This window comes from Idiotropiscis lumnitzeri, chromosome 4 (genome assembly GCF_059441095.1).
Source record: "Idiotropiscis lumnitzeri isolate Australia: NSW breed Sydney's pygmy pipehorse chromosome 4, RoL_Ilum_1.0, whole genome shotgun sequence".
NCBI classification, from domain to species: Eukaryota; Metazoa; Chordata; class Actinopteri; order Syngnathiformes; family Syngnathidae; genus Idiotropiscis; species Idiotropiscis lumnitzeri.
In genome coordinates, this window is record NC_142394.1 from 19,363,705 (window position 1) to 19,607,587 (window position 243,883).

The window sequence follows — 243,883 nt, forward strand, 5'->3', positions numbered from 1 at the left end:
TTTCTTGAATAATTTTCAGGACAGCTTTGTTAGTTTTTACTACTTTAGACATAGTTAGTTTTAGTTTGTTAGATGATGTTGCTTCTGTGCGACAAACATTAAGAGGACTGCAACTCTGAGATGACTGTTTGACATTCGTTAATATAGAAATAAATACATTTAAAATGAACCACAATGGCTCATGTATTAAATTAATGGCCAAAGTTAATAATAAAACGACATTTTTGCTCTGATCAAAGTTAGTTTTAGTTAGTTTTGTAAATGTAAAATGTTGTTTCAGTTAGTCGGTTTTTTTTGCCGCAATTTGTGTTTATTTAAAAAAAATAATAAAAGAGTCTTTCTCGACTTTTCGCCAGATATTTTTTTAAGGCGGGCCGTTTTGGCCTGAGATATACAGTGTAACTCTTAATAATGTCAACACCGTAGTTCCCCTTTCTTATGTGTTCTATAATGTACAGTTTGCCGTGTGTTCCCATGTGGGAATTGTATTTGTTAATTACTGTAGTTTTGTTCCACAAACACACGTGAGGGAAAACCCTGATTGAAAAATATGTGAGCTGTTTTCAAGTTTTGTATGCTGCACTGTTCCTCTACGCACCTCTGGTTCTAAGTTCTAATTTGCGGGTCTTAGTTTGAATGTGTGGCCCACGACAATTGCCTGATTGAGAGAACAGATGTCCACGATTAAGCAGCAGAACCTTTTGGCCGACCGAGCAGTCCGTGTTGTGTGTTTGTGTACACGCAGTTAGTCTTACTGTGACTAACATCCTCCCTCGTATTATTCACCCACATGCGGATTAAATCATAATTGGAGTCAATGACTCACGTCTGGAGTCTTTAATGACTCTACTGGGAAAATCCCTTTGGCCGTCATAACTTAGACGCGCACGCAGAAATCACAAAAGTACGTGTAAAGCTACGGAGTCATCAATACTACAATCCACTACGGGGGTACAAAGATAATGCTCTGTATTTAACTGACACCGTGAAACATTTATTTGAATGTTTGTCGATTCATGCGGCGTTAAAGAGTTTCTAATACACCTCGTGTAGATAAAATAAACAAAATATTGTAACTTAGTGTGATGCAGTGCTGCTTCACTGACACTGTCAGCTAAAGCTGAGTCTTATTACCTTCGTAAAGGTATTTTTTTCTTTTTTTTTGTTTTTCATAATTGCTCCTTTATTGATGTCTTCGGATTTTGCAGGTGTTAGTGAAATCTCCGTGCTGACTGTGCGGCAGAATGAGTCATTGTTGCTCCTGGGAGATGCTGTGAGTCAATTTCTTTTTTTTGTCATATGTCGCCAAACCTGGTGTGAGGGTTTTTAGTTTTAATGAAACAAGAAATCTCTGCTCGTTCATTCCCCACTCGAGCTGAGGCCTGTCTTACGAAGCATGAACTGACCCTTATTGTGAATCAGGAATTCTCATCAGTAAACATGAGTCATTTACAAACATGAGAGCCAAATTGAAAAAAACAATCGCAGTGCCCATCCGAAGCTAACTATCCACCGTGGCACATTATACACACAATATATGTTCGTGCTGTCAGCGATTAAATTTTTTAACTAATTAATTGCAAAAGAATTCCGTATTTAATTGCGATTAATCGCATTTTTTCTACTACTGTTTTTTGTGAAGCTTTTAACAGGTATTTATTTAAATAATATATTGCAATTAATGTCAAATCACCAAATATGAAGTGTATTTTAAATCAAAGATTGTTCTGATAGCTTTCTTTGATCCTTGGATACGATCTAAATGGAGTCATCGTTACAGGAATTTTTCTCCAAAACAATTCTCAAAACTAAGTTATAAAAGCGCCACACTCCAGCAGTGTTGGTTTGCAAGGCCCAGTGGTAACTTAAGCAGGGTGTTTTGGTCTGAGATAATGTGCTAGATGTCAAGCAAATATGGAACAGTGTTTGAATTTGGCTTTGCAAAATATGTAAATTATTTTTTTTAAATAAATAAAACTCAGTTAACTGAATTAAAATAATTAATCACGTTAATTTAAAAAAAAATAATCTTGAGTTAATGCTTTAATTTTGACAGCCCTAATATATATATATATATATATATATATATATATATATATATATATATATGCTCACACATGCAGTTGTTGAGCAGGAGTTTTTCACTGCACCCGCTGTTGCACTAACACCAGATGGATGGACTTTCCCGGCCACTAAAAGCTATCTCACAGTGACTGCACACTTCATAAACACAGAGTGGGTAATAATAAATACCGTTCCATTAGGGCACGCTGCAGTTGAAGGAGGAAGTATTTGCCTACATGGCAAAGGAGTGCATTGCCTTCTGGAGGGTTCATGAACGTGTTTATTCTAATCGAGCCATGTTGGCACATGTTACTTGGCTGTAGCCGTCACCTCGGTCCCCAGCGAGAGGGTTTTTGCAATGACAGTTGCTGCAAACAGATCTGTTCTCACTGCTCGTGCTGGGCGGATCAATCCAAATATCGATACGGATGTTGGTATTGATATTGATTCATATTAATACTTGAGTTTCCGTTTCTCTCCAGGATGCACTGTGACCGTTTTGTAAACATTGCCGCGCCCGTGTGCTGCAACACGCTGCCTACAACTTAAGTGGTCACGGTGCAGAGCAAATATACTTTTATACAAATCTGCCAAACATGAAATATTACCGGTTTGATGTATTATTTGGAATGGACAATCAATTATAACGTCAAAACGTCGACTTTGGTGGTGGTTTTCATTACATATGCACTCATTCATGCACATACTGTTTCGTTATTTTCAATCATTTATTATCTATGTTATTACATAAAGTTTTTATTACCTGCAATAAACGCATTACAAACATTTTCGTTGGTCTTTTGGGAGCGCTGGAATGGATTAATGACATTTCCATTCATTTGAATGGGGAAAGATGATTTGAGATACAAGCGTTTTGAGTCATGAGCGTGGTCACGAATCAGATTTAACTCCGAAATGAAGGCACCGCTGAACTCGGTTGTACCTGCAAAGTTATACATAGAAACAATATATACAATGTACAGTGTTTAATATGTACTGCATTTGGTAAATAGTAACTTAGTATAATTGTTTCTAATTCAGTTTGAGAGCTTGATGAGTTTTTTTTTTTTTAATGGCAGTTGATGAATGAATTATGATGTGAAATGTCTCTAACCTCATTAAGAGCACAACAGTTTCCAGTAATAATCGAAAAGAACAGCATTTCATGAACCTGACAAATAGTTTCGAGAACAGTGGGAATGTTTTGGCTCATTATAGCATACTGAGAAACATTCAAGTTGGGGTGAATTAGATCAACTTTGTTCAAATTAGCGTTACGCTTCACCTGAAGAATTTCATTAGAAGATATGATTATCTTTTCTTTAGCAGCCAGTGGGCTTTACAGTTATCAGGAAGTTGCTTTTTTGGAATAAGCTAAGGAATAAAGAAAATGTTTTGAGGATGAGTGGTGGGACTTTGAGAGGAGAAAAGAAGAAAATTGTAATTGAGGATTTTCAAGGATTTTGTTCAGGATGATAAAAATAAAGGTCTTTAAATTGAATTAAATTGATGCACTACGTATCTAAAAGATAGGACATAATTTCCTGTTGGTCATATGACGGGCTATTATAGTTTATAGAAAAGTAATTATAGTAAATGTTAATTTTGTTTTGAGTTTTGTTTTTAAAATGTAGCTAGTTTTCATTAATTATTTATTTTTATTTTTTCAAAAATCTAACAAAACCCCACAATTCAACATCTGAAAAATTAGCCTATTACATATGAAACAATAACCAAATTTTTCAAATTGAACGATTCAACGTTTCTCACTGTTAATTTAAGTAATTACCGCAGTTGCTGTTTTTGACGGGACCTCTGGAAGCCCCGTCTCCCCCTCAGAGAAAGAGACAGGTTCGTAACATATAACACCGACCTTACGTATCACGACTGCAAAAATAATTTCCTGTCTTTTGTGGTTATTTGAAATAATGACCAACATGTTGGACTTCTGCTAATCCTTTGTTTCCTTCACTCGCGCTCTCTCTCTCTCTCGCTCCCTCTCACTTTCATCTCTTGCTCCATCTTATTTCTCAGCCGCTGGTTGCCAGGGTAACTAACATTAATTAATATGACCATCGATTCACTGCTTTTCTTATTGCCGTTTGCCTCTGTAAGCCTTTGTTTGTCCGAACGCGATGCAATTTGTGTGCGAGCGCATGTTTGCAAGAGAAAATAGGAAATATTTTTAGAAATGCTGCTGATTGAAAACTGTAAATCGCCCAGAGATGTGAATGTGAATTGTCGTCAGTCACCTGGAAACGGCTCCAGGTCACTCACGAACCTAATAAGATTTTCAGTTGGTTGGTGCAGCATTAATTCCATAAACCTCTTTTTATGCCCAAATGGACAGTTAAAGCAACAACAACCAGAACAACGTTATCGCATTTAGAATGCAATTGAGAGGGTGCCGAAAGGTTGAGTAGGGGAGACGCAGCTGTTTCATGTTCCCTCGGGGAAGGCTCACTGACCCACACAATAGAAAAGAGACCCTCTGATCTACAAAGAGGCATAAACACCAATCCACTGTGGTGTGATCCATCACACGTGCATAGATATCAGCCCCCTCATCGGCATCCCCTGTCCCCAGCACACACACACACACACACACACGCGCGCAAACCTGACTTTATTAAATGTGTGCTCTGCGATCACAATGTCAGCTGCAGCAACCATGGTAACAAAAGAGCAAGAGACTGTTGGGATTCGCAGCCACTTCACGCCAACGCATCATTAACGTCATTTAACTCTCCCCTTGGTGACACTGCCGTTTTCTTCTCCCACTTCCTCCCACTAAACCCGCCCGACACACACACACACACACGCGAACGAACTCGCACAAACACCACCCCGCTTCATCTATCCATAAAGCAAAGTTTGTGTTTTTCACACTCTTGCTCTTTGAAGCTTCTGCTGGTGAGTCACTCAACGTGGTAACTTGCCACTTTACGCGGTCTGGCACCCTCATTACAACACAGCTGCAGCATTGCTCTTCGGGAGTCTCCGCAGGGGTCAAACGTTGACATTTGCACATTTGTCGTTCTTTGTACATGAATGATTCTGTGCAATGCTTTCACTGCAGAGCCACTTCATTGGAAATAAGCAGCAGGAAATGAGGGACGGTTCGTTGGTTCAACTCAAGCCTGTTCTAGTATACGGTACAAGACGGAAAGCCGTTTGCACATTTATGCTATATCCTTAAAATCCAGATTAAGTTTCATGTACTGGTGCGCTTGTTGTCCTTTCTAGTAGGACAGCAACATAGGAGTGTGACAAAAACATTAGGATTTAAAAGATGTGACTGAATCAAATAAAACGTTCCACTTCAGAATATGGATCAAAACGGATGGATCTCTCTCTCTTTCACGCAAATTCGTAAGCACAGTTCTACTCAAGTCCACATCAACCAGTGAAAATATCAAAGCGATCGGCACAATATGATGGATTTTATTGACATTAAATGTGAGCCCCTATGAGGAAAAGCCATTATTACCGCTACCATGATACAGCCAAGGTTAACGGTATGACATGAATTTAGGCCGGTAAGAAGATCATTTATACCCTTGACTGTATCAGCGGTCGAACCCTAATTGAGCCCTGACGGCTGCACAGGCGTTAGCAGTTTGGCTGCAGGGGGGCCAATGGCTGCCTGCCTATGGAGTCGAACAAAACTTGAGTGTTGTTAAATGGCAGAAAATTCCAACCAATGAAAAAGTGACTTGACCCACGTGAGTTTTTCCTCCTAAAATGCACACATTTGATGATAGTCCGGGCCTGAAGACATCTATGAACTTCTTTTTCATCATAGTGGTAGCGCCACCGATCAGGTAAGGGACGATTTATTCTTTGATGTTTTTCTCTTAGCAGGTTAACCAGATCCAGCTATTTGTTCAAAAGAGCATCTAGGCCTTCACGATATGAGTTTTTGTGAAAAACATGGTTCAAAATGAAAATACATATTCTATTTAATTGACTATATATATATGTATATGTATATATATATATATGTGTATATATATATATATATATATGTATATATATATATGTGTATATATATATATATAAATATATAGTGTCTGTAAATTCTAAGAAACATGAACTCTTACCAAATGAAAACGAATCAATGAAAGGTCAAATTCTTTATTTGGAGACAGCCGAATCCTATTTTGCATACTTTGTGCCATTTTGTTTGTAGCAACAAAACGGTTAGGGTTAGGGTTAGGGTTAGGGTTAGGGTTAGGGTTAGGGTTAGGGTTGGGTTAGGGTTAGGGTTAGGGTTAGGGTTAGGGTTAGGGTTAGGGTTAGGGTGTCTATAAAAACACCAAATGTGTCAGATTCAAACCAGGGTCGCCTGTACACCAAGCAGAGGGATTAACCATTCAACCATCACAGCTGGGTAACACACGGGGGTTTCGTGGTAGGGTTTATATTTAAGGTCAGTGTTAGGTTTTTAAGGTTATTGTTTGGGTCAGGGTTAGGGGTTTGGTTTGGATGTCCAAAGTAGTGCTGGTGGTCCTAGCGTTGAATGTCTTGCTCGCAGGGAAAGGAGTGCAAAGTAATGCAGATATCACAATTTGGCCAAAAGATGACTTGACTTGATGACGCAATTATTGCTAAACCTACAGTGCTACCTGCTGGACACTTGCAGTACTACAAAGACCAAACAAAACAAAAAATACCTCTTTCAATAAACAAGCTATAAAAAGGCTCAAGCTCTATGCATTTCTTTTTAAAAATATTTCATCATTAATATTTTCAATATGAAGAAATAATTACAGTATATTTTAATTTGATTTCATTTAATTAATGTATGTTTTCCTTATTATTAATGGATGGTAAGAAAAAAAAAATCACTATTCAACTCCCATCAGGGCTTATGCCATAATTTATAGTGCAAACAGAATTTAGTATATGACCTCTTCACTGAGTTTTTAAAACTATGTAGCGGAGTGGTTGTATCTACAGAAATATTCTGGATGAAGACGTATTACAGCTATAATAATAATAATATATTATAATTTGTATTGTATATACTTATGCATATTGTATATGCATAGACACGCACGCACACATATGTACAAATAAAACATTTGTTCTCATTATATAAGAAATTATTGTTGGTTAATTGAAGCCTACATACATTCTCTTACGGTCACATCTGTTGCTACATCAACTTGACTCAATATTTCTGCCATTATACATTTCAGTGAGCTTTCTCACCATTGAGACTCATATCTTCCTCTGAAGTCCATACATGTACGAACTTGTAAACCTTGGCACAGCGTGTATCTTCTCTCACAATGGAACACACTGTACAGGCACCAGCAGTCGTTTTCTTATATAACTTTACCACAGGTAGAAGTTACTTCTCCTACAAGCCATATAAAAGTGGACTTTGACCTTTATGAGTGCAAAAGATAAACTCAGAGCAATCTGCATCTGTTCGACTTTGTAAATACGAGAAACCCGGGAAAAAAAATACAAAAGAGTCTTTATTCAGATTTACACAGCGATTCAGCAGTGTTAAAAACTTGGCACAAAACCCGTTCATTCTTCCTAGTCAAGTAAAAATTGTTCTTTGTGGGTGAGACGAGATACATAACTTAAATGCAATGTTTTTTTTTTCCATTTGTGTATTCAATGTACATTGCACAGCTTCTTTAGAATTATTTTACAGCAGACAATCCAAGTTCACCGTTGTGCGTTTTGGTTTGCGGGCGGAAAAAGAGCACTGCGAGATGTCAAAGTCAATATTGCATCGTCTCTGAAGGTCAACTGATGAACTCACTTGCCAACTTCACCCCCAATAAAACAAATGCAATTGAATTCACATAAAGTGTGACGCCGACATAAAAACACACACCCCTTTAAGAACACAAACTCCAAAATACAGCCAATAAATCCATACTTTCAATTCAACAAAGACAGAACATTCAAAACACGTTAAGGATTCATTTAACTTAGCGCTACCCAACATGTTGGCAAGTGAGTTAATCGTAGCCCTTTAGCACATTTACAGCATGAACAATTGGTACAATAAACAACAAAAGTCTCATTTGGTCGTTTGAACAATTGTTGCCGATATGCCAGTGGCGAGTAAAGCACGGTAAGAGAAATACCTGAAGAGGATGGAAAATTGCTGACAAAGAAATCAAAATAAGAAGACACAATTGGTAAGGCTAGGCTATCACTCGGGAAACTTACAACCATTTCAAATTTAATTAGATTTAAAAAAAAAAAAAAAAAAAAAAAATTTGCATAAAAGAATCATGTTCCTTTGTATCTGTGCTTCCAGTCTGAAATGCGTTTTAGGGCTTGCTTAACTCATTCACTACCAGCCGAGTTGAAAAAAAAAAAAAAAAAAAAGGATCTTTGACGTCTTTAGCCGTCAATGGGAGTAAATGAGTTCAAATAAAACAGCAGATTTGCAATTGATCTTTTGGCATGCATGGTTCAGGGGGTTGCCATTATAAGCAAAGACAAATAGCAAAACATTCCACATGCAACGTCGCTGTCGGAATTTTACAACTTTGCATGCCACCAGCATTTTCTGATTTGGCGTATTTTAGTCCTCCAATGTGCAATTTTAGCAAGTAGGGCCGTTTTAACGTTGGTGTCCATGTTTGCCTGAGTACATTCATTTAGTGATGAGTAGAACGTTTCTCTATCTGTTCCATATACAGTTAAGACCAGAAGTATTCAGTGAATTTTATTTTATTTTTTTTTGGAGTAAAATCATATTCTATTGGGTTGAGAAGAGGTCAACAAATGGCAAGGTGTTTGCCTTCACTACATTTTAAGAAGTCAAAGTGAAATGAAAGTGGAACTAATGAAACCAGGCTCGAGTGTACCCCAGCTGTAAAAAAACTAAATATATTTATTTATTTGGGGCTAAATCCGTAATTTAAGTTGGAACAACTTTAAAAGGTAACTAACTGACATTTATGGCAACATTTTTAGTTAGCACAACATAGCAAGCAAGTGATTTGATCCAAAACAATTTCTATTATCTTTAAGTTGGGGGACAACACAAAAAACAATAAGGTCAGAAAACTTTTTTTTAATGTAGTTGTAAAATGTGGGTAAGCTACTTTTCACCAGAGTGGAAAAAAAAATGTTGACTTTAAGTTCCCAATTTATTTCTTTTTACAGTGTAGGTTCTATGTCATGTGTGTCATTAAAAAGGATGATTGGACAACAAAAGTGGATTTTTGCAGAAAAAAAAACTCCTGGATAACATCAATACAAAGTCAAGATTACTTTGGAGAAGACCAAAAAAAAAAAAAAAATCAAGACACGCCTACACATGAATGTAAATAGAGGGCTTACAAAAAGATGCAAATTAGTCTGGCGGTACTCACCTAAAAATTCAACCAGCTTTTGCAATCAGATTCTTGGATGCCAATGCAACACTCATTGGTGATTCTTGATTAGTTGAGTCACAGGATGAGATCAGAATGAATGCTCGGCTCTCATTTGACAAAACTGCCTTGAGTCATGACGGTGCTTTCGACCCCCCCCCCAAAAAAAGGCAACATTTTATAAACCGCAGTCTCCCGTTCTCAACCCAACCGCTTTAAACCCCCAATCATATTATAATCGTGATCTTAAAAAAAACAAATCCACCGAAGAATTAAAAACGGACAAAATACTTCTGGTTCTAACTTGAAGGACGCATCACTGACTCTCAAAGTCATTTAAAAGCTCGACACCAACCTTCACTGATTAAGGTGCGTGGTGAAACACTTGAAGCCCTGAGGATCCTCCATTTGAGGATTTCTTACACTATGACCTGAGTAACTCGTCGAGGAAGACTTGCAATGTTTCTTATGCCTGCGATGCTCTCACCTGCATGTGTCAGTCGAAGGCACATAAGAACACACACACACACACACACACACAGAAAGAATATAAAGTGCTGAAGCAGCTTGCAAGCGCATGAGATACTCTATGCACATTTGTCAACGACAAGACCCAGAAGTGAGCGTTTCAGTGAGTTTGTCAGTTCATCTGTCTGTGCGTTGGGGGAATTTGTCCTGAGAGGGTCAGATGCATACTTTGACGCAATTAAAGAACCAAATGTGCAAGCTATCACAGTACTTTCCCAATTAGGGCCTGATTGACTAAAATCCAAAGTAGCCCGGCGCTAAATTGCGGACGCCGTTGATTGGTCCGTTGAGTATGATCAATGACGAATTGGCATCAAAGTGATGACGGGAAAGCGACCGCTCCGCTCTGGTACGGAAACGGGTGCCATGGAAAAGGTTTTTGTTACACACAGCGGCTGACTTTCAAACCAGTGAAATTAAATTGCATTTGCATTTGGCAGACGCAATCCAGGTTTGCGGTTATTTTAGTAAATCAGGCTCTCAGGGATTCCAAAGTATTTACTCCAAGAGGCTCAAAAGGAAGCAAACAAACGGCAATGATGGCTTGGCATTACTCCGAAAGGCAAACTCGCAACATCCTGTTCCATGCTGACCATTTTTTCACACATCTGTGCCCAAATTTTTTTTGGTGGAGGTCTTCCCTTCATGTAATGCACAAAATAATGCTTGTTGTTGCTCGACCATAATTATCGTTTTGTTGGCTCTTTACAAACTATTCTAAGTTTGGAGCATGTAGGCCCACCTACATGGAGCAAATTTGCATGGCATCTGGCTATCAATATAAAAAAATGATGACATTTTAACCCCCTGAATTAATTTCTTTCAAGCACATTTTACACGTTTAAAAATAAAAAAAAATTAAAAAAACATCTCTGATCATTCACACAATATTTTGATGACTATACAGTTAAAAGTTGCAGCACAAAGCATTCAAACAAAATGAACTTTTGGTTGTTTCTTAATTAAAAAAATAATAATATTTTCCTTCACATGAAGTGAAATTTAAACATGTTTCACAATGTTTCAAGTATATCTTAAAACAATATTAAGGTGTTCACATGAATACTTGAACAGTCATGATTGCGCCTGTTCACGGTGGCCATTAAACAACTTCTTAATGTGCTTTCAATTCAAATGACCGCACGGTGCTTTGCATGGACGTGAAATTTGAGTGTACATGATCACGTTTTAGAATTGCTACAATTCCTAAAGAGGAAATTCAGAGTCAGTTATCTTGGTCATTCTAAAGACAGACTTTCCAAATGGGGAGTTGCCATGGCAAAATGCGGTACCAAAATGGTATTTACTTTCTTTATAAACACCGAAATAAATATATGTATATATATATATTTTTTTTTTTACACATAACACATTTCACAAATGATTTACTGTATGACTACACTAAGGCACATCTTAAGGCAAGTATGAGCTGGAGGAATGAATCCAAGCTAGTCAAACTGGTTCTATCCATACTGCCACCCAACTACCGTTTTAAATCACGCTTGTTTTGTAGTTTATCACTACGTCACAAGTGATCATGTTTATGAAACAATGGCTTGAGTCACACTGAATTAAAATTCCATGCGTCATGTTTTGGTAAGTGGTTCCTACCAATCAGAGACTCGACAATTTTAAAGCCTATCCCAAATTTTGGATTGGGACATAAAAGAGGTCGAAGGTTAGTTTTGATTGTGCATGTAAAGTACTGATTGGCAAAAGCTTTTTGATTAGTATTTGCTGGAATATGTTTCTGCAGTTTTATTTATCATCAATAAGCAGATTTTGGGGGGCCAGGAGAGATGTTTTCTTTTTTTCATTTGGATCTTGAGCTCAAAATGTGAGAAATGGTGTAGTTCAAAATATTTTGTCAATAATGAATGCATAGATGATTATTGTCTACGTTGAAGACACACGTCCAAGCAGCCACAAGTAAACCAAAATTCTTGTCTATTGTCTTGAATGTCGCCAGTGCACTTGTAGAGAATGGCAGAAGACAAATTCAAACGCAGCCTCTTTAGTCGGGAAGTCGCAGAAATGCGGCAGCATGCTCGCCAATAAATGGCCGACGAGTCAAGTGGCGGCCCAATCCCTGCTCGGTAATGTCTGACTTAAATAAAACTAGGAACATGTCGGCTTGAGGTTAGGACGAGGTGAGGTCTGAGGTTTTCATAATGACGCTGGCCCGCATCTCATGAGTGTGGCTAGGTATGGAAGACGTAAGTGAGTTCTGGCTGTAGGACGTTGGCCAGCTGTCGGCGTGATAACTGATGAGGGGGTCAGGGTCTCGCGTGGTGGTTATTCTGCAGCAAGGTTTGCTTCCTCTAACAAAAGTGGCCATGCCGGGGAGGGAGGAAGGGGGCACCTTAAGAACTGACCTGCCATGGTCCCGCCTCCAGGCCGGGTTGACACCCTGGGTGTTAGAGCAAAGGGCAGAAAATTACAAGGAAGGTAAAAATGCTCATACTGGATACAAAAAAAAGAAATAAATAAACATGGTGGGCGTGGTGGCTCCAACTTATGTTCTAATTCACGTCACGACACGTCAAATTCATTATTTGCCCTGTGGTTGTGTGGTGACCAGTCCAAGGTGGAACTCATTCACTCTCGCTTGAAGTCAACGGGGGTCGCAACTCTAATGTGGTTAAGTGTGTAAAAAAAGAAAAAGAAACGGATGGTTTACAAAAAGAATGCTTCCAAATGAGGTCATAAATCAACTCGTGTTTTATTTACATTCTAATTTGAACAATATTCATCTTGAAAATGATTCAATATAATTGTCAATCTTTTTTTTCTTTTTCGGAAATGGTGGAGGGCAATTGAATGTGTTTGTGTATGCCTCACTGTGCGTTCTATTCGACGCAGGTACATTGAACTATAAAGCGGGACTGTTAATGTTTGATAGCAAGAGTTCCTGGACAAGGCCATCCCGTGTGTGTGGGTGTGTTTGTATTTGTGTAGAACATTAGACTCACCTGTTGGGTGTCCTCAATGTCGCTGTCTGTGTCGCTACCTGTAAAGAGAAAAATTCAAATTTGCATACTGATTCAAATCCCGTCTCGTCACCCCCATCGGTCATAAATCAGATAATACCGAAAGAAACAGAAAGGATGGATTGAAAACACCTGCCAAGTGACGTGTTGGAAAAGACAACTGCAATCACAACGTTTGGTGCCAAATAGAGAAAGTCCAATCTGAAATCCACCTCAGAAATAAAATAGCAGTTTGAGCGTCAATGGTTGAGGGTGTCATGATATTTGAATTTCACACTTGGCTTAAGTTTTTACTACAAACTGAGAATTGTAAACCACAGTATGGTCTGTTCCACAAGTATAAACATTCTGTACCTATCTTAAGATAAGATAAGACGAATGCCATACACAATCTGCTGACATGAAGAAGGAATTATGTCAATTGGCTCGTATGGAGAATAGACCATGTTTAGATTTGCCCTAATGTGCAGGTAGCAACAATAATCCAAGTCCAATATTAACAACACGATACGTTTCATGTATGTGTTGTTCAAGAACAGTAAATAAACGAGACAGTGGCATCTCGCATTCCTGACTCACTGCCGACTTGCTAATTAATAATGTCAAAATGTTTCGCAATTTCTGGCAACAAGTCAGCTATGATATCGCTGGCTCGGGCTTTTGTGACGCACCATTCACCGGGGGTTGAACCGATCAGTCGTCTCGTCTACTTTACTACTACGCGTCGGCATTTAAAGCTAAAAGTCGACTAATCGCTTCTCACGCTTTGGGCAATTTACAGACGACTTTCAACTCGCCAGTCTGTTGCCGTCATCTGAGTATAACATTCGTAAACCTTATCCTACGTCACTCATCTACTCGAAATTGTCCCAGCAATTTGGTGGAATGTGACGTGTTTGCGTGCCCGCTCACCGCCATATGAAGACACGGGAGAGATTTGAAAAGGGTACAAGTGGGAGGAGCTAACGGTCTCCTCTTCATTCTCCGTTTTCACTTCAATTGTCTGGCAGACAAATGGTAAGAGCTCGCTTGCAATCACATGATCTTCCTCACCAGGAATATCTGCAAATGGACACGAAAGATAATTGAATGCATATTCTGCAACTTGCAACGATTCAAAACATGATATACCAGCACTAGAGCAAAAATGAACACAAGACTAAAGCGCTGTTATGGCACCTTTGGTTGTATGAGCCATTTCTACTGCATCCTGCGATTCCTGTCGGAAGTCATCAACTTGTACAGCATGAAACAGAAGAGGTGTCCTGTCAAAAGACGGAGACGCACCCTGAGAGAGAGCGAGTGGGGGGACAGCGGGGAAGATAAAGACAGGGAGTCAGTACTTCAATTGATAAAAGTCAACTCGACTGTGTCGGTGAAAGTTAAAGACTGTCTCGTAAAATATTTCTCATTCTCAACAAAATCCACTCGTCGTTTCTTGCTATCGCGTGTGACACTGACGAGCAAGTCACATATTATTTCTTGCCGTTTTTTCCTCATTTGATGACGCATTATGAAGAGAATTCTAAACCAACTTCTTCCCGAGCTTCCTAGAATGCTAAACAGAACCGAGAAACGCATTGAGTGCGCCCACAATATTTTGAGGGACTTAACAGCATGTAGCCAGCTTTGAATCGACGACGTGAAACTGAACAGCGACATTGCAGCAGCACTGACCTGAGAGCATACCGGCCGGAACCATTGGAACAAACATGTTGTCATGTCGCCAATTACAGTTCCCGATTAGCACAATCTGACTGGAAACACATGAGCCACTTCCTACGCACTGCTATCAGTTGTTTGCGGTAAGCAAACAATAGTGGAATAGTGTGCTTTTGGTATGTAATAAAGAAATTATAATAAAGTGCTTATGATGATGATTAAGAGTGGAACGGTACAGCATTCTTGTGTTGTGTCCAAAAAAAAAAACAAAAAAAAAAAACACTGTTATCTTGACAATGCTGTGGGTTGCATGTCTGTGTTTATCTACCTCTTTATTTCCCTTGGGCCTACTCTCTTTGTTGGTCCTCTTCTTTCCTAAATGCATATCCAAAGAAAAACACTGTTCAGATATTCACAAAAAAAGCCACATCCATTTGCAGCACAGGACTTCAAATCTGGATGAAAGCAGAATTTCAGAAAAGTCAACCTTGATCGTCGCACTGAAATCCTGAAAGCAACACTTACCCTTCCTTAGACTTCTCTCTGACGATGACAGTATCTTATAGACTCGGAAGGCATTTGTTCCTTTTTTGTTGCTTTTATCCTTCACCTCCTCGATATCAGGCAGGCTGTTCATCGCGCAGCGGAAATTCGCCTTCCAAGTCTTCGGGTCTGGCCGGTCTTTTCCTGGCTGGTACTTACCTAAACATACGAGTACACAGATGAGTCATGTCATCATGACATGTGGTCGCAACTTCGCATGACTATGTATTCGTATCTAATGACCATTGTACATAAATCGCCCGCTACTCCCTGACTAACTAGAAGAAAAAAAACAGTTTGATATATGTTTATTCAGAGTATCAGTTTAACATTGCAGTAAGTTGTTTTAGCTGCATTCGATAAGATCTCATCCTTTGTCAACTAAAAATGTGTGTTTGTAAACCTGGGGTCACTAACCTTTCTGAAACCAGAAAGCTACTTCTTAGGTAATGATTAAAGCAAAATGCTACTAGTTTGATTATCAAATTAGCTTTAATTAGGTTGCCATGCCCATGACTGTAATGGCGATAAGCAGAACAGAAAAATAGATTGATGGATATTCATCGAAGTGAAGACCTTAGTCAGATTTCTCTCATTATATTATTAATGATGTGGTAAAATGAAGCTTCAAGATGCTTCATGAAGCAGTAGTTTTATTTTTTGACTCCTCTAGATGGCACTCTCTGTTTAAGATAGGGCTAAAAGGACACTGGCTCGCCATTTCTTCAACCCCTTCATTTAAACCAACAGTGCCATCTAGAGGAGTCAAAAGAAAACAACAACCGGTTCATGAAATATCTTGAAGCTTCATTTTTACCACATCTACAAAGCAGGAAACAGACAAGAAACAGTTGATTTGTATTTTCTGCATCCAATTTCCTTTTCAAATGATTGCTTCTACAACAAGCTGAGGAAATCCCAATGTCCCGTTACAGACAGGGTGTTTACCAGTATGCATGGCCCATCTCATGAAGAGTGGAGCATCTTTCTCCAAGTCCCAGCCATGGCGAGCAGCATGCATCCAAGGGATCTGGAAGATCCTTTTTTCCTGGAGATAAATGCCACTAGTCACAATGACGGACTGAGTTTTTTTTTTTGTTTTTTAGCGTATTTTCCCAAAGTACAATGTACAAAAAAGACTGAATGATTTATCATTTTGGGGTGTGATTTTGTGTTCATCAAGCTGTGTTTTTAAGCGCTCTCAAACTCAAAAGTCAGAAGTGGTATGCTAACGCTGGACAAGTCACACTAACCAATCAGCAGATTTGGTTAAAAAAAAGATCGCGTCCATGTCACACTATCACCCCTCCTTCCAAAAGTCCTTTTTTTCCCCCCGGCTATGAACAGAAAATGAATATTCCAATTTATATTCCAATTATGTATCGCGAAATGAATTAGGCCAACATCTTTATAGTTAGCACGCTCGAAAACCAGAAATGAACCATGGCGAGGAGCGCAAGGTCAAGTATATTAAATCTTGATATGGGCAATGTTATTTCCGTTTGTTTGCATTATTATACGCCAGAAGAGTAAGGATAGTTACACAAAAATAGGTCTCAAATGATTTTTTTTAAATCAATTTTGCTTTGCTAATGGACTGTTTTTTTTAGAACGGATGAATTTTGGGGAATTTGAATGGATTTGACTACATGACAGAAAATGCAGTTTAAATAAAAATGCAAAATCTGAATGAGAAGAAGCAGAGAGAAGAATAAATAGGATACCTTTTGACCCTTTTAACAGGAAATGTTGACCTATCACTTTTAAATAATTCACAGAAATACTAAGGTCTTGAATTTATTTACATTTTCTGCACCATAAGTACTCGTGGTATTGGCACTTGGTATTCATATCTGTGAGTTCTCTAGAGTGAATATTATTTGAAAAAAAATCTTGATGGAATATCCCCAACTATTACACCTAATTACAGATTTACAAAAGTATGACAGCAAGCAGCATGTTTGCAGCGTTGAACCATTTTAAAAACCTTGATCGCAATTTAATCTTTTCCTAAAATTGTTCAGTCCTATGGTACAATCACGATTTGTTAAAACCATTTCTATATTGTGCATTCTCACCGAGGATGCGTGCCAGTGGAAGTACTTACTTTGTTAACCCATTTGAGGCCTGGTATCTGGCAGGAGTTGATCTGTTCCTCCAGCCACGGCCGCATCCTCATTCTATCTACAGGCATTGTGGTATCTGAACACAGGTATACACATGCACATCTGCATATATTGGAGGTATATAGAACTTTTTTGTGAAAAGCGTGCTGGTCAATGACAAATATGCAGAATGTTCAAATGCTCAGTTGAAGGTTTTATGAAAGCAACAGTTTGGCCTCCATTTATTTTCAATACTCGTCCTTATCAGGGATGCGGCTAACCTAGAGTTCACCCAAGCTGACTTTGGGCGAGAGGCAGCATGCACTGCGGACTGGGCAGCAGACAACAGACTCACATTCACACCTAAGAAAGGTTTAGTGTGCCTAACTTGCATGTTTGGTGACGAGGGAGAAAGTCAGAGTAACCAGACAAAACCCACGCAGGAATGTGGAGAACATGTAAACTCCACACAGAGCCAAGATTTGAACACCAAATCTCAGAACTGTGAGGTGGAAGTGCTAAAAAGTAAAGGGAAAATAAAGCTTCTAGGACTACATGAACCAGGAGTTGTACAGAAAATGCAGATCATTTATAATTATCTTATAATATATTGTATATGCATCACCTAATTTACCTGGCAACAGTTGAATAAGGGGAGTATTGGCACTTGAACTTCCAATTAAAGCACTGAGCAAAATGTAATATACAAGACACAAATAATAAATATGATTACGGGAGATTTGAATGCATATTAAGTGTCTGACAATATGATGCTGCAGATGTGAAGAGAGACAAAAACAGGGACTTGCCAGTTACAAACCTCCTCAATCCAGTTAGTGAGGGATTGCGCAATCTGAGGTGAGGTGAGGCTGGTTGCTGCACACGTTTGAGTTGTTCCCATGTATTGGAGCAGGAAATACGCAACGTAAACAATTTGGATGGTGGAATCATGGACATTTTTAGATTAATTAAGAAAACCACTACAAAGCAACTATGGACCAGAGAACTAAAATTGAAAATATGCATACATAATTATTTCACCCTCCCCATATCCCTGCAACCAATTATAAATAATAATGTCCAATTTATGTTCAAATTAAAAGTTACAAACCAAAGCAAGAAAACTACTCGCTTGCTTTAAAGGGGCCACAAAAACGTATGTGATGACCCAAGGCCTTGAGTTTGACACATGCATTCCTAATCATTAGTTATGATTTTAAAAAAATGGAAGAAAAACAGTCGTGGAGTTTAACACCATGCGCACTCCATTTGATATAAAAACGCTGTTATTTATGTGCAATGTGATCTGATCTGATCACAGTCCGTCAGGCCAGATAAGCCAGCCAGTGACACACCCCGTGAGTGGTACAGCATGGCAACTGAACAGGTCAAACAGGGTGATAGTGCTCATGCCCATAGTACATATATTAAATATGTCTCCGGAAAGTCATGAGCTGGATTTAGAAAAAGCCCTTGCGATCGATAGAATAAAGGTTTAACCATTAACTAATGCTTACGCTTATTTGAACCACGGCGAATTGGCAGATTGCGCAATATGGGAAATTTACTTTTCGAGCAAAATAAATAGTGAAGATCAAATGATACAAAAACTAGCGCAGAAGTTTCAAAACTGTGTTCACTTGAAGAAAGATGTTCATTTTCATATGAAATAGTAAACTCCAAACATATCAGGCTTAGTTACGAAGTGTAAAAATAACATTGGTGCATGTTTGAATGGGGGAAAAACATTACACGCAAATTCCACATTTCACGAAATCAACAATGACACTTAGAAACGCGATTAAAATGCAGTCTATAACAACAGCATAACCACTTAACAACCATCAGTCACTCCTCGGATGGCCACAAGCAAACAAACTGAGCCAAAAGTGAAAATAAAAGCCAGTGCACCTAAACAAAAGCGAACGTAAAAGGAGTACTTTCGCTTACAAGGCGAGCAAGGATCCATCATAACAAGCCCGCAAGGGAAGTCAGTCAAAAGTAAAAGCAAGCAGCAGCCGCAGCGGCGGTGATGGTGGTGGTAATATGCGGAAATTGTGTTACCTGTAGATTTTGTGCAGCTTCTGTCTGAATAACATGCACCAATGGCCGGGTGGAATTTCGAATTAGTTTTTTTTGGGGGGGGGGACTAGTGGCAAAGGGAAAGTGAGAGCGTTGTTCTGTTGCGTTTTTGGTGGAGAGCGAAAGCAAAACAAGGTTAGCTCGGGTAGCGGGGGATCCACTTGGAAATCCCCCTCCTACTTCCCCGCTCGCCAACGCGGAAGTGTGTGGCCCCAAAAAGATTTCAGAAGCAGATAGCTCACTCCGCTTGGTTTTTGCCTTTGCACACCAAGTGCATTTCATCAAGTGTTTGTCCAAAAAAAACTGTGCTGTGAATTGAGTCGAGCGGCTCCGACATTAAGCTGTTCAAGCGTCATCAAGAGTTAAAAAAAAAAAAAAAACCGAGACGCAAAAATGTTATGCCTCATGCGCCTTTTAACGGACAGAGACGATCTTTGTGTTGGATTTCATTTTCACTTCCTCCATTGTAGTCGCTCTGCAGCCTCACTCTGCTTTCAGGATCAATGTTGCAGGAAACGAAAGCAGGGCGAAGATCCTTTGACAGTTAATTCAACTAAACCAATGTTGCTTCAGAAAATCAGATTAGGATCCATGTTATAATTCATCATTCATTGTATACTTATTTTTCATTTTGTTACAGCTAGGTGGTTGTAAAGTGCTCTTGTGTTGCACTGAGTTGAGTTCTTCAATCTAGATAATCATTGTAACCAATAAATGAATGAAGTATAACAAATGAGCATTGGGAGACTGAGGAATAATTGTTTTATGTCGACAGGCTCCTCACAATTGTGCATTTTCTATAAATAACAAAATAAAAATCATTGTTATGTAATGATGAGTATGACGTAATTTTGATTGTGGTGACACAATTATTAATTAATATTTACATGGTTACCCATTTATTAAGGAACTGGCAGAGAGTGTAGAGGTGTGCCTTTCCAAATTTCATCAGCGATGCAACAACAGGAAATGTAAATCGGGTAGAAAATTGTTTTGTCGTACACTTAAGTACACAAAGGCATACAGCAGTGTTTGCCAGCATTTATTGAGTCGAGGCAATTACAGTAGAAAAATCTCATACATGTGACCATACAAATATGTCAAAAAGTATGAATACTGAAAAAATGATCATCTGATTTTAATTCAACACCAAGACTTATTCTATTGAATGAATGGCAACAAGTGGGATACCCACAGTGGCACATAAAAAAGGAAATATAACCAACAGTCAATCCGTATTCATAATTGTATTTGTCATCTTTATTTTTTGAGGACTTGAGTGCCTGATTTGTCTGGAGCATCGAAAGTACATGGTAAGATTTTATTGGACAACAGGCAGGTTTCCCAATCTGAATTATAGATAGAATTTATTGTCAGTGTTTGTTGGCAAGGCCATACTTTCATGTGTGAAAATGGCGCTGCATCTCCTCGGATAAAAGGAGTTTCACACGCTTAATTTTAGAGACTTAGACTTTGTCACCCCTCCCTTAAAACATATATTTAAAAAAAACTTGACTTACTATATTGGCAACCTAATGGAAGCACTTTTAATTGTGTTGTGAAATGTTCAAACCATATAGTGCCAAAAAAAAAACAGATGACCATGCATTCACACACCACTCAATAATTTCCCAAAGCACTTCAAGCTAAATGTAGTTTCGTAAAGAGGAAAATAAGAAAACATTTCTATGAATTAACACTTTAAAATGAAAAAGAAAAAACAAAAAAAAACGCAGTTCATAGCCTAAATTATTTTGCAACTGTTCACAACGGCCATCATCAGTTTATTCAGGGAAGTAAAAGTCTTTGGTTAACATTGAGACAATGCAGGGAATCTGTTTCTTGCCGGTAAACCCAGGAAGGTTGGAGCTGGATTCGAAGTGCATTGCCACCTTGTAGTTGACCCGAGTCATGATCTGCATCAGTTCCAACTCTCCTTTGTAACGATTCAACATCTCACACAATGCTTGCATGAACCACGAACCGTTTTGCGTATTCCTCCATGAGTAATAGCCTGTTGGATCGTTTTCATTGTTAGCAAAGGTACTTATACTCATTTAACTTCAAGTATGGCGTTGCTACATTAAACTTAAGTGTTTTTAAACGCTATTCAGAAAATTCCTTGCCAAATTCGTATCGTGATGACATGATGCGGGGTTACCTGGAGCTGTCGAATAGGCATATAAGAAGTCGGCCTCCACAGGAATCTTCTCCGACGTTTGCTCCTCCACACTGTCGGCTTGGACATCAGCCCCTCCGTCCAATTCTGAGCCACGGCATGCCTGAAATAGAAGTGTGCTTTATAAATTATTGAATTAAAATAAAATGAAATCACCCACGATGAGTTTGGGTATACATTTTTTAAATTCCATAGTCTGTTCTGTCGAAAGCAAGTACAGTATACGGCGTTTGTTATACGGAGTGTTGCCAACTTAGCAACTTTATTTAGAGACTAACAAAATGAAACCATGTTATCTTCTCAGAACTGCCTTTTTTCCAATCTTGTGTGCGCTTAGAATGTAATTTTCGCGTATGGTCAGTAGAGGGTATAAACGCTTCATAAAATCCAAATTGCCTCTTGCATTTTTTTCCACTTGAGTGCAGCAAGTCATTAAACACATCTTTCAGAAATGAAGTATATCAGCAGCAGCAGAACCAGGCACTGGGGGCACGGTTCCGCCCTGCTGCCCTGCCTTTCATGTGCCCCTTTGCCTTTATTGCAGCGGGCGGTGTCTATCTGAGCGCAATGCTTATCAGTCACATAATTACACGGAGCAACCATCAAAGTGATGTGTATTTCATTTATGAGCATGGTTGCATTCTGTGCCCCCCCTCCCACTCCACAAGTTGTTCAGCCACCTCTACAAGAGTGTTATATGAAATTGCTCCCTTGTAAAGCAATTCAGAAATTATATGATCATGTAAAAAACAAAATAAATGAATAAATCAAAATTATCCAAATTGATGGATTAAATCAAGAAAATAACAAGAAATTTCAAAAATGATTTGTGTGTTGAATTTAACAAAAATATTTTGAAATGACAAAATCCGAAAAAAAAAAGCTCACTTGAGGGAAGTTTCATTCCATTTGCATTAACGCAGCCAAAATTGTTAAAAAAAATGGAAAAGGCAACGGAGATCCCTGAGGGTTTACTAACCTGTATGAAGAAGAGCTTTGGTTTTCCCACCAGACTTCTGCAACGGTGTCCTTTGAAAGGTTTTGTCAAGTTTTCAAGCAATTCAAAACCATCAGTTCCAAAAATTACACCTTCTTCACCATGACTTAGCAACACACACACAAAAGACGCCCTGTTGCTGTGGTCCTCTTGGGCTACTGCAGACACAGACATAAAGAAACAAAGACAAAGTGACATAACCGCACCTTTTGAAAAGTATTGATATTTTTTTTAAACCAAGCATTTTTTGGTTCTAGATTTATATGCCACTCAATATTCCGACCAAATATTAGTCTTTCACTGATAACATCATGAGCAATAACAGAAAAAAAGAAAAATCAATTACCACTCAACATTAGACTCTTCATCTGCTTTATAGTCTGATCAGTGACCACTTTAATAGTGTAACCAAGTTCTGAAAAAGTCTTCATGGCAAATGCAGCGTCGACGTCTGTCCCGTTTCGAGTGCTCATCTCTGGGAAGAAACAAGCAGAAATACGCTCCAATGATTTGAGACAGAACACCGAGAGAAATAGATACTGATGAGGATTTGGATATGTAAACATTAAGGCACAAGTTAAACCAATCTACCGACTTTTTGCAAAGTACAATGAACCCCATTTATCACGGCAGATACATTCCAAACACCTGCAGTAAGTGAAAAGCTGCAATGAATAAGAAATGTTCAAATAAAAAACACCTGATGTAACCATAAGGCCATTACATTAATCATACCCCATCCAGCTGTAAAGTGCATGAACATCTCCATCAATTGAGCAGACATACGGGACAAAATTTCGTGACAATTTCCACGGGGCTTTTCACTACTTCACACCTGACACACCGATGTCGGAAAGCAGGCCTGACTGACATTTTGGGGGTAGTACAAAATGTTGAATCATGAATTCACAAAGCATTTGTCAAAGGGACAATAAAGTGAATTAGACAACCGTGTAGTCATTAGCCCACTAGACAGGTTTAGAGGGCGTATTTACTTGTGCTCCTGTCGAAGTTCTTATTGTTGATAATCAGGCAGATTCCCATGTGTGGGTAGTCCATCTTGTACTGATATGGGTTGTGGGCTGATGCCTTTCTGGTGGGCACAGAGTCTGGTTCCTCATCTTTCTTACTGCCATTGGAGGGATTGTTCCTGAAAAAAGGTCCAGCCAGAGTCATGAACAACATTTAGGATTATGAAGATGAGGTTGCGAAACCTGCTAAACGGCTTTAAACTCAAATGTTCCCTTTAACTCTATTTGGCAGGTCAGTGAAGCAATTTTGTGGTTTTGTCAGACAGTTGACTCAGTACAGCAGTTGTTTTTCCAGCAATGGTATAGAACCTCAACCATATATACGTGTACATTGTTTGTTTGACATCTTGTTCATCTACAGGCTCCCCATTAATTTAAACAAGGGTGATACCCACATATTACATTACATACGTTGCTGGTTTAATGATTTATACACCTGTAATGTACAATATTTGGGACCCTATGAAAGTTTTACACTTTTGCTGTAGTTTAGATTTATAATTCCTGCTTTTTCAATGATTTATTTGTATTGTGTGGCCATATTAGAACATCACATTCATTTGCATTTCTTTGTGGCAAGCTAGCATTGATTGGGTACACAAAAATCACTCGACCCATGTACAGTAAATTCTGCCAATGACATCAATTTACAGTATAGTTTCATTTGGTCACGTTAAGAAAAAAAAGAAAAGAAGCTACTACTTCATTACGTTAAAAGCAAGTGGTTGCATTCAGGTGAAAGAGCAGTAGTTAACGACTTCAATTAAAACATTTCCTTGACCTACGTTTAAATGTCACAAAGTCATGCCTGCAGAGAGTGAGTGCGCCATATCATGTACCTATTTGAAAATAGTTTGCGGGCGTCCAAAGTGTCTTCAGATCTCTCCACGGAAAGGGCATCTTCGGTTGCAGCCATGTTTTATTTTCTGACTGAAATATATACAGTAAGTCAACTGAAAAGTAAAATCCTTAATCCCTTCCTTTGCAGGATAATAACATTTCATTTCCTCTTTATTTTCTGCAGTGAATAAATTATCATCACTTATGAAAACGCCTCAAAAGTGAGTAAATAAAAGGCCGATTCTAAATAGTTGATATTTAAGTAAAATACTCAACACATTCCAAATCAACCTACATTATATGCATTTGAATTTAAATCAACGATTTGGACAAAACGACGAGTTGACGTTGTACACCCAATTCTCGAAACAACAAAACAGAAACTGGTTGTATTGCTGGGTACTAAATGACTCACCTGATGACACGAATGGAAAGAACTTTGTTCGGATTAAGTAAAAACTTTACCGTAGAAGGGAAAATGTCTATGGTAACGGTTGGAGGAAGGTTTTTTTTTCCTTCCTCTCTGCCCTGCGCATTTCCCGAAGAGAATATGCTGATTCGTAAAGCGGGATAACTTGAATTTGACCTCGACTTTCAGTTCCTGGTAGGTGTCATAAATAAAAAAAATACAGCTCCGATCAACAGCTTCTTATCGAATCTTACTTCCTAAAAGATTGTGTTCTTTGGAGCCATCACGCAAAAATGTTCGCACATTACTGTACAGTAGTAGCACTGTACTATCGGGTGTGTATTTACCAATCAAGTGAGTAACTTTTCCCGCAGTTTCACATTTCATTGCAGATAACGCGGCGTTAAGTTTGAAGTGAACCGAAATAGTTTGAAGGCCAAACCGAAATAATCACAAGTTAGAAAAAAATAATACTAGGACGAAAATAGCAAGTACTTACGTGACGGCACTCCAGGGAGCTCGACCTAAATGAAATGCGAGTACAACCTGGACGGCTCAGCCAATCAGACGGCGATGTACGCCTCAACACCTTGACTAAAGAGACACTTGATTGGACAACAATTTCTGTGTAGAGACGCATGATTGGATAATAGAGAGTCAATACAGGTAGGGATGAGACGATTTCAAACAGCAAAGTTTGATTTTTTTATTTATTTTTTTTTAAGATGGGGAATAAATACGCACACTCAGCCACGATTGTATTAGAAATTAGTTAAGACCATTTTATTACTGGATTTCTTTACATTGAATAAACCCTATGCTACCACTCGCTAGTTTGAAAAGACACATTCCATTTTGATATTTGCAAATGTTACACATGGCAGTCCTGAACCAAGAAGATTTTGTAAAAGTATATGACTCCACACTCCAGCACATTATATGCCATTCCTCTTCAGTTTTTCCCCATTTTCTTATTGATCAGTCTCAGATGGTCCTGTGCTTCTTCAATATTCTTGGTCTCCAGTAGTAGAGCTGGTAAACTGGATGCACCATACTGCAAAAATTAAAATAAAAAATAAGACGCGTCAAGTGGTTGCTTATCAGGTACTCAAGTGTGTGTGTTCATACTGTTTCTTTCTCTTTGGGGTGTGCAGTCCGGTAGTCCAGATAGACTTTGGTGAGTTCTCTAATATCTTTGAGGAAAGCATGGCCCCTTCGCTGATCTTCTAATCGGAGTTCGAGGTTAGCTTTCTCTTTCTGCAGAAGGTCCACTTGCCTCTCTGCCCTATTGGATAAAACACTATTACTTTCCAGGTCAATAAATGATAAACTATATGAAACTGCCAGAAAGTCAAGAGCAAAACATCAATTTAACAAGAATGACAAAAAAATGGATTAATTTTCTGAGTTGTTATTAAGAAATTGTGTTCATTTTGTAGAGGATGATTTTAATGTTTGGGGGGGAAAAAACGTGTGAAAGTTCCATTTTGAAATGCCTTACCTAATTAACTCCTGCTTGGCATCCAAAAGTCTTTGTGTCGTAGTACGGATCATGGAACACACCTGACACACACACATGGGTAAAAACAACTAAATGAAGCAATGTACTTTACAAACACAAAGTGAGCATAAAAATCATTTTCCTCTATGTCGTTTACAAGACTTAAGTTGTACGTACTGTATTTGCTAAGGTTTTATTCAAAATCATCAATAACACTTTGGGCAATTCGCGTAATGTTTCAGCTCACTGACAGTGCTCTGATTACTACTCAAGATCGATGCACGTGTCCTTGCATCGTATGTGAGAAAATGCTAAGTAGATTTGCAATTTATGTTAAATTTCTATTATTTCTACACAAATTTGCTGCCAAAACCACTCACTTACAAAACACTGTCCTAGTTACCTTGGCATTTTCCCGTTTCAGAACCTTAAACTCTTTATATGAGGCAATCTGGAAAAAAAATGGCAACACCAGAAAATAAGATTTCATTCTTGCTAGAATTGTGCACTGTGAGATGGCAATTACACATCGTACAAATAGAAATCATCCTTCTTTCTAATAAAACAGGCGGAGAGGAGCCGGACCTTTTCCAATAGTTGCTCCTTGACACTGTTGGAGAAACAATCAATGGACTCCACAGAATCCCTAGAAACGAAACAGTTCATATATTTCTCACAGGTCGTCAGAAATAAAGTTGCCGATATTATATGTAAATTTATACAAACTGCTCATTTGGATGTTCTTTAGCAATTTACTTGTACTCGTCACAGAAATCGAGGAAGGCCTCCATCACCACTTCCAACTCTGTTCCACCCAGAGATCTTTTCTTCCCTTTTTTCTCATCCCTTCGAATCTCGTCAGCTTTGTAAAAGAAATGATGCATTACATACAAAGGACAAAAGGATCAAATTTAAACATAGACAGTTTTGGTAAGTATAACTAAGTCATTGACCCTTTACCTGTGGACAACCTTTTTGGAGGTCTCCCCTGATTTGTTGTTTTTGCTTTCTTTGCGCTAGGGTTCTAAATAAATCAAAATGAAGCACTAGATTAGAACGAGATGATTACCCACCACTCATAAAATGAGGTAAGTGCGTACCCAACTTGTGTCCTCGTCTGTGCCGTCATCAGAGGACAGGGCTTGATTTTGTCTCTTCTTGGAGCTAGCGCCAGGGTCTAATTTTTCCTATGGACATACATTGGGCATCACCATCATCATCATAACGGCGTCAGCTCCAAAGCCACAGTACAGATACTCAAATTATCTGTGAAATACTTTTAGTATCACAATATTATTTTTTTGGAGAAGACAGCTTTTTCTAGTACCCGCGAATCACTTGACATTCTGTTGGCTGAACCTTTCTTCTTTTCTACCGTTGCCTGCTCCTTCTTCGAAGGCCTAAAAGAAAGACACGGCGTGAGTACTGCAAATGGAGTGCAACTTTTAAAGAGTTATTAATGGCTGGTCAAACAATATTGAGAATTGGACGTAATTTGAGACAAATATGGTGTGAAAATCATACTAAATTGAAATAATTCCTCAAAGGTATGTCACTCATTGTCAATGTTGGGTTTGTTTCCGCAAGTTTTATTGTGATGAGAAAATGAAGCATCAAGATGCTTCATGAAAAATAATTTTTTGACTCCAGTAGATGGCACGCTTGGTTCAATACAGGGCTAAAAGGACAATGACTTGCCATTTCTTAAAACCAATGGTGCCATCTAAAGGATAAAGAAATAAAATAAAATTACAACTGATTCATGAAGCATCTTGAAGCTTTGTTTTCCAATCACAAAACTGATAACAAAAACAGTGGAAAACATTTCAGTTGTGTGTCATTTTAAAATATTAAAAGGTGAGCTGCATGGAGTTTTTATGTGTCGCAACTCACATTCAAAAAGGACAAATCATTCAACTCCAATTTCATTACCGCACTGCTCACTCGGCATCAAATTTCAGGGTGAAAATGTGTTTTATTTTTTTTTATCAACAACTATGAACATTTTGTATGACAGTTATAGCTATTAATTTGACTGAAAACATGACTATATGATAAAAATGTTTTTCTGATGTCTAAAAGTGATCCTCTGGAATGGGTTACTCACCATGTGTCCACGTGTGCAGTACAATTATGCAATGTCACTGGATCGGTTTGTAAATTATGTATTGACTACAATGATGTAATTTTGTTCAATTATGATAGCCATGTATAGTGACAGGCAGAACAATTAAGCTTAACATCCACTAGTTGCCTGTAATCATACAAAAAAAATAATAGCTTTTTGTACCGTGAGATTTTAACAAATTTGAAATGTGTGTTGGCTCAATAATGGGTGAAAAATAATGCTTTAGATTATTGACTTTACTACGTACCACCAAAACTCAGTTTATATTACATAATTACATCCTCGGACATGCAACTATTTTTGATTTTATGGCTCATGTAAAATTTCTCAGTTCTGTATGCAGAGAAAATTGATATACTAATTTTCTTCTGTCACAGATTCAGCAGCTCACTGATATTGAGAGCTGGATGATGGTTTAAAAAACCGCTTACAATGTTTTTGTTTACACAGCAGAACGTACCTGGTTTTCGCTATTTTTTTCACTTTCTGTGTGTCGTTCTTCTCCACTCGACTTTTTGCCACCTGCGTCTCCTTAGATGGGTATAAATCTTCTCCTATGGCAGTACTGTGCAGAGGGTTACCTAGGCAACACACGGTAGCATAAGTCATTCATTGTTACAGACTCCGGATGCATACAGCATGGTTTGGAAGTTTCTGGACACTGCTTTTCATTTGCCTGTTGTACGTCTCACCAATAGTCTGCTGTTGGAAATATGGACACAATTTTAATAATGACATGGACCTGCCTTTGAAACACTTACCAGTTTTTCCCTGTAGCCCTTCTATGAAACTGGCACAACCAATGGTAGATTGGTTTTCAGAATCCAGAGCGGGTGTTTTCTGGATGTAAAATACAGGATATTTTTTTCATAAGAAATTGAGTAACATATTTATTATAGTATAAAAGTGTACTTATTTGTCAAGTCACCTTGTTGCCAACTGGTGCAGCGGGCGCCACCTTGACTCTTCCACCCTTTCTGGTACTGTGGAAAAAAGACAGTTCACTTCTCAGATCATACCATTTCAAATTAAAAGTTCCGGATTAGGAAAGTTAGGCAATGTTTAACATTATAGAGTGATGTCAAATTCCGGTACTCAAGGACCTTTTTCCTGTATATTTTTCCATCTCTCTTTGCTGCAACAAATCTGACTCAAATGATGAGGATGTTATCAGGCTCCGTCAGAGTTTGCTGATGCGCTGAACATTTGAATCAGCTGTGTTGCAGCACGGGGAGATGGAAAACATGAAGGGCCAGAGTTTGAAACCTACGACTATACACATAAAATTTGCCTTATAAGAGCAAAACTGAAAACAGTTAATAGATTTTCTGCACATTTGTGTGCTTTGGTAGATCATCAGGTGGGTTCCGATGGAAATTATCAAATTGAATGCTCTTCAACTAGATGGCAGGAGGTACATAATTAAACTGTGAACCTACTTTTTGTGTCATTTTTGTGTGTGCAGTGGCTGAGATGTTTCGAATTCAGTGATTACCAACCGGGGTGTGACAAAGGGGAAATGATCCAGTTTTACTTAATTTGTACAAACCTGATAATTTATTAATGACGAATAAATCGTTATTCATCCACCTATGGCAGCATGTTGAAACCCAGAAGCATTAAATGTTCTTCTATTAGATAAAATAAACCCGTTACCATTCATATCAGTGAATAAGTCAAAAGCTGCCGCTAATGAGCAGTTCCACAACACAGAAAAATGTTAAACCTTTTTGATTATCCTTTGAGTATGTTTGTTGCACTGCGAGTGTGTGAATTCATAATGTAAAATGAATTTTATTGGTAACTCCTTTATGCAACAAGTGATAATATAAATTAATCGAACTAAAGAACCACAGACATTCCAAAATAAAAAATAAATATGAAACATGCGAAGATGACTGCATAAGTTGGCCCATGATATATGAAACAATAAACACACCAAAACCAAACGCTATCAACAACGGTTTACAACATTATGTTCGCAGTTTTGTAATAACGTGTTTAATCGGCGTATATACAAGCCAGTTACAAATGAAACACAACGCGTTCTTGTTATTCGTAAATTTGTCTCACCTCATCTTGGGGTTCAAAATAGAGTTAGTATTATGGAAAACAAAATCCAACCCAAACTAACAAACTTCCCGCAAAATCGTTTGAGTTCCGGATTGTACCATTCGAAATTTACATGGGGTGTTTTGTTGTTTATTTAATGGTTGTGCGTGAACAAGAAAAGAAAACGTGCCAACGTTGAATTGTGTTTTAAAGTTATTTATTTACACCGATTTCTTTATATTAGTCTGTAATATTGAGAATGTCTTTCGATTTCTAGAAATATTAAAAATGTATTTCCATTTCTAGAAATGGGCGATGCGGAAAAGTCCGTTCCGGAGTGGGTTCGACTGGGAACAATCACTGAACTGCTCAAGACGGAACTTCATGACTATTAAAAAAATTACAATACAAACCCACCACGGACATGTATATGAAGTATCAATACGGTTTACTCGCTATCGGGAGGACAGAAGCCACCGGCGGCCATTCTACGTTGCCAATCTGTAAATCAACCCAATTTGAATAGTTAATTTCTCTGCGGCCTTCCCATGTTATTTTCGTTACGGCAAAAATTCCACTGGGTATGGCATTCAGTTGTACCAAGAAGTTTGGGAAAAGATGCATGCACGTTTCATTTTAAAAAGTACATTTTAACTTTTCTCTTTTAAGGAATACATCTTACTGATACTTATATATTAGCCTGCATCATGTGGTCAGAGCCATCGACAATATGATGAAATCAAAGCTTATCGGGACAAATGCCTAAACCTAACCTGAGCACAATTCACGATCCGGACGCAATTCGCAACCAGTGAAGCTGGTTCTTAGAAAAGCTCTCATTACTCCATCCAGGGATCCTTGTATAAACTGTGCAGTTAGAACAGTCTTTACGGCTAAATGATAACGTAATTTGTCAGTATTACGTAGAATTAAGTATTGCGTCATGTAAGTAAATGATAACGTAATTTGTCAGTATTACGTAGAATTAAGTATTGCGTCATATAAGTAAAGTTGTACTATAATGTAACAGTGGCAACGTAAGATGGCTGCACCTCATTCTTCTATCATTGCCCGTGGTACACGCATAAAAACATGCAAAACACTGGTTAGACTGTTTTTAATTGAAAACATTGTCAAAACATTATAAATACAGTAAACATAATTATATCATCAAGCATACAAATTGTTTCGATTAAAAGACGTTTTAACAATTATATAATTGAATTATAAAGCAATCTAATCACATTCATATCACATTAGTGAAAATTTTCAAAAAACATTAAGCTATTTTCCCTTTGTCCTGTAATTGTTCCTTTCCTGCGGTACACAAGGCTTATAATTATTTATGGCTTTTTGTGTTAGTTGTATACCAGATCAAGCTCATTATTATCTTGTTTACACACAAAAAAAACATTTTCAAATGGAATGTGCTTGTTCATGGAATGTGCTTGTTCATGAAATGTGTTTAGTAGTGCAAGTGAATACATTCTCTCTACCGCTTATCATCACTATTATGAAAAAATTATTTTGGTTCCTTGTATACAAATAAATGGATCTTTGGAGTGCCTGGCAATCAATTAAGCTACAGTGTGGCAAATTTACTGGACATAATACAGCCCACACCAGCCTTCTCTGCCATTTCTTTTAAGCAACAGATGGACGACACTGAGTGAAACACCACATCAATGGAAAAGGTAAGATACATAGTACTGAGTTTTTTTGGCTGCACAGATTAGGATAAGTGGCACTTATCGGTACTCAAATGTTTGGCAAAATTGAAGTGAGATATGAGTTTGGCGATGCGTCCGCTGCAAGTGCCTATGCACATGCATCGACTATAGTAATTGGCACTTGTAATTCGGCGGCATAATGATAACCCCTCTCCAGTATTGTGCTGGAAGTTCACGCATGTTGTTTGTGGTTTGCACTCGCTTTACACTCAAGGTCAAGAAGCTCTAATCCTAATAGTCATGGTAACAAGTCGTAAGGGTTTGGGCTCAGAGTCACTCAGAGTACTTTTGCCCACCATGCAAAAAATGGATGTTGTAGTAAGAGTATTTTGACAAGATTATGTCACAGACATATGTTTAAGACATCTGGGGAATAATTTAAATTGTGGGGAAAATGCATTACTTTCATTAAAAGCTGCACCAAAGCCCACAGAATGAGGTCTGAAGTAAAGAAAAACAAACACTTGGAGTGAAATGGCATGTTCCAACATTTGGTATGCATATTCCCGTTCCTGCTTCATTCCTGGCTGTCTAAACATTCAGTCTTCTTCCTGATCTTCTACATATGGATGCCAGCATATAGCTCATCTATCTGTGATCTGAAGTATTGTCTCAAATCATTCCTCTTGGCTTTCAGTGTGGGCGTCAGCAGACCATTGGTGACTGAGAACAGCTCAGAATGGAGATATATTGCCTTCACCTGGAAGACAAACATAAAAAAATGTTATAGAAGACAATCCCGTCAAGAACACAATAACAAAGCACGCTGCCTATTTTCATACCTGTTCGAACGACTTGAGGCCTGCTTCTTTGCCGAGTCGCACCATATCCTCCAAGATGGCTGCCTTAACATCCTGCACAGACAGAAAAAGAAGTCTCAATAAATACAGTAGTGCAATCAAGCCGTTACTCTGATCAAAACCACTTTTTGACAGAGCAGTAAATACACTGTAGAGGTTGGTTGATAGAGGGCGCACGGTCGTCACCATATTGATTTGAGAGCGAGAACGTGAGTGACATCGAGAGAGAGACCCGTCCCAGAAAAACTCCACCAGCTGCCACTGATACGACAGCATAGTGTGCCGGGAGTTATTATTACCGCTCTACTGCAAAGTGCATTGTAGCTGCCCTCCACTCCGATGCTCCTCTTGGTCCAACCACACAGGAAGTCAGGGTCTGGAACCACCACTGCTACCAGAAAAGCCTACGGAGAACAACGAGAATGCAATTTTGCAAGATGCGGTGCTGCAAGGAATTTGGAATGATTACTTAATTGGCACAATTAAAAAATTCTGGAATTCTTATATTGTAAAAGGATTATTTTACAAACCCTCACTTTACCTGCAGACTGTCCCCATGCACAAAAACCTGCGCCACTGCATCACTCCTCACATAGACATTCTCTATCTTCTCAGGAGCAATGTATTCCCCCTGTGCCAGTTTGAAGATGTGCTTCTTCCTATCCACAATCTTCAGTGTGCCGTTCTGCAAACAAATATTTCCATTACTTGTCCAGACCTTCAGAAGTACTGCAAGGAGAGTAGATTCCAATCCCTACAGGAAGCCATTTCCCAATGTCACCAGTGTGGAGCCATCCATCGGTATCGATCGTCTCTGCAGTCTTCTCTGGATCGTTAAGGTAACCCTGGAACACATTGGGACCTCTCACGCACACCTAAAACGCACACACAAACGTTAGAATTGTCAATGCACGTTTGGTAAACTTTGACGTGTCTCTCACCTCTCCTTCGCCGTTTACAGCCAGGTAGTTCATTTCAGCCACATCAACCAGCTTGATAGAGTTACAAGGCAGAGGAGCACCAACGTGTCCTGGAAAATGCAAAAGGAATCCCTCTCTTTTCTGTTGGTGGAAAACAATAATTGCTGACTCTGAAAAAGAGTTGCACCTGCAGTCCAGTCACCAGGCATGGTCATGGTGCAACCAGCGGTACACTCGGTCTGTCCATAGCCTTCGTAGAACTGAGATTGAAAAAAAACTGGTATTACTACAACCGGCATTTCAATACAATAACAACAGAACATCATGATTATAGAAGGATTGGAATGGTGGTTCTTGCAGATTAGATGCCAGAACTTGCTATATTTGGTCAATGTGAGAAATACAGTTGTTACCTGACATCCTAATGCGGCTCGGAGGAAAGTGAGGACAGTAGGCGAGATGGGAGCAGCCCCTGTTATCATCAGACGTACGCAACCCCCAAGGCTAGCCTGGACAGGGCACAACACCATGCTATTAAGAATCAAAAACACTACCAGCTGGATCCCTTAAAGAGGAGGTCAAGTCAAAAAATGTCTTTGGACTAATATGTTCTATTTGCCCCCACTAGCGTAACTTACCTGAACCTTTCTAAATATTAATTTATCCCAGATGCTGTCTCTCCTCAGAATGCCTTTCAACATCTCTGCCTCCTTCCGACTATATGCAAAATCCAGCAGCCACCGTTTTACAGAAGAGTTGGCCTGCCCAAAGATCTGTAAAAGTGCATTTGCATATCATTTGAGGTTTTATTAACAAAAAACAAAGGGAAGACATTGTTGTATATTATAAAGCTCTACTTAGTAAGTTCACCCACCTTATCATACATTCGGTTTAAAAGTCGAGGTACCACAGGAAACACGGTAGGTTTAAGTGTCGCGACATCATCCATCAGAAGACGAATATCTCCCTGGAAATACCCGATCTTGGCTCCCTGAACCATTATCACTCCCTATGTATCAAATTTAAAGATGAACAAGAAGAACAATGTGGATGACATAGAAAATGGTGAAAGACGGTGCTAAACACAAAAATGACAAAATAACAAAACATACCTGTACAACTCTTTCAAACATGTGAGCCAAGGGAAGAAACGAAATATGGACGTCCCTGGGATCCAATGGACATCTGGCCTAATACACACAAGAAGGGATGCGCAAAGAGACACACACACACACACACATGCGCACAAGCAGACAGTGTGATCAATTCGAGTTGAACCTAGTCTCCCCTCTGCAACTCCTGGACCAAAAGCAAAGAAGAAAATCTGATATCGAAGGTAGGTCAAGACTTGTTTGGCAATTGGAGTGTAGCCAGTTTAAGATCTGCTGCAGACAAGTGATGGGAAAATGAAGCTTCAAGATGTTTCATGAACCTGTTGTTGTATTTTTTTTTACTCCTATAGATGGCACTCTCTGTTCAACACAGCTCCAAAAGGTTACATGCCAATTTGTCATAAATCTCATCATGAAAAAAAAAAAAACTTAAATCACTACAGAGTCTTTTAGTTGGGACGTTTTAGTACTGATGTCATTTTTACATGCAAACCTATTATATAAGTGCCAATGTTATCGTCAATGAAGCATTTCTAATGTGACATTGGCGCCTCACCTGTGTTATTCGAAGGAACGCTGAGCAGTTGGACACGATATTCCGATGCAACAACATTGCTCCCTTTGGGTTTCCTGAAAGCACAGATGCATTTAACAGCATATCAATTGAGTAAGTATGTGTGTTTGAGTGTGCGTGTGTGCGTGTGTGTATAGAGAATTAGCATCACCTGTTGTTCCACTAGTAAAGCAGATGACACCCATATCCTCAGGTCTCGGCGGCTGGAGACATTGGAGTGTTTGTTTAGGTTAAAATAATAAAATAAATTAAATAAATAAATAAATTTACAATAATAATAATAATTTTGGGCTGGTGAAAATATATTAAGCTAACAGCCACTTACCACAGGTTGGTGATAGTTATCCTTTCCAATGGCCTACCCAACAAGGGGAAAAAAAGACATCAATCAAATCCAAATAAAAGCAAACAGAAATAGGTAAGTAGTGGTAAATTCGGATAGCGACGATTTGAAACTGGCAAAAATGAGTTGTTGGATACAAAGCAGGCCATTTCCCAGAAATAAACAAGTGAAAGGTAGAAGCGAGCTAAGAGTGACGAGAAGCACTCTGCTGACCTCCATCTCGCGCAGGCTGAGGATGTCGATTCCAACCTGCTTGCCTCTGCTCACCAGCTCGTCGCTGGGAGGCTCCATTACAACAATGGTTTTCACCGTGTGTTTCCTGTCCTTTACGCAGTCAAGTACCAGGATGACTTTGTCTTCCACATCGCATGTTATGGTTGAGATGGAGGCTACAGGAAATACCAACAAGGACAACAAACGCAATCAAGTCACAGGCACAAGCTTGATCGAAAACAAAGACAAAAAAAAAAAAATGTCTATTACCTTTGTCTATAATGTAGTTGATGGCTTCTGCCCCAAGGGTGTCATAAAGCGGGACACACACGAGTGAATAGGTGTAGCATGCCAGCTCGGTGATAGTCCACTAAATTCCCACAAAAAAAAAGTAATAACACCAATATGAGGATTAACAATTTAAATTTGAATGACGTTTAAGTTGGCGCCAAGAGCAAACATTTTTACCTCAGGTCTGTTTTGAGAGAAGATGCCGATGTTGGGGTCAGTGGTCTTGGAGTGTCCTTTGTGAAGAAAAGCAGAGCCAAGATTTTCTGTTCGCTCCATCACCTAAAACACAAACAAAAAAGTGTTTCTTTTCGCTCATTGTGTCTCCACATTTTCAGACTCAGAGGGGAAAATGTGTAAAATAAAAATAAAATAAATACTTCAGAGAACGCAGGAACGCTGGTTGCCACGTGAGGAGCAAATAATTTTTTTTTTTTTCACGTGTTATGTTCAAAACTACGCGTTCAGTGAAGCTATTAAAGAAATGTATAACTGGTTCAACATAACTTGACCGTATCACTCCACAGATTGTCGGGCCATTTTCAAGCGGGAATTGAATTAATAGCGCCTGTCTCGACGGTGCTGTCAAGATTTTGTTTTACCTCTTGGTAGGACATCCATTCATAGGGACCTTTGGGTTTTCTGGAGCCCAGGAAAGGACCATTATCTTGAAGGAAAGAAACAAAATGAAGAGGTGCAATTTTCAAATAAGCTGCGAGGTCTACAAATGAATCCATTAATCCAATCGCCATTTCTCTCGATTCGGTTTCAAGAATTAAGTTTTCACGCACCTGATCTGATCTCATGAAAGTTCAAAATATAAAACAATGATACCAGTAGCTGTCCTGCATACAAACTATTTTAAATGCAAAGAGAGACAGATTTGGTGTCAATATTGTAAACAAGTCACAAAAAGATATATGACATAAAATATGTACAACTGTGAAAACGTTTCAACCTTGAAAGGTCACAGCATTTTATAAACAAGTCTCCTTGTACAGTTCTTTTTTCTTTGTGGCATGTGTCCGCGCTATATAAATAAAGTTGTATTGTACTATTTTGAAATACTTGAGAACAGTCACGCAAATGCAACACAATTTCAATAATATCAAGAACTCGTTCACATTTGAATGGAACAATTTTGAATCACGTTTGCCGTGTTCTGTTTTTTTGTTCTATTCCGATCCATCCAACGTCCTCCGCTTCTCTGAGGTTGGGTCATGAGGGCAGCGGCTTAAAAAAAGAAGCCCACACTTCCCTCAACCCAGTCACTTCGTGCAGCTCTTCCAGAGGGACCCATTCTACTTCTTTCGTCTGTGCCCAGTCAGGCCCGATGGGTGCAGGCCTGCTCAGCAAGCGCTCGCCATCGGTGAAATCTAAAGCCCGATTCTCAGATGTCCCTGAAAGATAATCCTGACCGTTCATCTCGGTATGATGTTTTGGCTGCGTGTTCAACTTCACAGATGGCGAAGAATCTGGTTGTGATGAGTATATAACACATCCCGAAAGTCATTCACCACAAAAAAAAAAAAAAGAAAGGGTGAAAGGAGAAGTGCTTGTAACCGCAACGTAGTAACCAGATGAGCCAAAAGTTAGCTTTGCTTCCTTTTATTTCTTTTTCCGCTTTGTATTTTCTTGACACCTTGGGAAATGGTGCTGTTTCTTGATTATTATCATTGGTGGCCATGTCGTTATGTCTTGCCACGTGCTGTATTTGCCATCTTACACCACGCACCATAGCAGCAGAAAGAACATGTGACAATGTTTTTCGGGTTTCTCGCATTACCAAAATAAATCGGTAAAAATCTTAAAAATATGCGTAAACTTGCCATGTGCTACTTTTTTTTGCAATACCTTTGTGTGTTTGTGTCTGTTGGTCACATCAAATCACTTACTGGATACTTGAGCGCCCCTCAGGAAGAATTCATACATTGTTTTTGCGTCGTCATAGATATGTGTCAAGAGATCGTCACCATTTAGCAAAGTTGATTGGTGCACAAACTCTCCACCCTGCGCCCCAAAAAAATAAAGCAAATGTTTAAAGAGAACGACAGTTCATCATCAGGCAATTCCAAAATCGGATTTGTTAACTCAGATGCTTTGACATTTTAAATCATGTACAAACAACGGTAACAGCTTTTGCTGCAGGAGCTAATCCCTAACACAGCTGAAAGAATACCCGTGAAATGAGACCACAGTGATAAGTTTAAGCTTACAAACTTTAGAGCAGGCGTGGGCAAACTACGGCCTGGGGGCCACTTGAGGCCCGTTAAACGTCTTAATCCGGCCCAGCAACCTTGAAAAAAAATAAATGAATAAACCTTGTTAATGTTTTATTTTCTAAATACTGTGTGTGTTTTGTTGTAATGCTTCTGTTCACTTTCATTTCAAATTAAATGTATTTTTCTTTCTCCGATGAGGTGAGGTTGCAAAAACACTGCATCCATCTGCTCCTGGTCCGGCCCCTCCGTCAAATTTTAGAACCCTTTGTGGCCCGCCAATCAAAAAGTTTGCCCACCCCTGCTTGAGAGAGCACGAGTACGTTCAAATGCAGTGACCGGCCTTCGATTTGATGTGAATTTGAACAAGAACAAGAATTTGTTCACAGAGCGACCCCAAACTCACCGGCATTTCGACTGACTGCGTGTTGAGATCGCAAATGGGTGGCAGGGCCTTTGGTCGTGTTGCCATGTACAAAGTTGTTGCAGCTGTGATCGCACCCATGCTGATTAACGTCGACGTGGACAGACCCCGGAAGTACTGACTGACAGACTCCAGATCCGGCAGTCGCAGCTTCTGCAAGAACTCCTGGCTCAGCATGATTCTGATGATGGTGATGTTTGGGGACTTCAGGAAGAATTTGGAGTGGTATTTGGACACCCTGAGGTCAAGGAGTGTATGAAGCGCTTTAGGCCAGGAGTGTGTCTGTCGTGAGGAGGAAATGACCATAGTCAATGTCGGTGTGCGTAACATCACAACCTACTCACGGTTGATCTTACTTTCAACGCCAATTTGCACACCCAATGATAACACAATGTATTGTTAAATAATATCACACACCAAAACCTTTGAAACAGTTCGGAAATTAATTCTCATATTTTTAGATTATAGATGTAAAATTGGTTGCATGAATGAGTTTATCTATTGCACTAGAGCAGCAAAGAAGTGGTGAGCTGTGGTGTCCTTTAAGGTTAAAGTCTCCTTTCCGACATTCCTGTGTGGATTTTGTAGGCTCTCCTCAAATTTTCAGACCCATTAAGCGATCTCTCACCACATATTAATGTGCCGTGGCACAGTTGTTGGGAATAACTATTATGTAATCGATGGATGTGAAACAGTCAAGTAAAGTGTAAAGTTGGTTTCTAGTGGAAAATGTTTAGCTATCCATTCTCTGAGCTGACTATTTTTTTTTTTCAAATTAATTTCTTCTTTTCTCTTTGCGACTTGTGGCAAAATACAATACAATACAATTTGATTTTTATAGCGCATTTCGTAAAACAAATATTATCCACTGATCCAATTGAACAAAGTATATAAATAAAATTGTATTGCATTATCCCTCAAACTTATCCGCAAAATTCTTCCCTCCTTTTGAGGGTGACTGTGATTCTTTCCGAAACCTCGTCGAACAAGTTAACCCGCACACACGTGCATATGAGGTTACAAACTCAAAGAGCGAGGGCGTTTTGTTTGATAATAAACAGATTAGTGACAGGTTTCCCTCCATGTAAACCCAGAGGATGGAAATAAAATGACCTTAAACACAGATTCAAAATCAACAGAACAACCACAGACAGGGGGTAATCAGAATGGTTTCAATCAACCAGGCAACTTTTGAAAATATCCGAAAAATTGTTTAAAAAAAAAAGAAAAAAGAAAAATGACATTTCTTGACATCTGGTCTTGAATTTCACATTCAAACACAGCCAATGTATTTCGTAACTTCCATCTTTAAAATTAGAATTAGATTTTTGTCTTTCAGTTTTCCGGGACTGACTCACAGGTAAAAAAAAAAAACAATGCGATAAATCCATTTGCAACATTAATTCTACAGCATACATTGCACTCTGAATACAAATTGAATTTTTGTTACTCTTTAACATGTGAAATTGTCACTTTGTCTGAGCAACGCCCCATACGTGTGTGCTAACACTAATTCTCACAAATGTATACATCCATGGTCAAAGATTTTGCTTCCCACTCACCTGTAACAGACAAGAAAGGCCGTTGCCTCTCTTACTTTGTCGTGACCGTTGCTATAGCAACCGGCGCACGAACCCTGCTCTTGAGAAGTAAATGCCATGATTTGCTCCTTGCACAGCAAAACTCATGTTTGCCTTTCCCTCTTATTGATTCTTTTGCCATTTGATTGATTTGAGGCTAGACTGGTCCCGGGTTCTAGCGGGTTCTCGTCGGCTGTTTGTTGCCAAGTTGTAGTGAGCTTGATTGATTCAAAGATGTCACCCAAACAAGTATTGCATTTATCATTGACAGCACTGAGCTAATATTTTGATGAGTACATTTCTGTTCTTGCGTTTTAATCCACAGAGGTTGTATTGATAGTGTCTACACAATTTGGTGTCATTTACAAATGCAGTTTCAAAGATAAGAAAAGCAGAACTTGCTAAGATAAGTACATTGCACAACTTATAACAAGTTGCTCTGCCCACTCAACTTTACCCCAGTGACCTCTGACCTCTGTGGTCAGCTGAGATGATTAGACTGAATGTGGTAAACACTGATCATTACAGCAAGCAATACAAAGAATGCAGGCCTTTTTGATGCACATTTGCTGACAGCTTTGCATTAACATGCCACCCAAACTAGTAACTATTTGGTATAGTGAATAGTTTTTTTTGCCCTGGGCATGCCATACCTACTGATATACAGAAATGCGAGGTGAGGTCCAAGAATCCATGTTAATTGATGACTTGGGATAATTGGTTGCTCACACAACATTTATGTATTCAAAATCAAAGTCCAACTCTGGAAAGTATTGCAGCGTTTCACAATCACCGCATAATGATTTCTGCATTTCCTGACTTTTTCTCTCTTGCCATGATTGCTGTGATTTGTTTTTTTAGCTACATGCCTCCTTAATGCATGATGAACGCTGCGACATTATTACAGCACTTCATTCAGTGCATAGACACAAAACTGTATTTTGCTCGCTAAATGATCATCGTAAAACAAACCTGATTGACAGATCAACTAATTCAGAAAACAGGCAACAGTGACACGCAACAAAATACACTTCAATAAATTCATGATCATAAACACATATGATAAGAATTTCATCATTTTGCAGCAATACTATTAAATGGCGTGTGGAAAAAAATTGCACACACAAAATGTTACCTGGAAAGTCAGCTTCAAACGATAGTGTATTGGGCATAATTAGAGATGATCGATACCGCTTCTTTTTTAGACCGATACAAGACCAAGCACTGATACCACTAGTACTTTTGATCATGAAATTTCAATTAACACAAAGACAGATAATCATAAATAAAGATCTTTATTGCAAAATAAAGATCTTTATTGCCAGCAACAGGCAATGATGATTTACTATTACAAATGTCGCGTCCTGAGCCGGACCAAAACTAGCAGGACCTTGTGTTTAACCTTAAGTGTCTCCAAACACCAAAGAGTGACCAGTGTTGTCAACTTAGCAACTTTGTCACTTTTTTTCCCAACCGTTTGAGCAACAATGTTTCCCCCCCAAAAAAGTACACAATTCAGCATTCAACTCTCCTTCCACATCTTGTAAACATGTCTTTGATATCGAGACTAAATCAGTTCCATGTACCATGGGGCAAATCTAAAAAGGTCATTTTGGTGATACTAGTAGAATCCAGGAGGCTATTAGTGAATGACACAGGGCTACTAGTTAGGCCTGGTAGTGTTACTGCACGTGAGATGATAACTTGACAGGTTACCTTCCGCCACAGCAATTCAGTTACTTCATTGAATGTATTTATTTGCCCACGTAACGTAATCTTGTCTGTGACTGTTCTTGTAACCTGCGGCATACCACATACTGTACTAACAACCTGAACAAATACATTTAACACCATTGCAGAGCTCTGAAAACGTCTTCACGACTCAATTTCACCTGCAATCAGATAGCACAGCCATAAAAGGTAAGTTTCACCGACTGCATATATTCTACGAGGAAGTGAACCAAAACCAAAGCACACGAGGAAATAAGTAGCTTCAAAAAAGGACAAAAGAATAGGAGGGAACTGCGTTACAAAGTCACGTTAACACGGCAGAAAGATAAAGTTGTCAAAAAGTGTCTCTAATTTGACAAATTCCTAAAACGGTAGTAGAACTTGACAGCGTGTGTGCAGCAGTACAACAATGTGCTGCCTTTACTACACGTGTGTTACGATACATCGGTATTTTACAACAAGTGTTAAACTATTATAAGTATTTCGTTGATTACAATGCAATTTACGGGGTGCGGTCGCGTCTAGTTCACAATATACATTTTTAGATTAAATGGTGGTAAAAACAAACAAAAAAAAGACATGTTTATGGATGTTCCCACCTGTTTGCTGCAGTCTTCCGCCGGCTTCTTCTTGCCGACCACGCTTATCCTAACAGTGGGTGGGCGTGTCGCAAAATACAACTTCCGGTCAAATCTTAAAAGGTAACGTGCTTTTTCCGGTTAAATTTTATAAAGTAAAGTGCAATATGTAGACTTCATGTGCGTAACAATAATATTAATTTAGCAAGGAAAAATGAATGAAACAACTAAATTAATTGCACCTAAGAATTTCTAGGAACAACCAAAACAGATAAAGGTGTGTCACAAAGTACAACTTCCGGTCAAATCTTATCCTGAGATACAATACAATGCAACTTTTTTATACCGCGCAGTTCACACCAGCTGGCGCTGTAACAAAGCGCTTTCCATATGGTGTAATATTAATGAGCAAGAAATTAGAACACAAATTAAAACACATAAACACATATACAGTAGATACCAGAAGAACAGCAGAACAACGACAGTTAAAGAAAAAAAGTGTCTTCAAACAAGTTTTAAAAAAGGTAAAGTGCCCTTTCCGGATCATATTTATAAATAAACATGCATTACCTAACCTTCACCTGCGTAACAAAAAAAAAAAAATAATTTAGCTTATTGGAAAAAAAATTACTAAATTTCAATTAGGCAGTTTTAGGTAAAAACAACTAAAGTAATGCAAAAAATAAATTACCTTTATTTGAAGAATTACTTTTATTTGAATAATTCCTGATCATTTATTTAGTTTTTGTAATTAATATATAATGAATGTTAACAACCAAGGATTCAATGAAATAAAAAAACAGTTAGGAATATATGTAAAATTGGTTAAAACAAACAAACAAATTATCGAATGAGTTAAAAATAATAATGATAATGATAATTAATCTAAGGTGAGTGGATCAAAGAATTTATTACCACCCAATACAGGACATGTATTCTGCCTTGATGGAGGTCAGTGTTTGTTTTTTGTTTTTTTTTCCAAGTAAAATCTATCCATCATGAGTGAGCTGAAGGCCTATCCCATCTTAATTTGATTGAAAAGCGTTGTTCACCCTGAACTGGTTGGTAATCAACCTCGGGGCAGGTAAACACAAACAATCATTTACAAGGAAATCGACACCTATGGCCGATTTAGTGTACACTTCACCTTTTTTAATTTTATAACTCAGTTTTGACTTGAAAATGGGGCACAAGTCAGACAACAATGTTTGCTTCACATTTGCATTGCTTAAATTGGCAGCTAATCCAGCCTTGAGTCACGTTGACAATGCTGATCAAAGGTTGCATATTCTGCAGATCCTCATCAGCTTGCATCTCCTGAGCACACTTGACAAGCTTTCTGTCTAGTATAGGTCACACCAATATTACACTAAACTTCAAGCTCCAGGGTTGAAATGTTACAGAGGCCCATTCTACTTTTGTCTCTGAAACACCGAACAATGGTTTGGTTCTACAGTTGAAGTTGGAAGTCAGTCAACATAATGCAGTTTTATTTATTTATGTCTCTGTAGTCAACCAGCTCATTTTTAGCTGAACTGGTTCAAAGTTTCGCAAACTAGCATCGCGAGCACAGCAATCTTGTCAAAGGTCTTACACAAGAAACATGATGGTCCTTGTCAGTGATCGCACGGGCCAAGTCCGGGCAAAAAGTGTATGTGTAATCAAGTGACACCATGTCACTGCAAGAACCATTTTACTTTCAGTGGAAAAGGTCAATGGTCTACTGCTAATCAGTGATTGTTTCTTAGAGACCCTGTTATCTAGCGGCGGGGTGGTATTTGGGAAATTAGGGACAACTCCTGAAAGGTCCATTCCAGGCCAACCTGACAGCTTTTTTTTTTCCAATAGGCCCTTCTTATATAATTTTCAGTAGACATTTTAAAATAAAACACACGTGGTTACTGCTGTTAACTGCACCACCAAATTCCTGTTTTGGTGTTCAACTACTTTATTAAAGTGTATTGTAGTGTGTAACCAATAGCAATCTGATATAGATGCAGATCATTCTTTCATCCTTTCAAAATGACCATTTGTCTAGTAGCATTGTCCACTGAGCTTAAATAACTATTTTATAATGAATAATTAATTTCTTATTTAGACAAAAAAACAATCTCAACATTTTCAAATTAAGACGCATTTATTTGGGTAAAAAGAACCAACTGTGAATGATAAAATAAATCACCAAGACATATTAACACATTGTAATCAGTGCATGCAAGTCCATTTTCATTCTTATGTGCTTACGAGACCGAGGACATTTTTAGGAATGATCATAACAACACACACACACACAAAAATAAAAAAAATCAGCCATCTCCATGAAGTTTATAAATAGTCACAGATCCCAAAACAATAATGACGTTAATAAATAACTTTTTTTATATTGTTAAACTAGCTTTCACTCACCAGCTATTATGAAAGCTTCTTGATAGACAAAAGTATCAATTGACATATTGGGAAATGTAGTCAAAAAAAAAAAAAAAAAAATCACATGTAAAATATGTGACGCCATACTTGTAGTGATGTCCTAGTTGTCTCTTTCCGAGAAATGAACTGCGCCGCACGTGGTCCTGAGAGAGTGCTTTTGAATTAAATTTCCATTGATCAAACAGACTCTTGGGCAAACACAAATTCACCTTTTCAGTAGCTATACATTAATAGCAACAGGAATAATTTACGTTGTCAAAGGAAGAAAAAAAAAAAAAAGTGGAATGCTTCAATTTGCACAGCCCACATTTTACTTAAGGTAAACTGTTACCATTCGGAATTAATACAAAAACACCGGATTACAGAAAAATACTGCATTACAACCTAGAGTTAAGTAGAATAAGTAAAAATATATTGATGTATATATATTGATATATGATCAAATCTAGGCAGCCAGAAGGATATCTGGGGAAGGAATGTGTTCATGTACATATGGAATAAAATACTTTTATGTGAAGGGGGGAAAAAAAGATGTCATTGGTCACTTTAAAAATCAATCTAAGGGTTAAAAGTGCTGTAAACTAAAGAATGGAAATAGTAAGGAAGAATAATTGAGTTCATTTCAACCCGCAATTTCAAAAAAACACATTTCAGTAACAACGTTTCTCACATGCTTGCTTGCATAATGTTGTTGATTCACCTCAACAAACTTTTTTTTTAGTGTTTCTGTTTAAGATTATGGTCCAAGCACAGCACTGTTATACATAATGCATACAGTCCCCTCCAAAAGTATTGGAACGGCAAGGTCACTTTGTTTTTGTACATAGATGTTTGAGTTTCAGATCTAAAGATGAATATGAGGAAAACAATCAGAATTGCACATTTTATTCCATGGTATTTAGATCTATATGCGTAAAACAACTCCGGACAGAGCACCCTTTTGTCTGAAGCCACCCACTTTTCAAGTGAGCAAAAGAATTGAAACACATGATTTATGGCTGCTTCTAGTTGCTCAAGTGTTGACTTTTTTTTTTTTTTTTTTTTTTAGATTCCAATTTTGGATAGAGCTTTATTTTTGGCTTTGGGTTTCACCTTGAAAACCGCATTTGCTGTTAAGCAAACAAGGAGAGATTAGAGCTGTCTATTAGAGAAAAGCCAACCATTTTGAAGGTGAGAAAAAGAGGAACTCAATCAGCGCTATCGCACAAACATTGGGCATAGCTAACATGACAAATTGGAATGTCGCGAAAAAGAACTGATGTACTGAGCAACATACATAAAACAGGTCGGCCCAGGGGATTTAAAACACTTGATAGACAGTTCGTGAGAGCTGTAAAGAAACACCCAACAACAACAACAACAACAACAACAGTCACTGACATCACTGCCAACCTCCAAGTGGCAGTTATTGCAACTAAGAGTTATGCCACCAAATATTAAATGTTATTTAGGTTAAAATAATTTAATAATGACTGTTCCAAAACTATTGCTCACTTGCAAAATGGGTGGCTAAATTGTGTTAAATTGAAAATAGAATTTGAATTCTTTATAGATACAGTATATATTGATGTATCTCGCATGAAAGCATATTTCACAATACAACTAGTGCTCATTTTCTGTCCTTATTTTATTGATGACTTGTGCTGAATGGAACGAGTCATGGATAAGAGTCAGGACAGGAGCTCCTAATAGCGAGCCTCGCGCACACCTCCCGATGAACATAAGGCACGTTGGACGGGTACTGGGACTTAATGTTTGTTCATGTTACGGCTGCCGGTTTTGGTGGTGGACGGCTTCTCCAGCAACGGGGAAACTGTGAGCGCATGCCTTAGCGCATCGCCTGCTTCCCCGTGGCCCGCCCGCTCTCTAGCCAGTGAGAGACTCCCCCCAACCGAGCCCACCGCAAAACAAAAATCCGCCTCTCACTCTGTGCGGAAATACTGAGCGTACAAGTTCCCATATTGTTTTTATACCTTATTATTAGGTTTAGAGTAGATGGAACAAAATGGACAGGCTCATTTTGCTAGTTAACGCCCTTGTATATGCATGCGCGGTGGCTGCTCTGTATGTCAATGTGATCGATGGAGTCCGACATCCACTTTGTGAGCGACTGGTCGATAGTGATGGATAAATGAAGCGTCAAATCTGCTTCATGAACCAGTTGTAGTATTTTTAGACACCAGCAGATGGCACTCTCTGTTCAAAAGCACACTGACTTGGCGCTTTTTAAACCCTTTATTTAAATCAACAGTGCCATCTACAGGACTCAGAAATACTTACAAAACTGCTTCATGAAGCAAATTTGAAGCTTCATTTTGCCATCACTTCTGGTTGATCACAATCAACGCAACACGCACCCCTGGTCTTCACTATACAACAAAAACAAGATAATAGACCTTGCTGTTCCAATACTGTTGGAGGGGACTGTATTTCGGAAGTAATCAGGGGCAGAAGGAACAGTGAACGCCCCCCGTCAGGTCAGTGATGGTTCCCTCTTTGATGAGACTTTTAAGGACTTTGGTCTCCTCATTCACATTGTGCATCCCTTGCCAAAGCATGAAACTCATGGGCAGCTGATCATAGTAATGCATTGGAGTCCTTTCCTCGGACAGTTTGTAGCCAAAGCCTGCGAGGCTCACATCGTCACACAGCAAACTAGCTAAATTCAGTGCAGAGACGCCCAGGGTGGGTACATTCTACAGAGCAAGACAAGAACAGAGTAGACATCATTCCAAGAATTCAGAAAGTGTTACAGACCGTTGGGAATTCATCAACATAGAAAAGAATATCACAACAACTGCAGGAAATGATTAAGATCTGTTTATAATGTCATCAGGTGCCAACTCTTTTGGCACAGATATATTTCTCCAGTGCAGTGGTGTCAAAACTATGGCCCGGGGCACCATTTGTGGCCCGCCATCCATTTTTTTAGCAACCTGCTGCATATAATAAAATTGACTTTTGACGTGGCCTGCATTGCTAATTCAAAAAGAGGTGAGGGTTAGGATGGGCAGTTTTAGAAGTGTGGCTGTTGATAAAGTGAGGACAATGTGAGCAATGGGGACTACCACTATGACTAAGACACAAACAAATGTAAAGCTAACACCAATAACAATATGGAGAATAAAGATAATACAAATTTCCGAAACAATAAACGTTTCCCTCAACTTTCTGCTTAGTGTCGAGGTCCGATTTGAATGTGGGCCGCTTACGACAAAGCTCGTTTCAATTCTGAATGTGGAGATGGGATTCAGCTGCTGCTCAGTGGTGTGGTGAATCTATTCAATCTACCCCATCCGCAGCTATTTGCCTTAAAGGCAAAAAGCCTTTCCAAATAACAATTACAATTTAGAATTGCTATTTATAAGGAAAAAAAAAATATTCGAATTGGCACGTGCATCTTTCTATTTTTCTGTATGTGGCCCTCAGGGTGAACACTTTGGACACTATTGCTCTCATGACTCGTTAATATATAATGTGCAATGAATTAACAAGTATTAATCTTAGTAAAAACGAAAAAAAAATTTTTTTATGAGAAATGTATTTGATATCAGATGTCGCTGATGTGGAAAGTGTCTTACCTGGTCCCAGCCCCACAGGCGTGTTGTAGGTGGGGAGAATTTTAGTATATCCAACGCCGTTTCTTTGATCACGAGTGGATTTAAGAGTCTGAATCTGTCGCGTTCAAGGGGGATTTCCTTTGGAACATCCTGCCAGAAGAAGAGCCAGTCCCACAATGGCTGCAGGAGAAAGCACACGCGTATCATATGACTTGTTTCATAATTGCAGATGCTATAGCAGTGATCACAGAAGCACAAGAGTAGAATAGGCGTCTGCAAATGCAAAGCAACATGAGGATTTGTTTAAAAATGGTCAATGAAAACTTAAAAAACTATCCCAATGGCCACCGTGTTCTTCTCTACAAAATTCTGGAGTAGTCAAATAATTTTCATTGTTTTTCTTGAATTGCTTGTTCCCAATTATTATCATTATTGCCACAATGACAAGATTTATAGTCTCTGTAAACTTTCTTTATTTTTGTGCAGCCAGGAAAAAAAATACAGCCGTTATTATTGCTACTGCTTCCATAATTATGTCATTCTAGTTTAAATCAGCATGGTGACGACTCTTCTCATATCAGACTAGGAGGGACAGTTTTTGTATATGTTTGTCTAATTGTTGGTCCATTGTGTTTCTAATGAAGATTTTAACCTAATAATACTTTTTTTTTTTACATACATTTATTATTTTTGTTAAGAAATCAGGTAAATTTTCCCAAAGAATCCTTTAGGAAATGTCTTGTGGTATTGTTATGTATTTTATTATTAGAATTTTACGTTCACAGTAACCAACTGTTAAAGAACGGTCAGATTTACTGAAATGTTAAATTAATATGTACTGTCGCCGATATGAATAAATAAATCAAAGAAGTAAAAACCCCATTCCTCACCACAGCCAGCTTGTTAATCATTGCAGAGATCCAGCTGACATCTACACCTTTATATATCACAGCTACAAACACTGTTTCTGGGTCGGTGTCAAGCCAGTGAGTGGGCGAGCCTTCGGGATAGCTCATCCTGATGCTGGTTCGATTCCCAACATCAACACTGTACTCTCCGAGAGGACCGCTATTCAACCTGGGACACAAGAGGGAGGAATTTGCAACACATTAAAAATTTGTTTGGACTTGTTATACATCTGGTTAGGATGTGCAGAGTCATTTGTGAAATAGTGACGGGAGCTTAGTGATGCACTGACGATGCTCACCTCTGAGCATAATGAAGAGGACATGTTAAAAAAAAAAAAACATTTTAACTGAATCAGGAAATGAATTTGTCAGTTTGTGAGTCAAACAACAGGTTAAAATTCAACGATTTAGTGCGTTTTAGGTTCAACCAGAAATTTCACTCATTAGTGGAATACACCTGACTTTTTTTGAGTAGTCCGTTTGATATCCTTTACATGCATGTTAAGTGGGACAAAATAAGAATTTGAATTAGAGTGGTGCACTAAAATGTGATCATGAAAATGTACTCAGTGACGAATGCAAGGTAAAATAATGACAAATATAGTCGACAGCTGTTGGCAATCAAAGTTGAACTCAAAGGTCAAATAAATAATAAACCTTATTGTTGCACAGCCAACGCATGGAAACTACACATAAAAAAACTCAGAGAATATTTATTGGGGCGCGTACCCACCTTATAATGGTGTCGAAGCGATTAATTAACGAACCCAGCTCCAGGCCTTTCAAAATACCTCCATTTCCAACCACCACACAGCGCTGACATGTATCAGGACCCTTTTTAAACAAGGGGGCTTCGTTGGACTCTGGTAGCTATAAAAATAAATTAGCATTAAAAAAAAATAAAAATCACAAACAGCACTACGTCACCAACAACAGTGCAACAATTACGAGGAACTTTCTGGAATAATCAGTCCGCAAACATAAAACGCTGCAATCCAAGTGGAGGATATGTGAAGTAAACACAAAATCACCTGCTGAATCAGAGACTGCACTTTTCCCTGAAGACCCCTAAATCCAAAGGGGGGTGGATACTTGAACAGGTTGCTTGAAAGTGGCGTGTTCTTCCACAAGAAGGGCTGGGTCATGTGACTGGAAGCGGGAACTCTTGCCAAAATCCCCCGCCTGGTGCTTCCGCGGTGACATTCACGCTCCAGTACTTTGTAAACATGTTGGTGAACTAGCTACAACACAGATAACATTCATTTAACCACAATCGCAAAGATATGTAATGCCAACGACAAGCCACCACATGATGAAGACAGGAACAATCTAAAGAGACTAAGTCTTACTAAAGATTTGTTTAGTCATGTGCTGATGGCGTTGAACTGTGCTGCATCATGCTCAGAAGGCTTCCTATTGTTTTTACTCTCTCACGTGTATAAAATCTAAGATTGTGGCGATGGTGAAGGGTCAGGGTGAACGTCTCTCCCTTGTCAGTCACCGCAAGGTAATCATTTCCATGTCACGAGCACATGTGAGCATTACCTCTCAAGGCAATGTCATAAAATTGAGCTCCAGAGGTCTCAAGAAGGACTTTGCAGTGAACACGAACGTGTCCGCAGTTCGCTGTTCAGGATTTCGTTCACTTGTCTTTTTTTTCTGTGGAAGTTTTTCGCTGAAAAACTGACTGATATATGTACTTTTTTTTTGTTTTTTTTTTTAAATCAAAGCTGACACCAAGGCAGTGGTCAACAGCAAAGTAGTACGGTTGTTACGCGTTATATTTCTGTTCACCAAACGCAGTCCCATAATGTCAATATTTTCCTGTTTAAAAAAAAAAAAATTCTATTTGGGAAATTCCTTCCATAATGCAGATTTTGTATTTTTTTTTTTTTTGGGGGGGGGGGGCACAACGCACTCCCTGGTCTGATGGAGAAATTAAACCTGTTGGGACCTGTGTCCCAAGACAGCATGGAAAAACGCGCGTGTTAAATAAGGAAGGGCCTCTGGTATAGAAAAATCTTGCAATTGTCTTTTAATGTACAATAAATAAATGGTACATCTGCTTGAAAAGAAAAAAAAAAAAAGAATGCATCCTCACCGTTTTGTACTCAGGGCTGACATGCCAATCCCGAGATTTCGGTGTGTCTTTCCCAGACCGAGATGAAACAATCACCAGACATAGCATGCAGAAAACTCCCAGCAATAGAAACGCACGTCTAGACAGAAAGAACAAACACTTTATTTCTCATTGCCTCAATTTCCTTCCCAAACTTGATTTTCACATATTAACGTAAACGAGGTGCACACAACCACCAAATGTCACATGTCCTACAAGGAGAGCAGAATTGTTCTGAAACCGAAATTGACATCAAAGAGTCAAAAGTGCTGAGAACTTTCCTGGCATTGCCTCTGCTCCTTTTTCTGACTATGTTATATGTCACTTTAATTAACACCACTAGCATCCGGTGTCAAAATAACAAGTGAACAAAACACACCACAATGCCGTGCCGTGTAGTTACCTGACCACATTCCAACTCGGCAACAGGTCTTTAAGACTAACTCAGATGGGAAATAAGAAATGGGTCATAGTTGTTCAACAGATCATTGGCAGTAAATGTACACTTTAAAATACAACTCCCTTTAAATGTCAAACATTTTCTTTACAATAACAAGTTCTATGCGCACCCACTAGTCAAAACATGGCATTCTGATTAATATTGCGTTTGTGGAATATGAATTAATTCGTGGAATCCACTGGTTTTGACCCGGTCTCGGGTGATGGTTCTTTTGCCACTTGCTGTCGACTGAAAAGGGGGCTCGGGTAATGACCAATTTCAGCTCACGTGTTTTCTGGGTTTGAGCATGTGACGTTCACAAGCAGAGCACTTAGGCACTGTGATGTCATTTTCAGTCGGCAGCGAGCGGCCAAATGGCCTTAATTCATATTCTACAAAGACTATATAAATCAGAATGCTGCGTTTAGACAAGGAGGGGGCACGTTGAAATTTGACTTAACTTCCCCTTTAATTGAACTTTGTTAAATGGCTGATATTTGTGTATGAAGTAGCCTGACAGAAATAAAACAAGGATTGATGTTTTTTTCTTTTATTCATGTTCACATCTATTTTTTGTTTCAATTATTGTGATGTGAAAAGTAATCCAATTCATTTGTGTTACATCCAACTCACCTGTGTGCTACCCAGCGTTTTGGGAGCTTCATGTTCCCAGCATTCACACCATAATCAGAGCTGATCTGCTTTCTGTCATGAAGTAAGGATCTTGTCCTGTACATAGGTTAATGAAATTAACATGAACTTGTTACTAATAAACCACACTACGGAAGAGGATTAGGGCCATGAATGAGAAAAAAAAAAGATTGGAAGGATTCTGACTTTATTCTCAGAATTCTGACTTTAATCTCAGAATTCTGACTTTAATCTCAGAATTCTGACTTTTTGTCATGGAGCAATGCATTGTGGGATGATTTGCATACGCAGTTTATGTGTGTATATATATATATATATATATATAGATATATAGATATATATATAGAAAACACACAATCAATCATAGTAAAACAGAACTACGTCTAAAAATTATTTTAAAGTATGATGCATAAATGTAATCCTTGTCTCTACAATTTAAACATGCTGAATAGGTCTAAAATTAGTTTTTTTTTTAGTGTCCAGAAGGAAAATACTGAACGATCATAATAAAGTTCTTATTCATACATTCAGTCACTTGTAGACTTCATTGAGTTGTGGAACGCAGAATCACATCGTACTACACGACCGTGTGATCAGTTCACTGATTTTGTTCCAGCCGGCCACTATGAGCTTGGCAAAAGGCTTCGATATGATGCGCGTGTTTTACCGACGCTGTGACGACACGATGACGGCACCAAAATTGCTTCATCTAAACTGGTTATTGAAGGACCGAAAGACTCATAAACTGCGTATGCAAATGGAGCGCATCCCTTCATGATATGCTAATTTGCAACAGAGCGACTAGCTACACGTAGCGTGACAGTTACGGTCGCGACAGCCACCAAATGAACGACGCACTGTTTACTCACCCTCTGCTCCTCCAAAAGTGCAACGATGTCCTCCGACACTCCTCGGCCACGCAAAAAGTCGCTTGGTGACAACATATTAGGACTTTCCAAAGACATACACACCATGCTCTGACATTTTCATCCCACAATGCATTGCTCCATGACAAAAAATCGGAATTCTGAGATTAAAGTCAGAATTCTGAGAATAAAGTCAGAATTCTGAGATTAAAGTCAGAATTCTGAGATTAAAGTCAGAATTCTGAGATTAAAGTCAGAATCCTTCCAATCTTTTTTTTTCTCATTCATGGCCAAGTTTTTTCTCAAGTTTTTAAAAACTACCTTGCCAAGTATAATTTGGATTCATGTGCCAGGCGTGCTAGTGTCGTTTCCATTATGTCCTTTACAAAGCCTCTCAAATGGTCACTTGGTTGTTGTACCAGAGCCAGAAACATTTCTTTCTGCAGGTGAAGTACCTCGTTCACATGGGAGAGGGGGACGTGCTCCTCATCCACTTTTTCCTCCACTTTTGATTATCCAGTTACATGAAATCGAAAATCCACTCCCGTGTCACTCGACATCTCACCTAATTTTGATCTATTAGAGCCGTCCTTCACTTGCCAGCGATGATGTGAGAATTCGGCAGCCCGAATCAAACCAACAACCAGAAACTATGATCAGCCCGAATCAAAATGTTTCTCTTTGCCCTTGTCCCTGCACAACAGCACACTGATTCGCATAGACATTGCTGAGTTTTAGGTCACACACGTCATATTTTGAAATCGAAACAAAAAGGGTGAGATTGACTTTTTTTTTTGTTACTTCAATCGCAACATACTGACAAACACTGTTCGCTTCCATATTCAAGTTCTTTTAAATGACATTGGGCTTGCCGGAGATAAAAAACTTTTTCTTTCCCTTTACATGCCAACAAACTCTTGGCAAAGTCTACACGAACAGACCATTGGCACATGGCAGTGCATAATCATTCAAAGGCCATGTATGAAATTGTGTTTAACGAACCACGCGCAATCACAATTCTCGTGGCAAATTTGTCCCGGCTTGGGCGTCTTACGTTAACGAAGGGGTCATACATAAATTTTCTAAATCATATTTAAAACACATTTTGAATGTTTGACAAATGTGTTCTAATAGCACGAACATCGACATCTCACTGCTGCCAGCCTCCATTTCCGTCCTTGCTGCTGATAAGATTACCTCCAGAAGCAACGTCATTATGTGTTGAGCACGTATCGTGTCATGTTATTGTCGGGTTGCTTACCTTAACATGGATCCCACTACTTCATCGTGTCGGGTATCTTTCGATACGAAATCATTTATTGAAATTGTATTGATCCAGCGACAGTCTCATCCTTCTATTTGTCTTGACCGATTCCCGCAGTTACAATGGGGCGTGGCGCTAACCCATCCAAACCACACAAAACCACGCGAGATTATAGCAAGGCTACGGAGCCCCCTGAACATACATTTCACGATGCGTTGCAGATTTAATTTTGACTCGTAATTATTACAGGTAAATGTATTGTTGATTCACATGAATTCAATATATATACATATCCCTTAATATATTGTATCTCAAATTGGTCGACTTTTTTACAAGGTGAAATGCCGTTTTGAGTAGCTGAACTGCAGAGCTTGGCACTTGAACCTTTTTTGCCCGTCAGTCTCTCGCCCTCTGGCCGCAATCTTATTCATAAAAATTCTGGGCCCCCCAGAATGATCTACCCCCGGCCCCACCCCCATGATGCCGCCGCGGGAGAGCTGCAAAGACTTTTTTTTAAATTTTACATCATTCCCTCCGCCCTAGACCACTCCACCCCTGGATGGACTGCTCAGCTCTGCTGAACTGTATTATATACTTTACGAGATTAAGAAAAACGTCCATGACAAGCATTTAAAGTAAGATGCAATTTCAACATTTATTTAAAAAAAATTTTAAAAAGCGACAGAAGAAAAAAAAATCGACATTTTATTGTCATTGTTAAAAGACAAAACATAGACAGTACCTTCAGAACACAATCCTGAATAGAAACTGCGCTGTGCACTGTATTGTGATTCAGGCTATTGATATATATATATATATATATATATATTTAGAATTATTTGTCCACTGGCAGCAAGGTGGAAGACTAGTTAGCATGATGGCCTCACAATGCAAGTCCAACTCCAGCCTTCCTGTGTGGAGCTTGCATCTTCTCCCTGTGCTCACGTGGGTTTCATGGCACGACCCTTGTGAGGAGAAGCGGTACCAATAATAGATGGATGGATAGATTATTTGTTCACTAATTTAATTTAATCCACACATGTCATGATGCCCCTGTCTCATTTACTTTGTGATGTCAGTAACAATACATTTTATTCATGCAACCTCAGCGTGAGTATTGTCACTGTCACTGAAAAAGCACGACTCTCCATCATGTGCACATTGATTGCACAAAGCAGCGTCCCCTTTACTGCAGAGGTTGTTTGAGCTCAAAAAGTCCGGTTCCTCCTTTGACAACCTTCCCCACTACCAGGCAAGCAGATGGCGACACGAGCTGATCACAAGATCCTGCAAAAAAAAAAATAAAAAATTGAACATATAATATGACAACAGACTCCCAGTGTTCAAACACACCCGGAGCCGAATTCACATAAGTATTGCGTAGCTCAAACAGGTAAAAATGGATCACAGAGATGGCGTCTAATTCACAAAGCACGCAGATGGTGAAAGAAATGCATCACAAACTACGATGCCAAGTAGAACGCATCTTGGTGCGCCGGTGGTATTTGAGTGTTTACGATAAGTAATATGCATATATTTAGCAGAGAAATTTCCCACCTCATACCAATGAGCCTCCTCGGTCAACATCCCAAGCTTGCATTCTGTATATTTAATCTTTCTATCATAATAATAATTACCCACAACAGTTTATTTAAAGGTGTCGTTCTTTGCACTTAAGGACATTGTACAAAATTTGACATTATGTTAAATAAAACAATAAAAAATGGAATGAAAGAAATACATATCATTAAAAAAAGAACATAAAGGGGGCAGAGGAAAATGAGTTTTTAAAAGGTGCATTTTGAGTTGTTATTTGAACTGCGTGAAAGAGTCTCTTCCAAAGTGACATTTATACTTTGCCAAGAGAGTGAAATCAGGGGGAAACAGCTGCAAACTGCACTCGAGCTGTCAAACTTTGTTGGTGTGTTTGCGCATGTATGTCATTAGCGCAATATCCTTGGTGAATAGGATGTTAAGAAAGAGCAAGCTGTGGGTGCAAATGAAGAGTATATAATATTATTTGCTTGAATATTTTTTTAGTTTTCTGTACTGCTACTGCTGAACTCTTTATGGGACCCTAAGCAGAATTTGAATGATCACAGCCTCAGACGCGCTAGACTTTGACGGATACTTTACGGAACGTTACACTCATATATAGGATTTTGATGCTTATGTCACCTCATTCATTTTTTTTCTGCGTTTTAAAAATGATTACACTTTTTGAGGACCCCCAAGCAGCCACTTAGTTCACTTTTGGCTGGACTAAACTACTTGTAGTCAAAGAGCCAAAGGAATTTAATATTCTGACACATCTTGTTTTGTATCTTTTAGCGTGTTTTTTTTTCCAGTTTACCCATTTTGTAAAAATATTTGCAAATATTTTTGTAGAAATGGGTTGATAAATATGGTCACCACAAAATACTTTTGTATCATTGTTTCCATGGATGTAAACCAAAACCAATGTACATCTACATACACAACATGAATGGCTGGCACAGAGTATTTTGCGAGGACCTCTTGAGCAATAATCTGACAACATCCTAACCGCAGACGTGCCAGACAGTGACCATTAGGGAGTTTAAAATCAAACCTAATTTTTGCATTTGCCTACGGCGTTGGAACACCTTCCCAACACAACAGAACCATATCAAGACTATATTTGGAATCATACAAAGCAGCCTTAGTATGTGCTGAATATGCACTACATGTCCTTTCCCATTTGTATCAGATGCTCACCCATCATGGTAGCCTGTTTGAGGAATTTGTAGCTGGTCTCAAAAGTCATCTGCTGCAGAGGGGACGAGTTGGACCTAATGGCATGGCGGTTCAGTGGCTTATACACCCCCTCAAAACACATGTAGTCTGCTACGAGGGACAAATGTCTGGGGTCTACCTCAATACCTAACGGAAGACAGAAAAATAGTGAGCAGAGCGGTTCTGAACTTGTCAGGGTCTTGCACTGAGTGTGTATTTGTACCATAAACTGCAAAGACATCTTTGATTTCTTTCTCAATGACTTTGAGAGCCACTTCAATTCCGTAGGTGTTCGCCATGGCATGGACCTCGTTGGAATAGAGCCTGTTGACATCTAGGATCTGTAAAATAATACAGTAAAAAAAGATTAGCACCCTAAGAAATAGGAGATCTTGGGAATTTTAAATGTATGTTGACAATTACAAAGCCCAAAAAATATATTCATCAGAAGAGCAGAAGATAAATAGTAAAACATACTTATATATAATCTCGCTATGAAAATCCCTCAATGTCATTTAACAAATGTGACTGCAACTTGTAGCCACAAATATCTTGTCATCTCTTCACTAAGATGACTGCAGAACAGATTTGTCTGGTTGCTTTGGAAACAATTGCCTTGAAAATCAATATTTCAAAATGAAGACACTGTCCACGTACATCACTGTGCTCAAACATTTGGTGCATATTGATTCCCTCCGTGTTGAGAACCATCTCTTTTTCTCCCGTCTTAGTTGTGCTCTCACTCAGAAGGCATCGAGTCAGCCCCCTGGTTTCCATGATGATGGCGTTCTGCGCCACTGTTGACACAACCGACGTCAGGTCGAGGTGCACTTTGCTCATCGACAAAGCCAGGTCCAACTGTCGACAAGGTTAGCACAGAATACTGGAATTAAATTACTTTTACTGCCACTTGGAACCAATAATATTTGTACAGAGGCCTCCAGTTAGAAGTGGGAGAGGCTCTAAAAAAAAAAAAAAGAGCGTGATAACAAATGCTAAACTGCATCAACTTAATAAAAACGTACTTCACACCAGAGTTCATGCTTGAGGTCATAGCAGTAGCCCTCTATTGCTGGGTGGGAACTCAGAACGTTGTTCATTCTCATCTGATCGATAGACTCTTCTATCCCACCGCGTTTTGCTCGTTGCTTTTGCAATTTCCCACCCGTGGACTGCATTTGGGACTCCTCCAGACTATCTGCCACCTTCTCCTGCGCCTCCTCTTCCTCCTCCACATCATCCTTATCCTCGCCTTCCTCCTCGCTGTCATAATCAACCTACATAGGAAGAGAGTAGAGCTGATTGCAGCTCCAGTGCAGGAGTAAAGTAGCAAGTACGTAGTTTCCTTCCGAATGGCATGAATTTACAGTAAATAACCAGTGAGAACAGTTTTTACTTGACTATTGAGAAATAAAATAAAATTAAAATAAATAAATAAATAAATTAAAACATGGTTGTATTAATGACGCCACTTTCACAAAGACATTTTTGTTTCGATTGACAAATATTTAAACATGTTTAACATTATTTATGTATTTTGCAGTGTCATTGACCTGCACCACAGTATATTGTCGTGATTTGTTGTCTAGAGAGGGAAGCACCTCCATCTGTTCAGCACCACTGGCAACCAGCAAGATTGTAAACAATGGCGCCCTCCAAACCATATCGTATGTTACATATGTTTATTCAACCCTTTACCTCCTCTTCTTGCTTGTCTTTTCTCTTGGCATCCGTTGCGTCAGCATCGCCTTCATTCGCCTGGTCATCAATTATTTCTCTCTCCGGCTCTTCCTCCCCGTCATCCTCCTGACAATAGAAATATGGTAACGTGAACAGAAAAACACAAATTACACAAAATAAAAACAAAAAACATATGCAACATATAAATGCATCTGTCAAGCTTATACCCCTGCTGTGCCAGCCAATTCCCTGCCATCATCATCTTTGTCCCTCAGGGAGGCCTTCCTGGTCTCCACAGCAATGGATGCCAGCTTGGCGCTACGTTTTTCAATGGCTTTCAGGAGAAGTTCAAAAAATCTGACCAAGGAGTCATTAACAACAAGGTTAAGTGGATTTAATCATCAATGTCTTCGACAGACGGATCTTAATGATTAACCTATTTTCCATGTAGTGGAGGATCTGTTGGGGTGAGAGCTGTTTATCTTCAGCGTAGCGGTCAGGAGGAAGAAAGCTGAAAGTGAGTTTAAACGTCCGCACCTTTGAGTGACGCTCGACGCGCAGCGTCTCGACCACATCAACTTTGTGCAGTACCTGCTCTCACACAGCCCACAAAGTAGAGCAGAAATTAGAAAAGGAAAGGAGAAACCAGCTAAAGGATGAATGAAAAATAAAAAGAAGCATGTCAGGAGTCCCAAAAAAAAAAAAAAACAAGAGCATCCATTCTTACCTCAGCCAAGCAGACCCTGGTAAGTGTTCTGCGGAGTTTCTGAGCTCTCTTTAAGGCCTTCTTGCTTTTCAGCACTGGAACACTCATCATTGGAGTCTTGATGTTGGAGCTGGCCACCATAAGGATCTCTCTCAGTCTGTGACACAGCCAAAGATTACCGTTATTTATCAACATTTCTTTTAACGCATGCAGTGACTGCAATTGACGGTCACAACATCTTCAAACTGACATTACCGAGGTATTCCCAATGTGACGTTCATCTCTCCCCTGCCAGCAAAGTGGAAGGTGTTGAGGGTCATTTGGGTGGAGGGCTCACCAATGGACTGAGCTGCCAGCAAACCCACCGCTTCCCCTGGATCACACAGTGATCGTTGCCACTTGTAATGCAACAACTGTCGAAGTCTGCAAACAAATAACAGCAATAATAGTCATCCTGACTCCCTCTATGTGCATAATGTGTAATCACACACGTGTGTAAGATGATGATTCAGATGCCGCGACCATAATTCTCATCACAAGACTGCTCGTTATCGCTGTTATTTACCTGTCCCCATCCAAGCCATGTTGATTCATTGCATCTCGATCCTGCAAGTATTTCTCGGTGATGTCGTGAAAGCTTTCAGAAACCGATCCAAAGCTTACATCGGGCCGCAACACACTCAAGCTGGGATCAGGGCAGCGGGAGGACTTTCTTGTGTATTTTGATTGTCCAGCTTCGTCAAGAGCACGCCACTGTTCTACAAGCTGGAGAAAGATACAACAGTTCCGATGAAAATGTGTCAATGTGATCACATGGAAGGTGTTAAAAATATAACAGGATGGAATACCTTCAGAACAGCTGCATCTCTGCCGTGCACATTTTGTATTGCAGCTTCGGTCTGCTTCAGTTTGGCCATCTTTTTTTGAGAAAATAATAAAAATGCTCCTATAACGGATTACAATAAAATCAAATGACAGCGGTCAGTAGTGATGGTGATACGAAGCAAAACAAGTAACAGTTGATATGCGGACATAAATTATTTACCTTTGCGAGGACAAGCCACCTCTCTCTTTGCTTTCCAGCGTTGTATGGCTGAAAAATGTTGACTGGAACTCTGAGGGTCCAACCGTGTTAACACTTCATCGAAGCACTGGTAATTCCTTATTACCTGCAGCAACAGCAAAATATTAAGTACGTTTCAATTCCCCGCATGAAGAAATAACACCATTACTGTGGTTTCACATTCATGAAAATGACATTCATGTTTTAGCTTCATACTAAGCAAATGGAATACTACAAAAAAAAAAATCACATCATGCCCTTAGGAATGGATTACAAAGATTTTTAACTACAAAATCTGTGTGTAGTATAATTTATCCCCAATGGCCATATGACAGCACAGTGGGGCCCAACTACTACACGTTCACTGTGGCAGCCATTTGGGCCAGTGGCACCCACTGAGGAGGATGCACTGAATTTGACAAGGCTGCCGTTTTTTTTAATGCTCATCTAGTGGCGTCAGGAAATCATTATTAGAGTATGGCTTATTTGCAACGAGTGCAGGTTCACCTCAAAGTTGTCCTCTATGAAGGCAAACTGCCTTGGCTGCAGAAACTGCGTCTTAGGGATATCAAGCCCATCTTCGCCATACAGGAACTGGACTACAGAGCCATCACTGTCCCGCACTGTCAGATCATATTGGACCACTAAACCCTCCAGATGCTTTATAACACACCTACAGAGGGGGAAAAAAAGGAAAAAATACATGACAAAATGAAAAGTACAACAAACTGAGGGGAACCTTTTTTTTCTCCATGTCTGCCTCTCAAGCGTTGATTTACCTTTGCAGGTATCCTGATCTGGAAGTTTTTACAGCAGTATCCACAAGTCCTTCTCTGCCAGCCATACAATGGAAGAAAAATTCCTGATGGTAGAATGACCACAAAGTTAACAGTCACATTAAATGCTTAGCCTGTAGTAATTTGTCCAATCTGTTTGGACACACACACACACCTGTGGTTTGATGCCTGTGAGGAACCTTCCAGAAACAAAACCCCCAGCACTGGGCGCTGGATCATATGGCTGGAAGCAGGGTAATGATTTCCCAGACGGCATGAGCGGAGGTCTACGACCTTCTAATTCAATCTGACCTAGTAGACACGAGATCTGAGACAGGCACACAAATAATGAAGCTTGCAGGGTCAACCGAGAAGGTTATATGAATATGAAGAATGAATACATTTCAATCTCAGTGAGAGGAGAAGAGCAGGGAAATTTACCTGCATGGTGTTGACGGTGGAACCCTTGGCACCTGACTGGACCATCAGCTGGAGGTTGTTGTCGGGGAAAGAGGTGTGAAGGCCAACTGGCATACACACCTATAAGAGAGACAAGAGACGCTCCCTGGAATTAAGGAGCCTTGCAATACACACTTCAAAGTGGGTGTGGCGGTTTCAAAGATTCCCTCCGTATTCAAAGTTTGTCATTTGCAACGTCACAGGTCAATATCCTCCATTCTTAACTGAAAATGTCATTTATGGACCATGGATTCATGATGGTGCACATGCTCAGTGCATGATGTTGATGCTACATGATCCTTTTTGTCACCATCTTGTCGCATTTATACGAAATTTGAAACCCCTTTTGGGGCGAGGGGCATCAATTATTTGCGGATTTTGCTATTCGCAGCAGTGTTTGGTCTTTATTCGCCACATAATTTAGGGGTTCCTTACTGTACTTCTACGACGAGCATAGTACTATACACATTGTTGCTCACTCATTCACTTATTTTAGCTTAGAAGAGAATGGTTAACTCACATCAAGTGAAACATTTCCGGATTTACTTTAGCATTCCCGCTGTTTGTATGTAGCACACATTTAACCCCACAGGCCATGTGAGAGCACAACGGGGCCTATGAACTACAACTTTTATGTAGCAGCTATTTTGGCCAGTGGCACCCACTGAAGACGGTGCACTGAATTTGACAAAGCTGCAAGAGTTTATAATGCGTCAGCTGGGATCGCATCCTTCCTGAACAAACCTCTGACTGTGGTACTGCTTACCATGTTAGTGGAACAACACTATTTGCTAAGTAAACAACTTCGCAAAATTCCCCTAAAAATCTACCATAGTTGTTGCACGAGTGAGTCCATTCAGCTCTTTCTTAGAGCATGGCAAGATGCGCAAAAAGTACCAAAACACAGAATAGTTAGAGGTGTTCAATCAAAGGTTTAAATAAGGTCAAATGAAGGTGATTATTGGATTTTAGGTTCGCTCTGAAAATTCACCTGAAAGCCAAAATTTTGTCAACACAGTAGTGTATAAACAGGAGCGTATTAATTGAATTTCACCTTGAGAGATTCAGTATAATAAATTGAAAATACTACCGTTCCAGAAAATTCAACTAAAATTGTAACTATTAGAAGCGGTGTGTACAAAACCAATCTTTGTGCGCCACCATCCTTCATATTTTAGATGTTAACTTCCTCCAACACACCAGATTCTAATGATAATTTTAATCTAGTGTGTTTTAGGTGTTAAATACCTAAAACATGCAGGAAAGTGGTTTTTGAAGACCGTATTTGGAAACCCTGTCTTAGCGTCTCCTGTTTTGAGACTGATAAGTAACAATGCCAAATCAAAGAACAGTAAAACAAAGAAAAAAATAGAACTAATGGTGTAAACGTAGAAATGTTACCTTGTTAATGTCATTGTTCACTTGGTTGGCCACTTCTTTGAATTTGTGGTCAGCCAAGCTAAAATCTCGCTGGTCCGGGTTGAGATGAGCATCCTGCCAACGACTCTTGGCCTCTGCTTCATCCACATCAGCGGGGAGGTTGAATGCGCCTTGGAGGGCCTGAGAAACGGAAAGAAGGATCATGTTACCATGTCCGGAATGAAACCACACTCCGAGAAGGACCGCTGTTGTTAACATCCTTGAAAATGACTTCAGTTACTGTAAGCTTTTAAGCGGTCACCTTTACTGTTTGTGTGTAGCGCAAATTTATGCCCAGAGGCCATAATGGAGCACAATGAGACCCACAAACTACAACTTGACTGTTGCAGCCATTTTGGCCAGTAGCACCCACGGAGGAGGATACACTGAATTTGACGAGGCTGCAGTATTTCACAATGCACATGTTCCATTAGTTTGATCAATGACAGTAAATATGTTGAGCTATTGAAGCAAACAAGAACAATGAGGAATAGCTGCTTCAACTCACTCTTGCACCAATTTTCAGTGATTCTTGGATAATGCGTTTCCTCTTTTTGTTGGCACCCGGTTTCACCAGAATGTCCTCAACGCCTAATAGAAAAAAAAAAACACACCAAAGAGAATATTAAATATTTTCAAATATCCCTGCGGGAAAACAATGATGACTTTATTTACCCAGAGTGAATCCTCTGTATAACTGAAGGTAAGCAGTAAAGAGTCTGGCCAGAGAGCTGAGGAGTTTGCCGCTGGTTTCCCCTCCATAAAGTTCATAACAACAATGGACCAGACCGTACGCAGAGGAGCCGTAGTGAGCTTTGTCCAGAACGCCCACTAACAACTCGCCCTGACGGATCACCACCTATGAGATTTTTAAACTAAAATTGTTCAATCTCATTTAACAACTTGCTGCTATGTTTACATTTCTAAAGCAAACAAAAAGGTGTGTCTGTGTGTGTGTGTGTGCGTGTGCGTGCATATGCACCTGCGAGTCACACATGGAGTCAGGTTGATATCCCGGAGTCAGTCGTGGGGGAACTTGGATCCAAGCTTTGCTGGGGATTTTTGATTTCCCGACCAGATTTAAAGGCACAGCCTTATTTGGAATAACATTGAGCAGGAGTGTAGACACCACCTAGAAAGCGGCAAGACATTGTTTACATCAGCTTTATATGCCCACTTCATAGCCATGATTAAACTAATCCTGGATTCTTTTTGCTCAAGTTTATGCAATGTTTAAGAGTCAGTATTCAATTGCTAAGAAAAAAACCACACGTAAATGTTGGTGAAAATTAAAAAAAAAAAAAAATGTCAAAGATCAGATATGTCACACTACCTGCTTTCCAGTCCAGAGTTTCCGTGGCTTGAGTATCGCAGGTCGGAGCAGTTTGACTCGGCCTGATTTGTCAGTCAGTCCTCTGTACACGAGTTCAGTGTACTGATCTCTTGTGAAGAAGCAGCCTCGAATTGTCATGCGTGTACCTGAAACCATGTGATCCTGAATAAGACCAGCCAAAGGCTTTCCATCCTGATGAAAGAAAGAACAAACTACTGATAAGTATGTAAATATACAGTGCTGTGAAAAGGCCCTTTAAAATATCTGTAGATTTTTTTTTTGCACCTGTATTACTTTTAAAACGTTTCAAATCAAGCCAATTTATCTCATGAAGACAAACCAAGAAGTGAACATACAACTAATTCACCTCGGTTTTGGGAAAGCTGAGTTTAATTAACACCAAGGCCTGATTGCCATCAGATTTTTTGAATCAATATATCATTTTAATAGTACCTAACAGACAAAGTCACAAAGACTACAAAATCGAAAGAAGACATATGTCATGAAATTCTAAGAACAAATGACAAACAAATGAAATCTATCAGGAAAAACTGGAAAATGTGACAAGACAAACTACTATGTGAAACATTTGAATTTGATGAATATGAAGGGAAGAAAAGGATGGGGGAAATTTTTCACAATAATTTAAATCAATCACAGAGCATTACTGTTTTTTTTTGTTTTTTTTTAACAACTACTAAAATGTATAGTGCACGCATGCATGTATGAATCTACCTTTGGCACAAGGTACTGTTGGTTGGTGCTGACTAATGTGTAGGCCTCAGCTCGACCAAGCTCACTCTGAGGGAAGTGAGCATTCATCTCATCTCCATCAAAGTCTGCATTGTAAGCTTTGCAGTTGGCATAGTGGAGCCTCAGGACCTGACGCGCAGAACAAGTAAACCAATCTAAAATAACAATATAACTCTAAGGCTTATATTGACTGAAAGTGTTCATGAAATAGATATAAAGACCTTCTCTCCTGGCAAAATGCGTGCAGAGTGAGCCTGTATTGACGGTCGGTGCAAGGTTGGCTGTCTATTCAAGAGCAAAACATCTCCGTTCTTAATATGACGATTCACCTTGAGAAACAAACAGACAGGCAATAACATTTGACTATGGCATGACAGCTTACATAGCATGTTTAATTTTATGTTCAAGTAAAGTCATGTTCATGCGGATTGTCCAACACAATGAGAACCATAACCATAGAAATTCTTTCACACAGACTCACTATTTTCATGGGCATCTTGTGTGGTCCTGGGCAAGGCGTCAGCAGCTGCTTTGCAACTGCTTCTCTTTGTGCAAAGTTGCTCGGTGACAAGATGGTTCTCCTGCCATCCTCACTAATGACCATCGTAGCACCGGGGTGGACATTTGGCCCGTTCAGGACAGCCTGCCGAAGCTCCTTCACGTTCCACGGCGTGACAGGCTGTGGGTAGGTCAGCTTTGTGGCAAACACCTGCACAAACATGACAAATTGATCAATAAATTTGCACTCATTTTTTTTCTAGTCACAAATGCAAGTACATTTTTTTAGATTATTTCTTATTCTGAATCGGTCCTCATTTTTTCTCTAGCGCATCAAGTTTTGATTATAATAATAATAATATAGTCATTTATTTAGTAATATTTATGAATTAACGGTCAGGTTCCGCAACAAGTGATTTTTTTCTGAAACGACATTTCTACAAATGACAACGCGTAGGAAAATCCGTATGGCAAAAGATTTCATAGGTCAAACAAAAACAAAAACAAAACAAGTGCTAGAAAAATAGTGAAGACATTTTTTTTACATCAATGGCAAAAAAACTTTCAGTGCCATGTCTGATGAAAATTTGACAGACTGTCAAAAAACGATTTATTTGTGACTAATTTCCCTTAAAGGCGCATTTACTTAAGGGGATTTTTTTTTTGAATGATTGACTCAATCATACCATGGGAATTCCTATCTCGTTGGTACCGATGTACATATCAGGACAGATGACAGATCTTGCAGCATAATCAACTCTTTTGCCCATCATGTGTTTACGGAACAACCCCTCTTTTTTCTCCAGGATCTACAAAGGAAAAACGAGACCGTAAATCATCAGGAATGTGACGTAAAAAAAATTTGAAATGATGCTGTAGGCAGCCCACTCTTTTTTTTAGGGCTATAGGAAAGCATTGCAATATAAAATTAAATTGTTCACCAGGAAAACCATGCTGTAATTATAAAGCCAATTATTACAATAAATCATTAACATTAAAAGATAAAACATGTAAAAAAAATAGTTTAGGGTAGACATCTGTGGTGCTATATTGAGTTTTGCTTATATTGGGTTCGCTTTATAACCAATACAGAATAAATATAGAATATTTTCATTATTATAATTTTACTTCAATTATGTTTATTATTACAATAACAAATTTGTTGTAACTTATAAGACCACACAAGTGGATCTGACTTCCCTGATTGTAATTGTGCTTATCACAAATTGTGTTTGGGTGAAAGCTCCTTTTATAATGACTAAAAGAAGAAAATAACTCAAATGAAAATATCACTCAAATATTGGCTTCGGGCATTTATTAATTCCTGAAGTTACTGAGTTAATACAATTTGTAAGACTTTGTAGCTGATGTTTGCATCCCCCCTTTAAAAAAAAACACCACGTACCTGTCTGATTCCTGGGTACTTTTCTGTCATCATTTTGTCCATGTCACTATCAAAGACAATGTTGACATGGGACTGAAGGCGAATCCATATGTTGTAAAGTTTATCTGTTAATGTAGTTCCAGGAATCTCTGCGAGAAAAGACTGGTCTGTCGCTTCAGTTGCCTGAGACTGATAACATCAGACAAAGGCAAAAAGAACATTTATTAAAATAATTACAGTAAAAGTCTTTCTTTTATTGAAACACGCACAAAATCTTACCTCATCCTCCTGAGTACCCTTCTCAGCAGCCATGAGAGAAAGCACTTTTCTTATGATTGTACTGTCCTTCATGACGGCTTGCATGTTGACCGTCTGACCGTTGGTAAACATGTGGTCACCAAGTCGATTGATTGGCCGATACCTGAAGAATGAAGAAAGACTTCATGGTCACACAACTTTAAGCACAACCATGCACAAGCGGTTTATAAAAGTGGCTGTGTTGTACCTGCAAGGCGGAACCACCATCAAATCCAGATAGAAGAGATCCGGGGAGAACCCTTTTTCCTCTTCATTTGCTCCAGAGTTGTCCACCAATCCAGAAAACAGACACTTCAGGAAAAAACCTGGAAAGAAAAGAGAAATGGTTTATATCGGTTGAACAATTCAATCTCACATCTTCATTGACTCAGGCTTGTGGAATGGCAACACATGAGCGCATATGAACAATAGCTGACATATTGACATTAATTACAATGTCATTTATCAGTTCTAGCACCCTAATAAAAACACTGTTGCTTTACCTTCTTTCTTCCAAACGTTGTTGGTGTGTTCTCTCGCAATGCTGGCAGTCAAGTACACTCTCTCTCCGGTAATCAGCTTCCCTACAGAAAAGTACAATCAAAATATCGGAATCTGATGGTACGCACAACATTAAGTGAGTAGAAAGTACAATTCAGCTTGCACAAAAGCTAACAATGAAACAAGGAAATGATGAAAAACACTCACCGTCAGTATTGAGAATGGTTTGCGTGTCGTGCGGCAGTGTGACAATCAGCTTACTGTTGTGCTCACGTCGTATGGTGAACCGCTTGCTCCTGTTTGCACATGCAGTGTTCTTTAATTTTATTCACAAACCTACACAGTCACTATTGAAAACGATCATTAATTTTAATTGGAAGAGAAAACATCTCAAACAAAGTTGTACATTAGTAAATATAAAAATAATTAAAAGGGTATACCTTTGATATAGTATTACCTGCAGTAGGGACAGTTCCGACTTTTCATGTGAATTCTCCAAAAGTCATTTATTAAACTGGCTTTTCTTTCAACAAGGTGTTTTATCTAGAGAGGAAAAAAATTGTCACACATAAAAAAAAAAAAATGAAATAAAAATACATGCAACAGGGTACTGCCAAATTGGTGAGACCTAAGTTATTCATGTGAATGTACGTTTATCACAATGTTTACATGTGCACCCAATATAAAATATAAATAGATTATTTGTTTACTGACCGGTTTGCTGTTGCTTGAGCCTTCAGTGACGACAACTGAATCAGTGTACTCTTTTAGCATCGCTGCAATCTCGTCACCGGCAGATTTGGCATTCTCCTCCAGAAACTAGCATAACCATAATCACAAAAAAAAAAAAAAAGAAATCACACCAACCGCTATAAAGTGTTATCACACTTCTTGAAAAATACCAGTAGTGTAAAAATGTTAGGATCATGAAGTTGTACAACACTAGAAACATTCAAATAATAACCGATGAATCAGTTTAGTTTTGGCTGCAATGTACAGTATGTATAGAATTAAAATACACCCTATTGGTTGTGATTCATGAAGGTGAAATTCAATGTTGTGGTTATATGTTAAGCTTGAGCCTCACCTGGCTGAGAATTTCCTCTATCTGGTAAACCTGCTGCATGGCTCCATGGTCTAGTAACTTTAGCTGGTTCAGTAGCAGGTGGACGGCGGCCCGTGAACATGTTAACATGTGGCACGACAGACATGACCCCCGAATCAACAGGAAAAGTTTCTGAAAGTGAGCAAAAACATAAGTGGAAAACATAAAAAAAAGAACACATTTTATTGAGTCTTTGATGGGTAATTCCCAGTATTGACTGTGTTAAACCAGTCTAAAGTAAAAGTGCATGTAGCAACGCGTGTGTGCATAATTCTTACGTCGAAAAATAGAGGGTTGTAAACAGGAAGAGGTAACTCTACATGCCCCAGGTGTCCTGGACAGTTGTTGAAGTCTTGGCAGCAAGTTGAACATGCCTGAAGGATCAAAACAACACAATAATCAAAGTCACAATATTTCAAATGCAATTGTCCCGACTGGTTGATTTAAATTTATATCATTAATTCTTCTTTGCTATGAATAATCTGAAAGATTACTACCAATTTTACACATTTACCTCCTTGTTGTCTGCTGGTCCCAGGGCCAAGTCATACAGGCTATTTGGGAGCGTGTTTCCAACACCATCAAGCAACCTTGAGTTGGTGATCGTCTTTACACTCAACTTCCTAGACATGAAAAAAAATAAAAAATACTCACATGTGCGTGACAACTAGTGTACGGTAGCTGCTGATTTGCTACACTGCGATCAGTATAAATGTGACAGTCCCTTCCTAAATATAATGTAGAAGTCCAGCTTTAAAAAGTGTTAGTGACATGCTGTAAGGAGGTTGAATAGATTTGAAAATGTATTTAGTTTATATCAACTTTTGAACTTCAATATTAGGACGAAGCCAAAAGCTAACAACCTTACCGTATCTCTTCGGCAGAGTACAGGCCAAATGACATGCCCTCCAATCGTCGCCATGGTACGTCTTTTCTAAATAACATATTCGATGATTATCCACACTTGGGAATGTTTACTACGACAGAATTGCAAAGTTTGTCGGACCACATGCGCCATGAAATCGTGGCGCAGTCTTCTCGCACGTGCATCATAGGACCCACACATTCCTCAAAGTAGGGGGCGGCATTCATACAATTAAGATTTAAGACAATTTATTTTATGTCATTTTAACATCACAAAAATACAATATTAATAAATACAAATATTATATTTTAATTCAAATTATCAACATATTCGAAAAAGAAACACTCTATATTTGACTTCCCCTCGATGAAGCCTTTCATGGTTTCTCCCTCCCAGACGCCTTTGCGTGTACGCAACATGGCGGCGTCCTGGAGGCCAGTAGGAAAGTACATGTACAAAAACAATCGAATTTTATTGACCAACTTCGAACAGGTGTTGTTTAATAGGTAAGAAAAAAAATCTGCAAGCCTGTTACGCCGACGACTTTCTTCGTTTCTACTTTTTTGTTCCATTTACGGCGAGCATCCTTAGGCAGGAGGTCATCATGGCACTGTAACTCACTGTAGGCTGTCAAAAAAAATCCATACATCAATTTTCTATACCGCTTTCCATCAGACTGTGAAAAGTCATCAAATAAATAGTAGGCGCGTTTTTAGAATATGTAACCATTTCTGTTTGGAAATTGTATATATGTAGGCTACTGTATGTTTAAATTTGATTTTTTTTAAAAATTGTTTTATTGTCTTTCTTTTATTTTAAAGGAATTTTGTTGGCATCTCAGCTTTACGCCAACAAGCTGTAGAAGCCAACAAAGGTAAGTAGAAAGGAGATTTTTTTTTTTTCCACTTTTCCATATTTATATTTTACATCTGATAACAAGTAATGAAACACCCTTTTACAATTCGAGAAGCAAATGTTATTCTTAATACCAATATCATAACTTGGGTTTGTTTTTGATTTCTTTGAATTGAATGTGTGTAGGTTTTGTATTTCTGTCTAAAAACTCAATTTCTTTTTTATGTTTACAATTGTCTAAATAAACCCACAATACACCTTTCTATTTGGTGTAGCAGACTCCTCAGAGACCATCACCATTCCCAGAAAGAAAGTATGGTATGTGCTTGTATCTTTATAATATATAGAAGACAGACTGTATCTGTGCCATCGGCGTTTGAATTTGAATTACTAACACAATTTCTTTACCTTCAAATTTTTAACACACATTTTTTTCATTCATTGTTTTTTCGCCACCATTTTACAGAATAGTATTAAATTTTGTGAAGATAAATTGGACTCTGAATTTGTCATGTTTGAAAGTGATTATTGGACACATTTTGATCGTGAAAATTCTGTGTTAAAAGTTTAGTGGTGAAATGGTTCAAATTCAAACCGATGGCACAGATGTACTTTCATTATTATACAGTTGCAAGAAAAAGCTTGTGAACTCTTTGGAATTACCCGTATTTCGGCATAAATTAGCTATAAAATGTGTTCTGACTTCTGATGTTCTTAAAAATCACAATAATAGACCAACACCGTCTGTTTAAAGTAATACCACGCAAACAATTTCCTTGCTGTATTTCTCCATGTGTTTATTTGTTCATGAGGCGTTAGTTTATGAAGATGGAAGTGTTTGTTGATAGTTATGACTTGAACTGAAGATCAGGACACGTTTTACTGTGTGACAAATTTATGCAGAAATTCTGGTAATTCCATCTGTTCACATTCAGTACTTATTCTTTTAACTGTAACGAGCACACGTGTTTTCTTTTCATACTTCATTTGAGATAATCAAAGCATTTTTTTTGTGTTTACTGAAAAGGAACAAAGAATCAGTATTGGAGGCCTTGGCTATGACTGTGCGCAGGGTGAGTTTATTGTTTTTTTTTTCTGTATCAATTCATTCATCATATTTTTAACGTAGAGTTGTGGCAAAATGATTTAAAAACGCTGGCCGCCACCGTTGCGCCCTTAAACAAGACACCCCCCAAAATATGTTCCTTAGTCACCCCTGCTCTAGTATGCGCTTCACTACTGTGATGTGTTACATGCAGTGGACACGTTTTGTGAATATGCACAAAGTGTCAAATTAATTGAAACAGTGATGGGAAAGTGAAGCTTAAAATTTTCTTCATGTACCAGTTGTCGTATTTTTTGACTCCTCTAGACTGGTCTGCTGATTTTAATTAACAACAACAAAGAGGAAGATAAACGAATGTTTCTTTCTTCCACCAGGATGCTACAGCTTATCCTTACCAATTCCAGGATGATCCTTACTTGTCCCCGAAGACCTCTTCTGAGTTTGTGCGAAACATTCACACACTTGATCAAAACCCTCATTGATTTTGTTTGTGTTAAACTTCAGATTTTTTTTTGTTGTCATTTATCATATTTTTCTCTATATCAATTGCCATACTTGTGTCAACTTTAAAAGTATATTTATTCATTGATCAAACAACCGTTTAAAATCTTATCTCGGAGGACCAATGTACAATTCAATAAATACATATTATCTCACTCTTTCTCTTTGCCTTGCAGAAGCTATACTCTCTCTCTCAAGAGTCTGGCAGATCTGCAGCGAAATACTTTGTCAACAACTATCCAAAGTTCTTCACCAAAGATTTTGCTGAACCACATATTCCTGTAAGAAACCAACACAATACCGTCTATATAGTAATGAATAGTAAAATTGTAATCATGCGGTTGTGTCAGTGTAAATGTTATGAATGTTTTCGCCTGTGTATATGTAGTGTTTGATGCCAGATACAATATCACTTCGCCTTGAAGAAGTGAGCGAAGAGGCGCTGAAGGAAAGAATCAGCTTGAAAAAAGTCAAGGCTGCTGTCGACATGTACGATCAAATGCTACAAGCTGGTAAGTGCGAGATGCATACGATGAATCGCATGGGATGCCTTCTAGACGCACTGTTATAGGGGAAAAAACTAAATATTTTTATTTCCCTTATTTATTCCTATCACACTTTTGAGCATGTTACAAATGCATATGAACACAAAAATGTCGAAGTTATATATTGTAGTGTTATCTAAGTGCCTCTATGAGACCGGGCTTGGTGGGGTGGTGTGCAACATCTGCAAATCTGTGAGTGAGCGCTGACCGCAGCTTCTATGTAGTAAGTGTGCTCATTGTGTTTGTGTTTTACTGTATTGTTTTCGCGGCATTTATCAGAAAATTGAATTGACTGACTTTCTTTTTCCACATGCAAGGTTATTACATCAGTAAGACTAGCTATACTGTAAGAACCCATAAAAAATGACCACTGCAGATTTTTGCAAATCAATTAGGGATTTCCGCAGCAGACATTTATGTTCCACATAATAAGTCTGCAATATCGCGGGGGCATAAACACGCAAATACCTTCACCGTGTGGGCTATTATTTGTTGGTGCAATTTTATAACCTCAACACTCTTCTTCCAGGGACATCTGTTTCCATGGAGACAGCCCACAACCTGTTAGACTTGATCTGTCTCTTTTGTGACAGAGACCCTGTCCAGGAGGATGGACCGCAGACCGAGGACATGGTGAGTCACTGCTGACTGTCCTTTCTGTGACTCCATTGGACAAGAAATGGAAGACACTTAAAAGAGATAGCTTCATCAGAAAACTTACAGAACTATCAAAAAGATCCAGTTTTAAATCTTAGTACTTAGCTTTGTATGTTTGCTTTTTCAGCCTGAATCTCGGCAGGACGTCAAGAGGTGGAGAGGAAAGGTTGGGCGTGCCTCCAACTTGATCAAGTTTACCTGGAAAGAAAATAACAATGCTGAGAGAATATTTAACCTGCTGCCGGAGAGAGATACTCGATGTTACTCTGCTCTCATCAGAGGCATGGTGAAGGTAGGCTTTTATATCAAGAACTGGTTTGGTGCTGCTTTATTTGACTACGTTGAGTGTTTACTGCTTTGATTGATGCGGGAGACACATGGACCAACACGTTTGTCCCAATCTATTGTTATCCATTGTGAGCGGTACAGTATGGCCAATCTTAAAAAAAAAAAAAAAGGATCAGTTTTGGTTGACATCATAAATATTAATTTAACAATATGTTCTGTTGAATTGTACTAAATTATATTGCTGTTTCATGTGACTAATTGAGGTTGCCAAAACAAAGTATATACACGTGCACACACACACACACACACGCGCACACACACCTTTGTCAGTTAATTTAATAACTCCCTGGCAGAATATCTGATAAATTCTGCAGTATTGACTATCATATTATGCAAGTGGTCATATTTTTTGTGCCTAGTTAGTGTATGTATTGTAAAACTAGATTCTATAGAATACTTCCAATCTGCATTTGTGTCTTTAGCATGGAGCCTATGCAAAGGCCTTCAGCATGTACACAGACCTGCTCAACAACAGACTCACAGGTAAGTTTTTTGAAGTAGCTAAATCATGGACAAAGCGTTGGGAAAATCTTTATTGGATTTTAGTTTTTGTCTGTCCTGAGTCTTTTCCAAAGAGATCGATATTTGAATAGAAATGACCACCTTTTTAGATTACAATGCATGTCATAGTTATTTGTTGTCTCCAAGCAGCCACAAACCTTACACTCTCTTTCCAGCCGATGTCCACATTTTCAACGCTCTGATCTCAGCTGTTCCAGAAGTCAGAGACAAATACATCGAGAGATGGGACCTCATCACCGTAAGACTTGGCACAACCCGGAAAATATTGCATCTCTTGATCCATCTTCATCGTCTCTTCCTCATGTTGTTTTTGTTGGTTTGTTTGAAGGAGATTTTAAAGCAGATGAAGCAACAGAAAATCCAGCCCAACCTGCATACCTTTAATAGTGTTCTCAAAGCCTTGAGACGCTGCGGCTCTTTGGCCAGAACGTTGGCGCTACAAACTCTGAGTGAGATGACGGCTCTGCGGATAGGTAATTGTAAAGACGTCTTGTGTTTTTTACAAAGCATTTCTCTAGCTTGTAAAGTAATGTGATTTGTATTTGTTTGTTTGTATAGCTCCCAGTCTGGCCACCTTTGACCATTTGCTGGCTATATTTTACAAAGCAGGTGAGCACCGTAATTATATAAAAGCCAAATATAAATTTAAAATGTCCCAAGTGTTTGGACAGATAAAGATGAAGGAACAAAATGCCCCTTGATCTTGTTTTTGTAAATAAATGACATTTTAAATGTCCAAAGAGGATATTGTTAACTGGTGATTAGCGTGGCAAAGGTGTTTCAAATGGTGTAAACCAGTAAAAGAGTTTTCTTCATCCGTTTCTGTCTGACATTTGTGACTAGAATCCGCTTGAAATTTGTAAAAATCATATGACAATGTTTTGCCATTTAGCATCAGCTGGCCAGGGGAACACCGACCTTTTACAGGAAGTGATGTCAGAGTTGGCAGGGAAAAGCTTCACCTGCCAGGACCCGGGCGACGGTACGTCATGTGTTTGTAGAATACCAAAATGATCCTACCCATCTGTTTAAAATTTTATGGATCTAATTAACAAAGTGGAGAATTGATTACCTGTAATTTCACGTACATTTTCTTTTTGTCTTTTCCTCATCAGTTCTATTCTTCGCGAGTGCCCTGAGAATTGTGAGTCACTTTTTTTTTTTGCTATATATATATGTATATGTATATATATATATATATATATATATATATATATATATATATAGTTCCTTAAGATGAATATTTGGCACTTATGTGATTCTAATAATAAAATATATTATCATTGTTAATTTATTTAATTGTCATCCCCGTTCGAATTTAACTGTGCTGTGTTTTGCTTGTGTGTTTTTTTCCCTCCACATTTATTTGCAGTGTCTGGATTATAAGGATCTGGAGCTGGGATATAAAATCCAAAATCTGGTGGAGGTTGGGGAGAACTGGAGGCTTCTGGGTGATTCTTACCAACGGAGTATTTATTAGTAAGATGTGTATTCATGACTGCCCTGCTTGTGCGACTGTATAAAATGTTGTTTGCACGGAAACTGTTTACAATTGTTTCTAAAGGAGAAAAAAATAATTAAGCGGACTTGCCCTGTTTCTTCTTTAGTGGTCGCTTCTTCAACCTTTTGTGTATGATGGAGCATATTGATATGGTGTTGAAGTGGTATAAAGAGCTCATTCCCTCGGTGAGTGCATCTCTATATCTGTTGGGCTAGGATGTGTTTATTATGGTCTGTCATTCAATCTAACTAGAGCCAGATAGATCTAACCACGAGGCCGCTGTGCTATCCCCCATTGATGCATTACTTTCACAATGGGCTGTCATTGGTTGACCTACTAAGATTTATCCCCAATTCATGAGTAGGAACCACCAATGTACTTTTTCTGGTTGAAGGTCAGAAATTTACTATCTAGTTTTCTGGAAACTCATCATAAAAAATGATAATCCCTGACATATTTACTACCTTTGGAACAATATAAGATCAGATGGGGTAAAAGATTTAGAAAATGTTTTCAAACCTATAATTAAAAACGTACTCAGCGGAGCAATTAGTGAAGTTGCTGATGAGTTTTGCGGTGCACACTTTTGGGTTGCGCTTGTAAATCATCAGTTTATTTTTTCGTGAAATGCAAACATTGGAATTGTCACTGCTTTGCTAATACTGACAATTTCTCCTCCCTATGTTTCACCATGCTAGTTGTATTACCCAAACTCACAGGGACTGAGAGACCTCCTGCAGGCTCTGGACACAGACAGTCGCTTGGACATGCTGCCAACTATATGGAAAGGTTGCAAAGAGATTATTTTAATGTTATCTGTCTTAATATGTTGGTCATTCAGTATGTCTGGCCCGGTAAACTGACTCAGAACTACGAGTTTTATTTGTGGATTATGCTGAAAAACAAAAAAAATTGATTAAATGCGACAAGATTGCATCTTCTGACTTTCTAGATATCCAATCTCTGGGTCATGATAATAAATTAGAACTGATTGAGGAGCTGCTCAACTTGATGGCCAGAGAAAAACACAGTCCTGAGGTTAGTCACGATGATCCATTGCAAACATGATTTATTTTTTTAACATGTTCACGAATAACATTTGCAAATAATCTTAACTTTGCATGTGTTAAAGATCCAAGAGTCTTTTGCTGCGTGTGCACTGGATGTAAAGAGTGCATTTGATGGCCACAAACTTCGGACCAGTATGCAGTGGAGCAACACCACCCTGTCACATGTTACTTCTCTTTTGCTGCGGGCCAACAAGATTCAAGAGGCTTGGTGAGAGACAAAGATGTGCTGTGTTTTATGTTTATCTTTTTTTATTTTGCTGGTAATAAAAGATTTTAAGAAATTAAAAGAAACTTGACTTGACAGTTTTTTCTTTGTTCTCTTTAGGAAGATGCTTCAGCTTTTCAAAGAAAAAAACAGAGTTCCTTCGTAAGTGAGCTTGTGGCAAATGATCTGCTCTTACACTCATTTCTCCACAGTGGCCAAAGAACTGAATTAGGAAATTTTCTAACTCTGGGTGAGGTGAGAAATAATGGCAGTAAAGTTTTAGTAGCCGAATGTCTACAGCAACGCTAAACACCAAAATTAAGTAAAGACAGAACATTTCCAGAGCTCTGATCTGTATAATTAAGTAAGTAGAACAAATGTGAGGGGTAGAAGCCTCACAGATGACAGGTTATGGCAAACATTTGTGTTTTTATCATATTTTGTTTTCTGATATGTAATTCATCAGCGATGAACTGATGGAGGATTTCCTGTCCGCGTGCCGGAGCGAGGGCTCTGTCCAAAGAGCCGTGGAGCTTGTTCAACTGTCAGCCGCCTTCTGTCTCCAGGCGACACCGAAACTGGCCAAGCAGACGCTAGCTGAGTTTAATCTAAGTGAGGAGCAAAGGTGAGGAAGGCGGCGAGCGATTGTTTCTCACATTTTAGTGTTTTCGTTTAGAGAATGAAGTTATTTTTCTTCCATCCAGAATCATAGTGTCTGAGCTTGAGCGTGTCACAGAGCCCACAGACTGAAGAAATGAGTCAGCATTCATCATGAAGAACTGACTACTACTCTCAAATATTTCAGTGAAAATGTGAAAACAATGACGTACCATGTATCCATGTAAAAAAAAATATATGGGGCATATATCTGTGCTCGTGAACAAAAATGTGCTTCAGGTGCGTTGTTGTTTATGTCCGCCAGAGGCCGCCATTTGTTCTCAAATGACTACATTCATGGCGGTATATGCTGTCGTAAAAATAAAATGGATTATCAACAAATATGAGCAGCGATGTCTTTGCGCTTTGCTTTTCTATTAACACCGAATATAATGTAATGTCACGCTTCTAGATAATGATGATGATGCACAACAGAAAGAAAATATGCCAAGACCAATTTTCTCTTGCCGATAAAAGACCAACTTCCTGAAAATAGAGATTAGCTATTTCCTGCACAATGTCAGAATACAATTCGTTGGTGTGTCCGTTCATTTATATCGCCTTGAAAACAAGCAGCGATGTGTCAAACTAGGCTTGTTCCGAAATCCGACTCCCCCTACCGCATCAGCATACAAAGTTGTCAAAGACTCGGTTGTGTGCGAGTGTGACTGCTTCGGCAGTCGGCACACAGGTGTGACTCTCAAAACTTGAGCCCTTCATTTCCTCCACCAATCACAAACCGAGCTGACGGCACAACCAAATAAGGGCGTGCGGACTACTGCGAGATTGCTGGCAGTCTGGCACTTTTTTTTGGATGGGTGTGGTGTTGCGACCCACAGTGTATCAAACTACACATTCTGGTACAAACAGGAAGTAAAGGAGGAGGAGAAAACTCATGATTCTACTAGCATGCTTGCAAAAGTGACCAGTTTGACCAACATTCCTTTGTTGTTAATGCCTCATGCAACTTGGCTACATTTGGAGGGTCACACAAACAGAGGATGTGATGACACATCCTCCAGGGATTTTCATACCTCTCCCACGTGCTGATGTTCTCTCCGTGTTGGCGGGATTCAAGAGTAAACAAAAAGGAGCAAGATTAGCTTTTAAAAGTCACTTCCTGGAATTGATTAAGGGAATGGGGAGATGAGGAAGTACAAAAAGAGAAAGAGGCTGTGAGGAAATTCTATGCAAGGTGGAATTTTTGCATGGAATAGGATAAGAAATGATAATATAATTCAGTGGAAATAAGATATGTAATTGTGACAAAATTTTAATACTACACAGGGGGCCACACACACTTCCTAATCAGATGAAAAATTATATTTTGATTTCGGCCAAATTACTGTATGCTCATGTGTATGTTTTTTTTTTATCCAATGTGAGTAACTTAATATATTTTAATGCTCCAACTCCCCCCAAAAATAACTACATACTGATTGTCCAATTATGCCAGCATACATGCTTCTAACGCTACTAGGCTTTGACTATATTCATGTGTTTGGCGGGCACAAATTTAGTAACTCCTCATTTGCTTTAAATGAACTGTCAACGGTTCTTAAATGATAAATAAAAATCCCTCTTTCTGTAATTCAAAGATTGGCATTGTAGTGGTGATTCTGGTGGAAATCGTTCCATGGCAGACAGTGTCTCTACGCAAACTGATAGTTGAATCATTACTTTGGAGCAAGAAATAATCAGAGCAAATTCTTCAAAAATCATAATTGGAGGTTGTTTAGAATTCACAGAACTCACTGTCAAACAATGTAATTTAGACAATTTTCACACAATGCAAAGAAAAATGAAACAATTGGGATTAAACAACTGTGCTGCCTGAAGACAAATCATATCGGTAAAGTTAATGGGAGCAAGCGCTGCCCTGGAGTGTAACGTTTGCACTCTGGAGCAATAGAAAAGGTCATGTGAAACACGATTTATGGACACAACGGCACAAGAAGACGAGCGGATGAGGCGCAACAGCCATTGTGCTTGAATGACATCCATCCATTTTCTTTTGCGCATCTCCTCATTAGGTTTTGGAGTGAGCTGGAGCCTAATAGTATAAGAACCCAAGTCTTTTAACATTGTCACAATATCAATAAAAATACAAATGGGCTTGTTAAAAATGTGTTTTTTCTTTGTGTAGATTCTCAGTCACCACATCCTGGTAATGCACGAAAGTTTAGTTGAGGCAACTGAGGTCTTGTTTGTTGAATTGGTTGCGTTTTCATGTTATGTGAAAACGTGCAAATGCAATCATGCTATTAGGCTAATGACATGCTGACAACTGTAATGTTAGAGCTGCCATGTGCTTGAATGAGATAATACAATCTCAATAATAGCGTTTAGGTTATTTTCGGGGACACAAATGACAGTGTTTTTGTTGATTCATTTTAGTGCTAACATTCTGAGCAGTGAGAAATTTTTAAAGCGTCATTAGTGCAGTGAACAGGTTTGTGCAAGACAATGCTTAACTATGGACTGAAACCCACCAATTTATGTTAAAAAAAAAGTTTATATTATAAGGCCTTCCCAAAAGTGTTTAGTGGGAATCTGCCACAAAGTAGGAATTTGCTCTGACAAGATTCAGCACATCACTTTGGTTAGGGAGGAGAGAAAATAGGGAAAGGGGAGGGCTTGCGAGGGAAGGTATGAGGAGAGTAGGGATGAGGAATTCATGCATGTAGAGACTGGTAGAAGCAGTAGGGAGACATTGCAAAAACATGGTAGAGTCAGAGAGGATTTACAAAATGTAACATTATAATAACTGGCTTGCAAATTGTGTGTCATTCAGAACTTGCTTTGGAAATATTTAAGATAAGGTACACTTGGTATTCTTGCAAAACTTGCTTCAGTTATTGTGGCTCTTCTTTCCTAAAAAAAAACAAACAAAAAAAACATGCCACTGTAAACTTCAAATTTCAATATAGGAGGAATTTCTATGCAAAAGAATTTGTGATATATTCGGGGTACGAATGATGACGTGGTCTTTATAGCAGGGGAACGATGTACTGGTAAATCAGTAAACTGCGACACATCCAATTTATGCAGGAACAATTCTGCAACTACAATCACTGTTTATTTAAGACGGAATCAAATCAGCAGCACCATAAATTATCTCCCATCTATACTCCCTTGTAAAACTGGCACTTGTAAAAATGTTGCTTTAAAGTTTTGCAAAGGAGTAAACAAAAAATGGCTAATTCTGAATTCAAAGTTGTAATATTATGAGAATGAAGTTGCATTTTTAATATATATATGTATATATATATATATATATATATATATATATATATATATATATATATATATATATACTCGTATTAATTAAATCTTAAAAATATACATATTTACATCACTAAAGTTGGATATTTTCTCAATATATTTTTGAAGATATATTGTGATTAAAGTAGTAATTTTATGAGAATAAAAGCTTTTGATCTGAGTCGTAATTTTACGAACATATATTGTAATTTTTACAAACGATTTTGTATATTTCTTAAATAAAAGTTGAATATCTAGAGGTTAAAATAACAATAAAGCCGGTTTTTTTTTGCTCGTATAATTTCAAGATATAAATTATATCAGGATTAAAATAGCTATTGTATTCAGATAAAGACGTCTATTAAAGAGTTGAAACGAAGGACACATTCAATGTCTGTTTACAAACGTAAGAAAAACTAAAAAGTCGTCTAAAAAATAAATACTCAAAGACAATAACAAACTACAGTATTTTTACTCCGTTTCTTCCCACCACCGCAAATAAATAATTATTTGACATCTCTTTATTTATTTTTTTTTTTTTACAGGAAACACTTCCTTGGAAACGTAGCGACGTAACGTTGATGCTTTTCTTGCGAGGTCACGGTCAGACTGCTGCTGATGGGAGAAAGAAAGAGGGTGGGCGTGGCTCGATTTCGACGACAGGGTGGTGCGGATGGGCGGAGCTACAGTACTCGCCGGGCGGTGTCTGAAGAAAACCGGGAGCTTCCAGACGCGGACACTGCGAGATCTTCTCTCTCAGGAGGGAATTTGATTTGACTCAATCACTTGTCGGACTTCAGGTAAGAGCGGAAAGCTTTCTCTTTCGCCTCTCGTTTATGCCTCTGACGCGACACGTTGCCCCTTTTATTTGACATTCGGCTCAGGATGATGCAAAATCAAAGCAGAATTAATTATACATTGCTTGTTGGTCATGTATTCAATTCAACCACTTATGCATGTTGTCTACCTGGAATTATTATGATTTGTCACATTACACCCTCGCATCGTGTAAAAACAGATGAGCCACGACGTTGAACTTGGAGTATATTTAAGGATTTATTTTGTATGATTTGTTTTTTTTTTGTCAATGAATCGTACCCCGATGAACTGCCTCGTCATGGGCAACGTATGTGCGAGTCTGTGAGAAAGTGTTAAGAATGCGGATGAATTTGGGAGTTGCCTTATGTGATGGTGACAATTTGCGAACAATGTGATACTTGAGTGAGTTTGGTTTATTGTGCTCATTTGACTTTATGACGTTGAACAACATGGGGCGGAAGGGGGGGGGCTTAGGGGTCAATATCAATAAAAATATTAAAGCAAATGCATTTCCTTTAAGGTTGATACAGACACAGTGCAACCCATTTTTAGAAGAAAAGCACGAAATAAATTAGGGGAAAAAAACTTGAAATTCGTTCCTCCTGAAGCAGTGCCATCTGGTGGAAATAACCTGGGATGGGCTTCAGCTCACCGGTGAACCTCATGACAAGTCAAGATATGGATTTCAACTATTTTGCATGCCGCAGTACCCAAATGTACTCTCTGCTTGCTTTGCTATGGTCTCTTTGTCAGGTGTCACAATGTCGCAGCAGATAAGCGCTGAGGAAATGGAGGAGATCAGAGAGGGCTTTGAGAAAGTAGGTGAGTAAATCATTTAGATTTGATATTGCTTTCAGGCCTCATCATTAGTCAGTTATGCTTCAATTTGGGTAGGAAGGAGTTAGATACATTCAGACTACCGAGGCAAAAGTGGAAGACAAGACACCTAGGACCAGCACAGACTTGCCCGGACGGGGGAGCTTGAGTCACATATTGTTGCAGGCCTAGTTTTTAGGTCAGATATGGACCAAGTCAATGGGGGTATGTCAAAACCAGGTTTACGCACCTTTAAATCGAAATAGTTGTTCGATCTATGCAAAATTGTAGAGGCGAGCTCAGCCATACTGGAAGGAGAGCCGCTGTGAGTAGCAGTTTTCAATTCTTGCCATAGATTCTCAACGCCATTCATGCCCAGAAACACACTTCCACACTTGCTGTTTCCCAGGCTAACTGCGTGATTATTTTTCCATAAATGGCTTTCATCTTGTCACGCTTGCGTAAAGACCGAATTTGTGGAACCAATGACAGCAGATTTAAGATTACCGCAGATGGTTGCAACGAGTAAGAAAGTGTACCCAAAAAAACTAATTAGCAGCAGCTTGTTATGCGTTGGGATGCAGTAAATGCAATAACACGAAGTCTCAACTAAGTTATTTAATCTCAGTAGTCAAAGGCCCAGACATAATGGAAAAAAAAAAAAAACACATTTTGAAAATGTGTCAAAACGTCCAAAAAAAAAAGAAAACAAAGTCAGGAACAAAAATATGTGAATACTCTTTCACCCGTGCTTCCTCTTCTTACTTTCTACTACATCCAATGTCCTTAGACGTGGATTGCAATGGCTACATCAGCGTCACGGAACTTGGGAATCTGTTCCGTGAGGTTGGTTGTCCTCTACCTGGTTACAAGATCCGGGAGCTCATTCAGAAACTTGACCGGGACAAAGACAGCCAGATCAGCCTTGAAGAGTTCACCGCTGTATGTAACACTAACTAACCAATTAACGAAACAACCAACCAACTAACTCAAAAGCTCGGAAACCATCCAACTGCCTTCCAAATATTCATTTCATACATGATGAATAATGTAAAGAGAAGAGTCAAGTTTTGGTTTCCAACTTGTGTATTTATCTATTCTTTGCTCAGATTTTTAAGGATATGAAGGACGACCGCATCGCCCAAGGGTTCAGAAAGGCTCTCAACAAGAAGGAAGGCATTGTTGCCATCGGGGGCACCAGTGAAATATCAAGTGAAGGAACTCAACATTCAATCTCTGGTAAGAATGGAAAAAGTCTCTTGCGCTGACATCTTTTTTTTTTTTAACCGTCCGAAATTCATCATCATTTAACTCATTCAATACCATTGACGGATAAATACGTCAAAATCCATTTTTTTTACTGGGCTGGTCGTGAATGAGTTAAACAAACAAAAAATGACCCACCCCGTTATAAATTACACTCCACGTGTTTTGAAATCTGACAAGCATTTATTTGTGTCAGACCCCTCCTCAAAACCGACAGGTCGGAATGTTTTTGCATTCCCTGTCATTTCATCTGTGATTCTAAAGCCTTGTCTAGCTGTTTACTGACGCTCATTAAGTTGTCATTTAATTGAACATTCTAATCATGCTAATTTTGAAGCCACAAGAAAAAAAGTGCGACCACAAACACATTTTGCAGTAACATCTCAATATTTTAAAATTCCAGGATGGACGAAACCTTGTTCTTGTGCGAGAGATATATGTTCAAAAGCCAGCATTTATACTTCAACAGTTGATCTTTACAAATTGGCCATGTCTTCCAGAACAGGAGCGCTTTGCCTTTGCCAACTACATCAGCTCGACTTTGGAGAAGGATCCCGACTGCAAGCACTTGCTGCCCATCAACCCCGAAACCGGAGCTCTATTCAGAGCGCTGGCAGACGGCATTGTACTTTGGTACATTTTTAATGGACATTTATAAATGGCAGCATTTTTATGCAATCTGAATTATAGTAACACTAATCACGTGAATATTTCATGGCCAAATGGATGATGAGGAAAGAGTCTTGTAATTCCCGTCACCAAAAGTGTTCAAGGAGACTGCTTTGCCTTGGTGAATTTAACAGTCAGACTCAAAATGTTGATGCAGATTTTGAAGAAATTTGGTGTTGTCTTTTTGGTTTGACACAAGAAGTGAATTCACTTTGGATGAGGAAATATTACTAACATAGAAATTAGTATTTGGATATGTTATGTAAACTGCCAGCGCTCGGTCCTTCAGGTCTCTACATTTTTTGGCAACGTTGTTGACTATGGACTTGACTCGGTCTTCACTTTGAGCTCTCAAACAATATAGAATGTCATATTGGACCTGTGATTTGTTTGTACAGCAAACTCATCAACCATTCTGTTCCTGAGACCATTGACGAGCGAACCATCAATACAAAGAAACTCACTGCGTTCACTACACAGGTGGGGTGCTTGTTTGGATTGTTCTGTTTAGAATCGCATTTATGCGCCATTACCATTGTGTTGTTTTCAAATGTATCATGTACGTGAGACGGCAGACTTGGTGAATTTATTGAGCAGGCATGCAAATGGAAATAAATCTGAGATTAAGGATAGACATGCTGTGTGTCATACATAAATAACTTTAACTTTGTGTTCATGATAGATTTTTTATTTTTCATCCAAATAAACGATTTGGGACTGTTTGAGTAATCAGCATCTCTTGGACATGTGGCATATGAATTGTTTGTGCGGTCTTAATTTAAAAAAAAAAAATGTTTGATTATTTGGTGCAAAAACGTAAAAATATTTTCTCAATGGGAATGTTCCTCGCAAACAGGAGAATCTCAATTTGGCTCTGAACTCCGCCTCGGCTATTGGCTGCCAAGTTGTCAACATTGGCGCTCAAGACCTGAAAGAGGGAAAACCTCACCTGGTCCTTGGACTACTCTGGCAAATCATAAAGATCGGACTTTTCGCAGATATCGAACTGAGCCGTAATGAAGGTAGTGACACAAAGACCCGCCATTACACAATAAGACTAAAATTCTCCAGAACACAAAACCTACAGCCATCTTATAATAGTGAAACCAGTATACAAAACTTTGAAATGTCGCATTTAAACACATTCCGCTTCTTATTCTACGTACAGCAATTGCGGCGCTGCTGGAGGATGGGGAGAGTTTGGAGGAATTGATGAAACTCAGCCCAGAGGAGTTGTTGCTGCGCTGGGCCAATTTCCACCTGAAGAAAGTTGGCATGACCCTGACAAACTTTTCCGGAGATATTAAGGTTAGATAACATTACTGCTATGCAAGATTTAACACTGCAGTTGTTTAATGATTGTGCATGAAGGCATTCACGAGCGAGAGCACTGACCTCTGCCAAGGCTGAACAACCTTGCAACTTAAATTTTTTTTGTCATGAGTTATGCAATACAGTACATACATCAAGAAGAATGCCAATACACATACTGTACACAGATCATGGGCAAGAATTTCATATTAATTTGGGCCTTTCACACAGCTTTATTTGAACATTTCTGTGTTACTGTGTCCAGGACTCCAAGGCGTATTTCCACCTTCTGGAGCAGATCGCACCAGATGGCAGCAAGGAGGGTGTTGAGCAAGTTGAAATCGACATGACTGGACTTTATGTAAGATGACAAAGCAAAATGTTGAACCTTGCTTTTAATAGCCTATCTTATTGTGTCACTTATAAACAACAATTAAATGAAACTTTTGGGGTAGTTATGAATTGATGTCACACATAATACTAACTGGCATAAATCCTGCGTGACGCATGCCGTCACGCTGCACATTGGCAGGTTAAACACGATGTTGGTAATGTCGCAAACTAGTGCAGGTGATTGCAGACCTGTGAGAGGGAGGACTCCGCCGTTGTGGGAGTGGCCACAGCCAAATGCAATCATGGCTAATCAAATCTGCACCTTTCATTCCCTTAAAATGTCAACATGGCTGAAGTAGTTGTTTTGAAAATAGAGCCCATTGTCTCTATCTTTACGAGTCGTTTATGTGTGTCACCAGGAGAAAGATCTTGCAAAGAGAGCGGAGCTCATGCTGCAGCAAGCCGATGGTCTTGGCTGTCGACAGTTTGTGACAGCTACCGATGTTGTATCGGGAAACGCGAAGCTCAACATGGCCTTTGTGGCCACGCTTTTTAACAAACACCCGGCTCTGACCAAACCAGAGAACCAAGACTGGAATCTTGAGAGTAAGACTCGTTCAGTTACACTGATTCACATTTGCACATTTGAATATATTCAATATTTTATCGGGGATAATCGAAAATTCTGTAGTTGTTCATTATACTGTCATTGTTTCTTTACTTTGTGGATTTGCAAGGAGAACCCCCATCAACGGTCTCATCCTCATGCATGTTTGCTTTCCAATTCATATTACATTCTCAAACTTGGGAAATATGAGCTTGTCAGGTTAGGCATAGTCTTCGGTTGAGCGATTAAGAATCCACTCAATTGTGTGAAATAAATTGCTGTTGAATTTATCTTGGAAAAACTGAACCAAAATCTCCCCTTGCTTGCGTGTCAGATAAAGGAACACAAAACTAGGGCCACATTGATTTTTTTTCTCTTTAGGCTGATTCCGATATTTCTCAGAATAAAATAGACAACTGATTAATTGGCCGATTAATTTGGAAATTATATGATTTTTATTTTTTTTTCCTTTAAACAATTCCAATAATAAAGATAGAAATTACAGGCAAATATTTTGACTGTTTTACAATTGTTTGTCCCTTAGTATTTAACTTGAAGAATATTTTTTGGGCGGGTGTTTTAATGTCATTATCTTTGTCTTATGTGTTGATGTGTTAAAAAAAAAAAGTTAGCCTATTTTTGGGCAGATTTTAAAAATATGTACATCTCGACCTCAGAAGTTTCGCTCTCCTCATCTTATTCTCTCTGTGGTGCTTCCAAGGTGAGACCAGAGAGGAAAGAACATTCAGGAACTGGATGAACTCTCTGGGAGTCAGCCCCCGTGTTCACCACATCTATGGGTCAGTTTCTCTACATGTCAAATGTCTTCCTGCCATAAGACACTTGTTGTCCATAAACATGGACACCTCACTATTGTGTGTATGTGGTTTAATAAAGTGATCTCCAGGATGCCATGGCTATTCTCCAACTATATGAAAAAAGTAAGGTGCCAGTGGACTGGGACAACAGAGTCAACTTGCCTCCATTCAAGGCAGTAGGGGGAGGCCATTTGAAAAAGGTAAACTTAAATTGTGCCTCGTTAAAGCTTTTTATACATTTGGGGGGAAAAAACATTTGTGTGTGTTTGTCTGTGGCAGATAGAAAATTGTAACTATGCTGTGGAGCTGGGAAAGAAGCAAGCAAATTTCTCCCTGGTGGGAATCGGAGGACAGGACCTCTATGATGGAAATTCAACTCTCACCCTCGCGCTGGTGTGGCAGCTGATGAGAAGGTGATTTCAAGTTCAACTTCATGACACCGCCATGAGCAAGACTGGATGTGTTGAAGTCGTTAAATCCAACCCCCCCCCCAAAAAAAAAAAAAAAACAAGCATTTTATTGAGTGACAAATGTCATTTTTGGCCCAAATGCAGATACACGTTAAATCTGCTTGAAGACCTCGGAGATGGAGAAGTGGTAGGAGAGGATTTAATCATCACATGGGTGAACAAAACTTTGTCTGAAGCTGGAAAGACTTCTTCTATCAAAAGCTTCAAGGTAATGACAATATTAATAAGACTGAGCCTGATTTAAATATCTTTTTAAAATTGCTCTCGGCCTCGTTTGAAAAAAAAATGAAGACGTCGAACGACTGTGTGTGTGTTTTAATTTTTAAATCTTACCACTGTGTACAAAAAAAAGTGAGATTCTCATATTGTATGATTTTTTTAATTTTTTTGTTGTCCAGGATAGGTCACTCAATACTAGTCTTCCAGTTTTGGACCTAATCGATGCCATCCAACCGGGTAGTGTGAAGTTCGACCTGGTTCAAAAAGAAAATCTGACAGATGAGGACAAACTCAAAAATGCCAAGTAATGACCGCCTTCCGACTGAGTGATCATTTTAGGGGATTTTATGAAATGATCCTGTAGCATCTTTCAATTTTAGTCTTCACCATCCATTCCTGATGCTTCTTTTGCCAACATGACTTGTAATTCTAACCTTACCCTACACCAGGTATGCCGTTTCCATGGCAAGAAAGATCGGCGCCAAGGTCTACGCCCTGCCTGAGGACTTGGTGGAGGTCAACCCCAAAATGGTGATGACCATCTTCGCCTGTCTGATGGGAAGAGGCATGAAGAGGGCGTAGAGGAGAGCTGGATGCTCATATCTACTTCTACTGACTGACTCTTTTTGCTGGTTGGACAGGACCTGTTGGTTCTGTGGAAGCCAAATGGGTACATGGTGTCAATTTAGCAGCTTGGGGTTTCTTCATATATGAATCTTTATTTCGGGGGCAACATAGTGGCTGAGTTGTTTTTCAGGGTCACATCTCTGCGATAGTGTAGCCTACAGTTCTGTTCAGTGCATGCTGGGGAATTCTGCGACCTCACTGTGAGTAGAGATAAGCCTGTTTAGAAATAGAAATGAATCAAAGGCCTTGTTTGTTTTCATACATGCTGTACTATTGTACATGGGAATCATTCAAGGACTCTGGATGTAAGTTGTGGTTTCATAGATAACCAAGGTAGGCCGTGTTTTAATAAAACAATGTAAAACATTTCATGTGTAACTGTATAAATATTGTTATTCACTTCACACAATGTAATAAGGCTGCATTTATTATGCCATTTTGAATTGCAGTGGTTAATTTTTTTAACGCAGTAGAATTGTTTTTGATCACTTGGGTGAATGATTCTAATATTTTTCTCCAGGAATGAGAAATTACAAGTCAGAAGTGTGCGATAAACCAGATCCGATGAGAGGTGCTGCCTTGTACACAAGGCAATGATTTGTTTGAAATGACTAATAACTCCAGCTAGCAGACTCAGCGGAAAAACGGTCGACTTTGAGATGATTCGGTTTACTGACTTCACTCTAGTAAACGAAGCAATAAGTTGAATGTTGCAATAAACTACTGGTTAGGCACACTTTTGTGCGTTAGGTGGGTGATGTTTTATTCATTTGCTTTTATGATCGCAGTGAGTATTATTAGTGATGGTATAGACTGGTACTGGGGCACAAAACTGCAAACGTGTACATTATTTGTTGCCTTTATTATTAGACAACAGTCTCGTGCATGAATAGTTTGGGTGTGTGAAATTACTGGGTGGTGAATATTGTCACAAAAGTGAGTGTGAAACATCTACATCCCCCCACGCAGGTGGTCCAACTAATATTTCTAAATTATTTTTCAAAGTATTGAAAAAATTTCCTGACGGGATTTAATTTGATTTTCCACAATGTTCTGATTTGTTGCGATGGCGATGCAAGGATGCGTCTCAGCACAACAGTACTACTGAATCTCGCCAGGTGGCGACAGCGCCACTTTTAACAGTTGCCAGATGTAGAAGAAGTAAACAAACGAGTTGCTGATTGGTTGCTACGCCTGACGTCAACAACACTCTGGCGGTGCTTTGAAACGCCTTTTTTGTAACGTTAGTGATAGCCGCGTGCTAGAGAAGATGAACGGAACCATGGAGACAACACCGCAGCCGAGTCGGGACACCGAAAAGAGCGCTCGAATACGCGAGCGACGAAGCACCGCTATCAAGCGACTGGAATACCACAGCAGCCCCCTGAGGAGCCGCTCATGCGGGGGTGACGAGGTCATGCTGTGGGGCCTGAAAGGCTGCGGATCCCCCAACACGGGTCTGTTGGCCACATGCTCCACACCTCGCAAGAAACCTTCACGATTCTATGAGGACTCACCGGAACGAGCATCCCCATCAACCCAGTCCAAGAAGACTCGGTGCAAAAATGCCAGGAGGCGAAGACTTTTCGACACGACGCGTACGGTATGTATTGGCGGTTAACGCTCTCCACGTGCTGTCGTTGACAAGCGTTGTACGTTGCTATGGATCTGGTTGTTTCGTTTGCTTGCGGTGTTGCTTGTTATTTAACGGTCGCAATTTAAATTTGCCTAACAAAACCGACAGTTGGGCAGATCCATAGTAAATGGGAAAATAACTAAATGTAATGTGTGTATTAAGCATTTCCTCCCTGATTTTTTTAATCGATTTGTATTCATTCATTTGATTATGACTAACCTATTTACCACAAATGTGAATTTGCAAATTTCTCTTTAACACTTTGCCAATATGATGCTGTAAATATTAAGACTAAACAATGTAAATGCACGCAAATATTAATTGTTGTTGGAAATACTTATTTTGTTGAAATCCCCGGTTATTTTTTAATATTTATTATTATTATTACATTAAAACAACTATTGAAAACCGTGGGTCGCTTCGAAATGTCTTTTTTTGTCTTTAAAACGAAAAGTGCTGTTTTGTAGTGTCCAACGTCTATTCTAGACTTGTACTTTATTGATGATTAATCGAATGTTAATGTTAGTGTTAACCTAAATTTCCGCCGCGGACCGTTTCATACAATCACTTGCGGACCGACAACCGGTGTTGGCGAGCTGGCACTTGTTACCAATACTAACGGCTTGCAGCTAGTCAGTAGTAGCCGCTAACGCCGGAGACTCGTGTCGTGTCATACAATGACGGTATAATTAACTAGCGGTTTGTTAGCTTCCTAAATTAGCGACCTGATATGATTTCGGGATGGCGTTGTGGTGATGTTGGTGGCAACTGTGTGCGATTAAAACTGCGATAAAACAACCCGAAAAGTCGACAACGGAAGTCAAGGTAGCCGTTAGGCCACCGCGAGGGCCAACTTCAAAATAAAAGGCTACTATGGCTATTGTATTGGCATCAATGACTCAATACATTATTTGTTAAGAATTAGTTTGAATTTAACCGTTGCGAAGACGGCGTCTTTATCGAGTATGCCTGCAGTTTCCTTGACAAATCCTTGCTCCTATCAATTGCGATTTACGTGATTCGTGTGAGGTTTCAACTTCTTTTGCTGCTATTATAGTGATTGCGGATTAATCATGTTGCCGTAATGTGAGCGCAAACATTTTTTTCATCAGACATTCGTGCCCGGCCCGAGCCCTGGTGTTTAATCCGTACGGATTACGGACCAAAAAGGATCCGTTACAACACTAGTCACGAGTCCTTCATAGATGGATGTAACGGAGAGAAGCCTGTCACTTGTCGAAATAAGATATTTTTTAGGCTCAAATAATAATAAAAAAACAGACGTGCTTCAACCCCCCCCCCTTTCATCTTTCACCTTTCATCGTGTGTACAAAGTGACGCGCGGACCAGTACATAACTGACCCCAAATCTTTGAAGAGTAGTGTTTAACACTAACCTTCTTGAAAGTGTAAGATACTTCTTGGGCGATCATGATTGCAACGGGCTGCCAGTTTGATACACACTTGTGAAATAACGATGTTGCTCAAATGACATATAAAAGTGTTGTTATTATTAATTATTTATGTGAAGTTGTGAACAAATGATCATGATTTCTCATCTTAATTAGGAAACAGATAAATATGCAATGCTTTATTTCTATAAATCTTTGCCAGTGTTTACACTTTCAAATGATCACTTGTATTACATTCCTAGAAAATCTCGATGTCCTTTCCCTGGTGGGCTAGAGTTAGAACAGGCCAGGGGGCTATTCCTGTGGTCGGCACCACATTGGTTGGTAACCCCCGGTGTACAGTAATTTCTCGTTTATCACAAAAGTTTCGTCCGAGTTACCTTTACATTAGACGAAATCTGCCAAGTTGTGAAACAACTAGTTTTTATTTATAAACTTTAACACGCTCTTAATCATCAACAATTATTACAGTATATGCTGTGGGGGACATATGAAAATGTACTTATGGCTGACTATTTCCTGCCTAAAGCATCAACCATTACGGTATACTACGGCAGTGTCAACTAAGTTTACCGGTGTGTGTTGAGCATATGCTTTTGGTTAATATATTTAGAGTTACAATGTTTTGTTACATTTGTTTATTAAAGTGATGCAATTGCAAAGAGCACCAGCGGCTGTTTCCATATATGAAATGAAGTGTGGCTTAGTGAAGCTCTACTTCCCTCTTGACTTTGTAATCCGGCAGTGTAGTTTAAAGAGGGAAGTACAAAGTAATAGGTAGAGAGACTCTGTGTGGGGTAAAATTCAGTTCACACAGATGCACTTTTTTTTTTTAACATTTGGTTGTTGAATTTATACTTAATGAGTGGGCAGGCCCTTAATTGACCCAACTATTTGTATTGGATACATGTCAATGTACGTGTTTGCACAGAGTGGGTTATCCCCTGCGAAGAACTCCAGCCTGACGTTCCCCTGCAGACGGTCCCTGTTCAAGAATGGGAAACCGTTAGCAAGGTCCAGCGCAGACGGCAACAGCATCCGACCTCAGGTCAACTTGAACCCATTCAGTCCCCTCTCCCCCCTCATTCAGTCTCCTACACTGCAGAAGAACCAGCGCAAGAAAGCACATGTGTATGTATCTGATTAATGTCCTTCGTCTCGTGCTTTCTCCACTTTGGAAAAAAACTATTATATTTTTGTTGTCCAGGTCTTTTGGAGAAGACAAGAATACAAGTAATGCTAAAAGAGACGCTAAGGTAATTACATTTTCTCTGAAAGGCATGATTTATTTTTTTTAATCAAGAATTCAATTACATAAATATGTTTTCTCCTGGTCTTATTTCCAAATAGAGCTTGCCTCATTGATGCTCTTCCCAGCACCAAAACTAAGTCCATGTTCTGTGCTCGTATCCTTAGAAACAGTCACAAACTAAAAAGTTAGACATATGAAAGCAAAGTAAAGAAATTAAAAGTAGTGTACTAAAAGAACAAACAGTGCAAGAACAAATCTTTGTAAAACATGTTTTTAAAAAAGCTTTGAACGACCCTGGTATGGAAAAAGAACATAGTTTTTAAACTGCATTTAAAAGCAATTACGCTTTATTGGTATGTTTGCAAATATTCATGAAGCATTCTAGCAAATCGGGAGGCCATATTATATTCAAGTGTTGAGGGGCGAAAATGCTTTTTGAGGGTGATTTTTGGGGTTGGAGTGCATTATTTAAGAGGGTTTATAAATCACGGGAAATCATGGTAATCTCTCTGTGTTTGCTACTTTAAGAGGTTTTCTACAATCAGAAACGATGCAACGTCCCGGTACACCTCAGAGTTCCTCGAGCTGGAGACGATCGGCAGCGGGCATTTCGCCGCAGTTTTCAAATGTGTGAAAAGGCTGGATGGCTGCATCTATGCCATCAAGCGATCAAAGCGACCACTTATGGGCTCGGTGGATAGGTAAGTGGAGACTTTCCTAGGGCAAAGAGTTGACATCATGCGGTGAAAACATTTCAAAGTGTCTTTGTTTCTCCCGTGCAGACAATACGTCATGCAGGAAGTGTTTGCCCACGCCGTACTCGCCCAACATCCCAACGTGGTACGTTACTACTCGTCCTGGGTGGAGGACGACCACTTGCTCATTCAGAACGAGTACTGCGACGGCGGCACGCTCGCAGACGTCATCGAGCGCAACTCCAAGCGCCTCGCCCCCATGTCGGAAGTGGACCTCAAAGATCTGCTGCTGCAAGTGGCGCGTGGCCTGGCGTGCATCCACTCCATGTCGCTGGTGCACATGGACATCAAACCGAGTGAGTTTTAGAGGCGGTGCTCGAAATAGATGTAGCACAAACGGAAAACTGACGTGGTCTTGTTTTTGTTTCCAAGGCAACATCTTCATATCCAAGAACTCTGGAAGCAGCTCTGATGAGGATGGCGTGAACTCTGAGGTTGCCTACAAAATAGGTTTGACCCTTTTTTCCCCCCTCTCTTCCGCTGGTCTGTTAACGTCATTGTACTGGGGGGGGTCTTTGGTTTACATTTGGAAGTTACGATCAGCGTGCACCGCCTTAAAAATACGGCAAGCTCAGTTACTGCTGCACCCACGCTGTCGTAAACTAAGGACCCCCCTCATTTAATGAACTTTGACATTTTTTTTTTTATCTAAACAAATATGTCCGTCTTGCAGGTGATCTTGGTCATGTGACACAGGTACACAGTCCTCACGTGGAAGAAGGTGACAGCAGATATCTTGCTAACGAAGTTCTACAAGAGGTTTGTCAATTATTTCAAGGAATAAAAAAAAAATCTACAATTGGAAAATTTACACTTGTTAACGTCTCCCTCGTCTTTTCTTTTGTAGGACTACAGCAACTTGACAAAGGCCGACATTTTCGCTCTCGCACTGACCGTCGTTCGCGCCTCCGGGGTGGAGGATCTGCCCCCCAACGGACACAAGTGGCACGAAATCCGACGGGGCAAGCTTCCCGCTCTGCCATGTGCGCTTACAGCAGAGTTTCTCAGTCTTCTTGAGGTGATTGAAGAGTTATTTTCTACTGCCATGTACCTTCTTAACATGTTGCCAATTGCATAGATTTGGTTAATTTTTTGAATTTGAAACTTCATCCACTAACATGGATTATTGGATAATGCAAATTTTTCAGAGTATAAATCACACCAGTCAATAAAAGGCACCATGAAGAGAAAAACTTTATTCAATAAAATAATTATTATTTGATTTTACAAAAACTAAGAACAGGCAAGCTCGGACTCACACCCAGTATCCCCGTTCCCATGGTGCATTCGCAAATACGCTCCTAGTGCAGTGCTTTACTCCGACTGTTCCAAAGAAGAGTGATGTTCAAATGTGCCGTTTGGTTAATCTGCTTCCATTTCTTCTTCTTTCCTTTTAGTTGTTAGCGTATACTTTTTGCGCATTGCCACCAGCTTCTTTAGCATGCCAAAAGCGGTGGTAATGCGTGATCACTCTTTCTTTCGTTTCTTCTTCCAATTTTTTGGGGCGGTTGTCGAATACTTTACAAAGAAAGTGTAATTTATAGGCCGAAAAATACGGTAATTGTGTTGTTATAGTAAAAAAATATGCAAGCATTTTTATTAATATATCCTGTGCCAATTTTGTTTTTCAGCTGATGATAAACCCTGACCCAACAAGACGGCCTTCTACCTCTGACATCATCAGACACCCAGTTATGCAGACAGCAAACAGATTGATGTTATAATTGTGTTATTGTTATTGTTATAATTACGAACATAAAAAAAAAAACAGTTGTATTAAGTAATTTTGTTTCTTGCACAGTTGTTCGATTAAAAACAATTATCACCTCATTTGCACAAATTATTTTATTATAATTATGTCTCAGTTAACATAATCACACCCAAATATGTCCATTCTAATTATATATACATATATATAGTCATATATATATAGTCATAGCTTTCTTCAGGCATAACAATTATTTCAGCAGATGGCTTTAATGATTAAAAAACCAAAATAAAACACGCCATCGTCAAAGCGGACAACTGCGACACATTAACCTACTACTTGTCGTTAAAACTCGACTCAAATGGAAGATTTTGAGCAGTTGGCCAGTAGACTAGGTCATGTACTTTAAGTGTAGCATATTTGTTATAGAGGATTTTTAAGTCATTAAAATGCTCATTCCCTGTTTTTGTAGAAAATTCCACAAAGATGACGGCAGCTAAATCACATTGCTATTTGAAGGTAGCAAATTTAAAGCAGAGGCAGCCAATAGAACAGGTGTGGGCAAACTACGGTCCGGGGGCCACATGCGGTCCGTAAAACGTTTTAATGTGGCCCGCTGAACTTGAAAAAAGTCAAATGAATAAACCTAGTAAATGTATTATTTTCTAAATACTGTGGTTTTTAAAAGACATATTGTTGTAATGCTTTTGTTCACTTTAAAACTAAATCTGTGGGTTTTTTTCTCCGATGAGGTGAGGTTACCAAAACATTCCATCCATCTGTTCCTGGTCCTGCTCCTTTGTCAAATTTTAGAACCCATTGTGGCCCGCCAATCAAAAAGTTTGCTCACCCCTGCTATAGAATGTAAATCAGTGACAGGATGGTCGCATGTTTGCATCATTTCATGTGGTCCATTCAAAACACAAAGACTAATTATTGCTTAATATTTGTATGTTAATGAGAGGTTTGATTACATTTGGTAATGTTTGTAGACGTTGGAGCAGTTATTGCTCTTCTAATCTCATGTAATATGTTCTGATGTCCTTTTCTCATCAAAATAACTACGTAAACGGCACACCAATTGAAAATCACTGGTCTCTCCTCTGGAGTACTGTCTCAACCCATTCACCTGTACATAATTTTATCTAGTAAATCATTCAAATCTGATGCCCATTCATCCTTATTTCATGCAGATTGAGAAAAAAAGTTAAATAAAAAAATAAAACCTTTAATGTGTGCATAATCCCACATCTCTCTGTAATCAGGAGACACGACACGCTCACGGTCGTGGGAGCACTTCAAACGATGCTCATGAATTCAGATGAGTAATAAGCAACACATGCACGTACACACGATTTGCATTTTAAAGGATTCTTTTGTCAAAGCTTGAGTGTCATCATGTGATCATCCAGCGGACTTGTCATTTGATTTTTTTTTTTTTAGTATTAGTCTTCACAATCTGTACTGCCTGCATGCACCAGTGTATCGTTGACGGATAAAGATTTCTTCAAGAGCTGAGCATTACCTCAGGAAATATACCAGGTGTGTTGAACCAGTTTCTTTCTTCGTGTATATTATACAACTTGTTGCTATGCCTTTTGGTTTCCATGGTGATGCATGCTATTGAGTCATATTCTTATAATGATTCCATCAATGAATGTGTGTGTTGTTTGCTGCGGTATTACTGTAATTTCCTTGTACCTCCCTTTTTGTTTCGGTTTCTTACCATAAAATGTGTACATCTGTGGTTTAGTGTGAGAATTTGTGTACACTAGGACACGATTGTTCACACTTTTATAAACGTGTGGACAACCTGAACGATAATGAATCACTCATTTGACACAATATGCATTTGTGTGCAGTATGCCACGTCCAGTGCACGATTCACAAAGGTTGTCTGTGAAAACATGGGCGGAGGAGGATAGTGACCATGCTGACAGCCCACTCAGCAGGTACACGCACATTCCGGATCATTCAGGAACAGGATTCCTGGCTATTCAGGAACATTTTGCCTCTTGATCAATATATAAGACTAATTTGCAATACAGAGGGGGATGTCTCCAAGTCATTTTTGTTTTTCAGTACAAACAGTAGAACACAAAAATCCAAAATGGTCGCACTCGCAAAGACCAACAGTGCGAAGACACGGGTTTTAAATTGTGAAAAAAGTGCATATCATGTCACATCTAAAAGATTCATAGACGCCTCTTTTCAGCTTTTCTCACTGCATTTGTATTTTATAGAGGGCAGTCGATGTGTGATGACACATCCTCCGAACTACAGAGAATGGCGGCCATTGACAGGAAAGATGTCAATTCCCAAAATTCCCACCAGGGCAGAGGTGCTCTCTCCAGGTATGAGATTGAGCAATATTCAACAGTTATGAACAAGGATCTTTTTTGCTTGTGATTTATTTATTTTTTTCAGGATAGTGAACATGGTGATGACTCTCAGAGAATGGGCTCAGAAGAGCGTGACCGAGGAGACCGAGCGGCCTGACTCTTTTTTAGAGCGTTTCCGCGGCCCTGCCCACTTGGACATACATGCGCCACCGAGCCGTTTTAGTCACAGTCACAATGGCTCTGATACAGAGAGTGAAATGAGACGCACAAATCGAAAGTACGAAAAAAACCCCAGAATAGAACAATCATCAAGTTGGTTCACTCTTTATTATTCTCTATTTTAGACGGAAGTGTCATAATGTCATCTTATCGCCATCGGATGATGTGTATTACCACTGGCTGATGGTGATTGGTCCTGCCGTTTTTTATAACTGGACCCTATTAGTCGTCAGGTTGGCAAGAATTTTCATTTGTTCTTCATCAACCGTTTGTCTGCGGTGGATTCTGTTTAGTGTTGTCATTCATTGTTGCCAATGAGAAAATGTGAGACTGCATCTGGTTTTCTAGAGCCTGCTTTGACGAGCTGCAGATGAGGAACGTTTTGGTGTGGCTGGTCATGGACTACATCTGCGACGGAGTCTACATCCTCGACATTGCTGTTCGTCTACACACAGGTACTCAACATTTGATCGTGAAATTAAATGCAAAGTAGATTTATAAGCATCTGTAACATCTGCATATGGCGACTGGACGGCAGAACTTCGTATTATTTATATATAGTTTGATTGGATACTCTAAATTGTCCATTTATGTATATTTCTCCAGGTTTCCTAGAGCAGGGACTTATCGTGAAAGATGGCCACCGCTTGAGGGAAACGTATATCCGAACCTTGCAGTGTAAGCTGGACATCTTCTCCATCCTTCCAACTGATTTGTTGTATTTGACTTTTGGAGTCAGTCACACTCCCCTTCTTCGATTCAATCGTCTTCTGCGCCTGCCGCGTCTCTTTGAATTCTTTGAACGTACGGAAACGAGGATAGGCTACCCCAATACATTCCGCATTTGTAAACTTGTCGTCTACATCCTGGTGATCATCCACTGGAATGCCTGCGGATACTACAGCTTCTCCAAAGTCCTGGGACTGGGTTCGGACTCCTGGGTGTATCCCAATGCCTCGGATCCAGAGTATGCCTCCCTGACCCGAAGTTACATCTACTGCCTGTACTGGTCTACTTTGACGCTGACGACCATTGGAGAGACTCCGCCCCCTGTGAGAGATGAGGAATATCTCTTCCTAATATTTGACTTTCTGGTACGTTATTTTTTTTTTTTTGTGACTTAGCATGTTCTTGTAACACAGAAAAGAATATCCCATTTGAAGCATGTCCTCCGGCCAAAGATGAGACTTTACTGATGATGTTGCGGTTTATTTTTTGAGCAACATTTAACCGCGTAACCTTCAAACCTAACCACCGTAAGAGCTGAAACACATTTCAAAACACACGCAAACAATTAGCTGACACATTTTACATTCAACAGTCAATATTTACAAACACAAAATGGGTAGATGCATCATTTACACACCTTTTGCCTCTTCGGAGGGGGTGCTAGTAAAAGAAATATGAAATGCTTGGCCGTACTTTTTGTTAGGCTACCTTCCGTGTGAACTGTAGTGAACAGGAAGTTTGCTTTCAAAATAAAAGCACATAGCTTAAACCGGAAGTTGCGCCTTTCAACGCAAATTTCCAATTAAAAATAAAATACAAGACATAAAATCACTACTGCTGTTCCGAAAATATGAACATGGTTAGTCACACCATTATTTCTAAAGGTTTGTGGTTCTATTTTTTTTCCCCCATTCCAGGTTGGCGTTCTGATTTTTGCATCCATTGTGGGGAATGTTGGAGCGATGATCTCAAATATGAACGCTACGAGAGCAGGCTTTCAGGCTCGTGTAGATTCTCTGAAACATTACATGCACTTCAGGCATGTCAACAAGGTGTTAGAACAGCGCGTCATTCGCTGGTTTGACTACCTCTGGACCAATAAGAAGACTATTGATGAACAGGAAGTTCTGAGAAGCTTACCCAGTAAACTAAGGGCAGAGATTGCAATCAACGTTCACCTGGACACACTTAAGAAGGTATAATGTCATTGTACGGATTGCGACGTCGCAGTCCAGCTTCTCTTACGACAAGGCAATATTTGTGCCTGTATTTGTGCATTTGTAGGTGCGTATTTTCCAGGACTGCGAGGCAGGCCTCTTAGTAGAGTTGGTGCTCAAACTCCAACCGCAGGTTTTCAGTCCAGGAGACTACATCTGTAGAAAGGTCAGTTTGCTGAACAGATTTATTTTTTTTTGCTCTCAACTGGTACGATTCCAAAAATGCATAATAGCTAGAGGTGGTGTAAATAGGAACAAAAGTATGGAATCGGGTAACTTCAGAATGGAATCACACCTCTTCCAAAAGTGGATTTAAAAAAAAATCAGATACGTATGTCTCTCATTAAATGAGTCAAATTATTAGCATCTCAAATGTGTCACTTGTAGGTGGCAATTGTCGTAAAACTTTTAGGGGAAATCATGTTTACCAAGCTGAGCTGGACACTTGAAGCTCTTTTTTTGTGCCCAGAGTAAATCCAACACGGATTTCTGCACAGAGGAAGGTTGGACCAAATATAGGTGATTTCGCAGGTAGGCACAGGTCGGCGGACCTGTGAGAGGGAGGGCTGTCTTTCTATGGGAGTGGTCACAGCCGACTTCAATCATAGCCAGTCAAAGTGACTCCTTTCGTTCCGCTTAAATGCGCTCCACCTCTGATTGTTGGTTTAAAAAATATCATAAAATGATTCACGAGCTTTGTTGTTTTTTTTTGTTGTTGTTTGGATGGCAAACTGTGAGTCTCACAGCTTGGTGTCTCTGAGCAGAGGGCCACCACAAAACCTAGACTACTTATTAGGATTATTATTAACATTTGTTTGTCAATTCTTTTTCCAAGGGAGATGTGGGTAAGGAGATGTACATCATTAAAGATGGCCGCCTTGCCGTGGTGGGGGAGGATGGCGCCACGCAATTAGCCGTCCTCACAGCCGGGAGCTGCTTCGGCGAAATCAGCATCCTGAACATCAGCGGCAGCAAGATGGGGAACCGACGCACGGCGAATATTCGCAGTCTGGGATACTCGGACCTTTTCTGCCTTTCCAAACAAGACCTGATGGATGCGTTGCAGGAGTTCCCCCACGCCAGGGCTCAACTAGAACAGAGGGGGCGGGATATCCTGCGGAAGGAGGGGCTCCTGGAAGAAGTCAATGTGTCTGCCGGGGAGGAGCTGGAGGTGAAGGTGGAGCGGTTGCAAACCGGTGTGGATCGACTACAGGTCAGTTGACCCCTTAGTGCTGTTGCAGATAAATGCATTTATATTTTGGTACCTTGACTTACAAGTACCCCAATTTAATAATTCTTCGAACCTTTATTATAGGATACTTGAGTGGAGATCCATGGAAATATTTAAGTCAAATTAAGCCGCTAATTTTGTATTTAATGAGTGAACCGATGTACATTGCCTGTTCCCACACCAATAAAGTGCAGTCATAATAATCCAGGCACATACAAATTTCTGCTTCATTTCTGCACCGAGTTTCGCCATGCAAGATGCGAGTGCGCCACATGTGAGAGCAGCCGCTTTGATCGGTGCCAAATATAGTCGGCTGTGTTCATCCCCACAACGGCGCAAATGGCCCTTTAGATACATCGTGTTGCGCATGTCTGAGATATTACCAACCCCCAGTTTTACCTGCCACTGCGTAGATTTAAACCAGTCACAAAAGTAGAGGCCAAAATGTTGCAAAAAAAATTCCAGATATTCTATTTCTTTATAAATTATATATTAGTAAACATTTTTAAACCGTCCAACAATGTCCTCAACACAGACAATTTGTTGGAGGATTTTGGAGGGCTGTAATTTCCATTTACTTCAATAAGCAAAGTGGATTTGCCATAGGATTGGTTTGAGTTATGAGCTTCGTGACGGAATGAGAAACTTGTAAGCCAAGGCATCCCTGTATGTTTGCTTGTGTCACGGCTACATGGTCTTAATTTTCAGACAAGTCTGGCACGTCTGCAGAGTGAGTTCAACTCTGCTCAGCTTCGAATGAAGCAGCGAATGACAGCCCTTGAGCACAACATCACCACGGTAACCACAGGCAGCGGCTTTCTGTCAGACACAGACGGCAACGACAGCGCATCTGGTGGCGGCGGGATGCGGAGTCAAATAAATATTCGGCTTTAACTAATCCTGCAAGGGAAATGTTTTGTTTAAATTCAAGAAATGTAGTCATACGTTTTAATAAATCTGTTAACTGCTAACTGAACTATAAGTGGCGAATGAAATCTTTGAAATGTATTTGACGTCACGCTGAACTATACATGATCAATAAAATGTTATATAAATGCCATTCGTGAACTGTCTCTGTTCATTTTAGGAATGAATACAATATTTTAACTCATTCAATACCATTGACGGATAAATACGTCAAAATCCATTTTTTTTTCTGGGCTGGTGGTGAATGAGTTAATAGTCATTTTTCCAGAGCGTTTGATTGTCAGGCTCCTCCATACTTGATGGATCTGGTGTTCTTTTTTTTTTTTTAATTATTATTATTATCTTTTTTATAAAAATATTTTTTTATTATTTGTATTATTTTTTTAGTCTGGTGTCCTTTCATTGTCCTCTTCACTGCGTCCTGCTAATCATGTCACGATTTGTGATTTTGTTGTGCAGATTACATTTGGTTTCGTTTCATGCCATCTTGTTTTTGTTTTTTTTTGCGTCCCATGCTCATGGCTTCTCTTGCTCATTAGGTTTTCGTTTCGTTCTCGTCATCTCTCTTCCTTGTGTCTACCGATCAGCCACTCGTGTCTTATCCAGGTGTGCCTCGTTGTCTCGCCTGTTTGCTTGTCTTGAGTTATCCGGTTCCTTTCCGTCAAATTGGGTTCTTCTTGTCATGTCGTACTTCACGCCACCCCCAGTATTTTTTTTGTGTGTATTTTACTACTTAACTCATATTCCACAAACACAATATCAATCCGAAGCCCATACTTGGTCATGTGAAGGCGCATAGAACATTTTATTGCAAATATTTTTGGGGTTGACTTCCCCTTTAAGGTACCCTTTTCAAATTTAGTTGTCACCCTTTCTAATAAGCTTTTCTTAATTTTTGCCACGTGTTTCCTGTCAAATATAATATTTTCCATATATATACCATTTGTCATGATTGTAACAGGATATGGTCACTGCATGCACTGTAGCTGTGTCAGCCAGTGACTCTGAATGACCAAAGTCCAACATGACATTTCTGCAAGACTCCAGGAAGTGTCCTGTGAAAAGGAACACTTTGTGTGTGGAAGAAAAAAAAGGTAATAGACCATTGTCAGTTCTTACTTTGCAGCCCGAAACAACAGCACTGGAAGTTTCACCCAAACCATTTTTTTTGTGTATGTAGGAGCTTTTGAACGAAGAATTTCGTCTGTTCATGCTGAAATAACAAAGTAAGTATGCTAATTATAATTACCCATCAATAAATGTGATTTTACTTGATGCATAATGGCTTGTTGATTATAATGCAAATAAAAAAAAACACACATATCCATTTTCCAGGAGTGTGGGTGCACGTGTTCAAGTGTTGTGGCTGTTTGGTGTACGCTGAGTGTGCTTGTATTTGTTTGACAGATGGAGCTTGGTTTGGTGTTGGCAGCCATTGTGGCACCGGTATCTGCAGCACAACAGGTAAAAAAAAAAAAAGTGGTCTCAATTTCAATTTTGCCAACTCAGAAGTGCGGAAAATTCTTTTGAGTGAGTGACTTTCTGCCGCCAAATTTGTTTTTACGTTTGTTGCAGCCCGGCCTTATCGAAAGTCTCCTCTTGGCTACGCATCAGCGCCCCTGGCTCTGGGGCGTTTACGTTTTCACCGTTGGACTTCCCGTTATTCTCTTTGTTAGCTTCATGTGGCCTGACACGGTGCGTTGAGCAAGATTGTTTTTTCCCCTCTTTCTCTAATCGAGCCTGTTCGCAAATGTTGTGACTTGGGTTGGGTCGGTCGTCTGACGATGTCTGTTTGAATTTAGAGGTTTGGCCCCCCCGACCAACAATATTACTATAAGAAGTCTGACGATGTCCAAGCAGATGACCCGGAGATCTCGCAGGAGAACCAATCATTGCCTAGCTGTGGTAATCTATTTCAAGTCAAGTGGTTCTCTCTGATGTTGAATAATACATGTTGCTCTTTTCTTATTTTTAGGCAAAGCTGACAAAACGCTGGCCAGAAGAAGAGACACTCACGGTTACCAGAGTAACCGTCACAATGATATGTGACAAAAGAAGCAGAAGCATAGAAAGCGGAAAACCTCTTTTCATTTCACTCATTCCTAAATACCCTCATCAAATGCAAAAAGGAATGAACACATATTATCCCCAAAAAACTGATTTCTTGTCTTCTTCAAATCTACTCAGTCAAACATAACCACATGAAGGAATTGATAAGTGTGCATCTGTTCTTAATATTTCCTGCATACTTTGAAGGTTTTATCACTGCAAATAATCTGGCATTTCGTCAGTGTCTTGGCCGTGGCTTGGTTATGTTGCAAGGGTTGGGAAGAGCAAGAAAAAAGAAAACTTGAATGCACCGAAGAGGTTTGTCCACTTTTTGGTGTTTAGTGTCCGACAAGCTGAGAAGAGGATGGCTGCACAGCTCCGTCTGCATGGCATTCATTTGATGCTCTTCATGATTTGCTTTCGTTCCCTCAGTGTAAGTCTCGCAATTGAATTTTTTTCCATTTACCTTCGGAGCAGCAGCTTACTCTACGTCTTCTTATTGCCATTCATGTACTGTTTGGTGATGACAATGATTTCAGCTGTACCTTTGCGCAGGCATCGCACCAGTGTGACGAGGAACTGACGAGGCTGAAGGAACAAGAGAAGCTCCTGAAAATTCAGCTTCAGAAACAAGACCTCCTCCTACGCAGACTACGTCTGTTGAGCCAAACTGATGGTGACACAAATTCCAGAGTCAACCAAACGCAACACGAAGGTCAGGATGCAAAGAGACATTTAAAAAAAAAAGTCAGTCATCTATTTAACTCGTTCAATCCATAAGACGTATATAAACGTTTTGAAAAATTGTAGCCCCCGCCTCCCAAAGACGTATTTATACGTCTTAGCCTTTTTTTTTTCTTTTTGCAGCATAGCTCTGTGTTTTTATATCTTTAGAACACAATATTCTGTCGGCCTTGTAAAATCAGTCAAAATCCGGAAAAACTACGCTGTGATTGAGGTGTTTCCTCTCGTGAATGTGGATGGAATTAAATGAGTTAACACCCCGTTGATTTGATTTTACAGTGTTGCCGGACTGCTCCCATCTCTACAATTCTGGCTCGAAAGCCAGTGGTTACTATAACATCCAGCCGCATGGCTCCAACGCTCCAGTCAGAGTCTACTGTGATATGAGTGAAGGAGGTGGTTGGACTGTGATACAAAAAAGGATCAATGGAGCAGAAGATTTTAACAGGTGCAGCTATCTATCGATCTATCTATCTGTCTATCTATCTATCTATCTATCTATCTGTCTATCTAGATCATGGGTGGAATACAAGACTGGTTTTGGAAACATGGTTGCAGACCTCGGGGAGTTTTGGCTCGGTAATGACATCCTGCATTCTCTCACCGCACAAGGTCAGTACGCTTTGATTATGGACTTTGCATGAATGTCCAATTTTTACCAGAGCTGGGCACTTGACCCTTTTTTTTTTGCCAATCAGTCCCCCACCCTCCTGCTGCTATCTCAGTACGGTTCCAGCCTCGACCCTCCGGCCTTATTCATGCAAATTGCTGTATTTCTTGACCCTTTGTATGATTTGACCGATGATTATCAAAGATATCTGGAAAGTCATTTGAAATTGTGAAAAAAAAAAAATAATTAAGCTTCAAGTCTATTTGTGTCAGTCAACTCATTTTAATTGTATATAGTCACTTTCTCAAAAGAGCCAATTTGAACGAGCTCATACTTCTCCTCCAGAGCCTTTAATCTTGAGTATATAAAAAATCTGCATTTTTCTTACTCAGTTGTATTGTTAAAGGGAATAAGCTATTTTCAACTCATCTTTTATTCTAGACAATTACACACTAAGGATTCAGCTGCAAGACTTTGAGGGGAACCAACGTCATGCTGAGTACAGGAATTTCAGAGTTGCGGATGAAAAGGTGTTAGTAATTATGTTTCTCTGGGTTTGAACGTCAACCCTGTACTAACATCCTCTGCGCCATATCTTCAAACAAATATCATTTGTGTCCTTTGCAGGATCACTACAGACTTACTTTTGGCGCCTATACTGGCACAGCTGGAGACGCTCTGTCGGGCAATTACCAGGTCGGTGTGTCAGACTGGGCCAGTCACCAGGGGGTCCAATTCAGTACCTTTGACAAGGACAACGACAACTACCAAGGCAATTGTGCACAGGAAGATAAAGGAGGCTGGTGGTTCAACAAGTATAGTACCTTTATTTTCCATTGCGGTTGCAATCAAAACAATTTTTTTCCGTACATTGTTGCTTTGAGTGCCTTTATCATCACCCTTTAAAAGACTTAAGCTCCTCCCTTTTCTTTTTAATCTGTTTCTCCCAAGATGCCACTCAGCACATCTCAATGGCAGATACTATCCCGGCGGATATTATAATGGACTGACCGATGATGGTGTGGTTTGGTACACCTGGAGAGGATGGTGGTATTCTCTGAAAACCAGCATCATGAAACTACGACCTGACAAGTTCAAAATTGATCCTTTGGATGACCCCAATGTGGTTCGCAGAGATCCTCCATCTTAAGTCAAAGGTGTTTCGAAACACGGGTTTAATGAAAATGCCATTAATTGGTCCCATTGAGACGATCACAACTCCTCAGTAATAATCTTAGTTGTCTTTTGCAGAGGATAAAGAATATATGCCTGTGTGTGCAGGGTTATACAGTCTGTCCACATGTGTAGCTCCACCGTATTTTTAGATTTGGTTATTCTATGGATTACTCGATATTAACCAGATGATTGGATATAATTTTATTTTGCATTAAGTGATTACTGTTTATTAACCAATAATTGCTGTTGATTTTTGAAAAACAACTAAATGACAATTAAGCAAAATTATTTTTTACTCAGAAGTCAAAGCAGAAAATCAGCAGAATGACAACTTATATCTTGAAGAAAATCGTATATCTCTCGGCACCTCTTCGCTTGGCTGTTCATTTTTTTAACATTATGCCAATTTGCATAAGGCAACAAACTTAAAATAATAATTACTGTTTTCATTCATCTTGATCTTTCTCTTTAAAGTGCATTTATTTTTTCCAAGACATCAACTTATCCACATCTAATCGAGATGAGCTTGCATATTTTTACAGCTTGAACACAATAAATAAAAGCATAATTTACAGCAGCATATAGAGCAATAGAACACAATTTTGTATGAATATGCCGTCATTTCCAATAAAAAAATAAACACGCTTGGTCATTTGAGGTTGATTAAAACAAAGACAGCCAACAAACCAATTCTGTCACGTATACACGACATTATGACACAATCAAGCAATTTCAACACATTTTAGACATTTTTTAAACTTCATTGTTATGTTTTACCCCGCCTAATGCCCAAAGGCAGCTGGGATCGTCTCCAGCACCCCCGCAAGCCTGATGAGGAGAAGCGGAACGGATAATGGATTGCTAGATGAAGTTTTATTTGGTGGATGTGTAATTTGTTGACAAACTGTGTGGAGTTGTGGACTTCCACTTTCCAAAAGTTAGGATAAATCAAGACTGCATTGTGAGCGTGAATGCTTGACCGAGACCGAAAACCTACTCTAATGCGGACAACAAGTCAAACAGAAAATGGACAGACGGCCTGCTACTAGTTCTTGGCTCAGCACCGCTTCAAGTGGTTTGTCAGCCCAAACCTGAGATTTGACATATCTTGGGAATGTTGCAACCACTTTTATAGTTTCTCTCAGCTGGAGGCAACTGCTTGAGGTTTCTGTGTATTGAAGTGATTTAAAAATCAACAATAATTTTCGGTGTCCGATAGTCATGCTTTGGATTTAAAAAAACCCAAAACAAAACTTATGTACAACGGGCACGACAACTGAGATGTCAAGATACATGAAGGAACAACCAGACAAATTTCTTCAGGAGAATTTCGCAGAAAGATTTGGGCCATTTCAGTTTTGCCTGACTGGTTCTGCAGGGGCAAGAGTGGGAGTGGGTGGGGGTGTTTGTTTTCAGGTGGGGGTGGTGGGGTTGTTTCAACAGTTTGACCAGCATTTCGATACATTTTATGCACCTTCCAATTTTGGGGCGAAAAAATATTACAATTGATAAAGCAGTCTTTGCCATTGACGGATATAGACGTCAAAAACTGCATTCTTTTCACCTGGCCTGCTAGTGAATGAGTTAAAGATTATTGTTTTTGTTTTGAATATCAAATGACATATCATGTGAGGAGCAGATTTTAGCGCCGGGAGCAGAAACTGAAGAATAAAAGTCTTTTTCTATGAAAATACAAAAGTAACGACAGCGAGCGGGACTGGAGGCAGAAGACATGGAAGAAAGTTTGACGTATTGGCAACCAGTCACATTCATTAGTTTGAGATGAGGCAACCTCCTTCCCTCGAAGTGGGCGGATTAGTTTTGTACATATCGGCAAACTCGACATTTGGTTCTCTAATTGTCTCTGCTGAAGTGTTTCAGTCAAGGAAGACGTCTTGGGACAAAGAGGTGAGCAAAACAAAATGAATTTTGAATTTTGCCATTATCTAAAAAAAAAAAAAAAAAAAACTGTTTTGCTGCCACGCCAGAAAAAAAAACGTTTAATATCTTATATAAAAATTTTCACATATTAATGGGATATGTTTCACATTTAAAAATGATGCATTTCAGGTAATAAAGTGAAAAAAAAACACAATTTCAACGTGATAATTTTTATTTTTTTATCGTGATACGTCTCATGTTGTAAGTTTCATGTTATAATGTGATACTATAATGTTCTAACGTTAAGTTATCACGTTAAAACCTGGTAAGTTTAACTTACTCATTCGGCAAACCCAAAGAAAGCAATTTTTTCCAGTTTAGGTCACTGGCGGAGTCCTTTTTGGTTTTTATTGATCAAAGAAAACATAAACGCGTCGTTTTGTTGTGCAGAATGTTACATGTCAATTTTAAACGTAACGTTCAATCATGTTCAAAGATAAAACTTAGCATATTTAAATGTGAAATTTATCATGTAAAATTGTGAACTTTATCACATTATAAAGCGAAACTGAACTTTTTTCTTCTGATGTTGCAGTAATATTTATCTGTAAAATACCTTTTGAATCTTATTTGTATCGTTGAAAAATTCAGAATTTCATTCAATTCAAATGACAGCACCTTGATTCGATTTTTCACGTTTTCACTCATATGAGTAAAAGACAGACAATTCCGCTCCATTGCAAACGATATACTCTCAAAACTCTGATATTCTGCGCGCATTTCCAGGTGAATGGCACGGTGCTATTGTCGCTGGCGGAGAGGGTTGATCTGCGCGTGCAGTCCGTGCTTCATCCTGGTCCTATTGATCCTCTACGTCGGCATCATGGTGTGTTCAAACATGCATAAGCAGGCAGCCTTACATTCAATGCATTCCCTAGAAAGTAATCACTTTGTTGCCGATGGTAGTTTTCAAAATACAAGCTATGCCTCCATGCCGACAACTTTCTGGAAGCACCGAGAAGATGCCTTTTGGAACCGACTGCAGGTGGCTATGGACCGTCATTTCAACCCGATCCTGAATCCTCACAACGCCCACTGGCAGTTTAAGAGTGAAGCCCTTTATGATTCCCTCCTGAAGCTAAGCTTCTCTGAAGTCACTGACTTGGAACCCATGCGGAGAAAAATTGAGCAGCTCCCGCAGCAGATACAAGACTTTGTGAGGCACATGAAACCGAGAAACTACCCGGTGGTCATCCGGCCTAAAGATGCGATCTGTGGAGCAGGAGCAGTCGATGAGAAGGAAGCACCGCTGCTCCTCCTCGCCATTAAGTCGACCGAGCTGAATTTCAAGAACCGTCAGGCCATCCGACAGACTTGGGGCCGAGTTGGCTGGGTGGCCACACGCAGAAAGAACAGCAGCGAAGGACAGGAAGTTGGAGGATATGTCCGCCGGGTGTTCCTGATAGGCAAAGCGAGCCCGCAAGACTCTGGAAGGAATGCGTCTGAGTTGCTACGGATTGAGAATCAACAATATGGCGATATTGTACAGTGGGACTTTAGCGACACTTTTTTCAACCTCACCCTGAAGGACGTTCTCTTCTGGAAATGGTTCTCCCACCATTGCGGGGATACTCGCTTTGTATTTAAGGGAGACGACGACGTTTTTGTCAACATGCTAAACATGATCAACTACCTCCGCGACCAACTCGAGAAGCCGCTCACCATGAATGAATTTATGGTCGGCGATGTCATCGCTGCAGCGTTTCCCAAACGAGTTCATGAGTCTAAGTACTTTGTGCCAGACAGCTTTTACAAGGGACTTTATCCCACCTATGCGGGTGGCGGAGGACTGGTTTATTCAGGCCTGCTGTCTAAACGTCTTCACATAATCTCCGGAAGAGTTCACCTCTTCCCTATCGATGATGTTTTTGTTGGCATGTGTATGGCTCGGCTTAACGCTAACCCCATCCACCACCCGGGGTTCCTCACGTTTGACTTCCTTGGCATTGAAAAGAAGGAGCCATGTGCATACCACACGATCCTATTGGTCCATAGACGAAGCCCGACGCAGCTAATTGAACTGTGGGACAAATTGTTGAAGACACAAAACCAGTGTTGGCATGTGCCACTGAGGGGTTCCGACAAGTAGGAACGCTCAGCTGAAGACTAGCTTAACAACAAAACTGATCTACAAATACGTGATGTTTTAGCTATAAGGTGCTTCCGCACACACAGTTTCATTTGGAAGAGTTAATGGACCCTTTACAACAACGTCATACGTACTTCTGGTTGCTGATCGCTCTGATGTGACCACAAGGCCTACTAAACAAACCAATATCATTTGACAAAAGCAGAGTGTTTAAGAAAATGTCTTGAATGGAGAGTTTAGATTTCTACTCTGCTTCCGTAGCGATAATGTGTGAAGTGAAGATGAGCTAAATTGCTTGGAAAGGAGACGGGATGCTGGTTGGCATTTATATTTTAACAGTTAACTTGATTAGCAGAGCTGGGCACTTGACCCTTTTTTGCCGGTCACGGTTCCACCCTCGACCCCTCGGCCTTATTAAAAAAAAATTGTCGTTCCCCGACACTTTCAAAAAAGCTTCCGTGCATGACACTGCCGCGGGAGAGATGCAGATGGCAGCAGTTTATTTAAACGTCATAAGCTGACTAATTTACGATTCAAATCGGCTTACCTTTTTAAGGGCTTATTTGTCTCCTTATTATTATTAGTCTCATTATTCTTCTTTCTTCTTCTCCATGAACGTGCCCAATGCAAAAAAGTAAGCATTGTTGGCGTTATAGGGATTTTGGTATTTCCCACCCCCCTCTTGTAATGGTATGTCCCAGTAGCAGGTGGGAGGCGCGGTTTACGTGACGTCAGAATAAGGAAATACAGGCTTCTTCATACACAAACAGTTGGGAGTGTCGCTTTTGACGAATTCTGAGGCAATTTTTGTCATTTGTTCATTTCGCGAGAAGATTCATCACACGCACGAGGGCCGATTCGTGGACGGACCAAATTCTACCTCCAGCCTTTTTTAATCGAACCCTTTCCAAAAAATTTGTCACACTAAGTAATGTTTAAACTTTGTTGTTTGTATTTATTATGTTTCATTATCATTATTTGAATCATGTGTGATATTGTTTACATCTGTTGTATTGAAGTCTTTTGTCGAGTTATTTTTGTGCAATTTGGCTGTATGTTTTTTGTTAATGTAAAGATGTGAAGTTCCCACTAGTACTTGTTGCCAATGCGTACATAGTGAGGAAAAACTTCTAGTGGGCATTTTGGACCTAGCAGCCTACAAGTGCAGCACAATCGTTTATTAGTAAGCTTTAAGTGCATGCATATGAGATGTACCACTATGAAATGAAGTCATAGAATTATAAGAAGTTCCGTTTACATGACTAACGCCTAAAGAAGAAATTGTTGATAAATGTGATGATTGTTAAAATGTGTTCTACTGTGAGGAATAAAAAATGAGGAAAAACATTCCTTAATTGCGCCTACTTTTGCAGAATGTTCTTTTCTGCACATCAGCGCCATTAGTCTTTAGCAATGGTCATCAGACCACACATTCAATCTCTATCTGGAAAGAGGGAAGTTATTTTTTGAGGTAAGGTTTTTAAAGAACTCTCAAAATATTGTTTGAAAACCAGGATCATCTTTACATGCATGTCATGTCATTGACACGCAATTATGTTAACTCTTGTCATACAGCTCCAAGAGTATTAACTTAAAAAGTGTTTTTATGAAATACTGAATAACAGAGGCTATTGCATTAGAGGGTAATAATTTTTATACAACATAGGGTCAAAATATAAAGTTTATATATACACAAAAAAGCAAAATACAATCAGATGATTTGTCATTAATTTCAGTAAAAAAAAAAAAAGTTTCATGCAATTCAAATATGGGCGCCCCAGCACCGCTAGTTATACGCAAGAATGAGCCCGGCCGTTAAAGCGTCCAGTGGCTGTGATGTAAAGCTTGTAATGAAGGATGGCAGAAAAAAGCTATGAGTCTCAGTGCTCTCGCTATCACTTTGTGTCATCTTCATCCTGAGCATCACTGTCCTCGTCATCTTCACTCTCACTGTACTGGTAAGTACAACGGTTGGTGTTCACAAACAAATCATCCTCGTTGTCGTCGGAGTCGCTAGCGCTGGTCTCCTCTTGGTCCTTCTCCTTTCTGTTGTTTTCTTCCTCTTTCTGTTGGCTGGGCTTGTTTTCGATCACGAAGCCTTCGGGCCTGGACGAAAACAATTGGGACAATTTCACTGAGCCACGTTGAGGTGAAAAGAAACACTCGTGAGTGTGCGTGGTTGACTTGCCACACACCAGAGATTATGTTCTTGCAGGTACATGATGTGATCTTTGTAAAGAATGGAGCTGATTTCCGCCTTTACTTTCTCGCCCTCCTTGATGGGATCCACGATCACGTAGTCCCCTTGATGTGAAGAAACAAATGCAAATTACACTTCTTTTTAGCGCCTGGAATATGTGACAGGTTGCAGAGGATCTCTAACTGCCTGTTCTGCAACTCACCTCTCTTGATCCAAATGTTCTTGCGGAACTTTGTGGGCATGCTCACCAGGAACACTTCACCCAGAGCTGTGACAGTTTCATGAAGGTTGTTACCACGACTACCAGTCACCTGTAATAGCCAGAGAGGTGGGGGCATTTGAGACAAAAAGTCCATCCCATCTAATATGACAACATTTATGCATGGTCCAATCAGAATCTGAAAGTATAACTAACCATGAGTAAAAATATTGTGGTTTATCAGTATCCCGGTATTGCAAGTACAGCTCCAAAATGATTTACTTTGAAATAGTTGGGTAAAAAACAACTTTATCCATTGAACATGCAATAATTAGCAAATACTACAACAAATTAAAATAAAAATATAATACTTCAGTAAACAAGTCGCTACTTCTGTGCTTTGATAGCATAAATGAATTTATGTTAGCCACATTTTACATCTTGCAAACCTTCACAATCTGCTGGTTCTCCGTTGGCACGACAAAATCTCCAAGAACCTCCTTGACGACGTGCTTGCGTTTAGTGGCTTGTGACATTGTCAGTGTTTACTTTGCGAGCCAGCTGAAGAAAAAGAAAACACACACATAATTCTTAATTACTTATGAAGCGATGGCCATTTTCTGACTGAAATGTTTTTTTCTTAAATCGCTTTTCATTCATCGTCCCCCCCCAAATTAAAATCCACGCTACTTTTAAATATTTTGTAGATTATTACGTGAGACTACGTTAAACTATTTAAAGTTTAGCCTACTTATTATTTGAGATTTTTATGTCAATTGTGTACACTTTGATGGGATTCTATCGCGAAAGAAATAAACCGGGATCATTCATGAGAAAAATACACTCAACAAAAACACATTTTAATGTAATAAAAAATAAATCGGAATGTCTCTGAACATCAAATTATGCCACATAAATAAAAAAACATCTCGAGATGTAGCAATTGTAAGATCGCTGATAAGCCGAATTGTGTCAAAATAAGATCGAAGTTTAGCTGACGTAAGCCGCTTCAATAAGCGCAGTTAGCGATTAAGTTACTAAAGTACCTTGAAATAATGAAAGTCTTTTCAGCAGAGAATGTGCCACCAAATCGCGCCAAGGAAAATGTGTTAAAACGATTCTAAAAGCTGTTACAATGAAATGCAAATTGAAGCACATGTACTACGGTCATCGGCCCGCTTAACTTCCGGGTTCGTTGTTTGAGATCTTCTTCTTTCTTTCTTTCATGACGGTTAACAACCAACTATAAGGTGCGTTACCGCCACCTATCATGTTGGAGTTTAACCGCAGTTCTGTATTTTCCGTACCGCTTATATTCACGGGAGTAAAATAAATGCATAATTCATTTTTTTGGACAACTTTTACTTCTTACTCTCTACATTGTAAAGCAAAAATATGTAGGTTATACTCTTTTGTTAAAATAACCTCTTAACATTTTTTCACCACCACAGATGACACAACAAATAATTGTTTAAGCAAATAGAAGTAAAAAAAAAGGAGGGAATCCATTTATTGTAAATCCACTTTCATTTATTTCTTACCAGTTGTGTAAGTTTGTTTCTTATTCTATTACAACACCAGTTTCCAACAAATAAGACAAACCACCCAAATCAAAGTTAAAATTTACTCAACCAATGGTAATAAAATAGAGGGTAAAATTCACAACACAGTGGGCTAACGTTGACAAGTGCCTCATCTAGAAATTTACTATCAGACAAAATGACTCAAAACCAATACTTGACATAAGAGAAATGAAAAGTGCACATAAAATCTATTTTAAAATCCTTTCCAATTTCAATCTATTATTTTGAAGTTAATCAGAGTGGCTCTGGCATGCATTTGAAGGAACACTAGTTTGGTTAACAGTAACATCTGGAGGACATTTGAGTGTGGCAATGTTGGGCAGTCAAGCTCAAATGTTTGTACATGATGACATTGTCTGTGTGCAGGAGAGAGCAAGAAAGTGCAATTTTATGTAATTAGTTGACAAGAGCAGAAGAAGCCATCCTGTTGATTCCGCACGCATTGGAGCCTCTGTATAGGTAGTAGTAACCCTGCGTGAGAAAAAAAAAGCATTGTCATAAAACACATTCAATTTGATTGTATTCCATTGTCATTGTCATCCAGAAAGACTTCTCCTCTCGTCCTTGGGTTTGTCTTTACCTGCTCTCCGTAATCTTCACCCCAGCTGTTTTTGATGGCCCAGAATGGAATTCCCTTACCTGAAAAGAAAACACACACAACACTACTGCTTAAACATTATTACAATTTGCTGCACGATAACATGCTGAGAGTGCTTCTAATATTGTATCCCTTTCATGTAGTTTCATAATGTAACCATCTTGCTCTTCACATTAGATTGTGGTGTACCTAATGTGGTGCCCAGTGAAACGACCGAACGAACTAAACCACCATTGATGAAAAAGAGAATTCAAGTAGCGAGTAGAAAATCACTTACGGTCTCCATATCCCACCAGAAGCACTGCATGGTCAATCATCCAAGGGTTGCAGAAGATCTTAAAAGGGTGGGACACACCTTTCTTGTAAAACTGTGCAAAACATCAAATGAAAGGAATTAAGACATTGTAATCACGTCGTCGTCTTCTCAGTGCCGTTAAAACAGATGGTTTACTTTACCTGCATGGCAAAAGCATTCAGAGCTACAGAGATGGGGCCGTTCTCAGCCAACCAAGCGGCAATTTCTGAGAGGAAATGAATTGGAATGAATTCAAGATACATAAAATTTGCTTTTCTAACATATTACAATTTCTAAATATCTAGAACCATAATGCTGACTCTTTGACTTTATTGATACATTTCAGGAATGGGCAGGCACTTAAATAATTAGTTTTTTTTTTCCAACCCGCCCAAAGATTCTACAAAAAACACAGATAAACGTTCAATATATATGTTGTCTGACAAGCAAGGGGAATGGAAAAAAAAAATCACAGAAAAAATTAAGAAAAATCCAAAATATGAAGAAACATTGGGTAAAAAAAAATATCCCACTCTGCAAATCCCCGGGTGCTGAACTGCAAATATGCAGGGGTGGACTGGAGTTTAAAGTTGTAATATCACCAATTGTCACTAGATGGCAGACATGACTTTCTTGCACTTACACTGCCCTATACCACAACGCGTGCAGGACTTTTTTTTGCCGATTTGCGTAACAAATATCTCACCTCAATAATATTACAATTCTGAGCGAGATGATTTTGTGAATAAATGTACAAAGAGAGTTCTTGCACTGAATGTTGTTTTCTTGTTCTGCAGTTTTGTGCGGTCCTTTAAATTGTATTTTTTATGGAAGAGAGCCCTTTGCACAGGGAAAAAAAGTTGTTGTTTGCTTCAAATGCTTTGTTGTTGGGTTAGGATAGTTTAACTTTTGTCCACTTTTCCACGAAAAACTTAGGTATTATCAAAAATTAAATATATTATGCGCACGTATTTTGTCCACATTTAAAATAGCATTTTTGGCATACATGTGTGGTTAGGAAATACATGCTCCTTTGTGGCTGGGGGGCCACGGATGAAAACTTTTGCCCCTCCGGCATTTAAGTTGCCCATCACTGCTATATTTGCTTTGTGTGATTCATTTTTAGACTAAAATGTCTCCTGGTGTGACTTGGACTTTTATCATATTGTTTTTGAATATTGCTTTCCTCTTGTGACCTCACCATTCTCATCTTTGGGCAGTTCAACAGAGCTGTTGATGTAGGCGGCCACCTTCCTGCTGGTGAAGTCGCAGTTCTGCTTATGGCCGGTGTAAGAATAGTCGCTCTCCAACTCCAGACCGCCTTAGCCACACAGTCAGAATGCCATGTTTAGACTCATGAAAACGCATACAACATTTGATTAAAATTAATTTTTGGGGGTTACAGCTAGGAACTATGGCAATTACCAAGATTCTCAATGGCTTCGTAAGCATTTGATGGCAACCCGCCTCTGCACGCCTGGTCCAGTCCATCACAGTCAACCAGCTCTAAATCCCCGGAAAAAAAAACAAACAAAACAAAACCTCAACTCATGCTGTATATTGATTTGAAATAAAGGCCTTTCAGTGGCTGAAAATTACCTTGTTCAGACAATGACTGCAAAGTTCCATTTTTCAGAAACCACTGGCCTTCAATGTTACCTGTGACAGAAAATGCCCAGCAAGATCCACACATACCCTAGAAGACAAAAAAACACACAAATGCATATCGACAAAAAGCAGCGAACGCAAATTTTTGCCGCGAACGTTTATTGATTTTACACGCCATTTACCTGGTTCTTAACAGCACTAACAGCGCCATGATCCCTCCAATCCCAGCTGGCAGGGGCGGGGCTTCGGGCAGAGGGGGCCAATTTCATTGGTCGTTGAAGAGTCCACTGGCTCAACAGCGGATTCAGGTAAGTCGAGCGAAACTCTTCCTCTGCAAGCAAAGAGCGAGAAAGCAGTTCGCTGATGACTATCTTTTGAAAGAAAGACTAGAAGAACATACAAAGCAACGATTATTTTTTTGTCTCGGAACATTGTGGCAGTGTATGCCAACGTCATGAACGCGTACCGGTTAGGTCGCTGAACTTGGTGATGCCGTACTCTGCAGATCCTTGATCCAAAGACTGGAGTTTTGCCGCGGTTTTAACATTCTCACGGAAGATCTGCAAGCGGCGGTGGGCCTCTACAGAAACAAATAAATAATCACGTGACCATTTATAAATATGATTTGACATTTTTTGTTGTTGTATAGCATCTGATTGATTAATGCTCAACGCTGCAAGACAAAACAGATGAAACTGGCAAATGCAAAGCAGCATTTTAAGTTCAAGTCTGTTTTGTTTTTTTCCGCCCCCACCACATTCCTTCATATGCAGCGCAAGACATGTGGAATGTACAGGATATTCTTACTCACCCTCCTGGGTGCTGTAGTCTTTATTGTATTTAACCATGAAGTCTTTGAAAAGGCCCAGCAGCTCCATAGACTCCTGGTAAAGTAAAGAACAGGCCAACACAAATGCTCAACAAGGAAAATCTTATCCGAAGGTTCAACTTGATTGGTACTATTTACTCAACAACCACACAGTTAGATTGTCAACTTATTTTAACGGGACTTTTTTTTTTACCTCCAGAGGCTGGTCAGGGGAAGCATCCTCAGCTGTGGTTGTTTCTTCCGGTAAAGCTGGTGAGAAAGAAGTTCAAATAAATTATTGAATAAAAATCTTTGTCCATGATTGGATTTGTTGTTTTCGCAATGTTCATATTTCTGTTTCAGGAAAGAGGAGGAATTTGGAGGATAGATGCCAAAGTGACTCAAACGGTGATTGCTTTTCAAATGTTTTTTTTTTTCTTGATCCATATGTTATCCTGTTTTTAGTGTGATCACCTCACACATATCGGTCCTCGACTTACCACGTGAAAATGACTGTTAGGATATTAAGACGACAAAAAGGGTCGATAGTGGACTTACACTTTTGCACACTAGACTATAGTACTGGACATAAGGTCTGACTTGGACAAATATCGGAGCTCTGTTAATAAATAATCAGGAATGGAAGAAAATGCAGGCATGAACTCCAACGTTAACTCTTCAGGGTCTTGACATGTTAAAGGGTTTTGAAAACACAAACATTATGTAATGATGGGTAATGGAAGGTAAGACTTCATTTGATGACATTTATTTCAAGCAACACTGCAAATGATCGAAAATGAAATGAGAATAATGTTTTTCTATACCTGCGAAAAATTGAAATGGCCATATTGGAAATATCACCATGCCTGCCTTGGCAATATTTGCTAAAGTTTTGACTTACCTTTTGGTTGGCACTTCTGTTTGAGCAAATGCGATGTTGCCTGCCAGGGTAGGTCCCAGATTTCAAACACACAAATCTCCGTCTAGCAGGAAAACCCCCAAAAAACAAAAAAGTTGTTTCCTTAAGCTTTTCACTGGTGGAATGCCAACATTTACATGAGGTTATTTTTTTCTAGCGGAGCAGTGGAAACAATGAAAGACTGAAAATAAAATAGCTGAGTGTGCATGTCTGTGGTGTCATGCGATCAGAAGACCAGAAAGTACTCTGTTCAACTTTTTTATTTGGGGCAATTACAAGACAGCCTACCTTGAGCTGTTGTAACTCGGGATAGAAGTCACAAGTCCGGAGCATGGTGGATTTCTTACACTGAGTATTACTCATCTCCACTGTTATAGTATAGCGGATGCCCTTAACCAGCTAGAAAATGAAAAGATGCAGGGTTTATTAGGATTCAACAAAAAACAACAAGCAGTCAATCAACAAAACAGACATTGTTCTGATAAATGCTCACACAAAATTAATTGTAGACTCATTGTAGATCTTTATTTCTTGAAAAGTGATCTTTTTCTAAAAATACACATGCAAAACAAGCAAAATCATGATTTAAAATCCAAAAATTGTGACTTATTTAAAAAAATCGGACATTTAATATAACAAATAGTTAACTTTATGCTCAGAAAATTTCAACTTTATGGTACAACTGGCTCTTGAAAAGATAAAAGAAAATCTCGAAAATATACGATTATTCTCAAATTTTAATTTAAGAATATTATGACTTTTCAACGCAAACAAACAAAGATTTTATTTTTACAGCAATACCATTATGCAAATTCAGACCTTACTCTGTGAAACATGCAAGCGTACTTTAGTAAAATAATTTCTTTCATGTCGAAAAGTGTGACTTTTTTTATCTGGAAAATATGAGCATGTACTCTCGGAAAATTCTGATTTTAATCTCTTAGTGTGTTTTACATTCTTCATTTCAGGTTGGCCCTCATCCTTTTCACGCTTTTGCGAGTACGTGAGTAAGATTCTTGTTGGACTGCTGCAGCTGGAAGCTTCTTTCTGTTGTTGTTGTTGAACTTTCACACGTGATCCGAGCATGACAAAATGCAATCGTTTGCATTTCCGATTCGGCAAAACAAGAAACACTGAATCGGAAACGTTTAGGAGCTTAGCATTATTTTTGTAATTGTGTTTTTTTTTTTTGCATTTATTTGTGCTGTCATTTCAAAAGGACAGTATTGCGCAACAAGCCCTTTTAGGTTAAGCCTATCGCGAGCTTGACGCAGTTTTAAATCGCCAACTGCAGATAACAAATACATATTGGAATAATATAACGGCATATATATGCGAAGTATACTAGTATCAATTCATAGCCGTCGTCCTTTTCAACTTCACCTGTTTACTGGCAGAGATGAGTCGGCTGACTTTGCGGAGGTGCATCGCGTTGGAGCCCAAATTGTAGCGCTCCTGAGCGAACTGCAGCGCCTTCTGCAAGCCGGGATCGCTGTCAGTCACTCGGATGGCCGAGCCGGGAGGACCGAACAGAGGCCGATCCATGTCCTCACCGAGTCCCAGCACGGCGCTGAGTACGGCGGCCAAGGCCACACAGACAAAAGCCTGACACCCCATCGCCATCTCGTTCTGAGAAGAAAGAGGCTGTGCTTGCAGTTCGTTCAGCTTATAAAGCAGCCAAGTTGTCTTCCTGCCAAAGTAAACGATTTTTTAAGCACAAGAGAAGCTGTTGTTGCCAAACAAATCCGGGGACCCTAAATGTGGGAGGAGCCAGTGAGATCAACGAAAGGGGTGTGTTCAAAAACATCTTCGCTCAATACTGTTGCACACACACGCCACTAATTTACGCACACGTGCACAAATATATCAATGTAGCGTTTAGGGAAACACTAATTACTAAATTGTAAAAAATATACTCCAACGAGTGCATAATACAAAAAAAGTACAATTTTAATCTGAACACAAATCACACAAAATAACCCCAAACAAAGGTATTCTTGGTGTCAACACCCCACATATCGCCAGAAATAAATACCACTTAAAACATTTTAAAATCATTCGATTGATCGAATTAGTCTTTATTTTTTGTATAAATGGATGATGCCCACAAGAGGGCGACACAAGTGTGTACGGAGTTTTATTTTGAAAGTAATGGTCTAAACTAAACTAGTAAACTACCTCCTAAAGTCGATGACAAATTGTATTTCAATGTTAATGAACTCAAACAAACGTATTTAGAGTCAGTCAAGTGTTCGACAGTTGCGTGTTTATTCAAACTGAAGTTTTTTGCGGCATGTGATAAACAAGTTAATCGCCATAAACAATGCTGATTAAATTCGTTATATTATGAAATGAAATAATTATATTATACATATGCATTTCTAAATCTAAAAAAAATCCAGTGATTATATTAAGGTGACATGTATATAATTTTTTGTTGATAATTTTATTTTGCAAAATTTGGCCCGGAAGTGATTCGGCTTAGGTTATTATTGGAGCAACTGTTCTCTAGCATTGCTAACGTAACTGGTTTTCAGCTAACTCGTAAACTGGCACTTTGGGTTTTATAAAAAACGTTTCAGTCCCCATTTCGTCACATCCTGGATGAAACAATAACTTTCGCAGAGGTTTGCTTGCTGCGTGTCCTTAAAATGACACGTTTGTGGCTCTAAACGTGATGACCGATTTATTTTTAGGTAGAAGGATCGTTGTTTTTAATAGCAGTGTCCTCTTGCGTTAAGATTTGACGTGACCGATATGGAGACTCCTGTTATTGACGATATGATCGACTTTCGCCGGTAAGTTGTTGAAGGTGTCGGTGTTAAGTAATACTACCTGCTACACTACGCCCCAAATATTTGTAATTGGCTAGCATATCGGTACCTAATTACCTTTGCGGTGATATAACTCCAAATCTTTGAGCAAGATCTCATTTCGAGGTGAGGCATTACTATTACGCCTACGAAGCATGCACGTATTGCTACGTGTCGAAAGTATAGGCTGCTAACTGCTTGAAGTGACAGGTCAACTCATTACGTAATACTCATTCTGTAAGAGGTCAAATAAATGAAATTAACATTAATTGATTTCGATTCATAAATCTTCTCCATGATCCACTTAGTGAACAGTCCATGCACTTCTCATGTTGTCTTCCTTATTCTCACTGATTTTGCTCAGGTTACCCAAAGACACACTCGTCTTCCTGCTGTTAGTGATTTACTTTCCAGTTGGTGTTTGTTTGATGTTACTACGGATTTTTATTGGAGTCCATGTATTCTTGGTCAGCTGTGCACTACCAGAAAGTTTTCTAAGAAGGTAGGTAACTATAAATGTACTTTCTCGCATATTGCCACAGTGTGTGAATGTATTTGCTCACGCTAGTCATGCTATCGTGGGTGTCAAATATCAAAATATTTTGTTTTCACGTTATCTTGCATCTCACAGATCTTATGCCCAAATTACATTTACCCACACCAAGTTGCTGAGGGATTATTAGCTGTTATTTGTGTGTCCTACATGACCCATGCACTCAAGCAGTTAATGTCCTAGATTTTGCTCTTACGCCAAAGAGCGTGACCTTGTCGAACCAATGTTTTAAATGTGTGTGCTTTGTATTTTTGAGAAGTCACCTTTTCCTTTGTCCTAACAGATTCATTGTGAGGATTATGTGCTCAGTCTTGGGAATGCACGTGAGGCAGCAAAATCCTCGATCCCGAGACAAAAACACCAAACTTTACATATGCAATCATGTGACAGAGTTTGATCACAACATAATCAACCTCCTGACCCCTTGCTGCACTGTGAGTTAGTCTCTTTCTTTGCGAGTGTCATTTCTTGTTCCATTGTTGTGGTCATCTACTTTTTCTCCTTACTATCACTGTTTGACCATTTTAAGTTTTGTGTCACTAAGACATGAATTTAATCAGTCAAATGAAAAACATTTAGTATAGCGGGAACTGACTGTGCCCTTTTACGCCATGTGACAATGTACTATTGACCGTAAACCGAGGCCTGCCTATACTTCATTCGCCGCTGAAAATGTCTGAATTTTGCAGAACTGTTATCTGAGCAATCTTTGTCATTTGCTCACTAGCCCCAGTTTGAGGGCTCTACAGGTTTTGTGTGTTGGGCCAGAGGCTTCATGGAAGTGCACTCTGCGCTTGGCAGGGGAGCGATAGGAGAGTCGCTTCAGAGGTACTGCTCTACCGAAGGCGCTTCACCGTTGCTGCTTCTCCCTGAAGAGGACACCACAAACGGACGTGCTGGCCTGCTGAAATTCAGGTCAGTGTCGCTACCTGAAGGCTTTTTGTCTTCAGATGTGATCAACTTGTGATGCGCACTGTCCCGTCAGAATAATGGTGGCTTTACAAAACTATTGACACTGAATTTGGACATTCTCACTTTTGTTGCAAACGTTTTAGACATTGTGGCTGTGTGTTGGTGAACGTACACTATAACGCAAGCTGTACAATGACGACTTTCCACTGTAATGAAGTGTCCTTCGTGTTGTCCCATGAAAAGATGTAATAAAATATTTACAAAAATGTGAGCTTGCCCGTCACCGCGCATGCATTCACACGATTTTATTCATAATTATTTTTGGGATTAATGTTAGTGAAGGAATCCCCTTTTTGGCAACATGTACACGCTTGAACTAATCTATCGGTATTTTCCCTTCTCAGTTCTTGGCCCTTTTCGCTGACAGACTCCATTCAACCTGTGGCCTTGAGGGTTGCAAGGCCTCTCATTGCTTTGGTAATATAATTTTTTGGGACTTTTATAGGCTTAAGTGTGCGGACATATTATATCGTCACCTTCCTCAAAAATGTCCTCTGTAATTTTAGTCATTTTTTTTCCCTCAGAAAACGACAAACTGAACCAGATACTGATTATGTTATATTTAGTTATAATTTCATTTCTGGGGTAGAATTGAATGGTCTGTTAAAGCAAGGATTTTATTTTTGTCAAAATATTTGAACTCAGCTCAACTTTATGGAGCAAAGAAGGTGAAGATATAGCGTTTAGATTTCCATCGTTTGTTAATAAGCTGCTGCCAAACCATTTTGTAGTTCAACTAAATAATGGATTTTCTATATATTTTTTTTGTCTGCAGAGCACACCTGAGTCCAGTTGGTTGACAGAGCTGTTATGGACATTTTTTTCTCCGTTTACAGTGTATCATGTAAGGTACTAAATATCTTGTATCATTATCTCTTGCATCTTGGTTAAATCGTCAAAACATTTTATTTCGTTTTTAAAATTTTTAGTGAGTAAAGAGGGAAAGTGATGATGACTGGAAATGCAATCCCAAGAAATTTTCACGTGTAATTATTGTCCAACCATTCAAATTGTTCTCCTTTCCGCCTTCAGTTGGTTGCCGCCGGTTTCACGAGAGGATGGTGAGTCCTCACAGGAGTTTGCCAACAAAGTCCAGGAGGTAAAATGAAGCCACTTGAAAAGAATTTGGCTAAATCTGCATGTTTTTTGCTGTGCTTTGTCTAGCTACCGCGTTAGTCAGTGCAGAATGGAAATCGCTGTGTGGTCTATGGTTGCATGCCAACTAAAGTGTGATTACGGTGGGATTTTTGTCCTTGCAGTTGCTCGCCGGCGAACTTGGCTTGGCCTCAACAAAGATCACTAAAGCTGACAAAGCCGAGCACATCAAAAGACAACGACATGCCCTCCCGCAAACATCTACCAGTAAGCACCTAAATCAAAGGACAAACTTAACCGCGCTGCGTTTGCACTTTGACAAGATGTTTTTCTCCCTTTAGGTTTAAGATCTGGCTCTATTGGCCTGGGTTTCATGGTGCAAGGTTTGGGAGCAGATGAGCGAAGGATCGCGCAAATGGCCCAGCAGGTGAAGGATGTGCTGCCTCACGTCCCTCTGAATGTCATCTCAAAGGACTTGGGTATGACGCAATCAGCACACTTTGACTTCCGACATCCTCTTGTGCTGGCCTCTGCAAAAAAAAAAAAATCAAATCTTGTTTCAGAAGTAATTGCATTGATCGGATCTAACATCTTATGCCAGATTTGATTTAGACTCAAAAGATAATCATTTGTTTTTGTACGCTTCGATAGAGAAGGGTCCTGCAATAATTTGTCAGGAGAACACAATGAACATGTATTTCATCAAATTTTATAGCCGCAAACTGAGAGGCGCTTCTTTCAATTGCATACCATTTACTTACGGTGGGTGTCACTGCTATCTAGCGAAAACTGTGAATCTGTACATTTTCAATTGGTTTATTGAAACAAAGTGAACTCATTTGTGTAGTTTCTCAAAACAAAAAGATTCCGTGATTTGTTGGAAAGTGGAATATTTTCCAAACTTTCACACGCCAAACTAAACAAATTGACTCACGTTTTTTTTTTTTTTACTTTTTTTGAAAAAGTAACTTATGCAGGAGCAGCTGTCAATCACAGCTCACGCTTAGACACTCCCACATACACACACATACAGGCTTGCCAGCGACAGAGGCCACCAGACACTTGTGTTTTAAAAAGTGTGTTTTAAGTTTTATTATTAAGTGTGTGGGTGGGCTTAAGCAATTAAAAAAAAAAGTCTGTATATTAACAATTTTCACTGATCAAAGTTGGGTCTGGAATCTATCCCCCATGATAAAGAAGGGGTTCACTTTAGTCCGAACTTTTCGGAAGTGTGTGACAATCATTCTAGTGGACAAATAACATGAAAGTCAAGTTGCCCTGCGAAAATAAAATGTTGAGTCTGAATTCTGTTTCCTCATCTTGCACGCCATGAGTCTGAATGTTGCCTTTTGATTTATTTTTTTTCAGCAAAAACTAATTGTGTTAACGTCACCATAACAAACCTGCTGGAAAATAAGGAGGAATCGTCAGTGGAAGATACTGAGGCGTCGCCGTTTGGAGCTTCAGCGAACAGCACTTTTTCATCTAGTTCTGCTCATACAATAAAGGTTTACATCTTGGACTCCATTCTAAACTGTGACATTCAGAGAACATTTTTTTTAAAACAATTAATTTCTCAATGCAGTTTAATTCTGTTTTGCCTTCTTCACAGCCTGCAGCAAAATCTTTTGGGAAATCACCTGCTGACCGGCATTTGTCCCTTCAAGAGAGGAAAGAAGCGCTGTATAATTCTGCAAGAAGGTTTGATTTTCTTGTTCTCCGCAATATTGTGTCCTACACGTTATGTACTCCGCTATTGGCGCGGAATACATTTTTCAATTACAGTAGTTGTTTGCGAGATGCTCATTAGCATCCTGGCACCTATCGAAGTGCCCTTGAGCAGTGCATTGAAACTCATTTTGGTTTAGTGCACAAGAGAGCAGTATTGCTCGCTACTTGTAAACTGAATTGTTTTTCCAGTATGTTTTTAGAACATTTTGCAAGGTTACACTATTGGCTGCCATTTTCCTTCCAAAGTGATATGGATTACCTCTGAAATTTTGGTTTAAAGTGTATGTAGCTATTTATCAGTGTACACCCCCCGCCCCCCCTCTAACGGACTTTAAACTTTCAGAGCAGCACTGATTGAAAAATACAGGCAGTGGTCATTTCTTCCATCAGATGTCGCTTTAATCATCTCAATATAAGTTTGTCAGTAACAGTGTTAACAACATTTATCAACATCGTCAAAGACAATACCCACCCAAACTCCCACCTGTTCGACCTGATGCCCTCTGGCAGGCGCTACAGATGCATCAAATCGAGGACCAATAGACTGAGAAACAGTTTCTTTCCGAGAGCCATCTCTATTCTGAACTCTCACACACACACGAGACCACCCTTACCTTGCAGAACAGCATCGTAATGTGTTTTTGTATACCCTATTCAGTATTATTTTCCATTGCACTCTCTTATTTATCTAATTTATATATTTGTCTGTATTATTGTTGTATTGCACTGGAGAGGGGAGCTCTCTAATCTCGTTGCACTCTTGAGTACAATGACAATAAAGGGATTTCTAATTCTAATTCTAATTCTAAAGTGTGTGTTTTTTTCCCCTCCAGACGTTATGTTGAAAAATATGGATTGGATCAAGAAGATGGTCACTGAACACTTTGGGTTACGTCAGGATTCCCAACAAGAAAGAATCATTCAATCTGTCTAGTTTGAAAGATGATTTTTATATTCAATCAGCTTGTGGTGGTGTTGGAAAACCTACTTGACTGGACGGGTCAAGGAGTGTTCTCACCATATACAGTATAAGTTGGTGGAAGGGTGCATAATGCATGTGTTCGATTCTTCATTCTTGCTGATGCATAATTTTGATAACACTTTGTATTATGATCCACTGACTGTGAATCATCTATTTATTTTTATAATGTCCAGAGTCATTGATTCCAAATAAAGTTCAGTTTGACATTGCCTTTTGGTGCAATTATTTCATGACACTTGCACCAGCAACTGGACTATCACTACGCTCCAACGCAGATCATCTGAATGTGAAGCAACTGCATGTGATATTTTTAGTTTCAATATTTTGTACTCCTCGAATGTTTACTATAAAACAAGCTATTAAATATATTGCTCAGTTAAATATAGTCTGCATTTCGTCTTAAATGTGTGCTGTTCAAACTTGGGATCGGTTTTAATAGTAAAATTTATTTCGTACCAGGACATCAGTGGGACATTAAATTCCTTTGCGTAAAAATAATACGGTCTCGGAAATGTATTTTCATATTGGGACAGAGCTGTATAGCGTGCGGGTTGCAGAATTTCTTTTCGTGCACATTATATCATTAAATGCTGTAACGTATCGTGGCTAACTGTATAAGTGTTGGTGCGTTTTGCCTTAGTACCGAAATGTCCCACTGAACTTAAATGCATCTTAGCCAAACCGGAAATTGCGTTGTTTCCTTTCCATTCCGTAGCGTCGTGATTGACAGGCTAACAAGTTAGCAATGTCGGGGATTGAAGACATTTCCAACGATTCTGTGACATTTCAAGAAGATAACGAGTTTAATGCAGAAGCAGGAGATCATGTCGACGATGACTTTGTCATTAATCGATATATGTTTTACAGGTATTGTCCTGTTCCACAAACGTAGTTGTGTCTTACTAGCTAGTTGAAATAAATGGAACGTCTACTTTTGAGTGAATGAAAAGTATCATGCGTGTCCAAGTCTGATTGAAAACATATTTTTTTAAATTTATGTCAACTGCAAAGCTTCGTGTTGTGTTTCAGGGACAGGAAAGAGTGGGCTGACTTGGAGCCTGTTCCTCAAGATGATGGACCAAACCCTGTTGTCAAGATTGCTTATTCTGAAAAGTGTAAGTTTGGTACAGATGTGTGGTACAGTGGCTGGCATAGACACGAATTTATATTCTGTTATTAAAATGCCGTTTGCAGCATGGTACCGTCAAGTTACCAAACGTCCAGTGCAGAGAAAAAAAAGTATTTTCCTCGTTTGCTTTAAATTATTTTACATGTCACATTTTAATGTTATTGACAAAGCCAATTTAATTTGATATCACAGACAACCCAAATAAACATAAAATGCAGTTTCTCAATAACTTTTATTTATTAAATGGAAAAACAATTCACACGAATCGCCCGCACTTTGTCATTTTTTGTGTCTAATATTTTAAACCGTTTGTTTTTCAGTCTCTGATGTTTTTGACTATTTCCGCGCCCTGCTGAAGAATGACGAAAAGAGCGAACGGGCTTTTGCCTTGACAGCAGATGCTATTGAGTTGAATGCTGCAAATTACACCGTGTGGTGAGATGGCTATTATTGTCACATTTCAAAATGATGGTTAAAATGTGAATTTGAAATGTTTTTTTTTTTTTAAATACTTACCATAGCTTCAAATTTTATTTGTATTGTTTTTTTGTTTTTTTTTGCAAGGTCAATACTTCACTTAATAGTTTCAGTTATCTTTGGCTCCATGAGATTATGTTTTCTTAATGGTTGTACATTTCTTAACACTTTCGCATACATACATTTGCAAATGACTGTAGGCATGATAGTTATAGTGTGTTGTTGTGTGGGGATCATGCAGGCACTACAGGCGAGTATTACTACAAGCGTTGTCAAAGGACCTGAGGGAAGAAATGAGGTACATTACAGCCATCATTGAAGATCAACCTAAAAACTACCAAGTTTGGTGAGTGCATGTAAAGAAGTGGCTGACCAATTAATGCTTCAATGAAACATTTGTTTGTGCTAAGTAATTTCTCAGTAATCAGTTCAAGGTACAGTGCTTAACAAAGATTCAGATGAAGCGGTTATATTATATTCTGATACCGCTTATGTTAAAAGAGTGAAAATATGTCCTTGTGTCTTGCAGGCATCACAGACGTATAGTGGTTGAGTGGTTGAATGATCCTTCAGAAGAGTTGGAGTTCATTGCAGACATCCTCAGCCAAGATGCAAAGAACTACCATGCCTGGCAGCAAAGGCAGTGGGTCATCCAGGTTGGTGGTGCAACTACTTAAGAGCATAGGACACCTCCTGCCCCCATCATTGAAAGCTTAATTTAGGCATTGGTTTCATACTTTCAATGTATGTTTTTGGGTTTTTTTTGTGCCAAAATTGAGTGAATACAAAGGCATTTACCTCAGTAATTAAAGAATGAAAATTCTTCATGTGAAATGTAATAATACAAGAGAAAACAAATGGCGTCGATTGTGCTGAAAATTTGAATATCTTAATGTGTTTAAAAAAAAAAAAAAAAAAAAACACGGACAGCTGAACTCCATCAGAGGCACTTTTAATGATTTGAACCGGGGTGTGTCGACTTCACAAACTGATTTTTATACATTTGTAGGAGTCCTATTTCCAATCCAACGAGTATTACCATAAATTGTAATGCCTAAAGTAACAAAGTTGCTTGCGCTAACTTTTTTTTTTCTACTGCTCATCAAATTGTCAGGAGTACAAACTGTGGGACAACGAGCTGGAGTTTGTCGAAAATCTCTTGGATGAAGATGTGAGGAATAATTCGGCCTGGAACCAGAGACATTTTGTTATTACACACACGACAGGCTTCTCGGATCAAGCCATACTTGAGAGAGAGATTGAGTAAGTCCGGCAGATTTTCCCAAAAGCTTCCTCACAGGATATGTTTACTATTAAGTGGACTACCAACAATCATTGCCTACAAAATTTGTTGCTTACGTACCACCATGTCCAACTGACTTTAATTTTCCTTTTCTTCCTATTTTCACGTAAGATACTGTCTGACCCAGATCAAAAAGGCCCCCCACAATGAAAGTGTGTGGAACTATTTGAAAGGGTAAGTCATTTCCCAGCTGCAGTTCATATTCCGCATTAAAAAAATAAATGACTCAAGGCCGCTTCATGAATCCAGATTTGACTCGTTTGTCTGAGTGTGCCTCAAGAAAATGATGTTGGATCATGTACTGTGAATCAAATCTAAATTGATACATTGATGCCAATAATAGTTGAACCTCAATTATGTTTTTCTTTCTCCCACCCAGGATGCTTCAGGACCGAGGTTTGTCATCTCAGCCCGGGTTGCTGGAGAAAGTCCTGGAGTTGAAGGAGACGCGTTGCTCCTCTTACCTTCTCGCGTTTCTCTTCGATTGTTACGAGGACGCTTTGGAGAACAGCAGTCAAAAAGGAAAATCGGAGGAAGACCGAGTGGAAACTTTAAAAAGAGCTCTAGAAGTAAGTGATTCAACTGGTCTAGTATGACTTTGCAGTTTCTGGACTTTTCCTTGTCTTGTACGGTGGATTGTACAAGAATTGTTGTTAACGACCTTCTCTTTATTTTCTTTTTCTTCTCCAAGATTTGTGAACTTTTAGCCGAGGAGAAGGATAGCATCCGCAAGGAGTATTGGCTGTTTTTGGGACGTTCTTTAAAGAACAAATACGGATCAAGTGAGCCAGTTGATGCTGAACTTCCATCCCCGACGGCCGAGCAACAGGAAGTGAACTAGATGCGCAAAGTTCCACTACACTCTCACTCATGTTTTTCTTCTTTTTTTTTGTTGGTACTGCATTGGTGTTGCATTTTTTTTTTATATCCGCTACCGTTGGTCAAGGATGGAAATAAGTGAGATAATTGGCAGATACATTCATTATGTATCATTAATGTTATTTGTTCATTTGCTTGTTGGCGCACTTTCAATTATATTTGAAAACACATTTAACCTCTGTTCAAATGACTTGTCACTTCAGTCATTCATTTTCTCACTCCCCTGTCCGTTCTTTGTAGTTTCAGTAATAATAATAATGTAAGGAAGTTTGCTCCGAACCCAGCTTGTTTCTCTTTAGCTGTGCACGGGCGGCAAAAACAACCCTCACAAACACACATTAGCATTCAGCAACATGCCTCACAACGCTGGGAGATCGGAAATCGATTCACATCGCTTCATCCAGCTGTTTGCTTCATTACATCATGTTCTCCGCCTCTGGTTTTCTACCAAATACAGCAGAATGTGGTAGCTTCGTGTTCGAATAGCACTCCAGGTTCTTGGCCTGTTTGTACGCAGTCAGCATTTATAAAAAAAAATAGCAGATGGTATGCTGACATGGCAAAAATCCGTTTCTCATGACGAACGAGATAACTGCTGCTTACTTAAAAGTATTTGGTGTGAAGTAAATCAGCCAGAAAAGCAAATGCTTACAGCGCTCCCTGGTGGTTGAATGGTGAAGGGTCAATGTATAATTAAAATGATGTACAGTACAAATTCAAATAAACAAATGGGAGCGGAACCCAAGGACGTTACATTATGTGAGTGAAGTGAATGTATCAAAAATAAAGATGAATGAGATCAGTCTGATCGGCCTTTCTGTTCCTCTGGGTTAATGGGGGGGGGGAAATCACACTATCGAGTAATGAACTATTCATTGCCAAAATGTTGTTTGCCACATGTTCCTTCAACACTTTAGATCAATCAATAATTAAAAAAAAAAAAAGACTCCTTTGGAGACTGACCAATCGTTGGGGTAGCTTCAAATGGCGAGTCTGAAAACATAAGCACAAAAATATATTTGAGGCAAAGATGTCAGGGATGACCACTGGAAAGAACAAGTTCAGTGGAAACTAGTTGGATGCACATCAATTTTGAAAATAAAACTCGTGCGCTGGATCATCATAACTTGCACATCTGCTCTCACTTTACTAATGAGCTGCTCCAAATCTCTGATGATCATTATCATAACTATCATCATCACCATCATTGTCTACCTATAATTTCCCTGCTCCATCATATTAGAAACTTTGTGAGAAAAACCATGAAGCAAGGACATCTATTCATCCTCTTGAAGGCAAAGCTGAACAATCGCGCTGATGGCACCGGATGGGGAGAAATGCACTTTCGATATTAATCTTGTTTCTGCATCGTCTCCTTCCCTCGGACGAGCCTGTCAATGCCTTGCGGTTGACTTATAATTGGCTTCAATATTTCTCGGCATAATTGAATGAAATGGTAGTGAAGTCAAGTGACCCAACACTGCTCAAGCCTGAAATCTTTTTGATTCAAGTCTCCTTCAATGGGGAAAAAAATGTCACCTCTATTTTCCTTTTTTTTTTTTTGCAAGAAAGTTTGACCGGAGTTTTTAGTCAGTCACGAAGGTTGACTAGTGGTTAGTTTAGCTCCCGAATGGTCTTGTCTCAGGGGTGGGCAAACCTTTTGATTGGCGGGCCACAATGGAAGCAAATGGATGGAGTGTTTTGGGAACCTCACCTTGTCGAAGAAAATAAATAAATGTAATTTTAAATGAAAGTGAACCAAAGCATTACAACAATATATATGTCTTTGAAAAAACACATTTAGAAAATAAAACATTAACAAGGTTTATTCATTAATTTTATTTTCCAAGTTCGGCGGGCCAGATTAAAATGTTTAACGGGCCGCATGTGGCCCCCGGGCCGTAGTTTGCCCCCGCTAAGCTCTTAATATGTGATCACAACTTTTATTGCGTCTGAAAATGCATCAATGACTTGTCGGTTACGGTCCCGTTGTATAATGAAGACTCCAGATTGTGATGCAATTACTGTTTCAATAATGAAATTATTACCCCAGTATAGATTACTTACTGCTCCGTTCAGACTGAAACTAATCATTTAATGAGTCTGGCCTTCTCTTGTTGTCAATACGCCGCCTCATGGGTGACGGATGCACGTCTTCCTACATCCCAATGTTATTATGTCCTAACAAAAAGGCAATTATGCTTGTTGTTGTTCCTAAAACCTGAAATCAAACTCATGCCACCCCGATGCTCAGAATGACCTTCACAGGAGGATTTTTTTCATTCATCCAACGGATTTCGAGCAGCTAAAGCCGGGTCATAACGGCGCGAGTGACTTTCCTCGTCATGGCCTGTTGCCGCTTTGTGAAGCGCGCAGGACAATCATCCGTCTTAAGAGAGTGAATGGGCCTCAACGCTGACATACTGTAGAAGACATACGGGAAGCTGTACTCATCCAATTTTTCACACGGTTGAATCCGGCCATTTTATCAAAATTAAAATAATCACTTTGTTCCGGTGCCGGTTCGTTCTTTTCCTGAAGTTATTTTCACAGCCTGCTCTTAATCACAGTTATACGGAACAACAACCAGTTCAGTAGAACCACTTTTCCAATATACTGGCTGACTCAGTAAGATTTTAAGACTCGTCATTACGCCTTGCACGCTCATATTAAATAAAGGACACAAATGTAACATGAAATTAAGCAGTGTAAAAAAAAAAAAAAAATACATCTGACTTAACAAAATCATTGATACAGGCTGGAGTGTGACTTTTCGAAATTGAGGTTTCTCTGCGACAATCGGCCAACCTACACCAGAAGATGATCAACACCAGATGACCAGTGGTCCTGAGGAGAACGTCAAAATTATGTCTCAGAAGAGCTAGTGTGGTCTCAACGACATCATCAAATGTTTTCTGCACCGAGTTAACTCTCTTCTGACAGGTTTCACATCAGCCCACCTAAATCTGAAAGAACTGGAATGCAACATCACTTCACAGATCGCTTTCTCAGCTGGTTGCCTTTTAAAGGAGATGTATTATGCCATTTTTTTCAAGATTATATTAAAACAGTCACCCCTAAAATAAAAGGTCTGTGTCACTCTTCCGTCAGAATATACAATGGAAAATGAATTACAGCCCAATTGTAACTCTCTGGTTTAACTCACGAGAGTTATTTGGGATAGTTGGGTCTCATGCATCTGAGCAGTGATGGAAAGACTTGGTTAGCATGATGTTTTTGTGACATTAGATCTCATTAAAAGGCTCTAGAGCAGCTTTGACACAAGTCAAAATTAAATAATCGGGCAACAACGTTATACGTTTCTTCCCGACGTGAAATGTAAACATAATACATTGCATAGAACTAGATAAAAGAGCAATGCAACATTAATCTTCTTTTAAAACATATTCAATTGTGTTGAGGGAATCCAATCCCCTAAATATTTACATTTACCAGATTTCTGAAGACATTTACAATCATTATATGTTAAAACCAAAGGCAGAAATATTTTTTGTAGACTAAAAAGAATTGCACATATTTTAATTTGGTTAAGTAGTAATCTGTTTTCAATAAGTCAAGTCTAAAAATGTTCTTCCTGTTGTAAAGATTCTTGGATTTTTTAATTAAAAGGCTTGGAGGTGTTAATAATAGTATCAGCAGAATATAATTGGAAAGATCAAATTGAGAAAATAAAGTGAAGATAATGAATAAAAAGAAAAAAAAGAAGTGGCCCCAAGGTTGATCCTTGAGGAACACCTCTAGGCTGAACTGATAAATAGCTGACTTACAGTCTTTTGAAAGTATTTGTTGACTGAAACACATGATGAGCGAGGTAAAGTCAATCTAATCCTTCCGCCGAGACCGCGTGGGCTGCAACCATTCCAGTGGTCCAGCTCTCCCTCTTGCAAATTCCGCGGCCTGCACTCATCTGCGAAATTACCAACTTGGATCTAACCCGCCTCTCCGCAGAGATACACCACACGCCTTGAAGAATTTACGCCGATCACAAGAAAGAACTATGAGACTACCACTGTTACATAACAGTGGAGTGCTTCACAGAGACATTTTCACAACGAGGCTAAATAAAAGACTTGGATGATAAATTTCACTCTTGATGGGTGACAAGACCCTGATAGACTCAAAAATTTGTTTCCAAGCATTTAAAAATTCAATGTCTCCCAGTCTGGGAACTAATGTGATGAAATATGATACCAGGCATGGTGTACCCAGCCTCTAAATGGGATAGGCCCCTACTCTGTATTGATTTTTTTTTTGGTATTAAACTTTTATCTGTAACTTCCAGTGGAGAACACACGCATATTGAGACTTAAGGCTGCATCATCATCTCGATCTCGCAGCAATGTGATGACTCACGCATGCATTGATCTGGACAATGTAGAAGTGTTCCTGCCAATAACCTACCTCGTAATAACACGAGAATCCTCCTCACTTACATCTGTTTTCCTACACACACAAATGGTTTTAATAAGGCCAATGATGGATAATTTGGAGAGGAAGAAGTCGAGTGGGCCAAGTTTGGATTCGGGCATTGCATTCCAGCACCACGGACAGCGCTTTTATGGCTGCACTCAGAAAATCCATCTGACAAAGAACTTATTATGGGGTGTATGATGCACAAGTGCAGGAACAAAAACACAGGTCATGTCATATTTTTTACCATTAGTCCACCACCACTAACATAAAAAAGTTTGAAGCCTCTTTTTGAAGATTTTATTTGCCACACGCAGCATGTTGAGAAGTGAATAACTATTATCCAGGGCTTGAATCAAGTTTTTGTATCACAAACACCAAGTTGGAATTAAGGTCATCATACATTAAAAAAAAAAGTGAATGACCTATCAGTTCAGAGTTGCAGGGTTCCGACCTTCCTGTGTGGAGTTTGCATGTTCTCCCCGTGCCTGTGTGGGTTTCCTCTCCGGTACTCCGGTTTCCTCCCACATTTCTAAACATGCATGACAGGTTGATTGAACACTCGAAATTGTCCGTAGGTGTGAGTGTGAGCGCGGATGGTTGTTCGGCTACGTGTGCCCTACCACCAGTTCAGGGTGTACCTGCTCGAAGACAGGTGGGATACAAGCGGCTCAGATCATAGATGGATGGAAAAGTAGAAGGGTATCAGTTCCTTGGTATCGTCCTGAAAAGGTGTAATCGAACATCCCTTATAAATTATATTATAATATGTAACATAGGAATATATTTAGCAATATTGATTAAGGGTTAAGTTCAGTAACAATTGTTGTTGTTTTTTGTATTACACCCCTAAATTACAATTATAATAACATCTTTAATAGGTCAAACGTAAAAAACAACAAAAATTCTAATAAAAAAATGAATAAAAATAAACTTGTGCTGAAAATAAAAAAAAGCTAAAGATATCTATTTTTAAATCAGTGTCAAAAACACGTTTAGAAATCACGCACTTTCACAGTGAGGACAAATTCGTAAATTTTACAACAGCGTCAAAGATGAAATATTTGGAAAATATTCAGGGGCCTTTGCCTTCAATTTATCTCCACATAAATTCTTAACATTGTCGGTCCACACCGAGTAAAGAATGTTGAGTCCACAGAACCTGTGGCATATAGATTTGCAAAATGGATACACTCACACACACACGCGCACACGCAAACGCGCGCGCACACATCGCACTCCCGCAGTCAGACGGCTCTCTGATGAGGAAGCAAAGGGTCCTAACTTTGCGGGGCTAAGCGTAATCAATGCTCGCCAATGGATTATCGACGGGGCGGTAGGTGCAAAGCGGGGCATGCATGCCTTCCTGGCATGAATTAACATTTCCAGCCTTCCCGTAAAGCGTCGGGAATGCGGAGAGACGCCACAGCGGCGCGGACCACCGTCGCCTTCGAACCGGCCGACAAGAAGAACCGGCCGACGATGACCGCCGGCGACCGGGGCGCCCCCGGACCGGACGGAGGATGAAGACGGCTGCCAGCTGCGAGGGATCGAGAGCGGCAGCAGAGGTGGAATATAATGAAGTTGAGTGGGAAAGGGCTGTGCGCCGTCCTATCCAGCACCCTCCTCTTCGCGTGCGCCCTCAGCGAACTTGTGCTCGGATTAAGATGCGTCTCGCTGGGCTCCAGCGTCAGAGAACACTTCCACCTGGGCGCCGCGGCCGGAGCTTTCTACTCCGGGCTGCTCCTGGGAAGCGGCCAGGTCCTCCTGGGCGTCGCGCTGCTTTGCTGCACGGGGAAACCGCGCAGCCGGAATTTGGTGCTGCTGGGGGTTGTGGTCTTCCTCCTGGGGGTCCTCACCGCCTTCTCCGGAGCCGTGGTGGACGGGGACACCGCTTCCCTGGTGGAGAGGAAGTATTCCCATTACTGTGTCCACTCGGGCCAGGTGAGCCGGGCTTGTGAGGAGCTGAAGGAGTACCAGAGGAGTTTGGTCATCTCCACGGTGCTCAGCACGCTCGAGTGCCTCCTGGGGCTCGTCAACCTGGTGCTCATCCAAAGGTACAAAGCGGCCCAGTTCTCCAGGAGCAGGCAGGTTCAGAGGCACAGCTCCGGGCCCATCATCTTCAACGAGGAGCGGGACTGCTCCTCGGCGGACTTCCAGCCGGTGTCTTATATCAATTTAGCCGTTTTGAACGTGTTGGACGAGAGTGGGGCGGAAGCCCAGCGCGGGGGGCATCCGTCCATCGAGCTGCCGGGATACTCGCCCGCAGACCCGGAACTCAACCACTGCTTTCCCTTCTCCTACCCGCTCCCCAGTGAACTGCCGCCGGCTTATGAGGACATCTTCCCCACCGAGGCACGCGACACATAGCCGAGCGAGCGCTGTGGGACCGTTATGGAAACCTGAAAGCGACATTTTGTCCCAGCTGCCTGCTACACTTTGCATTAACATCACCGTCACACTAATGAGGAGCAACAGGCTGAAATAAGGCAATGCGGGCACAATGCAGCATAAGGCCAGCAGCTTGCAGTAAAACTCAAGTGTGTGATGGAATATTTGCTGTGCAGATTTATATTTGTGAATAAAAAGTATATTTAACCTCACATCTTGCACACTGAACTTTCCCCAAACACATTGCTTTATAGTTTTGCATAGGTGGCATACTAAAAGAGAACTTTTGCAAACAGGAACAAGTTCCGATTCAAACTCAGTACACAAGAAACCAGTCAGAATGTTTTTTTTTTCAATTGCATACAATATCCATTTTTTAAAATTTGGCACAGTGAAATATTTTGTTGTTCAATGAGGAACAAACCCCCAAGATGTCAAAACTTTGCTTTATTTCAAAAGTGCATATTGTAGGGAAGAATCTTCATACCACCAAAATGATCATTTTTTCAGCAGACTCCAAAAATCGTCACATTAGTTCATTAACATTGCGTCGCCAAAGAGCGCGGGATAATTTCAACACTTTGGATCGGCCAAATTGTTAAAATAACACAGACACATGCGGCCTGACCAAAAGTAGATTTGAGAAAAAATATGAAATTTATCAAATTGTGACATAGGTTTTGTTCTTCATCAATGCTGCGTCTTTACTATTAAAAAAATAAATTTCCATTACTCACCTATAGAGGGCACTATAATGTCGTGTGCCAGCCCTTCCGATGATACACACATTGGACAGATCCACTTATCGAGCCACCGAATGGCGGACTCACCTCATTCAAATTGCTATGCCACCTTATATTGTCATCGTCAACATGAACTCATGTTCAATCACTAATTTAATACGCCCCCCCCCCCCCCCCAAAAAAAAGAAATTCTGCCATTTTCAACTACTGATTCCTTTGGTCAAGGTGGAATTCAGAACATTTCCCAATATTAGTCAAAGTCAAACGTCTGAACGTTATTTACATCACAAAAACACGGGTGTGCAGACTTTTTATAACGACTAAATAAGCTTGTCGTGTTTTTAAATGGCCTCATATTACCAATTCTTTTGGTGCCTTAATAGGGAATTTCATCCTTTTTGCTCCCCACTACACAATGACATGCTCGCTATTTGGCGATTAGCCTGACAGATGATTGTTGGCTACGACAAAGAAGGGAAGGAAACATCTGTTCTGTTAAGGATAAAAAAAAAATACAGCTCCACCTCAGGAATTGTCTTAACAACTCCTCAGATGATAAAAGGGCTCCTCAGGGATCCAGGGGAAGCACGGCGGAAGATGCTGATGATGTCGAAAAGACGGTGTGTGTTTAGGCCCTTTCGCAACAAAAGGACTCACAAATGAGCAGCTGTCAGCAGGAACTTTTCACTTGGGATGTCTGTGTTCACTTGTTGTCGATCGTGATCCGTTATTGTTGGGAGAGTTGCGTAAAGAAACGTCCAAAGATTCTCAATGGGTCGATCCTCATTGTCATGAAATCTACAAGGGCGAAAATGTCAAAGTGACGGAAAAGACGGAATTCAGTCTGAACGATAGCAAAATGATCTTATCTAATCCCCCCCTCCATCACGGGGCGACATTCCAGACCACCCCTGGAAAAAGTGAAATCTTTGATTTTGACAAAACAAATCCGATATTTTTTTTTTCTTCAAACGAACACACTTATCATACCTGAAAATGAACATTATCAAGTAAACTTAAAGGCATGGACATTTCTCATTCAGCAAAAACATTTGGTTTCACGCTTCTTTTTTCAAATTTACACCGTCGCAAACTAGTGGTCGACAGTGGAATTACACCCAATATAAAGCAGAGTTCAATTAAATTGTGTTTAAAAAAAAAATCAGCAAAATAGCGTGACTTCAAAACTGTAATGTTGTGATAGAGAGGGGGTTACTGCATTTTCTCCCCCCCAAAAATGTAGTTTGTCTGTATAAATGATCTGAACTCCTGTTTCTAGAGTCCAAAAATGAGCAGATTAAAACTGCGCCATAATGCAGCCTTCCTCAACCACCAAACTGTGATCACTTGGATTCATTTGTTCCAGAGAATGTAATTCGTTATTTTTTTTTTTAAATTACCTTATCATTTAATGCTGTGCACTATTTTACTTGGACAAACAAGCCCCTTCAATCATGTGTTCTTGCTCACAATTTTTTCATGCTACAACGAAGGGAAAATACTGTTCCGAACTTTTAACAACTATCTGCGCTTCCTTCTCGCGGGTTCTCATATCTTGGAAAACATTTTGCTGCTCATTTGATCAGGCTTCATCAATTCATGCCACATGTTGGAGGCACGCCCAAAGGATGAACGGTATCATGACTTGCGCCATATTTTTCGTCGCAGAGCTACTTTAAATATGCCTGATGTACAAAAAAGGCCCGTCAGTCCAGTTTTAAAGCCTCATCAGTGACTTCATCACGATGGCCCATCTATTTGCCTTCAAATATTCATGCGACCCAAAAACACTGCATTCATTTATTTGAATTTACAGCACATAATTATGACAACTGTGTGCTATAGATGAACTGTTAGCCACCGCCAATGAGATTTTATTGGAAGCCTTAGAGCCTAGACGAGAATATTGAGCGTACTCGATCAACCGGGTTATTATTTCCAGCTCCGAGAGTGAGCATGCTCAAATTTGGCGACACAAAGTTGGACCACACAACGTGTTGAGCGTAGTTACACACCCTTTGGCCATAAATTGATAAAGCACGAGATTGATAAAGTGAATTTGTCATTCCTACGCCGAGATTTTTGTTGGTAATTTCATTGTAAAAGTTTGCACGTCTATTATCATAAAATCAGTGTTCTCCAGGCCCGAGAGGCTATTCTCCATGTGAGGGGAACTTTAGTTGGATTGTGTTGCTGCATTAGTGTAATGAGCCTCTCGCTCTGGTCACACAAGGTAGCAAATCGCTGATTTGCAACTCGCAACGTCCTCACTCGGAGGCGTCTCAGGAGCGTCTCCGCACAAGTGATGGCGCTGCAGAATTTTGGAAGAATGATGAATGTTGCAGTGGAAGGCAGAGAAAGTGACATCAAAAGTGTCTTTGGCGATCCTCGAGCCACTTTGTACATCAGCGTGTGTGTCATCCCGTCGCCGGAGCGCCGCACGCACGCTGAACACCGGAATGGCAAAGCGGAGACATGATTATCTGTTTCAGCGGGATGTCAATTAATGAGGAGGAAGATTCGGAAAAGTCAGAACAAAAACTGGTACTTAATTCTAAAAATTGAGCGAAACTATCACGAGGGTAACATTTTTTGGCACAGCACTTGTAATGGATCTTGGACAAGCGCATAGACCATTACTTTGAGTGTTTATCAAAGGGGGAAAAAAAACTTCTGTCTATACTCATGGAAACAAAATCAATATCCCTAAAAGCATTTTATCAGACATGCATCCATTTGTCTGCGTGTCATCCTGCTGCAACGTGAAGAGAGCTTCAGTGGTTTTTAAAAGCCAAACAATGGACCCTTGCTGACCAAAATGGCTTTTATTGCTGATGTACAAGCTTCAACCTGCAAATCTTTATTAGTGAGCATCTGCTGGAGGAATGCTGACAATTTGTATTTGGAAGTTCCGTTTAGCGACTATATCGCAAATCAGCAACACCGTCGGGTTCAAAATCATCACGTGTTGACCCACCAAAATTTGTCCAGTCGCTTCTATTGCTGTGAGTCCGTCTGGCCTGCGGGTTTACGGCCTCCAGATTATTTATGAGTATTGCCCAAAGTTCACCAATAGAACTGCAGTAACATTCACTGTCAGGAGAAAAAAAAAAAGGGAGCGGCAGTTGCCCATTTTTTCTTCAAGGAACAACTTTTTTAATTTACCCTACAGGGTCCACAATTGAACCCCGTTTACGGTTAGAAACAGTATGTAAATTTTTTAGGATTAAATGTAAGAATACAAACAAGTGCTTGACGCATGTAAATGCCTTTTGATAGAACCTACTGATGTAAGAAATGTAGTTAGAAGAAATAAATATTAATAGTGGCAATCTAGACCAGCATCAAACATTTTAATGCATTTTAAACGAACTGTCGTCGGTTCCGTTTGTGTATTTTGCACAATTTTGCTGTTTTTCAGTTCCCGGGATGCATTGTGGCATGCAATGCTCAACATTTTCTGTCCTAAGTCGTTCATGATTATCGTTTAGGTCGATGTTAGGCGTAGTTCGTTGAATGTGTGTCAATGAACTGACCGGTTAAATATAAATCTCATACATAAAATCGTGACTGTGACTTGCGAGAAATTGTAACATGCCAGTCAGTTCTGTTGAATTCCTCTGTGATAGGAAGTCTCTCCATTAACTTGAATGACTCCAAGATGCCACAAAATCAACAAACATCTCGGTTCTCCTCTAACGGAGATAAACAGCTGATGCTCGCTTCGTGTTGTTCCAACTTGAAACTGATCAAATATGGTTGCAGAAGAGTTTTTATAACGTAGCCTAGTGATGGCAAAATGAAGCTTCAAATTTGCTTCATGAACCAGTTGTTGTATTTCTGAGTCCTGTAGATGGCACTGTTGGTTTAAATAAAGGGTTTAAAAAGTGCCAAGTCAGCGTGCTTTTGAACAGAGAGTGCCATCTGCTGGAGCCCAAAAATACTACAACTGGTTCATGAAGCAGATTTGAAGCTTTATTTAGCCATCACTAACGTAGCCCATCGCTGACCTAAACCGTATCTTTTGTATTTCCTTGTAAACCGCCAGATTTTAAGGATCGCAATCTTTGCAATATCCTGTTTAAGGGCTACAATAAGTATAATTTTGTAGGTCGCCGCCTCAGTCACACGCAGCGAAAAAAAAAAAAAGCGCATGGACCAAGTTGATTTTCACATCACTACGTTGTGTAAACGAACATACCGTAGTAAATGTATGCACTAGGCACCACGTTTGCAAGCAGACAATATCCACTTTCTTGGAGCGAACAGTGAGCCAGAGATGCAGTGCGGGGAGGAAAAAAAGAAAAGAAAAAAAAAGGAAGCACTGGCACAGTCTGCAGCCCCACCAGTGAATTGGGCGTTCATCAGCAGCGTGTGCAGTGGAGCCAGCTGGAAACTTGTAATAACCTCTTTGGCTTACTGCCATTCGCCATTTAGCAGACCACTCGTGGAGCATCGGAGTGCGGCTGAGGTAAGGTCGTTCTCTGTCCAACTCGCGTGCATAACTTCACTTCCAGACACAAGTTCGAGAAACTGCTGCATATTTCTTATTAAGTCAATTCGGGAGTAAATTGAGACAAGGTGATTATTATTTCAGTATTCCATAATTTTCGTGATATGGTTGCGAAACATTATTGTGGGATGTATAGAACTGTTTTTATGCAACACGGTTACTTTTAAGGAAACCAGTGAAGTGCTAAATGCGGCTCGCTTCGAGCTCACGTCCAGTGATTATGTAGCAGGATTGAGTTCATCATGTGGAAAAAAAGAAGCTGAAGGTTCATCTGTTAGTAGCAAAGGGAACACCCCGGAAGCTCCTCGGAGAGCCTGAGTGATTATTCTGGACTTTGTGAGGTGATTAAACTTCGTTATCGGCTGGCGGGCCAACACCTCCGCAGACAGCTCGCTCAAAGAGGTACTCCATTTTGTTATCCTAAAACAGTTTCATCCTCTTGGAAAGTGACTCGGAATAGGAAGATAGAAACATCACAATGTGGATGTCATAAAGATACGCGATATAGACGGTATAAATGGTCATTTCCGAGTCTAATAACATGTCCAATTCTTGCTCAAATTATCTCAAATTTTAACCGGATGTGTAAAGTGTTAAAAGTTGAAATCAGTCATAAAAGCAATGTTTAAAATCTACAAATGAGAAACCTGGCCAATATTTACAAACACAATTCCTTAACTGTGCTCAGAATCATCTACGCATTCCCGACATCTTAATTACTACTCAGAAAACACTGTTGTGGGCTCAGGCCAGAGAAAAGTCTTAAAAAAAAAAAAAAAAAGTATTGCTCTGGTGCTATCTTGGGGCCAAGATATTATTGAAGAAAGGGGAGCCGCTTTATTTTGTCAGGTTATACCTTCGGAAAATAGGGAAAAAATGCTTTGCCACCATCTTGCGGAATTCACGTACAGCAGGGCTCCGTCCCCGTGCCCTGTGAATTTCGATTGAAATTAGTCAAATGAAAAACTGAAAATGAAATTTTTTTCTGGTGTTAAGTAATCTCAACTTTGTTTTTTCTTAGCATGTGTTTAGTCCATAACTTTTGAAAAATTGGCAAAGGTGTTCAAAACCGGTGTATTGGCCCCCTGCTTAAAAGAGAAGTTGATTAGACCGAAAGAACGGCTGTGAGCCATTTTGCATCAGGTGAACTTGAGTCAAGATCATTTGGTTGCTAATTATTGACAAGAAAGAGAAGAAAATGTGTGTATTTTTTCTTTTTTCAAAGTTCTGTCTGACTGTTGCCAGCAAGGGTCACACAACCTTGATTTCTGGAAGGTCATTTATTCTATGATCAATAATATTAATAATAATGCATCAATCCAAAAAAATCCATAAATACCCACCTGCCACTTCTCACTAGACGGATTCGGAACTTTACAGTCATGACAAAATACAGAAATAATTCAAACTAAGAAGGGTCACCGAAACTAACAGACACAAACGCAGAAGGTTGCATAGTTACTAGAAAATACATTAACAAGCTACAACATTGGTACAATTTGTTTAAAACAAGAGTTGGATGCTCTAACAAAGATAATATTGCTCAGTGTCAAAATATTGGAAGCAATTTGCACTTTGTATTGGGCAGCGAAGTTTCACACCGCAGAAAATTACAACAGTAATAAATCTAATCATAATAATACTAAAAACATTGAAAATGAATTCCATCCTGCTTTTTGAGATCAGTGAAATTCAATTTTCCATGACTCCCGATGCTGCAAATGAGAGAAAAAGAACTTTACAACCAGCTTTGGCTCCACGTGTATGATTTCTCCCCCCCCCCCCCATCACCAGTGGCGACTTGGGAGACGTCAGTAATCTTGGCCTCGGGTTAGAAAGTGTCGCGAGGCAGCCAGACTCATCTAGCTGAGTGACAAGCTTGGAGGCGGCACATGCGCTTCATTTTTGTCCCCAGAGGTGTCAAGTTGCACTATGGTCGCTTCAGCCAAACAAATCGTTCTACCAATTTTGTCGCAATCAATATCAGTGAGTATAATCATGTAACAACCCAAAAAAAAAAAACAAAACGTCTGAACGGGATTTTTATCCTCAATATTGAGATTGCAATTTAATTATTTTTTAAATCATTTTTTTTCAAGGTACTCTTCTTCTGTATTTGAAATGATAAACTAATGCATTATTTTGAGAAATTCAAATAAAAGTTTTTAAATGACCAAACTTTACCCATCAGTCTTGTTTTCTTTTACTGTTCTGTATCATTTGCTTGTGAGGAATGTGAATATAAACTCTATGCCTATATGAGGGTAATTATGTGGCATTTTGAAAACAGAAAGGTATTAACTGAACAATATTATATGTGCAGAACAGCACCATACTAAAAGCCATTTCCAATGTTTTGGTATGACCAAATCAAAATTTATATTTACAAAGTTCTTGATATGATGCAGTTCTGCACCACTGAAAACTAGTATTGTTAAAAATTAGACTGCCCAAGTCGTGATAATGCTGTGACTGGTCCATGCATTTATTTATAGTCAAGCCCTCCGAAGTAAAGAAATTCGCAAAAGAACGTTGAAAAAAAAAAAATAAAAAAAAATGACAATTTTCATTTTTTTTTTTTTTTTACATCCATCTGCTCAAGTTGAAAAAAAGTTCCAAGTCCAACAGGCTTTATAGGCTCTCCATACAAGCATGTCAAATGTTGATTTTTTTTTTTTTACTCCAATAAGTTCACAGATGCACACAATTACATTTCTGAATAATAAATATAAGAAAGTGAGTAGAAAAGGAACCCTTGTGTTATATAATAACTTAAAGTAATATAGTTGCTGTATTGTTCTCAACTCCCTCTCAAATATAAAGCTGGATTTGGTGAGCTCTCGGCCAACTTCTATTGACTTTCCTTTGGATCCCATGGAGCCAAACATCATTCTAGCAGCCTTTTTAGGGAGTCCCTGAGCTTCAAAAAAACATTTTCACATCATTGGACTTTTGAATTCTCTTCACAAAGTCAGTGCAATCTCTCTTACTTTTGCCAAGCAGTTGTCGTGGCCTAATCTGTGGCGGAGGTGCGGCTTTGCTCCACGGTGTTCAAGATGAGACAGACGGCGGCAGTGAGCAGCAGGTGCATGGCCTCGTACAGTAATTTAGGGGAGAAGACGCTCCAAATGAAGGGATGGTAGCGCAGGCCGGTCATCAGAACAATGTAGGCTGCCGCCGGCACCGACCTGAGCAGAGCCAAACAGTAACAACCGTGGCCCATTGCGACAGGACTCCTGCGGAGGAAAATCAACATTAGACGGGGGATCGCTCAAGTCAAGAAGAAGAAAACGGCAACGCATCCACCAGTCACTGTTCTGGAAATTTACCATTCGTCTCGAAAGACTCGGTGACGCAGCATGTCCCCTTTTTTTTGTCGCTACATCGGCAGGGCATGCAAATCGTGACTCGTGCCTTTCTTCGACGAGCCTTTCAGTCCAGCAACGACACCAAAAGAACGACGTCGTTGTAGTTGAACAAAAATAGGCTACGCTTTAATTCCACTTGGAAACAAATAATAGAAAACAAGGTCGATCGCGTCTTCCTAATTAACTTTACGTCAACACCAAACTTTTCCACTTCTACTTGCGCTTTACGGCAGCCCAAAAGTAGGACAATTTTATGGAGCCTACATACTTACATATTCGTAATAACTGTACTTTCAATTAAAAAAAAACATCAAACAATGTATAAATGTTCAATTAAAACGATTCCAATAAGATGCAAATAATTAAATATATAATTAACCAAAATCGACTTATGGCACCAACATTACCCAAGGTTAGTCTTCAGCTATGTTCCAAGGACAGTGGTACCTTGCCTTCGCAGTTTATTTTTAAATTACATTTATTATACTCATTATGATCCCTCAAGGGGATATTCAAACTCACACTCTGCAGTATATTGTTTATACACCTGGAAGCCAAATCATATATGAAGGCAATCAAGGAGATGGTGGGGTAAGTGAAACGCCATCAAGGCTCAAACATAATGAATTGATGAAAAAAAAAAATGAGCAACACTCGTCATACAAAATATATCCATTCATCCAGAATGCGAATCATTCAGCAAAACTTGAAGGTCAGGACGATTTGGTTTTGGTCATGTCATTATCATGTCAACTTCTTCTCTTTGTGGGTCATCTTTTGTCTCTTCTTCCGTCAGCGTTCGGTCTCTCCTTCCTCATGCGGTCTTTTTCTACTCTGGTTGATCTTAGCTCGACTGACTAGGACCTGCCTTACTGTCATCAGGAATTGCATGCATGGCAAGGATTAAAAAAACAAATGCAAACAATGCCACTCACCGACAGCATAATGTTTTTTTTTTCTCCACTTAGTCTACTTCAGTAAGAGCAAACACTTAATTATTTCAGTTGGCGTAGATTCACAATCTTTTGATATTGTGAGACTAGGACCTTAACAGGACAAAAAAAAAAAACATCAATAAGCATAAGATACATAGCCTACATTGTTTCTTTGGAGGGGGATTCTGCGATTGTTTCTTAATTTTTGTTCCTTCTTATTTCTAAACACGACAGCAGGCACCACCTAGCAAACGTTATTAGCACAATTCCAAAGCTCTTGGGCCAAACATGATCGTGGAGGCTTGTCAACCTGCCGACCAGGAAGAAGAATGCATAGAAAAGAGTGACAAAAAAAGACAATTAATCAATCTTCTTGCTTGAGAAAATGTGCACTGGTGTGTAACTGAGGAGATTTGACCAGGCAAAAGTCCCAGGTGAGGGGGCGGGAACTTTGAGCACATTCCAAAGAGGGGGAGAGAAGAAATGCAGATGAAGTAGGAGACATGGCAAGGAGTCCAGTTTGGAGGGAGAAATTGAAACAGAATACCAGTTAAAAAAAAAAAAAAAAGGTGTTACGGTATCTGCCATTTGTATTTCTGATATGCGGTCTCATCAACTACAAAGGGCAGTTCACTTGCATAAAAAAGCATTTTGGGATTGAAGTTTGTACGACTTTAAGATCAGACTGACTGGTCTGACTTTCTGTACAAAGGAATTTGGACATTTATACGCCTTGACATTCTAACAAAGACGGATTATGTCCTGCATTGAGAACAGTTAACAAGCTACATTCAAAGTCATTCAGAGCTGCAAGCTGTGTCGTGAAAAAAAAAAAAAAAGAACAAAAAAAAGCATACAACGGGTGCTGCATTCATCAGAGGCCAAAACATGAAAGCGATAGGCCGACCAAACAACATCCTAACAACGCACCAGGGAGAGCCACAAAGCGTGTGGTGAAGACGCTTTAACACCGCCGCTTGGCAAATCAATTGTGCTGTTAGACTAAATGTAATTTAAACTCCGCGTGCGTGGTTATACAGACGCCCGGTGAAACAGATCAATGAGACAGCGCTGCGTTTGAATTTATTCAATCATGCCTTGTGAGATTCTCTTGTGCTTTTGGAAATTAATTAGTAAAAAAGCAAGGGTAGGCTGATGTGTGCAAGTGGCTTTAATCCCGACACGATTTAACATTTTGGTTTCTGGCAATGAATACATGGTCAGGGACATGCCGCCATGGCGATAGTTTTCACGGGCATGACTTACAATGTCTTACAAAAGTCATAAGCATTTTAATTAGTAAAGAATAGAAACATTTTCTAAGGCACTGGTTCTTAAATGTTTTTGCACCAAGTGCCACATCCAAAATACAGATTTTTCTAAGTACCACCATCATGACAAACATCAAAATACAGTACAATAGTAGGCGTAAGTGTTAGAAAAAAAACAAAGGCAGTCGTTTTTTTTTTTTTCTGATAAATATATTAATGTTATACAGTTTGAACTTCACTGCGTGTAAGCAAAGGAAAATCAAAAGTTTCATTTAAAAGGGCCATATTATGATAGTTTAAGCATTACGCAGTTAAGTATAGGTATTTCTTCAGAAATCTGGGATATTTTGGTGGCTATTTTTCTAATCCAAACAGGAACGATTCTGTTCAAATGCATTCTAAAAAAAAAAACCTAAATGGAAAAACAAAACCAAAATAATCCTTACAGATTGAAGGTTTGTATTGCATTGTGATTGTAATGTCATTGTATTGGAATTAATTGCAATGATTGTAATTGTATCGTACTTAAAAGCCAAATACAACAGAATTATACTTATCATTTGTAACATCATGCAGTTTGTTTGCATAGAAGTAGAAGGAAACGGCAAACTACAAGTGGTACCCGCATCACTGCCATGTCTGCCATTGATATAATGCCTAATAATGCTAATTTTGACAAATGTTATTCATTATTAAGAATATAGTGCACCTAATGGTAATTTGTTATAAAGTCTACCGGTCCATCAAATAATATATACAATGTTGAACGACAAATTCAAGGCCGCCAACAACCACACTGTCTCTTTGACATTCTCCATTTGGTCATGTGCACTCTTAACAGATTGTTTGTACAGTGCAAACAAACACATTCTAACAACGAAATGAAATTCAACGTCATCCAAACCCAAAGAATCCATGTCGACAGATGTTGTCCGTGTCATTTATCTTCTTTTAGAGCAAAAAATACAAAACAACACACATAACACCAACTCAACCAAAGAGCTTGGAAGGTTTTGGCCATAAAGTAGAAGAAAAGCACCAATCAAGATCCATTTTTATGATGCACAATCGCAACAGAGCTGCCATACAGTTGATAGCGTACATAAGTAGTTAGCACTCACCTGTTTCTTTCTGAGCTGAGGTAACAAACAAGATGGCAAGCCCAAAGCAGTGGCCCAGCATATGTACTGAGGGTGGTTAAGAAGATGGTAGAAGCGTCCACGTAGTTTTCTGAACCGACAAACCACACTGAGATGTCCACAGTTGAAATGCTGTTGGAATTACCCTGCAAGAGCATGCAACAATTTTAGCATTACACACACATACACACAAAAAAATAAATAATACAAATACAAAACAACGGGAAAATAACATCCGTGGCTGCGTGCTTGGCACCAAGTTGATCCAATATAAGTGAGCGTCCACTAAGTTTCTGCAACATCACAAAAGCTGTTTTAAAAGAAGTGCTCAAGATGAAATTAAAGCGACTGGTCTGTCGGTTTTAATTCAGGGGAAGTGACTACGTCCATTTTTAATGTAAGCCATTCAGTCCCAAGGCGAAAAATGTCAGCTTTGAGTTGAGCGACAATGTTATCGCTCAGGGGAACTCAGAATATTCGGTGTGATGTAATTGAAGGTGGTGAAAACGGCAACAGAAATGACAGGAATAGGCAATACTAAAATCTGTTATATTTTTAAATATTAAGTATGGAGGGACGCACTAATACACAAACATCAAGCTCCACAGAAAGCGACAAAGAGCAACAATAACAAAATGCGTAAAGTGTATCGTCACCAGTGTTGCCATTGATATCTTGAAACAAAAAAAACAATCACTTTACTGATTACTTGCTCTAAAAAGTCATTAAATTAGAATACAAATTACTTTAGTATCGTGCTTCTCAAATAACCCTGTGGGAACATACTTTTTTCCCCACCGTACAATAGTAAAGTGTAATTGGACATCCACTCCACTAGTTGGCAGTGGCGCCCTCCTTGCCCATTGTGCGCAGCGAATATTAACTCCACGGTGTAGGTTTGTTTTGCAGCGGAAATGCTTTAATTTAGAGTTGCGGCGTAGCGTGGGTGGTGGGGGCGTGAATTGTTTTCTTCTTACTGGGAATGGGGGGGGGGGGTGGGGGTGCGCAACAGGAACTAATTGAGAAGCACAGCTTTATAGTTTGGCAGATACTGGCAACCCGGCTGAATCTAAAAATGACATCCAGTTTTGCCACTTAAGTAGAAGTGCGTTTTAACAATTTGCAAAAGACAATTTGTTTTTATAAAAACTAAAATAACATTTTGACTTATCAAATGTATTTATTTACTATATTTTTATTAGATCAAACCTGCTCAAAATCTTTAATTGAAGTGTAGGTGGCCTCTGCAAGCCAATTTTGCATCCATCAGACCCCATCGTCTAAGTGAGTCAAGACTGCAGGTTGAAAGAAGCATGAATCAACTTTGTAGTTACATACATGCTCAAATGCTTCTGTGATTTCGCAAAAAAAAAAAAAGAATTGTGTGATGACATTATTAGCAAGAAATGAACAATCAGACAGTGAGCTACATAGCAGAAATCCGACTTTTCACATGACAACAAACAGGCTCCTGTTATGACACTTGCTTGATGGCCTGGAGAGATAAATTCTTCTGGCTGAATTGTTATGTGTAAAAAAAATAAAATAAAATCGTGACTTGAGATTTTGTTATGAGTCACTGTTGTAAGCAAATCAAGTTTGGCCACTTTTTCCATCAGTGTGGTGATTCATATTTTCTACAGACGCTTGCTCAGTTGCAGCAGAATTCATCCTCATAGGTCCCACTTGCGCAATCTGGCTCATTCCTCAAGATAAAACGCTTCTTTTCGGAATGATCAAAAGTCTAAATGTTTGTCAATGTAAAATATCAAGAGAGCCAAATTATTTCCCGGGAGTTTAAGTCCTGAAATGACCAAAGTGTGTAATGATACTTGTGATGTTGGCAACTGCGGCTACGAGGAATATTTCCGACATTTCCCTCGTGTTTTTGTGTTTGAATAGAAAAAGCAGAAGTGAGGCTAGAAAAAACCCAGACAGATTTCAGAGGCAGTTTTAAAATGAGTATTTTCAATGATTAAAAACAAGTCCTGTGAGCCTCCAGGGGTCTGTTATTTTTAAGGTACCATCTTTTTTTTTTTTTTGTGTTGTTTGGCGCAGAGAAATTTAATGTACTGATATTTAGTTGTGTTGCTTTACCTCGACTAAATGCCCAGTTGCACCCGACATAAAAAAATAAATAAATAAAATAAAATAAACACTAAAATAAAATAATAATCAATGCAATTTCTGTGAATTTGGGCGAAGTACCATTTTGAATTTGCATTTAAAAAATTAATCCCCCAAAATATTCAAAACAGAACACATTTTCCCCACATACTTGAGATATTTGCTCAACGTAGAACACTGATAACAGAAAACACACAGTAGCCACAAACTGAAATGTGGTTTTAACATGTTTAAGTGTTAGACTAGGATTGGAGATTTTTTTTTCCCAGTAAGAAAGTGTTTAGCAAGGACAAAATTGATGGCAATGTCGGCATTGTCATTCACTACCATTCTGCGCCAACTGGACAGGTTGTTTATTTGACATATGTTGTGGTGGGCTCCTCAAACACCAAAATAATACCTGACATTGAGTTAACACTCACCCAGGGCCAATATTTGTCAGAAACTGCGCATCACACTTAGGTCAAACATTGATTAAGATGTCACTTAGCAGTTTGCTTAACTTCAAAGGTTTACTTTGCTGTTCTGCCCGAGGTCAGCCAACATAGGTGGGAAAAAAATGAACAATTTAGTCCCCCGAAACGAATGTATTTAACATCTAAATGTAAATTACACAAATTAAAATAGAAAGGGCCAGAACGGAAACTGAACCATTAAAAAAAAAAATAATAATAATAATAAACCTGTCCATAACACAACTCAAACTCGCAATGGCTTAAATCACACACACTGACAAACTTGGGCAGAACCATTTTAGGGAAAAAAACTCTCATGATTTTTCTGACAGATGATGCGATTTCGATTTAATTTGCGATTTCGATTTAATTTGCAATTTCCTTTCAAATGCAAAAACGCAAATGGCGTTGTCTGAGATGGCAATTTCGGTCCCAAAACGATAAATCCAGCCATTATCTGTATCGCTTGTCCTCACAAGGGTCGCGGGGGCTGCTGGAGCCTATCCCAGCTATCTTCGGCAGTCGGCGACACCCTGAACCGGTTGCCAGCCAATCGCAGAAACGATAAATCGCTTGGCCATATGATTGTACAAAACCTGACTTGCTTACCTGAAAGTAAAAGAAGGCCTGACCAAACCAGTAGTGCATGATTGTGGTTTGTGCTGCATCATAGTGAAGCTTCTTCCAGATGAACTGGGCCATAAGCGTTTGGATGAGCAGGCAGGAGCACAAAACGGGCAGATTGTGGGGACGAAACAAGAGTGACACCAACAAGACCAGGCCGCTGTAAATCTCCCAGAGGCCCCTGCTCTTCAATTTGGCATCAGCGGTGATGATTTGCGATCGCAGCAAGTCCTTTGTTCCCGTGAAGAGGATACCCAAAATGAACACGTATATGAAGCGTGCTTCCACGGTGCCCCTGAAAGAAACAGTCACGGACAATTACTCAAAGGGCACAAAAAAAAAAAAAAAAAAGACACATGACCATGAATCCATTTGAAATGTGCCTAAGGAAAATATATCCAAACAAGCCACTAAAAACGCGAATAAAAGTATGCACTGATTTGAACCGCACCTTGCTTATGATCACTACTTTTTCCCGTTTGAAAAGCAAAAACAAGAAAGTTACAAAAATGACATTTAAGATTTTTGATACTGAGAATGTAACGCACTTCAGTAGTACGTGAACCGTAACCTGTCGAACTTCATGAACACATTTCAAATATTATTTAATTGTGCTTGCTGCATATTTCATCATAATCTTTGTTATTACAACGTAGGTAACAAAATGCTTGCAATTATGTTGCGACGCTCAATTGTCATCACTATTTTACGCCGTTTTGTATGACAGTCACTTGTTATGCAGAATACATTGTGTTTCTTCTGTTCCATCCTTTCGGTCAGTACGCACCCAGCCAAGGTAATATCAATAATTTAAAGTATGAGACTGGAAGACAGAATGAATTGCCGGAAGGAAACAGACTTTATGTGCATCACTGTACTGCACAAAAAAAAACGAAAAAAAAACAAAACGGTATCAACAGTTACCTAGCAATTTTTTGCCGCATGTTTTCATGTAGCTGTTAATTTTTTTTAAATAGACAGAAATATAGGCGACGATTTGTTCTTGTAGGGTAATACAAATACTAATTATTAATTATAATTAATTAATTAATTAATTTGATGCATCTTTAATTGGTTCCATTGACCAAGCAAAAATGAAGGACATGCAATTAGTCCAAAGCTCCAAAAAAAAAAAAAGCTCAACAAAAGAACATGTTCCAAATGTGAAAAATCTGAGACAATAATTTGAACATTTAATCCTAGAAACAGTAGACAGTCTTGACAAAAAAGGATGCACAGCAGGCAGATTATTTTCAAATGCCTACTTCCAGTCAAAGGCTTTTAACCGTCATTAACCAACGGGATGCCGTCAAAGCTGAAACAGAACGACGGCAAAATGGCACACCTTAGAGGAGCTGAGCAAGCAACGGAAATATATTATTAATCAGTGTGTTTTATGGAACCTGTTACAGAGAAAAGCGGCAGAGCAATACACGTCATACTCTTCTGTCTTTATTATTCAAAACTCTCCCAAAAATATGGCAGATATTGCACTGATCATTAATTAATGGAGAGCAAAAGAAGTGAATTTGCGAGGTGAGTGACAGGAATAACTTAGCAAGAACGCTGAGTTACTTAAGAATGATTGTAATATGAATATGAATCAAAAAGAGATTCTGACTCGTCATCTCTTGATTACGCTGCCCAACAGTTCCAGCTATTTTCTATACTGTACCGCAGCCCATCCCAGCCGACTATGGGAGCGAGGCAGAGTATACCCTGGAATGGTTGCCAGGAAATTGCAGTCTCTCCAGTTATGAAGTGTAATTTATTTTCAAGGCACTGGGGTAAAAAGTCATTACCAGCAGTAATTGTGCGTTTGTTCACAAGCTGACTTTGGTGCAACGAGACATTAAGATTTTCCCTCCAGAAAATAAGCATTGGTTTTTCATGTGAGAGCCGCCCAGGTTGTTTCACATAAAGGACAAAGTGCTTAGGGAAACTACGTTCCTTACACCACCGGAAGCAAGACTCGTTTACGTTGTCTGTTGAGAGTGGTGACGGTGTTTCGGGAATGCATCCATGCGAGACGTGAATGCGCCACATTTAAGGGAATGAGAGGAGGCGTTTTTGATTGGCAGCAAATGGACTCGACTATGTTCGTGCCCACAACGGCGCAAACCACCCTTCACATAAACTCCTGGTCTAATACAACTATGTGGAAATTTACACCACACACCACACCGGAAATGTGCCTGTTATGAAAGAATGTCAACTGCCTAAGCAGGCCATTTTCTTCTTACTCGACAACTCGGTATACCAATAAAATAATTATCGGGCTGTTGAAGCAGATTTTTGCGATTGTAAATATTCCCGCTTGCCAGACTGCACCACTAATCTATAAATCTGACACAATAAGGCTTAAAAGTAAGGTAGGCAAAATGTAATGGTCTAAAAGGCTCAAACTGTGATGTATTCACAGCACATGCTTGTCTATCATTTGCCAAATAAAGTGGAGTTGCTATTTATGTCATCAGAACAAATGGCTATTTTCCAAAACGGCTGCATTTATTTGAACATTTTTCTGCCAGAGTGTATCTCAAAACTCTTTTCATCAACATTTTCAACAATGCCAGCCTATGCTTGGCTTCACTTTTTTCGAAAGCTAAACCCATTCTCAATTGAAGTTTGCTTCCACATTAGCGTCCGCAAACAACAATCCAATCAATTCAATCCAATTTGCGCGAGCATTGCTTGGGTGAAACGATCCTGAATCCCTTTGTCCTTTTTTAGCGGGTTTCATTTTGAAGATGATTTTTTTGATGACGTCACGACTTGATATTTTTAAGCTTGTTATGGCCCATAATATTTCTCGATTCATTTTGTGAATGCGCCGGACAATGTCTCACAATGTCACAACCTTAGATTTATACAATTATGTGCGTACACAGCCACAAAAAATAATACTGGAAAATTAATTTCACTAAATACAAAATCACAGTCCACAACAATGTAAAAAATGTCCAGTTACAATTCCAAAACTTTGCAAGAAAGAATGAAGTAAAGCAAAAGCTCATAGGAAAAGATTTCATGCATCACGTGACCATGTTATCATGCCAAAAACATGATGACAAATTCAGATGTGATCAGCGTGTTCGAAGTGTCATAAAACACACGTCCCAAATCATGTAGCATGTTTTGACGGCTCTCATATATAATCGGCAGTTTTTTTTTTATGCGCGCTTGGCTTGGTTGGGAAATGATGATTTCCCAAGGGAAAGCAATCTTTTCCTTTTTTCTTGAATATTGCCGCGACCACATCCATCACAATTTATCATGTTCAAATGTGCCATTTAGAAAGTGGAGAAGTTCCAACATCCGACGGGGGAAAATATACTTCAACGCATTTCAAACTCAGGAAAAAAAAAATCACTGAGAAGGTTTGAGCACTGAGGAAAAGCAGGTTTGGCAATTGCTCTAATATTCCAATTTTCTTCTACTCCACATATCAGTCAAATGGATCCAGGAACATTTCAATTGACTGAAATTGAATGAAAGGTAATTCAAATCAGCACGACATGACAAGGTGAATCAATCTGACCTAGTACGGTGTTAATAGTTGCAACAGAGGACACAGAAAAGTACAGGTGTCCTAAAGGTAAGGAGCAGAGAAGCTGTCAGGATTTTGTTACCTTGGAAACAAGCGCTGGTGTGGTTAAGAAAGCAAAGACTCGTTGGCCCAATCCCCTCATGTTTTAAATGCCCTCTTCATAAATCACCTGCATGAAACTAACACGTTCAGTAAATCAGACCAACATCTATTTCATGGCGAAAGGAAAACATTAAAGAAGAGAGTGGAAACACAGCACTCTTGATGCATTTAAAAAAAAAAAATCATTGACAATATTTGGAGCCTCTCTTTTCAAGGTCAAATCCCTTTTTTGCACTTACACCATCAAGCTGGATTTTTTTTTTTTTATATTGCCAAACCACCACATTTGGATTTTGTCTCGTCTGCTTGTCATTTTTTTTTTTTAACTCTTCAAGCTTTCTTTTCGTAGACATCACATGTGCGGTTAGTGTAAAAATTGGCGCATCTTCATGTTCATGCCGAGGGCAAGTCTAGTTTAATGTGCTTGGGAATTTGGCAGACCGTGCTGTGCCACGCCGGGCATTCTGGGGGACTGAGGGTGTTTTCTTTTGACATGTCCCCGGTGCACCTGACAATTTGGTGACAGAAAGTAGACGAGGCTTTAGACCGGGTGAAAACAGGTCTAAGTTGTGGCGTGGGGGGTGCAATGCAATTTTTGTGAATTTGATTGAGGCGCAGGCAGACAGATTCTGCGCTTGGTTGATGTGTAGTGAATATCATAAGAAAGTTGGCTATGCTCACCCCCACAACGCCGCAAACGCCCCTTTTTACTTGGGCTATCTACAAAAATACTCCACCCAGCCGCACAGTTAGACTGCAGCTTATGTTAGACTTGCGCCGTGCACGGAGACGGGGGGCTCTTCCTCTCTGAAGTGCACCGCAAGGAACCAGCAATGTTATATATACATAAAAATATAAAATATCCCTCCTCAGACAGTAAGAAAAATACACTGCAATCGTAAGCACACACATTATGTGTTATGAAAGCTGTTTGTGATTTCCCATGCATTTCATTTTGTAACATATGGCATGACTTTGAAAAAAATAATAGTTTCAAGTTTAAGATACACGTATTGAGAAGTTGTTGATTATTACTACTAACATACTAACAGTTAAAGATAGTTTCCAAAACAGGATTATACCACTGAAATCTTGCACAAAAAATGATTTCAGTGGTCTTATTTGGCTTTGTGGGAGTGCATATTTAATTGATAACTGTACAAAGCCAATGACAGATCCTCGGCAGGTCAGCAAGAGCGACGGTGTGTGTGTGTGTGTGTGTTTCTACGTGTATACAAGGTTCACAGGTGTCTCAAGATGGGTTTGAATACATTTCCATTTTTAAGCGTGATCTGTATGCATGAATACATTTGAACTGGAAACAAGCATGACCGTCCTGCACAAGATGAAATGGTTCATGCGCTGCGCAGCTGTGAAGTACAAACACTCAGATGAATAAGAAAAAACAGTGAAAAGGTTTTTCTGTTTTTTTTAAGATCAAACGTAACAGTGTTGATCCTCACACTATTGCTATAATGGTGAGCTATTTTATGTTGGAGTAATTTCTTGCCTTTTGATCTTTTTTTTTAATTATGATAAGTTTTTTGTCCTAGTTTCCATTGATTCCTTGCAAATTTTGCAAGTTCCTTACCAATTGATATTACAATGAATAATGTAAATAAAATGAAAATTGTCAGAAGTGGAAATGTGTGTTTCCATTCATTGACGGAAGAAGAATCTTAGTTGGAAGAGGTATTTCTCTCAGCTAAAATGTTACCACAAATCTCCGAATGAGAGTCAAAAAGCCTGCGGCAAACAGGAAACATATTTTGTTTTCACTAGCCCACAAATCTTTCCAAGAAAATGACGGACACTAACTCTTAAAGTAGCAAATGTCATATTGTGAGCAGGCAAAATACTCCACGTAAGTTTTCAGAGGTGTGGCTGCAAAGACAACTTTCTATCACAAAAACTACTGCATCAATTATATATACGTAGTAACAAAAATATAAATCGTAACCTCTGGTCAATATAAAAAAAAAAAAAAAGGTGATGCAACAGGCATGCAGCTGCTTTTTAAAATAAATATTTGCTTAAACGAATGAACACAAAAGCACAAGTTTGAACATTAAATATCACATTTTTCTAATCAAAGGTAGGGAACAAATATAATGTAGTGAGAAACGCTCCCTACTAATGCTGGTTGAGGTCTGACGAAAAATCCAGGGGACACGTCAGCCGTCAACATGTCAATCATAGAGTTTGTTAAAAGGGTCTTGGGTTCCTGCATTGCCTCGTTCAGGTGCCCTTTGTACGGGCGGGGGTGAGAGGTTGCGCTTTTAATTAGGTGAGCGACTCGAAGAGGCTGCCAAGGAGGACGGGAGAGGTTATGAGAGGCCAAGCAACAGCATGGTAATAGAGTCGACTACACAGAGGAACTCAACTGCACACATTATTTGAAGTCGCCAAGCTACTCAATTATATCTACTGTATCGAGTTCTCTAATGCACAGACTAGTCGACATTACACCTCCACAATGACAATTAGAGTGCGATGTCGACGAGTCGCTAATCACGTATTTTTCGCTTGAGGAGGAGACAGCTGTCCAGAGCAGAACGTAAGTGGGAGGTTATTGAAATGTGTCTGTCATCTTAATTGATTTAAACTGTCATCCATCGCTGAATGTGCAGCTTTGGTTAGTCAGAGAGAACTGGTAGAAGAGAATAAAGTCAGGTTGATTCGGATTTTTAATCATATTTAATCCTGCACTATCCAGGTGGAATGAGATTGGGGAATTACTCAACCGCACACAAAGAGGTTGGTGATTATGAACACCACAAATTCTCCGCATGCAAAACACTGCAGGAAGCACACACAGTCAGGTTTTTACTGTTGTTGAAAACTATTGAATTAACTACATTTTTTTAAAAAAAATGTAAAATAAAATAAAATGCTTAAAAAAACCTAATTGAAACTAAACCTTACATTTATAAAACTAACAATTATAGAGAACATTTCCTTTTTTGGGCAATTAATATCATATACGAACTGTCATGCTTCATTTTATTTTTATTTTTCATATTCCTGTATATTGGTTGACAATTGCAATTTAATTTATTACACAATAGTTAGTGACTTTTTTTTTCTAGCACTCAACTCTCTCTCTCAAAAATGAACTATTATTGAAACGAATGAAAACTAAACTAAAATGAAGCCTAAAAAAAGAGAACCAAATAAAAACTAACAAACTTGCGCTAAAACCAGATAGAAAATAATTTTAATTTAAAAAAAAAAAGTCAAATTGAAACGCTACTATAAAGAAAGAAATCTGACTTTTGTAACCTAGAGCTCGTCAGTGTTCTTTTAACGTGTACGATCTGCGTAAATTCAATGTATGAGATGTCCATTGTTTGTGATTGTTTTTTTTTTTTTTTTTTATTATAATACTGTACTGAAAAAATATCCATGGCATGGATTAGTGACTAGTCGATGTCAACTTGACTTTCATCACATTAGTGTTGAAAATTATGAAGTGAGACAAAAGGACAGCAATAGCGTCTTCTATTTTAATGCATTTTTGTTGAATCGGCATTTATGACCGCATCAAGAAACACAATCAGAAAAGTAGTAGGCTCAGGTGCAGTATGACTGAAATTCCCAGGTAACATTTTTTTTTCCAGTCATGAGCAGTGGTCATGGTCAAGTGGGTCACGAAAAACTTACTTGGACATATTCCGACTGGAGTGTTGCCAGGGAAACAAGACATTGCCGACAGCTGCCCGGTAGTTGTAGACCCCCAAAAGTCCAAGTGCCAGAGCAACCTTGGACACCAGCGAGCATCGTCTTTGAATAAGGAAGTAGATGAAAACCAAACAGAGAGCAGACACCAGGGACAGGACCACTTTGTGTTCAGAGCTACAAAAAGAAAAAAGATAAAGAAGAAATTTTCACTTGTGCAATTTCCAAATTAATTTTTTGTTTAAAAAAAAAAAAACATAAAAAATAAATTACACAGCCACAACTTAGAAATATTTTTTTGTTTAATTAAATTGACTTGCAAAGTTCTATTATGAGTCTAGGTTGAATGATTAATTATAACTACCGAGCTTGAAGGATGAAAATGGCCAAACACAGATCATAAATGGTTCAGTGAATTTAAGGAGATTTGAATAATGGTGCATTTAGATATTTCTAGAAATAACAGATGAGGCGCAAAATAAGACAGTTGAAAAGAAGCCTTGTTCGTGTCGTTGATCAGCTGGGACAGCAGAGGAGTTAAGTACGGAGAGGCAAAATGCAGGCGTACATCTCATTATCTGAGCAACAGGCAACGCCGGTAGCAGAAACGATAGACGGGGAAAAGGTCAGAATCCATATCTTCATTCTACGGTGGCATGCATGTTAAAGAAGGAGTCACAATGCACTGAGCTGTTGAATGAATATTAATCAGTCTTTGGCTCTGAAAGCTTTTTTGAAACAAGAGCTTTTTGTGAACAGCAAACCAAGACTTTGATCTGTTTTAATATCTGAATAAGAAAACCGTTAAAGGCGATAGACACAAAGACAAAATTTGTATGTGTAAAAGAAGAAGTCATCTAAAAAATTATCGTGACAATAAGTTCTATGCGGCCACACTAGTCGAAAAACTGTATTCTGATTACCATATTTTCCGGACTATAAGACGCTATTTTTTTCCCCTAGATTTTGAACCATCAGCTTTTATGTGGATTTTTCTTTCACCACTAGGGGCGCTCTCTAGTTCAGAAAATACGATAAATCAAGATAGATTTATTTGTTCTCTTGGCTCTGTTCTGTTTTAATAAGCAAGGTTGTTGCAGTGTTAAAAGACACAGTTTTACAAATCTGTTTATGTACCTTTATGTGCATTCACAGTACAAAATCATTCCGTACATGCAGTAAACAATTTATTTTTTTTTCAACAAAGAAAACTGCTGTTTGTAGCCTGGTGCAGCTTGTATATTGTTTTTTTTTTTTTTTCCCCAAAAAGAGTTGCGGCTTATATACACATGCGCCTTATAGTCCGGAAAATACAGTACTATTGCGCTTGTGGAATATGAAGTAAGGAGCAAAATCCACCTAATTTTGTGGGCGGCCATTTTGACACATGCTGTCGACTGAAAATTACATCACAGTTGCTCCGGTAACGACCGATGACAGTTCATCTGTTTTCTGAGTTTGGTCACATGACTTTCGCAAAGTGAGCCATGATTGGCCGTTACCTGAGCCCTGAGCAACTGTGATGTCATTTCCAGTCAAAATCATCCCGAAATGGGACGGATTTTGCTGCTAAATTAGTATTCCACGAATGCAATATTCACTGTGTTTAGACTAGTTGGGCATATCATATTGAAAAATTGGTCGGTCGCACCTGTTCAACCAATGGCCGATATCAGGAAGATGAGCCCACTGAAAGCCCGTCTGGTTGAGGGAGCGCAGCAGTCGACAGCACAGCAGAACAAAGGGAGGTGTGGCTAAAGCTAGCCACTTCTCTGAGTAGATCTCTTCCTTAACTTTTTCTTTATATGGAATAAGAAACTCTTCTTCGTGACCTCCTGGGCCGCTCTGCTCTCTGAAATACTTGCGACACACGTCCTGGAAGACTGCCAGGCAGAGGGTGCTGAGCAGGAAGTACCAGGTTTGATGCTCCTCCTCGACAAAGCTGCTGGCCGCCAAACTGAGAGTGTGACCGGCGGTGCCCACCAGCAGCAAAACGTCCAACTCTGACAGAGACCACTCACTACTACTGATCTTCAAAGACGCCTGTGAGAAGGAAGATGACAACAGTGTGACAGTTAAAACAATCAAGTGTAGATTTCAAAGTCACAGAGAAAACCAAAGAACTTATTTGATATGCACCACTGAAAAGTTCTTTGAGCTGGATTTTCATTCAACTTTTTGCTGTATCAGTACCTTTGCAAGTTCGCAGAAGGGAAATGAGATGTAACCTTTAAAGATATTCTATAATAAGCAGAGGGATGCAGCAATAAATGATTTATTAGACCAACTGAAAGAAGAGACCAAAAGTTTTACCCTTCAAAATAAGTATCCGGCCAGTAGCATCCCACAGGTAAGCTATGAGTTGAATTTGGAAAAGTAACAACTTTGAAATAAACACTGCCAAAACAGTACTTGACAGAATAGGTGACAAATAAAAGCAAGACTCTAAAATTCTCCAAATATCACAAATTTGGGGGAACTGCGAAAACGCAGGGGTCGGGTGTAGTTTTATGTTGCAATATCACTAATCACCACTAGATGGCAAATGTCGGCCTAATATTTTTTTGCGAATTTTGAATTATATGCAGGACAAACATAGCAGGTCAATATTAATATTTTGAGTGAGTTCAATCACATGAAAAAAAATGCACAAGGTTTGTTTCTTGTTAAAGAGTCTTGTGGCATCCTTGAATGGTCTTTTTGAAGCACGGGAGCCTGTTTCCATTGGAAAATGACCGTCCCTTTGTTGTTGGGTTAGGCAAGTGGATCTTCTACACATGCAATGACAAATGTATCTAAGAGCATATATACTTTGTCTATATTTAAAATATTTTTGTCATACCTCTGATTACAAAGTTTGTGGTCCTACGTGGTCCCCAAGTAATAATGACGAAAAATTGTGGCCTCCTCCAACATTGAACTTGTTCATCTGTGTACTAATTAAATTATTTGGCTGGCTGATATATTTAAAACAAATATTAAGCTCATGATTTCAGGCAATGCTTTAAACAAACAAAATATATTAGAAGGAACGTTTGTTAATCTTCCGTAAAAACAGCATACGTAGTTCCAATATAATCCTAATGATAGCACTATAAGTATGTTTTTCCATTTGAAGAGAGTAATTTAGTCAAATGACAGCGTTAGGTTTCTAAATCGAGTGCAAGCCTAGTTCCCTTTCTCACCCATTTAATATTTTTATACTTTCCTTGACATTTCTTGGGTTTAAAAGTAAGTTCCAGTGTAACAAACGAGAAGAGCTCAACTCACCTTCCCATGTAACTTCAGTCCGAGGGGGAGTCGTCTTGTCGTCATCGAGAGCAGCAAACAAGACATGGCTGAAGTGAAGGCGATAGCGGCAAACACAAGACCCCAGGAGAGGGTGCACAAGTAGCAGGAGCTCTCAGCAGATGTGCACACCAGAACGTGCGCGGACGCAAGCAGCAGGCACAAGAGGTAAAAAGGCAAAGAGAGCAGGGCCGAGATGACTGGAAGGTCCACGGTCGCTGAGCTGCTCAGAGCTTCGGGCATTGCCAGCAGTAAGATCAACAGCAGCTTGGAGAGAACAGAATAAAAAAGCTTATGTTAGAACTTTATGAATGATGGATGGGGTATAGTAAATGTGAATTTGAATAAGTGTCAAATAGAAAGTCGTCTTGGTCATTAGGTTCTAAGGTGTACAGTGTTTTTTTTTTTTTTTGCTTTACACGTGACAATTAAAAAACATGTCTGTATTGCATTTTTTTTTTTTATTTTACTGACGAAGAGGAGATAAGAAATTTATTCCCATTTTTTTTTTGGGTTAATGTTCCAAGATGTATGGGAATTAAATGCATGCTCTTTTTTTCTTTTCAGACTGATTATTTTTGCTAAAGTTTGGAAGTTTTTGGATTACTCTAATGGCATTTCAAGCTATTTCAATTAAAAAAAAAAAAATTATAGACCAGTGAATGGAGTTACGAGCGGGACAAATTCGCGGGATGAATTTACGTCAAGAGACAAATTATCACAGTTTAATTATCAATTGTTTCAGAATCTGAATAAATCATGGGTGAGGGTTTTCAATCAACAAATGAGCTTGATTTACACGATTCTATCTGACAAAATACTCGGAAATGAGATCCATGGTGTTTACCTGAAACACAAAGAACATTCCAGCAATCATGGAGTACAGGTCGTACTTGCCCAGCTGCTTACTGAGGGCTGAGCTCATGGCTGACAAGGCCTCCAAATACTGCTTCACCACCTTCTTGCCCATGTTGGTCAAGACCTCGGACGCGTTTCCCTCCAAGTACCGTTTCATCCAGCTCCCATGCGCTTTCTCGGCCACACGGAATTGTTCGAAGCCTGCCTCTGGATTGGGAAAAACATGTTTTTTTATACAACTGATATGGAGCTGTGCACAGTTCAGCAACATCCACTGAGCTAAACCAAATCAGGCCATGTGTAAAATCCAGAACAATTATCAGGAAATTAAATATGCTGGAAACTAACTAGTATCTAGAACAGGGGTGGGCAAACTATGCCCCTGGGGCCACATGCGGGCCGTCATACGTTTTAATTGGGCCCGCCAAATATGAAAAAAATTAAATGAATAAACCTTGTTAACACTCCATCCATCTGCTCCTGGTCCGGCCCCTCTGTCAAATTTTAGAACCCATTGTGGCCCGCCAAAAAAACCCCAAAAAGTTTGCCCACCCCTGATTTAGAAGCAAGTATTTGCTTGCTAACTGAAAAAAAAAATGATCGCATGAGAGAATTATATTTCTCAGTCGTGCTTTTGTAGCCCATTCAAGGGCACAGTAATGCAGTAATTTCATTTGACAGTTACATTAATGAATACGCTAGCTCTCCTAAAATGTAGCAGTATAACAAGAGTATCACAGCAGCAAAGCAGCTGATAAATGGTAACTGGGGATTTGCCAAACAGAGGACTTGCTACAAATATTAGAACCTTAATCCAAAGGCATGAATCATACAATATTGATGGACCGCGCTCATTTCTCATCAGCTTCAAATTACAGCAAGTAGTTAATGGCCCTTCAAAGATGCCGCAGGAAAAACACAACAAGCTGGAAATTATAATCACGTCCTTATCATAATTTAGTGTTGCTGTACCCGTAAATAGAAAACAATTTGGATTATTTTGTTTTGACTTAAAAAAAACAAACAAACAGACATTCTGGGTCACAGGTAACTGGAGCCAATCTCAGCGATTCAAACACCAGACGAGAGGCGCGTTATAGCCTATAGCAAACCAACCATTCACACACACACACACAACTATGCACAGCACTTCAGCATTTTGGCCTGTGGGAGGAAGTTAGAGTACCGGGAGAAATCCTTCCAACACCGGATCTCCTGACGGGGAGCCAGACACGCAAATATCATCTTGAAAAATTTTCTTTTACTCATTTAAAGTTGTTTTTCCAACCCAGTCAGTCAACGATGACCCCAACAAGCTACTTAAAAAAACATCTCAGGTGCATTTCCCAACAGTGACAACTCAAGATTCAATATCTGTATGAGAAAGGGAAAAAATAATAAATAAATCAACATATCCAGAAGTAGCTCCGCTGAAATAATTTCCCTCTCATCTCATCACCATGGAAACCTTAGACTAAAATAGAGAGTAAAAATGTCAGTCTCTCTCTGCCAGTGCGTCTAAAAAGGAGAAATGTGCAAACTCCAAACGGAAAGAGCAAGACGGAGGACAGTCCAGAGGCACGGGAGAACGGCTGTAAGGTGGTTAACGCTCGGTCCTGCGTTCTGCTTTGATCCAGCTTGTGATAATGTCCGCATAGCAAGTCGATTGATTTATTTGTCCTCGAAAAACACCACGTCTACTTGTGTTTTTTGCTGTCCTTCTCTCGCTGCCCTGTTGGGCACATTCATGGGAACGGAATACAAATACGTGCTGCTGTAACATCTGAATGGTTCTTGTATTTTGACGAGATGAAATAACTTCTTTCCAAGGGCACGTTATTAGATAGGAAGTTGATCAATACAGACAAATGTCCACTGTGTTTGCTTTTTTTCATTTTTTTTCCCCCATTTAAATCAAAGTGTGACCTGAAAATATTGGACCTCAGTCTGTGTTGTGCCAGGCCGACTATTTTATTTTTATTTATTTTTCTGCTGAAGTGGGCCTATGGCCGTTTGTATGCTATTGTTCGCCAATTCTGCAGGGACTTAATGTTCTCCATACACAGAATATGAGTTGCAAAATGTCAGGAGGATATCCATTAACCCAGTGTCTGACTCACTTATCAGAATGAATGTAAAGTCTATGTTCAATATCACAATCAAAATATTTTATTTAACTCTTTTAACCACAATTAAAAACAATTGCAACTAGTCAGGAGTCTCAATAGCATGTCTGTGACATACTTCCGTCCAAAATACCAGGACACTGAAATGAGTTTGTTTGACTCAGTTACTTGCAAGTGAGCCAGCTCTTGTTTCGCTCCTCAAAATGCTGGGCAAACGGATGCTTACAGTTTGAGCGAGAAGCAGCTGCACTTAGAGCCCAGAATGTAGACTGTGAAGGACGCGTGAGCCCCAACAAGACTGCATGAATTCCATTTTCCCTGGCACAGGCAGCATCAAAGCATCGCGTTAAAGTGCAGATTATTATTATTACATTATTATTACAATATTTTTAAATTATTATTATTACATTGTTATTACATTATTATTATTATTATTATTACAGTGCTGATCCATATTTATGGCACACAAAAAGTCCAGGCGTCACTTGAAAGTGGCCCAAGATATTTTACCAGGCTACATCCTAATCAGTGGGCAGAGAAACTGTGTGGGGCCAGCTATTATGAACATCAATTATGTAACAGTGAGGAGGAAGGGCAGAACGTCTCATTTACTGATATGATTAAAAAATAAGCAGAGAGAATTAAGATTCACTTGATTGTTTATTTTCACACTTAAGAGATGGCCAGGCACTCCAGAGACATAACTATCTGTATACATCGACTTGAAAAGTCAATTTTCGATATTATGCCCCATTTAAAATAAGGTCGAGTTAAAGTCTAAAGTAAATATGTGTGTTGCCCTTCCAAATTAAGCGAGAGGAATGGTCATTTACCTTTCCCATAGTCCTGAATGCTGTCTTTGAGCAGGCAGCTTAGCTGGTGGCCATTGAGATGCAGAAAGCGCAGCTGGTCCCGAAGTGAGGTTTCTTCCAAAACACCCGGAATGACACGGCCCACGCTGTTCTGAGGTATGGGCAGACCCAGAGAGAGGGCCAGGGTTGGAGTCAAGTCCACCTGCTCAATTTCATCAGGTGTCTCCATCCCAACTGACATGACAGGAGGGGGGGGGGGGAAGCACAAACATTTTGCATTTATTCAGCATCACACCTGAAAATGCTATTACGAGTAAAACAAACAAAGTCATTTTACGGCATCAGTAAAAAGTATCTTCAAGTACGTTTGCTTCACTGTTGTTTTCTAATCAGAGATTCATAGGATTAAGGACTAACATATCTAAAATGCCCCTCGTTTTTTTACAAGCACATGCCGGTCATGACATTACTTTACACCGATTTACAACAATATTTATTTGAACTGGTGAGCCGACATGGATTCACGGCTACTCTCAGCGGAGTGGCTCTGTCAGAAAAATAAATGTTTCGCTCACTGATGCTGATTTATGGATGAAAGCACTACACACAATGATGTGTGTAGTGGAAAATCATCAAAATTCCAAAGGTCAATCTAATCCGATTTGTCGGGAAATCAACACAAAAAGTTGTTTGTTTTTTTTTTCCCCGCAAGAAGTTGTATGCTGGCCCACAAGTCAAAACATGGCCTTCTGATTAATTTTGCGTTTGCGCAATTCGAGTTAATTAGTAAAATCCACCCATTTTTAGCCATCCTAGGGGAGGCGTCATTTGTCACCTCTGTTGACTGAACATGACATCAGAGTTGTCCGGGTCTAAGATAACGACCAATCATGGCTCGGCTACAGAAAACAGGAAAAGCGTGATTGTTCGTTACCTGAGCAACTGTGATGTCATATTTAGTCAACAGAGGTGACAAAATAGCCGCCCCTTTCGATGGTTAAAAAACAGTAGATTTTACTGCTTAACTCACAATCCACAAATGTAAAATTAATCAATGTACATGTTTCGACTACTGAAGGCGCACAGAACATATTATTGCAAATACTTTTTTTTTGGGTCATCTTCCCCTTTAACGCCAAAAACGACCTTGTGTGCTTGTTACAAAACATCCCAACAGAGCATATATATTAAAAGTCGCCATGTTTATGACAATGAGTGCTTACTCAAGGCTGATCACTGGATGAAAGAAAAATGTGTTTGATTCCAATTTAATAATAAGTCACATCATCATATCAACAAACATTTGTAGTATTGAGGAGCACGATGATTTAAGCCTGACAAAACGTTTTAAATCATACCTTTCTGTACAATGAGGGCGCGATAAAGGATGTGATGAGGAATCAGCTATTCATTATAACGCAGTTAGCATTAATAACGCTCAACCTTGACTAAGGCTTGAGGGCAGGTGAAGAAAAACAACCCAAAGAATGATGCAGCTCAGTTCAGGCTCAGATGTTTTGTTTGTGAGAAAATACTGGTTAAAAATACTTAATGGTTTAAACACAAAAGTTTTACTCTAATCACGACACCTGAATTACGATATTGAATTGCTTAGCTTATGACACATATTTTCATTGAAATACACTCAAGGGGGGTTTCTTTGTTTTTTTTTGTTTGTTTTTTTTTTTTAAACTTTGATGCGTGATCAGAGTACAGGTCACATCGTGAAGACACGCGTAAAGGCTGCTCGTTTTCATATCATAACAATTTGTAGCAACACGTGATCAAGCAATGGAGGTCATCTGCACTTTAAACAAATCCCAATTCAGATGTGTTTACCTTTCCTCTTGAATGCAGGGCTGATGAGCACCAGGGGCGTATTGACTTCTGGTTCTGCGGCGCCGCCGTGGCTACCGGTTTCTGACATCCCGTGGTCCGCGCACAGAACAAGCAGATAGGGCAAAGATCCTTCTGCATCCTACAATGATGAAAAAACAAACACTTTAATGCCACATCTCAAAGCATCAAGTTTATCCAGTTCATTGTTGGGAGTACATTCTCGTTTAATATATTTATTTTATCATATTTATATATTCATATATTTATAGATTCATATATATATATATATATTCATATATATTTATTTTATTTATTTATTTTGCAGGCATTACAATATATAAATACAAAAATTTGCTCACATGCACCGCACCCACTGGTGACATGGCGATAGCGGCCATTCAACCTTAAAATTTCTATATTAATTTTGACAGCAGTAGGATGAACATGAGAATATATAATTCCAACGGAAAGGAAAGTATGGAGTAGCTGCGGAGGGAGGGAAAGTTTACTCTGAGATCAAGATTTGATTTACTGCGGATGATGTAAATTCCAATGCCATTGGAGTCTTACAGTAAGATTTTAACGTTTGGATAATATTTCATTCTACATTGCAAAAGGCACACCGTAAAATCTTTTGTTTTTTGTTTTACAATGACATTGCAAGCATTACATAATAACTGCCGAGATGAGAAACATCAACTGGTAAAAGCAAACTAGAGACACCTCGGCCAGGGGACTTGACGACATTTCAACGTTGCCAAGCCCATCATGAGCACTGATTTAATAAGACGCACCCACACAATATTTGACAAAGAATGTCGAGTCCACATTACTGACTAATGGTTCCCACTAAAAGAATCCTACCATTTTTTTTTTATTTATTTCGCGAGACCTCAATTGAAAGATTGAAACATCCTCATCCCCAACTTCCAGAGGAACAACAATCACTTTTAACAATTTACTGTGTCCATAAGAATGCCAAGAGTTTTATTAGGTGCTTGGTATTTTTTATTTTTTTTATCCGGGGGTTCAAACACATTTACACAATTAAGTTCGCCAACAACAAAAGACAGAAAGATGAGATGCTGTGTGAGTGCAGTCAGCACAAAAAAAAACGTAAAATGTCATTGATTGGGACAATTTATCGGTCGTGCTCTAATTTCATTACCGGGCCGACTTTCTTTTTATGATCACCACATTTCGGTGTCGCGGATTAAATTCACCAGCAAACTTGTCACCTGTACCTTTGAAATGAGGGCACTGTGGATCTTCTTCAGAATATCATCCATCTCCAACAGTTTGGGCTGAATCATGGAACTGTGGGGTCCACTGACGTGACCAATGTGGTCAAGGCCAAGGTAGTGAAGGATGAGAATGTCCCAGTCATCTCTCTTGAGCGTGCCATCCAAGTGGCGGGTCACATTGTTGTCAGTCTGCATGTCACGAGATGGAAAGAATGTGCTGGTGGTTAAAAAAATACATTGCTTGAATGAACAGATTGTGGAACACTCGGTGGGGCTTATGTGGGGCTCAGTTGGTTTTGCCGAATGGGTGAAAAGCTTCAGTCAATTAAAGGAGACGTCATTTAGTACATAGGTAGTTGTCCATGTTCATCGAGTAATCGGAAGACGTACTGCTGCCTCTGATTGACGCAACGCACGGCCGCCAATTTGTTAAAAACAAAGTAGCCTGAGGGCTGCGCAAAATTTGGAGACCTTCACAAAAGGAACTAAAAACATTTGGATTTAAAAAATTTTGAACCGCTCAATATTTTTTTTTTTAAATGACTTTGTATTTTAACTAGTGCTTTAGGTCTTTTCTAACTGCTTTTAGACTCTCTGCAACGATTTGAGATTTAAAGTGCATTTGCATTACAAATAAAATATGAAAATGAACAAGTGTACTACAGATGTTCATCTCCAGATAGTTCAGAAGACTACAGGCAGGTCAAACAAACTGTTTTGAAATGTTCTATGCGCCTTCACTAGTCTAACTACGGCAGTCGGACTAATATCGCTTTTGTGGAATATGAGTTAAGCAGCAAAATCCACCCGTTTTTAGCCATCTCATGGGTGGCCATTTTGTCACTTCCATTGCCTGAAAATAACATCACAGATGCTCAAGCTCAGGTACCGATCAATCAACGGCTTACATTTTCTGAAACTGGGCCATGATTGATAATTATCTGAGCCCTGAGCAACTGTGATGTCATTTTGAGTCGACAGATGTAACAATATGGCCGCCTCGTGAGATGGCTCAAAACGGGTAGATTTTGCTGCTTAACACATATTCCACAAATGCAATATTAATCAGAATGCCGGATTTAGACTAGTCAAGGCGCATAGAACATATTCTTGTAAAGACTTTTTTGAGCTAGACTTCCCCTTTAAGAACATGAAATTTCAGATTCCGAGCACAAGCACGTTTGGAAAATGTTTACCCAGTGAGTAATTATGTTGTCCAATTTCTCAAAGATTGGCCTTGCTTATTTCGTTAATCAGTAACTCAATGGCTTTAATTCAATGTAATCATTTTAATAAATCACAGCCACCCAAGTGATGAAATATGTCGATAACAGAACAAGCATACGCTCACACATCGATGCCAAATTCATTTTATTATAAAAGACGAACTTACCTCAGTGTAGTCGGACACAAAGGAAATTGTGCCATCGTACTCGATGAAGTGTTTGGGGAAGAGGCGCACCCATGTCACATCTCCAAAAAAGATCATTTTTTTCCCCGCTGTTTTGGCTTGCCGAATAATATTGTCTTCCAATAAAGCTGGGGAATTTAGACTCATCACCACATCAATAAAGCCCGGGATGCTGCCAGTGGTAAGAGCCTGGGGAGGGATACGCTTTTGTCATTCTCTTTAGAAAAATAACAAGAATATTTCATGATGCTGTAGAACCACACAGTTGCATCATGTAAATGCGACTAATTGGGACTAATCGCTAAGTGGAAGCGGAAATGTTTTATTCATAGTAATGGTGGAGGAATGGACCACTTCAAAAAAAAAAAAAAAAAAAGAATCACAAGATGATTCCTCTATTTTGCATCACACAGAAATTCCCACAATACCAATGTTCTTTTTTTTTGTTGCCACAAATGAAGAAATAAAAAGACACAAGAGGCCGATAAACGTTCACGGGAGCAGGACAAAGGCTGCACGAGCGAGTGCAGGCTGAAATTTTAGAGGGTGAATGAATATCGCTATAGGGGACTCGACGACTTGCCAGTAGCACATTTTGGGATTCTCAGAGGTGTTGGAAAACCGAAGCTGCAATATGGAGAGACTGTCTTTTATAGTCTGGTGGGCATACAGTGCCAGCTAGCTCCTTTTAAAAGGCCCCTTTAGCTTGTCCGCTCACGCCAAATCTCTCAGCTGTTGTGTTCTTATTACACAACGTTGTGTATCGTGTATCCAAAATGCACAACTGAAGATAAGCAGGATAAAAAAAATGAATGGGCGGATTTACTGTACACTTCAGAAAGGACTTATGGTGGCAGTTGCGACAGTTTAACTCTGGGACAGAAAACCTGTTTTTATCTTCCTGTTAACAATGACAGCCTGGAAAACAAACAAACTGATGTGACAGTCAATCGCTTCAAAGAAACTGTCAGAGACTTTGCTTTTGCTTGTTTTTTGGCTCAGTTATTTACTAGAGCTTTCATTGCGACAATCGTTACGCTGCCACGGCAGATGTGAGTGCTGTGGAAAAGATGGATTGCTCACCCACGTTTTTTTTTTCAAATGCAATTTCAGTGAGGTTTACAGTCTAGTCAAACACTTGGACTATGATTAGAACAAATAAAGGCTGTTTCCAAGATTGGAGTGAATTCATAAAAACAACAATTGCAAAGTCCAAAATGCAGGACTAGCTGTAAAAAAAAAAAAAAGTGTATAATTTAAGATGCTTCCAGTTGCCAAATACATTGTGATGCTGGCTGAATGAACTGGACTGGTTGCTCATCAACATGCTAATTACTGTCCCACGGTGTGTCTCTGCTCACCATGTGCCATTGCTTGAATGTCAAATACAATATCAGCAGGGCACACGCTCCACTGCTGGCACAGCAGGGGGGGGGGGACTCATCCAGGTGCAAAACATAGATGGAAAACGTCAACATTTTTACATCCGTTGAGCATTCACAAGCACAACCAAGCCAACAAAATCACAGCAGTGGTCGGTTTGCAGGTCTTGATGGTTTCAATTTGGGGTATGCCTGGACTGGATGAGGAAAAATTAAACATCGAGAACCGATGAGACAGACTCTCTCGAAATGTTCCGAGCTTTGATGCCAGTATCATAGTGAGCAGAACAATGCAGAGCAGAGTGGGTTTGTTAACAAGTAAACTACGGTAGTTGAAACTAAAATCACAGGGCCTTGAAACTCATTTATCCTCATTTACTGAAAAACCACGATTATTACCCAATGTAGTATTTGTATTCCTACGCCTGTTTTTCCCCATTAGATCATTTGGCTCACCTGAATGTAAAGACAGATGCAAAGCAATTGATAACCTGGTCCACTATGCGCATATATCCAGAGGCAAATGCTCAACTTTTAGACATCCCCAGAGAGTTACTGTCATTGCTGCTGCAGTTATTACCTGAATTTACTGTCAAATGGAGTGCCGCAGAAATATGCACCGACACCTGAGCCAGTCAGAGACAGTGAGGCTCAACTGGACACATGGAAATAAGGGGATGGGGGAGAAAGCCAATTCCTTGCCAGCTTCTTGGCAAGAGGTGACGACATTGCAGCGGCTTAAATAAACGTAGATTTGCAGAAATAAGAAACATTTGGCCAGAAATGAAAATAAATGCACTGGTGTCAGACCTGTAGTGGTAGTGTCACTGTGCTGTGATGATTTATTGACGTCTATTAAATCGGCTATAATGCAGGGACGGGTTTAGAGTGCGCTATTAGTAGGTGTGTGTTGCCACCTACTGGTAGCGCCATGTAAATGCTGCAGTTAAAAAAAAAACAACCCAAAAGACCCACTAAAAAAATGAGAAAAAAAAAATACACATTGCACACTACGCGCTTTCCTCGATCGTAATTATTCTCTTTCATGGTGCTAATTTTGTTGAAAGAGTTTGGGAATTGTATCCTGCCCCACGCAACAGTGCATACAGAACGGTCCAATGACATGGCAAGAGGAGACACAGCAGCGCAAACTATTGTTGTGACATTACTGAACACCTCCCTGAAATGAATAGCTTCATGCTGGCAGCTCACCAAATTGGATTTTTTTGGATGATTCTCCAATGGTAGTGGTGTCTTGCTTTGCGCTCTTGCCATCAGCAAATCTGTCATTCACGGCCAGCTCAGGAACTATCAGCTCATTCCTCCGCAAGATGCTGACAGACCCCCTTAACAGAACTACCCAGAATCTTAACAAATTACAGTAACACCCCCAAATTCAAAGGTCACGATGGCCTCTGAAGTCACTCAGTAAGTTTCATAATTCAAGTCCCAGCTGCACAATACAAGAAACATCAAGTTCTGAACCTCACCACTTGTATCACAGCTAATGCGTTATTTAAATACTGTCGGGAACGTTGATGAACGATTTCTAATGGTCAAGATTTCATCAGCATAAACAACACTTTACTGCAACGTAATCATTTTACTGCCCCTGTTAATGAAACATGAATAACATGAAACATGACATGAGGTGAAAATATGCATGCCCAACTGCTGTTTTTCTTTGCTTTGCTTCCCTTTTTGATAACATTCCACAAAATATCTCCCATGCAGCAAAAGAGGCTTTGCTAGTCTGCCCACCAACTATCATACATAGCAAACATGACCCTCTGCTCCCACGTTGACTCGCCAACTAAATGTGAAAACTCAGCAGGAGACTATCAGTTACAAATGTACGAGCAGTCCTTAATCCTTTTTTTTTTGGGGGGAATAAATAATTTTCGTGACCCGCGGCACGGTGGGCGACTGGTTAGCACGATGGCCTCACGGTGCAGAGGTCGTGGGTTCGATTCCAGCTCCGCCTTTCCTGTGTGAAGTTTGCACGTTCCCCCCGTGCCTGCGTGGGTTTTCTCTGGGTACTACCACATTCCAAAAAACACGCATGGCAGGTTGATTGGGCACTCTAAATTGCCCGTAGGTATGAGCGTTCATCTTTGTGTGCCCTGCGATTGGCTGGAAACCAGTTCAGGGTGTACCCCAAAGACAGCTGGAATAGGCTCCAGCACGCCCTTCTGAGGAGAAGCGGAACAGATAACGGATAGAAGACTGCTCCTACTTTCACTTGAAGATATTCCAAGGGGTTCACAATATCATTTCCTCCGACTGTGAATGAATACACCCATAACGTGCCAATCAAAACTGAGCGACATTATCTTAGTAACTTTGTTGCTTTAATTTGACTTGATTGACAAAATGCTTTGACCGTGTATCAAAAGAATAGTGCACAGGCCGATGAAACGATTCCCACTTACTATAATCCTGGGCATGGTGACAGTTGGAATTCGAGCTTTCGCCACATAGTTAAGTGTTGAGCCTCTCTCAACCAGATGTCTCGTGTATGGCATGTACGCGTGACCATTGGCTCCAAACACAAAGTCCTTCCGCAGTGCATCGACTAACATGATGACAACCTTGTTGAACAAGGGCTGCGGGGCGTGAGACGAATTGGGCGAGCCCTCTGCAATTCAAGCGACACACTTGATGAGTGGCAGCAGGTTTGCGATGGCGAGTGACAACAAACCGGCTCAACTTACCCGACAGCGGTTCTGCAGGCAAGTCTTGCCTGCTGTTGGACGACAGAGACGATTTGACGGGTACCGGGAAAAATCCTCTCAGGAAGAGTGCAACCCCCAAAATTTCAAATATTAAAATAAATGAGGCAAATGCAGACGACCGCACTTTCATTTTTATGTGATCGATGATGGAATACTTGAATAGGAATTCAAATAAGTTGAGTGGTGAGTTCGCTAGCAATCAAAATAACGCGTTATCGTATACTTTTTACATCACCTTCCTGTCGTACATTCAATTGCAACGGTCCAACACTACAATGCATAGCAGACCGTAACAACAAACGCGGGATTTACGATACAATTTGTGGACGACAAACCGTCATACAGCTTGGTGTCGTCATTCAGAGCAACTTCCGCGTTTTTGTTGAACTACGGAAAGGGCACAGGGTCAAACTACCAATTCTCTTCCTTTAAAAATCCAATTCCGCAGAAGCAAGTTAAAGTCGCACACAGAATTTTTTTTCATAACTTGGTCGAAAAAAGTATCCATCAAGAAACATAATATTTAAGATAACGAGAATAGATTAAATATGACATTAAATATATACATTAATTTTAAGAGACAAATATATCAATTGGCATTCTGCTCCAGCTGTTGTGAAATGCGGTATAAAAAATAAAGTTGTCTTGTATTGTATATGTGCAGTCATATATAAAATTATCACAATGCAGTAGAAGAGTTTTTATTTACTAAGCAAAACAAGTTAATATAGACGCATTTGTTTTATTTATGTAAATGAATTACCCGTATTTATGAACGTCTGCTGCTAATGTTATACACTCGCGGCTACATTACCCCGCCGACTCTGTGTGAACTATATCTTTGCTGCTGTAACACCTCAAATTTCCCCATTGTTGTACTAATAAAGGACATCTTATCTTATCTTATCTTAGACAATGTACGCTAATGGTAATATGTGTTCTTGCTTAAACTTAATGAATTAAACTTTTTCCATTAATGCTTTTATTTTCCATGAGTATAAAAAGCGAAATTTAACACAATGATTTCAGTACCATTTTATTTAGTCGTGAACAACGCAGTCATTCACTAATAGACCTCCATGGAAATATACTAATTTTTTTTAATATAATACAGTTATTCTATTTGTCTTTCCTCTTCAGAACATCAATAAAAACATCTTTGGGTACGTCCACGTTGCCAATACGCCTCATCTTCTTTTTGCCTTCTGCCTGTTTCTTCAGGAGCTTCATCTTGCGTGTTATGTCACCTCCATACTTGCAACAAAGAATGCTTAATTTCATTTGTGGGAATGGCATGACAAATGACAATATAAACAGAAAAACTAAATGACACTTACACATTTTGCGAGGACATTTTTTCTGTACGCCTTTATTCTGAAAGAGCCACACACTGGGATGTTACTCGACTAAAGGCACGTTTTGGTGCATACTACTGCATAGTAAATAAATCAGTTTTTACTCACGTTTCTCTTGCAATGATTTTACTTCCAATAGCTGCTTGTACAGCAATCTCAAACATTTGTCTTGGTATGGAATCCTTGAGTCGCTCACATATGGTTTTTCCTGTGCTATATGCACGTGCTCTGCAAAGAGAAAATAAAAATAGAAAATTTGAAAAAACACATTTGAGAACTCAACTATTTCTAAAACACTTTGAGCATCAACTGCAGCTGTAACAAAGTGACGTATATGAAACAAAAAATACATTAATTCCATTCATAGAAATTTCATTAAAATATGGACAACAGACTCAACCTAATACACATGCAATCCTCTAATGCAGACATGCGCAAACTGCGGCCCGGGGGCCACATGCGGCCCGCTAAACATTGTAATCCGGCCCGCCGAACTTTAATAAAAATTAAATGAATAAACCTTGTTAATGTTTTATTTTCTAAATAATGTGGTCTTTCAAAGACACATATATTGTTGTAATGCTCTTGTTCACTTTCATTTAAAATTAAATGTATTTTTTTTCTCCCATGAGGTGAGGTTACCAAAACACTCCATCCATCTGTCAAATTTTAGAACCCTTTGTGGCCCGCCAATCAAAAAGTTTGCCCACCCCTTCTCTCATGATATCATCTGAATAGCCATCTGACAACAACTCCAGTAGCTCCAGAAAATTTGATTTACAGCATCCGCCCTTGAAATCCCATTGAAAGAATTTTCAAGTAAGACCATGCTGGGCACAGCACCAAAGGGCTGTAGCAGACACGGTTGGAAGAGCAGCCTTCATCAGTGATTTGAAAGACTTCAATTACCAGTACCAGGATGAGCACTTGCTTCTACTCTACTGGTTTTGGCGCATAAATTGAGCACTACTTGTGTGCGTCATCACTTTTGATCTCTGACTCCATTGTCCTTGTCTGCTACGTAATACCGTAATAGAAAATGTAACAGTGACTGCCAAGTAGACAGTTTCTTTCCATGTTACCCTGGTTATCAAACACATTTTATACTCCATAAACTCGGACTAATCTTAACAGCAATTAAGGCCCATTTTAACCTTTGTAGTGAGATTGAGGACGATGATTAAAACTCGGGGATTTCTTTACATGGATTAATGCGTGTCCATGTAACGAGATATAGACTGCATGTCAAGCAATCAATCGACTATCGGAGCATCCAGCTCAGCAGAATGATGACAATCAGCCCATCACGACAAAGTCAAGGGTGTTCGCAACAGATCCACTGTGAAATATTTCACACATCTCATGTATGCCCCTTGGTAATTAATGCACATCATTTCAATCTATATATGAGCAACCTGTTACCTGTCAGAAGACTGGATGGATTTAAATGGACACGTCAGCATATTTCAAATGAATAGTTTTAAAGGGTTTAAAGTCTGCAGTTCAGGATTGTAACCCAAAGCCAACTTCTTTTGTATGTGCAACTTTTCCACTTTCTACTGGGTCAGGTTCATCAAATGATCATTTAGGACTAAATTCTCCCATTTGTGTGTGGCTTGTGTACCTTCCAGGTAAACACAATGTCCAGCCAAGACTTCTGGCCCAACCACATGTGTAACCGTCTCATGCGTGCAGAACCGCCTATGACAAAGTTTGAGGCTGGTTGTAAATCATGGAGTTTTCCTGAGACTTGTGAATGCCACAGAAATCCATATGGGAAAAAAAGCACATTTTAAATATGAAAGTTACTTCACAAAATAATGAACTTGTTTTATGTCTATAATATACTATGGATTATCATCGGGATATAGTTTATGTGGGACGTCCAAAAAAAAAACAATCAACCAGGGGATGAATGTTTTGTAAGGCCACGCAATTAGTGGATTTGGCTATTTAATCATGGTGGGAAAGGACTTATTTAATTCCACCATGTCTAACCTCTGCTGTATGAAACCTACCTGTGCACAATTATGGTGAGTTCTTCCACCGGGCGCCCATTCAAAAGAATATCCATCTTTATAAGGTCAGCCGCCTGATAGCCTGCATTTTCATAATCGAAGCTATGAAGGAGAAAATCAAAATGGACGTTACATGTTGAAGACTCACAATGCATGTAGTGTGCTAAAATTCCATGTCCGTTCGTGCGTTATACACAATAAAGATGAGCGTTGGACAACATTACCATGACTGACCAGAGTGCAAATTAACTGGCGATTGGATTTATGGCTGATTTAAATATGTCATTATTTTATATCGGGGTTCATTGTTATATAAGAATACATATATTTTGAATGGATGGGAGGATTAATTCTGAATCTTCTGAATTCCTGTTTGCATGTCAAGGTCTCATAAATGTGATGATTCTGCCCGTTTTTATTTGTAACAATTTTTTTCACTTTGGCAAATTTTCAAGGGTGAAAATGAACTGTGATCTTCCATGAAGTATTTTACCTGGCATATCCAGAAGAGAGAGACTTGAGGAGGTCATAGAAATCCACAACAATTTCATTTAAAGGAAAGACATACTTCATCATCACACGATGGTCATCGACGTACACCATATTATTTTGGACGCCTCTGCGATTCTACACGGTTACAGACAACACATGATTTTTTTTTTTTTGGGTGTAAATTGCAAATTCAGAAAAATAATCAGGTGCATGTCTCTTAAGCAGGAAATATGTAAAGGAGGATAGAAAAAAATCTTACCAAGCAGAGGGTCATAATCTTCCCAGTATATGTGTCAGGTGCTAAAATGGTCCCGAGCACCATTGGTTCTAAATACTCTGACACAACCGATCTGTCCGGGAACTGAGCTGGGTTCACTATTGTAATCTCTTCCTTGCCATGTTCCTGTAAAAAGTGCCAACAAGATTTAAATGTGCAAGTTGCACGAGCCATTATCTTCAGTACAAGTTTATATTGATGCTGGAGAAGCAAAATTGGATTCAAAAATCACTTTTGGTGTATTTGCAAATATACTTCCATCAGTCAGGATTTCATCTTAGTCCATGAGCACTACCAGACAGCATATCATTAATTACAGTTCTGGAAACTTGCATTTTGCTGGCAGTGAATGCAACGCAACTCTAAACTACAGATAGGATACACAGTGAGGGAACAAATCTTACCTTGATGAGTCTAGGTGACGAGAGCACGGCCTTATAAGGCACCGTTGGTGCTGTTATGATAACAGAGGCATTGTATTCCTGCTCCAGCCTCTGATTAAACACCTCCATATGAAGGAGTCCCAGGAAGCCCAGCCTAGCGTCACATGACATTCATTACAGAGAACGCAGTCTGCTTATTCACCCATAAACACCGAAACATGTCAGAACTGGCATGATTAGTTAGGGATCGTACAACCAGTTTGGAACTGACCTCCAACCAGCGCCGAGGGCCAAGCTGCTGTCTCTCTGCACTGTGACGCTCGAGTCGTTTAGTGTCAGTCTCTCGATGGCGCTACGAAGGCCCGGGTATTCTGACTGGTCCACTGGATACATACCTAGGGAACAAGCCACAGCTAAATTCAGAGAGATGTTGATGGCGGTCCTGGCGCATCTCCATATTCCTTTTTTTAAGTGGTGGGATATAAACTGGATTGTCTCTCAGCTCCACTATGGGAGAACGTTTTTTTTTCTTTTGGTACGCTCGGTCAAAATGCCACATCACATGACGATATGTCTTACCAGCAAACACCATCGCTTTGGCTGGTTTGAAGCCGGGCAGAACTTCCACGGGCTGGTCCTGGTGGTAGAGGGTGTCCCCAATCTGCGCCTCCTTTACTTCCTTCATCCCGGCTATGAGGTAGCCCACCTGTCCGGCAAATCTGACATGCAAACCATCACAAACTCAAAACAAGCATAAGAAGCATCTTTTTGGACAAATGGGTGAATTTGTGCATTAATATTGCATTATTCTACTGTCGATCCATGCTTGATGCAAAGACTCATTGTTGAGCCTTTTTGTAGAACTACCACAGATTTACTGCTTTATCAAATTTAAAGTCACAATTAAAAACGAAAATTGCAAAATGTGTGATTCAATTGTGAAAAACCTCTAATTAATAACACAACATATCATAAACCATTGAGTCAGAGCATGAAAATTATTTTGAGGTCACATGATGCACTGTCTGTGTTGAATGACTTTTGTGTGACACCTGAGTAGCGGATCACACCATTCTTCGGTCACTTTTGTTCAAAAAAGAACACCGTTTAAAAAATGTCTTGAGTCAAGACAGCATCTTACAGTTTCTGTGTGGGGTGCTCCTCTGGGCGAAGAAGTCCAAGCTCGTTGACCTCGTAGGTTTTACCAAGATATGCTGACACGATCTTGTCACCTTTTTTTATATGACCCGCAAACACAGCGATGTTAGCCACGACTCCTCTGTAGTGGTCAAAATTGGAGTCAAAGACTAGTGCTTTGAATGGGTCGTGAACAATTGCCGAAGGCCTGCGGGAACATGGGGGGGGGGGGGGGGGGGTGCATGAAGTGATACATGCCAACATCGCCTCTTGTCCCAAATGATGAAAACTTTCTTGGGCGGTTTCTTACGGCGGAATTCTCTCTACAACCGCTTGGAGAACATTTTCAACATTTGTACCCAGTTTAGCAGAAATCTGACAAAAGAGGAATTGACAAAAACAATTACATCTACACATGATGAAGCTGATAGCATTGAAAAGTGTTCAACTCACCCGAATGCAGTCCTCACGAGGAATGTCAAACACTTTTTCAATCTGTGACTCCACTCTCTCTGGATCGGCATTTTTCAAATCAATCTGATGCATTAGTAATTGGAAATAAAGTATCAGACAGATCATAATGGCCTTCAAGACCAAAAACATGTACATTAGCTTAACTGCCAAAGTCGCACATAATCCTGTGCAGACTTCATCATCCAAATACACCAACTATACATGCTCGCATCTACCCAAACAGCAAATATAAATACTTAAAAAAAAAAAAAAAACTGTTGCCCAATATAGTCAGAAACACATGTAATGCCGTGACCCACGTCAAGTCAAATTCTGTCAAATCCTCCTCACACAAAAATGCATGTTGGTCAAATTCAGTTCCATCTGTACAACTTTAAGGGTGCTAAGACTTTCACAAAAACAAGGTTGCACTCAAATGAGAAGCACAGTTTATTACCTTGTTAATAACAGGGATGATCGTGAGTTGAGCTTCAAAAGCCAGGTAGAAGTTAGCCACCGTCTGCGCTTGAATGCCCTTGAACGCCACAGACATCAATAATAGCATGCATCGGCTACACACACATATGCAGAAACAACCACGCCGATTCTCTTGTACCTGATTGGCGTCGACAATCAGCAGGACACCCTGACAGGCAGATATGGAGCGAGACACTTCATAGCTAAAGTCAACGTGACCCTGTGGAGGGATGCACATAAAATCAGATCTCATCAGCAGAAGGAATATAGTTTTATTAAAAAAGTGATCAAATTTGAAATAGATTTACACGTCACATTTAACGCAAAAATGTAACTGAACGACATTTTCGAGACAGTCAATAATGGCGTCACAATGGCAACAGCTTGACTCTAGCTGGAACTGGAACTATTTTTTTTTCTATTTCCATTATCTCCTAGGGAATTGGAACACAGCAAGCAAATAATAGCCCATAATGGACTGCGTTTGACTTTATTCCACAAATTCAAATGAAGGACTTACAGGTGTATCAATGAGGTTCAGGAGGTGCTGCTGACCGTGGTGTGTGTAAAATAAAGAGGCGGTCTGGGCCTTCACGGTTATGCCTCTCTCTCGCTCCACCTGGAGCTTGTCCAGAACCTGTTTGTTCTTGTCTGTCTTTGCGATGGCGCCTGTTAATAACAGGCAGTAATTAGAATTGACTTCAACTCATTGTTTGCGAAAACCCAAAACATGAATGATGGAACCTAATGGGCCACTTCTCGGTCCACCTAAACAACATAAAGAGATATAATATCCAAGTTAAAAATGTGTCATCTATATCGTTTGACTGGAACTAGGCTAAAAAGTCAAGGTTTCAATAACCGCTAGTACCGGTTGTGACCGGTAATGAGCTCTTCTTTTCTCTTTTTGAGGGGACGTCTAAGCAGGGCACAATATGATTGGCTGCTTGCAGAGTTGAGAAAATAAGACACCTCTATCAAATGAATTGCCTCAAAGTAACTTTTCTCCTTATCAGCGGCGGTTACGCGTGGAGGAGGAGGAGGGAGGGCGAGAGACGAAACAGACACCGCAAACATGGTCGCCATTTTGTTTTGTACATTTCAAAATAAATGAATAAATAAATAAATAAATAAATAAATGACAATAGGAGGTCCCAATTAGACCCAAGAACAATACGAGGAGCACGCAGGTCTGATGCAGAAAAATTAACATTATTAACATGAACATTTATTTAAACTTAACATGGTATATATTTGTTCTATTTCATTTTTGTTTAATAATAAAATAGATTGTGCTCAATGTGGGAAAAGGCTGTTTTTCCCCAAATATTTCACAAAAGGCAATTTTATAGCTGTAAAATACCGTGATATTGTAATATTTTGGATCACGGTTATGATGCTGTCAGAATCTAATATCAAGCCATGACTATTTGGAACGCAAGAAGCTGTTGTATTGTACTTTAATGTACTGTCATCTGCTGTGCATTTTTTAATCCAAGGTCTCTATAGGATCTCGATAGACTTTGCATGCGTGTTTGAAATTTAGCAACGATTTTGTTCCGACATGCACTAAACTAAGATGTGATGTACGTACTCCTAAAATGCAATTCAATTAATCTGCTTTCATCATAGCGAGAAAAAAAAGACGTTTATCGCAAATTGAATATACAAAATAGAATTAATCAGATCTACTGATCGGTAGTACGTTATCCAGCTGTTATTGCAAACATACCTGTCATTTCCAATAGTCTGTCAGCCAGTGTGCTTTTCCCATGGTCAATATGTGCAATGATGCAAAAATTCCTGATTCTATCCACAGGAAACTTGGATAGGTCAATGACTTCCTACACGACAGAATAAAACAAAATTTAGTCACTGCAACATTTAAGTTTCTAAATAGAAAACAAAGTGCTTGATTTAATTTCACAATCGGTGTTACCTTGTCACTTTTTGTGCTGATGTTCGAAAGCTGCGGCTGGAAATTATTATACAGAACAGGCAGCCGCTTCATCCAGCAACGTTTTAAAACCGAATAACTCATACTATAGTTTGGCACTTTCCGCCTGCACATTTTAAACAGTAAAACACATCGAGACTGCGGCGTTCCACACCACCGGCGAACGACAGAAACAATCATAATTCGTTTAATAATCCCACAGCATGGTAAACGTAGGTAAAATAGAAATTATCCACTGCTGATGGGGTATAACAAAACGTTGCCAACAAGGCTAAGACCGTCACATTATTTTGTATTCATGGAAAGTAACAATTATTTTTAAAATCCTGATATTTTGTCAATTTACATTCCTGTGACGACCCCGAACACGAACCTCTCGGGCGCTGACATATTGGTGACGTTTCAGCAGCAGAGGATTCTGGGAAATTGAGTCTTCGCTCCGCAAGTAAAACGGACAAAGAGAAATACACTATCGCTACAAGCATGCTGAATCCAAATAATACAGACCAACAAATTTATTTTAAGTAAACTCGATGAACCCGATTAAAGCCCAGCCCACTTTGCCTGCCAAATGAAGAATAAAAAACGAGTTCCAGTTGCTATGGTAACGAATCTGCTTCTCGGATAGCAGCAGCCTTTGTACAACATATCGACACACTTTCTGTCTGCCTGCCTCGTCTCACCTTCAAATTATAACCAATTTGTTTTGATACATGCACGAATAGATTTTAATTTGTATTAATGTGTTTCTATAACATTTTATTACTGTATTATGAAGTAATAGAATACAATACATAATGACAAATTAATGGCGTCTTCATTGAAAATTTGTCAGAATTAGTTTTTTAATTTGTATTTATTAATTTTTTAGAACATATTGGATCTATTTTAATCTCTTTATGCCTTACAATTATTCATAAGTACAAATGTAATTAAACGGTGTATTTTTTGTTACATTCTTTTGTCCACAGTGAGATTTAATTTTTTTCAAACGTAAAATAGGTGTCTTGGCTGAGTCAAATTGGTCGGAGACCCAAAAAAAATAAATTCTTCACATTTACAAAAGCGTTACCGTATTGGCTTGATTTCAAACGTGTTTCAATTGCGGACCACATCGCAGTCATCGTTGTCCTTGTATGGGCTGATTGTAACCATGGTAAGCGTTTTAAGTTAGATTTTGATTCTGTTGAGCAAGTGAGCAAAATTCAAAACAAAAGTCTGTGTTGCTGTAACTTTAATGGCATCATCAGTCATTAAATCCTAATCTTAATTTTAGGCAAATAAAGATGTAGGCAACATGCTACAGTAAGAGTTTGAAATATGGGAAGTAATGGGCTGTACAACATTTGCTGCTTTGACTGGATCTAAAATGGGAAACCTTTGAGGCAACTCACTGCCATCTGAGACCTCTGGCAATAATGTTAGGAGTGATTTATAATATACAGTGGTCACTTTTACACTTTTGTTTGCCTTAGTGTAAAAATTGCCTGTAGATTTAAGAAAGGATTTTCCACATTGACAGTTTGACCGTGGCTTCGATTCTTTCTTCTGACATTTTTTTGTTCTGAAATCAAAACATCAATCTATAATTCACTGCACTTTTAACAATATTAGTATTAGTACCAATATTAAAAAAATCGCCCAAATAAGTAAATAGATAATTTTCAGGTGATATATTTTATTAGAAACCGACCGCATCGAACCTCTGGACAATCATTTTTATCTGAAATGTATAAGAATTTTAATACGATGCCTGGGAGTATGTCTGAAAAGAAGGAGCGGTGAGCAAGATAAGAAAGCAAGCAAGATTGTTATGCCATGCATTTCATCAAACAATCAATAAAAATAGACTGTTGTTAAGTGCATAAAATTATTGAAAGTGAATGCACAATGTGTGGCTACTGATATGGGGTTCAGAGTATTTCTCCTAAAACAAATAAATAAAAATAAAAAACACACACACACAATCTATCCGCTCTGTGTGTCAGAAGAAATATTTCACGACACACCACAACAAGATTGCTGTACCTTTCACAATATAACACCAGAAAAGGACTGTCACTTGTTTTTTTTTTTTTATTTTACAGTTCATCTGAAATCTTTTAATTTCAAGTTACTTCAGCCATTAAATTATAAATACAATTTGAAGTAAACAAACACAGCACAAATGTTTTATACTTAATATTGTAACAAGAATATTACAAATGTACTGTTTTGGTTTAGTCTCGCACCTTGCTACACAACTATTCCCACACAAAAAAACAAACACCTGATTGAAAGACGTCTGAATAGTAAATGTTAACTGGTGATAGTAACTTTTAACTTCCGGTGCATTGTCCTGCACTATTACCCCCCTTGGTGGTCATATGTGGAAATGCATCTTAAGGCTTGTCACGTGAACATATCTCAGCTTGGAATATACCTGTAAATTGTCATTTTTAAAGTTGTAACAATTTATTAGCAATTATAATAAAATATTATGAATACATTTCATCCGAGAACACACTGAATATGTTTGTATGTTTTTTTTAAATATTGATTAGTGCCCCAAATGGATCGTCAAAACATGGATTCTGTAACAATAGCATATAATTGTGTTTTTGCATTGGCCTGGACAGAACAAGTCAGGCCACATGTGAATGGCAAAACAGAAAACAGTCAAACGAAATCCAAATGTCATCATATAATCTCGTTCACTCAGAAGAAAACGACAAGAAAACATCAAGCGAATGGTGTTGATTACATCAAAATTGAAATTATTTAGAAGTAACTTTAAATCATTGTACATGTTTGTGTTTACATTGATATAGTATGTACAGTGCACACATACGCAAACTGGAAACATACTTTCAAGGAAATACACATTCTAATAGAAGTCATCGCACATTGAAAAGGGAATATAAATAGACAGACATTTACAAAAGACAGAGTTGTCAAAAGTGCTGCAGACGGTGTAGAAAATAGGCGGAGCTAGAGGATCACACTGCAATCCAGGACATCACTCTGCAAAAGTACTGTATGTACACACAGTTGCTGGAGGTATTTGGTTCGGAGGCCCCCTGACCAGAACTTGTTAAAGCTGGCCTCTAAGTGGAGGGGACCATGTCCTTGATGACGGGTTCTCTGTTTAAGTAGGTGGCCCAGTAAACAAGGTTGAAGGAACCAAAGAGAACAGGGAACAAAATCCTTGACATCCTGTCAATTTTGCTAACGCTATTGAATGTCTTTTTGCTCTCGGGGACCTTGCCGTCTCCTTTGGCCTTGTTGGGTTCCGAAACGCCTCCTTTAGCAATGGTTGGAAGGGTGCTTGAATCCTTGGTAATATTAGGCGCATAATTGGCCACTGCTACAGCATAGGCGTTGTTCTTCTTGATCACAGATGTCCTTTCTTTTTTCTGCCAAGAGACCAAAACAATAAACTGAAATTTATAGAAGGCAAGCGCACAAAAAATTTCACACATGAACTGTGAATGAATGCAGGAAAGCGGCCTTCCAAGATCTGCTTTTGACACCTCTGTCAAAGTAGAATGAAAATGAACACTTTAACTACGACCCTGCAGCTATACAATGAGAGCATTTACCAAGTTGGACCCAAAAAAGGGATCATAAATCACACAAAAAAAGTTACAAATTGCTGTTTTCAATTCACTACTACTTTTAACGGGGAAAATTTGCATTCATATGCACCCCAATTCGTGTGAACACGGTACAGCATTCTGATTAATATTAAGTCGATGAATCCATCCATTTTCATCAACCTTAGGACGCTGTCGACTGAAATCGTTGCTAGCACGCATTACAAACATCACATGACCAAACCTAGAAAACAGGTGATCCGTGACGTTCCCAATAAGAGCCGAGGGCACTTTGACGTTGAATTAAGTCGACAGCAGGGGGCACTATAAGGCCAAAAGGAAAACTCCCAGAGATTGAGGAAGGATGGATTCATCTTTTTTATTCTTATTCCATATACCCGAAATTAATCTTGATATTAAGCGTATGAAAAGACTTAGCGATGAAAAGACGGACCGGTGTCCTAGATACCCAAGACAACATGGAAAAGTCAACAATGAGTCAACATCAATAAATAAATGACGAAAAATAGTGTCCACTACTATGCTTAGTGTTTATGTAAAGAATCCCGCCTCCCAGTCAAATGTCATAATCACATTTGTGACTGTATGATGAGTCATTTACATGAGCGAATGAATTCGTTAACATTGTGGGAAAGCCCAACGCATGGAGTCACCAGCCTTCGGCAAGCCTTACACTGTGCCTTGTTGACATCATGCGTCATCAAAGGGTGAGTCGTTTTGTTATTACAGTTCGAGATTTACTATTTTTACACTTCATTTATTTTGCCATTACAAGTAAACAAACATGTTTTTATGATATTCCTGAAACAGATTGCATTCAACCTACAGCTTCATTCTTCAGTATTGATATGATATTGTCGAACTGTTTTATTATGACATTAAACGCTGTGATAGGCTGGCAACAATCGCAGGGTGTAAACTGCTTGGTTGCAGCTCACCTGTGACTCTAATAAAGAAAAGCGCGATATAAAGTGGACAGATGGTAATAAATACTAAAACGAATTATTCAATTTGGCTTGATTTGTTGGCGTATGGGGTGTGTGTTTTAATCAAGCAAAATTTATTAGATTTAGCACCACTGGGACATTATTTTTTCAAGATGCTACATATTACATAGTTTAAGGCTAATCTGGAATCATCATATTTCCTAAATAGTGTTTTGTGTTGATGTGTAGCAAAATAAAAAAAAATATATCGCTAATCTTTGTCAAAATTGGTTCTTCTCATCACCTTGTCAGTCACAACACTCTTCCCATCCCAAGCCCAGCCACGCTTGGTGAAGTAATTGACTGTGGCAAACTCAATCAAAGCAGAGAAGACAAAAGCATAGCAGACAGCGATGAACCAGTCCATGGCGGTGGCGTATGCAACCTTGGGAAGGGAGTTGCGAGCGCTTATACTCAGCGTCGTCATTGTGAGCACAGTGGTCACCCCTGAAAGCACAAAGAAAACAACCTTGAAAATATTCTAAGATTCATGATTTCATGTGGTCATGTGGCCTAGGGGGTTCCTCAAGGATCAGTCCTTGGACCCCTGTTGTTGAGTCTGTTGAGTCAAAGGCTTTGGAATGTGAACTACCAAACAGCTGACTCAGCTATATTTATCAATGTCCGTAAAAATGACAGCAGTTCAATTAACACTGTCTAAAGCAAATTAACAACTGGATGAACTTTCCTTCTTCCAAACAAAACAGAAATTACATAATTGGCAAAAAAAAAGAGGTTTGCTGTTGGAGTCAGCATCTCTAAAAAAAAACAAAGACTAAGTCTGAAATCTTGGGGTGCTGATAGACTTGGACCTGAGTTTCAGCGCTAAAAAAAAACACCGCTCACCGAAACAGCCTCTTAGCACCCGGAAAACATTCAGACTGAAGGGTTGCTTGATCCGAGCAGATCAGTTGAAGCTTATCCATGCTTTTACAAACACCTGTTTCCTGAAGCTGAGCCATGATTGGTCATTAGCTGGGCACTGAGCACCTGTGATTTGCAATTGACACAAAGTGACAAAATGGCTGCCCTCTGAGATGGCTAAAAACGGGTCAATGAGAGAGACTGATTGACTCATATTCCACAAGGGCAATATTCATCACAATGCCATGTTTTGACTAGTGAAGCTGCATAAAAACATATTCTTGGGAAGAATCTTTTCGGGTTGACTTCTACTTTAACAATTAAAAAAAACCAAAAAACAGTCAGCCTTCACTTTTCTTTATAGCCAAGAGAGTTACCACAAAAGCCCTGATAATCATGAATATTCAGCACTCGTTGACCTGGGAAGCCATTTTGTGATCTGAAAAGAGATCCTGACTTCTCGTGCGGTTTCTTCCTTGAGCTAACCAGTCTTAGGTCATTCCTTTTACTTCCACTTGGATTACAAGCATGTTCAGCTATACAGAAAAAGCAGTCAAGCATTTAAGGCACGTCTCCTCTTTTCAAGTCCCATTTCTCCGGTGCTTCCAGACATTCTTTTCATTCAGCCTTGCGCTTACAAATTTTCCGAACTGGGGTGATTCCATTGCTTTCATGTGAATTGAAAATCAAGATTCATAACATGAGATGAGTTCAATACACTGTATTTTGTAGAATGGCCCGCTGTAATGCTGAGCTGGCAATGGAAGAACGAGCACTGGAAGAGTATTGTCAAAGAGTGATGCACACGCTTACCAAATACAGTTCTCGCTGGCACTGATTCTCTATTCAGCCAGAAAGACACTTGGGAGAGGATGACGGTCATGATGCATGGGAGGTACGTCTGGATGACAAAATAGCCAATCTTCCTCTTCAGATGGAAATGAGCTGTCATCACGGTGTATTCACCTGAGCGGAAAGGGAGGTCAGTTCAAAGCATCACAACTGCTGCTGCAGAATTGGATCAGAATAGGAAATATGAATCCATGATGAGTGACGTTGCAGGAACGGATTCTAAACAATTGACAATGGAATGAATGAATGATGACACAATCTACCACATTCAAAGTAAAGTAAATGGCTTTGTTGGAATTATTCCTATGAAACAGTTCTTCAGCAATTTTAGCATGAAATTCTTCACAAATATCTATGACAGTGAAACCTCTAAAACGGAACACCTCTGAGGTCTCAGCGAAGCCACACAGATTTCGGAGATGTTAACCGCTATCGGGAACATTCTGAGTATTTTGGCAGGAACACTTGCAATCATTCTCAAGACTATCATTTTTAACATGGAATTTTAAATGAACCTAAATTCTATTGGTATTTTTATATTATATATACATGATATATTGAAGACGGCCTTCTCTGGGGCAGATTTCACAAGATGTCAACGACATTAGTGAGCATATCCACAAAGTACAGGGATTCCTTCACAGTGCAAGTGCTGCAGCGTTAGGCAGGCCTTCTGAAAGAGAAGCCACGATTAGACATGAGAAGGAGATGTGTTACCCATGGCAACAGAACAGAGAAACATAGCTCATTTGCTGCCATCTGAAATGAAGGCCTAGTTACGTCGTACATGTTGCTTCTTGGCAGAGGAAAGACCTTTTCAGAGAGCAGAAAGGGGGGAGCCGCTGTCAATTCCAACGGCTAATCCTCAAAGATTTTTTTCATTATGTCTTTTTATTATTACTACAAATTTTATATGGGCCCTGTGTTGCCTGCAAGATGGTTTTCTCGGTTGCCGTACACACACGCGCGTGCTGTGGAATTTCCAGGCATTGAGTGCACTTGCAGTATCCCATGGACCTATATATCTTGTGTAATTTAATTTGCATGCCAGCATTGATGCCTCTGAAGTGGCTGGGGGAGGAAGCAGGCGTGTGCGGGTGGAAAGAATCAAAAGGATGTGATGAATTTTCTCAGGAGAAGCCTGTGATCGCTTGTTGAGAGGCAAGATCATAATTAGAGCATCCCACAGATGTTGGAGACAAGATCTCATGTTCACGTCTCTCAAATATATGACAGAGAGATGGAGGTGCTCCCCCCCCCATCGTTGCCTCCCCCGCCAGTTGCATACCCAACTTCGGACAAATCTTTTCAACATCTCATTATGGATTGAAGTTTCGCCATCAGGGGGGAAAAACGGTGTCGAGCCATTTAAATGACTACTTTAAATGAGCGTCAGATAGCCTCCATGGTGACAAATATTGTGAATGCAAGTGTAACTGAAGTTTTCAAGCTACCTATTCTCATAAATTAAAGATACCAGGGAATGTGTTACCAGATTATCAGTAAAGCTCTAGTAAAAAATAAATAAATAAATGACTAATAAATTTTTTTTTTTACACTTGGTGACACAACCAGCCCACCGTTTCCTGGTTTGTGAATAGTAGTGGCTGCAAAGATAGAGCGTTAAGGGTCTTGGCTTGGGACAGAACTGGATGTTACCATTCAAGCGGACGGATTTGAAAAACGTGCCTGATGTCCACACGCTAAAAACAGTTGGGTCAAAAATAACCCAATTTGCTTGTAAAATTTAACGATCTAACTCAACTGTTTTATACAAAACAACTCCTTTTTGTGTTGTTTTGTATGCAACTAACCAGTCTATACAAAAGGAGCCGATTTTTTGTAATAGTGGATTGCTCCATTTTTTTTTTACCTAAATTGGGTTATTTTTTACCCAACTGTTATTAGAGTCAGCAATGCTGCCCATGGAGACATCCAGCCACCACCAACGTTTTCTAAAAACGCTGCACTCGAAAAATAGTCAGAAATAACCAAATTTGTGTCAAAATGTAACCAATATATCACCTGGGTCAGTTCGACCCAATTGTCCCCCCAAAATTGAGCCATTTCGTCCAAAACAATCCAAAAGGTTCGGTCAAGTTGACCCAAATAATAGCTCGGTCCCTTTTTATACAACAGTTTTCAAGCGTTGAAACTGAATTTACTTTGACTTCAATATACAAAATTATCAAAAATGGCGACCGACAATAGCTCATCAGCCCACCCAAAGCCAAGCTTCAACCCGATTTGCTCACTATAGTAATAAACCCAACCATGGGTCAAAGTTACCCAATCTTCCTCAAATCCCTGAAAAATACTCAAGGGTCAGTGGTACTCATGCAACGTAAAACTGTCCGGTCCATCCCACTTTCAATCAGGGAATGCATGACTTCTGTCTGTGCACCAACTCTGCCTATCGTAAAAATCCGATATTGACTGCCGAATACTGTATCCATGCTTTGGCGATACCAAACGACACTCCTGCGCCCAAAAGGTAGTAATTGCATGCTGAAACTACTGATAAACAATACCATTTCCCCAATGATCCATCTTGGGCCTCACAACATATCCATTTAAAAAGCGTGTTACCATAGCAACCGTATCGGAAGGGAAATGGGCAGCATCCCCTAAAGGTGGTATAATTCCACATTTGCAAACTCCTCAGGCCACATTTTGGCAAGCTCTCCACAGCAATGATGCCCTCTGTCATCCGAGCACATGTTTAGTGGCTGCGCTTTGATCACAACAGGTGACACCCTGAATCTGTGTCCTGTTCTAACGAGGTCTGCCCGTTAAAAGTGAATGCGCTCAACCCGTGGGCCCCCGAACCAGTTCATACAAGCTCATAACTTTTGCGGACCACCATCAAGCATGGAGGTGATGTTTCTTGCCGCATATTGTGCACAGCGGGCTTCGTACGTGGTCTGTTTTACTCATTTTGCAAGCTTATGGGTGCAATATTAGCGGAACGCAACCGAGACAGTTCGCATCTTGACATGCGACAAGTGATCGATTTAACGAAGAGAAATAAAATATTTCTCAGCCTCGAATACAAAATAAAGCGGATGAACTTATTTATTCATTTTTTTTCATCTGAGGGACAAACGGCAGTCCGGTCCAAAGTGGCCCAACTTCTCGACTGCAGCACATTAGGGTGCTTTTAGAGATCACCAAACTTAAAAACAAAAATTATCTGATTTATTTTTATTAATTACTGTATGTGCTCAAAAAATACATCCAAGGGACAAATAAAGCCATCTCTTATTTGCTGTTGATGAGTGTTATCTCTTTTTTTTTTATCTTAAAATGTAATAGTTACACTCCCGTTCTCTTTTCAAGTGTCAGTAAATCAAGACCGGGCAGCAATGAGGCAGAATCACCAAGACCCGGAAACTTACACAACTCACATCCTTCTTTCTATTATTTACGCCCTGAAATGTCAAGGCCCCTGTTAGCTGCATGAAACAGTGCGGATTAAATAACACGATTCCCATTCAGCTGGCTTCAGATGTGCGTTCTATATGTAAAGCTTGTCGACGCAGCCAAGTGTACAACATGCAAGTGCTTTAAAGTAACAAGTAGGACATGAACGTGTTGCGAAATCGTACCAACTTTGCAAGCGCGTGATGCTATGTTCACATGTTCGTGCAAGATGTCCGTCCCAGTGACGCCCGAGAGCACATTTGCTCGTGCCAAATGACCTACTTTGCAAGTACGCTACATTAAACCCTGACACACCACTAATGAATCATTCATTTAAAGTCAGCCAATCAGATAATATAGAGCGACTAGTTAAACCAAAGAAACAGTCAACGCCGGGCATTTTTCTTCCTAGGAAGGCATCGTGCACCACTTATCCTCGATAGGAGCGTTTAGTTCATGAAAGGAGAGTAGTAGTGAATGAAATGGATGCTGGGATTCCCTTGATAGTGAAAGGCAGTCACTGGGGAGCTGAAACAGTCACGGAAGGAAGGAGAGGGACAGGGTTTAATTTTAAATATTGAAAACAACTTGTAAAAGCTTTCATGTCAAGCTTTTTACATAACCTGTATCACAATATGTGTAGTTTGTAGAAAAAAGGATGTTAAAATTAGTGTTGTTTGATATGTGGGACATACATAGACAGTAGTGACATATTCAGTGGTGAATCATAATTTGGAACAAGGCGGAGCAGATGGCATTGTTTTCTTCCTTTACAAAATGAATTCTTTTAACCCAGCAGTTTGGATTGAAGATTGGATTTGGGATGGCTGAAGAGCTAAAGATGGTCGCCTTTTTGGTTGTGCAACTGAAGTTGAACTAAAGTGAATGTAGGATTAATAAGAAAAATCACTGCTGGTAATTAATTTACAAATCATTTTAACCACAGTTAAACGACTAAATTGGTAACATTTCTTGGTAGCTTGAGCTCATCAGTTTTTTAACTCTTGTTGGATCAATATCTTGACCCAACATGCTCGGTCAAATCCTCAACCTAACGCACTGGGTATATAGTAATAATCACCCAATTTGAATTAATTCATTCACTGCCATCGACGGCTAAAGTCGTCAAAGATCCTTTTTTTTTTACTCGGCTGGAAGTGAATGAGTTAATTATTCTTCAAACGGATAAACTCGGAAGTATAAAATGTTACTTTCGTCCTAGAACGGGAATGCATTGCATATCTGTCTCACATTAGCTTTGCATTCGTCTGGCCTTTTGTTCTTGGTTTGTATGAATAATGCAGTACACTGGAAGGCGGAAACCTCCTCGCTGTCACTTATTATTGTTGCGCTTGTCCAAATAGTACAACTTGAGCAGTCATTCAAAATCAAGTTTGCACTTGCTGCATGGCTTTAAGACCACGCAGATGTTCATTTGTCTGTCAGATATTTTGTTAGCTTATTACACAGATTGAGAAATAAAGCCCCCCTTTTTTCATTTTTTAACCAAGGTTCAACATCCCCAAATTTTTTTTTGTCTACCTAAATGGTCGACATGCCGGCCGCTGGCTATTTTAAAAGCATGCATCAACACTTGTTGAATAAAGATCATTTCTATGACTAAAAATTGAGAAACCTACTCCACAGACAGTGACGCACGATAAAGCCCATGAGGAGAAACTCCAAATAAATGAATGAGACGCGCAACAGAGCCTGAATACACATTTGCAGTCGGACAAACAGGCTGAAAACACGAAAGCAGCGGTGCTCTCCCAGTACTGATGACTCTCCCTCGGTGCCATGCTGTTTCTGCAACTAAATAATACTGCTAAAATTAGATCAATGCTGTCTTGAGAATCACACACAGTTTCAGATCTCTCATCTACTCGGGAGCTTTCCTGATGAAAACAAACAGTGGATTGTAAAATGTTTATTTTTCAGATTCTTCCCAGTATCACACTACCCGAAAACTGAAATGTTTTTGTCTCTGCATGCTTTTGTGGAGTCATTCAAGTGCAATTCAGGTGGCTGCACTCACATCTTGTTTGATATACTTCACCGACATAAACACAACATAGACGGTCAAAATAACCGGAAGTAGGCATTAATTTGAAATTGGGCAAAATGTAAATCCAGCCAAAAAGCATTCAGAGTAATTGTGAATTATTTATTTTTTTATTTTTTTTATTTTTTGGGGGGGTGGGGTGGGGGAAAGGGGGGGGGTCCAACAAGTACACCTTAGCGGACAGCAAAGCTGTACTGTGCAAGCAAAAATAATAGCTGGAAATAGCATATCCAGATCTGGGGTTGCCATGGCAATGTCAGTTTTCCATATAAATGTTACAATTACTACAGGTCTAGTTCGATTGAGGAGCTGAGCTACAGCCTTCAAAGATAATGCTTTTCAAAGCCAAATGAAAGTATTTATAATAAATAATGACACATATACACTCAGAAGATTATGCTTTTCAATTGGGCTTTCTCAAATAGCCATTATAAAGGAGTGTGGAGGAGTATTTGTGGGCGGGGCTGACATTGACGTCGTTATATTAAAACAAAAAGAGTGATATATTTAAAAAGTCAAATCAAAATCCCCACATGAACCACAAAATTAACTTTCTATCATTGTTGCTTAAGTCAAGCCCCAATTTACGTGCACCTCAAGTATCAATGGGAATTTTGGGCACTGCGATAGGATATGAAACTCACTGATAGGCACAGCAGTCATCATGTGAGCATCGCTTTCTGTCACAACTGGCGGATGTACTTCCTTTGTTTTTGTCCAGTACTGCATCAGCGCCATTCTTCTGTTTTTATGGCTATTTATTTATTCCCCCTTTTGCACACACGCAAACACACACAGAAAGACACAGCAACTAGACTGCATCTAAAGGTCTGCCCATTTTCATTCTCCATGTGGGACTTTGTAGGAGTAGCAGCACACCTGTCATCCTACTTTTTCTGATATATGCTAAATGCAAATTAACGCTACAGTGGCACCTTCAGATACGGGTTTAATTCTTTCTGCAAGCAATTCTTGTACAAAGTACAGCAGATCATCTTTCTCCACGGAAATGAATTGAAATGCCATTTATCAAAAACTATATAATAATAATAATAAATTGTATTTTTGCTTATTAAAGGTATATAGCATTCTAAAGTTGTACTTTATGAAAACAGAGTGATAATTCAATAGCGAGTAAATCGTGAAACTGTTTGGAGATTAGCCCACCTTGGCCACCAGGTGGCAGTACTGTATAATACAGTCACGTAGACATACATTACAAAGAATTGACTTCTTCTACTGCTACTTATGATGCTGTGATATTACATTTTTTTCAGAAAGGATAAAGAATATATGCCTGTTAGTATTTGTGTTCAAATATCTGTTTGTTTTAAAACTATCCACAAATGCTAACTGTTAGCATGGCAAAGTTATTTTCCGCAACAGCATTAAGCTAGCAGGGGTCGTTCTTAAGGCATCATAGTTTATTTGATTTAAATACATGCGTCACTCTCTTTATTTGCCGTTTAATTTGACAGCAAACATTAAGTGGGAGTGGCATTAAAGAACTTGATTTTTTCTTTTTAATGGAATGTTCTGCCTAATGTAAAGAGAGTTGAATTATGTTTAGTGCCACCATACAGGTATTGTATCACAAGTTTGCGCTTGCCAAATGAAAGCTAATATTGTGAAAAAATTATAAATCAGGAGTTGGGACACATCTCAAAGCACTGATGTATTAATAATGCAGTCAAACAGTTTGAATTTCAACCAATGCAATGTGTTCTGTAAAACATTGAAAAAAAACATTCATCTTGCTTTTTCAAGTGAGAAGACATGAAAACTAAATTAATTCATAAAGTGATCTGCTAACAAAGTATAGCTTCCAACGGCAACGTGGAGTTGAACAAAAAAAGTGAAAATTTTTTGTTGTAATTTGGATGTTTTTATTGTACAGCACTTTGAGCTGCATTTTATGTATGAAAAGTGCTATATAAATAAAATTTGATTGATTGATTGAAAAAAAAAAACAGCTCGACATCGTCACTGAAACTGTTTGGAGGTGATGGGTGTTGGTGAGAATCAATAAATGAGCTTCCACATTGATTTTAAACAGCAATGGTGATGAATGTGGAGGATGGGTCGGTGTGAGGTGAACAAGTCGAGATTGACTTTAATTGAATTTGTTCCCTCTAAACTTGGCCTCATCTGAGTACGCACTTACCTGTACTTGATTTAATAGTTTCCTGCCCCGCCGTTTGTCCAAGTAAGTCATACTGATTCAGACGCGAGCTTTCTCCTTCTACTACTACGGAATCAGAGGCATTCAGAGTCCAAGCGTAAGTTACTTCCGAGATAGTGTAGGCATCTAAAGAAAAAAAAAAAACACAAAACACACCACAGAACATGAATATGGGGCAGCTATCACGCCGAGAATTTTCCAGAAATAAAACGAGTGATCGAAATGACAAATACCTCTCTGTGCAAGTAAAATGATGCAAACAAATTTTTACTAATTAAGCAATTGACTATAAAATGTTTTTGTTGTTGGTGTAGTTCCTTCAGTATATTCAACAGAAAAAAAATTATGTCACATTTGTGAACTTGTGTGCATTAGATGTCAATGCTTTTATATCAATTTAATAACGTGCATTTTAAATTGAAGAAGGCAAATGCATCAAATATAAGGAAGTGGCAATGACAGGCAAAATATTTAATTGGGAAATTCAAGTCATCACCCAGACAGTACACGGATGAACTTTAGTCTTAAGAGCCAGCAACTTTGTTTTAGTGAGAATGTGCGAAGAGTGGAAAAAAAAAGAAATACGTTCCAATGAGCACTATCATCATTCGTGTTACTCACAGCTGCCAAATTTAAGAGGACAGGAGTGAAAGTCCATGGGGAAATCCTCCAGATGCATCGGGCACTCTGCATGCACGGTTAACCTGCGTCCAATTCACAGACAATTACACTTGGAAAATGCATCAAAAAATATCAACAGAATTTAGGCATCTATCAAAAAAAAAAAAAAAAAAAAAAAACACCCAACCCCTAATCTAACTCACACGACTCGTGCACTATTCAAGACATTTGCCATCTGTCATATCTTGAGATAGAAATAATTCATCTGTGCTGTAATCAGCGCATCTAAAATAAACACAGTGCTGTGGAAAGCATCAAATTATAATTATATATTTTCATTATATTTTGATGGCATACATGGCTGTAAACAATAATAACAGTCAATATTTATTTGCTATATATTCAAAAGTTTCAAGCATTTCATACTAAAATATAAGCATGTGATGTGCAGTTTTTGATTTGTTAACTACTTACTGAGGCACTTTTTTTTAATGTCATAAACTGAAACAAACGATTGCAAAGGAAAGCAGTGTCCAAGTGCCCGGTTCACAGGGGTGAACATCACATTTACATCATTCGCTTAGTAGAGGTCTGCTTGTAGTTCCTTATAAACATATTTGGCGTGCTTTGATCTTCTGCATGGACTCCAGCGAATAAAGAGAATGAGTGGAGCCACTTTTATTGGGCAGGAAGTAAGTCAGCTGTGTTCACTCCCACAATGGCGCAAACGCCCCTTTGTATCCGAGTCAGTCTACGAAAATAACCAAATGAAAGAAAATTCCTCCCACACGCCTAGTCAGTTTACGCGAGGCACCAGTGGCTGTCAATCCTGGATATTTTTGTTCTCACTAGCAATATGCTATATAGAATTAGCTAACAATGTTTACTTTATCATACTTACTTAAATCAGTTGTGCATTGTAGTATTCACATTGAGCTTAATTTATGAGAAGTGATTCCAAACTTTGAACATTCAGTCTGCTCAGCAGTAACAATCCATGTGGAAAAAAAATCACTCCAAATTACCGCAATATCGTGAATAATCCGAGTTATGCATCCAATGTAATGATGACGCGAACATTTAATGGCGCGTGGCTTCGGCTTCGCAAATACTTAAATTGGAACAAACATTTAATGGCGCTCTAGCAAGAGACGACTATATCATCATTCATGTGGTCTGTCTTGACATTGATAAACGGATGCCAGGTGGTGGAAAACCACATGCTTGACTGACACTGTATTATATCGCAAGGGAAGCTGTTTCCGTCCCCTGGTGATAATTTGCTGAACTCTATCTGCATTCAAGCACAGTATATCCATGGAGAAATGATGGCTTTGAGAGTTATTGATTACAACATGTAACTGCCAGGGCGAGAGCAAATCTTTCCTAAGATGATGAATCACAGCACATTGATTAAAGCTGCATCGCAGTCAAATGAGATTGTTGGACATAAATTACCTCATGGTGTACAACAACGTCCCGTCATCTTTGATCCTCAGCAATTTATTAGGCATGGTCATGTTATGAGCAACAGACTTTTTCCCATTATGGAAGAAAGTGTCAGGGGTCCAGATTTTACTCGCCATCAGGTTGTTGAGAGGCAAAACATTCATTGGTCCATGAAATTTTAATCTCTCATCCTTCCAGGCTTGCCTGAAGAAAACATCGATGGTGTATTCCTGAGGGAAGAGGAGATGTTGTCAGTCCAACTGTTGCTGTTTGTGTGGACAGCAAATACAACAGACTCCCATTCTTGATTGGAAAATGGGAACTAAAACAGGTTGTACTCTCTGCTGACATTTCTTATCGTACTCCACCTGACGCGTTAAACCTGAGCACTGGGTGACTTTTCGGGTTTGACAATATTCGTTTGAGAGGTGAAGCCTGCACTCTCCTTGTTCTTCACAGCTCCCCGTATCTGAGTTTTTCCCAAGTTGCCTCTGAGGCAAAGAAATCCATGACCCATACTCCCCTGTTGTCAACAGAAAACACATGATATAAGAGTGCAGAGCCCTGCACTATGAAATGTGTGTTAAATTGTGTGTTCATCTGTTTCACTCATAGCCAGTGAAAGAAAAAGATAAACCGCTGGCTATTTTTTCTAGATGTATTTATTTATTTTTTGCAACTGGAAAAGCCATACGAGGAGGATAAAATCCTCCAATAAGATAATTGAATGGCGACATTTTTGCGCTGATTCCAAATATGTTTTATTCTATAAATATCTGCTTCTTTTATTCTATAGCACATCAGGGTTTCATAATAATAATAAAAATAATAATACTATAGCTAATATTTATAATAAATGAATTAACGATCCGATTCGCAAAATGTTGATTTTTTTTTTCTTTGAAATGGCAAAGCTATAAATTACAACACATGGTAGAAGCTTTTATAGGGCAATCTTAAAAAAGAATTTTTTTTTAAATCAGTGTCAAAAATACATTTAGGGGCATTTTAAGACACCTATAATTAAAATTAGCTTTTGGCCAAGTGATATTTTTTCACGACATAGTATATTTATCTTTATAAAGGCAGCTCTAACTTGATAGCAGAGGGCAGATGCAAGTTAAACCTGTTCTTGGGAAATATGCAAGAGGGAGGTCTGCGCCACTGTGGGAGAGGTTAAAGCCAACTTCAATAATGGCCAATTAAAGTCTTTTTTCGTTGTCTTGCAATGCAGTGCCCCGGATCGTTTATTTATTGGATGATTTAAAGAATATAGCACTTATAATCTTGACATATGAATGAAATATGTCATGTTAGACCAGCTGTCTATGCTGTGCTAGCCACTTAGAAGTAGCCCGCACAGGTAGAAGATTTAGACCGTCACCATCACCAAAAAGTCACTCAGCCAAGTGCGTCTCCAAGACACCCCTTTTGCTGCATTTGCGCCACTGTCTGCAAAAATTGAGCCCCTTGTGGGTAAATTGAGACAAGATCATCATTATATCGGTATAAAAACAGTACTTTGTGAGTCACTTTTATGAGATGGGCGGTGATTTTTTTGGCTCAGTGTAGTTTAGGTAAGAATGTGGTATTTATTAATAGTGTAATAGTAGTGAGTAAGAGATGAAAAATGACACAATCAGTCATGATGTAACCAAAATGTTTCGAACGAACTAAACTCATTTTGGAGCCATTATTTTCAGGGGGAAAAAAACAGCAGGTTGAATAAATTATTGCTCCTGCCCGTGTGTCCCGCCCATCTGTTTTTAAAATGGACTTGAGGAAAAATCTGTTCTAAATTCGTGGACAGATTCCCCTCAGGCCAGTCAGATGTTGGTTCCTACCAAAATGTTGCATTTAATTTCAATAAGAGGATTTTTCAAATTTGTCTTCAACATGACTGATTCCATGTGTGAGGCCTGCTCGTCACGACTGTGGCTGGTTGTGTGCGCACGAGTGATTTCTCATTTACATATCATTCAGAGAGGAGAGAATTGAACAGCCGCATTGTCGCCGTTCAATCAACGGATCAATCACTTGGAAAATGGGTCCTCAACAAAGGGAGGGACATTTACGATATGAGGTGGAGTGGGTCGCATGTCTCAGAATGATAAGCAGGGAAAGCCTCGGATAAACAAAGGACTGGCAGGAATAACAAGAGGAGTTTCAATAATTCATAAGATGATTATTGTCACATGAATAGACGTGGTGCTTAGAGAGGAACACCAGTCCCGATTTAGTTCTGAGGCATATGCGGTGCGCTCTGCCAATATCATGATGTAATAAAGGAGGTTAAGTACATTTTGTCACAGCAGCGAACGTTCATTAAACATTCAAAATGGATCTGCTCTCACCATGTCTGTGTCTGAGACAGGTCCAAAACTGGTGACGAAGATGTCCGTCTTCACCTCAGTGACCCTGTCTGGAAGGCACAAGACAGTTCGACGTTCAGTTGAGCAGCAAAGAACCTCAATTTAACACATATTGATTATAATTTTTTTTAAATCACATATTTGTTATAACTACTGTTGGAATTTATCTTTATATCAATGTTAGAATTTAACTTTAACCCAATGTAAACTCAAATAAGTAATCTGACTCCAATTTGCGACCTTACCCAACTCTCACACATCCAACAATATGCGCGCTCGTTCTGCAATAGAAAGGTATCAGGAAGCCGGCATTTTCACACACGAGTGGATTTATTCCTAACACACAAATCTACAACTTGAGTTTGGGTCCCTCTCAATACAGCTCTACACCTCTCATACCACCAGCGAATGTGTTCTACCCCCGAGTTGCCCAGTCCTGATTCATACTATACAACATGCAAAATGGCACAGACAAAGGCATCCTGGCATGATTCTATTGGCTATGTGTATTGCAGTTAACTTTAGCTCGCTCTCATTGGTCTTTCTCCTCCCGCCGAATCCCGTGGCTCCTCCTGCGTGCGATTCCCCCGATGGCCGCTCCTTCCCGGAGTCATCTCGTCTCGCTCAGCACCTTCTGTTTCTAAAACATTCCATTCTTGCACAACCCCCGCAACCAGTTTCGCGCCACCAGTCACACTCTCAGCATTTTACAATATCACATTTTCATACATTGGATGCACCAACATCTAATGAACTATGTTAAGCTCAAACTCTTATATTCCTTTAATAGTCAAAAGTATGAAATCCTTTAAGTGTAACTGAAGTTTAGACCATGCTAATGACCAGACATTCAGGAGAGGAATGCAGGAAGATTAGATCACAGCTGCACCACAGGAGGTGTGAACGAGACCCCTCTGAAACAATGGACTTCCATGCCAGGATCACAAAAGTGGCTCCGAGCCGTCTAACCTTTGTTCAGTTTTAAATTGACTGCCATTTACATTATCCTTTACTACCTAGTAACGCCTTCAAAAAATATTTACATGACAGAATGACAACATGTTTGACCAACAAAATACTCATTGGTGGTCTAGTCTAAAAAATTTGGCGCTCTCACCACACCAGCCGGGGTTTAATTCCCGGACAATGAATTGATTGGAATTTGTATTTTTCCTGTCTTTTCAATCCTCACAACATGAACATAAACTACCAGAAGTTAGTATGTTCTCAGCCAAACTATTTCTTGGATGCCAGAAAGATCGCCACAAAGCCGTGGAGCCTTTTTCTGCCAGAAGGGGAAGAAGGTCTCTCCACTCCAAAGCAACCCCTACGTACTCTTATACTTATCCTGCTTTGACGTACATAGGATGGTAGCATAACCTAAACAACAGTTCAAAATGTCATCAACTGTTACGTATGCAAGAGTTTAGATAGGTAAAGACGGCCAAGCAAGGAAAAAGTTCAATTTTAAATTTGAATTTTTGTTTTTGTCCATTTGTGCCCAAGTTAATTTAGAGAACAATTACATTTAATTTTTTTTTTCCATCTATCAAGTGAAATGGCAAAGTAGAATATTGTAAATAAAGTTTGCTTTTGTAAAACAACAGCAGAAAAAAATCACACTTGCAGCGACAAGTGACCGCACTTTATTGTGGAATTTAAAATGACATTTTAAATATTGTGTAACACCATCATAAACCGAGGGCTTGCTGTCTCGCTTTTAAATAAGCGATCACCACACTTCCGAATTGCAACTGAAACAAAGAAATAAACCTCTCAAGTATTGCCGTTACTTCAGCAGCTTAGAAAAACTGCTTTCATTAGGGCCCGATTGATGTGGCTTTTTTTAAGCTGATGTTACATTATATATTATTTATATTTTAATAACCAATTAATTTCAAATATATAAAATAAGTACTTGTTTTTTAATGCGTTAACACTTAAAACTATAAAGACAGGAAATACAGAGTAAACATTTGACTCTATTACACTTATTTATCCATTAGTATTATTTTATTTACCTTCACAACGAAGAGAAAAATCTGCCGATTTGTTGCTAATTTTGTTTTGGAGGATGAAAATTTGAATGTAATCATCTTTGCTTTATGGTGTAGTGTTAATGAAATCTTCCATCGACAACCAATTCCCTTCACCCCATGGGGCATCCTAATTACCGAAGGCGCCAACCAGCCCTTAACAGAAGTTGGCCACATATCGACATTAAGTTTCCAAAATCATCTGTCCACAATACCGCTGACAAAAATTTTCTAGGGGCATCAACCCACCAAATCAAGTAATAATGCGCTACTGCATCATGTCCATTTGCTTCTTGCACAGTCTGTCTCTTTCAATAATTACTGAAGCTCGATCTCACGCGCTCACTCAATTTAAAAAGCTTTCCTTTCCCTTTTAGCCGAACACTCGTACAATCTAAAGAGATCATTAGTCCAAGCTAAAGTGCTCTGATGCATCGCAAGGCTGGCAGTCGCCCCCATTGCTCAATGAAGACGTATTACGGGCTGGCTTTCTTATTGAAAAGGTATTTGAATCAAAGGAAATGGACAGTAGCAGGTGGACAGGAGGAGTCCTTTTAGTTTGGAACAATGCAAGGTACATTTATTTATGTAGACCTGAGCGTTATGAATCAAGTTCATATAAAAGATGTTTTGATGTTTTGTTGCTGATGTTTTGAGGAGCCAACACTCGGACCCTCCATTAAATGTTACTTGTGAAATATCAAAAGCGCTCATTGTTTTGTTTCTTGGTGGTCTGCATTTCTTGTTGAATGAGAAGCTTCATCTGTTACTTTTTTTTTTAACATTAGTTCTCCTCCTTTGGTTCGATATCCCAGCTGACTTTTATTTAGGTACCAATACATTTTTTTTGTATGTATGTGGCTCAGTGGTAGAGTGGTTGTTTTCCACCCGAGAGGTTGTAGGTTCGATCCCTGACCATTGTGACCATGTCGAAGGCAAAGCTCACGCTTTACTGGTCGATCTACCTTCATACAATCGCCTAAGCTCACGAGCTGTGGGTCAGACAGAAAACAATCCCGGGTACAAGCGGCTGAAATGAGTTTCCTCCCTTAGAGATAGGCTTAGAAGCTCGGTCATCCGAGAGGGACTGAGAGTCGAGAGGTGCCAGATGAAGTGACTCGGGCATCTGATTAGGATGCCTCCTGGACGCCTCCCTGGTGAGGTGTTCCGGGCATGTCCCACTGGCTGGAGGCGCCGAGGACGACCCAGGACATGCTGGCGAGACCATGTTTACCGGCTGGCCTGCGAACACCTGGCAATCTAATGAAGAGCTAGAAGATGTGGCTGGGGAGAGGCAAGTCTGGGCTTTTCTGCTATAAGCGGCAGATAAATAGATGGATGGATGATTGTTCTTAATCGAGCCATTATCATAATTTGGTTTAGTTTAGATCAAGCGTAGGCAAACTACGGCCCGGGGGCCACGTGTGGCCCGTTAAACGTTTTAATCCGGCCCGCCGAACTTGAAAAAAATTAAATGAATAAACCTTGTTAATGTTTTCTTTTCTAAATAATATGGTTTTCAAAGATATATATTTTGTTGTAATGCTTTTGTTCACTTTCATTTCAAATTAAATGTATTTTTTTTCTCCGATGAGGTGAGGTTATCAAAAGATTCCATCCATCTGCCCCTCTGTCAAATATCAGAACCCATTGTGGCCCGCCAATCAAAATGTTTTCCCACCCCTGGTTGAGATGAATGAGAGAAAAGCTTATTTGACTGAGCGGGTTCTAGTATGGTGCTACTACTACCAGTCACAATTTCCAGAATTCCCTTTGTCTCTATGCATGAAAGTGTATCATCCTTATGTATTTTGTTGAAATTAAGTCTACATTTTCGTTTACAACAACACATACAGACAAGACAAAACTAACAGTGCATTCTTGTTGAAGGAAACTTGGGACAGCACAGGCCCCCTGGAGTTAAATGTTTTACCCAGAGTGCATTTAATGCCTGAGGATGACAGTGAAGTTATTTATAGGAACAAGAGGACAATACCTAAACTTCATTTCTTCAGCAACAACAAGCAAACATGCTTTCTGTAAAATCCTCATCCCTTGTTACAGATGGGTGTGCTGAACCGTGTTTAATTGGTCGGATGAAACCTGCCTCAGTCCTGGCGCTGAGTGCCCCATTTGTGAACCTTCCCAAATGTCAGCGAATGCTTCGCATGCATTTGGATTATTTGTATTCAACAAAATGCAATGCAGAAACAAGTTCCACATTGCGTATTTACACAGCTCATGATTTCAATACAGCTGCTTGTATTGTAATTCACACCTTAATTTGCCACACTATACACATTATAAGAACTCTGTTGCTAAGCAAGCATTGTTTCAGAATTTTCCTTCCAGCATGCCTGATATTAACAACAGCAACAGAAACCAGATGCTGCGTCTTAAAGGTGTTGTGTACACTTGAAACCAAAGGCCAAGTAGTACATAAGTGCAGTTTGATGATGCTTACGTCCAAAGCGGTATGCTTTGTACACCGACAACTGTTTTTGCTTCCAACCGGATATGTTGACATTGTATTGGCTTTGCAACGACTGAAGAGCCGTGTGCATTCAGACCCACACTTGACTGCTGGAACAAGAACATTTTCTCTCCCTTGAAACCTCGTAGTTGCCCCAAGGGGGAAAACGTGGGTTCATCTTGAAAACCTCTGCCCTAGATTTCCCTCTTCAACCTGTAGTATTAAGTCAGCGAGTGGAACGGTTTGACTCGTAAACAGTATATTGTTTAGGTGAGACAATATAGTTCCATAACCAAACTGGTTTAATTTGAAATTGCCGCGCTATAGCGGATTGCTTGTGATGAATCAATAAACCTCATGTTTTGACAGCAGGATTATGAAAAAAGACAAACGGCACAGTCAGACTTTAAAATGTGTCAAGAAAAAATATTTTGTCAACATAAGTGACGACAGAGGGAATAAATTATTGGTTTCATGAATGATTCATGTAGAGAATGGCAGTAAACATGTGGTAATGCTCTTTTTCTATTGCATTGTATTATACATGTGTTATGAACCGAACTTCAGTGGAGCGTTAACGAGCTTGTTCCCCACAGATGAGATGTACACATCTAATGCTTCTACACAGTGGAAATTCCATCTGATGTCGGATGAAAGCTTTGGACTTTTTGATCAAGGTTGGGCGGCTTTGCCGTTCCCAAAATGTTCAAGATGATACAAATCTACGCACTGCCTTACTTTTTGTTTTTGCTTGTCCAAAAATGCTTCGTTTTATTATAGTTTTTCGCTTCAGTATTAGTTTGAGTTTTTTTTAAATATGGTATATTTATAGACAGAAAATAAATAAATAAATGTCACTAAGCATTGTGTAGAATTGTCAAACAACTGTTTGACCTTCCTTCCTCTTTCACGTACGTACTGCAAAATAGAAATAAATACATTTCAAATGAACCCCGAAAGCTCTAAAAAGGTAAATGGAAAGCGCTTTACAAAGCCTCACATTCACCCATTCATGGACAATGAGAGGCTCATGTATGATATTAATTGACAAAGATGAAATTTGCATATTATTTGACAAAGATGAAAACGATGGAAAGTTTAGCTTTTTATAAAAGATTTTTTTTTCAATTGTAGTTTAATTTATTTCAAGTTGGTTTTGTTAATAACCTTGGTAATGATTTGTACACACCAAAAAATACACATTGAGTATTAAAAACAGTCATATACCTTTGCCTTCAGTGCACTTAGGACAATGCTCACAAAAAATGCCAAACATCATACATGCGAAATGAATATCCTCTATTATGCGACAGAGATGTTAAAACACCAAATTGTGGATATTTGAACACAAATGATACATTTTTTCCTTTAAAAAAATAAACATGACTGAATAGCAGCAGTGCGCAATGCTGCCACCCAGGCCAAAGAAGATCTGTTCCCCATATGGCAGCTTCGGGGCTGACGGCCCCAGGAATTTGAATTTTAAATGACATCAAATCCTGAGGGAGGAGCTCAGCTTTGGGGTGAGGGGCCAACTGGAAATGAGATGCCACCCATAGAAGATGATTGGAGCGGCGACAACCGACAGGCACACTGGGGAAGAGCTGTTTCTCCTCAATTATCCAAATTTACAGTCTTTTGCTTCCACTACAAAATTACATTATCAGTCTTCACCGCGGAGGAATCATTTGTTTATATTTGTCTGTGGAAAAAATACTTACTCAAACTGCTCCTCTAAAAATATATAATTTAATAAGATGTGTTTTGAAGAAAGACTCATTGTACCATACTAAAAAAAAAAGAATCTCATATCTTTGACATGTTTGACAGTCAAATATTGGTCTTTCTTTCTAGGAAACAATAGGTTATATAATCTTAATGTTTAGCGTACGCGGTGTGTTTATCACTACACTCTGGGCGGGGGGATTTAATGCCAGAGGATATCTGCGCTAAGAATGTAGATGTGAACTCAAGTGTGTTCAAATGAACCGTCAGTCGTTCAAAACGAACTCACACGGTTTTATAACAAAATGGTCTTCAGAATATTTAGTAAAAAGAAAATGTCAAATGAATATTGACAAAGAAATTAAAAAATCTAATCTGTTGTTTTCTTACCTCCAAGGCCAGGGCGGAGACGGTTATCATAGCCATCGAGCAGGCTGTCTAGGATTCGTGTGAATAGGGTGATGTTGGTTTTGAAGGCATCAGATGTGGTGTCTGCCTTTACCGATCTGCTCAACAGACACATGATAACAACATGACAAACTGGAGGACCCTTCAAAAACCATTTGAAGAGTACAACCCCCAATTACCCCGTAAAGACCTGATCCATAAAACAAAATGTCATTGTTCCATTTTCATTTCAAGGCAGAACATTTATAAGCCATCTGATCATAGAGCCAAAACGCAACTTAGTATGCAAATGAAGTCAGACATTCAGATTAATTGTAAATGAAGTCACAAAAGGGAGTACATTAAAACTGAAAATAATCAACAACTTTGTCAGCTCAGGAAAAACAGGCTCAAGTCAATAGTGTTTCTATTAAAAGCATGGAATGTAAATGTAGATTTCCGTGCATTTTCTGCCATTGTGTTTGACTATTTTTCCCAAAAATGTCTACAGCAGAGATCCCCAACCTTTTTTTCGCCGCGGACCGTTTCAAACAAGTCCGTAACTTTTGCGGACCGACAACCGGTGTTGGGGGAGCTAGCACCTATTGCTAATGCTAACAGCTACCCGCTAGTCAGTACTTAAAAAAAAAAACTTTATTGAATAAATCAACAAACAATATGACAATACATATTCAGTTAAAAAATAAACCATCAATCATCAAAGATTAGAAAGTTTCAGGAAATCTGATTAATAGATGTGATGGATGGTAATAACCAACGGCAGAAACTTGTGTCTTCAATGACGGCGTAATTAACTAGCAGTTTGTTAGCGCCCTAAATTAGCGACTGAATATGATTTCGGAATGGCGTTGTGTTGATGTCGATGGGAACTCCGTACTTACACCGTCAAATCGATTAAACTGTGATAAAGCAGGCCGAAAGATCGAAAACGGAAGTTAAGGTAGCCGTTACGCCAACACGGGAGCTCACTTCAAAGTAAAAGTCTTCATTTAAGGCCATTGCATGGCATAAACGACGAAATGTATTATTTGTTCATCTTTATTTTGAAGTTTGACATTGCAGAGGCGGCGTGTTCATTCAATAGGGTTACAGCTTCCGTGACAGGTCTGTCTGAAATGACTGTCTGGACAAGAGGCAGGAAAAAATCCTTTATCATTAATTTGAGGACTTGTTTCACCTCAAATTGCCAAAAAGGCTCCCATACATGCGGCTCACGTGATGCATGTGAGGTTTCAAGTTCTTCTGCTGCTATTACAGTGATTGCGGACTAATAATTGTTGTCTTATTGTGATCGTGCACCGTTGTATTTTCACCAGCCCTTCCACAGATCGTGCCCGTCCGGTGCCGTGGCCCTTGAGCCGTACGCATCACGGGTCAATGTCAGAAGCGAGTTAGTTTGTTTATATCTTTGATATCCGACTTAAGATCCACGTCCATCTTTGTACTCACTAACACAATTCAGTGCACTAATAGAATGATTGCATCTTATTAAGCGTTTTTCCCCACGAGTGCCACTTACACAATTAGTCTTTTCTAGTAAAGTCAGGTGTTGCACTAATAAAAACGCTACTTGACCCAGCTGTTTGGTATCTGTCATGCACTAACACCTAAATGCCTATTTGCTATAGTTTTGGATTCTAGTAACACAGAGTTATCGGAGTTTGAAATGCCATCGAGTAATGGAAAGCAGTGGTGGTAAAAAAGCGCCTGTCAGAGCCTGTCTGCTAGTGCCCTGAATTGAGTCACTAGTGACAACAAGGAGCATACTAGTGCATGGACCTTAAGCTAGATATCAAGGATATCGAATTATAGCTCAAATGTTATTCTATAGTCCATAGATATGAACGTTATTGCCTTTAAATTATTGGTCCCAGGCCAGGGTATTCCCAGCCTCTCGCTTGATATTGGTGGAAAATGTGCAATGTGTTGATGAAAAGTTTGGAATGATATAGAAAGATATGGAATGATCTAAATTTATTGACTAATTGGAATGATACTGATGGATGTAGAAAGAAATTGGTGAAATTGTGCAATATTTTGAAGAAAGGTGCGGACTTGTTTTTTAATGTTATGGAAGGCTGTTGTGTTGAAAGATAAGAAATGATATAGAATAAGATTGAATAATATGGCTCATGATGGTGAAAATATGGCATGTTATTAAATGATATGGAAAGATATGAAATGGTATTGGATTCTATGGCTTGCTCTGGAACCATGTGGAATGATTATTGGTCAACACTCTGTAATACATTGGTGAAAATGCGGCATTTCTAATATGTGGACATTTTCAGAATGTTAAAAATCATTCCTAGTGTGAAGTGAACCATCTGAACATTTCCAATTTGGAATGGCAATGATGAAAATCCGATATGCTGAACGTGTCACATGGAATGAATGGAGAAAAAAATGTGGAATGATGACGACTTGTTCATTTGCAACAAGTCAATAACACAACCCATCTGGTTTATCATCAGCATGCCTCCCGGTTATGGCCAGACTGAGGGCGCAGAAGGCGTTAACTGTCTCTCCTTGGTGCACAATATGTGCGTCCACGGATTACTGAGAGGCGGAAGGTCTCTTTGCGCGCGCATACGGGGGACACACGCACACACACAAACAACCAACACGCATTTCCTCTAGGCGTCTCCCTTTCACGAAGTCCTAAACTCAAAAACCTCACCTGGTTATCCACCAAGCCATGAGCGCCAGGCAGGAGAGGAGCAGAGACGCGCTCTTGCCGCTCCACATTGCTGCTTCAACACCGACACGAGCAGGACGCCCACTGCAACAAGCAACGGATTGAAACATAACATACAGCTAATTGCATCGAGGAAATATTGAAAGCCACGAGCAGAAAAACAAGGCGTGCACTCGGACGCGATGTGATTGGCGGTAATTAGTATTCAGTGACACGTCCCACGCACCCACGCACTGCTATTGCCACAAAATAATGGATCATGTCAGGCCACGCATTTTACGCCTTACCACCAATCAGGCCATAATCATGATGATCCATTTTGAAATGGAATAAATGTGATGGAGACGTAGAGTATAGAGAAAGGAGGCTTCACCCCCTTCTCCCACGCGTTTGCCGTGACAATGGATGTGCTTCTTTTGTGTCAAAGCGCACTCACCTCAAGTGCACAAAGTACCCACGGCAGCCGCGATCGTCGACGGTGAAAAAAGGAAAAAGTTAAAGCCAATTCACAGCCTTCTCCCGATGTGATGAATGGATAGAAGTGTGTCATGAGAACAAACACATTTTAGTCCCAGTCAGCTGGAATGCACCGGCTCCCATGGTGGCTCAAACGAGGCAATTAAATGAAAGAAATACGTTGGTTAAATAAGGGAGCGAATAAAATACATTAAAAAAAAAAAATCAAAACAAGCAGTTTGAACCTGCTGCTTTCAATGGATCTTGTGCAATATCATCTTGCGCTCCCGATCCAGATTCGTGATTAGCAAGAAGCACATTGAGTTCCCCCCACCGCACGCACACACACTCACACACGCGCGCGCACACGCACAAACACACAAATACTCACACAAACTACAAAGGCTGAAGAGGACACACACTGGGTCCTAGAGGTAGTTCTTCCTTCTTAGCTCCTATTGAGCCTTTTTTAGTACGCGTGTACGTTAAACGTTAATTGATGTCGCTTCCGCTCTAGCTGCCCGCACGGTAACGTATTGATTATGCAAATTTGCTCACATTCTGAACTTTGGTGTGATGGAAGTGATGTTTGCAAAGGGGATTTTCTGGCTTCAGGTTGAGCGGAAATGCTCTGATGCTTTTGCTGCTTTGAGTTGCTGGAGCATAAAATCCACGATGGTGAGGAAACTGACGCTCGTGTTGTTTTACGGTGAATTGCTGTCTTTGTCCAGCAGAGGGCAGTGTATGCGAGTCATAACAGACAGACAAATTTAGATTTGCTGTTTCAGTTCCTGATAGTGACTCTCAATTAAGACATATAGTGTCCTGGAACCAGGGCAGCCCAGAGAAACGCTACTAAATGAAGATAATAGACTGCTGGGTATAAAATATAACTATTTCATGGGAAGAAAAAAAAAAAGGCTGGAAATTTTCTGTTGGTCAATGCTTCTGATTGTGTTTAGATCAACAGAGAAAGCCTTATTGGCCTTGCCCAAGCGCTAGAATTTCAACACTAACTTTATCCATATTCATTGTCAGTCATTGTGCCAACCGGGACACGCTCTTGACATGAGTGAGTGTGATGCAATGCCTTGCAATGAATGATGTGCTGTAAGAGAATGCAACTCAAACAATAAAATTAAAACAATATTTTGCATGAACAATATAACATGGGTTTGACGACTATACAAAGGTGTTTGTTTCGGAGCTCTTTGCTCATCTTCACTGTTGGACTTGATAACAGGCCGAGGGGTCACGTTTATTGGGACGACCTTCCTCATTGATCACCTGTCCGAGGTATAGATTAGAGCACAGATCGATAGAACAGCAGTGTCTGAAAAGAAGTGCAGGTAGGCGACAATTGTGTGATAACGGTCTGACCCCTGAGGTCTGTCGCTCTGTTTTGATCTGTGCGTGAGGGAGTGCTTGTGGGCTGCTTTGCTGTCTCTTAAGCCGAATGTGCTGACTGATCACCCTCCACATGTCCAGCCCTACTGCTGTTTTTATGGTTGGCTTGCATTGTGACTGTAATTTTGATTCATACGTACTGCATATATATATATATATATATATATATATATATATATATATATATATATATATATATATATATATATATATATATATATAGTGATTAATTAGTTAAAAACAATTAAAAATTGTAATCACTTGAAACATTTCCATGATTAATTCCGATTAATCAAATTTTTCAACTACAATTTTTTTGTGAAGCTTGTAACAGATAATTACTTGTATAAAAAATAATATATTGAAATTGATGCAAAATCACCAAATATGAAATATATTTAATTCAAAGACTGTTCTAATAGCTTTCTTGGATTCTTGAATCCGATCGCAATGGAGACATCATTACAGGCATTTTATAAACATTTATCAAAAATTCCCACAAGCACCACATTCCACCAGTGTTGGTTTACGAGGCCCAGTAGTAACTTGAGCACTGTGTTTTGTTTCGAGATGATTTGCTAAGATGTACAGCTAATATGGTAAAATATTTACCAAGTGCGCAAATTATTTTTGAAATAAACCAAACTGAGTTAGCTGAGTTAAAAAAAATTGGATAAATCACCTGAGTTAACGCTTTAATTTTGACAGCTGAAAGCATTTACTCAGGTGATTAATCCCAATTTTTTTTAACTCAGTTAAATATTTTAACTCAGTTAACTCAGTTTGATTTACTTAAAAAATAATTTGCATATTTTGCCATTATTATGCCATATTAACTGTACATCTTTAGCACGTCTCCGAACAAAACACTGTGTTTAAGTTACCACTGAGCCTTGCAAACCAACACTGCTGGAGTGTGGCGCTTGTGGCCTGTCACAATGTCTCCATTTGGATCGTATTCAAAAATCCAAGAAAGCTATTAGAACAGTCTTTGAATTAAATATACTTCATATTTGGTGATTTTTCATCAATTCCAAGATATTATTCAAGTAAATATCTGTTACAAGCATTGCATTTGAAAAATGTGATTAATCGCAATTAATCATGGAATTTTTTGTGATTAATTAGTTAAAAAAATTCATCACTTGACAGCACTAATATATATATATATATATATATATATATATATATATATATATATATATATATATATATATATATATATATATATATATATATATAAACACCTACACACTGTACTCTTGTACTCTGCTGGACAACGACTGTAATTTAAATCTCACAGGCAGAGTATAAAACAGCAGGAACATCAATTTCCTCACCATGGATGATTTTCCGCTCAGGCAACTCAAAGCAGCCTTGTCACATCTCAGTGTGCTCTCATTGACATTATAGATCATACCGAGCATGATAAAAAACATCACATCTGCAATTTTATATTTGATTTGATGCACCTGCGCCAGGTGCATACAAACCACGGTGACATTTTGGGGACGTGATAGCGTGAGTGTACACTATGTTGCTGTCAGCTGCATGTCAGGCAAAGCTGGAAATGCTGTGCCATTCTCTGGCCCGTTTCCTCGGCAACAAGCCGTGAATGACAGAGAAGATAGCTGTTAGGAGAGGCTGGAAAGATTAGGAGCCCAACCAGTGGCTATGATACCCTTAAAAGAACTGTGTCAAGTCAGAACCACTGTGTGATTAAGAACCTGTCATCAACGCTTTTTCTCAAAAGACGAGTATTTTGCATGGTACAAACCAATGATACCTTGCTGACTCGCTACATTTTATATTTGTCTTCTGAAATCCTGGGCCATGAGAAGGAACTCCACAATAAACTTCAGCTTTACAGATTCCTTATGCAAGTGGTATGTGAGGTGGTTCTAAATTATATTCTCACACATGGTTGTATCAGATGTCATATTTGAGGTAATTACCGCCATCTAGTGGCACGATCTGTTATATATTTTTTGTTTTACCATGTTTCATGTTCATGTCTTAGGTTTTTTCAGCCCCATTCCTTGAATCACGCAATCAGCTTCCCTTCACTATTTTCCAGATGTGCCTCGTTGTTTCATCTTACTTTTTTTTGCAAGTATTTTAATCGATATTGCATGTGCCTTGTTTCCCTTTTAATCTTTTCCTTTTTTATGTACCCTGCACTCTCGCTTTACCGCTCTTGGACAGAAAGAAATGACTAAAGTCCCATTTCAAAGTCACAAAGATTGGAATTGACTCACCATGATATGAAACATGACACGATTAGAGAAACGTGACTCGCGACAACCATGAACTGACACAGATTGAACACATCCAGGAAACTAAACACAAACAAACTGACGAGACAATAAGGCACACCTGGACAAGACAAGAGTGGCTGGAAGGAGCTGATTAGTTGACAAATACCAAACAAGCAGACAAGACATGAACATGGAAAACAAGGCCAAACATGAAACAAAACGTGTCCCCGCCCCCTAGAAAATGCAAAAGACCACAAAACACAGATCCTGACATTATGTGAGAAGGACTAAACAACACGTGCAGTGTTGTACGATCAGCTCAATTTTGAGCCTCAATTAACACACGGGAAAGCACAAGTTCATGGAGAGTTCATGTTCTGCCATGGCATGTCACCATCAGAAAATATTATGCTTATGTCTACATAGCTGCATGCACTTTATATAACTCAATAAATGAATCGCAGCCACGTATCGCTGATGAGAACAAAAAGGTCTGTTCCCTGACCTGAGTGAAGATGCATGGTAATGTGGCAGTTTGTGGAACTCACTCACTCACTCACTCACTCACTCACTCACTCACTCACTCACTCACTCACTCACTCACCCGCCTCAGGTTAAAACTACTACTACACAATTTATCTTTTTTTTTTTGTTTGTTTGTTTTTGGTGGCTATGTCTCTGTTGACAGCAAGTTCAAACAATCGCTGCATTTTTTTATCCTTTGCTAAAATTAACTGCCGTGCACAAATAGCTGAAATAAACCGCGGGATCTCACGCGTTTGTCTTGCTGCTGTCAAACTGGAAAGCAGCTCCAGATCACGTGACAACAGAAGTGGAGTCGTTAGCAAGGAAGTGGAAAGCACACGTTGCCGAGGAAATTACAGAGATTTCCAATGTGTCACTTGCGGGTACTGAGTTGTACCTTTGAAATAGCGACGTGACAGTCACGGTCTCACTCGCTCAGTCTCGAAGTTACGCACGCACGCGCGCGCACGCGCGCAGACGCACGAGTACACGTGCACAAGACGACATTCATCTTAATGTACATAATATTTCACAATCTGCTGTGAGTGATTACGGATGCGTGTCATTTTGCCACAACATGCTTTACAAAAAAATTATCTATATTGGCGTAAAAGAAAGCAGAACTGAACTTGCATATATTAAACTGCTTTAGATAAAATCTGTGTCAGAAGTAGGGAAAGAATAATTTCTTCAAAAAATATATTAATGTAAATACGAAGTGCAATACAATACAACTTGAGAATAGTGATTAATTACTGGAGTGTGACTTTTGTTTTTTCTTGTTAATTGTCATCGGCATCGGTTTAACACAAAATATTTGATCATATCCATGTACATTTTAAAAATGTACCTAATTTTAACTGGCCATATACGTTTTAATAATAAAAAAATGTTGCTGACGATGATTCTGCTATACCTGCAAACAGCCACCAGATGGCGGAATAGCCAAATTTGTGAGCCGTCTTGTCAGAGGTTGGTTCTCAGTCTTCTGTTTTAGTAAAAAAGAAAGAAAGAAAATAATTCTCAAAACAGGTGCATCTCATTATGCAAATTCCCATCAGTGAAGTAAACTGACTTATTTTGTAAGTCTGCCTACAGTTGTACAACTAAACACAACTGGAAAACTTTGTGACTGGAATATGTTCCAGTGTGACATTTGTACCCTGTGATCATTGAGAAAAAAAGTCATGATCTGTTTGATTGTCCATGTCAAGGGGTGATGAAGTGATGGGAAGTGGACATGTAATGCTTCACAGCATGTGATGATTAAATGCCTGACAGGAGGCAGATGGTAAAGCCAGCAGGAGTTCATGGCATGCTGATTTTTCGAGTTTATGTCACCACCAGTCGCTCTGTTGGACTGTGAAGGTTATGTTTCCATGACACACACACATGCGTGCACACACACACACACGTACACCGTAGTGTTCTTTTTCACATAATAATGAAAGGGGGAACGACATTGGAATTTACTGGGCTTGGGTATGTATTGGGGTCTGTCAAAATAAATTTAGTCACTCCATTTATTGGCCTTATTGCCTCCAATTTTTATCTCAATAACACACAAGCTCTCCAAGTGTCCACTTCACGGATCTGCCTTTGGAGGTCTGCCTACAGTTCTTCATAAAGGTACATTGCACGTCTCGACCGGCAAGCAAGTCTGCGTCAGCGGCCTTACCAAAACGTGTCACGCCGCACCGGTTTGCATACACATCTTGCTTTTCGCCTTGTGATTTTTCTTCATACTGTTGTTTAATACATGTGTTTTTTTTCTCTGTGCTCTTTCTGCACTTGAGTCCTCCTTACTTCCCACGCGATCAGGTCAGTTCTCTTTCTATAGCCATTAGCCATTCTTTTTAAAATGTCTTGCAAGTACATACATTATACTAAATTATCAATTGTCTCCCATGATAAAAAAAAAATGCAATCAGCAATCGGGCTGCAATCTTCTCCCGTTATCCACCACTCACTTTAATTTTGAACAATGCATTATTTCTCATATCAGAGGGTTTGTGTACAGGATGTTTCACTCTCATTCTCTCTTTTTTGTTGGGTTCTAAATCATGCAGAACTTCTGTTTGACTACCCATGCAAGTTATGTGATATATTTGCAATACCGTCTACTCCGAGTCCATCTGTAAGTCTCTCATCGTACTCTCAATCCCAGTCTGTTTATCCTGCAAATAAATGATCCAGTCTATATTTGTCTCGCCTCCCACTGACATTTCTTATATAGAAAGTAGTCGGTTACAACAGCTGTGCTACTGCGGATTTATTCATTGTATCTCCTCATCTAAGCAGGTCTTTATTCACGCGATTGCAAGCGCACCTGGTGGGCATTTGGCTTCAGCTCACCTGTGACATTAATGAGGACAAGCGCTATAGAAAATGGATACATTTTGATATTTCATCACAAATTGTATTGGAATATATTCATCAAAAAATGTAATAGAAATAATTTATGGACAATTTCTGTTGTGTCCCAGTTGTAATAAAAATGCAGTAAAAATGTTCTTGTGACCTCCTTGCTCAATGTTGGAGGAAATGATCCATTTTCTGTAGGACTTATCCCAGCTAACTGTGGGTGAGAGACCTGAGTCAAGATTCAAAGATCGTCCTGACTGCACAGCAAAAAAGGTGATAGGAAATGCCGTCACATTGGTTATTCCTTTTTTAAAATTTACAGTTAAAGTGGAATTCAGGTTTAGACACTGGACTTTACACAGACTTGATCAGCAGATATTTTACATTTTTTGCAAAATTGGTGCTTCGTTGAAATATCCCAATTTGCCAATCGATCAATGATGTTATATGACATCCACAAAATGAAACAATACGGTAAACACAATTTGTTCCCTCCAGGGGCGCCCTATGCTGCCATCGATAATAATGCAAGGTTTCGATTTTTTTCCCCAATATTTTAAAATTATTTTGTCTTGTGTGTAGGCGTGTGTATTTAATATGCATCAGTGTCTTTTGGAGAATTTTTAGGGTGTAATTGCTATAAATTTTGGACGTCAATTATAAGCAAATTTTGAATATTCATGAGTCGGGCTCGACTATACAGTAAATAAGTTGTATAAATAGATTGGATAAATTTGTCCACCAGTGATCGTTTATTTCAAACTAGCTGATCGGCTCCAAAATCATGTAAAGCCTATTAAAAACATCCACTTTCACTCCAAACAGTGTATTGTTTCTAATTCCCCTACGAATGCCCCATTTGACCAAGATCATCAAGCAAAAAAAAAAAAAAAAAAGAAAAAAAAAAGAAGAATGACTGGAAGCTGACACTACGATAAATAAATCCTCCAAGCTTCTCTGTAGCAGCTTTAGAGGAATTTAATGTGAGAGGAGTTGGCATCTTTCTGGCATCAGGAACGACAAGCCTGAAAGAAAACTACAAAGAAAGGGGAAACAAATCCGCACAATGCAGCGTTGGCAGCTCCATCAATCATGTGCGCACTTATTTAGAGCACATAAACAGCAAACATCAATCTGTTGTTGACAAGCTCCTCATTACGACTAGCCTGGTTTCTGTTTTTTTTTTTTTGTGTGGTGAGTTCTATTCCGCGCGTGGTAGTGGCAGGCAGACAGCGAGGGAGTGAGTGAGCGGGGCAATAACGGCAAAATCAATTTCGCACATGACTGCGTTCGGGAGAGATGAGTGGCAGCGGGCATCTTGATCTGTCTATCAGCCCGCATTTCTCTCACTGGCATGACAGAATCATCTCTCGTGTTAGACTAACAGATCGACAGGGGCCAACAACGATAACTACATGGATGAAGAAACAAGGCGTCCTCCACGTGTTGAGTATGCACACACACACACACACACACACACAGGAGATGTACAGTATGCACAATACAAGTGTTATGTCATTGGGAAAAAAATGCAGAAGTTGAGCCATTGCAAAAAAGCGGGCAATTGTGGTTGCACGATTTCATTAGTGGCACCTTAAAAACATTAAATGTGAAATGATTAAAGCAATTGAGACTATTTGGACACGGGGCTGGAGAAATGGCTGAATTTTGTGCAACGTACCTTTTTTTCTACTGATGATAAGTAAAAAGAGAAAATAAATGGGGAAAAAAAAGACAGAATTTGTTTTTTACCTGGTGAAAGGACCAAAATGTCTCGTGGGTCTTGAAAATGTCAAAATGCCCTAAAATGGCGTGCAGTGAATGGCTTTTAAATTTACAACTCAAAGGAAAATGAGGGGGGTCATGGGCTTATGTTTGAATATTATTATATGTTGTAACAATGTTAATGTTTAAAAAAACAACAACAAAAGTCGGCACAAATACCAGCCACTTTTTTCCATATTTTACATTCGCGAATATAAGACAGTTAAATCAGCTGACTAAATAATCAGTCATGCCTAAGCTATAACCCTTTAAGTAACTGAAATTTGAACACAAACAGTGGAGCAATGCATGTAGACAGATAAAATAGCATCACAGGTAGTATATATTTTTCATCCTAACTCAAAACCAACTAATTTTATTATGGCTTACTGAGTGGTTTTGACCACCTCCATGCATATCCATATCTGTATTATACTGCCATCAAGTCGCCAAAGCGCGCACAGCGGACGTAGCAGCACAATGTCCATTGGAATGAAGCAAAAAAAAAAAAATAAAAGCGGCAAAATCAAGTAGTTTGGGGAGACTGGAACAAATTAATGACAATTACATTCATTTCATTGGGGAACAATGATTTAAGACACAAGCAGTCACAGAATGAGTTAAGCTTGTATCTCAAGGCAACATTGTATATAGACCTGTCCACGTATAAATTATGCCTGGTAGGATGGAGTTTTCAAATAAATACAAAACATTCAACACACTCACCTGACAACTTTATTGTTGCAGTGATGGACTAGCTAGAAAGTGTTTTTCTGTGCCATTTAATCTCACATGATGTGAGGTTAAACCATTGCAGAATTCTCGTCCATACCGTCAACTGCCACTGAAAGAAGCTTATTGTCATACTAATTAATAACGTGACATTATCATTTTCTGTCTACCAGACCCTCCAATTGTTATTTTCAAGTGTTTGGCTATCGATTGAGTTCCTCCATCTAGTACAAGATTGATGCTTGGTGAGTACTTTTCATAGTTGACCAGACAAAAGCTCTTTTTTTTTTTTACCTTTGGAATTCAAACTGAATCCAGATCTACTTCACATTTTGGGCTCTATTTTCGTAGACGGTGCACCTGCACATTGGGTTTTCGTATCATTGCAAGGCTCGCCACTTGGGGCACAGGCACACAGATTCAGAGCTATGCACAAACGTGTAACGTATTTCAAGTCTAAACACAACAGCAAACGCTCCGATTCATCGTACTAGATTTTCTAATCATCCCATTGGGCGATACAGCTATGAAGGTGGGGGGGGGACACAAATTGGATGCGGTCTCCAAGTGCCCACTTCGCCACATAGACGTGCTTCCGCAATGTCGAGACTGTAGTGCACTGGATTTGAAGTGAATAAAAGGTTGGCCATGATTAAAGTCAGCGGTGGCCATTCCCAAAGCAGGACAGCCCTCCCTCTTGTAGATCCGCCAGCCTGTTCTCACTTGTGAATTTAGACATAAAAACAGAGCCCCTTAATATGCTGTAATAGAATAAAATCAGTTAGTATAAATAAATCTATTTACATAACAATTAGAGTTTGAGAATGGCGATGCACACATCCACACAAATTGCCAGATGCAGGATAGAAAAATAGTAAATCTCATGCGTACACATTGAGCAAGCTCAAAAAGAGGAGAAAAGCGCAATCCAGTGTGCTCGCTTTCGTCCGTTCAAGGGAGTCAAATATTTTGGAATTTCTCTGAATTTGTTCTCATGCTCGCTGTTCCTAAAAACAACATGTGTTCTCTCAGGATATGAAGGTTTTGGCAACATATCCCTCACGCCGCTTATATTCCTTTTTGGTTTCCCATCTGTGAAAGAAAATGGTGCTTCGTGCTCGTTGCCAGAATCTAGCCTCCTTTAGCCACCATGGTGTCCTTGGATAAGTAAACCACCCAGTATACCATGTTGAAGGCCCCAAAAGACACTGGGAAGAGGATCCGTGCGTACTTGTCAATTTTGCTGGTTCCGCCCATCCCAGCAGTGGTGGGCTGGGAGCACGGTGTCTGTTTTAGCTCCACTTTGTTCCCCATCATCTGGAGGCGCTCCAGTTTGGGCCCCAGCAGATGCAAGGAAGCGGAGGTGGTATTTTGCTTGCACGGCGTCCCCGCCGTCACGTCTGGCGTGGAAGCGGCAGCCTGGGGCGGATTCTTCACAAGCTGTTTTTCTTCCGACGACGAAGCCACGCTGAGCACGCTCTCGGATTTGGGGCTGGAGCGGGAGAGGGTGGACGAGCTGCCGTTGACGCCGCCGTTTAGAGGTCTTGGCGGTCGCGCTCCTCGCCCCACTCCGGAAATGTTGCTCGTGGACTGGGCTCGCTGGTGACTACGCGGGTCTTCTTGGGAAATGTAATTCATCCGCTTTCTCAGATTACCGTTGGTGTCTGGGTTTTGCTGCGAATGCAAATAAAATGTCAGTTGCACTGGAAGGGATCCACTGGACACCACAGACATTTGCAATAATTCGATGAGTTCGCACTAGTGATGAGTTGAATAGTTGGACACTACTCACAAAAAATTAGGATACATTTTCAGGTGAAATTTAACCATGAACATCAAATGCAACTCAGCTATCACAGGTGAATTTCATTTGATCGTGTCAAACTGTTTAATATTTCTTTTTTCTTTTTTTGTGCACAAATTGCTGCAGTCGATTTTAGTAAGTTACTTGCCGTGCTTAGTGTATTTCTTTTTCTTTTTTTTTTAATTTCTAAGGTTCACTTGCACTCTTTTCTGTGACTCTTCCAGTCTCCATGTTTAATGTTGCAACCTGCTGATGACACTCTAAGAAAAGTGTTGATTAATCTTTAAACATCAAATCTCATTGGCCCAAGATATTTTTGGGTTAAATTCATGCATCAAACACTTCATTGTTTTTGTCGTTCGGCAATGGCAAAAAAATGGCAAAAAGTACTGAAACCTTTGGAGTGTTTGAGATGTTTGAAGTAAAAAAATACAATTTTAAGTAATAATGGCGGTAAAACTGGTGGTACTGCTCTGTTATTGAAAGGAAGATGACAAATATGAAAAATAATAAATACAATTATGAAAATTAACCAATGAAAATCAGGCATTGCTTTTGATTTGTGGTTTTGCAGAATTATTTCATTCATTCATTCAATTAATAAAAGAAAAAATGACGTTACTCCTAGTAAAGATTGAAAATAATTTTGACCAAAGGGTCCTCCAATCAGCATCAAAAGTGTCTTCAAGTTTGTTTGTTAATCAGTCAGTTTGTGTATTTAAAGCGTGACAAAAAGTCAGTGCGCTGTTTGGGGACAAGGTGTGCACCACACTACAAAATGGACCAGAGGAAGCCAAGGACGGGAGATTGTCCACGTCTTTATCATCATCATTTTTTTTTTTTTTTTTTTAAACGGAAAAATTTGTATTTCGCCTCCTGTATTATAAAGTGCGTTGGTTCAACGTAAACCTCGTCCAATTGATCTGATTACTGTCACGATCCATGTGTCATCGTTGCAGCAGAGTGGGCGTGGTCGACGGCGCATTACCCGGGGACGCGCTCACGAGCGACACAGCTGCAACCTATCAGGACTCTGATTCAGGACTATTTAAACCTTCGACGCGCACACTTGCGCGTCGGATTATTGACCCAATTTGCTCTCGTCTATGTGCCCTTGCGCTCGTCTTGCCCAAGTTTTCTCGTGTATAGTATTTGTTGATTGTCGATTCCCTTTATGTTACAGCTACGTTTCGGCTCGCTTTTTGTTATCGCTTCGATGTTTGGATTTAACCTTACCCTTTTGTGGAAGGACATTCTCGTTTTCGGTTTTCTTGCGTTGCAAGCATTTTCTGTTCCTCGTTTTGGTTTTCCTGGTGTGAGTTTGTTCCACCAGCGCTTTCCGTTCTCGTCGCCCGACGACAGTAATAGTAGATTCCCAATTATTAATGATAGCAAGTTATATTGCCTATCGACTGCCCATTGTCATTTGCCGGTCATAATAAACCCTGATTACAGAACATTTTCTCTTGTCCGCGTTTTGAGAATCCACCCTCACAATTACAGAGGCCCTCACACAGATGGTCTTTATCATGAATCAGACGTCAGGGTCGGTGCAATGCAGATGTCACGTATCAAGGATTTCACCGGTTTCACACAAGCTTAAGACAGAAAGTAGGTAGTTCCGCATCGCACTGGTAAGGCAGTATCGAGTCAAAGAAGCTTATCCTTAGGGAGTTGATGTTTTCCAGCAGGCAAGAGTGCGAAGCTGCCTGGCACTACAGCATTTGCAGAAATAATCCACCCCCACCCAACCTCTGAAACTGAAAACATTCAATGTTATTGTGTCCAATGTGGAGATCGGAGTTGCGTACGTGTTTGCGTGTCATCGTGCAAGGTGGCAAATGCTATCAAAGTGGACCCTTCACGTGATGAACGTTGCGTCAAATCTTTTCAAGGGTCAACAGGACTTGCGTTTTGAGTAAAATAGCATTTCCGCCCGCCAGCGGCAAGGCATCTCCGAAACCTATACAGATGCAACCAGGCTGTGTTGCCGTGGCAACCTCCTTAATCCACTGAAGTGCTGTTGTCACTGCATTCAGGCGTGATTACACCATAGTGGTTGAGACTTAAAGAAGTCGGCGGAAATCAACGACACGCGCATTACTGAGCCCTGATCATTTAATAGTGTGAAATTCTAAATCTTTACAATTGGCGCTCGAATATGAAAACTGAGTGTATCCCTCCCATCGTATTACATGTGAACAAAGCTTTAAGAAAGCTTTTAATAGCTTATTGATATGAATTCTGTGTTCCTCTTTGTTAATGATCATTTCTGACAGTATTTCAGAAATAGCTATGAGAACGACGATATCTTGTGGAGTCTTTAAAGTTAAGAAGCCTTTATCCAGGCTTTTTTTTTTTCACCTCACCTTCACATATATATTTATATCCTTTTATGTTGAATAATGTATGCATGGTATGGGGGAATTGCGCCTGATATTATTTTCGTTATCTCATTTATACTATTACAAACATATTTTACTAAATGCATTAAAATAAAATAAAAAATACTGATGACTTAGTAATCATTTAACTCTGCATCTGAAAAAAGATGCATGCCCATACATTCTGTCATAATGGAATGTGTGAGCAGCAAGGCAAAACATTCTCAAAGGTTGTTCAGCACCACCGTTTGAATAGTACCGTATTTTCCGGACTATAAGCCGCTATTTTTTTTCTCAGAGTTTGAACCATGCAGGTAATACAACAGTGCGACTTTTCTGTGGATTTTTCTTTCACCACTAGGGGCGCTCTATACTTCAGAAAATACACTAAATAAATCCCCATTTTTTTCCCCCTTGGGTCAGTTCTGTGTTAATTAGCAAAGTTGTTGCCGTGTTAAAAGGCAATGTTTTAAGAATCTATTTATGAATCTTTATGTGCATTCACCGAACAAAATCGTTCTGTACAAACAACTCTTTTTTTTTTTCAACATAGTTTTAAAACTGTGGCTTATAGCCTGGTGCGGCTTGTACATGTTTGATTTCTTATTCATTTATTTATTCATTTATGCATTTATGTATTTATTTATTTAATGTTAGTTAGATGCTGTGGCTTATATACGGTTCATGAATGTGAACACTGAGGGCTCCATTTTTGTGATCGGCGTGAGGCAAGTGAGACCCGACATTGACATCTGCACTTCAGGTCATTGAAAGGTCCAGGAATCACATATGCCGTGTAAGAGCTCATCTTCCACGCTTCTCTTTGAGAGACATGACATTTACCTGCAGCACTTCCTCCATGTCCTTGACCTTGACTGGCGTGCTTTGGGGTACAGGGGGGCATTTGGCCGGCTTCCTCTTGGCCCGTTCGAGCTGCGCGTTGGTGAAGTAGTTGACGGCAGCAAACTCAATAAGGGCTGAGAAGACGAAAGCGAAGCAGACCGCAATAAACCAATCCATCGCTGTGGCGTATGACACTTTGGGGAGGGAGTGGCGAGCGCTGATGCTGAGAGTCGTCATGGTCAGCACGGTGGTGATGCCTTCGGGGGGTTCAAAAAGAGAGTTTGGACAAAAGTAAATGACAGGAGTAATGTGATGTCGGATGTTAAATTCAGTTTGCTTTGGAAGTGAACTCCGCTAAACTAACTGACACTTTAAAGCAAACACAATGGCTCTGTAATGTATATCAAAAATAGAAACGACATCAAAAGCACTTTTTTTCACATTTATAAGGAGTATTTTGAGTCCAACACCGTCTTTCGACAAATGAGTGATCCGTTACATTTTCTATGTCGCTTAACCTCATTCGTGTCGCTGGTAAAGTGAAGCCTATCCTGATTTAGGGCGAGAGGTGTATTAGTTATTTCACCCATTTTTTTTGTGTGTGTGTGCGTGTGACTCTGCAGTTTGTGCTTTATTATAATTGTGTGGAATAACATTTGAGATTCAGCACTGTCACATGACCTGCAACACTTTCCCAATGAGCTAAACGCCACCGTGTCATATCCTGTGAAAACATTTTAATCGGCATTATTTGAGATGAAAAAGTTTTTATCTTTGGCTTTGTTCGTACAAATGATGTGCAAAGCAGTTTAGTTTGTTTGTGTCCATAGACAGCAAACATCTTTGTCGTCTTGATTTGCTCAGCCACCACCAAGACAGTCAGCTCACAAGTCTGCGCAGTGTAAAAATATGTTTTTGTTCTGTTGTAGTTTGTAATTAATTTATTCATAATTATTATTTTTTCCTACTACTGTTATAATTTAGAGCAGTAATTCTCAACTGGTAGGTGAGGACCCATAAGAGGGTCGTGGGTAGGTAGGAAAAAAATAAGAGGGGGGCCTTTGTTAATGAAGTACCAACATATGACTCACTTCGTTTCATTTAAGTCATTCGCTGCCATTGACGGATATAGAAGTCATAAAGTGCATTATTTTCACCTGAGTTTGCAGTGAATGAGTACAATTGTTTTATATTCATTTTTTACGTAAGTACTGTAATTGCGACTTTACTGTTGTTCGGTGTGTTTAAAATACGATTTTCAAAAGCATTTTTTTTTTCCAATACATTTTTGTTACTGTTCTTGAAACTCACTATGATATATAATATGACAAAGCCATAGGCACAGATGAACTAAATTAAGAAGGTGTGCATGACAGCGCTAAAGGACACAATGTAATGAATCTGATGGAATGTCACATTGTCGCTGTCACGGTGCCATAAAAAAAAATAAGGACAAGACGAATGCCGATGCGAGAGTGTGTACAAGGTCATGTGAGGCTCCTACAAAAATGGAAAGATACTCGCTCTATATGCTAACACTGCACCACTCGTCCTCTGTGTCGTTAACCAATTGCAATAATTGAATTTAGAGAAAATCCCCTTTATATTGGCAGTCCAGTGCCACAAAGTCCTTCCTCCACCTTAATGCATCCGTCTACTTGCAACCGAAGGTGACCACTATATAATTGTGTGTCAATCATAAACAAGCAAATGACAATTCTAGGTGGAACGGAGCTTGCAGATGCAAGCTGAGTTCATTGACTTATCAGCAAAAATATTTTGTAGGGCCTTGGTTTTCATTAAAGAGAGAAATATAAGAAAAACAATGTTCATTGAAATATGTTGAGATTTGCAAAAATGTATATTTGACAAGTCATAACGCATCAGGGAGAACATAAGAGATTCAGTTTTATTGTTTTTACGTTTCATTATTAGCATTGGTTATTCAATCGAGTTCAAATGTCATAAAACATACATATACGTTTTAAAAAACTTAGTGCCCTCCTCCCAAAGACGTATTTATACGTCTTTGCCTTTTTTTGCGTCATTGCTCCGTGTTTTTATCGCATTACAACACAATATTCTATTCGCCTCGCACAATCAGTAAAAATCCAGAAAAGCGCTGGAATTGAGGTGTTTCTTCTAGTGAAAATGTCTAGGATTAAATGAGTTAACAAAGCATTTACCGTATTAAATGGCACACCTGTAGTTAAGCCGCAGCAACAAAAAAAATTTTTTTTAAAAGATGTACAAAAAATTAGTTGTTTACTGCATGTACCAAACAGTTTTGTACTGTGAATGCACATAAAGGTATATAAACAGATTGTTAAAACAGTGCCTTTTAACACAGCAACAACTTTGCTAATTAAAACAGAACAGACCCAAGAGAAAAAAAAAATTCTGAACTATAGAGCACCCCTACCGGTGAAAGAAAAATCCACAGAAAAACTGCACCCTTGTATTAGCCGCATGGTTAAAAAAAGGATGGCAATTTTGTTTTTTATTCTATTTAGTAGAAATTTAGTTTACCCTTTACATTTCTATGATTATAATGGAATGTTTTTAGCACAGAAACCAAATAAACATTTTCTTTTTTTTTTGCTTCCATTTGTCATGAGCTGAACTCAAACATCCAAGACCCAGGTAAGACATGACAAAACAGGAAACAAAACTAAAACGAATCCGCACACAGTCAACCAAAAAATGCAGATCATGACATGTGGCATAGCAAGATTAATTAGTGCAACACAATCATTTAATATCATTTATTATGCCTCTTGGATGCATTAAAAATGTCTTGCATCTTTACGTTCAGTTCATGAAAATGGGAGTTAAAAAAAATAAAAGTGTTGCGTAAAAGTCGGCTGGTAAAAGCTCACCCTCACCCATAACCAAAAATGCGTTTGCATATTCTCCTTTAAATTGAAATGCTCTTTCATCAACTTATTCTTAAATGTCCTCTCAGATCACGGGCAAACGTATTTCAATATAGAATCTGACTCAAAGACAAATGTTTTTCTCTACTCGTGTATGTTCCACCGTGTAAAGCAAGAGAGAAAAGTTGTTGGGATGATTTCGCAATTTGTTCTTTGAAGTACACGCCTTCTATCGCCATCATTTTAGTTGGCTCCACTGTACTTAAAAGGTGCCGTAAAATTTGTTCATGTCTAATCTTAGCTTTCAAACAACACTGCGAATCGGTAGAGCAGCTCTTGATATTTGCCGTAATTACACAGAAAGAGGAGACACTCCAAGCAAATTAGCAGCCAGCCAAAAGGTTGAACACAATGAGTGAGGACCACGTACCGAAAACTGTGCGCGCCGGCACCGACTCTTTATTTATCCAGAAGGACACTTGAGAGAGGATGACTGTCATTATGCAAGGGATATATGTCTGAATCATGAAGTAGCCCATTTTCCGTTTCAAGTGGAAGAAGACCGTCATCACCACATATTCACCTGCGGGATCAAGACGGAGGAATTAGCGTGATGAACAAAACATTCCGACACATTTCACTCATGAAAGCTTTGGACAGCTTTTTTTTTTTTTTTTTAATGTCATCCTACATTAAAAAAATTTTAAAAATTCACTCAAGACGATTGAAGGCAACCACATCGCCTAGATGCTGCTAAAATTTTTTTTTTTTAAATATTTATTGATATGAAATGCGGAATGTCCCTCGCGCCAAAGAAAAGAGAGCAGATGAGCACGAGAAATGTTAACACACGTGTCAGGCGATATGAAAATGGTGAGAGCCCGCACCAATCTCACCTGTGATGGACTTAATGGTTTCACTGGAGACCGTCTGGCCGATGAGATCGTACTGAACCAAGCTAGAGGACTCTGGGGGGACCTCCACAGAGTGCTCGGGCCCTTTGGTCCAAGTATAGATCATCTCGGTTTTCGGGTAAGCGTCTGCGAAAATCGAAAGAGAAAACCCCATTATTATCATTTTTACCATTAATCCTTTTCTGTGACTGACTTAGTTCATATCAAGATGGCGGTTTATGTCCCAATGTTTCCCTCATAGTTCTTTGGCCACTCAATAAATGCACAACAAAATGACAGCTGTCTTTGCCTTCCACTCCCTATGGGACTCGGCACCAGCAGGATACCAACTGTGCTGCCAAAATTAAATGACTCTGGTGTGTCATGGAGTGCGCACACAAGTCCAGATGGAGAAGCAAAAAAAGAGAGTGTGGGGGGGGGTGAAGGCAGAGGAGAAAGAGGGGGAAATGAGCACAGACACGCACACACACACACACATGGCAGATATGGAAAATAACGGCATAGGTCTTTGCCATCCTGGGGCACAGGAAGGGATCGTGACCTTTCTTTTGCTTCAGGCCACATCACATCCAGGGTCGTTTCCTCGTGACTGGAGGTGAGCACCAAGAGGACGACGAAGGGGGGGAAAGGATGACAATCACCGAAAAATGGGAATTTGTCCTCTACAATGTCATTATGTTGTGTAATTGACAGAGATTGGCCAAGAGCAAAGGGAAACGTGATTTCCATTCCTTGTTTCTCTTTTGCAGATAGAATCTGGAAACGGCTGCCTCGCTCCGATAAGAATGAGCTGCTCGATTTGAGTAGCTACTTTAATTGAGATAAGGCTTTTTTTTTTTTTGCTGACCAGAAGACCCGCCACAAACAATGGTGCTGAGTTGAGCTTTCATTGTTCACTGCTGAGCGCAAGAATGAAATGAACTGCCTCATTATTATTATTAGAAGACTGACATTTTGGGTTTTTCAGCAAAGAATCAATTTCAGCGCCAAAATGGGAACAGTCATGTGACTGAGTTTTTTTAAAAAACATTTTATGTGCAGCACACACTCACACTCCAGCAAAACTTACAGCTTCCAAACTTGAGGGGGCACGCATGTCCATCCATAGGGAAGTCCACAAGCTTCATGGGACATTCGGCACTAATTGTCAATCTGTTAACCATAACACAGAAGAGAACGAGACAGTGAAAGACTGACAACAAGACAAACAGGGCTCTAATTTCTGTGACTGGCGGACAGCCTGCTCAGCGCGCAACCCAACACTACACGGAGGCGGGTAATTTTGCAATTGGGCCCTGGCCGGAGGATCCACAAGAGGGTGGGCTACACAACTGTGGGAGTGATCACAGCTGCTTTCAATCATGGCTAATCAAAGTGACTTCTTTCAATCCTTTGTGCGCTAGATGCTGACTCGAGTCCCCAGCGCATCTGCGTCATGAAGTGGGGACGTACAGAACCCTTGATCGTTCGTGTGCCCTCTGCATAACTGTACTGCCCAGTGGGATCATTTAAAAAAATATCTTACATTGATTCAGAGAGTTTAATGCCTCCTGGTCACATTAATAAATAAAATGCAAGGTGTGGCTGTCCACCCTGCGCCAGTTAGACATGGTCTGCCAGGTGTAAGGTTTAAGCCTGGTGCGAGCAAACTATGGCCCGGGGGCCACATGCGGTCCGTTAAATGTTTTAATTCGGCCCGCCCAACTTGAAAAAAATTAAATGAATAAACTCTGTTAATGTTTTATTTTCTAAATACTGGGATATTTTTTTCAAAGACACAAATATTTGTTCACTTTCATTTAGAATTAAATGTATTTCTTTTCTCCAATGAGGTGAGCTTAACAAAACACTCCATCCATCTGCTCCTGGTCTGGCCCCTCTGTCAAATTTTAGAACCCATTGTGGCCCACCAATCAAAAGGTTTGCCCACCCCTGGTTTAGACTGACTCTCTTTTCAAAAAAGTGTTTTTAAAGCACAAAACTATTCAAACTAAGTATGGCTGGATGGGCGGTTAACGTTGGAAATCACAGTTAGAACTCTTTCATTTCATTCTATGAAATATTGATTCCCTTCCTGGATGCTAATTGAAATACAACACCCCATGAAAGTTTGTCTCACAGGACCTCATGGTGTAGAGAATGGTTCCATTCTTCATGATGCGGAACAGTTTGTTGGGCGCCGTCATGTTGTGGGCCACTGACTTCTTGCCGTTCCTGAAGAAAGTGTCTGGTGTCCAAACTTTGGTCACCATCAAGTTGTTCAGCCTTAAAATCTCAATGGGACCCTCATACATTAACCTGCGGTCCACCCACGTCTGACGAAAAAACACGTCCATTGTGTACTCCTAACACATGAAAATGGGCAAACAAGCACAAATTCTGTTGACATTTTCAATTTATTTTGTGAACTGATTTGACTGTACACTGCTCAAAAATACAGGGAAACTAAATCCTACGTCTGATCTCCAAGAACAAAATACGGTAGAAAAATAAGATCAAAAAGATCAGGACACAGCCATGGAGCCATTTCCCGCCAGATGCGGTAGTGATGGCTATATGAAGCTTCAAATCTGTTTCATGAACCACTTGTAGTATTTTTGGACTCCAGCAGATGGCACTCTCTGCTCAAAAGCACGCTGACTTGGCACTTTTTAAACCCTTTATTTAAACCAACAGTGCCATCTACAGGACTCAAAAATACAACAACTGGTTCATGAAGCAAATTTGAAGCTTCATTTTGCCATCACTCTGATACGAATGAAGGTCTAATACCAGTTTCAACTCTTATACTCTTTTACCTGCCCCCACACAGGTGGGCGACTCTGTGTGACTCGATGGTCTTAACTGGTTTCAACTAGTAAGTGTGAAAGGATGTAGACTGGAGCAAGATGCAAAGCCAGGAGAAAAAAAGTTCACTGTGACCCAACGGCCTATCTTAAGACATTTATCACCTTAAGAGGCCCAATCAGAGGAAACCCAACTTGAAGCATCGTCACAAACCAGAAGGAACCTCGGATCCATTAAAAAACAGAAATGGTCTGACAAGGCCTCCGAGTGATTTTCTGACAAGAGAACGGTCATTCATTCCTCCTGTTCCTGCATGTGCAAAGGAACACTCGTGGTCCTAGCGTCTTGGTCACCTGGTCTGCCTTGCACGTTCTTGACACTGTGCTAGGACGTGCAAAAACGCCTTCTAGCCATGGTGCATATGGATGAGCTGCATTAGCTTTGCAACTAATGTGGGCTGCGGGACACCACCTCATGCCACCACTTGTGTCCTGCTCTATTCTCCACTCCTTTCCTCGAGTTGTTTGTCTCATTTGCATAACAGCGGATGAATTCAGATTTGTCATCATTATTGTTTCCTGAAACAATAATTGGGCCTCACAAATCTTCACTTCCAATCAAAGTACACGAAGGAACGATTCTATCTAACAATCAGATCCATAAAAGATGATCTTGATCAACAAAAACTTGATGATTGTAATTATTCCCTAAAACGCTCATTCACTCAACAACAAATGACAAGAAAAAGCGTTTGCACACACATTATAGTCATCACAAAGGTTAACATTTAGCCTGTTTCTTCTATTTCTTCTTTTTCTCACAAGTCAGACTTGATACAATGCAGTGATTCTCAATGTGCGGTATCAATGCTTCTATTGGTACTCAGTTGTATTGAACTTTTTAGGATTAATTTCCTACATTTAGGCACAGTGTTAATGTTGAAGTTGTGCGTAATGTTACAGTGAATTACAATAATATTGTTTTCATAAACAATGCTAATGCATTTTAGTGTTAGTCACTATGGTGGGAATCGGAGCACTTCTCTTTTTAGGTTGGGGTTTCGCCATGTGTGGTGTCTCATTTTCAAAATTGGTTGAGATGGGAAAAAAAAACACGACATGTGTACTTTGCATAACTAGACGAGGTAAAATCCCAGAAATGCAATCAACTGGGCTGATTCCCTGTTTTTTGAGCAGTGAATTCGAGTGAAATATATTTGAAGTTGTAATGATTGGAATGCATACCATTTCAACATCTGAGACAGGACCAAAACTTGTCACATAAATGTCTGTCTTGACCTCAGTCACCGGACCTGATGAGACAGTAAATCACATGTTCAACTTCAAATGCCCCTCAAGTTGAAATCCAGTGGTTTTATTCACACTTAATACTTTGTGTAAACATCCTCCCCTCTCCTCATAGGCCTTGAGTTTGTCAGGATGAAGTCAGACAGCATGCACTCTGCCACATCTGCCTAATGGCTGTTAAAAAAAATGCCTGGAAAACATAATCCTATTTGACCCCCCCCCCCCCTCTGGTGAATGACTGTGGACTTGATTGAAGTTTTTTTTTTTTTCAGCAAAGATAAGCTCAGTGTGGATGTGCTATAATGCAGTGACAACATATACACGCACATTGGTTTCAGACATGTTGAGAAACAAATCTGCACTTTTAAAATATGAAATGCGCATTAAGCGTTTGTCCCGCAACGCGATTACATAACCACACCGGGTTTAAACGTGCGAGTTGAAATGGAATACGTATGATATACTGTTTAACATTCTTGTGTGGGTCGTGATGTCCCGGTTGGAGGTCGAATTAACCTACGACGGGAGGAATGTCGTCACAAAGTTCCAAAAGGATCACTGCGTCATTTATTGGATTGACACAATTGTATTGATGAACACATTATGCTTCATTAAAAGTAAGTTCATGTTGAGTTCAGTGGCCGTCGGGAAAAAGGAAACGGTGCATATGTTTGCCTAAAATGCGTGCGTTATTTGGTAAAAAAATAAAAAAAATCATGATAGAATTTTAAATAGTTGTACCTCCGAATCCAGGTCTCAGTCTGTTATCATAACCGTCAAGAAGTCGGTCTAAAATCCGCGTAAAATTCTCCGGATATATCCTTTCATCCTTTCTTGTCTGTCCTGTGGCGCTCTTAACACTAGACATGAAAATCGAAAAATTCAGAGGTTAAAAAAAAGACAAAGGGGGGAAAAAGAGGAAGTTACCAAGGAAGTAACCCAGTGAAAATGTGGAACTCACCAAGTCGTCAAAGAAAGAAAGTAGAAAAGAGTCATAATAATGATGAAAACGGGGTGCCTCGCCGTCACCATCGCCTTCGTATTGGCAAGAAGCATCTTCGCATGCCATACTTCAAAGCTTCTTCACATCTCCTCACTTCCAGGTGCCTCTTCATGGAGGAGAAGGAGGAGAGGTCAGAAGGAGCGGCGCGCAGACGGAGCAAGTTCTCCCGGCCGCAGCCTCTCCTCCGCCGCAAACGCGCCTTCAAGCCCGGTCACACCTCCCTTCAGCCTGATTTGAGCTGCTGCTCCTTTTCTTTTACTCTTGCATCCACAGAAAGAAGCAAATCCGCCTTCTCGTTCTCTCACTTTGCTTATACGTGTCACCCTCCCTTCTCCACAGCTTGCCTGTGCTGTTTCCTTGTTCCCTCTCTCTCAAATATACTTTGGTCCAACATTGCTTTTACATGACCGTGACATTCACAAGAAAAAGGAAAGATGTAACCGCCTTAACATGAACAGAATGTGCCCTCGTCCTCAACACTCAGCTCAGCATTTGTCGCTTCTTGACAGTGTGGTTGTGACCTCCCTTGCTGCTTTGCATATTACACGTACACTGTAAAAAATGGGGAGTCATACTTACATTTGAAAAAATCTAGGAAAGTTTTTTCACTCAAAAATTCAATGTGAATGTTACAAGAAGAGATTTTGAGTAAATTTCACTAGTTTATTGAATTTTTTAAAAAGCCAATAAAGGGAAGCTGGCTTTTACTTTTTCACAAAGCTCATTTCATACACAAGGTTACTCAATGAGATTGAGGATTGAAGTGACAAACTCCAGATTTAGAGATGGCTGCTCTACATTTGAGCTATGGCTCTGGGAATTGTGGGTGGGTATTTTGCTGGTATCTTCAAAAGGAGACAAAAAAACGCTTCAGAGGTTTGCACCTGACACCAATAATATACTAACGGACCGTAGCAGTGGCATGGTTCGGATACAGAGTGGCTGTCTCCCAACCTTGCAGTTATGGGTTTGATCCTCTAAAGCATTGAGCTCCTAAATGTTTGTGTCTTTTTAAATTCAATAAACTTGTAAAAACGTACTTAGAATTTCTGAGAGAAAAAACGTTACGAGGATTTTTCAAGGAAATATCAAACATTTTTTACAGTGTATAAATCATCCTCCCCTCTGAGTTACTGTAAGCAACTTTATCCTGATGTAAAAGGCATCACGGAAAAGCAGATACTTCTCATGTATGTTCTGTAATTTCAAAATGTTCAAGAAACCTGACACACGGCACGGTGGAGTTGGGCTGAGCGTGTCTGGCTCACAATTGTGAGCTTCTGAGTTGGAATCTAAGCTCCAGCCATCCTGTGTGTGGGGGGGGGTTGCATGTTCTTTCTGTTCCTTGCTTGTGAGGTTTTCTCCGGGAGGTGACATGTAAAGGAGGAGCGTCAGGCTGCAGAGGTCCCCCACTGGCCTTGGCTAACTTTACAGGCAACTTTAAGGAACATTTCAAGATTTGTCGCTTCTAAGTGTAAAAACATCCCTCCATTATTTGGTCCGCTTCTCCTCACAAGGGTCACGGAGGTGCTGGAGCCTATCCAAGCTGTCTTCGGGCAGCGGGCGGGGGACACATGCACGGCAGGTTGATTGGACACTCCAAATTGCCCCTCGGTGTGTTTGTGAGCGTGGATTGTTGTTCGTCTTTGTGTGCCCTGCGATTGGCTGGCAACCAGTTCAGGGTGAACCCCGCCTACTGCCCGAAGACAGCTGGGATAGGCTCCAGCACCCATGTGACCTTCGTGAGGAGAAGAGGCTTGGATAATGGATGGATGTAGATATTGTACTGCGTTTTACCAATTATATGTACCACTGTGTATGTATAATCTCCTGCTGTCCGTTAGACTGCCCAGTGACTGTTCGCAGCAGATTCGCATCCCAAGGTGAACTGGATTCCAAATTGCATCCAGAGTGAGATTCAAATGGGTCAGTCTTGTCATAATACGCACACGCACACACACTCAGGTAGGGGAAGTGGGACAAGCCACATGCTGCTTCACAGATTTCTCTGCACCTGGGACATGTTCAAGAGCTTCACCTTGAGTGTGTGTGCGTGTGTGTGTGGGGGGGGGGGGGGGGGGGGAGTGCGGCAGTGCATGTGTGTAGTTGTTTAGCTGATGTCAATTGTGCAATAAAAAAAAAAGCCATCTTGGTTCATGGCTATAAGCACATACGCCAAATAAATTGCGCAATCATGGTGAGTTGAGGAAGCATCTCGTCGATTTCTTACATGCGTAGAACACACATTTCCCAATTCCCTGCACAGCCACCCACCCCAGTCCACCCACAACACACGAGAACAAGGCGGCACTGTGGGGGATGAGGAATACGCATGTGCTTTGCGGGAGCAGGCTTTCATCCAAGTCTGTTTATTTTTTCGTCTGTTTTCTTTTTTTTAATTTTTTTTTTTTTTTTTTATACATTGGATGACTGCAACCTTTACTGGCAAATCATTTCGGAGACCTGCAAAAGATGAGATTTGATTCATTAACCAGCAGGACACAAAGAAAGTCTCTTGTGTTATTGCAATGCAGATAGATAGACGAATAGATTCCTTGAAAATCTCTCTAGCTGCTTTGTAAACTGCACTCCTACAGCAGAAATAACTGCTATGATAACCTAGTTTTTGTCTGAGTGTGTACACGTGTGGGGTGTGTGTGTGTGTGTGTGTGTGTGTGTGTGTGTGTGAAGTTAGAAGGCAAAGGCATGACGACATAATGTGTTGAGGGGGCCTTGCTACTCGAAGGGGTCATCACATTATCCTATCGGCTCCCTGGAAGGCATCTTGGTGACACACAGCAACTCTTTGTCTTTCTTTTTCTCATTCTCGCTCTCCCTCTCGCACACTCACCAGCACTCACGCACGCACAAGTGCACACGATCAACTAGTACTGCGACGGTATCAGACTTGTAAGCAGCCGCAGTGTAGCGCGTCACAGTCGTGTCCGGTTCGCTGACCAGAGGCAGCGGCAAATAAGTAGCGGTGCAAGCATTTAAAGATTTAAAAACAAAATGTTCTTCAAATGAACTCTAATATGAGCAAGGAGCCATTGATGGGAAACGACAGTTGGAATTGTGCTCTCCCAAGTTTCAGTTAGGAGGCGAGCGGCAGCATTTTGGACCAACTGGAGATGCTTGATGGAGGACTGTCTGACTCCAAAATTAAGTCCATTACCGTAATTCAGTCCAGACGTGACAAAGGCAATGATTTACTTCAGCCAACTGCCTCAAAATGTATTTCCTTACGAAACATTTTCATTTTCTCTTACAGTCGAAAATGGGTTGTTCATACATGTGGGTGTGTGTGAACCTGCAATCTAGGTTGTACTCAATTTGCTCTAAAATTCTTATCGACACTATATACTTAACACCTCCATTAGTCGCCATGGCAACGACAGACAGGCTATTGTTCTTATGACAAGATGATCAATACACCTCAAAGTCACTCATCACAGACCTACAAGCGATGCAGTATGTTAACAAATTTGACCTGTTGTAAAACTAAATTACGTAGTCAATACGTTATCCTCTGTGAATGTCCTAAAAGTGAATCTCAAATTAAAATAGTCTGCTTTGTTGGTGTTATTCATGCCCCCGTAGTGAGCTACGAAATTCATCGAGGCTGGGTAGCGAGAGAGCAGCTCTTTGGCACCGGATATCACAATTGACGATGTACACTGTGGCAGTTCACGGAGCTAATGAGTTAGAACCACAAAGTCACAGTGATCTTAAAAAGCCTGACACGACATCTTCAACTCCAAACAAACATGGAGTGGAGAGACACTGAAAAAGAAAAGAGATCTTTGCAATGTTCGACTCACATTTGTACGAGGTTCCCCACATTTTTAGATCTATGATATATTTTTTTTTTGGCATTTTCCTCAATTGGCGAGGCAAAATTACTTCAAAGCATTGGACGTTATTATGCACAATTAAAATTCAATTTTTGGCCTCTCATTACATAAAAGTCATTAAAAAAAAAAGATTTAATTAATTTAATTAAATTAGGAGCCCCTTCTCAATTCCACGTAAACAACTCACTTAATCGTTGCAATTGTAAATCCTTGCATAGTTCTGCACCTCATTTGAGGATGCAAAAATTGCCTCCCAGATTTGCTGTGTGCACATAAACTATGACACAATCTTGGGCAAAAATGACACTCCTCTTAATTTTAGATTTTGTTGTAAAACCTTTTGAGATAAGCCGAGTCACGATAACGACAAGTCTTGTTTGCAAACAATTTCTTATTAAGAAAATTAACACTGTTAGAAGAGAGTGCAAAGAAATGAAAAGAAACACACAACACACACATTGAAATACATTTGTGTGTGTGCTTTTAAAGAGACGTGTGGCCACTCCGGCAGTGCAGTGACCAGTTAGTTCAGTGTTAGCATCATTTCGCATTTGTGTGGCTATTTGTCCTTGGCAATAAACGGCCGAAAGTGCATGAGTGAGTTTTCTTTCATTTTCACTTCATCAACAAAACAAGGACTTGGCTTAACTTGGGAAACCGAGACTGGCATGGACAACAGACAATGAACCTAGTAAAGCAAACTAGGAACTAAATACAAACACAGTAACGAGACAACGAGGAGCACCTGGACAAGACCCAAAGGGTTGGCGGGAACTGATCGCTTCACACTAGGGAGTGAGACGACAAGCGCAGGTGAACACAATCAGGTTTAACACGAGACACACATCAAATATGGAAAAACATTCAACTAAATATTAAATCAAAAAATAACAAACACAGACCATGACAGTATTTTTTATCATTTATGTTTACATTTGTCATTTGTTGATAAAATGACCCTGAATTTCCTGATTTAAAACCTCTGGCAGGTCACTCTACATCAGGCGTGGGCAAACTACGGCGCGGGGGCCACATGCGGCCGTTAAACGTTTTTAACCCGGCCTGACAAATATTTGAAAAAAAATTAAATGAATAAACCTTATTAATGTTTTATTTTCTAAATACTGTGGTTGTAATGCTTTTGTTCATTTTCATTTACAATTAAATGTACAATTCTTTTTTTCCCCAATGAGATTGTGCCGTTGCCAGACACAAGTAGAGGAACAACTCCTTAATTTGTGTTGTGTGTCGGTTCTTCGGGTCATTCCCCACAATAAAAAGGACAAGAGTTTGCAACCGTATTCTTTTTACTTACCCAGTATGTAAGCAAACAGTTTTTTTTTTTTCTACATCTGCTACTACTACTATTTCTTCTTTGCTTCTTCCAGCAGTGTGTATGCCACGACACCGCCTCTCACAGGTCAGTCTTGGTGCTATGAAAGACATCTTGTTCGGAGGAGGAGACTTGCAATTGTCGACGAGCATATTGTGATGCGCGTGGGGTGCTGCGATGGTCATCTCAAGTACACCGCACACCATGAGAGCAGTAAGCACATTCTTGGCAACTTCCTCCTCAGCATGTGTTGGGTCTTTCACATTTCCAAAATCAGTTAAGATAAAAATGGCAAGTGTTGACACAACAACGGGAAATCCCATTTGATTGATATTCAGCAAAATTGTGTTTTGTCAGCATTTTCATTCTCTTCTTATCACGTTGATGCTTTTTTTTTCATCTGTATCATAGCCTGGAGCATTTGAAACCTTCACAAAGCGGCGAGTGTCGAAAACTAGCAGGCGCAGAAAACGAGTGTTACAATTCTTTCGTTCGGGGTTGTCGGTGCCACCTCGAAACGCAGACAGTCTGTCGAGGATAACATGAAAACAGCAATCGTCCTCGCAGATTTGCACTAATTCTGCCTTGCCCAACTTTGCCCCGCCACACACAGCATACTTGCTCAAGCCATCACACGTTAGCACTTGACAATACCCAAAAAACGGCGTTCGACATGCTGCACTGTGACATTAGTGAGGTGTAGGTCGTTTGCCTTTTGGTCCAAGAACACAAAATGGGCACGGACATCAGAGGCATTTTGTTTGTATTTGGGTGGTAAATTCTAACAATGATTTTGTTGTTTCACCAGCAGGCAAATATAAACTACAGCAGCCCAATCCTATATTATTAGATTGTAGAATCTTGTGGCCTCTGAGTGTTTGTCTCCTCGATGAATGAAGAGGTGCAGTAATTTCCGACCAAATCAAGCCCTTGTCACTCACAAAAGAAATGAACAGGAATCCAATGTTTTTCCAGCGGTGTCATCGGAATAGATATGAATGGCTTCAGTCTGCAATATAACATTGTGTCCTCTCAATTACCCTGAATTCAGCCCTGGATTGATGCTGTCCCAACTTTCAAGTTTAGAATTTGGCCTCATTAGTTTGGTCTGGGAAGCAATTTAACCTTCCAGGACTGAGCAAAATATATCAAAGGTAAAAACCAAGGTAAACACAGTGGTGGACGGTCAAGGCCTTCCAGGCCTTCTCTGCTGGCCTAACATAATCAAGAAATCATGATCATATTCTTCACCTTGATGACGTATTATATCCTAGTGTTGTATTTTTAGGTTGTAGGTTTTATCCAATCAGAATTCAGCTCGCTCGTGTTGCCAGGCAGATTTCATAATACCAGTAGCACGCACTATTTGTCCGAGGCCTCCAGATACAATCGCATGAGCGTCTGTTCTATATCTCAAGTGGGCTTTTACAGTCTATAGACAGTTTAGATCAATCAGCCAATCAGATCACGAGATGATGACAGTAAGGCCTTCTCGCTGGCCTTACGTTGAAGGTGATAAACGCGGCTTGTGATTGGATACTCACTCATGAGGGGGCAGCGCTATGCAGACTCACTCAGTTGTGCGTAAGTGTCGTTCTGTATATTATATCTCCAGCCGTGGTGTCGTAAATTATGGTAATATGAGGGGAATTTATTCAAGTTGAACGAAGTCGGACTTTGCTGGAGGCCTACGTGTGAAATGCACGCCCGCCACTGGGTTAAGGTATACGTATAAAAATAAGGTCCATGCCACAACTGCATAAAATATGACTTTGGGCCACGGTCCTTACATGCTGCAAATTGAAAAAAATTCAAAG

The 243,883-nt window shown here is 39.5% G+C and overlaps 22 protein-coding genes and 3 non-coding genes across 37 annotated transcripts; 10 read left to right on the top strand and 15 right to left on the bottom strand.

Annotated features, from left to right (window-relative positions):
- Window positions 1-11,027: 11,027 nt before the first annotated feature.
- irf2b (interferon regulatory factor 2b) lies at window positions 11,028-19,492 on the bottom strand. 4 transcript variants are annotated; one of them, XM_088294540.1, is made up of 10 exons: window positions 19,315-19,492; window positions 18,071-18,126; window positions 17,253-17,347; window positions 16,094-16,193; window positions 15,128-15,304; window positions 14,931-14,977; window positions 14,120-14,228; window positions 13,853-14,002; window positions 12,923-12,960; window positions 11,028-12,360 (listed from the first exon to the last, which is right to left on the bottom strand). In XM_088294540.1, exons 3-10 carry the CDS (start codon window positions 17,337-17,339, stop codon window positions 12,091-12,093), a joined length of 978 nt encoding a protein of 325 aa, XP_088150666.1. In that variant the 5' UTR covers window positions 17,340-17,347; window positions 18,071-18,126; window positions 19,315-19,492; the 3' UTR covers window positions 11,028-12,090. The 4 variants fall into 4 exon arrangements, with proteins under 4 accessions (XP_088150666.1, XP_088150667.1, XP_088150664.1 ...); XM_088294541.1 differs by lacking the exon at window positions 19,315-19,492 and adding an exon at window positions 19,201-19,285; XM_088294538.1 differs by lacking the exon at window positions 18,071-18,126.
- Window positions 19,493-20,360: 868 nt separating this feature from the next.
- Window positions 20,361-25,370, bottom strand: LOC148338447 (caspase-3-like). 2 transcript variants are annotated; one of them, XM_088293816.1, is made up of 7 exons: window positions 25,288-25,370; window positions 24,379-24,469; window positions 23,504-23,658; window positions 22,855-22,983; window positions 22,491-22,666; window positions 21,494-21,614; window positions 20,361-21,346 (listed from the first exon to the last, which is right to left on the bottom strand). In XM_088293816.1, the coding sequence occupies exons 2-7, from the start codon at window positions 24,453-24,455 to the stop codon at window positions 21,117-21,119; spliced, it is 888 nt and encodes a 295-aa protein (XP_088149942.1). In that variant the 5' UTR covers window positions 24,456-24,469; window positions 25,288-25,370; the 3' UTR covers window positions 20,361-21,116. The 2 variants fall into 2 exon arrangements, with proteins under 2 accessions (XP_088149942.1, XP_088149943.1); XM_088293817.1 differs by lacking the exon at window positions 25,288-25,370 and adding an exon at window positions 24,795-25,258.
- A 174-nt stretch (window positions 25,371-25,544) lies between these two features.
- cenpu (centromere protein U) lies at window positions 25,545-30,597 on the bottom strand. Of its 2 annotated transcripts, XM_088294383.1 has the most exons (13): window positions 30,491-30,597; window positions 29,346-29,400; window positions 29,179-29,257; window positions 28,878-28,998; window positions 27,617-27,689; window positions 27,390-27,476; window positions 27,250-27,313; window positions 27,046-27,151; window positions 26,875-26,935; window positions 26,693-26,740; window positions 26,290-26,351; window positions 25,917-26,073; window positions 25,545-25,842 (listed from the first exon to the last, which is right to left on the bottom strand). In XM_088294383.1, exons 1-13 carry the CDS (start codon window positions 30,493-30,495, stop codon window positions 25,741-25,743), a joined length of 1,020 nt encoding a protein of 339 aa, XP_088150509.1. In that variant the 5' UTR covers window positions 30,496-30,597; the 3' UTR covers window positions 25,545-25,740. The 2 variants fall into 2 exon arrangements, with proteins under 2 accessions (XP_088150509.1, XP_088150510.1); XM_088294384.1 differs by lacking the exon at window positions 25,545-25,842 and having other exon boundaries at window positions 25,911-26,073.
- A 1,610-nt stretch (window positions 30,598-32,207) lies between these two features.
- On the bottom strand, window positions 32,208-43,084 carry LOC148338449 (long-chain-fatty-acid--CoA ligase 1-like). The gene is made up of 21 exons (XM_088293559.1): window positions 43,003-43,084; window positions 39,075-39,374; window positions 38,345-38,459; window positions 37,052-37,116; window positions 36,630-36,731; window positions 36,432-36,531; window positions 36,162-36,337; window positions 35,931-35,963; window positions 35,757-35,808; window positions 35,588-35,661; window positions 35,032-35,109; window positions 34,794-34,928; window positions 34,558-34,692; window positions 34,333-34,428; window positions 34,107-34,179; window positions 33,941-34,029; window positions 33,758-33,874; window positions 33,541-33,684; window positions 33,299-33,403; window positions 32,982-33,053; window positions 32,208-32,899 (listed from the first exon to the last, which is right to left on the bottom strand). Exons 2-21 carry the CDS (start codon window positions 39,267-39,269, stop codon window positions 32,759-32,761), a joined length of 2,097 nt encoding a protein of 698 aa, XP_088149685.1. The 5' UTR covers window positions 39,270-39,374; window positions 43,003-43,084; the 3' UTR covers window positions 32,208-32,758.
- Window positions 43,085-45,099: 2,015 nt separating this feature from the next.
- Window positions 45,100-55,372, bottom strand: st3gal5 (ST3 beta-galactoside alpha-2,3-sialyltransferase 5). Of its 3 annotated transcripts, none has more exons than XM_088294042.1 (8): window positions 55,213-55,372; window positions 53,068-53,163; window positions 51,978-52,095; window positions 50,908-51,117; window positions 50,610-50,746; window positions 49,859-50,045; window positions 48,990-49,148; window positions 45,100-48,104 (listed from the first exon to the last, which is right to left on the bottom strand). In XM_088294042.1, exons 1-8 carry the CDS (start codon window positions 55,218-55,220, stop codon window positions 47,850-47,852), a joined length of 1,170 nt encoding a protein of 389 aa, XP_088150168.1. In that variant the 5' UTR covers window positions 55,221-55,372; the 3' UTR covers window positions 45,100-47,849. The 3 variants fall into 3 exon arrangements, with proteins under 3 accessions (XP_088150168.1, XP_088150169.1, XP_088150170.1); XM_088294043.1 differs by lacking the exon at window positions 55,213-55,372 and adding an exon at window positions 54,517-54,671; XM_088294044.1 differs by lacking the exon at window positions 55,213-55,372 and adding an exon at window positions 53,955-53,975.
- A 479-nt stretch (window positions 55,373-55,851) lies between these two features.
- On the bottom strand, window positions 55,852-71,119 carry polr1a (RNA polymerase I subunit A). Its single transcript, XM_088293470.1, has 37 exons — window positions 70,812-71,119; window positions 70,458-70,566; window positions 70,222-70,317; window positions 69,926-70,075; window positions 69,553-69,657; window positions 69,296-69,381; window positions 69,046-69,134; window positions 68,841-68,921; window positions 68,546-68,663; window positions 68,320-68,461; window positions 68,062-68,229; window positions 67,343-67,465; window positions 66,640-66,867; window positions 66,380-66,487; window positions 66,141-66,287; window positions 65,406-65,597; window positions 65,055-65,204; window positions 64,748-64,931; window positions 64,581-64,663; window positions 64,055-64,213; window positions 62,636-62,734; window positions 62,370-62,522; window positions 62,198-62,280; window positions 61,926-62,091; window positions 61,401-61,524; window positions 61,204-61,301; window positions 60,921-61,120; window positions 60,611-60,778; window positions 60,377-60,512; window positions 60,086-60,240; window positions 59,877-60,006; window positions 59,668-59,775; window positions 58,995-59,246; window positions 58,627-58,827; window positions 58,193-58,310; window positions 57,952-58,116; window positions 55,852-56,502 (listed from the first exon to the last, which is right to left on the bottom strand). Exons 1-37 carry the CDS (start codon window positions 70,886-70,888, stop codon window positions 56,402-56,404), a joined length of 5,052 nt encoding a protein of 1,683 aa, XP_088149596.1. The 5' UTR covers window positions 70,889-71,119; the 3' UTR covers window positions 55,852-56,401.
- On the bottom strand, window positions 61,712-61,847 carry LOC148338452 (small nucleolar RNA SNORA5). Its single transcript, XR_015843029.1, has one exon. It is a non-coding gene; the product is annotated as a small nucleolar RNA SNORA5 (small nucleolar RNA).
- Window positions 63,215-63,351, bottom strand: LOC148338453 (small nucleolar RNA SNORA5). Its single transcript, XR_015843030.1, has one exon. It is a non-coding gene; the product is annotated as a small nucleolar RNA SNORA5 (small nucleolar RNA).
- Window positions 64,342-64,478, bottom strand: LOC148338454 (small nucleolar RNA SNORA5). Its single transcript, XR_015843031.1, has one exon. It is a non-coding gene; the product is annotated as a small nucleolar RNA SNORA5 (small nucleolar RNA).
- Window positions 71,120-71,169: 50 nt separating the features above from the next.
- ptcd3 (pentatricopeptide repeat domain 3) lies at window positions 71,170-79,082 on the top strand. Of its 2 annotated transcripts, none has more exons than XM_088293472.1 (23): window positions 71,170-71,314; window positions 71,630-71,682; window positions 71,942-71,981; window positions 72,691-72,736; window positions 73,104-73,172; window positions 73,407-73,511; window positions 73,619-73,742; window positions 74,305-74,408; window positions 74,560-74,724; window positions 75,203-75,263; window positions 75,458-75,540; window positions 75,631-75,775; window positions 75,861-75,911; window positions 76,195-76,284; window positions 76,418-76,446; window positions 76,675-76,781; window positions 76,910-76,988; window positions 77,502-77,592; window positions 77,756-77,841; window positions 77,936-78,081; window positions 78,199-78,240; window positions 78,545-78,703; window positions 78,783-79,082. In XM_088293472.1, the coding sequence occupies exons 1-23, from the start codon at window positions 71,175-71,177 to the stop codon at window positions 78,826-78,828; spliced, it is 2,061 nt and encodes a 686-aa protein (XP_088149598.1). In that variant the 5' UTR covers window positions 71,170-71,174; the 3' UTR covers window positions 78,829-79,082. The 2 variants fall into 2 exon arrangements, with proteins under 2 accessions (XP_088149598.1, XP_088149599.1); XM_088293473.1 differs by having other exon boundaries at window positions 71,204-71,314; window positions 71,939-71,981.
- Window positions 79,083-82,636: 3,554 nt separating this feature from the next.
- Window positions 82,637-90,320, top strand: LOC148338456 (plastin-3-like). The gene is made up of 16 exons (XM_088293837.1): window positions 82,637-82,799; window positions 83,572-83,640; window positions 84,425-84,576; window positions 84,744-84,873; window positions 85,401-85,533; window positions 85,968-86,049; window positions 86,426-86,591; window positions 86,738-86,877; window positions 87,146-87,241; window positions 87,633-87,819; window positions 88,542-88,620; window positions 88,718-88,838; window positions 88,918-89,051; window positions 89,193-89,316; window positions 89,507-89,631; window positions 89,777-90,320. The coding sequence occupies exons 2-16, from the start codon at window positions 83,580-83,582 to the stop codon at window positions 89,907-89,909; spliced, it is 1,863 nt and encodes a 620-aa protein (XP_088149963.1). The 5' UTR covers window positions 82,637-82,799; window positions 83,572-83,579; the 3' UTR covers window positions 89,910-90,320.
- An 822-nt stretch (window positions 90,321-91,142) lies between these two features.
- Window positions 91,143-96,838, top strand: LOC148338457 (wee1-like protein kinase 1-A). Its single transcript, XM_088293225.1, has 9 exons — window positions 91,143-91,557; window positions 93,933-94,132; window positions 94,209-94,257; window positions 94,782-94,954; window positions 95,036-95,304; window positions 95,381-95,458; window positions 95,682-95,767; window positions 95,856-96,026; window positions 96,640-96,838. The coding sequence occupies exons 1-9, from the start codon at window positions 91,225-91,227 to the stop codon at window positions 96,730-96,732; spliced, it is 1,452 nt and encodes a 483-aa protein (XP_088149351.1). The 5' UTR covers window positions 91,143-91,224; the 3' UTR covers window positions 96,733-96,838.
- A 226-nt stretch (window positions 96,839-97,064) lies between these two features.
- On the top strand, window positions 97,065-103,514 carry LOC148338458 (cyclic nucleotide-gated channel alpha-2-like). Of its 2 annotated transcripts, XM_088293228.1 has the most exons (13): window positions 97,065-97,235; window positions 97,982-98,035; window positions 98,158-98,258; window positions 98,579-98,668; window positions 98,960-99,070; window positions 99,144-99,335; window positions 99,403-99,510; window positions 99,626-99,732; window positions 99,884-100,371; window positions 100,924-101,202; window positions 101,291-101,389; window positions 102,059-102,436; window positions 103,163-103,514. In XM_088293228.1, exons 4-13 carry the CDS (start codon window positions 98,580-98,582, stop codon window positions 103,346-103,348), a joined length of 2,037 nt encoding a protein of 678 aa, XP_088149354.1. In that variant the 5' UTR covers window positions 97,065-97,235; window positions 97,982-98,035; window positions 98,158-98,258; window position 98,579; the 3' UTR covers window positions 103,349-103,514. The 2 variants fall into 2 exon arrangements, with proteins under 2 accessions (XP_088149354.1, XP_088149353.1); XM_088293227.1 differs by having other exon boundaries at window positions 97,065-98,035.
- A 134-nt stretch (window positions 103,515-103,648) lies between these two features.
- LOC148338459 (calmegin-like) lies at window positions 103,649-105,504 on the top strand. 2 transcript variants are annotated; one of them, XM_088293231.1, is made up of 7 exons: window positions 103,649-103,987; window positions 104,343-104,475; window positions 104,562-104,607; window positions 104,789-104,845; window positions 104,957-105,076; window positions 105,184-105,286; window positions 105,357-105,504. In XM_088293231.1, exons 4-7 carry the CDS (start codon window positions 104,789-104,791, stop codon window positions 105,428-105,430), a joined length of 354 nt encoding a protein of 117 aa, XP_088149357.1. In that variant the 5' UTR covers window positions 103,649-103,987; window positions 104,343-104,475; window positions 104,562-104,607; the 3' UTR covers window positions 105,431-105,504. The 2 variants fall into 2 exon arrangements, with proteins under 2 accessions (XP_088149357.1, XP_088149356.1); XM_088293230.1 differs by having other exon boundaries at window positions 103,649-104,475.
- Window positions 105,505-105,645: 141 nt separating this feature from the next.
- On the top strand, window positions 105,646-108,610 carry fgl1 (fibrinogen-like 1). Its single transcript, XM_088293229.1, has 7 exons — window positions 105,646-105,863; window positions 105,986-106,145; window positions 106,454-106,622; window positions 106,689-106,786; window positions 107,226-107,314; window positions 107,412-107,599; window positions 107,736-108,610. The coding sequence occupies exons 1-7, from the start codon at window positions 105,795-105,797 to the stop codon at window positions 107,932-107,934; spliced, it is 972 nt and encodes a 323-aa protein (XP_088149355.1). The 5' UTR covers window positions 105,646-105,794; the 3' UTR covers window positions 107,935-108,610.
- A 2,021-nt stretch (window positions 108,611-110,631) lies between these two features.
- LOC148338461 (N-acetyllactosaminide beta-1,3-N-acetylglucosaminyltransferase 2-like) lies at window positions 110,632-111,990 on the top strand. The gene has a single exon (XM_088294952.1). The coding sequence runs from the start codon at window positions 110,632-110,634 to the stop codon at window positions 111,988-111,990; it is 1,359 nt and encodes a 452-aa protein (XP_088151078.1).
- A 1,856-nt stretch (window positions 111,991-113,846) lies between these two features.
- On the bottom strand, window positions 113,847-115,582 carry eif1ad (eukaryotic translation initiation factor 1A domain containing). Its single transcript, XM_088294144.1, has 5 exons — window positions 115,436-115,582; window positions 114,839-114,950; window positions 114,393-114,501; window positions 114,186-114,294; window positions 113,847-114,096 (listed from the first exon to the last, which is right to left on the bottom strand). Exons 2-5 carry the CDS (start codon window positions 114,923-114,925, stop codon window positions 113,886-113,888), a joined length of 516 nt encoding a protein of 171 aa, XP_088150270.1. The 5' UTR covers window positions 114,926-114,950; window positions 115,436-115,582; the 3' UTR covers window positions 113,847-113,885.
- Window positions 115,583-115,897: 315 nt separating this feature from the next.
- ctsf (cathepsin F) lies at window positions 115,898-121,968 on the bottom strand. The gene is made up of 14 exons (XM_088294143.1): window positions 121,584-121,968; window positions 120,489-120,599; window positions 120,183-120,264; window positions 119,496-119,551; window positions 119,285-119,357; window positions 118,940-119,053; window positions 118,656-118,804; window positions 118,465-118,561; window positions 118,291-118,371; window positions 118,067-118,186; window positions 117,027-117,091; window positions 116,848-116,938; window positions 116,553-116,611; window positions 115,898-116,443 (listed from the first exon to the last, which is right to left on the bottom strand). Exons 1-14 carry the CDS (start codon window positions 121,821-121,823, stop codon window positions 116,369-116,371), a joined length of 1,413 nt encoding a protein of 470 aa, XP_088150269.1. The 5' UTR covers window positions 121,824-121,968; the 3' UTR covers window positions 115,898-116,368.
- Window positions 121,969-122,670: 702 nt separating this feature from the next.
- aup1 (AUP1 lipid droplet regulating VLDL assembly factor) lies at window positions 122,671-128,555 on the top strand. The gene is made up of 12 exons (XM_088293887.1): window positions 122,671-122,998; window positions 123,378-123,515; window positions 123,850-124,000; window positions 124,294-124,481; window positions 124,883-124,955; window positions 125,314-125,387; window positions 125,571-125,637; window positions 125,798-125,900; window positions 125,975-126,112; window positions 127,002-127,141; window positions 127,246-127,334; window positions 128,198-128,555. The coding sequence occupies exons 1-12, from the start codon at window positions 122,958-122,960 to the stop codon at window positions 128,241-128,243; spliced, it is 1,248 nt and encodes a 415-aa protein (XP_088150013.1). The 5' UTR covers window positions 122,671-122,957; the 3' UTR covers window positions 128,244-128,555.
- Window positions 128,556-129,011: 456 nt separating this feature from the next.
- On the top strand, window positions 129,012-132,939 carry fnta (farnesyltransferase, CAAX box, subunit alpha). Its single transcript, XM_088292356.1, has 9 exons — window positions 129,012-129,213; window positions 129,376-129,461; window positions 129,796-129,910; window positions 130,194-130,298; window positions 130,482-130,608; window positions 131,067-131,215; window positions 131,367-131,429; window positions 131,635-131,824; window positions 131,947-132,939. The coding sequence occupies exons 1-9, from the start codon at window positions 129,092-129,094 to the stop codon at window positions 132,094-132,096; spliced, it is 1,107 nt and encodes a 368-aa protein (XP_088148482.1). The 5' UTR covers window positions 129,012-129,091; the 3' UTR covers window positions 132,097-132,939.
- Window positions 132,940-137,841: 4,902 nt separating this feature from the next.
- tmem271 (transmembrane protein 271) lies at window positions 137,842-139,055 on the top strand. Its single transcript, XM_088294528.1, has one exon. The coding sequence runs from the start codon at window positions 138,144-138,146 to the stop codon at window positions 138,933-138,935; it is 792 nt and encodes a 263-aa protein (XP_088150654.1). The 5' UTR covers window positions 137,842-138,143; the 3' UTR covers window positions 138,936-139,055.
- A 333-nt stretch (window positions 139,056-139,388) lies between these two features.
- Window positions 139,389-177,548, bottom strand: pigg (phosphatidylinositol glycan anchor biosynthesis class G (EMM blood group)). 2 transcript variants are annotated; one of them, XM_088294845.1, is made up of 14 exons: window positions 177,136-177,548; window positions 176,854-177,059; window positions 173,022-173,228; window positions 171,629-171,817; window positions 170,385-170,523; window positions 168,567-168,779; window positions 165,597-165,814; window positions 164,732-165,016; window positions 163,113-163,504; window positions 161,447-161,638; window positions 154,117-154,426; window positions 150,908-151,071; window positions 147,203-147,448; window positions 139,389-140,497 (listed from the first exon to the last, which is right to left on the bottom strand). In XM_088294845.1, the coding sequence occupies exons 1-13, from the start codon at window positions 177,284-177,286 to the stop codon at window positions 147,226-147,228; spliced, it is 2,889 nt and encodes a 962-aa protein (XP_088150971.1). In that variant the 5' UTR covers window positions 177,287-177,548; the 3' UTR covers window positions 139,389-140,497; window positions 147,203-147,225. The 2 variants fall into 2 exon arrangements, with proteins under 2 accessions (XP_088150971.1, XP_088150972.1); XM_088294846.1 differs by lacking the exon at window positions 139,389-140,497 and adding an exon at window positions 146,922-147,132.
- A 631-nt stretch (window positions 177,549-178,179) lies between these two features.
- guf1 (GTP binding elongation factor GUF1) lies at window positions 178,180-186,267 on the bottom strand. The gene is made up of 17 exons (XM_088293916.1): window positions 185,688-186,267; window positions 185,481-185,592; window positions 184,269-184,417; window positions 183,888-183,968; window positions 183,729-183,806; window positions 183,272-183,355; window positions 183,129-183,193; window positions 182,823-183,026; window positions 182,261-182,400; window positions 181,953-182,076; window positions 181,703-181,835; window positions 181,281-181,424; window positions 181,023-181,156; window positions 180,530-180,631; window positions 178,620-178,739; window positions 178,494-178,530; window positions 178,180-178,410 (listed from the first exon to the last, which is right to left on the bottom strand). Exons 1-17 carry the CDS (start codon window positions 185,883-185,885, stop codon window positions 178,276-178,278), a joined length of 2,040 nt encoding a protein of 679 aa, XP_088150042.1. The 5' UTR covers window positions 185,886-186,267; the 3' UTR covers window positions 178,180-178,275.
- A 1,197-nt stretch (window positions 186,268-187,464) lies between these two features.
- gabra2b (gamma-aminobutyric acid type A receptor subunit alpha2b) lies at window positions 187,465-217,719 on the bottom strand. 2 transcript variants are annotated; one of them, XM_088294439.1, is made up of 10 exons: window positions 217,577-217,719; window positions 213,438-213,539; window positions 210,740-210,855; window positions 204,098-204,165; window positions 201,753-201,973; window positions 200,295-200,377; window positions 199,656-199,799; window positions 191,965-192,117; window positions 190,532-190,734; window positions 187,465-189,100 (listed from the first exon to the last, which is right to left on the bottom strand). In XM_088294439.1, the coding sequence occupies exons 1-10, from the start codon at window positions 217,624-217,626 to the stop codon at window positions 188,792-188,794; spliced, it is 1,449 nt and encodes a 482-aa protein (XP_088150565.1). In that variant the 5' UTR covers window positions 217,627-217,719; the 3' UTR covers window positions 187,465-188,791. The 2 variants fall into 2 exon arrangements, with proteins under 2 accessions (XP_088150565.1, XP_088150566.1); XM_088294440.1 differs by lacking the exon at window positions 217,577-217,719 and adding an exon at window positions 213,892-214,294.
- A 4,854-nt stretch (window positions 217,720-222,573) lies between these two features.
- Window positions 222,574-237,346, bottom strand: gabra4 (gamma-aminobutyric acid type A receptor subunit alpha4). Its single transcript, XM_088294437.1, has 9 exons — window positions 236,838-237,346; window positions 236,618-236,736; window positions 235,814-235,881; window positions 233,907-234,127; window positions 232,852-232,934; window positions 231,765-231,908; window positions 231,299-231,451; window positions 227,993-228,249; window positions 222,574-224,635 (listed from the first exon to the last, which is right to left on the bottom strand). Exons 1-9 carry the CDS (start codon window positions 236,930-236,932, stop codon window positions 224,093-224,095), a joined length of 1,683 nt encoding a protein of 560 aa, XP_088150563.1. The 5' UTR covers window positions 236,933-237,346; the 3' UTR covers window positions 222,574-224,092.
- Between the last annotated feature and the right edge of the window lie 6,537 nt (window positions 237,347-243,883).

Bases quoted from the DNA above. Each gene is read 5' to 3' on its own strand.
- irf2b (XM_088294537.1), bottom strand. From the start codon at position 19,222: ATGATGGATCCTTGCTCGCCTT. The intron at 14,229-14,930 runs GTAGATAAACAC...GCTCTCTCTCAG, and splicing joins GGCCCAAGGGAAATAAAGAG to GGTGCGTCTCCGTCTTTTGA. The intron at 14,003-14,119 runs GTGCCATAACAG...GTCCATTTGCAG, and splicing joins AATGGCTCATACAACCAAAG to ATATTCCTGGTGAGGAAGAT.
- LOC148338447 (XM_088293816.1), bottom strand. From the start codon at position 24,455: ATGGCTGCAACCGAAGATGCCCTTTCCGTGGAGAGATCTGAAGACACT. The intron at 21,615-22,490 runs GTTAGTAAACCC...CTTCTATTTCAG, and splicing joins CAAAGCTCTTCTTCATACAG to GCATGCCGTGGCTCAGAATT. The intron at 21,347-21,493 runs GTAACCCCGCAT...ACGATCCAACAG, and splicing joins TGCCTATTCGACAGCTCCAG to GCTATTACTCATGGAGGAAT.
- cenpu (XM_088294383.1), bottom strand. The intron at 27,152-27,249 runs GTAAAGGGTCAA...TCTTTTACAAAG, and splicing joins TCCAAAAAGGTTGTCCACAG to CTGACGAGATTCGAAGGGAT. The intron at 26,741-26,874 runs GTCCGGCTCCTC...TTTTTTTTCCAG, and splicing joins AGGAGCAACTATTGGAAAAG to ATTGCCTCATATAAAGAGTT.
- LOC148338449 (XM_088293559.1), bottom strand. From the start codon at position 39,269: ATGCTGAGCCAGGAGTTCTTGCAGAAGCTGCGACTGCCGGATCTGGAG. The intron at 35,662-35,756 runs GTGATGCTAATT...CTGTGCTTTCAG, and splicing joins CTTTACTAGTGGAACAACAG to GAAACCCAAAGGGAGCAATG. The intron at 34,929-35,031 runs GTATGTTTTGTT...TTTGATACATAG, and splicing joins TGTTTGAAAGAGTTGTACAG to GGAGTGATAATGGTTCAGGG.
- st3gal5 (XM_088294042.1), bottom strand. The intron at 52,096-53,067 runs GTGAGTTGGATG...CTTTCTGTCTAG, and splicing joins AAACGCTGGGTAGCACACAG to ACGTGCGTTTCTATTGCTGG. The intron at 49,149-49,858 runs GTGAGGAATGGG...TTTCTCCTGCAG, and splicing joins TGATTAACAAGCTGGCTGTG to CCATTGTGGGACTGGCTCTT.
- polr1a (XM_088293470.1), bottom strand. From the start codon at position 70,888: ATGTTATTTAGAAAAGACGTACCATGGCGACGATTGGAGGGCATGTCA. The intron at 62,735-64,054 runs GTAACATTTCTA...TCTCTCTTATAG, and splicing joins TGAACAATGACATTAACAAG to GTGTGTATGCCAGTTGGCCT. The intron at 59,247-59,667 runs GTAAAGGGTTGA...CTTCCTATGTAG, and splicing joins AAGACAAGCAAGAAGAGGAG to GTTGATTATGACAGCGAGGA.
- ptcd3 (XM_088293472.1), top strand. From the start codon at position 71,175: ATGAAGCCTTTCATGGTTTCTCCCTCCCAGACGCCTTTGCGTGTACGC. The intron at 75,264-75,457 runs GTAAGTTTTTTG...CTCTCTTTCCAG, and splicing joins GCTCAACAACAGACTCACAG to CCGATGTCCACATTTTCAAC. The intron at 78,082-78,198 runs GTGAGAGACAAA...TGTTCTCTTTAG, and splicing joins AACAAGATTCAAGAGGCTTG to GAAGATGCTTCAGCTTTTCA.
- LOC148338456 (XM_088293837.1), top strand. From the start codon at position 83,580: ATGTCGCAGCAGATAAGCGCTGAGGAAATGGAGGAGATCAGAGAGGGC. The intron at 84,874-85,400 runs GTAAGAATGGAA...CATGTCTTCCAG, and splicing joins AACTCAACATTCAATCTCTG to AACAGGAGCGCTTTGCCTTT. The intron at 86,592-86,737 runs GTAGTGACACAA...TTCTACGTACAG, and splicing joins CGAACTGAGCCGTAATGAAG to CAATTGCGGCGCTGCTGGAG.
- LOC148338457 (XM_088293225.1), top strand. From the start codon at position 91,225: ATGAACGGAACCATGGAGACAACACCGCAGCCGAGTCGGGACACCGAA. The intron at 94,133-94,208 runs GTATGTATCTGA...TTTGTTGTCCAG, and splicing joins CAGCGCAAGAAAGCACATGT to GTCTTTTGGAGAAGACAAGA. The intron at 94,955-95,035 runs GTAAGTGGAGAC...TCTCCCGTGCAG, and splicing joins CTTATGGGCTCGGTGGATAG to ACAATACGTCATGCAGGAAG.
- LOC148338458 (XM_088293227.1), top strand. From the start codon at position 98,580: ATGCCACGTCCAGTGCACGATTCACAAAGGTTGTCTGTGAAAACATGG. The intron at 99,511-99,625 runs GTTGGCAAGAAT...CTGGTTTTCTAG, and splicing joins TGGACCCTATTAGTCGTCAG to AGCCTGCTTTGACGAGCTGC. The intron at 100,372-100,923 runs GTACGTTATTTT...CCCCCATTCCAG, and splicing joins TCCTAATATTTGACTTTCTG to GTTGGCGTTCTGATTTTTGC.
- LOC148338459 (XM_088293230.1), top strand. From the start codon at position 104,789: ATGGAGCTTGGTTTGGTGTTGGCAGCCATTGTGGCACCGGTATCTGCA. The intron at 104,846-104,956 runs GTAAAAAAAAAA...CGTTTGTTGCAG, and splicing joins CGGTATCTGCAGCACAACAG to CCCGGCCTTATCGAAAGTCT. The intron at 105,287-105,356 runs GTAATCTATTTC...TCTTATTTTTAG, and splicing joins CCAATCATTGCCTAGCTGTG to GCAAAGCTGACAAAACGCTG.
- fgl1 (XM_088293229.1), top strand. From the start codon at position 105,795: ATGGCTGCACAGCTCCGTCTGCATGGCATTCATTTGATGCTCTTCATG. The intron at 106,623-106,688 runs GTGCAGCTATCT...CTGTCTATCTAG, and splicing joins GGAGCAGAAGATTTTAACAG to ATCATGGGTGGAATACAAGA. The intron at 107,315-107,411 runs GTGTTAGTAATT...TGTCCTTTGCAG, and splicing joins TCAGAGTTGCGGATGAAAAG to GATCACTACAGACTTACTTT.
- LOC148338461 (XM_088294952.1), top strand. From the start codon at position 110,632: ATGGCACGGTGCTATTGTCGCTGGCGGAGAGGGTTGATCTGCGCGTGC.
- eif1ad (XM_088294144.1), bottom strand. From the start codon at position 114,925: ATGTCACAAGCCACTAAACGCAAGCACGTCGTCAAGGAGGTTCTTGGA. The intron at 114,502-114,838 runs GTTTGCAAGATG...TGGCTATTACAG, and splicing joins AGAACCAGCAGATTGTGAAG to GTGACTGGTAGTCGTGGTAA. The intron at 114,097-114,185 runs GTGTGTGGCAAG...GTTTTCGTCCAG, and splicing joins CTGCAAGAACATAATCTCTG to GCCCGAAGGCTTCGTGATCG.
- ctsf (XM_088294143.1), bottom strand. From the start codon at position 121,823: ATGGCGATGGGGTGTCAGGCTTTTGTCTGTGTGGCCTTGGCCGCCGTA. The intron at 118,805-118,939 runs GTACGCGTTCAT...CTTTGCTTGCAG, and splicing joins CAAGTTCAGCGACCTAACCG to AGGAAGAGTTTCGCTCGACT. The intron at 116,939-117,026 runs GTAAAGTAAACC...TGTTTTGCACAG, and splicing joins TGAATGCTTTTGCCATGCAG to TTTTACAAGAAAGGTGTGTC.
- aup1 (XM_088293887.1), top strand. From the start codon at position 122,958: ATGGAGACTCCTGTTATTGACGATATGATCGACTTTCGCCG. The intron at 122,999-123,377 runs GTAAGTTGTTGA...GATTTTGCTCAG, and splicing joins GATATGATCGACTTTCGCCG to GTTACCCAAAGACACACTCG. The intron at 125,388-125,570 runs GTACTAAATATC...TTCCGCCTTCAG, and splicing joins TTTACAGTGTATCATGTAAG to TTGGTTGCCGCCGGTTTCAC.
- fnta (XM_088292356.1), top strand. From the start codon at position 129,092: ATGTCGGGGATTGAAGACATTTCCAACGATTCTGTGACATTTCAAGAA. The intron at 129,214-129,375 runs GTATTGTCCTGT...GTTGTGTTTCAG, and splicing joins AATCGATATATGTTTTACAG to GGACAGGAAAGAGTGGGCTG. The intron at 131,825-131,946 runs GTAAGTGATTCA...TTCTTCTCCAAG, and splicing joins CTTTAAAAAGAGCTCTAGAA to ATTTGTGAACTTTTAGCCGA.
- tmem271 (XM_088294528.1), top strand. From the start codon at position 138,144: ATGAAGTTGAGTGGGAAAGGGCTGTGCGCCGTCCTATCCAGCACCCTC.
- pigg (XM_088294845.1), bottom strand. From the start codon at position 177,286: ATGAAAGTGCGGTCGTCTGCATTTGCCTCATTTATTTTAATATTTGAA. The intron at 177,060-177,135 runs GTAAGTTGAGCC...CTTGAATTGCAG, and splicing joins GCCTGCAGAACCGCTGTCGG to AGGGCTCGCCCAATTCGTCT. The intron at 170,524-171,628 runs GTACAGGTGACA...TCATCATTGTAG, and splicing joins ACAGTGCCCTCATTTCAAAG to GATGCAGAAGGATCTTTGCC.
- guf1 (XM_088293916.1), bottom strand. From the start codon at position 185,885: ATGATTGTTTCTGTCGTTCGCCGGTGGTGTGGAACGCCGCAGTCTCGA. The intron at 183,356-183,728 runs GTAATAAACTGT...CTAATGCATCAG, and splicing joins TCATCCCTGTTATTAACAAG to ATTGATTTGAAAAATGCCGA. The intron at 178,740-180,529 runs GTAGGTTTCATA...TTCTCTTTGCAG, and splicing joins CTCACCATAATTGTGCACAG to AGCACGTGCATATAGCACAG.
- gabra2b (XM_088294439.1), bottom strand. From the start codon at position 217,626: ATGGTTGTCGCGAGTCACGTTTCTCTAATCGTGTCATGTTTCATATCA. The intron at 199,800-200,294 runs GTGAGTAACACG...TTTTTTCTTTAG, and splicing joins TCCTCTTAAATTTGGCAGCT to ATGCCTACACTATCTCGGAA. The intron at 189,101-190,531 runs GTGATGAGAAGA...GTCTCTTGGCAG, and splicing joins AGAGTGTTGTGACTGACAAG to AAAAAAGAAAGGACATCTGT.
- gabra4 (XM_088294437.1), bottom strand. From the start codon at position 236,932: ATGCTTCTTGCCAATACGAAGGCGATGGTGACGGCGAGGCACCCCGTT. The intron at 234,128-235,813 runs GTATGCATTCCA...TTCATGTGTTAG, and splicing joins CTGTCTCAGATGTTGAAATG to GAGTACACAATGGACGTGTT. The intron at 231,909-232,851 runs GTAAGTTTTGCT...CGATTTTCGCAG, and splicing joins CCCCCTCAAGTTTGGAAGCT to ACGCTTACCCGAAAACCGAG.